This window comes from Homalodisca vitripennis, chromosome 8 (assembly GCF_021130785.1).
Source record: "Homalodisca vitripennis isolate AUS2020 chromosome 8, UT_GWSS_2.1, whole genome shotgun sequence".
In the NCBI taxonomy this organism is placed as follows: domain Eukaryota; kingdom Metazoa; phylum Arthropoda; class Insecta; order Hemiptera; family Cicadellidae; genus Homalodisca; species Homalodisca vitripennis.
This window is the reverse complement of record NC_060214.1, coordinates 67,874,892-68,112,456: the sequence shown is the minus strand read 5'-3', so window position 1 is coordinate 68,112,456 and position 237,565 is coordinate 67,874,892. Positions and strand designations below refer to the sequence as shown.

Genomic DNA, 237,565 nt, shown 5'->3' with positions numbered 1-237,565 from the left:
CAGTTAGCGATTCCTCTATCACTCCACAAAAACTATCACTGGCATCGGCGGCAAGACACGTGGTTGAAAGAATCCCATTTGTCTATCCACACACTAATTGGTTTTACACAGGAGCCTGCGCTTTGTCTAAAGAGTCCACTCACGCTCGGTCATGAAGAAATCAACTCCGTATGCATTCTACTAACGGGGTAAACAAAGGGACGCGCTTATTCTAGAGCAAGTGGCCCTTTACGCTAGGTTATAACGCGAGCAATTCCTACGGTACATTACTAACGGCCAACGGGCTTTACAAACAAAGGGGCCACGCTTGGTCTAGAGCGAGTGACCGCTTACGCTACGTAACAACACAAGCAATAAGTACTATACAAAATTTACACAATCAAATTTGTTTTAAAACAAGTGGAATATGTTTTAATCAGCGAATTACAAGGTATGTAACAGTGCATAGGAAAATATAAATATATGAAACTATACAAAAATGTAATATTTATCCATAACAAACCAAAAAATATAACTGTGGATATTGATTCAATCCCTATTTAGTATCTAGTTTTATATAGTATATTACTAGAATACAAGTTAGTAACACAATCCTATTATCATTGGTGAAAACGCTAATTCACTGAGAATCCCCTCAGCTCTACTAAGTAAGCTTTCACCAAATCCCTAATCTCTGTATTCCTGGTTATAGGTTTTACTAATTAGAAAGAGAAACTATGAAATGTAGGACAGAAATAGCAGTATTAACTTAAACGCATTATCCTAATTACTACTCATCACTTCTTATTCTTTCCGTAAACTCTATTTATTTTACGTTGTCAAGTTCAAATTGTTCTATCCCGTCAAATCACTGTTATAATGTGAAGTTCTTTTCATCAGTTTTGGTACTGGTGTGGGAACAACCAAGTCTCTTAATGAGGATAAGAGTAAAATAATAACATTCAATAAATAAAGAAAAATTATTGGCAATTATACTATTAATTAAGGTAGACAAATGTACTAATATAAAGGGGTTTGCCATCCATCTCACGTCTACTTTGTGTTGTCAAGTGCCACATTTCTGGATTATGTCTGCTCTAGAGATGGTAAAGTCCATGGTTTTACCTTCAGACTAAAAGTACGTTATCCGTGAATTCTTTGGTTTTATTGTATGAATTCTGACATGGCTGGAATGGGGTAGTTTTGTTTGTAGATATTATCAAAACAACCTTATGAATATGATAATATTCGAAGGCATTCAAATAGCTTTGTTAAGCAATCAGGGCTCATGCCTAATAGTTGCTAAAAAGAAAATACTTGAGCAACTGAAACTGGATGTTCAATCTTCAACATTTGGAGCAGTGATTTGTGGCGGAAGAATCGTTCTTTTCATGCTGGTTCGATGGATCATTAATTGTCTCGAGCTTCTGCGAGTAGTGGATTTTCGAGTACCTGGTCTTACTTTTCTACTGACTCATTTATATGGAGAATCAATAACACTACTTTTATAAAGGAAAGCTAAATTCCCTTCTAATGTGTCTGGGATTTGGGTCAGTCACCTTTAATTTCCATAACCTGCATGAACTCAAAAGATGATAAAGGATATTGTCTTACTGTCTTTAAACATTTTTTTTTCCTTTTTAATTCTCTCTTCTGATCTATTCCACCTCCTCTGTACTTAATCATACACATAAATTGTTTGTTGATTTCTTTTCCAATCATTTATTGAATTCAAACTCTTTCGTGTTACTGTTTTAAGTGATGTATTGATAATCATTTGAAAATGCTTTACTTCCATCACGTTTTACCACGTCGTCAACTTGTTTGTTTTACAAGTATTGAGGGTGGTATAATAAATTACAATTTGAAGTATTTGAGGACAATTTGTACAGTCAAGCAATTTTATCTCATCCCTCAGTACTCAACAAACTAAAATTAAACAATAGCTGTCCTTTCTTTAAATGTATGGATCTTAAGAATAGAAATAATGGTATTAATTTTTCACTATACAAAAAACCAGAAGAGAGTGCAGTTGAGGGAGGAGCCTATTTTGCCCGTGACCTTGGAGCGGCCAACGAGAACTGAGCGACGTTGCCAAACTTGTTCCCCGCTGTAACCACAAGCCGCGCGAGTCCAGCGTTCTTAAAAAATACTTAACCGTTACGCTCGAAAGAAATGTTAAAGCTGTCTTGAATTAATTAACTACGTATTACAAAATGTAATTTTAAGGTCATTTAAAAAAAAGTACATTTCTGTAGCTTATTTCCATGTTGAGTTAAATGGATTGAAATAAATTATTGTATTATATTACTCATATACGAAGATCGTAGGATTAAAATCTTTAGCCGAAATATAAATTAAAAAGAAAACATAAAAACCGCAAAAACGTTATTTTCCCGTATTTAACAGTTAGATATTAGATAATGCCATTATCACTCATATATAATAAGGCATTACATGTTTGCATAGTATAATCATGTTATGTTAAATGGATTTTCAATTTGGTAAGAAAGTTATCAAATACAACTGAAATATGATATATTTTATATTTATTTTAAAATGTATAATATATTCATAAAGAACATATTATGTTCTTTTCCATAAATATACTTATTCAGTAGACTACATAACGGTGGGAATTGTTGCCGCAACGGTTTTGTTACGCACTTCGGTTCTCATAAATTTATAACCATGTGAAAGCATTTTTCCTACCTGGCTATTAATAGTCTTTAATCTGTGTTATGTAAAATTGTTTTTCACACGTGGGTGATTTAAAATATTTAAACTGGCCATAGTTGAAAAATCATTCAGCACAAGTATTTTTATAATATGAATGCACTTTCTTATAAAATTCTAAAGTAAGTTTTAAAATAATAGGCCCTAAAAGTTATTTAGTGGAAAATTTGATTATTTCATAATTTAAAAATATAATTGTTCGATAATTTTAAAATTGATTATATTGTTAAATTTTTTAAATTATTTTTAATCAAACAACACGTCATGCAGTGTCCAATATAAGCAACATGTATATTAATTTTGTGTGTGTTTAGTAATCGTTTAAAACCACTGAAAAGATTGTTGTATCGTATGGAAATAAGCAAGTACTTTACTCTGACTAACTGACGGGACGATTTGTTTGTTTTAATTGATAGTTAGTTTGTAATAACATTAATAAACTATACAAGTAATTTAAATATAATATAGCAAACTGTCAACGCATTTTAAATATTGTTTTTTCAATTATACTGATAAGTTTTAATGTTCAGTATCAGTGTTAGTTGTGATAGCGCAGCAGCCACAATGCGCCAGCCATGCCGGGCGGCAGCGGCAGTTGTGTGGCAACGTCGCGCAGGCCAGTCCATTCTATTGGTCACCGCCAACTGCACTCTCTGGTGGTTCCTTGTATAACTACTTTTTTGATATTTCTGGACAGAATCAATGACCTTTTTATGAGCACTAGAAGAAATTATTGAACTACAAGCATTCGTTAACTTGAACTTCCTTACTGTAGTTTCCTAGTCTCATCACTGAGGGAGTTAGAAAACTTGTAAAGAAGTGAGTGGTTTCTTTTGAATCACTGGGATGATCACAGCATTACTGGGTGAGGTATCATGTAAGAAAAAGATAGATCCCGAGAAAGATTTCATCCCTAGGTTTAAATTTTCCAGAACAATTATTACATAAAGAATGCGTTCTCGATTGTGTATGTCGAAGCATAGAATTTGGGTGAACATAATTTTTGTGTCAGTTTATTTACTGTATGATTTATCTGCCTGAGGACATCTCGAGAATCAAATGACAATATGTTACAAATTTTGCATGGAACCTCAGTAAGACCTGTTATAGACATGTGATACGGCAAATTCTTTCTTTGTATTTGTTTGTCTTGGGAATAACACACCAAGAATAGATTACACACAGATGAGATGTGTAAAGCATTTGTAATAAGAGAGTAAATATATCCATGTTTGCAAAGATTTGAATGATCTGCAGGCTCCTTTAGCATTTTATTAACCTTTACTCTACTCTGTGGAGATCATACTTGACAAGTAGGTTAGGGGATGTGCAAGATTGACATTATTGTAAAATTGATTAAGGAAAACCTTTTGGAAATGTATAACTAGAATGTAAGTTTCAGCTAGGAAAAAATAATTAGTCAAGTACATTAGACACCAAGATTTGCAAGTTAATAACTATTGTCTTAGTAACAAGTGTAGCACAATTTTAACTCTTAAAAAAATACAAATACACTGAATTCAAACAAATGAAAATGGTTGGCACCAGAAATTAAGTTTAAATTTAATATTAGGTCAATAAAGTTTAAGTAAATGAATCACCAATAAAAATATTCTTTAGAATTATGATTCTATTGTCTTAGAAATAAAAATAACAGTAGACAGATTTTAAATGTAAAAATGTGAGCTGTTATTTCATTTTAAGGATATTTAAATTAGGAACACACAATATTAAGATAATATTGCAATAAGTGGAGTGAAATAGAGATAACTAAATATATGCAAGATAATATTGTATTGGTCTTTCTTTTCAGCTACATGGGGGTGTGGTTTGTAGTAAAGAATGGAAAAAATTGCAACAATAAAATTAGCCACTGTAGGGCAAGTACACTTACACATCAACAGAGTAAAATGTGATTATTGTTTTATTATATGTTCATGAAATCCCAAACATTCTTATTTAATGTTGTGGCATAAGCAATTTCCAATTTTGTCCATTTAATTATAGAAAGTATTGATAAAAAAATTAAATATTTGAAATCATGTAAATGATTAGACCATTGAAATCGAGAAGCCTTTGATGAGGCCAAACATTCCTGGCTCAGTTCGAATTTTGTCTCCGGTGTTGTCCTCTTGCCTAACTAGGCCACTCACAGTGGCCATCTGTGTTATACTGGGTGGCGCAAAAAGGATGGTCGGATTTGAAATAACTATAACTCCATCAGTTTTACAAATTAATTTTATTCAATTACGTAACTAAATGCTCCCGGGCACCCAATTACAAGAAATAACCTCCAAAATTCATGTACGGAAAATAACTTCCGGAAGATGGTGTCCTTTCTCGGTGATGCATTCCACAAGTCTTTCCTTGAAATTTTCAATCACTTTCACTACAGTTTCTTCTTGAATTGCCATAATTTCCGCACTGATTGCCTCCTTCAGATCAATTAAGTTTCGGGGCTTGTTTACGTAGACTTTTGACTTTAGGTATCCCCAAAGAAAAAATCACAGGCTGAGAGGTCAGGTGATCTAGCGGGCCAGTGGACATCTCCAAAACGCGAAATGATGTGGTGGGAGAACATCCGCCTTAAGACACACATGGAGTCATTGGCTGTGTGGGCCGTGGCCCCGTCCTGTTGAAACCAAATTCGATCTCGATTTACACATAACTCTCGCAGTTTCGGCCCCAAAAAGCTACGTAGCATGTTAACGTAACGTTCCGAGTTTACAGTGACTGTAGCGTTGTTCTCCTCAAAAAAATAAGGACCAACAATCCCCAATTTTGACATTCAACACCAGACTGTTACTTTAGCACTATGAAGAGGCTTTTGGTGCAATTCTCTGGGATTAGTTGCTGCCCAATACCTACAGTTTTGTTTGTTGACATAGCTGTCTAAATGGAAATGGGCTTCATCTGACATTAAAAGCACATCATTATTAGAGTACAAAATGTCCACCATTGTTTCACAAAATCGTCTTCGGTGCTCAAAATCAAGATCATAGAGCTTTTGCGTGATCATAATTTTGTATGGGTGAAACTGTTACTCACGGCTTGAAATGCGCTGCAACGAACGACGGCTGAGGCCTAAAGTTTGAGCACGACGCGGACTGTGAAGCACTGACGCTCTAACATTCTCAATGTTCTGTGGAGTAACTGCCGTACGTGGACGCCCAGTAGATTTACCACTCATGACAGACCCTGTTGTCCGGAATGCTGTCACCCAACGTGATATGGATCTGCGATCTGGAATGGGTTCATCATGCGCTACACCAAAACGTTGTCGAAACAATCGTTGCACAGTAATAAAAGATTTCTGAAAAACTGTTCCACAGCAAAAACACAATGCTCGACCGTCCACTGCGCCATCTCGTGGCAAACTGGGTGTAATGGCCGACTTGCAGACGGCCGGCAGTGGTCCCCCCTCCTCACCTTCCACTGGTACTACGCAGTTCAAATCCGACCATCCTTTTTGCGCCACCCAGTACATCAGTTTTACTCAGAATTAAATACCAGAATTTAATCTTTGGCTCTTTTAAGTGATTTAAATATAATTCAGGTTGAAACTGTATAAATTGATTATTTGCTTATAAACAAATCAAGTAAATATGTAATTTAAGTTAAAGGCTGACCTGTGTTAAAAGTATTATTTGCAGAATAAAAATAGTCTCTAGTATCAACAGAATATAAACAAGTTTCGATATTTTAGCTTTCCTTTCAACAAATACATTAGCATTTTAATACAAAGTTTAATAAGCTGCCATCGTATTTTGCAAAACAAGCCAAGAAAAATGTAACGCTGATAAGAAAAGCTCTCGAAAAATTGTGACGAAAGCATAAAACAACTAACCGAAAAAAGTGAATCGCATTTTTTAAACCAGTTCACAGCATTAGAAATATTGTTTTCTAATGATACTATAAGGTAATCACTCAATCTATACTATTATCTATAGTATAGTAGAGATCTATACTATTATCTAATAGTAGAGTATTATTATACTCACTATTATCACTCAACTGTTTGTGGTCAGCAGGACAAATATTTTTGCTAAGTGTGAAGAGCTTGTAGTATTTTTGCTACGAAAATTTTCATCTCAGCTTAAACCCTGTTTTAATACAATGATAAAATACACTCATAAATCAATGAGCTAACGCAGAGAACTGCCATGGCAGTCAATCTGAGCCTAATCTTATAAATTAAATTCTGATCCAAAAGGGTTATTTATTACTATAAAAATAAAAATCTAGACTTTTTACAATTGAGACTTGACACACAAACTTTATTCTGAACAAAATAACTTCATTACATCATCTAAAATGAATTGGAACTTGGTTTCATTAAATTAAAGGCATGTACAAATAGGTGCAATTAAATTTAAAAAACATATTTTTCTCATTATAAGGGAGAGCCAAAGGCAATCCTAGAGAGATGTGTCATTAGTCAATAAGCGATATCCCACAATAATATTAGCTCCTATGTCTGGTTGGTTATAATGCTTTTTTAATATTCCAGTGAAATTTCTTTCTGTATATTTTCATCCTGAAGGGCAATGAAATACCAAAACAAAGTACTAATTAGGACAAATGTTTACAGTTTAAATTCCACCAAAAATTCAGTTAAGTTTGTTTTATTAAAGTTTTTATATCAAAAGACCTTATTGAGGATATTATCATTCTTAATGTTTCTCTGGCTGACAGTTAAGAAAAACTTTAGTTAATGTTTAAATAATCAAGAAACAAAACCATTAAGAAAAAATGCTACATAAATAGTTGTACTGCAGTTCTGTTATATGTAAAAAAGAATAATATGTCAGTATATCCTCAATTTGGCTCTTTAGATAATCTAACTAAAATATCATCAATACATTCAATTAAAAAGTATCAATATTTAAAACTTTATAAACCAGTTCATTACAAGTACTCTGAAAAATATATTTGATGTAAATTTTACTAACAATTGTTTGGTGAATCCACACTAAACCGTGAATACTGGGAATGATGAAAGGGTTAGGTTCTAGAAATGTTATTAAATATTTAATACGAATAAACCATAATATATACAAAAAAGGATTTCATTCAATTTCACATGACCCAAGAAATAATGAAATTATTATTTTCTCTTAATTACCTTGCAAGAGAATCCCATTTAATCGCCTTAAATAGACTTAACAAAAATACACAAATTAAGTATTTAGAAATTGTGTAGAGTGAATCATCAGAAGTAATGGTGTGTAATGTCGATTTTACAAAGGAACGAATAAAACAAAAGATGGAACTTTTTTAACTTTTTTTATAATAGATAGTCATATAAGTAAAAAAGAAATGTAGCTTATATGATTCCTATTTTGTTTGCAACATCTAGGGCATCATAGTCACGTGCTAACCTGACATACGCCTTCTTCTTCCCATCAGGCCTGAAACATAAATAAAAATTTCATAAAACTCAGGCTAACACTCTTACTACAAAAATATTACAATAATAAAGTTACCAAAAGCTTTATGCTGGCTATTGAATTTCAATGCATTAAACATGTCGTAGCATTAGTCTTGTCTCTTGTCTTGCCATAAATTGTAACAGTACAGTAGACTCTCAATGAACCGGCAGACACACAAAGTACCACAGTGTTGCTGCATTAGTAAAAACACCGGATTACTGGAATGTCATCAATAAAAATGTACAAAATGTGTGTTTGGTTATATCAAACACTATTCAAAATTACTATTATAGTACTTTTGTGCTAAATTTAAATGAAAGGCATTAAAGCATTTTATTTAAACATTCTTTTTACATACGTAATAATTGAGTTTCATCAGTGCTGTACCACATTGGAAGTAAACATATCCTTAACTTACGGTGCAGTAAGCCTATTCCATTGGAGTAAAAATACTTGTGATTTTCTTTTGTTTCTTGGCTTGAAAAGACGCTTTTAGTATTTTCTCTTGAAACAAGAATATTACTATAGAATATTATTTCCTTCTGCCCATTTCACAGAAAGTACAAAGGCATTCAATGTAGCATTGGGCAAAAGCCGGTAAAATAAACCACTCTCAGCTGTATTAAAGACTTGATCGGGGATTAAGTTTAGTTCCTCAATGATTTGCTTAAACTTTCCCTTGAATGGCTTGACTGCAGCAAGATTACATGATAGTTTTTCGCCCGTTGTACTTACCATCAGAATTCCGAAACGCTTTATTTTTGAATTTTTTAAACCATCCTTCATTTGATATAATTTTTCCCCATTATTTCATAGAATACCTTTTCCTTTTCTTCAAGACTCTTCCCTGAAATGCATATGCCTGTTTTGTTCATGGAAAAAAAAACAAGTATATAGGCTGCCCTCGACCTGAGGAAATTCACCCTTTTTCAATGTTTCTCTGAAACTTTTCACATTGCACTGCATTTGCAAAAAAATCTTAATCTTTTCACTGTTCTCCTGTATGTCATGTATTGTTGCACAACCAACACCATATTCATTTGCAAGGTTAGCAACGGTCTTGAAATATAAATTTTCATATATATGTATAATATAAACATAAATGTTGCACAAACTGCAACACAAAGCAGTACCAATAACACATATAACACTGACATTGTAATGTGAACAGCAGGTAAACCATAAAACAACCGAGCCAATATAGGTTGTTTGTTAACCCAGTTTTCAGTAACGTGTCTCAACTTAGATCACCACTGCACGCCAGTCAAAATATGGCGGATTATTGGAGTGCCGAATTATTGAGGGTCTACTCTTGCTTGAAGAAAAACTAAGGTCACTTAAAAGATCCAGATCCAATATTTCACATTAAAACATAAAACAGTCCATAACGCAATACTATATTTTTAGTACAAATTATTAATTTAAATCTGGGCATTTTTATTGCACTTTATTTTATACAACTTTGGAACAGGAAATAACTGATTATAAAACTTGTTGTCTTAAATTGTACGAGTAGGTTTCGTTTATGGGAAATATGAATATCTGTACACATGTTCTTACTTTCCAATTTTGTTCACTGTATAATTTTATTTCTTAGGTTCAGTCATTGAATTTCCAGAAAATAAACGTTGCATCCATATGGGGATTATATAGCAGAAATGTTGTTTGGTAAAGCTAGTTCCGTTCTTTAAAGCATAGGTAGTGCTGCTACACTCAATCTTTTTTTCAGAGTTTTAATCCAATTTTATCTTAAATAATTACCTCAATTTAATTAATTCAATTTAAAATATTGCATACTTTTCATTATTGCCAGAATTTACTCAACATAAAATTGTGTTCAGTAACAAAGACTGAAAACTAGTTTCCTTTCCGATAGCACACAACCACAGTGTTTCAAGCGGCAACAGATTCAAGGATTGGATCCTCACAGACTGATAAACAATCAAAGCTTTAATGTAGGAATTGTGTAATTTTGTATATACCTTACCAATATCAGGACCATATCAGTGCAAATTTTAAACAGAAAGGTAAATCCACTAAGTTTTTAACTCATCTCTGAACCTAACACTAACACCAAGAACATGCACTAACAAGCTGCTACATAATCCAATTAAGACTCACCTAATGAGTGTATTCACTTTGGCTACATCAATATCGTACAATTTCTTCACTGCTGTTTTTATATGATGTTTATTCGCACCAATGTGCACGATAAAGACGAGTGTGTTGTTGTCTTCAATCTTCTTCATGGCAGCCTCAGTTGTGAGTGGGAATTTTATAATATTGTAGGCATCCATTCTGCAACAAAAAACATAACATGAAAGCAAATAACAAACATGTTAAATCTAACACAACTATGTTGTTGTTAGGATCTACCAAATGATAACAATTGTCATTTCATTGATAAGATATTTTCCTTATTCATTACTTGTTTTGTACTATGAACATTAAATAAAATACTGTCAACAAAATTAAGACATTTATATTCTAGAAACCAACATTTACACCATATTATAATTAATTTTAATGTATTGGTCATCTATACTAACTGTTAAAAAATTTAACAGCCTGCTTTCAGACACCACATTTTCTGTTGCACTCATATCCCTCCAAACAACCAATACGTTGTTTGGATCTACAAAGTGCGTCTATATTTACAATCACCATTAAAATATTTATTTCAGTTGATAAACATGGCTTTATGCAACAAATGTATCTTAATTGAAATTGTCTCTAGAATAAATTTATTTATGGAGAGACCTCACTTTCAATGAAAGAAACTTCACATGTTTAAATAATTGTAATGTACTGGTCCTCCCAACCTCCCAACAAAAATTAACAGCTTTACAAAGGCACCACATTTTACTGTTGCACCCATGTCCCTCCAAACACCAAATGCATTGTTTGGATCTACAAAGTGCTTCTGGATTTGCAATTACCATTAAAATAGTTAATGCATTAGGATCAACATTCTCCATCTGGGTTAACAATTATTATATTGTTTAAAATTGTGCTTTACCAAATTAATAATAACTTTACTAATATGGAGAATGCACAGTAACACCTGCTTATGGTAGAATTGTACTAACCCAAAGATATTAAATCAACTCTAAACTACTGTGGACAGAGATTAATCAGAGTCGTTAAAAAATATGTCATGGTAATTATATTTTAGTAAGTCACACAAAGCTTTGGATCATTATTCAAAAGGTTTAAACAATTTATATTGTTGTCTAGAATGTATAGTATTAGACATAGAATATTATCTGTTTGGAATATGGTTAGTACCTGGTAGTATTAATCAATTATTAACCCACTGAGGTAGACACATGTGCTGGTTATGTGGTGCACGGCTGGGACCATACACAGTCACATGCTTGTTACGTGGTCAGAATTTGATTGTTCACCGTATTTCCAATAGATATTGTTGGTATGTCTCTTACTAAGTGTTTAGATGCCACAACAAAGTTTTGTTTTACTGTGGCTAGCCTCACAGCTCATCTTGTACATTGTATTCTCTACTGTTTGTTTACATTATGTGTAATGTGATGGAGCGTCCTTCTGAAGTTGAAAGTATTGTGCAGTGATTGTGAGTAAAATTCAAGTGACAGTGATAGTGATGAATGCTTTTAACCCTCAAAGCGTCCATCGTCGATATTTTCGACGACTCGGACTTTCACTAAACGTCATCGTCGAAAATTTCGACTATGAACATACTTTGTGTTTGGTGGTCTTTGGATTTCTCGTAGTCTGTATTGAACATTAGTCTACATCGTTTTCATCAGCTGTTATTTCCAGTGAAGTGTATATGCCTTGTTTGTTGTTGCTGAGATACAAAAGTGTAAATTTCACCATTTACAGTGTATTTTGTGCTGTTTTCTTTGCTATATAGTTATCAATAAATTCGTAGTTATATAGTTACTAATTGTTTTGTGTGTGTGTTATTGTGACTTTTTGTGCTATATTTCAATATCTTATATTTTTTTGTAAAAATTTTCTGTTTATTTTCTTCAAAGTATACTTTTAGAAGCTGTCTCATATATATATATATATATATATATATATATATATATATATATATATATAATATAAAATTAGATAGTAATGAATATGAATTCTCTGGTTTGTATGTGAAAAATATATAACATTTTGATAGCAAAAGACTAAGAACATTGTTATATCAATGTGTTATATAACTACTGCAATTAGGAATATTGTCAAATGTGCACTTTTTCATAAAAATATGTATAAAATAAATATATAAACTATTTAACATTATACATTTCTGTCTTCAGGACAAAATTCCCCATAATTTGGCTATTCTGAATTTTCAATATATTTAATATTTCAAATACATGTCCATACTTTTTTGAAGTTTTTTAATTTTAATTTCTTTACTTCCAAGGTAAGAGAATTATTTTTCTAACTTTATGTTATACAGTCTGAAAGCTCAGTTCTTTGCAGAAAAAAATGGTATATAACACTTTATATTTAAGTTAATATTTAGATTTACCATAGATTTTACAAGGAGAACCTGCAAAACCTCACAAAACAGGTGTGCACTTCATAAAATATGATGGACGCTCGGAGGGTTAAGATTGCATTATACCCGATCTAGAAAACATTTCACTAATTTAGTTATAGAGACTACTCAGAGTCTGAGGATGGAGATTATCTAATATTTTCCGTCCAGGACAACTCTGATGATATTTATCCTTCTTTAAGATCATGAGCATGAGCAACAAGAAATTAAATATGACATGAACTATATGAATCTTAGCATATAACAACATAATTACCATAGCTACTGACTTTCGTGTAGAACAATTAAAAAAAACAATGGCAAGTATTTCATTTTGTTCATTCATTTTAGTTTAAATTTTAAGATGTATTGTTAATTTTTTCTGTGTAAATACTGTTATGGACTGTTAAAAAAGCTAAATAAACTGTTTGAAATGTTTCACTTTAAAAGTATGTTGTTTATTTATTTGGTTTCTTTTATGGTTATATTTTTTATATTAGTAAAAGTTTTTTAATATTTTAAAGCATGTCATATTTTTAAACATTAATAAAAATTAAAAATGTACAGGAACAATAATTATTTTAAACGTTTTAAATTTCATTGCTCTATTATAAACTAAAAAAAAATGTTATTACAGTAACTAAACACTTACATTTTTACCTAAATTAATTAATGCTACCAGGCCTGCAGAGGCTCATATAACTACTACCACAATGGGTTCAAGAGATTTACTTAATATTTGTGCATCAGTACCTTCCAGAACTAATTGAAATGGGATTGCAAGATTAATGATGTTAGACTAAGATGTTGAGAGAATATACATAGAAGGAATTATACATAGGGATAATTTAAAAAATTATGTTCCAAAATGAACTGAGAAGACATAATTAAATTAAAGAAACATTGCAGTACTGTGCTGAATTATACCTTGCATTTATACAGGATGAGGAAGAACACTTTTGTCTGCAATGTATAGAGCTGAACTGAGAAACTACCTTCTTCGTTTAAATGGAAACTCCCTCCATATTTTGACCCCAAAGAATTTGGGAAAATAATTTTCAACACTCAAAATGGCACTTTGTTGGGAGGGAGGGTAGGGATCATATAATGATTTTCAAATGTTAAACGTATGTCAAACATTAAAGTACCTCATATGAAGGTTCTATTCACTGATCATTTTGAAACAGTTTTAATTTATTTGTTTCTTGTAAAAAGAGTGGTGCAAAATATATCGCGGATGGGTGGTCTGCCTCACCCTGTATATGAGCATGTGGGACCATTAGCCATATGTTCAAACCAAAGTACATCTTAATTATTGGTCACATTTATAGTGCCACTGAATTAAATAATAGCACATCTTTTAATAAATTATTGAGTTACTATAAAAAAACCTTCAGTTTCCATGAACATTAGTAACAAAAGTAGAAAATTATCAACCATTATAAGAATATTGTTACTTCCAATTGAAAGATTAAATCACTCAACTAAATATAATAAAAATAACCTTCAAACAAACAACTAAATATATTACGTTCTTCTAAACTTTAATTATCACTAAATTTAAAATGTATTGGTTCTCCATTTCTTGTTCACCAAAGCAAACAAACACCTCTGAAGTACCAAGTTTGATGTTGCACTCGTATCCCTCCAAGCTACTGGAAAGTAACCTGGATCTACTGAGTGCTTGTTGTAAGTTACTTAGGTAGAGATTCAGTATTGAGCTTAACGCTTTCTATTCAAAATATAAGTTAAACCTTATACAAATGAGTTCCTGAAGGTATCTGGAAAATTATAACAGTAATAAGAAACTAAATATTCTTGCCATCTCACAAATTTTTATTGTTGTCTACAATTAAAATTGACAAGTGGCATTTTCTTGTTGTAATGTCTTTTAATTCTTACAAATTGTCCCCTATTGGTGGATTTGTCAACATGAGTGGCTTATCTTTATACTGTGAATGATCTCTTTTGTTAAGTTTCACGGCAACAGACCAGTAATGTATGGTGCATATTCTACTGTTTCCCACTGAATTTGGTCTTAGTTTTTCTTGAGAAAATGCAGTTGAGAGCGTGGCCAAATGCTGTTACGGCAAAGCAGAATTGCATTCTGAATAGGAATAATTCGCTTTCGTAGCCTTTAAACCAATTTCACAGCTACAACCAATTAGCAATAGTATGCATGTAGTACAATTCAAATTTATTATAAACTGAACACAGTTCATGGGAGAAATTTAATGATCAGTAGTACGCCTCTGCAGTACCAAAGAATTGTTACAAGAACTCTAGACACGCATGGCTCTTTAACTTTCCACTGAATCTTTGGTAATTGCAAAACTGTTTGTGTCAGTCATAAGACATTCTTCAATTTTCCCCCCCAATGAACTGTGCAATTAGTGAACATAACATCTTAAGAGGTTTTACGTCCTTACATGGCAAATATTTGATAATGCGTAGCTCAACAGATGTAATTCTACTAATAGGCCATCTAGTGTGGTGGCACACCGTCCTCTCCCCTTCTTTTGACATCCTCACCCAACATTGATAGACTAATGGCATGCTACACCACACTTTACCTATTTAGTCTTGAAATGATAAGTCCAATTAATATTTGATTCACCCTCAGACATTTGTAACGTTGAGCTGGCAATAATATTCTTAACCAGTTATGATATCTCTAAGATTAGCTAGAATTTTTAAGCATTACATTTTTTAACACTAAATTAAATTAATTTTGGCATTATCACACAACTACACACATTTTTATATCTCAATTGACATGGTTCCTCACCTGATCCAAATAAAGAACCTGATTTAAAAATGAATCTGCCAGTTAGCCAAAGAGAAATGTATTCTTGCATAAACTTTAACCCTAGAAGTGTGTCCATGTTACCAAAGGTAAAACGTCAGTCCATTTTTGACGTGTTGCAAGGGTTTATTTTAAAAAAATAGTAAAAAATATTTAATATCAAGAAAACATATATTGTTATATATCGTTTTTCTTCTCAGAAGTTGTACTATTTGGAATAGGAATAAATGTTTTTATATTCTTTGGTTTAGTATATATTTTCATGAAAATAATGAGAAATTGCAAAAAGTTTTATATGAAAATTTCAAATTTGGACCTCTGTAAGGTATTGAAATATTACAGTAAGGTCAAAATGTGAAATGTATAAAATGTAGAGAATTTTATGCCAAATTAGAAAATATATTAAAAATTTCTATAAAACAAAAATTGTAATTTTGCCATTTATTTTTTTACAAAAGCGAAAATGTATAAAAATGTACAAGGGTTTGGGCTTTTAATTTTTTCCCCTCCAAATGTGACTATATATTTATATAAAAAATAGTTTTCTATTGTAAATTATACATGCTATTTGAAAACACTAAAAGTAAACAACAAACTAAACTGTTATTTTATTATAAGCATACAAAAAAAATCTTTTGAAAAATGAAAATATTTTGTAACAAAATGCAGAAACAAGCTAAAAATTTTCACTTATACTTTATGTTTATGTAATTTTTGAATATACACTTAGTAAGTATGTTTATTTGGCTAATATAAAATATAAGATATGTTCAAATACTTTGAAAAGGAACTGAGTTATAACATTTTTTGTTAACAGTCGCACGTTGAAGAATTTACTCATAAAAAATAATCTGGTTTGCAATGTAAAAAAAATATGAAAAGAATTTTTTTACTTGTTATACTATGTTAGCACACAATGTTTGAAAGAAATACACTCAATAATTTTTGAAATTGAGTAAAAAATAAATGTTGTGCGTCAAAAACACAAGCGTAATGTACTGTGGCGCAACATGTACTGTGGCCGTCAGAGATGGGTTGGGTTGGTCTTGATGCGACACCGTGATCATCTCTTTCGTTTCGCACTGCCGGAAACCTACTGAACTAAATTTACCGCTGAAATATTGTACCGGTAGATCGTTTCTTTCACTTTACACTGTTTTTTTATTTTCTTTATTAACAATAAATAACTGTGTGAATGTTATTATACTAACCTGCATAAAATATGCTGGTTTACAACTTTAAAATTGTCCCTTTTTAGAATATTCATAGTAAATCAACCATTCGTTCTAATGACTTTCTGTTTGCACTGGAAGAAAGAATATTTCATTCCGCGTCTATTGACATATGGCAGCACTGTTTGCAGGCAATACGTAACTTCCTGTGATTGGTTGAAAATGACGTATTTCTTTGACCCGGCCACCCGCGAAATTCAACTCAAATGATGACTTCTTCAGAAAACATTTCACCACGACCGTAATATTGAAGTTATAAAAAAAGTTTATATGAAAATTGTAGAGTGGAATCTCACAATTTCAATGATACCAAAAACATGGTGATTGTTTGAAGATAAATAATTATTTTTAATGAAAAACTGAACCGACATACAATATGCTGGTTCCGCACAACACACATAAATTACAACCGACATAAAATATGCTGGTTCCACACTTCTAGGGTTAACAAATACTAAGTCTTACCGGTTTCTCCTAGGCACAGACTTCCTGGGGTACTTAGGATTCCTGGGGGGTTCAAATGTCTTGGGCCGTCGGAAGTGAACTGACGTCCTGATCTTTCGTACTCTCTTTCCAAAAGCTCCTTTGATTACCTATAGATAACAAAATTAATATTTATTAATAATTAAGTGACAAATTGATATTTATGTTGCTTTCACATTCAATATAACTAAAACATTTTATTTCCATGGAGACATAGTACAATTTTAATTCTGTCACTACATATCTTCATAGCCAGGTGTTCACCAGTAAAGTTTAGTCTCCTACACTGGCTCCGGCACTCAAAGAGAGAATAAGTAGAAGATCACCTGTCAAGCTTTTTCCATGTAGTTGCATCTCTTTAAACACAAATTTTAGCTATCATTATGTTACAGCATATTCTCTCTTCAAGTACCATCACAGCAAGTTTAGAGAACAAACTTACTACATGTTATATCCAATCATGCAATTTTCTTAATGTAAAAAAATCTAAGAAGGAATTCAATGTTAACTGAAAGTTTTGTACATATAGATGGTGAGTTGGTTTGACTAACTAAACAGATGCATATAAAATAATTTAACTAATTTTATCATTTAACTTTATAAAAACTGTATGACAAGGAAAAAAATATTTTCTGTATTTTTTTATAGCAGTTGTTGGAGTAACTCATTACTTTTTTTTAATATTATGAAAATAAAATTAGTTTTCAAATGGTGTTGATCTTACAGAAAATTGAATTAATCATAGAAAACATGAAAGTTCATTATTACAAAGCTACATTTATGTAATTATAGTTTTCACATTTTTAAATTGTTTCCTTAATTAATTGTTCAGTGTTTTATTAATATCAAAGACCAATATATATTGGTTAGTACTAGATTTAGAAGTAAGGAAACGTCATGTATTTAAGTAGCTGTATGAATAAAGTAAACAATATTTAATGCATAAAAAGTTGTTCAAATCTTTTCAGTATGTTTCCATTTAGATACATCATCCTGGCTGTGTCTCACTATATACTAGCAATTTTAAGAGTTAAAGCCATAAATTCAGAGTTAATGTTTATCTTGACATTTAAGAAAATCTACTAAACAAAACAATTCAAATTATAGTAAATCATCAACCAACTAACCTTTGTCTTTACTTTTAAGGCTCTCTTGATGGGAGCTGCTGGTTTCTTAACCACTTTGCCTCCTTTTTGAGATTTGGGTGCGACATCCCGTTTTGGTTTCTCAATTTTTTTGGCAGCTGGTTTTGATGTGGCTTTCTTGGCAGCCGGTTTTCCAGTAGCCTTTCCACCAGCCTTGGCTGCTGGTTTGCCAGCCGGTTTGGCTCCAGCCTTGGCCGCGGCTTTTCCAGCAGGGGCCTTTTTGGCAGCAGGCTTCGCACCAGCTGCTGCGGCAGCAGGCTTGGCTGCCTTAGCACCAGCCGCTGGTTTGGCAGCTTTACCCCCAGCTGCAGCAGGTTTGCCTGCTGCAGCTGCAGGTTTAGCTGCCTTTGAAGCGGCAGCGGCAGCTGCCTTGGCCGAAGCCTGGGCTGCCTTAGGTGCCGGGGCAGGGGTCTTGGATGAGCCAGGTTTAGGTGCTGCAGCTGCAGCCTTGGGTTTGGGAGCTGCAGCAGCCTTTGCTGCTCCAGATGTAGAAGCTCCTGCTGCAGGCGCAGACGCTGGCTTCTTCTCCGCTGGTTTCTTCTCAGCTGCTGGCTTCTTCTCACCAGCAGGCTTCTTTTCACCTGCTGGAAAAAAAGTAATATTAACACTTACTTTGACATAACATATAATAATTGGACCCACATAAAAGCATCATCGATAATCAATTTAATAACATTCGAATAACTTGCAGAATTAAAATGATATGGAATATACTGTGTTTGCCTTAAGAGTCTTGTAATGGTTTTAATGAAATCTAAGTGAAACAAGGGATTGAGTTTTATGGCGTTTGCTTGTAACTGCTCAGAAGTTTAGTTCTTGCATATTTTGAAGTTAATGTTTGCAAAAGAGATTTTTTATTATTTGTAGAAGCCACTTTGGAAGTATCACCAGCATACATAAGGATTTTTACTTTACATATGAATTCTGGCAGCTCATTACAGTACAGCAGAGACTCCAGAATAGACATCATAGACATGAAATTACTCTGAACTATAAATAATACTGATGTACCCATTTTTATATAATACCATAAAGCCCAAGAGCGTACCACTGTTCAGGATGATAAAAACTGAGAAGGCCACAGTGCTCATGGCATTTAAAGGGTTACATCATAAAATTCTTCAATTCCTATGATTTTAAAATATATCAACTGAATTGAATTTCAAGATATATTGATCTTTTCGCATTTTAGGAAAAGATTTCAAGTAAATTTTTAATACTGGGGTCTTTGCAAAATAACAAAGTAAAGAATGCAGCATACAACTTGTAAACTTATTCATTTAGCAGCCATCAGAAATTAAAAGAATTTTCATTGTAATAATCAAAGAGATTCCCTTGATAACATCACTTGGCTACTATAGAGTGGTAAAATTACTGGATTCACCACCTTTATACTAGTTTTCTCGTGCTTCCTTAATACCATTGTTATTTTAGTCCTGCTTAAAATTCTACATATTAATTAATTGGTTATGGTTTAAATTATATGAAATTGCTGTGCTATTTCGACCTTTAATTACTTACACCTATAAATAAAAAATACATATGGCTAGAAAAGTACAATACAAACCATAATATGTGGAATACTTTATGTTCTCAATACAAAAATTATTACAATGAATTTTACTACCATACATTATAAAGTAACCATCAGAACAAATTTGTTATTTTTCATGGTAAAATTCAAAGAGATTCCCTTAAAATTGTCATCACATGGCTACTGTGATTTAATTTAAGAAATGCCCAATGATCTAATTAAGAAAAATATTTAATTTTGTGATCAATCAAATGAGTATAAAATAACTGTATTCAAAGGACAATTTAGGTTATTTAACTAACATGTGTCCGCTGTTTTTCCTTGGAAATGTTAATCTCATTTAACTAAATGCACTGTAGTCTCACTAGTTACTAAGAAATTGAGCTTGTATGGGTTAACATATAAGTTTTCCTACACAAATATGTTTTGTTTAATGTACCAATGAGAGACAAGACGTCATAGTCACCGTACTAATTTTACATAGAAATTACTTTAACAGCGTAAAAACTCAAATTCACATGTAACATTCGAGTTAATAATTGTTTTTTTAAATTTAATAACCAAATATAATTGTATACCATATTAAATTAGTTATATGTATTAATTCATTACTGAGCCCATAAAAACTGCCATGAGCTCAGTGGTATGGTTAACAAAAACTAGTGATCCAATGATATGTTTTTAATTACAGCCATCAGAAATAAATTATTTTTCAATGGTAATTCAAAGAGATTCCCTTTTAATAGTCATCATTTGGCTGAACCGTATTGCAATGAAGAGTTTAATTAGACTAAATTTATTCAACTTAGATTAAATAATTACCCTTTAATAGTGTTAAAATTAAATAAATGTTACACTGTTTTGTATGTTACATTTTCTAAGTAATTCATGGTAATTGTAAACTTAACAGCCGGAATAATGGCAAAATACGAGTTTCACGCATATTGCTATTGTCCTTAAAAACAAAACAATATAAGGCTTCATTGGGTAGAAATGACAACTAACAAAAGTTACAAAAAGTGGAACTACTTTTCTCGTACAAAGTACATTTCATTGTTTTATGGGCGTCATGTAGTCTTGTTATAATCCTAAGTCAACTTGCTATTAATTACTGATACTAATTTTGGTAGTTTATATGAGCATGAATATCCATCATTTGATTGTGGTGGTGGCCACTTATTAACCTGTTGACGAGTGCCGCAAAACATACCCAAATGAGTGCGCACAGCATTTGCAGTTTGGTCCCATATGAGGAAGCACGGCATTTTCCATTGAAGACTAATGACTGTCAGTTCGTTTTCACTGACTTACTCTGACGTCTAGCAGAGATTTTTGGAACTTTTCAGTTGTTCCTAATAGTGTCGCTGTACAGTGTTGCTAGTCCTGTAGTGCAGTAATTGAAGCATTGTTGGTCCGAATTTTTTTACTGTTAACCGAATTGCATAAAATTTTGGAATTAGGTTCATCTTACCCTTAACTTCAAAAGTGAAAATGATTTGAACTCCGCAACCACCCTGGGGGTGGTTGCCACCCCTTCTCAGGAGTGAATTTATTTTTTTCAAAATAACCTCGGATATCGATAGAAGGCCTACTTTTAAGCAAAAAATCATCTATAACGTTTTTCAAAAAATCCAATATTTTTCAAGTTATTGGCAATTGAAAATTCGCAATTTTTTCAAGTTTTTCATCGGTTTTTTGCAAATATCTCCAAAAATATACGTTTTATCGAAAATTTTATAAAGAACACAATTGTACCAGGTAAAACAATGAACAATTTTGTTTTCTATAAAGTATTCTAAGTGCAATATTAAGCTAGATATTAAAAATCAAAGCCGTTTTTTATTTTGTCTGAAATTTAATTGATGTGGTCAATGCCATCTAGCGGCGAGCAGATGCATTTTAGGCATTCTAATAAAAAAGAGTTTTATAGTGCTTGAAATAAGATTTAAAATGAGCACTAATAAAAGTCTATTGCACGTAAAATGAGTGAGCTGTATTGCAAATAAGAGGAGCATCTAATGTTTTTTTTTTTTTTAAATCAATGGGTTTCATAAGTGCCATTCCCACCAGAATTAAAATTAATCGTATTCCGCCTAGAATCAACTTTATTATTAAGAGTTTAATAGATTGTATCAGTTTGGCTGCTTCAGGACACATATTTTTCAAAAAAGTCACAATTAAAAAAAAATTCAAATTTTTAAAAAACTACCTTTTTTCATAATATCTCAAAAATGACGACATTTACGAATAAAAGTGTAGGTATGAAAAATGTGGGTATATTTCTGACAAACAATTTGGATTTTTTGATTTTTCTGTAAAACAAAAATTTACGGAAATATGATTGTTTAACCCTTTTAACCCCGACGTCCGTACTATACGGACGTCGTAAAAATGGCGTCAACTCCCGACGTCCGTATAGTGCGGACGTGTACTTTTTATTACTTTACTGGCCACCTATTTCACCAAATGCTTTGAAATTTCACAGACTTGTGCACAAAGATATTTTGCATCGAAATATATTAATTTGTAATGGTTTGACTTCGTATTTTGTCAGTCTGTGACTGAGCAATTGCAGTTCGTCTCGACTGACTGCTCACGCTTGTTGCAGACAGCTGTATATCACGTATATCAGCTGTTCTTCACAGTTTTAGGTTAAAGCAGTGTAAAGTACGGCAGTTAAAGTTTAGTTTATTATTTGTTTGATTTCAAAATGAGTAAAAGACATCGTTCAAAGTCTCCCGTAAGTGAAAATACACTAATTAGTAACCTAGTTGCAAATGGTGTGGATGTGATTAGTGACGACGATTTGAGTGATAGATATCTTGAAAATTTACATTTTGTAGTGATGTAAATATTGTTTTAACACTTTTTTAAAATTTATATTATGAACAGTTTTAGTTATTTTGTCAGAAATAACTTTGGTTTTATGTTTATTTTAAGTACAGTGAATTTTAAATGTCTTGTTACGTTGCCTTGCCCAAAAATGGCAAAAAGAAAAATTTACACGGCTTTACAAAAATTGATGTTACTCCACTTGTAAATCAGGTAGGCATAAATTTTTGTTTCCTTTTATTAAGGATTAAATATACCATAAAGTAAATGGGTATTTTTGTGTCAAATATTTTTTTATCTATATGGTTTCCATGATCAAACTTGAAATTTTTTCATTTTTATTTATTTTTTATATATTCATATGTATGTAAAAAAAATTACTTTTAAAATAATAATTTTATTTGTATATTTCTGTAAGCTAAATGTATAAAGAAGTAAAACAAAAAAAGAATTACCTAAATATCTTAAAAAATAAATGAGATGAATTTTTTACAAAACCCTTACATTTTGTCTGAAAATGGCTTGGGATTTCTGGCACATCACTTGATTTAATGGCCGGGGTTAAAAGGGTTAAAGAGCGCGTGGCAGTGCAATCACAGCCTCTCTTAAGCGCTTTAACCCTTCACCGATTGAGAAAAAGGTTTTTTACTACATATTGCAATGAAGGATGTTGTAGCTCTCTTAATTATCTTTACAATGGTTTTTATAAATTGTGATAGCATGAAAATTGAAGGAGTTATGGTCAAAAAACTTATCATATGTTTTTCTACTTAGTAACTGAAAATTTCGGACTGTGAATATTTGGAGCAATGTGAAAGTACGCAGTATAATAGAGACCCAAAACTATTGTAATGTGTATATATATATATATATATACATATACATAATATGGCTCATATATTTTGGAAACGTAGGCATGAATACATACCAACTTTCTTATATGTATATATAACACATTTGAGTGATTTTTGTATAATTTGTAAATATTTTATCCAATAAATGGCAATTTTTTACTCTAAATTAAATTATTTTTAAATAATATGTAATCATATGTATTTACTGTTTTAACCCTTTTACTGCCGGCCATTTTTTTATCGTACCAGTCAAAATTGCCAAGGGGGAAAATCACTGTTGTGCATTCATTTACAAAAAATGCTGTATCTTTTTTATTTTTCATTAGATTTGCATGAATTTTTACTTTATTTACTCGTATTTAAATGCTGTTTTTTAAATAATAAAAAGAAATTTTAATTTGAAACAAACTCATTATTCAATTTTAAAAATTATGTAAATAAAAAATAAATAAAAAAATAAAAATTGTGTTTGGCATCTGATAATTTATTTTTAAAATTATACTAAAATTTTGAGCATGATATCATTATAAACTAGAGCAATTGCTTAGAACATATACCAAATTTGAAGGTGCTACCTTGAAACATAGCTGCACTATGAGGATTTTCCCAAAACTGGTAGGCCTCCTCTAGGCCTACCAGTGGAAGGTGAAGGTAAACTTATCTGTGCCACATCCCCCTCACTATCTAATAACTCCTCATTATCTGATGGTAAGATAAAGTCAGGATCGTCATCAGTGTCATCCACATCACTTTGATTGTCATCAATAGCCCTAACACTAATATCAGAATCGTTCTCGGCATCTGAATCTGACAAATTCTGAAGGAAATCAGTTCGTCTTGCACTTGTACACCACCATCGATTAGACTGTTAATTATTGTTCCCTCACTCACAGGAGAGTTAGATGTAACTCTTTTACTCATTTTATCCTTGATCAACAAAAGTAACACTTCAAAAAACTTTCGATAACATTGTAAACAACAACAATGAACGAAGATTTCAGTAATCTAACCCGATCATCTGGTTTTGACAGCTGTCTAGGTAGTTCGTCAATTCTAGTCAAAGACGACGAAAATAGAAATCCAAAGTTCTTCAAATGGCTTCTTTCATTATCCTTTCCTCCTAAACAACCAAAATACCGAATATTTCGGCATTTGAACATAACAGTAGCCAGTAACAATAAAAAAAAACAGACGTCCGACATATCGGACGTTGGCGTTTTCGGCAAAAATGCCGACGTCCGATATGTCGGGGGTTAATTTAGGGGTTATTTTAAGGGTAGAAAAGCTTAAGAATATCAAAATCATTTTCAAGAGTGTGGAATAATATTTAAATCCTTTTCATTTTATCAAAAAAAAATGTTAACAATTTTTTTATCAAGGGGTAGTTTTCAAGGGTTGAAAGGGGGTTAAAAATTTCATAATTATTATAGAAAATATAAAATATTACTAACTTTATACTTACATCTTTTTATATAATACCAAAGTATTTTTTTGTGATTTTTTTCAATTTAGGGGTTGTTTGCAAGAGTTGTAAGATGTTCAAGGGGTTGAAAATGATTTTAATATGAGGTAATTGTGTTAGAAAACACTTTAAAATTTCACTACTTACTATTAAACATGTTTTCTAGCGATAAAATGGCTCAATGTCGATATTTCCATTAAGGGGTTCTTTACACCCCTTAAAAATAATAGGCGGAGTTCAGATCATTTTCACTTTTGAAGTAAAGGGTAAGATGAGCCTAATTCCAAAATTTCATGCAAATCGGTTCACAGTAAAAAAATTCGGAGGTAAGACCGTATTTTTCGCTTCAATGACTGCACTACTGTATCGTGGTGGCACCTGGTGATAACTTTTAAAACTATTTTACGGAGGCGGGACACAAGACCCGCTAAGCCTCCAAGGTCGCCATTTTTTAAGGCCACTCCCCCAGAATGACACAAAGAAGCGCAAACTACTCAGGCAGTGCTATGTGTGCAAACACACCACTCAAACTGGACAAAGAAGAAAAGAAACCAGCTATGAAGAATGTTGAACATGTAAGGTCACCCTTTGTATACATCCTTGTTTTGAGCAGTATCACACACACTAGGAAAGTTTTAAAACAAGATTATTGCTTTTAACAATCTACAATGTAATTTTATATACATTTAAACTATAATAAACAAGTTTATTAACATTTAAAAGTTATTTTTATTCTACTCCCTAAAAGTCTGTCACTGGTCAATGAGACACTCAGTATGGACCGTCATAGCGGCACGGCAAATGCCATGCGCACTCGTCAACAGGTTAAACTGCAGCCCAATATTGTTATTAACACATTGAACCCTAAAGCCTAGAACAATGAATTTACTTAGTATACTAGCAGTTTTTTGTGAATTTTAACCCTTCCCACGCGGAATTTATCTTTCAATTTTGACTCATAACGCGTAATTAACTTGAAAATATTTTTTTACATTTTAACAACTCTAATTTTTATTTTAGTTAGTGGTCGCTATTAGGAATAAAAAATAATACAGTATCACAAAATAATCAGACCCCTATTTTTTAACAAATTTTAAATTTTACAAAAAATCTTCAGGATTCGCCATTGCACAGAACAATATAGGTCTTTGTTTGAAGGTTATTTTTGACGATGGAAGGATTGTGAAGGAAACAGGATTTTTCCGGACATTTGCCATCGTTAAGTGAAACAAGAAAACAGTAACACTACGTTTCGAGATCTGCAATCTGATCTCTTCTTCAGGTAAAGAACTAACCTAATACATAATTACAAACTAGGTTAAAATAAACAAATCTTACTAAAGCGTTGTGGCACGCCTGAGTCAGGAATCACAACCTACATGTTGTATGTCAACTTCACTAACACTAAAGACATGCACTTAATAAAAAAACTATACAAAACACCAATCAACACCAATGATTGGTGTTTTGTATAGTTTTTTTTTATTAAGTGCATGTCTTTAGTGTTAGTGAAGTTGACATACAACATGTAGGTTGTGATTCCTGACTCAGGCGTGCCACAACGCTTTAGTAAGATTTGTTTATTTTAACCTAGTTTGTAATTATGTATTAGGTTAGTTCTTTACCTGAAGAAGAGATCAGATTGCAGATCTCGAAACGTAGTGTTACTGTTTTCTTGTTTCACTTAACGATGGCAAATGTCCGGAAAAATCCTGTTTCCTTCAATATAGGTCTATAACGACACAACAAATAAAGTAATAACAAAATAAAAAGATAATATAAAGCTAAATACAACAGGAACACGAACAGTAAATAAGGAAATATGGCAAAACAGCGTTAAACACTAAAATATGCTGTGCCGGGATATATCCGTTTACCGCGTAATGGTTCGCCGCAGACTGAGGCTAAATCACGTCACGAGGGACAAAGCCACGCCCTCCCACCACTGCAACGCGCCAATGAGGTTCAAACTGTAACATCTGCTTTTCGGAACAAGTATTCAACAATCCCTTGAACTCTAGCGGATTCCACGGCAACTACAATTTATTAAATAACACAAAATAGACTCTGATGATATATCCGTTTACCACGTTTCGGTCAAAATTAGGCCTAACGGATATATCCGTTTGCCGCGTGGGAAGGGTTAAAATTTTTTTTAATTATGAAGACAATGTTTTAACCTAACACATTATATATCAAAGTTAAGAGAACATGCAGTTTTAGAAAATGTGCCTTTTTATGATAAAATAATTATTTGAACAAGATTATAAATTAAACAAAATTATGGAAAGACATAAAATTTGAAGGATTGTAACTTTGTATAAACATTTTATTTTTCAACCACCTAATGTTGTATAAATGTTTTATTTAAACTCCTAATGTTCTATAAATGTGTTTTTGATATAAAATAACATAAAAGAAAGTATTCATGTTAGTACTAATGGAAGGCCTATCATAATCATACTCAGCATCATTCATGTCTTGATCATTAGGCCTAACCTCAAAATCTGGATCAGGATCATTGTCGTTGAGAAATTCACCCTAAGATCCAGAATCATAAATTTGACCCAAGATCTTTCAAACTGAATCGCAGATGATCTTTTATTTTCATTAAAATACGATAATCCTCCTCCAAATCATGCTCAGAATCTGACATCATATCACGTGTCATGCACGCCATTATTTTGTCTAATTGATTACTCATTTTACACAACGACCAAGAAAAATAAAACTTTTATCACTAAGAAACCAATCAAAGTAAACTAAACCAACATTTATCACTTTATTCAGTAACAGTGGAACTTTGTTTATGAATAACAATGATCGCATCACTGTGTCACCAGTCGGTTACGTAACTAAGCAGTTGTACAATACTTGAAAATACTATTTTTACAGCTGCACAACTGTTACTTGTCGTAAAAAAGACGTATAAATATAAACAATATAACATAGGAAATAGTCTGAAACAACTAGGCCTAAACCCGATTTTTTACCGAAATCCTAAACGTATTGAATTAAGTACTGGAGCCAGAGTATAGGTCGGGCTCCGTACACAACGACGTGCGTGCTAGCCTGACCTATGCTTGGGCTCCGTATTTAATGTGTTAATAATAATGTAAATTAGTATAAACATAGCTAACCATTCTAAATAGCCTGTGAAGCAGGGAAATTAAGCCAGATAAGTGGGCCCTGTTTTCATAAAGCTTATTACAATCTATGATAGTTTATATATTTTATCGATCGATATCAACGTAAATAAAATAGACTAAACTAAAGTCACTTGTTTCAAAGGATACGGTACGATAAGCAGACCGGTTTTTTATATCGAAGAATGTAATCATCGATACCTAATATACACATCTCAAATCCTAGAGTATCAATTGATATAAAGTATCTATAATTCTCAATAACAATCATATGTGTTAAATTAAAATATGGATCTAATATTTACAGTGTTCAAACAAATTATTATAACCAAAATTAGGAAAACTGAAGACGGCCATATTTGCTCCTCTCACAGTTACAGTTGTTTCTATCCCACAAATTTCACATAATAGGTTTTTCCGCACGAGTCCAACATGTTGAAGTCATAAAAAACATGTGTTATCATCTTCCAAAGCAATGTCGTGTAGTTTTTTAAAAATTGATTGTCATTTTTAATAATCAAATGTTACTTATATAAAATTGAAATATTAACACGTTCAATGCGGTTGCGGTAGATCTACTGCACGGCTGCCTCGCGCCAGGCGCGCATGACGTAGATCTACTGCACAGCGCCATTGTTTAGAAACCCAGTCAGTGTGCTCTCAGCACTCGTCGTGTATGGTTGTCCTTTGCCGCTCGTGGGGATATACTTTTCCCGCGTTTTTGTGGTCGCCGTTCTCAGTTAGCGTTTTGTGGTTAGTTTTTAGACTACTTCAAATTTTACCGTTTTTGTTGTGTGTTTAGTGTTATTCATATAATACAATAGACATGGATTTGCCTCCTGGAACTAGTGGAATCCAGAATAGACGTCAGTTTGTGGCTAATAGTGATTCTGATTATGAAGACGACCCTGGTGTCCCTGGTTATGCTCCGGACCTCGACGATGAACAATACGAGACTGATGAGTCAGAGGTCGAAGACCCAGACTATGACGTAAGACCACCACAATGGAGTCCTCAAACTATAGGTATGAAAGATGTACCGTTTACAAAAGAGGAAAAGTTTTTAGTCCCTTTGCCTAATGAGATTACCCCAATCAATTTTTTCTTGTTGCTGGTGGATGTGATTTTTTTTGGAGGGCATTGTGGCTACTACGAATAGATACGCGTTGGAGTTATTCTGTGGACCTACTACAACCCCAGGCTCACGAATCCATAAATGGAAAGACATTACCGTGGAGGATCTCAAATGTTTTATTGGCCTATTGCTGCACATGGGAATATTACAATTACCCCGAATACAAGACTATTGGAAAACTTGTAAGCTGTTTTCAACGTGCTTCCCCAAATTCATGGCCAGGGACAAATTCATGCTTATTTTGCGATGCATTAATTTTGAAAGGTACCCTAACCCAAACAACAGAGCTTCTAAAGTACAGTTTCTAATTGACTACTTCAACAATAAAATGGACTCAATTTATTATCCTCAAAAAAAGTTGTGCATTGACGAGGGAATGGTTTTATGGAGGGGACGGTTGTACTTTAGGCAATATATAAAAGGGAAACGCCATAAGTACGGCATCAAACTGTACAGTTTGTGTGACCCCCATGGCCTAATACTTCGTTTTTTTATGTATTGCGGAGTTTTAGATGATTACGGTGGTAAGGGGCATGCAGCCAATGTTGTATTGAAGCTGATGCAAGGGAAACTCAATTGTGGCCACAGTTTATTTATGGATAATTATTATAATAGTTTTACTCTTGCCTCAAGCCTGCTCCGTAGGAATACATATTGCACTGGAACTCTTCGGCTGGACAGAAAATACGTATCTCCTGAAGTCAAATCGGCAACCCTGAAAAAGGGTGAAACCATCGCCCGCTACGCCGAAAGTGTTGTTGTCGCCAAATGGAAAGACAAACGCGTTGTCTCTTACATATCCACTGAATTTGAAAATGACATGGTGAATTCAATTAACCCTTTCAGTGCCAGACATTTTCCCTAGTGCACGTAGAAGAAGAGCCAGGCTATAATTGCCAATTTTTCAGCAGTTTGCAAAAACTGTCACAGTTTTGTTATTTATTTATGAAAATTGTTACTTTTTGTTTTGTTTTGCTCTAAACAATGTGCTTTAAATTAATACTGGAAAATAAATTTACTACAACGTGCATTAAAAATATAAAACTAGAAAAACTTTTACTTACATAAAATTTTATGATGAATTTTTCAGTTTGGTGTAAATATAAGGCCAGTAAAAAAATCCTTGCTCACTAAATTGAGTATGTATTTAAACCTCCACATACTTTTGAACACATACACAAAAAAGTTTTACATCTATCTTCAAAAATAAAGGTTTTATAATTGTTTTTAAAAAATAACGCGTATTTGGATTTTTCGCACATCTTGCGGTACTTTGGGATTATACCGTCCACACCAGTATGAAGAACACAAAAATAAAAATTTTAAGAAATAAACATTATAGAACGAAAAAACAACTCTTTAATTACAAAATTACAAACTTACAACGATTATCAATTGTTAATGGGGTCAGATTCCGTTATATGCCCCCAAAGCTTAAACGTTTTTCAATGAACTTATAAAACGATGTAATTAAGTAACAGAACTAATATTCCATTTATCAACAAGCATTTCCAGGTATTGTGATCGGTATTATTGTCGCTGTTATCTTATCTTTCTCAAGAATCCCGATTACGGCAGGTCGCTTATCTTTCTCGAGAATCCCGATTACGGCACGTTATCTACTAGACCGCTCGACTTTGACCCTGTCTGAGGATGGGGAGGGGTTTGCGATAAGACAATTCCTGTTTTATATTGACGAAATATTGTTCTAAGCTAATCTAGTAATCAGTAGAATCAAAATGTCAAATAACGATTCATGTTTGGGTGTGGTCGGTATAATCCCAAAGTACCCATCTTGCTAAACACTCTCCGTTTCACTATCACTCACAGCAACATTACTATCGTCTTCTAACACTCTCCGTACAGTGTTTTCACTAAGAGGTGATGCAATACGCTTCATTTTGTAAAAATTTTACAACAATAAACGAAACAACAAGTTAGCTCGGCGCAATCGGCGAAACTGCGTAGTTGGTTAGTAAACAACAGACGACAGCTGACTCAGACTAGCGACGTTCACAGCCACTTGATTTTGTTTTATTTATAACACTAATGTAATGGAAATACATTCAACTGAATGTTTTCTATTAGTTTATATCTTTATAAATACAATTATAACAACATTTGGATTGTTTAGATATTTTTTTTGTATTTTTTACGAATATTTTAAAACACGTCCGTGTAGTCGGACGCTGGCTCTTCTTGCACATTTTATGTACGTCCGTGTAGTCGGACGTTGGCACTGAAAGGGTTAATCGAGGTGGTTTGGAGAGACTAAAACCACTACCAATTGTTCAATACAACCATTTTATGAAAGGCGTGGACCGCAGTGACCAAATGATGTCATATTATCCTTGCGAAAGGAAAACACTGCGGTGGTATAAAAAGATTTTTGTCCACGTAATTCAGATGATGTTAGTGAATGCACACTATCTCTATAACGAAGTTCGCACATCAAGTGGAGAAAACAAAATGCCATTGTACGACTTCCGTCTGGAGGTTATTGACAAGCTACTCCCGGACGTTCCCGAGCCTCCTCGACCTCTGAAGCGCCGCCGCGTCCCCCATGTACCCTCACGGATTACAGAAAAAGTGGCTTGTGGAAAGAGAAGTAAACAAAAGAGGTGCAGAGTTTGCTATGCAAATGGCAGAAAGAAATACGTGATGTGGCAGTGTTTAGAATGTGATGGACAGCCTGGGTTGTGTGTCCCACATTGTTTTGACCAATTCCATGACTAATGAAGCGTACCTTGGGGAGGATGGTTGGGTTGTAAATAGTAGTTTTTAGTGTTTTTTATCAATATATTTTTAGTTATACTAAGTGATTTGTTCCCAGTATTATTATAAACAATCGTTAGTGGTCTGTTTTTCAAAAACAATAAGGAAAACGGTGCGCGCTTCGAAGAGAGACTGGCCCCAGGAGCGTGTGCGGTAGATCTACTGCACGTTTTCAAAATGGCGAAATTCGGCTCTTTTGGTGTTTGATGACCTTTCTGTACCAACCCGTGTCACAACAACTAAATTGGTAAGTGAATACTAATAAAAAAAAATTAGCCTCTAGCAACATACATTACTTAATTTTTAGCAGCGAACGTGTTAACTTTTACTTGTAAGTTATTTTATACAGTTTACAGCTGCTGATATAGATTTTTTAAGTTAATTGTTCAAAATAATTAATCAGTATCGATGGTTATGATTAAGTAATATTGTTCGCCAATTTCGATATAAAAAACCGGGTCCACTTATCGTACCCTACCCGTTTCAAATTAATACAGAAACCATTACCATTAATAAAACAAAAAATTGAGACAGGTGTCAAGAAAAATGTAATTTATAAAATAAAGAAAACCAACGTCAACAAATGAGTAACGAACATCTTGAAACCATGAAAGAAACAATCATTTTTTTACTGCTATTTTATATAGTTTTCTAAATGTAACTATATTTTTTTATTTAAAAGAAATTAGGCTATTTATAAACAATTTTGTTAAGAACATGAAAATGTGTATACAGTTGGTGCAGATGACTTCGTTGAATATATTGATGGGTATAATAAGCCTTATTAATATAGCCTAGTTTGATAAATTTAATATAAAAAAATTTATCTGCTTCTGGTACTCTACAAAAAAATTGTATAATAGCAAAATATTAATTTAATGTCCTATTAGTATTATATTGGAATTTCTCTTTGAGAAACCCAACTTTTTATTTTCAGTGCTCTGGAAGGGTTATGAAAATTTCCTAGTTGCTGAACTTTTATGACATAGCCTAGTTCTTGCTAATGTAGGTTTTGGTCATACATGCACATAAACTATAACAACTTTAAACAGGCTTTTGGCTTTACCAACAGCTTGATACAGTTCCGATACAAAACAAGAGTAAATGATACAGTTATAGGCTTTTAATTGACAAGTATCATTGATGTTAGTTATAACCTAGTCAACTAGTATACCTAATAATTGAAATTCTGTATTGTAAGATATATGAATATTAATGAAAAAACAAAAACGAAAGACAAACTGTACACATTTTATTTGATATACTAACGTGAAACTATGAGAAATTCTGCAAATAAACCTCATAACAAGCATGCACGTGGCCATAGTAGGATAACTATAAGATCTCACTCTGGTATGAGCATAACATTAAAAACAAATTTGAACTATATTAAAACTTCAATCCTTTACAATAATATCTTATATTGTATTACAATTTAATACCACGACTCAAAGGAAATATTTACCTGGTTTATCCGTCGGTTTCGGTTTCGGACCCATATTTTCACGAAAAAGATAAAGGGCCTACAGAAACAAATCACCAATGACCACCAACGACAACGATGGGAGACTTCTCACATCCGCTCACACATCTAGATATCATCATCATCAGCCAGATCGTTAGATATCGTACTATAGAAAATATTATTTGTATTTGTATTTTAAAACAAAAATATTTATGATTTAGAGCAAATTTTATATTTGTTTTTTTTTTTATATAAAGCAATGTACGCTTGATGCTTAAATCTACAGTACTGATTACATAAGGAGAATTTATCTATTACATATTACTAAATAATTCTTAAACTTCACGTCATCGGATTTTTCTACCAGCGTCTCTCTTTTATTAACAATAAACTACAGCATGTAGTTTAGAATAATATAGAGCACACACAAAACCTTTTCCCGCGTTCATTTGGGCAGCGATGCGATTTTACAGCATATTAAACAATTACTTTAAAACACAAACTAACTGATGGATTTACTCTGAAAGAGAGCTGAAACTATGAAACTTCTGAAGAAATTAATTAACTATTGAGCTGTGAATCAACGGGTTGTATCAGTTGGTGATTGAGACAGCCTATAAACTAACTACAATAAGTACGTATTCCGAAGTTCTTTATTCTTTACAGTTTCTATAAAACTGTACTATAGCATAGGTAAAATAAGAACATAATTTAAGACAATGCGAAAAAGATATCTATACATGATTAATAGACTAAATAAATAACACATATATGTGAAGACACACACTCAATGTCAATGTCAATAGTCTGTTGAAAATAACAAAATTACTCCTGTACTTTAATAATCTCGTTTCATGAAGAGGGTTTTCACCTTACTTCTAAAACATTTTAAATAACTCTCTGTTCGTCAAGAAGAGCGTAGGATTGTTTGACTTCTATATAAAACACTAGTTTTCAAAGAAATAAATTGAGTATGTGAATCAAGAATTATTATCTTGTTTTATTTGTCGTTTCATATTGCGATTATTAATGGCAAAGACCAGTAAAGATCAGAAAAGTTGTAATAGGGTTAGGAATCCAAGTTGAATTGAAGCATGGCAAAAATGATTACTCGGACTGCTATATATAGAGTGAGAGGACAGGTAGCAAATATTATAACAGTAACGATCAAAGTTACGTGGCGCAGTCCTAGCGTCGCGTCAGACATTACAGCTCAGTAAAATAATCCCCAAGCCCTCAGCACACCACGTGCATATGAACTATTAGTCTCCTGTGTAACTAATACAGTTATAGATTATGGCTATTTTTGTGTCCTGATCAAGAACATCTTTAAATTTTAAAAAAAGTTCTGTTTCACAAAGATAATTACTTAATAAACATTAATTGTAGGTAAAGTAAGGATGTAGAACCTCTATATTCTACAGTGCTACAATACACATTCCAAGGTAAACAATTTAATATTGACGTGACAACGTCTTAAATTAGGTTGCGGCTCGGAGTCACTCATGAAAAAGTGTAACGCCCGGTAACGTTACGATGCCCGTCCAGTGGGTCCACCGCACGGGATCCGCACGGGATAAAGCAGATAACTGTGGGTCTGCCGCACGGGATAAAGCAGATAACTATGTTTATTCGTGAAAATGTGGAGTGCTTAGATTCGTCATTTACAACAACTACAACAATAAAGGTAAATAATTGTACACTGATATTTCATTATCGTAAACTATGATTGATTGATTAATTGTTAGATTGACACAAAAGTTGAGAAACTGAGTTTATAGGTTATGTCATACTATTGACAAATGTTGATAGTGTTAAGTAAATTATTAGTTTAAATCACTCTGCAATCAATCGTAATTCAGTCGATTGAGAAGAAACAGCGCGTATTGCTAGTCAAACATTTAAAATAACAAATTATAACCTCTAACCTGTCATAACAGTGCGACCAAACAAACGAACTAAACCGACCAATCACCACGCGCGGAGTTAGAATTTAACTGTGTTTCAGTGTTGCCAATCCACTTTTGGAAAATTCCCACCAGTACCTGAAAAAAATACCACCTATGAGCCCAAATTACCACCTTGCTTTAAAAGTATATTTAGGCTACTAAAGTGTGTTATCGACATCGTATGACAGTCTATATTTGTAAATTGCAGGGTGTCTACCAAACTGAACATATAAAATTCCCTGACTTTTCCAGGTTTCTAGGTTAGAACACTCTTAAATGGCTTAACGAGCAGGATTTTTTTATTGCATTGAATATGGTTGATTTTAGAGCATAATATCATAACTTATATTGTAAAAAAATTAACTTTTTACTTTTTTACAGAGACAATTTGCATGAAAAAGTTAGTTTCAGAAAAACAAATTTAACTTTCAATGAGCTTGGATCATGCCAAAGTTTTTAAATAGAAAACTTGTAAACTGATAAAGCAGACATTAATCATGCAATCCTGCTGTGATTCAAAGAAGGAGTAAAGGAATATAATATGTAAATGACTTCTAAAATCTCACTGTCAACCAGCTAAGCACAGGCTTTAGGTTTGAACATACTATAGGCCTACAAAGTATTATTTTAGGAAAGGCCTACCAAAACCAAACATGCAAGGTTAAGCAAAAATACTTACAACACTCTTTCATGATATCCTACCTCCAAAATAGGTTGTTTACTGATGTACAGTTTAATAAATTTGTATGATAAATCACATGAACTGTTATGTGTTGTTCTAAAAAATCCACTTTTTTCCTTTAACTCAACTTGTAAGCTTTATGGAAAAAATTACACTAGATCACTGTTTTTAAATGTGTTAACCACAATTTTTTTAATGTCAGGCAAAGTGCTAGGCACACATAGTCTTGAAATTAAAACCTTAGAAGGCTAGCATTACCATGATGTGTTTAGCCTACTCTATAACTCAGGTTCAAATATTTATTTATATATATAATATATATATATATAATATACACAACAAAATTTATTTCACAATATATCACTTGATGACCAAAATATGAATCACAATATATTTGGCTATATTAACACAGTTTTAGTTTTTTTAAAAGCCAAATAATAATAATAAGGCCTAATTTCTTATTGCCATATATTTCTTGTGAGCATTTCCTTGGTAGGTTCAAATTTAACACATCCACCGCTATTTCGGATTCCTTCCCTTGTACCCATCAATGAAACGACTGTTTCTGTTTTCAATTTGTTTCCTGTCATTGGTTTTGCAATGCTTCAGTTCACTGAATATTCGTTCGACAGATGAATTTGAAAATGGCAGTATAAAAAAGTAAGTTAAACACTTTTTGTATTTCTGTAAACATAGCATCTCCAGCGACTGTCTTTAGACTGAATACAGCCTTCCAATATTGCATAGCAGACTTCATTTGCATCAAGTTTATGCTCTTTGAAGTCTAGCAAAGCATGACTTTTCCACTGATTGTCGAGTTTTTGGACATCAACAACTTTCTTCAGAACGGGAAATCTGTTTAATGACATGAGCCAAAGACCTTACTTTGAAGGTTTGGGCACTTTTTGGCTCCAAGGACACTGAGGACATCAAAACTTCATCAGAAAAATCAAATCTAGATTTGATTTGTGTGACCAATTCCACATAGAAGCTTAAAATACTTTTAAGAAAACTTCAATATCTTTCTTTTCTGCATTTTTCTTTAATTCATTAAATGTTTCTGTTGCCTGAATGCCTAAATATATTTGTTTCTAATTGCAGGAAATGACGGGGTTTGAATGCTCAATGGACATGATGGGTGTATTTTTAATGTAGTTTAAGTCCATGTAGTTTGTACACAGATCTTGAAGCATCTTGTGAACCTCTGGTCGCAATCTATGGAGAAGTGGTGTTTCGGATTGGAACATTACATTAAAATCTGTTAGCATACCAAGAACATAAGACATAAACTCCAAGTATAAGTAGATAAATTGGTTGTTCATAGCAGCTAACATGCTATCCACTGTGTTTGACGGGTCTTCGACAGAAGCGGTCAGCAGGTAGGCCTTCAACGGTTGAAAATTGTTCAATCACTCTGTCAACGCAAGATTTTAATGACAGCCATCTTGTTACTGCTGGTGATAGTATTTTGTGGGATTTCCTCTTGAAAAAAACTCTTGGAACTGTACAAAGGCAGACTGTCTCCCAAAAACTTCTGCTGAAGTGAGCCCCAAGATTTCGGAGCAAATCCTCCACTGTCTTTGGTAACTTCATACATGCTTTTACTTGCCGCCAGGTGGATCATGTGGCAAGAACACTTGACACATGCAATGTGAGGGATTTCTATTTTCAAAAGTGAAAAAACCGAATGATGCTGCCCCACCATCACATTACATGTGTCAGAACTAAATCCCACTAAGTTTTCAATGGGTATATTTTTTGATTTCAGCGAGTTCATCATACAGTGAATAATTCATCAGCAGTGCTAGATTTGACTTCAAACATGTCAAATAAATTAGTTTTTGGCGTTCCAGTTTACATCATCAATATAGATAACTGTGAGGGCACATTGATTAACCGATGCCTGATCCGTTGTCTCATCCATGATCAAGGAGAAAAACGATCCTGGTGCCCTTAGTTTTTGGTAAATCAATTCCATGAATGCGGGACCTAAGGCTTTTTTTTAATCACAGTTGTTGTTTTAGTGCGTTTTCATAACACAGTTTAGCAGCAATTTCTGAGTCCGGAAAGACCGATTTGCACAGCGGAATCAATGTATCCATCAGCGAAAAGGGCAGGTTGTTGGTTGCAATTAGGCCGGCTAATTTTAATTCTGCTCGTTTTGACACTTTTATCTGTTGTAGTTCTTTGAACAATTTTTTTTAAGTCTTTGTTAGTGGCTATCTCCTTGATTAATTTTAGGTGCTTGAGGGACTTTCCATGACGCACAATCTCTGTTTTATGCGCCCCCATGACTGCATCACAGACACTACTCAATATGCCATGTCTTGTCCGGTTCTTTCTTTGACTTTTTTTTGTAGCCAGTTTTTTGAACTGGGGGTCATTCAACCAGTTTGAATTGAATTTTCTCTTTCTTTTTACTAGGCCTAATGGTGGCAGTATGGGTAAACCTAGACACAATTTTAGGCCTAGCAGCAGTTTTTTGGTTGGGTGGTATTTGAAGTTGAGTGTACGGCTAGGTCTGTATCAAGCTCAGTTTCCTTGCTACACTAGCAGCAATATTAACCTGGTCCTCCTCACTAGAGCTTTGACCTAATGGTTCTGGATCATCTGGATCTATATTCCTAAGTCTTCGTACTCCATTGGGATTGCAAGAGACATTGAACTAGGCCAAATAGATTTTTTGCTCGATTCACCATGTGTGAGCTTTCTACAAACGACTTGCTCTGTCTACTTTCATCATCTTTGTCTTTTTTCTCATCTTCATCTTTCTTAGGCTTAGGCCTACCTTTAATAATAAACTTATCCATCTTAGTAACTTAAGTTAGTCCAATTAGAGATTCATTGTCAATAAAGCTAGTTCAAAGTTAGATGGATTGTAAATGGAAAATGTAAATTAGTTAGGCCAACACTAACTATAGTTAGGTGATGTTTAGTTAAGCTTAGGGAAAACAATTATGAAGCAGAGCAGAGAGGCTAGTAGTAGGTATTACAAAGCATAAATAGGACTAGGTCGTTACCTAGCTATAGGCCCCTAATCATATTTACAAAACAAATGATTTGTATGAACTTAAAGCAGCAAAGCTAGCTCTCAAAAGTGTCATCTACACTCTAAAAATAATAGTCCAAGAGAAGAAAAATAGCATTGCAAAAAAGAGATCTACGTTCTTAAGTTATATGCACTATAAAATAATGGTCCAAGGGGAAAAGATTGGCCAAGCACTACTAACAGTTATGACATGAACACAATAAAAAATAATGGGCTAGTCCGAGAAGAAAAAATATTGCTACATTTTTGTAGCCTATACCTTGGCCACAGTCTACACAATTTCACTACATACTTTACTATTCTAGGTCCACGGATTAAAATGCACGATAAAGAAAACTTGAAATCTTACGTATCTTGGAAAAACGTACTTAACTAAAGCCAACTCACACGGCTATGAAATCTTATCATCCATTAAACTGATCAACTTATCTCAACTGAATAACTTCACTAGAAGAAATAAGAAAATAGAAAACCAAAATTCAAGAGAAGAAGAACACTAACACTATTACTAACAGCATAGACTAAATATCCCTGGTGTTGTTGTTATCATAGACTAAACTATGCCAACCGTCAATTTCTATCTTAGCATAGAGTGTATTAAAAACAACAACAATCTGGAATACATATTGTAATATTATATCGATTGAATGTGTTGAATGGGAAATCAATCAGGTTACCTGAAAGCGGAATTCTCAGTGTTCGTTGTTTTCCCCTAATTAATTTAAAGTTACCACCAATTTACCACCGGGGCAAAATTACCACCTGAAATACCACCCGAAGACTTAAATACCACAAAAATGTGGTAATTACCACCCGATTGGCAACGCTGCTGTGTTTAGCAAGAATTTCAAATTCCAATTTTAGTAAATGTTTTATTCAACTTTACCTTTTACAATAACAAATTTTAATTAATTTCAAATTATGTACAATGTTTTAGTAAACAAAATATATTTCTATAGTAAAAATTTGTGCAATTCTTATTTTCATTCAATTCCTTGTTCCTATTGTGCAATTTAATAATATTCATATCAATAAATATTCTACCGAGAAAAAGACGTTGTCACGTAAAATCTTCGCCCGTAAAACCGACTTTACAGGCAACCATAATTTTTTTTTAATGCTATTTTCTGCAGTAGAAATAGTTGTTTTGGCATTATGATTATTTCCTTAATTTGAAGTGCCATACACACATGTAGCTTTGCACACATGCATATTAAATGAAGAGAAGTATCAATAACATAACGTTGTCTTCAAAGGTCTCATAAATAAAATGACAATGTTGTTTTTAAAATGTTGTACTGTCATTTTTGGTGACTTGGTATATAGACTTTTATTATTAAAATACTGATATAAAATCCAATTTGACATGCGAAACGTGAATGTGTTATATGGTAAGACATTTTGAAAAATATTTCACCTGTAGACTAGACATTTCATATTTTCACACACTTTTCTATTCCATAAGTTGACAAGAATGTTTTCTATGACGTTGCTTATCCAACCATGGAATTTGACTGAGCGTCGTTGAAGCCTATCACTCGTAAACTGATACAATTTCTTACTTGATTGACGGAGAATGTAAATATTTCTTTGCCATAAGATTTTCTGGTCTACATATCAATAATGAAATGAGCGATAGACAACATTTTGCATTAATGCATTGAACCTTAGTGAAGCCTGTTACTGATAACCATTCATGTTATTCAACCTTTAGATCAAAACGATTATGCGTTGCGGTGTAGAGAAATGTTGTCAAAAAAGCATATTTATTGTTTGTATTGTTCCTATTTCAAAAAGGGCACTGATAGAAAATAATAAGATACCCGTTTAGTACTTTAATTTCTGCCGTCGCGTCGATTGGGCCTACTTCATACACCTGTGCTCAACACCTTACAGGAACGGGAATTGGAACACATTCATTATCTTTCCCATATAAGTAATGAAAAATCCCTAAATGTCTTACACCCTTACACCTCTCACCCCAATGTAAGTGGGATTCTGCAGCTATATTTCATAATCTATAAGATCTGACATTTTCGTTAGATCAAAGAACTGCTGAACATCTCAAACACTAATAAAATTAGTTACATGCAATAAGCCTAACTATTCAAAGTGGCACAATGTAATTTATCCTTAATATCAGTCTACTGTCCAAAATTTGCTCATAACAATAGAAATTAATTTTAGGACAATCCACAAAATACAAATCTCCAAAGGACTTATTCAAAGTAGTATAGTTTCAGAGATGGAATTTGAGAATAATTTGCTTAAAGTTTATTGGAATAATGCCATATAATTCCAAATGTTTGAAATTTGGTTCATACTAGCTGAAACTCGTCTAAGACAGTTTATCAGAGTAGATACCGGTAATGTTTTTTGCGTACACTCATATATAAATCATCACTACCAACATAATATAATGAGAATAATCTTAAATCATATTGTATTGAGTGTTTAAGTCACTTCAAGAATGCATGATAAAAATATAATGCACACTTTATTCATAATACTATATTATTTTCTCTTGTCACATTGCAAACATTTTCGCGATTGTGTTGGCGTAGAATTAAGCAACATTAATAGTAAGCCAAACAAAACAAGATTGACAACAAAGTTGTTTGAACCGGTGGTTTGTTTCCTGCCCATAAAAAATACTATCAAATAGAATTGTTAGTGATGGTTTGTTATTAACTTGATTTGTTTTTAGTAGTATTGATATTGTTGCTGAGATAAATTTATGTGAGTTAGTTCAGTTTAATTAGAGATTTAAGATTGTGGTTGTGGTATATGGATTTGTATAGTGTAGTGTTATGTTTCAAAACAAAATCTCTTAATTTAATGTTAGGTGAAAGTTGTTTGTGACTTGTTTTTATTGACCAATGACCGAATGGAAAACAAATAAATATACCAATAAAACTGGTTTAATTGTTTTAGTGTTATGTTTTCTATACATTTTTATTTATCAAAAAGTATTGTTTAAATTACAAAAGTTTAAATTTTGATTGTAGTTAACTGTTTACAAAATATCACTCAGTTAGAATCTTAAACAGCTATTTCAATTTTCTAAAATATACTTGTATTTGTACAAGAAGTCTTGCTTAGCTCACAAACTGGTACACTGTACAGAAAGTAATACATAAACTTTTATATCTTAAATCTCAAATTGATAGGCTAAATGTAGTGTAGTAAGGGGCCACCACAACTATTGGATTAGGATCCAAATTATCGATTATAGAAATCATAAGCTATCAAATACAAAAACATTCTAATTATAGTTATTTACATTTAATTATTGCCAGCTCTTTTTAATATATGGAATAAAAGTACCAGTTCAAAATTCATTGAAATAAAGTTAAATGATTTGTATGGTATTTGAGTAGACCTAAAGGCTGCAAGTACAATGGCAATGTATATGTGTTATTTCTGTTATGTGTTGTCAGAGACGTTTACTCTCTAAAATAATAAAAATAGCTAAATGTTACACTGTTTTGTTTTGTATAGGCTAGAGTGGCCTCTTTCACGCTGATAGGCCTATCACTTCTTTTTGGGAAGCAGAAAACAAGATCTGATACTGTAGTCATAATGGCATGTAATTTCAAAGTAGGTGAAATAAAGTCTGTTCATTCTAATAATGTAGTTTTTAGGTCCCGATAAGAAACAAACCTCCAAAAATAGTAACCTCTGGATAATACTAATTACCAATTTTCGCATAAGAAAAGAAATCCCTCAATGTAGGGAGTTCTTAATTTTCCTACCTAAATTACTAAGATTTTAACCAAACAGCAATAATTGAGAAAACATGAGAACAACAGTATAAAATGTTAATTTGTTCATGAAGCCAACAAAAATTTACCTAACTTAAACTAACTATCAGACTGTATACCTACCTGAGGGGCTATTGTCCGATCTGAGGGTTAACCACCCTACCCGAAAGCTTAACACCTTCTTGCCTAAAAAGAAATATTTTTAGACTTTTTTAGTTTTTAAGGCCTTTCTCCACTTCTATTAAATTAATAGCAAGTGGGACTTCTAAACTGTTACCTTTTTACTTGATATTTCTTACGCATGATTGGTAAAAATACAGCATGAAAATGCACCTGAAAAGTTACTTTAAAACCACAAGTAATAACTTAGTGTATGAATAAACTCTTTTAGTGCTTTAAGCGATTCTATGATTTATTTGATATTACATCAATCGTCAGTTACTATGAATTTCTTGAAATAGAATAAAATGGCCTCTAAAGCCACTGCTGGTAACAAACGAAAAATATCAATTTAGATAGTAGGCTACCTTCAGATAACATGTAAAAATTTGAGAGAGTCTAATCACAAAAGTCTCCAGTCCTGAATATTGATTTTAAGAACCTTTAATTTTGTCTCCAAATGCTTTCTAAAACTACAATAGACACCAGTATGAGATTCAAAATCAAATTGTTATTTGTATTAGATATATTTTCTTTCAAGGTAAACAAGTTGTTAGTTTCTAATTGTATTAATTTAAGTTAAACTGCAATAGTAAATAAAAATAAGTATTATCTTAAATAATTGAAGTCTGCTTTGAAGTTAAATAATTTTGTATCCATAGATTGTTCACATAACTAAATCTAAGGCCCGTTTATTATAAAAAACATTATAACTTAACCTATGATAACAATGTTTACATTACATTTTGATATTTTTACTTCAGTATTATTTTAGTATTATTATTCAGTATATTTTAAAACAAGAAATACTAATTTCTAAAGGCTAAATTACATAAATAATAAACTAAATTAAAGTTTTCACATTTGAAGATTATTAAAATTTGAATTTGGCTATTTAAATTTTTTCTATATTTTGAGTGTATTCTGATAACAACACATTATAATCTAAGCAATTAATTTTACATGATAATCAGTAAAAATGTATTGATTTTTCTATAACTACTAACTGTTTCATAAATACCATGTCTTATTGGAAAAACTTCGTTCAATGTGTCCATTTTGGAGGTCCACAGACTGCTGTTTTAACCCTCCGGGTGGCAGGCCGATTTTTGCCTTTGTGCAGAGTTTCACTAAATTATTTATAGATTGCATATACTATGATAAAACCCTAAAGTATTATATATTTATTTATTTTTGCGATTTCTATATTCTATAGTTTTTGGAACTGGTAAAAATATTTTATATTAAATTTTCTTAATAGTCACTGTTTAAACTGAAGATAAAAAATTATGTTTCAGAGATCAAAATTAAAAGGCTATAAAACTGTGTGAAAACATTTTCTAATTAAATCCAAGATATACAAAATTTTAAAAATGGGGTTATTCTTTACATAGAAACAATAACACTTTGTATAGAATAGAATAGAATAGAATAGAATAGAATAATGCTTTATTTCTGAACATCAAGTACAGAGAATGGTGTCAAGTATGTTGAGGTTAGACAATTCAATATTGGATGAATATACAATGTTATCATGTTCTTAAGTTAAGTCCACTGTCTTTGGTCTTGTCAAGAAACTCTTCGATTGAGTAGACTGGATTATCTGTCAACCAGGAGCTCAATCTGTGTTTCAGCGCTTCGCCTGTCAGTAGCTTGAAGTCAGCAGGGAGATGGTTGTAGAGTTTAGCCCCGATGAATGATGGTTTTCTTTCATAAAGAGCTGTCCTATGTCTCGCAACGGGGATTCTTGATGAATGTCTAGTGTCATGAAAATGTAATCTTGTTTCTTTTGGGAGTCCTAATTTATCAACATGGAGTATGACTGCCTGTATGTAAATTGAGATTACTGTTTTAATTTTGAGGTTTTTAAATTCTTCTCGGCAACTGTCTCGTGCTTTTAGGTTTGCTATGGACCTTATAGCTGACTTCTGGATGGTGAGTATACGATTTAAGTTGGTAGTTGATGTGCCACCCCATACTACTATACCATACCTCAAGTATGTCTCAAATAAAGCAAAGTATGCCATCTTTGCTGCTTCTATGTTGCTGATGCATTTAATTCTTCTTATTACATAGAGAGCAGAGTTGAGTTTCTTGCACAGGATGTCAACATGTGGGCCCCATGTCAAATTTGAGTCTAGAGTGAGACCCAAAAGGTCAGTTTGGTCTGCAAGGTCAATATCAGGAAGGGCCGGGATTTGTTCACCTCTTCTGCTGAAATTGATCTGTTTTGTTTTAGAAGGGTTTGCTACCAAGTTATTTGTAAGGCAGTAGTCGTATGTCATGTTTAGGGCAATGTATGCACTGATGCTGATGTCCTCTGGTGTGTCTCCTTTCAGTAAAAGGGTTGTGTCATCTGCGTACATCACCACCGAACTGTAGTCCTTGATGTAATCAGGGAAGTCATTTGTCAAAAGTATAAAAAGTACAGGCCCAAGCACCGATCCTTGTGGTACTCCTCTTTCAATCGAACGTAACTTTGATTTTACTGTTCGAGTAACACCATTTTCCATGTAACTGAGCTCTACCAGTTGACTCCGTCCTCTGAGATAGCTTTCAAACCAGTGTTTAGCAGTTTCCTGGACCCCTAGTGCCTCTAACTTATCAAGAATGATATCATGGCTAAGGCAGTCGAACGCTTTTGAGTGGTCAAGGAGAACAGCAGTGGTGTATTTGCCTTTGTCAATGTGATCAATAATAAATTCTACTAGGTCTGTTAAGGCTGTGGCTGTAGATCTACCCTTTAAAAAACCATGTTGGCAGTTAGTGAGGAGGTCAAGTTGTGTCAAATGGTCTATGAGTCTCTTCAGGACGATTTTCTCAAAGATTTTGGAAAAGGTGGGAATTATTGAAATGGGGCGATAGTTACTGAGGTTGGTTGAGATTCCTTTCTTCAGTTTTGGGTACACTTTTGATACTTTGAGAGCCGAGGGGAAAATGCCGCTTTTGAAGGATTTGTTGATAACATCAACAAGAGGAGCAATGAGTGTTTCAGCACAGTGTTTTACTAGCTTAGCAGAGATTTCATCTAGACCACTGGAGGTTTTATTCTTCAGGGAGGAGATGATTTCTTCAACTTCCCTCACAGTTGTGTCTGTTAGAATAAGCTTTGTCTGTGTTAGCCTAGGCCTAGGTGTTGTGACTCTAGTAGATGGTTGATTTAGGTTGCTAGCTGCTCTTAATGTGTCCTCTGCGATGTTTGAGAAATAGGTGTTGAGTTCTTCTACAATGTCTTCAGGTTTTTCTATGGTTTTCCCTTCAGTAATTAATTTGATGAGTGGATTGTTCTTCTCCCCTCTTTTTGTAGCCCTCTCAGAGTTCACTATCTCCCAAGCTGCTTTGGATTTATTGCTGGACTGCTGTATATGGTTTGCTGCACTCTCTTGCCTTAATTTCCTCAGTCTTAGGTCATATTGCTTCTTTTTACTAGCCATGGCAGATCTGTTTCTCTCTAGCCCTATCAATTCATACATACGAAGCAACTGAAGATAGTCCTGCTTTAGTTGGGTAATTTCTATGTCATTGTAGTTAACATAGGTTTTGCTTTTTCTCTGCCTAAGTTTCTTTAGTGGACATGCAGCATTTATTTCCATAGTCATAGTATTTAGAAGATTGTTATAGGCTTCATCGGCTGATATCGTTGAGTAGACTTCGGTCCACTTTTGTTGTGCAAGGCCAAGTTTAAGGTGGTTAAGTGTATTAACATTTATTTGTCTTCTGATTTGGGATGTCTGTCTTGGTTGCTCGGTGGTAATATCTAGCACACAAAGTTGTCCTTTGTGATCTGATAGACCTGTATCAAGTATGTGCACTTTGAGGCTCTCTATGGGGAAGTTTGTACAAACACAATCAATCGAGGAAGCTGAGTGATAAGTAATTCTAGTTGGCGGAAGGTTTAGTCTGTTAAAGTTATAAGCTGCTAGAGTCTCTTCAAATCTGTTTTTGGATTTGTGTACCTTTAAACAATCAATGTTTATGTCACCTACCAGAACAACGCTACTTTTATGTGGTTCAGTTTGCTCTAAAACTTGTGACAAAATTCTGAGTGCATCTTCTAAATTTGCTTGTGGGGGTCTGTACACTCCAATTATAGTAATGTTGGTTTTACTGATGTTTAGGGCTGCTACTGCTATTTCACATGTAAGTTCCTCACTAAGATCTCCCACACTCATAGATTCTGCCTCAATCACTGTGTCATCTTTTGTGAAAATAACTACTCCTCCATATTTATGTTGTGTTCTGCAGAAATTTGTGACTAGCTTGTATCCAGGAATTATTGTATTCAACAATTCATTCTGCTTTAGACCATGTTCTGTTAGTACTAATATGTTTGGAGAGGTGTCATGTAATAAGTGGTTGAGTTGCTCTCTTTTGTTCTCTAGGTTCCTTATGTTTTGGTGGAGGATACTAATTTTTGAAGAGTGTCTTTTTCCTTTGCTTATTATTGTATTTTTATTTTGCTGTTTGTCTTGTTGCTGTGTAATAAAAAATTATTAGGTTGTTGCACATCAGCTTGCAGTAGTTTCTGACTTTGGGTCTTGGGAAAAGAGTGAATCTGTTGTGTAGAGAGCTCTTGAGTCAAGGGTGCAGTTGCAGAAGTATTGTCGCCTAGTGGCGGGTTGGTCCTGACATAGGTATTATCTATTCTCAAAAGGTTTTTATAGAACTCTATGTGTTTTAAAAAGAAATCTTCATATTTTTCATCTGCTAGTCTTATTTTTGCATTTATTGGTGGTGACTTGTTCACATTCAATTTTATTTTAGAGTTGACAGACATTGTGTTTTGTAGAGTTTTATGTTTTCTAGCGGTTGCAACTTGAAAAGAAACACTGTAGAAGTTTCCTTTTGTGTTCTTGGTTGGGAGAGGTGTGTGCTGGGTACTGTGAGTAGTCAGGCTGTCTTCTCGGCCAGATGTGTTGATGTGTTTAGAGCCTATCACGGAGTCAGTCAGTTTCTGGTCAATGGCATGTGTGATTTCTGATATCAGGGAGTGGTTCTGTTTTGTTGGGGACACAGTCAAAATGTTTTCCAGTTTTTGGTTGCAGGTTTGCCTGATTCCTGATGTCAAAAAGTGGCTTGGGCTTGTCGGAGTTGTAGTCAAAAGATTTTCCAGTTTTTGGTTGCAGGTTTGCCTGATTCCTGATGTCAATGTGTGGCTTGGGCTTGTCGGAGTTGTCAAATGATTTTCCAGTTTTTGGTTGCAGGTTTGTCTGATTCCTGATGTCAAAAAGTTGCTTGCATTGTTACCTACTGCAGTTAGGTTTTTTGTCTTATTTGCTGTGGTACTCATCCTTGTGTTTTCAAAACATGAAATTGACAGTTCGTCTTGAAGGGAGACGTCAAGAGGCAGTGAGTTGGTATAAAGAGTTTGAGTTGTTAATTGGTCTAGATGACTATTGTTTAGAACTATGTTAGAATGTTTAGTGTGACTTTTGATTCTGCTGAAAAAGGCGGATAAGTAGGATTTTGTAATTTGTTCTTGTTCTGTAAGTTTAAGCAGAAGCTTTTCTGTGTCGTTCCTCATAGCTGCAATAGTTGAGTTTTTGTCAATAATTTCTTGTTTTAGCCTTTCTTCACGATTTGACAGGGAATTAAGTTCTTGTTTCAAAGCTTTTTCAGATTGTTCCGATAGATTAGTTTGTTCAATTAGATTACACTGGAGTTGTTTAATTTTGTTAGTTAGGCTTTGGATTTCAAGTTCTGACTGTTGTATCAGTTCCTCTTTCAAATTCCGTTCTTCATCTGCTCTTTTCCTTATAAAGCTGGTCTCTTGCAGAAGCTCATTTTTCTTATCAGTCAGCCCTTTGATTATTTCATCCTTTTCCTTACAACTAGCTTCTACTTCCATAAAAAACTGTATGTTGTTACTTCTCTTTTCCAGTTCTTTTATCAATTCTACATTTTCATCTTGTAGAAATTGTAAGTCTTGCCTAAGCTTGGTATTCTCTGTCAGCAGTGCATTGCCTGCTTCGGCTGCTAGGGTCAGGGATGTTTCTAGGTCAAGGTCATCAGTCTTCTCAAGGTTGTCAATCTTTTTGCTAATTTCATTTACTTCGGTACAGGGCTGTGTGAGATTGATTTCCTTTTCTTCAGCTTCCTTTAAGGCAGCATTAAACTTTTTGTTCCGGTAGTTATCTGCTTTTGGTTGCCCATATACTAATATATTTTCCTCGTACGAGTATAAATCACTGTGCTTTACTGTGGCATGATCATGGCTGCCAAAAAATTGGACATAGTATTTTAAGCTTTTCCCTGTACCATTATTGCTTATTACTCTCTCTACTATTCCTGGCCAGTGTGGATAGCCTTTCAGCTTAATAAAAACCTTGTCACCTACTTTAAAGTCCATCGAGGTCATTTGGATGCAGAAAGTATTTACTATGGAACCAGGAACTGAATTGTTTTTATAATGTTATTAGTTTCTTAAATATTTTGATACTAATTGAAACATTACAAAAATTACCAAAATTGTAACTTTTATTTCATTTCTCTAAGACAATATTGAATCATATATCTTGCTCATAAACAACTTATTGTTGATGTAGAAAATAAAAAGACCAACAAGTTAATATGACTATTTGAATTTTTATTATTTATAAAACCTAAAAACTAGTGCTCAAAGCTCATATTGCATTTAGAGCTCCAAAAAGTGCTGAAAATGTAGTAAATTAAACACATAATACAAATGTTCAAAATAATCATATTATGATTTGAAGATATACATTTTGTAGCAAATTTTATGTTGGAAAAAAATTTATATATATATCTCATATTTATTTCGCCATAACATTTTAGTATAAAACAAAATCTAAGAAAAGTACCGGATTTGATCTACCCCTGAAAATCTGCTTGAATCTGTAGATTAGTAAGTTACTGGTCATCCTGACCATGTATATGAGCATAAACTAAGGTAATATGCTAATTAATATACTCATATTCTGCAATGTAGATGAAATGTAACTAATAAAAAAAAAAATATTCAAGGAACAAAGGCTTGGGCGTAACAATAATCAATGTTATTTTTAAGGGTAATGTAAATACGGTATATATTGAATAATATGATTTCACACAAATTCTTGTGTCGGGTATGTAGCAACCAACAAAATTGTTGCTTTTGAAACTGTCTCATGATCACTGCTGACTGACAATTATTAAATAGTGAAGCAAGAGTACAGATCGTAGGCTTTTGTTTAGTACAAATGACATTATTAAAAACTGTTTTATATCGTATGTACAAATAAAATAATGTCAGTCAGTTTTCCGCTGAGGAAACTTTTTTTGTGATGTCTCTACTAATAACTAAATTTAAAAAATCGTCTACTAATAACTAAATTTAAAAAAGCGTCTACTAATAACTAAATTTAAAAAATCTGTTTATAAAGGAAACTCCTTCATAAAAACACATAGTAGCTCCATAAATGGAATTTTTCATTGGTGCAACTTTCATTGCAAAAAAATAACGCATATGGAATTTTACAAAATTACTGAATTTTTTTGATGCAACAGGTCAATGGTGGGAATCATGAATTTTACAAATTATTGTACTCTTTCTTTTATATTTATGTATTGAAATGAAAGTTCAGAATCTTGTCTTTTCGTTGGTATATGCTATAGTTGGATTAAACGTATTTATAAACATTAAATCATGAGTTAAATGAGAATAGTGCACGATCATTAGAAAACCAATTTACCTGCCACCTCACAAACAACAAAAAATCATTCTAAATCCGGTAATTGCCAATTTTAGGGTTAAATTAATCTATTCAAGGAAAAAGAATGTCAACTAGTTCTTTGTTCAGTTGGTTTACTTAAATTTGGTGGCTGGTGTTCAAATAATTGCTAAAAATATTTTAGTAGGAGCAGTTATTTCATTTTATTCACATTAGCCAATAAACTCCTATTGTTGAATTATAAAAAAAAGTCATCAATGTTTCAAATGTTTAAGATCAATATATGAAATATAATTTGAATGTTCTAGGTTTAATTGTCCAAGCTTTCAATGTATGAAACCCGATCAGCAACGTACAAAATGATGATGTCCAAAGCGCCCAAGAGTAGGCAGATACAGGAGATGCCTCCTGCCTTCTCTCCAGTAACTTCACCATACGAGCTGGTAGAACTCTCTCCCATCAAGAACCCTGTATTATCCTGTCTGAGGATCGCCAAAGCCATCTTCCTCGGTGATGTGGCTGTCGGTAAAACCTGCATTATAAATAGGTTAGTAGTCTCACAGTATGTTGGCAACAACTTGCAACTTAAGAAAAAAAAAACCGGTTGTCTGTAAAGTCGGTTTACTGACGATAGTTGAACATGACAACATCATAAGAAAATGCTGATGGAATGGTTGCATTTTTCAAAAGAGCTGTAAAGCAAAATTTCAAAATTATATGTAGAGAGTTCTTTGTGTTAAATTCTACTGGCCATTGCAGCTTCTAGTTGTTATTTTATCAAATTCCACAATGTAGACTAGGTGAAGACCTAGTTAAAAATGCCTGAGTACAGTCAATGACAAAGTAGTTTTAGGCCCCAGATTTATAACTTGAAATATAACTTGCCTCTCAGTTATCCCTTTGTAGACCAAAGTCCGATCTATCGGACAGTTGTACTATAAATTTTGCCTAAAAGGGCAATGTCACACACTTTTAAAAATTGATATTTAAATATTAGTAAAATATTTTATTTGTTCAAGTAAAATTAACCATTTTAGTCAAATATAACAGTACATTAAATAATTTACACCTGGTTACTAAAGAGATAAATTACTACTCGTCATCAGCTACTACCAAGAATCACTGACTGCATTTAATTAATTCCATTGTTCTTTTACAGTTTACATTGACGTCTGTATGTCTTATTGCACTGCTTCTTGATTTGTTTAGTTCTCTGTCTCCAAGCTGATATTTGTCTTTATAAAATTGTTTGTTTGATCACATGGCATTATATTTCATATAAGACAGGGCATTTGTCATTGGTAAAGAGTCATTAAAGAGAAACTTTAAGAGTGTAAAGAAAATCTAATGTAAGTCTAATTGTGGAGGTTTACTAACTGCAATGGTTTTTAGAAGTTTCAAGAAGCACTTTTAGCACTGGAGTTGTGATTAGCAAAATGTGTAGCATCAGAAATAACGTATTTTGAAGAATTAAAACTAAAAGTTTTATATCAAACCGTTTATTTTTAACAATTCCAATTTTCATATTTCTTGAGTAGACCTTATGCAGGATTATCAAAGAGTAAGAAAACTGTGATTCATGAAGTATAGAAAAAATAAAACTGTATTGTTAGGAATCCTAATAGAATTTTGAAAATTCAAAATGGTTTAGTTATCGTGAGTTTGAGAAGAATGAATTTCAGTCATTTAAATTTGCTACTGGGCTGTGATTGTTTCAGATTTTGTCATCAGGCCTACGATCACAACTACAAAGCAACGATTGGTGTTGATTTTGAAGTGGAGAGATTTGACATTATGAGCACTCCATTTAATGTCCAAATGTAAGTAGATGATGTGATAATGTTAAAGCAATAATTGACAATTCCAAAATGTTTTGATATTTGGTCATTTTTTTTATAATTTTAGCATCTGGATAGATCTTTGCATATGCAATATTCCACTTTATACAACATGATTGTACAGTATATAAATTTAGTATTTTTAATTGATTACAATTACTTAATATATCAGTGAATTACTGTAATATTTTCTCTATGTCGTTAAATGGATTTTAGAAATTCTTTAGTAGATAAATCATTGTTACGGCTTGAGTGAGAACAACGGTATATGTGAAAAGATTTTACGTGCACAGCAACTTTGTTACCTCCTGTCCTTTCCCCACATCCCTCCATTGCTTCTCATGTGTCGTTTGTATGAAATGAGAAAGGTTACAATACAGAGAAAAGACACTGATAGAAACATGTTTCTAGTGCCTGTTTTCGGTCATTAAATAGACGACAGCATTGTCGCGTCAACTTCAACAAAGAGTCTATCTATTACTCTAATAAATGTCCACAATCTAAGGTTGTATGTTGCAAATTTCTACTGTGTATGTATAAATATATTTATTTTAAGTAGATTGATACTAGTTAAAGAATATGTTTACATTTTCCTTACTCTAAACCATGGAGAAAGTTCATCAATATTTTACAGCAGAGGAGAGCATGCCAGGAGCTATTTTTGCCAAGCCGTACTTCATCGTTCTCATTTTGCCAGCTCTACTAGATTTTAATTACTGTAGTAGTCAGTACAGTCACGTGTGTTATGTGGCGAGTGCAAGGTTCTGTCTTATGTGCTCTTTTGAACCTATTGTATCTCGTTGTGTTGTTTGTACCTCACAGTGCTGTAATTTTTCTTCACTGTAACTTATTTTTAAATTGTAACCAACTTAACACATTCATAACGATGTGTACCCCCATCGAGTACACACGATCTTACACAATTGCCACTGTGTATGCAATCGGGTATACACCAGGCTTTCATAAATTGTGTTGTGCGCCCAATGGAGTACACGTTGCTGTACATTTCCTCATTTCGTTTTTATTGTTTGCCTGTCTTGGTGGTTTTTTAAATACGATCCTGTGCTTAAATAAATATCTCAGCCTATCGTGTACCTCATTGGGCACATGATTGCTTATTTTTTAGAAAAATTAATTTTGTAGATACTCTCTGAGGTACACAAAAAAACATTGAAAATATATATATTGAAATAATTTTTTTTGTACAAAATTGGGAAGTCTACATACTTTTTTCATTATAATTAGATGTTTAACGTAAAAAAAACTATTATGGTTTTTTGACATTATTATTTAAAAATTTGATGGCATCTAAAAAAATGTTCGGAAATATGCTGTTGTTGTGAACGTGTTAAAAAGAAAGATCAATATAACTCTATAGTATTTACAAATCATCACTTGTATATACCTATTATTAGTTTGTTGTATTGTTTGTTTTAAGTTTCTCTTTACATAAAATAAATAGTTTTATTGTAATTTTAATTACATTTTCTATTATCTGACCGATTAAGGTTGGATATATGAGAGTATACTGTGCTGTAACAATTTAATTTAGAACGAAAAGATGTCTATGCCTACATTGCTTACCCTGATGTAACACTCTGTATATATGGGCTTTCAGATGGGACACAGCTGGTCAGGAGAGGTTTCAATGTATAGCTTCATCATATTACCGTGGCGCTCATAGTAAGGCTTCCTGCTTGTTCATTGTTCATTTGTACTCGTCAGTTTGTCCACTGTGGCGGGGTAGTGGTGATTTGGTCTTTCTTCTGCTCTCTTTACTGGTCCAGTTTTGGTTTCAGTTGAACGTTGCACTGCATATTTCCACTTGATGTTTTGGATTGATCACAACACGAAATGTACGAGTTTCACATAATTAGCTGTGGTGGTGGGTAGACCTCGTCATATATGTTATTACTAGGCCTAACTTGCAGTATCGGTATTGAATTTTTCTTTTGTTTACACATCGCAATATTATTTTAGATAATTCTACAACAGGTGTATAGACCTAAGAAAATCAAGGAGTATTGTACTTGTGGACGTATCAGCTGTAGGTAAGTTTTCATGATATTTGTCACCACTGAGGTTTCAATTTTATTGCTTGTTTTACAGGAGGTAAAACCATTGACTAATGACTTAAAATGCAAAATGTATAGGAAACTCTTGGATGGTAAAATAAACAGGCTTACCTTAAAACCTTACTTCTAAGGTGCACTGATTTGAAAGAAACCTAAAGATAAATAAAAGTACACATATTTAGAAACATGCATGCAGTGTAGTACTCAGGTATAGTTTCAATAGTTACACATTGATAACAGTGTTTAGAAAAGGTGAATTGGCAACCCTGCTTCCCACATAGACTCTGCAAAGTTTTTAGGACTTATAATAGATAAAAATTTAGCTTGGGATAAACATGTAGATCATGTTACTAGTAGGATGTCTACTGGTCTATATGCATTGCGACAAATGGCAAAAATCAGTAATTTAAATACACTGAAATGAATATATTTCTCATTGATCCATTCACATTTAGCTTACAGAATAAGCATTTATGGAGCAACAACAATAAGCAATTTAGATAGGTTATTGGTCTTACTAAAAAAATCTTTGAGAGTCATGAAACATTAAGATCTTGTAAAAAACAATTTTTTTGTGAACTTGGAATTCTGACAGTATATGGTTTACACATATTTGAATCAATAATTTATGTAAAACAATTTTTTGATCCTATACTAAAAACTAATAAACATACATATAATACTCGTTTTAATAGACGTATCGATCAACACAATCTCGAAGTTTACAAAAAGAAAACATATTACAGAGGTTTTAGATATTTACATCATTTACCAACAAAATTTATAATGGAAACAGATCTGTTAAAATTTAAAAAAGAAGTAAAGGATTACTTAACTAATGTTTCTCTATATTCTTTTGAGGAATATTTAAATACAAAAACCAATTAATTCAGTTTAAGAAGAATTGAAGATAAATTGTTAAAATGTAAGTTTTACCCTTTAAATGAAATAATATTACCATTTTTTTCATTTATATTTTAAAATTAATATTAGTATTTAGTTTTATTGTAGTGACAATATTCTTTGTACCTTGTACATATTATGGAATAAAGTGGTTTGACTATGCTTACGAATATAACCCAAAGTAGACAGACAATGGAGTGCTCTTTAGTGGTTGAGAAAGATTGCAATGCAATCGAACATTTCTAATTAATTATGTGTACTTTTATGTGTCTTTATATATTTCTTTCAAATCAGTGGATCCTATGAAGGTAGGTTTAAAGGCAAGCCTGTTGATTTTTCTATCCAATAGTGAAAACAACTGTTTTTCTGCACATTATCACTAACATCACCCCGTACATGGAAGTTGTTCTTGGAAATCTTTCCCAAGTCCCACTCAAAACTTATATTTATATTAACTAACAACCTAAAAGAAAATGCACAACAAAAATTATTACAACTTTGACTCTATGACTCTGTTGTAATGCAAGCACAGGCTATGCAATATGCAGCTTTAATCGGAGATAGTCTGGCTGACTACAAACTTTCCACAGCACCTGAAAAATGTTACAACATTATTCAAAGTTTTTTTATTGAAACCTAAGACTGACAGGAGCTAACTGAAATAAAAGTCAAATGTTTTAAGAAGGTTTATGGAAGTAAAGTCTAGGAATCCATTTAATTTGATACACAAGGAAGGGATATTGAGTCAATAATCAAACAGATTGTTTTTTATGAGGTCTTAACAGTTGGAAGTGCCCTATCAAATGCTTGCCTACTTCAGGTAGCAGAAACAGCAGTGAAATGTAAGGACGATGTACAATTTAACATGGGTGGAACTAACGATACAGTGCTAGTCAACTATTCTCATATTTACTCATCCTTGGAGGGAATTCTAATCAACCTGAGTTTTGAAAGACCAAACGGAAATGCGAGGGCTATTCAGAAAGTAGATTACATTTTGATAGATATAAACAAAAATCAAGTATAATAAAAAATCTGTATTATATACATTTGAAAGTGACACTAAAATTCTATTTTCCAACATAATCACCATACAAATTTAGGAACTTATCGTAGCAGTGAACTAGATTTGAAATTCCAGCATTACAAAATTCTGCCACCTGAGACCAACCAGATAGTCACACCCTCCTGCAGTTACACGTTGTCATTAAAGCACTGTATCACAAGCCAGGTCTTTATTGCTGGAAATAGGTGGTACTCACTGAGTGCAAGGTTCGAACTGTAAGGCGGATGTGTCCTTCCACTTTAAAACATGCAGGACTTCTTGAGTCTGATTTGCTGTGTGTTTATTTTTAATACCCATCTTGCACAAAATTTATGGTAACCTAACTTCTACGTAACAATTGTAACAAACTCCTTGAAAATTGAGGAAAACTAAGTGAGATTCTGTGAGTCAGCGGTCTTTTTTATCTTCTCATCGACTTTAGAGACAATTTCATAGATTACAATGCTTGGTGGCCGCCTACTTCGTTCAGCATCACGCATATTAGTTCGGCCATTTTTAAACCTAATGCACCACTGACAGCCTCCATGATCCTCCATTTTTGTAGTCATGATCACTTACTACACTTTTGTCCTCAAAAATAATACAACCAGGATCAATATCATCATTGTCACTATCAAAATCAAATAGTGTATCCTCAATATCTTCATTTGCAAAACAATTGCATCACTGCCACCTCGGCTTGTTGACGCTATTTCCGTTGAAAATGAAAACTCACTTTAAATATTTATTTGTTGACAGCTAAATAATCATAATAAATCTATATCTATCTCTAAACAAATGTGTAACCAAACATAAGCAGACACCAGACACTACAAGTCGTTGGTCAGCTGAAAATAAATACTACGCAGGTTATCAAGTACGTAATGTAATAATTCCAAAAGTGAAATCACAGAGGGAGATAACTTGTGTCTGGTTATTTAAAACCCTTTCTACAGAGACGTTAAATCGATCAATATGTTTCTGAATGGCTTTTTTGTTAGAAATTCACATTACAGCAGATATCAGACTGTGTCAGGCCTTGGATCGGAATGGCCAAGGTAGCGATGCAGACTGAGTTTGCCCATGGACCCTAAAGGGTAAGTCTAAAATTTGTTCTATTCACTGATGATACCTCTCTTCAAACAGGAAAATATTACACTGATCTACAATATTCTGCACAGCAATCAATCTTCAATATGTTTAAGTGGTTTGAAAGCAACTGTTTGAAATAGAGAATATTTTCAAAACAAATATTTTAGAGTTCCAATCAAATCATAACAAAAAAATTTGTAATAGAAATTTATCATTCCATATGGAAAAATTTGCAAAATTTTGAGATGGCACAACATTTTTGGGAATAAATCTGGACAGTTTTTTAAAGTTGGAAGTCCCATGTGAAGACATTGCAGGTAAAACTAAGTAGAGCAGCATTATTTGGAATTAAAAGTATGTACAAGGTCTGTTCAAAAAATTAACAATTTATGTTTTTTTTTTAAATCAATCTCAATTTTGTCCTCTTCAAAGTAATGCCCATTAGATATTATACACTTGTACCAACGTTTCTCCCAATCCTCGAAGCACTCAAAAAGTTGTTTTTTGTGGTCTTGTTCAGATCCTCCTTTGATGCCATCTTTATCACGTCAATCGTAGTGTAGTGTAGTCCTTTCATGGGCGTCCAGCACACTGTTCGTCGTTCACATCTTCTTGGCCTTCTGGGAACATTTTGTACCACCGATATACAGTCCAAGGTTGCTTCTCCATAACCCACAGTCACATTTGGATTGCATTTGCGCATATAATTTCATTTGCAACATAAAATTTGATACAGATACTTTGATCAATTTTTGCAGATAGGCATAAATCGAAGACAAGCCATGACAAGTGCAAGCGAATCAGCTGTTAACAATTAACTGAATATTCAAAATGGCCAAACTGTTGGAATATGTCAGAGACATGTGCACCAACTAAACGGCACAAAAAAAGCATATACCTAACCCACGCAAATACATTAAATTTTCTGCTAATACTATAATATCTATGTTTATTAACAATGTTGACGCTATTCTGTCCTTTTGTATTTTGTCAATACAGTTGTTTTTGTTTGAATGATTTTGGTTGGATGGGGATGTGAATGTCTCTTGGGCCCATGGTGCGTCACGATGACCTCAATCCTTACAGATGCCATAATTTAATGTAAACTAGCAATAGAAAATTAAGTGTTTGATTGTCCGCAGTTGTGGCAGTGGTGTTTGACTTGACTTCTGTGCACTCTCTAGTAAGCTGTGGCAAGTGGCTTAAAGAAGCCCTCAAGGTCAACCCTCAATCTCCTCTCATTTTTCTTGTTGGCAACAAGATGGATCTATTGGTGAGTTGGCTGGCTATCAGTTTTCCATAACAAGTTTTTAATTGTCAGTAATAGAATGCAGTTGTTTTTTTTTTTTTTTTCCGTTTTAGATCTTCAGAACGTGTCTCTTATTTATCAGCATATTATTACAAAATTATTTAAAAGGCTGGGTAAGGATTTTTACAATTCGAATTATAATTCTGGATCTAACTAAATTAATATTTTATTATAGGTTTGACAATTCTTTATTTCATTGAAAATTTGATAAAAGTCATTGTAAGTGTAGGTTAAGTTGTGTTAAATCAGACAAGTTGAAAGGTACTAATAATTACATTTTTATACATTCAAGATGTGCTTGTAATCGAACAATTAAATATTAATAGTGAACCTGGTGATTGAAATCAAGCACTAGATCTTGATTTTAAATTCAAATTTGCTTACATCAAATTAAGAAATATATAAACAATGACTTCTTTTCCTTGACTTAGACAATTGAAATTGCTTTCAATAGTTGTCTTCAACTAACAGAAATTAAAGTCCTAGTTCGAAAAATTATTGTACAACTGAATAAAAAGTTTTCAATAATTATAATTGTGCCTTCACTTTATTTTATCTATCTAAGTATGTTGTACAGTGGAACCTCGATAAGTCGGATTAATCGAAACTGCGGCTGATCCGGGTTAACGAAAATCCAGGTTAGCCGGAGAATGAGGTAAAAATTAATAAAATATGGTATACTTACAGATAAACTCCATTATAATTGTAAAAACATCAAACATATGGACATTTAATTATTATTAATCCTTACAGTACATTTATAACTGTTCATTTCCTGTTAAAAAACTCAGTCAGCTTTGGTTGTGCCAATGTCGTCTGCCGCTAGCGTGCTGTGCGATCCCTCAGTCTCTTCAACATGAGGAATTCAGCCGGCGATGTTTCTGCCTGCCGCTTGAAATAAACCATTAGTTCGTTTAGTTTGGTCACTGCATCTCCATGACTCATCACTGGATCTTCAATGTCCCCGTCTGCCTCCTCAGCGTTTGATTCATTAGCATCAGATAAAAACGACGCGATCACTTCCTCATCAGTAAGTGGCTCATAGCCTCCATTATTGTCTGCCCCTAACCACAGAGTAATGTCATTTTCATCGACTTCAGAGCAGCCATCAATATTTTGGAACATATCCAAAAGTTCTTGGGGCTGGACATCGTCTGGAGAGTCATTTTCCATATTACAGTTCCCCACTGGTTGAATTATATTTTCAAGCAAGTCGCATACACCCTTCCACAGTTTTTTCCAAGATTTAATTAAGCTGATTCTAGTCACTTGTTCCCAAGATTCTGCAATCATGTACATTACAGTTTTCACATTAAATGTTTTGAGAATCTCAACTACACCGTGTCCTCCTTCATTGTCAATGATTGTGCTTAGCATCTGTCTTCTATAAACCTTCTTGATTTTCTCGGGAACCCCGTGGTCCATGGGCTATAATAGCGCTTTTACATTAGGCGGCAAAAACTTGACGGTAATGTCGCCACTGACCAGCACATCTGCAGACGGATGTGAAGGAGCATTATCAATTAGTAGAACAGCTTTAATTGGCAACCCACAATCTTTTAAAAATTTCGTCACACCTGGCACAAAACAATAAAAAAAACCAGTTTTTAAAAGTGTTGCTGTCCATTCATGCACTTCTTTGAGACTTGTAGACAACTGGTAGAGAATCCCGATTTACGTTTTTCAGTGCTCGCGAATTTTTTGCTTTTCCTATTAAAAGTAGAGGAAATTTATGCTTCCCCGAAGCATTGCTGCAGGCCATTATTGTCAATCGGTCTTTGCTTTTTTTGTATCCCTTTGCGTCTTTTTCAGTTTTTGAGGCCAAAGTTTTGCTCGGCAACATTCTGTAAAACAGACCCGTCTCATCTGCGTCATATATTTGATCTGCCGTTAAATTTTCTTCTTTAACAAAATCCAAAAACTTGTTTTTTTAGTCATCAGCAGTGCTGTTGTCCCCAGATAGACTTTCTCCTGTGATAGATAGTTGGCGAATACCATGCCGTTTTTTCCACCTATCCAACCATCCTTGACTCGCAGTAAAATTTGGTTCACAATCAGGCAACTGTTTATTCAGCTTGATTGCCTTTTCTTGAATGATAGGCCCAGACACTGGCAAACCACATTCCCTTTCCGCACAAAACCAAACATACAAAGCGTCGTCAAGATTCTCGTTTTTAGCTTTCTTAGCTTTGCACCGATTACCCAAACTGTCTTTTGTTATCATCTTGAAACAAAATTCTTCGATTTTTGTCCTAATTTTTTCCAATCCGATACTGTAGATGTACCGACACCATAAGATGCTGCAATTGTTTTTAAAGATTCGCCTTTATCAATCCTACCTAATGCCTCTAGTCTCTTTTCCATTGTCACTACAACATTTTTACGTTTTGTTGCCATCGAGTAGATAAAAACAAACGCACAACACAAATGAAGCACACTATCTGAAGCACGATTGCAGAACAGAAGCAAACAATACAGTACACTACACATACAACACGGGCACAAACGAGCAGAGCGAGGTAGGAACGGTACTGAGGGGCCAGGCGTGGCGGTAGCATGGGGGAGGATTTGGGGAAATACACGTCTGTTATTGTTTCCGAGAATCCGGGACAATGACCGCCACTCAGCCGTCGTGTGCCATGAGTCACACACTCACTGTCGTACAGTCCCATCAAATACTGATGCAACATCGATTCACAGATACTATACCACTCAAAAATATTACGTTTATATTATTGAAATGTTTGTCTGATTTTTTATTTTTAAATTTAAAATCGGTCCGGTTAGCCGGACTTCCGGGTTAACGGGGGCCGACTTATCGGGGTTGTACTGTACTACAAAGTGCACATTTGTCACCATCAATTTTTCTGGTTGCAGTCACAAGCCTCGCTGGCTGAAATGGACCGCATGGCGAGTAGAACGGCTGCACGGCTTGAGGCCGAGTATTGGCCTGTGTCTGCCCTCACCGGCGAGAATGTTACGGAAATGTTCCGCAGGATGGCAGCTCTAGCATTCAGCAGACTGTTGTGTAGTGAGATGAACAACCGCCAGCAGCCCATTTCCATTGGCACCATTGGTCAGTTGAGACTAGTACAAATTTAATGATTCTATTTTACAGTTTAATCATAACAAAGCGTTTTATTGATACTGCTGTATTTTTTAGGAACTATTCATTGCAATTTCAATATACATAATCTTTATAGATCTTCTATGTCAAGTATAAACTTCTAACAAAATAATTTTGTTTCAGATATATCTAGGAAGCAGTCTACAAAAGATTCAAGGAAGAAAAGCAATTGTACAAACTGCAACATCTAAAGCAGCAACTGCACTGTCCTTACACTGCTATACTCTAGTCAATTTGTGTTCTCTCTACTCTATATGTGTTCAATATATTTTATTAATGTTTTATATACAATAGAGTTTATATTTTTAGAACCTTTATACAAACATTTATACTGTAACTTATTGTAATAAAGTGATATTCTACAATACAAATTTGCTTAACATATAACCATTATTGAGTATAAAACTTTAAAGTAAGTATATTATAATTGAGTTCAGTTCCTTAATTCTTCGGTGTTAAGCCAATTTATTTTTGTACTTAAGTATTATTCAGTCACGGAAGTGGGGTCTCCAGATGAAATTGTCCAACTCTTATTCTTTACAGATAATAGTATTTTAGAAAGACGTGTGTTAGATAGATGGCACAGGCATAAAATGTAGTGTTATAAACAGGCGTCAGAGTTCGTTTCGTTGAATAATATAATGTTTGACGGTTTGATAAGAGGTGCAGCCCGGGGTTTTGAGTACACCAGAATGTCAGTTGGATTTATACAAAGCTTAATAAGATACCTTTTGGAGAAGAAAGTAGTGGGTTTGTTACAAGTAACATCGAGAAGGGGGCGTCTGCTTCATGTTGCACAGCAATGACAGACTGAGCTGAGGGTTGAGCGGCAGGAGAAACATTTAATGTTTAGAATTGGCGGCGGATAAGCGCCCTGCTGCTCAATTATGCCATGGCTAGTGTCGGGTGTTCCCCCTATGTGCAACACACACATTAAACTTTAAGTCCCCACCCAATCTAGCGCTCACCGCCCACCGCTAACCACTCGTATCGCGGCCGAGGCCTAGGTTGGTCTATGAACGATTGCTCCTTACACACGCTCCGACTGTCATCAAATTACATAGGTTTAAAACGGTGGTGGCTCATAGTGCCTAAGCTCACAGCGCCACAACGTGAATTTGCTCACAGCGCCACAACGTGAATGTGCTCACAGCGCCACAGCTCATAGCGCCACAGATTTGGCCGGAGTGCTCACAGCGCCAACACAACCGAATAAATAATCGGGTCCATGCTCACAGCTCATAGCGCCACAGATCTGGTCGAGTGCTCACAGCGCCAACACAACCGAATAAATAATCGGATCCATGCTCACAGCGCCACAGCTCATAGCACCACAGGTCATAGCGCCAAAGATTTGGCCGGAGTGCTCACAGCGCCACAGCTCATAGCGCCACAGATTTGAGAGTGGGGGAAACACCCGCTGGAGGGGTAACCCGCCTTCCCTGTACCAACCTCCAAAGTTATAATTCCCGTGATAACCAAGAAACATTGTTTCTATTGTTTGAACCGGTATTTTAAAACCTATTATGTGCTAATCACGTTTGTATTAATTAATTAACCTTTGTGTGTATAACTGTATTTATAATGTTTAAAAATAGATTGTTATTGTTAATGAAATAATAGTAGAACAGGTATTAATTATCACGAATTGATTGTAGTTTTTTATTTTCTGTACACATCAGCTTTATGTCATTGTGAATTTGCATGTTGTATATTGAATTGAAATCGCTTTAAAATTAGTCCTCACACTCGTACATGCATAATTGTTGTTAACATGCTATTTTGAACTATGTGTGGACTATGTGAATACTTTTGGTTTTAGTTAAAACAAGTTTTATCATGTACCTATACATTTTTTAAATGATCAGATTGTTTTAAATTCTTCATGAATGACATGCGTATTTGAAAAAGAATACAGTTATTGTTTAATGGACGTTCAGATACCTATTTAGTGTACTAGACCTGAACTTGTATTATTACATACTAACATTAACAATATTGTATGTATTTAGTAATAACAAGTTCTTGCATAATTTGAATTTGCAAAGATAAAAATGAATGTCGTGGTGAAAAATCCTTAGCGGGGATCTGTTTTTGAAAATCCTAGCCAAAGCTTGCAATCAGGCCGCCTGCTTTGGCCTGCGACTAACGGCAACTCTCACTCTTTCCACATTGTTCGGTGTTTGAACAGTTTGTAGACTTCCCTCAGTTTTATTTTGGGTAGAGGCCGTATTTGTAAATGAACTTACCCAGATTTTAATTCTTTTTAGATCTTGAACAGCGCCGTGCCAACCAATGTTAAAGTGAGTTGTAAAAAATCTGTGAGTTTTTACATAAGAATCACTGTTCTTAAAACGTTTCTACAGCAGAAGCATGTTGGTCAGTACTTATTTTCTTGGTTACATGATGGTTATTGTGTGCAGTGTAATCGCTCACCTTTAAATTTGAAAATAGGCCTACATTTTTACAATAAACTGCTGGAATAGTTTTATTGACGGGTGAATATATGAGAAACAGTCATTAGCCGCTAAATAATATAAATCACACAAATTATAACACTTTCAGCCATCCTCATGTGCTTCCTCTTTTAGATCTCAATAATAGTTTTTCTTGAACTGTAACCAAAAGAAATGTATATGATAATAATGATTTATTTTCGTTCTAAAGTAAAGGTTACAACATAGTACTTGTCGGAAAAATTACTGTCCAATTATACAGTATACGGACAGCAAGAAGTGAAATAAATATTTACAAGTATTAACGTTTAAATATACTTAAGTGAAATATATTATACAAAAGCAAAGATACCAGACGTAAATAACGTCGGCATTCCGTGGCATTAAAATTAATTTACAAGTAAACAGAGATCAAATGATTTTTCACACACAAAATTAATAAACCACAAGTACCTTTTAGTTTGCAATATTATAATAAGTAAGTTACAACAGAAAAGAATATTTAATTTTTAATATAAACCATAAGTTTAGCTTGATACTGAGTTCAAAAATTCAATAATATTATTTTGAAATAGTCGTAGTCTATTTCATTTAATCTTATAACTAATGTAGTACTAAAGTATTTCGGTCCGGTGTATTCAAAACATACTGTAATCTGAACTGAATAAGTGCATTTATTACGAAGCATGTGTGATCACATCGATCTCATATGTAATAAAATATTTTGTTGTGCATTGTTGAAATTAGTTAATCCAAGAAAGATTTTTATCCAAAAATTAATCCTACATATTTAAAATTAGAACAAGTCCTATTATTTGACAGTTTAAATTTGCAAAATTAACACAATTACAATTTGAGTTGTGATTTTTTAGAGTATGTTGAAAAGTGTAGCCTCTGAGATCAAAATTAACAAACAAGGTTTTACTTACGACTTGCATTTAATTTATATTACACCAATTTAAAATGGAAAGAAGATTTAATTTAATTTCTTTTAAAAATCTCTGAATGGTTTTGTCAGAATAAAAATTGCAACATCATAGGCAAAATGTTTTATTTGTACATGTATATTCTGCTTTATAGATGTTTAATGGACATTAATAAAAGGCCTCCTGTGGTACTCCTAGCGCGACAAGCATGAGCTGACTCAGACGGTAAACGGACTGTAGGTCCACGTCGTAAAACTGCCGGAAGCATTTCTTACCTACTTCTTAAGGGATGGACAGTGGGTCCCAGGCCGGGACCGTGGACCTACTGTCCGACTCACGGGTTTCTTTTGACGAGGGTTTGACAGGGGATCGCCGTACTCACTCTACTGTCCTTGAACGGATGTTTCGAGATCTATACTCTGTATATTTTAACTATTATTCATTAGGCTACTGTGTTTTTACTAGTTCTTTCTAACTAGCTGCAGTATACAGCTACAGAAAGAATGAAACAAAAAGCTAAATGCATAAATGAAAGTCGGGTTTATTTTCTTAAGTATATTGTTAAGTAATACACCATTTATAAATTAAGAATTGCTGTAACGATTATAATGGTCTTTTAAAACAACGATTAAACTATCGTAAAATGCACGGAAAAATTAGGTAATTAGAACAAGAATTTTATATAATACGAGTCTGTTAAACTGTTCTGTTTAAATGTATGATAGCACAATCATATGTGTAATAATTTTACCATTATTTTCAATTTATTTATATTTGGTGTTGAAAGCATAGAATTAGCGTGATAGTAACCACTACTTATTTAACCTTTTATGCAACCATTGTTGAACACATAGTAACAAAAATATTCAGATAAGAAAATTAAAAGTTTTGGTAATAAAGATCTACTTTTAATTGTACACTTTAGCAAATATTGAGTATGCAGAGTTTGGTGAGTACTGTAAAGCTGATATCAAAGAAGCATTTACTATATAACTTTTACTATAAATTTAAAGACTGTTCTAAAACGCAAACTTGATCGAGCAAACAAAGTAACAAAGCGAACTAAGGCACAAAATATATTAAGCCAGGAATAAATACAATCACTATAAGTATACACTTTTAGACATATTTCCTGGATCGTAGGAACAAAGAAATCTCAACGTTGGTGTCGGAAATATGAATTATGCGAACCAGAAGTGGTCATACAACAGCTGTCTAAAATTGTGTAAGAAACCGCAGGGAACTACTAGTTTTAACATATTGTAATCGTGGCCTTTCAACACTTTTACATCATTTGTATTTTTTATTAACTAAGATGTTCCACATTTTTAACGGTTTGATTTATTTTAAAGAGGAATAAAACTAATAGGGTTTAAGAAGCTATTAAATAGTTTATTGTGGCCGAAGTCGCTGGTAACTTGCTAGTAACTAAAAATATTATATACTGTGTTTCCGGGATTTGAACGAACTTAAAATTATGTCGTAACGGCATATAGCCATGAATAGCAACTGCAAGTTTGATTGGAACTTAAAAATCTCTTGTGTCCGGTGCAAATACGTTTATTTTATGCGTCAATGCTTAAAGGACTTCCTTCTTTAGAAATTAATTTACTTTAAGTGGATCTAATGTCCACATAAACATCTCCCATGTAATATGAAAGGGGCATGTCATCTCACCTATGTATCATCAACTAAAATATAATAGGTCAAATGCCTTTAAATACTGTCCTCGCTGTAAATGTAATGATACGATTGTTTAAATCCAAATTTGCTAAAATATGATGTCAGTTTTTGAAGATAATACTTGGATTGTCATAAATGTTTGTGGTTTAGCACTTATATTATGACAGGATTAAACTTGTCCCAGCAAAACCGTGAATACCAAATAACATAGCAATTCACTGAGCAGAACATGTTACATAAAATAGGTATACAGGTGTTTTCTTTATCAGCTACATTTCTAACTTTGTAAATGTACAGTTTAACTTAAAATAGAGGTATAATATTTATTTTAAGACTAACATATAAATCTCTAGCGCTAAACAATAATAAAACACACAAAGATGCAATAAATTTCATGTTCATAACATTTCTGTTGAAAATATTATTCTATTGTTAATCGTCCTCCTTCTAAAATTGTACTATGGATATAAATACATATATGAGTAATATACGTTGTTTTAATTTATCACCTATCTGGACTTTGGGCAATAGTCCCACTTATTAAATTTGTATAAGTTATTGTTTTCTTCAATAAGAAGTATCCGTCGGTAAAGTAATTTTCTTCTAAAATTATACTCAATTTGTAAGTCGAAAGTTAACTTACATTTTAGGTTAATCTAGCGGTACTATCCAATTCAGCATTTATTTGTAAATTGTAATTAATCATGTATTGGTAATTCAAAAATAAGAATTTTTAATATGAGACCATAATTAGTTTTCATAACACTTTGTAAAATTGTCTATACTGCAAGTTGTTTTTTAATAAACATAAAGTTCGTTGTTAGTACAAATAATCAACAAATTTCCCTAATTGAGTTATACCTATTTTAAAAGATTAATTTTTAATAACGTCTTACCTCCTGAGACATGTTAGTACTCGTATATACTCGCACTCTTTTGTGTAAGCTAATATGTCTCTGAAGACAAGAGAGAAATTTTGGTTTATAGGCCAAGAGCCACTATTTAAGGTAATACAATATTTTGCCTATCTATAGTTATATATTTAAAGTAATTTGATACAATTATAAATGTGATATATTAAATATGATCTAAAGTGTAGTTTTAATTAATAACAGTAATAATAAAACAATCAACTATCCATTTCAATTAACGTGTTGCCTACTATGAGTGACGTGTCTACTCGCATATACCGTATTACGCTAACGATGGACCAAGATAAGGTATAATAAAATTATAACAAACTGACTGTAGATGTTTATCATTCATTAGGATATTGTCGAATTACTCAGATAGTAATGTAGTGATGTATGGAATTTGTTCAAATTTAATCCCAATTAGCAACCCACTTCATATGTGATACCTTGAGTTTTGGTTTGAGTAAGCTGTTATATTTACTGCCTAAGCAGTACGCTGTGCGTGTGTAGTGGAAGTATCACTCACATTCTTCCACAGATTGAAGATTGAGCGCAGGTAGAAAAGTTATTTCACGGCCAGGTCAGTTTTGAAAAGTAGGACAGTTAGTCCACGCCGACACCCGTGGACTAACTGTCCTACCCTGCAGAAAAAGTGACATCAGCCACCCTCGTCAAAACTAGGCGTGGACCTACAGTCCTACAATCATTTTTAGCCACCATAAAGTTTTGACCAAGACTTGGTAGGATTAAATTTATTAGGTTTTCCTTTTAGATTTTTCAAGATATTCCATTTTTAACAACAACAAAAAAACGCACACTAACCGACAGAGGGGAAATTAAGCGATGTAGATCCATAATACTCAGTATATAAATGTATGTTTTGACCTAAGCAATAACGCTTTTGAAAATACAGTAGTATATTTATTGCTACGTGTTTAAACATTGTTTTCAACTTTTTTTTTTTAATTATAGTTGAACTAACTGATATGGATATAACTGAATGATATTGATTCTTGTAGATATAAATTAATATTTAAATTGTTTGTCAAGTGTGTTTGAATTATACTATTCAGTTTAAATAGTATAATTCAGTTGAGATGCGTCATTAAAAATAATTGGCTCTTAGCCGTCACAAAATTACAATTTCACGCTTCTAAATTTTCCCGCTTTTGGTTGGTATTCGAAAAATTAAAATAAATAAATAATTGTTTTTAAATTGGTTAATAGGTTGATGTAATCTCTGAACATGTATATTTATTACACATGCCGGATTTACGCAATATCAGTTCCTCTGCGTTGTTCGTACCATGATTCCAAATTAATTTTATTCTAAAATAAACCTGTATTTGAATGCCTAGAACCTAGTTGTTTACTTAAGTATATTTCATGCATAGTATTTTTACAATTGGTAATGAACTGTTTCTTTTTGAAAATATTAAGTAAACGACAGCAATGCAGTAAATGTACTCATTGCATTATATTTAAATTATTATTATATATATATATATATATATATATATATATAAAATATTATATATATATATATATATATTATTTTATTTTATTTAAAAATAAATCACAATATGGTTAAACAATTATATATTCTATTCCGTTGGGGTAATTATTCATCTCATCAATACGGCCCAGATTCAAGGGGGTGCTAAATCAGCACATGAGCACGGTCAAGGCGCTGAATTAGGACCCCCCTATTCGAAGGGGGTGCTTATTCAGGGCCTGGACACGGCATCTGTGCTGATTTAGCACCCCCTTTGGTGACGTCAATACGACGTCATAGCCAATCGCCTCCAATTTAAATAAGAAAAATAAATATACTTTCGTAAGGCTTAAAAAGTGGTATAATACTTATTTAAACTATTATTATTTATATAATAATAATTTACTATTTTATCAAAGAACTTTTTAGTAAAGGAATCACTTGTTATTCTAATTGTTCTATTATAAATTTTATGCCACGTGGAAACATTGCAGTTTCAAATCTTATCCTCTTGTATATGAACCCTTTGAACACGAAGAATAATCTCTGAAGAACTCATGACTGCAACTGCTCCTGAAGTCTCACATCTATCAAAATAACCCACATAGCACCCAATAGTATCAAAAATATTTCATTTAAATATTGGTAATGTTTCAGATACATTTCAAAATGTATCTGCTTAGTTTCAGACACGTATCTAACTGACAAGAATGTCCTCTCATGTTTCGTCACAAATATATGTATATGTTTCAATGTAACATATCAGATACGTTGCAAAGTAACATATCTGATACATTTCAAAGTAACTTATACAATATGTTTCAAAGTAACATCTGATATGTTTCAAAGTAATATATCGGTTACAATATATGAACAAACACGTAACTAGCATGTTTCAGGTGCATTTATTTACTATTAGTCTTTGAAATGTACATGGTATTAGAAGTTTATGTGAATAGCAAGAATGAACAAGAAAAATTCAAATGCATTATTTTAAGTTTAGTTACTTGTATAATACAGTTTTTGGAAATTATAAATCTGGTCTTAACTGTGTTTATTACAAAATATCCATTATTTCATAGCTACGAATATGATTACACAATATTTTTATTATAGGAAAAGTTTTTAAATAGTCGAATCAATTGAAAAACTGTTGAATATAAATAATACAGTTGACACACACACATATAACGAGACATAACATTGGTATTAAAAAACAACAAACACATGTTATTAAAGTTTATTTCGGACAAAAATCACAGTTGAACATAAACATATTTGAACTAAAGAAAACTGAATTAAACTAAGACTGCAGGACATTTCTCTACAAGTGTGGAAACACCGGAAAGTTGGTCTTATGTCAAACTAATAATTTTTTTTAATAATACAAATTTAAACTAACAATTTAAAAACAAACACAACTGAAATTAACTTTTAAAAATACAACAAATACAAAATATTTTATATAGTCATGAAAAAATAACATTTAAACAACAAACAAGACATTTCAAAATTTACTATGAAACATTTTAATTTTATATATTAAAATATGTATGATTAACAAGAAAAAATTAAATGCATTCAAAAAAATAAACTATGAATATAATAAAACAATTTTTAAATTAATTTAACTTTTAGTTATACAATAAATAACTAGATAATTGCATGTACTCCAATTTCCCAACATTTGAATTACTGCTTTCTTTGGAGATGCTGCTACTGGTCCTCTCCTTTCTGTAATCAAACGTTCAAGTATATTAAGAGGCCATCATGTAAGTTCATTCAATAAGTAGTTGTTCTAACTATCTCAGACACATATAGTTTAATAAAATAAAATTAGTTTAGTTCATTAAATTAGCATCTGCCTACTTTTATTCTTATAAGCTAATCGAGAGTATTTGGTCAAGATAACATCAAATGTAATCGATATTGTCAAGTCCTCTGGAGAATCACAGAAGAACAACAGCCAGAGAAATCTATAGCTCATTTCATTCTCGAGATGTTCTGCGGACACCTAAACTGAAATTCAATCATACAAAATATACAAGGTACATTACGTATTGTAACAAACTGGGGTTGCATGTAGTTTCAAATCTATAGCTCATTTCATTCTCGAGATGTTCTGCGGAAAGCTAAACTGAAATTCAATCATACAAAATATACAAGGTACATTACGTATTGTAACAAACTGGGGTTGTATGTAGTTTCAAATCTATAGCTCATTTCATTCTCGAGATGTTCTGCGGACAGCTAAACTGAAATTCAATCATACAAAATATACAAGGTACAATACGTATTGTAACAAACTGGGGTTGCATGTAGTTTCAAATCTATAGTTCATTTCACTCTCGAGATGTTCTGCGGACACCTGAACTGAAATTCAATCATACAAAATATACAAGGTACACTACGTATTGTAACAAACCGGGGTTGCATGCACAGTTTCAAATCTATAGCTCATTTCATTCTCGAGATGTTCTGCGGAAAGCTAAACTAAAATTCAATCATACATAATATACAAGGTACACTACGTATTGTAACAATCTGGGGTTGTATGTAGTTTCAAATCTATAGCTCATTTCATTCTCGAGATGTTCTGCGGAAAGCTAAACTGAAATTCAATCATACAAAATATACAAGGTACATTACGTAATGTAACAATCTGGGGTTGCATGTAGTTTCAAATCTATAGCTCATTTCATTCTCGAGATGTTCTGCGGAAAGCTAAACTGAAATTCAATCGTACAAAATATACAAGGTACATTACGTATTGTAACAAACTGGGGATGCATGTAGTTTCAAATCTATAGCTCATTTCATTCTCGAGATGTTCTGCGGAAAGCTAAACTGAAATTCAATCATACATAATATACAAGGTACATTACGTATTGTAACAAACTGGGGTTGTATGTAGTTTCAAATCTATAGCTCATTTCATTCTCGAGATGTTCTGCGGAAAGCTAAACTGAAATTCAATCATACATAATATACAAGGTACATTACGTATTGTAACAAACTGGGGTTGCATGTAGTTTCAAATCTATAGCTCATTTCATTCTCGAGATGTTCTGCGGAAAGCTAAACTGAAATTCAATCATACATAATATACAAGGTACATTACGTATTGTAACAAACTGGGGTTGCATGTAGTTTCAAATCTATAGCTCATTTCATTCTCGAGATGTTCTGCGGAAAGCTAAACTGAAATTCAATCATACATAATATACAAGGTACACTACGTATTGTAACAAACCGGGGTTGCATGCACAGTTTCAAATCTATAGCTCATTTCATTCTCGAGATGCTCTGCGGAAAGCTAAACTGAAATTCAATCATACATAATATACAAGGTACATTACGTATTGTAACAAACCGGGGTTACATGCACAGTTTCAAATCTATAGCTCATTTCATTCTCGAGATGCTCTGCGGAAAGCTGAACTGAAATTCAATCATACATAATATACAAGGTACACTACGTATTGTAACAAACCGGGGTTGCATGCACAGTTTCAAATCTATAGCTCATTTCATTCTCGAGATGCTCTGGGGAAAGCTAAACTGAAATTCAATCATACAAAATATACAAGGTACATTACGTATTGTAACAAACTGGGGTTGTATGTAGTTTCAAATTTATAGCTCATTTCATTCTCGAGATGTTCTGCGGAAAGCTAAACTGAAATTCAATCATACATAATATACAAGGTACATTACGTATTGTAACAAACTGGGGTTGCATGTAGTTTCAAATCTATAGCTTATTTCATTCTCGAGATGCTCTGCGGAAAGCTAAACTGAAATTCAATCATACATAATATACAAGGTACATTACGTATTGTAACAAACCGGGGTTGCATGCACAGTTTCAAATCTATAGCTCATTTCATTCTCGAGATGCTCTGCGGAAAGCTAAACTGAAATTCAATCATACAAAATATACAAGGTACACTACGTATTGTAACAAACCGGGGTTGCATGCACAGTTTCAAATCTATAGCTCATTTCATTCTCGAGATGTTCTGCGGAAAGCTAAACTGAAAATTCAATCATACATAATATACAAGGTACACTACGTATTGTAACAATCTGGGGTTGTATGTAGTTTCAAATCTATAGCTCATTTCATTCTCGAGATGTTCTGCGGAAAGCTAAACTGAAATTCAATCATACAAAATATACAAGGTACATTACGTAATGTAACAATCTGGGGTTGCATGTAGTTTCAAATCTATAGCTCATTTCATTCTCGAGATGTTCTGCGGAAAGCTAAACTGAAATTCAATCGTACAAAATATACAAGGTACATTACGTATTGTAACAAACTGGGGATGCATGTAGTTTCAAATCTATAGCTCATTTCATTCTCGAGATGTTCTGCGGAAAGCTAAACTGAAATTCAATCATACATAATATACAAGGTACATTACGTATTGTAACAAACTGGGGTTGTATGTAGTTTCAAATCTATAGCTCATTTCATTCTCGAGATGTTCTGCGGAAAGCTAAACTGAAATTCAATCATACATAATATACAAGGTACATTACGTATTGTAACAAACTGGGGTTGCATGTAGTTTCAAATCTATAGCTCATTTCATTCTCGAGATGTTCTGCGGAAAGCTAAACTGAAATTCAATCATACATAATATACAAGGTACATTACGTATTGTAACAAACTGGGGTTGCATGTAGTTTCAAATCTATAGCTCATTTCATTCTCGAGATGTTCTGCGGAAAGCTAAAACTGAAATTCAATCATACATAATATACAAGGTACACTACGTATTGTAACAAACCGGGGTTGCATGCACAGTTTCAAATCTATAGCTCATTTCATTCTCGAGATGCTCTGCGGAAAGCTAAACTGAAATTCAATCATACATAATATACATAAATTGCTCACATTAAATTCCCAATCCCTTCTAGGACATATTGATGAGGTCAATTCAATATTCCGGTATAATAATTTTGACTTAATAGGTATTTCAGAGACTTGGCTTAAGCCGGTAGTTTTGTCTCATGAAGTAGCGCTTCCTGGGTTTTTCACTCTTGCGGAATGACAGGATTAATAAAAAAGGCGGTGGAGTTGCGCTTTACGTGCGGTTTGGGTTTGAAATACAAACTTTTATATTCCTCACCTTCTGAGTATTCAGCTAAGCCTGAATTTATGCTAGTTGAAATTTTATTTCCAGGTTATGAGCACCTCCTGTTAGGGATCTGCTACCGGCCTCCGAGGGTAGGATTCATGGTCGATTTCGAAAATGCTCTCTTGCGCTACATGCCGACCTACACTCGTGTCTTGGTGATGGGGGACCTGAACACAGACCTTCTAATGACTAGACGCAACTATGACTACAATCAACTGACTACTATGTTTGACTCGTGCAATCTGACTATACTGCCATTGAATCCCACACATCACACTGCTACTTCCCATACCTTACTCGGACCTTATGGTGGTCAGTGATCCTTCCGAGGTCCTCCTTCATGGGCAGCTTCCAGTCCCTGGTATCTCACATCATGACCTCATATACTGTGTTCTAAAAACTAAAACTCCTAGTGTTAAGTCTTTGTTTATAACCTACAGAGATTTTAAAAAATATTGATGAGTGTTCTTTTGCTTGTGATGTTGCAAATACGCCTTGGGAGTCCATTACCCACCTTGAAACAGTCGATGAAATGGTTGACAGGTTTAATTCCTTTGTTCTGGGTCTATATGATAAGCACGCTCCATTAATTACAAGGAGAGTTTCTAAGAAGCGCCCCGTCCCCTGGTTAACACCTGCTATACGCAGTCTTATGGCTCAGCGCGACTCTTTGTACCGCAGAGCTCGTAGAACTAATGACCCAGACATCCTCGCTCAGTATCGTCAGCTCCGCAATAGAGTTAAACAGGACCTTCGTAACTCTCGGCTGCGATATATTCACAGTTTGTTTCCTGATAAAAGATCCTCATCCACCGAAATGTGGCGGAATGTTAAATCTTTAGGTATGGGCAAGCGGAAAATGGAATATTCACTGCAATATACCATTAAACGAACTTAATGATTTTTTTATTACTGCATCACAATCAACTAATCCAAATGCTATTGAATCATTTCTGCAAGAACTAGACAACCAACCTCCACCCATCTTCCCATATGAGAAATTCATATTTCAACATATTCTCCAGGTTGACACTCTACGAGCTATAAACAGGATTAAAAGTAATGCCACCGGAACTGATAAAAATATCTATTAAGATGCTGAAAAAAGATCCTTTATGCTGTGCTTCCTGTGGTGACTGTTATATATAACAAATCTTTAACCACTGGAGTTTTTCCTGAACATTGGAAGGTCTGCCCTTATCCGTCCAACAAATAAAAATTTCTTCTCCCACTGAAGCAAAAGATTTCAGACCAATCAGGCATTCTCCCTGCTCTCTCAAAGGGTTTGGAAAGAATAGTGCACTGTCAAATTTCAAATATTCCTAAAAGAAAAATAATATTTTGAATAAGTTTCAATCAGGATTTCGATCAAATCATAGCACTGAAACGGCGCTTCTTCAGTGTTACTGATGACATTCGCCAAGCGATGGATAGAAGTCAGTGCACTATTATGGCATTGTTTGATTTCTCCAAGGCATTTGACTGTGTTATATTCGGCTTGTTGTTGAGAAAGCTGCGTGCTTTAGGATTTTCCGAGGTTAGTATTACCTGGATTAAATCTTATCTCTCGAATCGGCGGCAGTGTGTGAGTGTGGCTGACAAAGTATCTGACTACAGGATTCTCACTGGTGGTGTGCCGCAAGGTGTTCAATACTGGGACCTCTTTTATTTTTACTCTACGTAACTGACATTTGTACAGTACTTACATTCACTAGATACCACATGTACGCTGACGATTTACAAATTTACGCCCACTGTGGGGGTCCGTGATATACAAACGAACAATACGCAACATAAACTTTGACATTCAAAAAACTTGTGGAATGGACAACGAAAACACGGACTGAAGCTTAACGAAAACAAAACCCAAACAATTGTCATCTCTCAACTCACGACTAAAGAACTATATAGACACAAATAATATGCCCAAAATTACTGTAAACAACGTTTCTCTTCCGTACTGTGACAAAGTAAAAAATTTGGGTCTAATCTATGAACACAACTCTTGGATGGTGTGATGCTGTTGTGGGCATCTGTTAAAAAGGTGTTTGCTTCAGTTCACTCACTAAATAGGATGCAGCACTTCTTGCCAGAACGTGTGAAACTTTTACTGGTAAAAACACTGATTTTTCCTCATTTTTCATATTGTAACTCTATAATCAATGATATGACTGTGGATCTGGCTAACCAAATTGCAGCGATGCCAAAATTACTGTTTACGTTTTGTATTTGATCTAAGACGTGGACAATCATATAACGCATATCTATATTCAAAATTCCATTCTAAAATTGGGCCGATACAAGATTATTAAAAATTCTTATTTTGGTGTATTCTAGTCTTAACTCTGGAGAGCCTATATATCTGGCTGACAAATTCAAATTGATCTCTGAAAACGAGCGCGAAGAGAGACAAGAATGGCCTCATCAATGCTTCTTATTCCCCGCCATCGAACCTCAACTTACAACAAATCATTTGTCGTTACTGCTTGTCGAGCTTGGGAATTCCCTTCCTAACCATATTAAGTCAAGTAGGGAGTCGAAATCGGTTTGCAGCCTTACTGAAAGCTAAATTGCTAGAAACGATGTCAGCGACGGGTTAGTTGGGGTAGGTTTTGGAGGACGGATAGGGTGCTAGTGAATGTGTGTATGAATTTTTTGTATGAATGTATTTATTACTAAATTTCTTAAAGATACCTTTATTATATAATTTTGTTTTATTTTAAATGTACAGTAGTAGTTTTATTTGACTTACGTTCTATATTATTATATTAGGGTTAATGGTAAGACAGGGCCTTATGGCCCTAAATTCGCCCTTTTGTATATATAATACAAATAAAGTCATTTGAATTTGAATTTGAATTTGAATATACAAGGTACATTACGTATTGTAACAAACCGGGGTTACATGCACAGTTTTCAAATCTATAGCTCATTTCATTCTCGAGATGCTCTGCGGAAAGCTGAACTGAAATTCAATCATACATAATATACAAGGTACACTACGTATTGTAACAAACCGGGGGCTTGGTTGCATGCACAGTTTCAAATCTATAGCTCATTTCATTCTCGAGATGCTCTGGGGAAAGCTAAACTGAAATTCAATCATACAAAATATACAAGGTACATTACGTATTGTAAACAAAACTGGGGGTTGTTGTATGTAGTTTCAAATTTATAGACTCATTTCATTCTCGAGATGTTCTGCGGAAAGCTAAACTGAAATTCAATCATACATTAATATACAAGGTACATTACGTATTGTAACAAACTGGGGTTGCATGTAGTTTCAAATCTATAGGCTGACAAATTTTAAATTGATCCTGAAACGAGCGCAAGAGAGACAAGAATGGCCTCATCAATGCTTCTTATTCCCCGCCATCGAACCTCCAAATTACAACAAATCATTTTTTCTTACTGCTTTCGAGCTTGGAATTCCCTTCCAAAAACCCTATTTAAATCATAGGGATCGAAATCGGTTTGCAGCCTTACTGAAACTAAATTGCTAGAAACGATGTCAGCGACGGGTTAGTTTTGGGGAGGGGTTTTTGGGGGACGGATAGGGTGGGTAATGAATGTGTGTATGAAATTTTTTTTTATGAAAAGTATTTATAAATAAATTCTTAAAGATCCTTTATTATATAAAATTTTTTTTTATTTTTTAAAAGTACAGTAGTAGTTTTATTTGACTTACGTTCTATAAATTTTTATATTAGGGGTTAAAGGTAAACAGGGCCTTATGGCCCTAAATTCGCCCTTTTGTATATATAATACAAAAAAAGTCATTTGAATTTGAATTTGAATTTTGGGGGGGGGGGGGGGTGGGGGGGGGGGGGGGTGGGGGGGGGGGGGGGTGGGGGGGGGGGGGGGTGGGGGGGGGGGGGGGTGGGGGGGGGGGGGGGTGGAATGTTTTCTAGCGATAAAATGGCTCAATGTCAATTTTTCCATTAAGGGGTTGTTTTACACGCTTAAAAATAATAGGCGGAGTTCAGATCATTTTCACTTTTGAAGTTAATGGGTAAGATGAGCCTAATTCCAATAATTTCATGCAAATCGGTTCACAGTAAAAAAATTCGGAGGTAAGGCCGTTATTTTTCGGCTTCAATGACTGCACTACAGTTGCAATCAAACTTCAAATCAATGTCAATATTATGAAACACATAAAATCCAACTCCAATAATCTCTAGCCTCAGAGAAAAACCCAGCTCCAATAATCTCTGTCATCAATTCAAAACTACCATAGTGAGAATAATCATCAAATTACTTAACATGTTCTTAAACTTGAGTCTGACAAATCGGTTTCAAGAATATACATAACACGAAGAGTTGAATGGATAGAAAAGATACGAAGGAGCAATAGCATACTTCATATTTCACACAAAATATACATTAGTATTATAAAAATAACATTCATTAAAAAAACCTTAGAAAATGAAAAAATTTAGAAGCAACATAAAATATTGATACTACCAGAATCCAGCAGGAAAGCATCTTGTAGTTTTTATCCAATGCTTACTAGACTAGGCATAAGAACAAGTAGCTGATGCTGATGAGGAATATTGTAAAACACTGGAGCAAAGGAGGTACCCTGTGCGTTATTGCTACTACGGGAGATTGATGTTCTTACACTGAATAGTTTGTTGTCACAAAGATTGACCAAATATTCTCATACATCAGACATTGAGACCAAATATTCAATGACACAAAACTGTTATAATCATCTTGCATATTTTCCTACCCTGGAATCACAAAATAGAAATAATTTTCACTAATAAAATGCTCCTTATTGATCATTATGACACAGAGTTTATGACATCATTTAAACTTCACAAGGTGCTGAAGTTTTAAATCTAAATTACAGAGACTTGCAAACCACTTTTCATAAAAGTTTGGGCTATCAACATTTCTGTATCTCTAAATACCGATCAAGCTGTTTTTGCACAAACAAATTTAAACTACTGTATTTCATAGAGAAAATACATAACTTGATACAATAGGTAGGAGGCAAATATGAAACGAGTCAACAATGCACATTTGTGTACAAGCTTTTATCCTCACAGACAACACCTTGTAGGCCTAATTATTAAAAATCTTCCAAATGAGTTGGAAAGAGCTCAGCCCAAGACGTTAAAAGATCAGTTGTCACATACATAAAATAGTGTCAATAGTGCATACTTGTAGGGGAGTTCTCATTACATCTGAGGGACCAAACACACTTGGACTATACTGGGGAGACTAACCATAAGAGTCTGTGAGTGAATATCTGACCTCGTATATGAATATACAAGAATGCAATGGACATAGGCAGTGAGGGGGTCCAAGGGGTCCGGAACTCCCCCAAATTTTAAATATTTTCAATAACCTTTTTAAGGAACAATATGGGGCCTTACCCTCTGTCCACTACAGGATCAAAATCAAATTATTTTATTGTTGAAGACATTTACATGCATAACAATCGTCAGTGTACATTGAAAATGAACTAGCCTAGTTTCTAAAATAACTAAAGGTCCTTATCAATTAGAAAACAATTAGTACTATAATATTCCTTTTCAGATAACAAGCACTTTATCTTCCTCCTAAATGATATTGAAGTGTTGGCCCTCCTTGAACCCAGATGGCAAGTTATTGAAAAATGTTATGCAAGAGTAAAGGGTTTGTTTTGCAAAGAATGTTGTTGAATGTTTTGGAAGAGTTAAGGAATTTGTACCGCGGAGATATATAATTTGACTGTTGTACTGGGAAAAAGGTGTTTGTTTTTAAAGACAAATGTCAAACATTCCAGTATATATTAGACTAGGAAACGTCAACAATTTATTTTGTCTAAAAAGAACCTCTACATGACTGAGAACGATTGAGTCCACATATCACTCTTATGGCTTTTCTTCTGGAGGGTAAACAAGGCTTTAGTTCTTAGTGGATATTCAATGACCCCATATGATCAAGCCATAACTCATGTAAGTGTAGTAGAAGCACCCATAGTAAGCTGTCAGCAAAACATCTTTACTAGAGAAAGTAGCCAATCTTCGTAAGATGAACCATGACTGCTGCTTAATTTTTTAATTACTTTTGTCGATGTGATTGTGAAAGGACAAATTACAATCAATTACCAGACCCAGAAAATCAGCGCTGGGGACTAGGACTAAGACGAAAGTCCGCCAATGACTATATCAGAAGAGTTTGCATACTGTTCGAAGACGATCTTAAATAGAATTCAACAAGTTTTGTACTTCTTTACATTTACATGAAGTTGGTTTTTTTCCAGCCATTGCAACAAAGAACTACTCTGAATAAATATATCAGTTTCTAGTCGCTCTTCTGTTTCCATTGGAAATGCTGAAGGATGTGTCATCAGCAAAAAGACATAAGTTTACCCATATTTTACAGCTGTAGGGATATCATTCACAAATAAGAGAAAAAGTATAGGTCCGAGAACGGAACCCTGTGGCACAACCTGTCAAAGTAGACAACTTCCTTCGACTCGTATGTGGCCCAGGCAATCCGAACTGTCAATATATGGAACAGCCACCACTTGTTTTCGGTTGAGCACAAAAGATGAAACCCAATCATAAGCCCTGCCTCTAATACCGACCTGTCGGACTTTTTCAAGTAACAAATTGTGAGGTACTACATCGAACGCCTTACTTTGGTTCAAAAACAGAGCAAAGGTGTACCTGTGATCATCAAGCGAAGAAACAATCTCTAATACAAAATTAAATATTTGCATCTGTAGTAGAAACAACCCTTTCTAAAAAACCCAAATTGTTGGTGACTCAGACCACCTTGTTCAATTTCAAGGAAAGAGATTCAAGACGGATAAGAAAGAGCACTTTCCAAGACCTTAGAAAATGTGGAGATGGGAGAGTATAGATATTGGCCTGTAGTTTTCTGGGTCCTGATGATTTCCATTTTTAAACAAAGGCTTCACAATTGCTGTTTTGAGAGGTTGAGGAAAAACTCCAGTTTTGGAAGGATGCATTTGTTGTTAAATGAGCTAGAAGGCACAGCCAAAAGTTCGGCACAGGACTTTAGAATTTTTTGATGATATCCCATCTTTTCCTGAGGAGTTACTCGTGCGCGTAGTGATTTGATTACTTTCAAAACTTCAAATTCATCTGTTGGCGTCAAGTACAAAGAAGGACCTACATGCTCAGATGACCTCAGATGACCAGGAAAATATTAGCTGTCAGGACCTTCCCCACCAACATTATTTCTTGGCTACATTCTTGCGAGAATGGAACCTTCTTATGTTACACTAATGCACTGTTTAACAATTAATTTTTTGGTCAAAAATATTAAAAAATAGGCCTGATTGTTACTAGGCTCACTCTGAATGTACCTCCTATGTTACAATAGGCACTCCAGACAATTCAATAATAATAATAATAAGGTTCAATAACACATTAAGCTAAAATATTGCCCAACATTGCTAAATTTGACTAAAATAGTATTATTCTATATAAATAAACTGTTTTTGTTACTTGTGTTGACAAATTAATATATCATAGAGAAGTTATTGCATTTTGAAATTCATGAACAAACATTTGTTATTCAAATAATCCAAAATTATATTTTTATGGATTAAACTAGATATTGTGGGCCGTCTAAACCAAGTGATTTTGACTTATAACTGAGACAAATTAATGTACTGCAGCCAAAGTGTTAAAATAAAAAAATATTGTAAATACAGCATAAACTCTTTCTGTCAATAAATTTCATTGAGAACTATAATAAAAAAAATCATTGAAATATGTTCAAAAACAATTTAGTCAGTAATAAGCAAAAAAAAGTCACAAACCAAAATAGAAAAAAAGCAACTAATGGCTACACTTTTTATTCTAATCTAAACATCATTATTTTGAAAGTAAAGTGCTGAAAGTTATCTTTGTAATACATTTCTCTCTAATAAAAGTAACTAGCTTTTAATATTAAATATTTAAATAGAACAAACCGTTATATGGATGTTTGAATACTTAGAGGAAACCATGGACATCCATATCAATGTACATTACGATACAAAAGGTTAATACATACTTGTGTGGAGGAAATAATTTAACTGAGCATCACTACGTCTAAAGTTGTATTTCTGATACCAAATTTCAATGAGGAATTAACCCATAAAGTGGACAGGGCTGTCCTTTAGTTAACATATTACATTATTTATACCTCAATTTATCTCATTCTGGGCCAGGTTTTGACAAGACTGGGTACCTAACTAAATAGTGACTCATTAATGATGAGAAAACTGACCCACAATGCTTTAGATGACCAATATTGAGTATTACAGTCTGACTGTTATTACTGCCAATAATAGTTTAACTATCAGGACTGAGGTTGACAGTCTGACTGTTATTACTGCCAATAATAGTCTATCAGGACTAAGGTTGACAGTCAGACTGTCAGTACCGTACTGAGAATAACAGTCTAACTATCAGGACTGAGGTTGACAGTCTGAATGTTAGTACAAACAATGCCAGTCTTAACTACCAGGAATGAAGTTAACAGTCTCACTCTTAGTACTGGACAATGACAGTTTAACTTACAATCCACTTCAATCATACAAATCCTTAACATCCACACAAAACAACTTAGTGCAATCACAGTCTTTATAAATTACGAGTGCACTCGGGGTTATTAAAGTGGTTCATTAACGATGAAGACTATTAAAGCGATTTAAGAAAGGTATATTTCATGTGTAGCTATCATCTCAAAATATGAAACTGAAGATGCATAAATTTGGAAGGTTCTTTGTACAACAGTAGTATGACTGCTTTTTTAGAATTAATGTGTTAATAAAATCGTAGTACGTGGTACTCATCTAGTAATATTAAATTCAAACAGTTTTAAGCATTGAATTGGTTTCTGTTCCATATTTGGCACCTCTGTTATGCAGTGATGGTTAATAATTTCTCTTATCACTCTGGACACTGTAAGTTATATGCTTGAATTTTTTTATCTAAAATCAATTATAACCCACTTTTATTTCTAGAGAGAATTAGTTTATCTCTATACACAATAAAGAATAAATACAATTTAAGCCTACTATAATTTTTTGTTATATTGTTAAAATTACAAAATTTAGCACACACAAATGATGTAAGTACAGTAATAAAAACATTTTTAGATATTTATTCAATTAAAAAATCTAATAAAGAATTATTACAGTACATGGACTTAAGAGAACAGATTTGTCATGCATGCCAACTTGATTGTTATTGTAAACTTGTTCTGAAATTAAAATGCCCATATATAAATAAGACAAAAAATAATTTACAAAAAAGAAATATAAGTTAACGAAGGTAAAAGAATTAAGCCAACGCAGAATAAATATTTAATTTTATAGTAAAAACCTTTTTCAAAATTATTAATATTTTCTATTTTTGCATTCCCCTGGTGAAAAATGTAATCTTTCCTAAGTTAATCACTTAGGCCTACTTAAGTTCATATACTGATTAGCAAAATTTAAATGGTTTATGCAGGAACATTAATCATGGCATACTACGTGTATTGATCTATAACAGAGTAACATTATGATTTAAATAACAATATTACTTCATTTGGAAAGCCCTTTAAGTTCAAAATAGGCCTAATCAGATAATTGCAGTTATAGAAATTACGAACTGGCACTGAAAATCTTTATAGGTTGAATTTTGATATTAGACTGAGAGGTTTTAAAAAATATAATTATTATACGGTGTTAGCTATGACTGAGTGAGAGCTGTTTTGAAAGTGATGTGTATGATATTTTGTGATTTCTATTGGTGTAGAGGAAGATGAAAGATCATTGGGGAATAGTCTATGAGTTGCTCCATTAAATTGAATGGTTGTTTTTTTCTTTACCTACGTAATCTAAAGCAACTTTAATGCAAAAAAAAGCAGAAAATGTAGGCAATGAGAACAAGTCTGCCAACTGCATTTAAAATTAGCATCTTTCACCACTATGTGCTCTGTTTTTCTCTCAATTTTGCCCAAGTTTCTTACACTTTACTGAAGTTTGTGCCACATTTTTCCTCTTTAATTTCGGTAACATCTGCCATTGTGCATCTTGTTATTGATTAATTCCTGATTGGTTACATTTTGCTGTACAATTAATTTATAGATAAGGACATAGTTTTCCCTGTTTGGTTATGATCACATTGCAGTTTGTATGGGTTTGTGTATTTGAATATTCCAAAATGGGGATATTCCAACCTATTACAATTGATTATGGTTAGGTAAACATGTAGGCTCATATTCTTTAATTTCTAGGCCATTTGTGATCAAACTCTTTAGAATTTAGATCTGTTGTTGCTTATAAGAGGGGAGTATCTCGAGGGATTTATTTTTCACTTGTCACTACCGCAGCCGTGCTGTTAACTAAAGGCTTTTGAATCAGCCTATTCAACTACTACTCCAGTTCCTTATTCAAAGTTTTTTTTTTAATTTTAAGGATTTTTCACACATTGTTTTCTGTCATTTTTGTATCACTTTATAATAAGCATTTTCCATTTGAAAAATCAACAAATAATGTAAAGTAAATATAGTAAATGTTTACCTTCATTCTGATTAATCTAACATTTCATTTTTAGTAGGCCATAAAGTATTAGTATTCCAGTTTGAATACTTATTATTTTAATTATGTTATTTTTACTTTAAAACTTTGAATGTTAATCAGACCTTGGATTAGCTATTGAAATTTCAAAAAGCAAACAAATACGAATTTCGTTTTTATTTTTAAGTTTTTTTTTAAATAATACCAATCAAAATATGAAACTACCTGATTAGAGCTAGGCCTCATTAAACCTAGGACTTTTGTCAAAGTTTAGGGCTTACCTGATTGTCAGTGTTATCCAATTGTTCCTTTAAACCCTCAAAATCATTATTCCAAACACAAAAGTGTAGAGGGTATTGCCTCTTAATTTCCTCAGTAGTTAACATTGTCACTCCAGGAGACTGAGCCATTGTAAATGGATACAATAAATTAAGTTAACTTAGGTTATCAGAATTGTAAAAAATAGCATAACGTACAATTAAAAAAGCACCGAAACCTCCCCCTGAATTTAATATACTAGCTTCAGTTTTACAGAAAACGACATAACAACGAATTTATAGAAATAATATACACACTTATATTAAATTTATTGACACTCTATACGTCATAAACAACTCAGTAATTTTCTAACAACGCCCATTGTGAAGACGTCACTGTCGACATTCTGTCTGCTAGTAGCCCCACCAATGGCCACAACCACTCATGGCAGATTAGAGTGTACAATAGATTTCGGTAAACAGGGAGCCAACACTCTTCAACAATTGAATTATAACATGATTAGAAATGTATTACGCTATAACACGTAATTGTTACACATTAAATTTAAAAGTACTACTCGGAGTTAATTTGTAAAGATTTCATTTCGTGTGTGTATTATCTTTACAAATGTACTTGTGTATAGCAACATCAAAGGAGGAATCGGTACTAGCAAAATTACAACTTGGAACTTGAAAGGTCAAATACTCCTAAAAAGGAAGTGTAACTTATGGTTTTTATAAAAGATTAAATGAAAGCTATGTGAAAATATCAATTTCAAATTCGTACATTAATACTTGAGCAGCTTTTTTATTACTTTACCAATGGTTTCATCTTTTAAACGATGTTTAATTACGAAAAGACAATTCAATACAATAGAGGAGTATAAAACTCAGCATTTAAAACTAATGTAACCATGCCTGTACAAAACATACAACTATACTTCCTATTTCCTAATAACCAATAATTAATTAGATACAAGAATGGCCGCAAATGAGTTATATGAAATCACGCAATAACACAGAACCAATCAGACAGTCTTGAATCAGTAGTCCGTTAAGTTTGAAAAGAAAAACACCGTTATAAGTATTTCTTATCATTTGGAGTTGTAACCGAACACGGTTCTTAACAGAGTCAACGTGACTTTATATATGTTCATCCCCTCCAAATACAAAGTGAGTTTGAATCTTGTTAATAATGCCTGAAATATCCTTGCTGATATGGCTGACACACAGTAGTGTTCTAACTTAAGTAATGTGCAAATTAAATTTAATTAATTGCGTTTTAATGGGGCTTTAACTTGTCTCAAAACAAAAATAAAAATTCAGTCTTAAACTATATATCGTTCATCACAAAAAATGCAATTTAATTCAAAATTTTTATAATTGTGTGTGTATGCTTTGAAATCACTAATCTAAATTAAGAGAACATAACCGAATGAATTTCTTCCACTGGTTCTAAAGTGTTGTCTACTTGCGCCTTAGTTGTAAGTGTTGTTTAGTACTCTTCTAAAACAATGGATATTTCGTGATAGATTTAAGTTAAGCTATGTTGTCCCTATAAACAAACTGATGATGTTAGTGTACACAACTACAGACCAAGTGTCATACAGCCTCAACTTATAACTGTTGTGTTCACGAGCAAAACTTGTAATTCGGCACTTGGAAATATTCATTTCCATTCTATTTAAAAAAAAAAAAAAAACCAATCAACGATATTATTATGATAGAACTATAGAATGGTTTGATCAACTTACGGCTGCACTTTAGTAACGCCTTGGTATCATTAGCAAACCCTGAATATTGTGTACCAATGTCATTAATGAACAAAACAAGAAAAAGGCATTGATTGAGATATGTAAGATATTGCAGGAAGCGGAGAAGAGAAATCTTTACTTCATTTTACGACAAATGAATGGTTTATGTGTGTGTTTTTTTTTTTTTTTTACTAACAGTCGTTTAAGGCGTGAGTGGTAATTAATAGCTATTGGAATCAGGATTTGATGAAAGTTTTACTTTATATTAAAATGTTATGTTTTGCTAGCTATAAAAGCGACTTGAGGGGAAAAACTATTCTCTACTCCATCTGTAACCAATTCCACTGCAGTTATTTGTTTCTTCACCTACTTATAACCTGTATTGTCCGCTAATTTTGTTCCATTTACTCACAACGATTTTTTTTTTATTCACATTACTGTTTTTTGTTTTGAACATCTTTTTGGTGGTCCGTTTGTTTTAAAATTTTTAATGTTTGGTTTTATCAAGGGACAGCTGATTTTTGTATGCGTGTTGAAGTAGAAAATGTTTATGTCAATTTGGCAATCATCATCTGTGTGTTGCTGTCAACTGTCAGTAGAAGTAGTATTCATTCTGTCATAACATCGGGTTGGTTTTTATTCGTAATGGAATTTCTTATTTAGCGTGATTATTAGTTCTAAAAAATAGCAAACTGCAATGGAGGGTGTATTGTGGAAATGGACGAACTACTGGAATGGTAGGTTTTTAAAGTATAGTTTATTTTCTCCATCTCTAATTTCTTATATTACTTTTTCCGAAAACAAAATTAAAATTATAGCTTTACTTTACCGCAAGTAGTTATACCTCTTTCAAAATATAAATCATAAATTAATTATATGTGAACAATCTAAGATTGATTGTTATAACAATTTAACACTTGCATAGTGTTTTATCAAGCTTCTTTGAACCTTATTTTATATTTGAATTTTAGGCATATGTGTTTGACCAAGGTAATGTAACAATAAGTCTAAATTTATATCCTAGGTTAATTTTGATACAATTAGGTGGTTAGGAGACATCATTTGGATGTGAAAATTTAAGGCTGATGCTACAATTAGCTTGTATCTGAATTGTTTTAGAGCTTGTATATTAAACTCTCTTAAGTTTTTCATGTTCAATAAAAGCAACTAATTCCCCTGGTGGTTTATTAACATCAACTGAATCTTTTGCTTGACACATGTGTTTAGGTTGCAGTCTACAGAAGGTGCAAAAAACAACAACATGTACCCTACAGAGTAAACATTTTACACCCAAAAGGTGTACTCCAAGGGATGTATTAGAGGTTTCAGGAAACATTCTTGTAATTAATATGAAGGGTTATACGAATTTAATTGTCCACCATAATAGAAAAAGTGTATTGCAATAAAAGCTTTAAAGAATTCAAGGTTGGCTTTTACTAAATCTTTTAATATTAAGATACATAAAACTGTTTTCTTACGTCATTTAGAAGTATTAACCAAACGTATAAAAAAACATCGACTAGCAAAGGGAGATAATTTTACATCTAACTGATTGCATAACTTAGTACCTAACTTAACATACAATGGCTGCTCACACCAATCCGGTGTGTACGCCAGTAACAAAATTTCTTTTTAAATAAGAACACACGTACGTCCCATTTTGAAATTTTGTATATATATATATAGTCAATTTATAGTGTAAATTTTTTTTTTTTATTGAAGGGGACGTATTTTGATGATTTAACAAAATTTAAAATATACAAAAAATATTCATGTGATATATCAAATTAAAGAGCATTTCAAATGGAAGAGAATGCCACAAATTTGAGCTCTTTAGATTTATTAGTATGTTCAACTTTTCAAAGAATTCAGTAAGAAAAGCTATCTTTGACAGAAATTTCTTATCAATAAATTTGTTGGCAATGACATGGTTTTTATCCTTCTGGTAAGCATATATTTTATGTCTCAGCTCAAACACCCTAAAAGGGGGTTACCAAGAGACAACCAACAAGAACTACTGTACAACAAAACATGAGAGGTGAGATCCCCATGTCCTTGTACATTTTTCGAAAAACCTTACTTTTTAGGAGTATTTTTAATGTAGTTGATTACACTGATAACAATTTTAAGTATATTGTGCAATATATTATAGTTGAGATGTTCAGTGGCTAATGCTTCTTTATGGACTATGCAATGGATCTAAATTACAATAGTCCCTTGCGCACTCGGAACAGAACTTGAAGCCTCTTTTTATTGACCCGCCATTTAACTGCCACTATTAGTAGGTTACATATTGCAAAAAATGTTGTCCAGTCAATGTCACGCTTATTGGTTTGTCTGGGTGGATAGATTTGTAGCGTCAAGGCAACACATTCCAAGAGATAGTGGTGAATGCTTTTGCGAGTCTCTCAACAGAACGGTATGCATGCGATAATGTAGCCATATCTTTTTTTATGCATAATTTGTTTCATTAAAGTCGTTTATAGAGCTGCAGGTCTATTAACTGTAATTAAACAATGTGATATGTAATTATAAATCTAGTCTAGCATGAAGGCAATAATAAATATTTAGTTTATTTTCTACACGATATGATATTTCCTTAATCACTGTCTGTCAAATACGGCGCCCCTGGCAGGATTTCGAGGTGCTGTGGCGCACACTTTGAGAAGCACTGCCTACAACGACTTTTTCCAAATTAATTCTTCACTGACATGACTAAAAAAGAGCCGCTGATGAGTTAATCCGTCATGCAACAATGACCCGTTTCATTTGTATCTGTAATGGTTGACGATTTGACTTGTGGAAAAACAGAAAAATAAATAACAGCAAGTAGTTTACTGTTTTGACACTAGATGTTGTGAGCATCCCTGATTGGCTTATATTGAGTTGTGAATTTTGCTTGAAGTAAACATGCATCGAGAATTACCCACGTTACCAGTGCAGTGATTATGATGTAGGTTTTTGCATGGCTTCTTTCTTCAAGGTTTCCCATACTCTAAATACTACTAAAAACTGGCATTCACAAACAAGTATGAGTAAATATGTGTGAAAAAAGTGTTCTAACCTCGATTGTTGTATTTGTAGAAGACCTATTTACCAATAAAATTAAAATATGTAATTAAAAAAAGCACTTCTTTGTTCATTTTCATAGGGGATTAAGGTAGTTGCACAGTAATTTATAAGCAACACTAAAATATAGAACAACTTTTATTGTTGTATCCCTTCCTTTAAAGTAGAATTAAGAACTTTTATCCTTTTTCATAATTTTAATTTTTATATCTGTTGTTAATGTTCAGGATGGCAAACAAGATGGTTTATCCTAGAAAATGGAATTTTGTCCTACTACATGTCTCAAGAAGAAGTAAATCAAGGTTGCAAAGGCTCCATGAAAGTATCTGCTTTAGAAATAATGGGTAAGTAATGTTGGAACATACTTTTAAAATTAGAAAATAAGTAATCCAAAGTAATTAAAAGGTACTAACTTATACATGGTATTGCAGACTGTTTCTTTCTGATTCCAGTTCTTTATCATGATTTCCCATGGCAAACAAAGTTTTAAAGGAATTTCTACTTTTATTTATTGATTTACTTATAATAGTCCTTATCACAATGTAATAATTAATTTTATAAATCAGTAAAGGATTGATTAAACATATTCTTTTATATGTTGATTTACAATATTAAATGTTAAGAAATGTCTTTAGCAGTACGAATTCATTCTCATCACCTTATTGAGGACCGCATGATAATACAAAATTTAAAACCATTCAAGCACAATGAAAAAATTTTGGTAAATTTATCTGTGTTGTTATAAAGGATGTATTTATGTGGGATTTGTCTGAAAGCTATCTGATATTCTTTTACTGGTCGATTATTACACAGCTGACCGCTTCAGATCAGTTTATGAAGGTGGATGAGGGATCTTTCCTATACTACCACAAGGAGTTCGCTACACTCTGCCCAGTCAGTGAGTCAGCAGTGTCTTTTTTTTCTTTTTTTTTTTTTTTTTCCTTCTGATGGAAGAAGGACACTTTGTCCCCGCACTTAGTCCTAAAAGGACCTTTGCGCCTCCCTTACTTTAATTTGTGCCCTCAACAAACCAAGGCTTTTGCAAAAACCAATCAGATTTAAGGGCTCCTGTTCTCTGATGTCCTTGGGGCTGAGGAGATATGCTCCCAAGTATCTTTTCCTAGTCTCTACGATGGCAGGACAATTCCAACCAAATGTGCTCTGCTGACTCCTCCTCTTCTCCACAGAGTCTACATTCGCTGCTCCGACTAAGGCCTACCTTCAAAAGGTGCTTCCTCAGAGGGGCCATGTCCTGTCAACATTCTCAATATCAGTCTTATATCCTCCTTATTCTGGTCTAGGAGAGCTATCCACCCTTTTGCATAAGGAGAAGATAAACATTTTAAGATATTCTTAAAACCCGAAGGCTCCTGCTCCAATTCTTTGGTTCATCTGTGTCCTCTTTTTTTCCCCAATCTTTTTAACGCAGAGCTTTAATGTTGGCAGAAGGCTATCGCCACAACCTGGCTCAGGCCCCACCAATCTATGGATTCTGCTCCCCCTTTTTTTGGCGAGGTATGTCCGCTTTTTTTTCATTCCCCATGAACAATTCCCTTCATGGACCTCGGCACCCCAACTCGAGTGTTACTCTGGTTTATTTGTTTGCTTAGCTCCTGCTAGAGTCATTTCTGCATTCCCAGAACCGCGTCTCCGACATCAATCGACACAGGTATCGCCAGTGCACTTTCAGTGCAGCCTGACTAATCAGAGAGTATTAAGGTATGATAAACCTTTTTGTCCCTCAACTGTGTGAGTCATTCTGGAACAACGAATCTATTGGCCATGAACCTCCCGCCTGAAAAACTGAAGGCATGTCTTCCTAGGGTGCAACAGGTCCTATGTCAACTCCAGGTCCTATGTATGTCCATATCCCTACCCTAGAGTCTATAGGAGTGTAACCATCCAGTGCAAAAGATCTTCAGGACGCTCCTTTTTTTAAGGGTAGGCCGTCCCCATTTTAATCCATTTCCTCCCTACCTTCTATCCGATAGAGACCGTTATATGGTTTTTCCAAAGGAGTATTTGCTTAACCATAAGTATCAGATATCTTTTGGTTTAGCAGATTTCAGCCTCAGGAAAATTATTCCAATATCTTCATGTGGGCCCTTCTAGGGAGGTAGCATTTATTACCTTTTGTTTCCTAGATAGCTTCATTGCCGCTCAATACGCGGCTGTTCTCATCACTAGTCCTGGCCAAGAGGAGTGGTAACCCCAGAACCGCTATCGCCTATTGCAAGTGTTGGGCAGTGGAAGCTTCATTTGCTCCCGTGATGCTTAAAGCAAGCTAAACCTTTGGAAGACTCTGGTAGCCTTTTTGGCAGCTTTGTTGTTTGATTCGTCCTTTCGGCCACTCGAACACTAGAACAAAGCAGCATAATATTGTGACCATTGGTCATTTTACTATGGTTTCGTACGGATCCAATATATATCATTTTGGTTTTTAAAAGACCCCATTTAAATCCAAAGAAGGCTCTTACATGTGCCCCGAGGGCCATTAATTGCTTTAGGATGTCTTGTATTTCTAATATGGGAGTTCCCCAGTGAGCTTCTGGGGGGGGGGTGGGGGGGGGGGGGGGTGGGGGGGGGGGGGGGTGGGGGGGGGGGGGGGTGGGGGGGGGGGGGGGTGGGGGGGGGGGGGGGTGGGGGGGGGGGTTTGCGATAAGAATCAATATCCTGTTTTATACTGACGAAATATTGTTTTACGCTATTCTAGTAATCAGTAGAAGCTAAAATGTCAACTGTCTGTGGATGGGGAGGGGTTTGCGATAAGACAATTCCTGTTTTATATCGACGAAATATTGTTTCTACGCTAATCTATTAATCAGTTGAAGCTAAATGTCAAATAACGATTCATGTCTGGGTGTGGTCTGTATAATCTCAAAGTACCAATGAATCTAATAAAAGGGGCATAGTAAAAATGCCCTAACATCGAAAGTAATGAGAGAATTACAAACGTAAACAACGCATAGCAACACGAACGTAACCTCAATCTCGACAAAACAATTCAACAGCTGCGAAGCTCAAATACGACCAAACAAACAGTCCATAAAGGAATTAACTACTTTGTGGTTGCAAAGCAACTAATCGACTATCGATTAGTCAAAATTTCGCGGCAATAAGATGAACTATAAGAAAATTACAGGCGAAAAACGTGACGTACCTATATTACGGCCGTTGGCGATTTTCAGTTGAGTAGCCGACGGCCGTAATACCGGTACGCTTTGGCATCCAAAGGGTTAAACAACAATTTTAATAATTAAAAATCCCTACTAGATTTCGATATACAGTCAGCAAGAAGATAAAAATCAACAGAAAGAAAAAAATGGATTTTTATTAAATGTAGTGCAAGACAATAGAAATTACCTTAGTACTTGAGAGTGATTTTTGTGAAAAAGTTAAGAGTACAATATCGATTTTGAATGAACAAATATGGTCAGTTTCTGGATGGAAAACAATCCATAATATTCCGTAATGTGTGGTGAAAATTTAGTTTTAAAACAATTTTGTCAAGGAATATGAATTACTTAAAATGTTTGATACAGGAAAATGGCAACATGTCATTATGGTACTATCACACAATGTGAAGAATAGAGGCATATTTTCACTTGGGTCAAAGAACTTACGTGTATTTAATAATGATATCTAATTATAAGAACCTACTTCTTAAAAAGAAACTTATCGGGCACAAAATGTATCACTATTTATTATTAATCCTTCACATACTACATAATAGTATTTAATCATCCATGTTCAAGATAATCAAATTAACAAGAAATAAACTAAAGTATTTTTTGTAAAAGTAAAAAATAAATTCAATAAATATAAAAGTTTAAATCAAACTTGTATTTTGAATAATAAAAAATAGATTAATTATAGTGTATAAATCGGAATCTCTTTACTTGGGACTTCATGAAGAAGTGTAATTTAAATAAAATTCTACAAAAAATATAGCATTCATGTATCTTGCTTTACAAACTAGTTTACAAGATGTTTTTAAGTATGTAAATGAACAAAATTGTGGCATTGTCTGCTTATATAATAGTATCTATCTTGTCACTTGTATATATTGAGAGGTTCTTTGTAAATAATACAAACATAAAGGGACCCAAAACTGACCCTTGTGGTACTCCTCTACTCACTAACAGTGGTTTATACAATACGTAGATTCTTTCCTGTTCCCGATATTTGCACTTCCATAATTTGAAATGCAATCCTTGCAGATAAGGTGTTACCCATTTTTTATGTGTGTACATATCCAAGGGCTGGTAAATTATTCAGTAAATCGTGTTCCAAACTGTCAATGACTTTGTTTACAGTCCAGGAACACAACCGAGCTATGCTTTCATTTTTCTAGCTAATGCATTGTAAATTTTATCAAACTTCTAATGGCAGTGATAGTTCACCTTTCCTTCAGAAAGCCGTGTTGGCTTTTTGTTATTAAGCTGTGATTTTTCAGGTGAAATAACATTCTTTTTGGGCAATCTTTTTTTATCATTTTTAAAAAAGGTGGATATAAGTGATACTGGCTGGTAGTTTTTTTAATCCTGGTCATTGAACCTTTTAGTGATCAGTAAAGATCTTATAAATGAGAGAAAATATATATAACTACAAGTCTTTACATTGACCAGTGTTTGAGATAACTGTTTAGCTGTCAAGGACGGTTTTAGTTTCAGTGATCCAATAATTTCTATCACTTCATTCTCATCAGTTGGTGTTAGACTAAGTTAGTGATTAAACTGGACAAGTATATACTGTTTATAATAGACATTTACTAGTTTTGAAACTAGTTTTTATTTTCCTTCAGAGTCAAATCAGGTATAGTCGAGGAGTAGTTGTTTAGGTAGTCAGTGATGAGGGTTGGGTTTTCTCCAATTTTCCTATCTATTTCCAAGTGTGGTGGGGGAGTGGTTTTTCTGCTTCTTTGCATCAAAGTCAAAATATACTTTATTCAATAAGTAATACATAACAATGTATTTGAATGGAGCCAAGGAAAATAATAATAGCTGTGTTAAATTATATAATAGAAAAGGACCAAAAATATGTGTGAATACAAAACAGAAACCTTTGAAATAACTTTGATAGATTCTAACAATTTGCATTTTGCACAATTTCTTATTGTATGTTCTTAGCATAGGGTACCTAGGGAAGTTCTGAAAACGAGTATAGCCCTTTCTCAGTTAAATATTGCTTTGGTTTGTACTTAATTATTGTAATTTTGCTCCCTCTTAATTTGGTAGCTGTTCAAAGAAATTTTTACCCATGTAACTAGTTTTATTTTTGTAAAACTACAAATAATATCTATCCAAAAACCACTTTGATTCCGAGTGTTTAGCAGTGGTTTGTTTTAGATAGAACTTCATTGTGATGTCCTTTGACATACTTAATTCTTTTCAATACATATAAACTATAAACCCTTAAGGATATTAAACTTTGCAAATAAGTTGTTTTAAGTAACTAAATTTTTAAACCCAGCATAAGTAGCAATAATATACTTTTTTGCACCAATATACACAATTATCAGCATGTAGATAGCAAAAATACTCTATATATAGACCAGTATATAAACAAGACTACATCCAACCACTACGTCCAATATCAGAAGAAAACATATTCACTGCATACCAACTCACAAACCAAAGGGAAAGAAAAACAATGCAAAACTTCCATAAAACCGACACTTCGGAATCTACCAAATATGGTGGTACAGTTGACCAAATTAATGTACTACAGTATTGAATATTATCGAAATACAAATCAACATAGTTGACATTGGTACTTTGTGCATCTTTAATACCATTGACACTGTGGCATTCAAAGGGTTAATTACCTGGCCTTGTACATTACTTGTAAACGTGTTAAACTTACAGGTTTTAAACATTCAAAACCACTACTGACCAACTGGTGCAGAAAGTACTTCCAAATACCACTTGACATTTTACAAACATCAACTCGTCAAAGGGTACAATACACAACCTTGTGGAATAACACAACATCTCTATTGGCCAGAATGGTTGTTTGTGTTCGTTCACATTACAGTCACAACTCTACGGAGACAATGCTAGGTCTCAGTTCGGGTCCTACTGTGTAAGCTAGTTGGGTGGTGGGGGTGAGGGCTCGGTGACTTGCCTGCAGTCGACACCAGTTGGAATATGTAGCTGCGGTTGCACTTGATCGCGTTTAGGACACGTCCGGGCTGTTGGCAAACCCACAAAACTGTATAGGGTCACCCAAAAATTGAGGGGATTGTTAAGAAAATTATGACATACAAAAACGATAACATTAAAGGTTAAAAAAATGATACGCAATTCAAGTTATCAAAGATTACAAAGTAATGTGAAAACTTGCTAAACAAACGCACACAAATTTTGTAAATCTAACATTATGAAATTATAATTAGATCCGCACAATACACTTTTCGTTATGACCAAGTTTTTGGATAGAATAACAATTTTGCCAGATGAAAACAGATTTTAAGTTTTATTATCGTTCATTTAGAATTAATTTGTCCCTCTACAAGTATTATTGTATTGACAAAGTAAATTTTACTGCAAGTAAATACTGACAAGAATTGAAAAAGAAAGTACGGAACATTAAAAGTAAAGCAACAAGGAAATAACATTGAAATTAAACAACGGCTAATGGTATCTGCAGTAGTAGATGATACTCACTCTGCCCATGGAAGATGAAGCTGGTATTGCCGCGTTGCCAGTTGTTCTGGTCGAAGCCAAGAAGCGTAGTGTCTATGCGAACTTTGGATCCTTGTTTGTACACCTTGTAGGTATCGCTGGGACACATACGAGACACCAGAGGTACTGAAACCCATTTCTATCATCCGGCAAACTATCTTTCATATATACAGTGCTAATCGGAAAAATTGTTAACATAATATTCAAAAGTGTTCATTTCATAATTAAATACATTACTGCCACTGTTAAACATTACTACCTGGAAACGTAAATCAGGTTTGTAGTCTTTTAAACTGTGAGAAAATCAAATGAACACTTTAGTTTTTACAATTAGTGTCTATGACACAAACTCATAGTTCAGGGAGTTCAGGGCCACATTACACTATGTAAGCACATAGTCTGGTTTTTCTTGAAATTTAGACTGAAAGAAATCAACTGTCAGCCGCACTAGTTTCGATGGAGGTCAAAATGGGAGAGTATCAAAAGGGTTAAAAATATAAAATTATAATTTTTCACAGACCATACTTTTCCAAGCTTGATACACTTAAAAGTTATTTTCAGAAATGATAATAAATAATAAATTAGTGTCTGCTAAGCATATACAGACCATGAAAGTAGTAACTTTTGGTCCCTTCTTTACTTATCTGACGATGATATAACTAATATTTATATAGCCAACAGTCAATTTTTAGTGTATCAAGCTATACAATATATAATATAATGAGATAAAGTATTTTTTCATATTTTTAACTCTTTTGATAACCTCCCATAAAAAGTAACAAGGATGATGAGTGATTTCTTTCTGAGAAAAAAAAAATATTAAGAAAAACCAGGTTATGTGCTTATAAAGTACAAATTGGTTGGCTGCTCCAAGACTATCATTAATTTAGCACTACGGGAAGGTGATTTTGTTTATAATACGTTTTAACAACTGCTTGTCTTTATATTAATTAAGTCACATATTATCTTTATGGAGCGTAATATGGATGTTTTATCAGCACAGTGACACAACTACTGATTACCGACTTACACAAATAAAGCACTAAAGGATAAGATCCATACAGGCTTGCCACATCGTGTCAGCAAGAGCTCACAAATTGTCTGACCCGACGACTCTTAATGCAGTGTACGGGTCGATGACTTTAGCTGTGTGTGTGGCCCTGATGTAATACTATTTTATGAAACGTTTTGGGAAGTTTCATTCATTTCATTCCACTATTTTCTCTTTATTGTTACATAAAGTTATTTTAAGTTATTTAGTTTAAACCTGTTAATATTCATTTAATAATATTTAATGTGTACTATGTGCACAACAATGTTGCCAATAGTTTAGATATATCTTTAAAAACTATAGATTTTAAGAGAAAATGTTTTAATATTATTTCGCAAACCTTATAAATGTAGTATTAATTTTTTTATGTAGCTCTAGTATATTTAAAATACAATATAATGGTACATTCATGTAAATTGTTATTATAAAATTAAGTACTATATTATAATATATGTATATAATTTTTTTATGATAGAAGTAATAAGTTTGTGTTAATTTTAACACTATTATTAGTAGTTTGGCAGACTCTTTTACATAGATATTAGATTTATTATGAAAGTTGTTGTTTATTCAATTTGATATAAGGATTTTATTTAATTTTCGTTTTACCAGGGAGGTAAACCTTAGCATAGGGTTCCCTTATAATTGGGCTTTATGCCTGTAAGGGCTACCTTTTGTGGGAATTTATATATTTATAGTATATATTTTAGTAGTAATTATTGTTAGTTGTAAGTAATTATTGTTTATTTATGAACTGTTTTTATCATGTGTTATTTGTTTGATTTCTTTTGAAATTGAGTTTGTATATTCCTGCAATAAAGAGAGTTTTCTATTCTATTCTATTCTATGTACTTAAATGTCTGCATCACCACTTTTAACCATAGCTACATTTGTTATTTTCACCAATTATGTTTTCAACCTTCACTTAATTAATGTTGCCTTTCACTCCATCTATTTCATTAATATTAGTCAGGTATTTATTTATGTCATAATAATAATTAAACAATCCCGATTAATTAATATGCCTAAATTCAAAAATGATCTAATTATTAACTGTCCTCTAATTTAATATTTTGCTGAGATTTAGAATCGTGCTAACTGACTAAACTGACTGGCAAGTGCCTCCTGATGTGGACCACCAATAAGGCTGAAATGTTTCTGTTTCCTGTTCCACTATCACATATTTTCCATGGATGAGCAGAAAAACACAACGTTAAAACTTTTCCTGTACATTGTCTCAACTAAATGCTTCCTTCAGTTTTTTGAACAATACAGTTCAAACTTTGTATTAATAAGTATTGGTCGCTAATTTTGTTATTCTTTGAAGCCTCAAGAAATATTAAAAGTGGTTACAGAATAATCAATAATTGATGAGATGATTTCTCCATTTTCAAACAATAATATTTTTATAATTTTGAAAAGTTTAACATACTGAATTCAAAAACTAATCTCCAGCTAATATCAATTTGTTCTACAGAACACATAATTACTTTTTGATGTCTAGTTAAAGAAACCCTAATGAGAAAGAAACTGAAGAAGGAAGGAATTGAAGTTGAAGAAATTTTAATATATTCAAACAATGAATTCTTATTTATAAAGTGGACTTTTTATAAACCCTAACATTTTTTGAGATTGTATTTTGAACAATAATTGGATACTATGTTTTCAATGACAAAATTTTATCTAATCCATATCAATAATTGGATATTTAATTTGAACCAGCATGCAGTCTTTTGTTCTCTATTGGATTAATTGCTTAATGCCAGCACGAAATTCCGCCCTTGTGAAAGAATTCTAACATTCCCTAACTGCCAAGGCCAACTAAATTAGAATTGTTTATAACTTTTACCCCGATTTCAGTAAATCCCATGTACGTTAAAATTGTGTGTGTGTTTTTTACTTTACATATTTATACATTTCCATAAATATATTTGATTTATTATTTTTTAAAAGGTAAGTTTGTTTTAATTTGACTTATTTCAATATAATTTAGTTTCACATCTGCTGATGGAACGAAGGCACTCATGGTAACACACAAAAATAGGGCAACTTTAGCAATTAATCCTAAAAGCAATTCTTCACTTACTTGTATAAAACAGATTTTTATACTGACAAGCTAAATAAACTTAGGAATCTATTCCTCTGTTTTGTCACTATGTCCGACTTAATACAATTAATTAATTTCTTTGTTTGAAGTTCATTCTTGAGAAAGGACGACGTGAAAGGATAAAGGGTATGATAGAAATTTACCACATTTTAATAGTACTTTGGAACCTTATTTAATGAACAATAATGTAAATGTATTATGTGGCATACTATGATAGTGCATGTCCAACCAAGAAATTTGTCCTGAACGTCATTTCAGCTCATCATTCAGTTGGTTGATATAATTTATCTTTTGCCTGCTGAGAGGATGTAAAAAATGTGTATTCTGCATAATTATCTTTCTGTCTACCAGTCCCCAGGACATCTCGATAACAAATTCAGCAATAGATTTGAAAATATGCCAGCAACCCCTGCAAAGTCTGTTATGCAACACATGATGTGGCGTACTTTTACTTTGTAAGTGGGAAAACATGAGAAAGTATTGGATAATGTACGCTTTCTCAGCATAAACTAGTTTCTGACATTTGTTTATTGTAAAAGTCCAGCTCTCAATTAAAGGAATTTAACTGCAGCAAAATAATTGGTTTTGTGTTCTCTTTTCCCTACTTCACAATTCCCAGGGTGCTTCTCCTTAAAGGAAAATCTCTTCAAAATTTTGAATTCACCAGAAAGTAGATTCCATTAACAAAGTTATGTTCCATAAGTTTTTTGTGTTATAATTCAAAAATTAGCAGACATTTTCATTAGCTTGCATAACTATTGACTTTATCACGATAATCATTACAGTGTGCATCTATTTAAAATTTAAAAATGACATTTCGTTCATTAGAATTTGGACTTGAACAATAAACAAAAAATAATCTACTGAGTATTTGTAACTACAAGCTGATAACTTTATCTTATCCCATATGATGTATCAGTCACCCCATTAAATCAAATGTTGTCTTTAAATATAATTAATTTGCATATAATAAATATTCTCAAATTACAGTTCAAAGAGTTTTTGTTTTACTTCTATAATATTTCATCCACAGGCAGTAAATCATTCTAAACTCATTCAAGACATGACAGCAGTTTACTGCCATTAGAAGAACTTCCAAAAAGATCAGAAAGTAGTTCACTGCCTGTATGATTTAATTTACTTCTTTACAATCAGCTAAGAATCAAAACACAATTTTTACACGTGTTTCTTTTGATAAACAATCTAGTAATAGAAATATAATCATTTATGTAATAATTTTATATGTATTTTATTTCTAAAATGTTGCCAAACATTGATTTGGAAAAATTATATTAATTTTCAGCAGTGTTACTGAATTGATAAATTGTACTACAAGATACTATAAAAAAGTACTATACAAAATAAAGGTAATCCTTTTTAGCACATCCTAAACAAATTAAAATTTATCTGAATAATAGTAGGTGTAAAATATTATATCGTACAGGGAATAGAGAATGTTAAATAGAATGGAGAATAGAATGTTAATCTATCATATAAAATTTGTAGAATTCATGTACATGAATGACAGCATGGAAGTCCTTTCTATTGGCAGGTCCCACACACACCCGCTACAGCAAAACTGTATTAATCAGTCAGCTCAAGTCTGAACAGAGTCACGTATAGGAAAGCATAAAAAAGTCACATCATACTAGACGTGAAGTTTGACAATCTTTTGTTGTTTTTAACCTAACTGGAGGGGTTAGCACCGTAAAAAACTGAAGCTTTTTTGTTTCTGTTGTTTACAAAATGGCGTTTGACAAGTGAACAGGGACAAATTATAAATTACACTATCATAATCTTCTGAATCAATTTTATAAGGAGAGGATAATGACTTGTTCTTCATATTATAGTAACGTGTGATGTAAAATAGCACAATATCTTATGAATAACACATGGCTACAGTGGAATGGTGAACTTTTAGTTTGTTTACGAGGTGCGTCCTAAAAGTATCCGACCTTGACGTCTGTGTGCAATCTGGTCCCCTTCAAAGTACTCCCCTCACCCCACTCCTTAAATTCATTTTGCAGAATGGCTAACAGGTCCTTCGTAGCATTTTATTTTATTTGTTCAACATCGTCAAATCTTTTTCCTTTCAAAGGAATTTTTAATTTCGGAAATAGCCAGAAGTCACAAGGAGCTATGTCAGGACTGTAGGGAGGCTGTCGTAGTTGGTTGATGTCGTGTTTGACCAAAAAAACGCTGAATAAGATTTGAGGAATGAGCTGGCGCGTTGTCGTGGTGCAGGGTCCAGTCATGGCTTGTCCACAGTTCAGGTCGTTTCCTTCGCACTGCATCTCGTAGCCGCCTTAGGACCTCAAGATAATACTCCTTATTCACTGTCTGGCCTCTTGGAGCATATTTGTGATGAAGCAAATATGCCGTCCTGGTAAAAAAAAAACTGTCAGCATTGTCTTGACATTGCTTTGACTTTGTCTTGCTTTTTTCGGCTGGTGCCCTTTGCGAGTTTTCCACTGTGAAGATTGAGCCTTTGTTTCAGGGTCGTAGCCATAAACCAGCAATAACTTTTTTAAATAGCCCTGGGTCACTTTTTATCAAATCCAGATTGTCCTGTGCGATTTCAAGTCGACAGTTCTTTTGGTCTTCTGTCAGCACCTGAGGAACAAATTTTACCAAAACACGGTTCATTTTTAAATCTTCGTGTAAAATGTTACAAACTGACGATTTTGGTATTCCCAAATCTTCTTCCAGCTCTCGGACAGTCAATCGACGGTTTTCATTAATTGCTGCACGAACGCGTTCAACATTTTCAGTGTTTCTGGCCGTTGAAGGACTGCCAGATCGGTCATCACTCTCCACTGATATGCGGCCATTTTTAAACCGCCTAAACCACTCTTTTATTTGTGTATCACGCACAGACACGTCACCATAAACTTTCTGTAATCGTCTCTGATGCTGAATGGCCAAGTTTTTAGCAAAATTTAATGCAAATGCGCTGCTCAACACGTTCAGTCATATTGAAATATATCATATCGACGCACACACACGGCAGTACTGTACGGAACAGGGCGCTGTGACTCACTGAGAGACCAGATCGTATTCAATGCCTAATATGGGAAGGAGTAGGCTCACCCCTCCCCTCCAATAACCGGTTCGAGCCGGTCAGTTACGTCGCGGCCACCTACTGGTAGGCGGTCGGATACTTTTTGGACAGACCTCGTATTTACCATGCTGCTTTATATGCCACCTTAATGTTATTTAATCCAAAAAATATTATTTTACTGATATTATCTCAGGTTACTACTCAAATTAGAATATTACAAGGTAGGAGTACGCCACACCATGTGTCGTGTAACAGACTTCACTGAGGTTGCATGTAAATTTTCAAGTCTGTAGCTCATTTCATCCTCGAGATGTATTATGGGCAGATAGACAGACAGACAAGTATACAGTAAAGAAATGTTTGAATCTCCCTAGCATACAAAAGAGGAATTGTGTTAGCATACTGAGTGATGGACTTCAATAATGCTCAGCCAAATTTCATGGTTGAACATGCACCACCACAGAACTCATTCTTTTCTATATAGAAATGAAGTTTTAAGCAAAATTTAGAATCTACAGGTGACATTTTTCTGGAGATATTTTGCCACGTTATACATTGACATGTTTCATCATTAACTTTGGTTTCATAGCAGTGTTTAAATAATTGTCTACACACCAAGTCACCAAAAGATGGTTTTGTAGGTGTTGGCTTAGTTAAGTTTCAAGTGTAAATATGTCACATGTTTCCGTCATGATTACCCATAAGACCAACGCAATCCCATGGAGTGACATGCACCACTATTGAACTTAGTATTGCCTGAATAGAAATGAAGTTCATGCAACATTTAAAGCCCTCGGGTCAGTTAGTTTTCAACATATTGTGTGGACAGACAGACGGAAATGAAATTTTGCCAGCCCCCGAGTGATAGACTTTGCTGATGCTCAGTCAATTAAAAATGTATTTAATTGTTGGAAATTTTTCTCATACCACATGCATAACTACACTTTAAACTGTCATACAGGGAATTAAATTCTAAATATTTTATTATAATGTAGTCAAAGTGAATGAGGTACTTACACCAACTTGTGAACTCCCACTTCATTTCTACATAAAAATCGGGGGCCTGAAACCAATAGGCATATAATCATTTGTGAGTTCATACAATACACTAACGTATAAAAACCAATGATTAATTACTGAAATAATTAGTATGAGCTCAAACAACAACTGATTGTTAGTTACTTCTATAGGAGTAATCTGTAGGAAATATTAAAACAAAAATCAATTAATGATATTCAAAGCTTAAACCATTTCAATGCTTTACAAAATAGTACAAACCCAGTTAGAACAGTATACAACAATATAAACCCAATTAGAACAGTATACAACAATATAAACCCAATTAGAACAGTATACAACAATATAAACCCAATTAGAACAGTATACAACAATATAAACCCAATTAGAACAGTATAGAAGTGCATTAGTAGCAGAAAATGGATTTGTCAAACAGATTGACAGATCATCTCTATATTTTACAATGAGCAATCCGTAAATATTGCGATAAACAAGGAGTTCCATGATAGTTCTTGGACTTACATGGCAAGTGTCATAACTAACATCTTAGTTAACTGGTTTACACTGCACCAAAACATTGGTAACACATATAAATTCTTGAAATATTTGGAGTTAATGTTTCGGTTTAACACAACAGTTTAGGGAGTGCCTATGGCTGAGCGGTCTGTAATTGGACTTTGGGGCTGAGTTAGAGGGGTCTGAGTTAGAGATAGCACAGGTTGGAATCCTGTCTGTGACCCTTGCACTTTTTATCAGTACCATCAACCTTATACTGTATCAACTCTTTCCCTTATTCTGTTTAATACAAACAAACTTTTACATATGTTGCTGAAGATGGTTCTCCACACAGTAATATCCAAATATTTCAAGCATTTCATTTTTGAAGCAATATTTTGTCGCAGCGTGACCAGATAACTTGGATGATTAGGAGCTCTGTACTATTTTTCAATAGAAAAATGTGAAAAAATGTAAAAGTGTTGAATCATAAGAAAACATTTAGTTAACAGCTAAGACACTCACTAACTACTTTATACAGCATGCATTATTCACTGGCCACAGTTTCTGTCCAAAAACAGAGGTAATACAGTTTTATCATCATAAGTAGAGCTTTCACTAATAACAAAGGCTTATTTAATGTCTTCCGCGAGTGAAAGTGCCATTCAGGAGTAATAGATCCAGTGTCCTACAGTACTGACTAAGCCAGGACCAGCACCGGGTGCAGCTGACAACAATTGTTGTCAAAGTTATGACATCACCAAATCTGGCAGTGGAGTTGCCTGGACAACCTTGTACAACCTTTTTGGCTGCTCTGACTTCATTTGGGTAAGTTAAAAATACATATATTTTCCTGCATTTACCATGACCGGTCACATTTTATTTCAGCAGCGAATGTGTTAAACGTGTTTTTTAGGTAAACTCCAGTAATCCGGCTTATTGACTAATGCAACACATGTCTGGTCTGAGTTGTGTCGGATTATTGAGGGACTACTGTATTACATAAATATTACCTCTTTTAGCCTCAACAGCAACTCGGGCACCCCGCCTACTCTGGTGGAGAGGCGCTGGTAGTCTCTTCTCTGTAGCACTTGTTGTACCAGCTCTGGGTCTCCGGTCGCCACTGCCTCCTGTATTACTGCCCCACAAATCACCTTAAATGTGTCTTAAATTATATGAATAGCACTTTTTGTTTTAATCTTAACTGCTAATGAAGGACTGCTAAAGTCCAAGACTTGAAAACAGGATCACTGCTGAGTACAGACACTTAACCAGAGAAACTTTTAGAAAGGTTAGGCAAGAATTTGAAAATAGGTTATTTTTTGCTTGAACAACAATGGCTACCAATTTCAACATTTGATTTGAAGATTACAGTATAAACAGTAAACAGTATTCAGTGAGTAATTTTGTTGTTATTAGCTGTAGTACAATAGTTTGTAGGCTAATATTGTTGTGTAAGAAATTACGTTATTGGCTGCTGATACCAAACGGCTTGGCCAATTTCAATTTTTTTTACCAAAATACAGTATTTTTATGAGCTTCAATTTCATGTGTCACAAGGTATTAGTTGCCATTTCAAAACTTTGACTGGCTATGGGGCCTTGGGAGTGAGCACCTCCCATTTTAAATAATTGATTTTTTGTTCCCCCAATTAGTACACTCCCATTTACAGAATTTTGATACTTGGGCTATAAGTCTTTTAATACGAGTTTGAAGTTTTCAATTGAACACCCTGTATAGAATCTCATTTACAACTCTTAAAAACATTAATATGTTAGTTCTTCTTTGTGAGTTAAATCCCAAAGTCAAGTTGGGTTTCTCTAACAATTTTACAATTTCCTGTAAGTTACCTCATAATTGATTAGAATACTATACAAATTTTGGCATCCTTATGCAAACCAAAACCAAACATGTTTGATCAGAAAATCAAAAGAACTTAAATCATATAAATAAAACACATTAGTTTTTACTAATTCCTCTATTTGTCATTGGGTTTTGAATAGAGAAAAACAAATAAACTCTTAAACAAAATTAGAACCATTACTTGGGTTGTATCTTGAATACCATAATTTATAAAAATGAACAGTGTTAAAAATATGAAACTAACTTTTTCCTTTTGTATACTAGACTGTATTTTTGCCATTGAAAACTATCACATAGTTTTAAAATAATAAATTGGGACATCTACTTTTATTTCAATTGAATCTGTTCAATTAAATCAACCTCACTTTTATTTCAATTGAATCCGTTCAATTAAATCAACCTCATTTTTAATGGCATTTTACACAAAATAATAATTAGATATTCTTTAAAGATAACTTTCTATGCAGTTATGCTTCACAAAATTTAAAACAATTTAATGAACATTTTACAATGCTTTTTTTTAGATATCCAAATATATGATTTTAATTTTTTTAACTACTGTTAACGCATTTGCAATTTATCAAACGAAACAATTCCATGATTACTGGGATGATTCTACAATCTGCATCACAGAACCGTACAATACTGATTACTATACTTATAATCATGCTGGAATTTTGGCCTTATTGATTGCTTTGAGACTGTTTAAAGACAACAAATATTTATTGTTAATTGAGAGTTTGTATGAGATTCTTCTAACAAACATCGTTTAGTCATAAACTGTAACAAGTTTTGGAACTGAGAGCTTACTCCATGCAGGTTCTTTTTATTTTAAAGCCGATTTTTAGAGTTTTTAAGTTTTGATTGTATATAAGAATTTATTAATCAAGAATTTTAAAATGAAAACAAGTCTTAACAGGAATTCAGTTCAAAGATTTAAAAACAAAATTTTTGTCATAGTTTTATTAGTTTATGACTGCTTTCATCACAAGTTACAGCCTTGTCATCAATAAATATTAGAACTAGTGATAATAACAACCATTGGTTCCAAGTCTGTCTGACATACCTGTCCAACCTTCTCGGTTCTCCGTGTTGATATTCGCACCTCTGTCCATGAGAAGTCTCGCAGACTCTAGGTGGCCAAGTGTAACAGCCAACATGAGCGGTGATCTGCCTCGTACATCCTTCCTCTCCAGGTCTGCCTGCATCGTCCATGTTTGGTCAGATGAGTGTGATTAAAATGGATGCAAATGGTTTGAAAGTTTGCAGACTAATAGTAGGTAGCTAATAGTATAATATTAATGTAATTAGAGTAGAATACAAAAATCCGTACATTTGGAACTATTGGCATGTGCAACTACCATACAGTTTTTGATAATTGGCTGAGCGTTATCGAAACCTCTACTCAAGGGGCTGGAAAAATGTCATTTGTCTGTATGTATATCCGCACAATATCTTGAAAATGAACTGACCTATGAAACGATGAAAACCGGGCCTCGGGGAACTGAGGTAGGGTTGTCTCCCAAGGTACGGTTTGGAGGACACCCGAGGGCATGCCTGCTCCCGGTTAATCGGCCCGCTCTGCTCAACTGCTCAACACGATGCGCTGGTAAACCCATTTATGGAACCAACAAACCCCCCCCCCCCCATTGGGCAAACAAGAGTTGTAACAAGAGATCCCAGTGATCTAAGAAAACAAACTCACTCTTCGGATTCTGAAGATGACGAAAGCAGCGGGCAAAAAGTTATTTGTAATAAAGAAAATGAAATTGAAAGCAAGCCAATCCCAAGATATTTAATTATGGACTTGCAATTTTGCTTGAATCTTCATTTGTATATGAGGAACACAGAGTTCGATGATGGGGCACATCTATGGGATTTGGCTGAGCGTTAGCGAATAGTTTTACAATGGTCTTATGGGTAAACCACGATGGCATCAAGTAAATAACAGAATAAATAATTTGTAAACAAAATCAGTACACTCAAGAGATTTTAACATGTGATATATTAATACATGTAAACAAACTATTCCAATATCTAAAACACCATTTTATGATGACTTGGTCTGTAGGCTTTAATTATTTAAATTAATGATATGAAAATTAATTTAATAAATAAAAATTGTAAATGTATCATGTGGCAAGAAAGATTTCATCGATAGATTTTACATACATTTTTACACAAACAAAAATGACATCTGAGATGTTCCATGACGAACTATGAATTTGGGATGAGCCTAGTTGAATTTAGATTAGACTCAGTAGGGTAACACAATTTCTATTTTATTTGCTGGGAGTTTTAAAATCTTTCTTTTCCATACGATTGTCTGTCGTCTTATCTGTCAATAATGAAATGAGCTATAGACTTCAAATTCTGCATGCAATCTCAGCGAAGCCTATTAAACGACACATGGTGTGGTGTATTTAATAGTAAATACTTTTACTATAAGATATAACCGGAATAAATATATTTCACCACTTTATACTGTACATTATTATTGTTGTTTGGTTCAATTCACAAAGACTACATGGCAATTTTCTTTTCAAATATTTTTATTGATAATTCTGTTATTTCTCTGTACTTTATAATAGAATATCCATACTAATTCACCAAAAATTTCCCAATTAGAAACAGTTATGTTTTGGGCCAGAACTTGTGTGAACTACCTTAAGTTTCCATCTAATATTTAACAACAAAATTCCAACCAGTATGTGTTACTTTTAAAAAAATATCGTTAGCAGAAATATGAATTTACAGTTTTTAGGAAAGTGTTTAAAGACGTGTTTTTGTACGAGAATTGGCAAAAGAAAGGATTTGGACAACTTCCCCCTCCATCCTTCCTCCATTTGTTAACAGTCCACCTTCTTCCTTGTTTACATCCCATCATAGATGTAATTATGTTATGTGCCCTTACATTGACCCTTTTTGTGGTTTTCCTTAACCATCTGTTTTAGTTTAAACACTACAGGTTACCACAATGCAAGTCAAATACTGGAAAACACTGACTGCCGATGATTAATTATGGGTAATTCACTGTGTGTATTTGCACAGTTGAAATGTACGAGGTGTGGCTATTAAATAATGAGACTGACCATGTAAGCAACTTTGCACTATTCTATATTTTTGGCGTTGGCTGGTAAATGAATCCTCTTTCAAAAACGATAAGTGTTAAACCGCAACTGGGTGTATTTTAAATGTGAGGTGGGGGCAACAGGGTAGCCGGTAGATCATGCAAGGTTTCACCACCATTGTATGGCTTCACCCACATTTCATAGCTGAACCTAATTGTACAGTGAATGTGATTACATTATTCAACTTATTTCCTGATAGAAGATCTATTTATTCTCTGTATGTATCTCAAAAAATACGTACACAGTATACTTCAATATTTGCATTTTACAGTAGATACCAATACTTGTGAATTACATGTCTTCCGCGCATTTTGTTTAATGCAGATTTTTATGCTTGTACTTTAACTAGCCTTGAATCGTTTCTTAGAATTATTAAGGGCCCGATGGGACCTTTCTTAAAAACATGATGTACGTACGTTTGTACAATAAATCTGGACAGAAAGATCCTAAAGACTTGCAACTTGGAGCACAGATTCTTCTTCATCCAAGGGAAACCTTTCATGTTGGGGTCAAAAAGTCAAAAGGTAATCTGTCCATCTGCCTGTCTATGCCATAAACCTTAATAGGAAAGTCATAGAGACTTGAAAACTGGTTTATGGTTTATTTTTGGTCCAAGAGGAACGCTATTGATTTTTGGGCCAAAAAGTAACATAACATTTTGTCTGTCTACGTGATAACTCATCCATTCTGTTGGGCCATTGATATTCCACTACACTGGTATATTATATTTAGCTTACCAGTGTTATAAAAACATACTGATAAAATATTTGTTTAAATAGTTTTATCATGACTTTCAAGAAGGTAAGTCTATTAGTAATTTTTTTTACTTCAATTTTTTTCAGTTTAATAAAAATGTGTACCATACTTATTTTACTCTTACATCAATATAGCTGATTAATGTATTGTATATACCTAATGACCTATTATACATTAGTACTTTCAATCTTCTAATCTAGATAATATAATATTTATTCTTTGAAGATCCAGAAAACAACACATAGCAACAATACAATCGTCTTATGATAGGCTCATTATTTTTAAAGTAATTTTATTTGTATTTATTATTTTGGGTTTCTGTTCATGAATACATTTTTATAACAAAACTATCTGGTTGGCTGCCAGTAACTAATATTTTAACATTGAAAAATTTGTAGGTTTTTATGAGGTCTGGATTGCATTGTATAAATTGCTAGTATTAAGCAACATGAACACACCATCGAATCCAAACCAAGCTACAATTTGTGAAACTTAAATACTGTAATGTAGAGCTCAGTTTTGGGCCTTTCTCTGTTCTTAGGAAATGACAGCACGAAGTTATCACCAATGAAGTGTATGGAGATGTAACCAGATCTCCATACACTCACAGATCTCTAATCATGTATGCAGATTACAACACATCATTAAATGACTAAGCTCAAGGCCAACACAAAGGAATTGTGTACTTGATGAATCAACATAACAAAATATGTTTTTTTATGGTAAAAAATTTAAGATTGTGTGATAGTGAGGTGTATTCTTGTTGCTATGACTGTCTGTTTCTCAGAAAGTATTGTTTGTAATAATGAAATAATCAATGACAACCCTGTGAGTTTTAGCAGTTAGCCAGTTGCAATCAAACTTCAAATCAATGTCAATATTATGAACACATAAAATCCAACTCCAATAATCTCTAGCCTCAGAGAAAACCCAGCTCCAATAATCTCTGACCTCAGAGAAAACCCAACTACAATAATCTCTGTCATCAATCCAAACTACCATAGTGAGAATAATCATCAATACTTACATGTTCTTAACTTGAGTCTACAAATCGGTTCAAGAATATACATAACACGAAGAGTTGAATGGATAGAAAGATACGAAGGAGCAATAGCATACTTCATATTTCACACAAAATATACATTAGTATTATAAAAAACATTCATTAAAAAAAACCTTAGAAAATGAAAAAATTTAAGCAACATAAAATATTGATACTACCAGAATCCAGCAGGAAAGCATCTTGTAGTTTTATCCAATGCTTACTAGACTAGGCATAAGAACAAGTAGCTGATGCTGATGGTGGTTTGAAAAGAGGAATATTGTAAAACACTGGAGCAAAGGAGGTACCCTGTGCGTTATTGCCACTACGGGAGATTGATGTTCTTACACTGAATAGTTTGTTGTCACAAAGATGACCAAATATTCTCATACATCAGACATTGAGACAAAATATTCAATGACACAAAACTGTTATATCATCTTGCATATTTTCCTACCCTGGAATCACAAAAATAGAAATAATTTTCACTAATAAAATGCTCCTTATTGATCATTATGACACAGAGTTTATGACATCATTTAAACTTCACAAGGTGCTGAAGTTTTAAATCTAAATTACAGAGACTTGCAAACCACTTTTCATAAAAGTTTGGGCTATCAACATTTCTGTATCTCTAAATACCGATCAAGCTGTTCTGCACAAACAAATTTAAACTACTGTATTTCATAGAGAAATACATAACCTTGATACAATAGGTAGGAGGCAAATATGAAAACGAGTCAACAATGGACATTTGTGTACAAGCTTTTATCCTCACAGACACACCTTGTAGGCCTAATTATTAAAAATCTTCCAAATGAGTTGGAAAGAGCTCAGCCCAAGACATTAAAAGATCAGTTGTCACATACATAAAATAGTGTCAATAGTGCATACTTGTAGGGGAGTTCCCATTAACATCTGAGGGACCAAACACACTTGGACTATACTGGGGAGGACTAACCATAAGAGTCTGTGAGTGAATATCTGACCTCGTATATGAATATACAAGAATGCAAGGACATAGGCAGTGAGGGGGTCCAAGGGGTCCGGAACTCCCCCAAATTTTAAATATTTTCAATAACCTTTTTAAGGAACAATATGGGGCCCTTACCCTCTGTCCACTACAGGAAAATATTAGCTGTCAGGACCTTCCCCACCAACATTATTTCTTGGCTACATTCTTGCGAGAATGGAACCTTCTTATGTTACACTAATGCACTGTTTAACAATTAATTTTTTGGTCAAAATATAAAAAAAATAGGCCTGATTGTTACTAGGCTCACTCTGAATGTACCTCCTATGTTACAATAGGCACTCCAAACAATTCAATAATAATAATAATAATGTTCAATAACACATTAAGCTAAAATTGCCCAACATTGCAAAATTTGACTAAAATAGTATTATTTTATATAAATAAACTGTTTTTGTTACTTGTGTTGACAAATTAATACATCATAGAGAAGTTATTGCATTTTGAAATTCATGAACAAACATTTGTTATTCAAATAATCCAAAATTATATTTTTATGGATTAAACTAGATATTGTGGGCCGTCTAAACCAAGTGATTTTGACTTATAACTGAGACAAATTAATGTATTGCAGCCAAAGTGTTAAAATAAAAAATATTGTAAATACAGCATAAAACTCTTTCTGTCAATACATTTCATTGAGAACTAGAATAAAAAAAAAATCATTGAAATATGTTCAAAAACAATTTAGTCAGTAATAAGCAAAAAAAAGTCACAAACCAAAATAGAAAAAAAGCAACTAATGGCTACACTTTTTATTCTAATCTAAACATCATTATTTTTGAAAGTAAAGTGCTGAAAGTTATCTTTGTAATACATTTCTCTCTAATAAAAGTAACTAGCTTTTAATATTAAATATTTAAATAGAACAAACCGTTATATGGATGTTTGAATACTTAGAGGAAACCATGGACATCCATATCAATGTACATTACGATACAAAAGGTTAATACATACTTGTGTGGAGGAAATAATTTAACTGAGCATCACTACGTCTAAAGTTGTATTTCTGATACCAAATTTCAATGAGGAATTAACCCATAAAGTGGACAGGGCTGTCCTTTAGTTAACATATTACATTATTTATAACCTCAATTTATCTCATTCTGGGCCAGGTTTTGACAAGACTGGGTACCTAACTAAATAGTGACTCATTAATAATGAGAAAACTGACCCACAATGCTTTAGATGACCAATATTGAGTATTACAGTCTGACTGTTATTACTGCCAATAATAGTCTAACTATCAGGACTGAGGTTGACAGTCTGACTGTTATTACTGCCAATAATAGTCTATCAGGACTAAGGTTGACAGTCGGACTGTCAGTACCGTACTGAGAATAACAGTCTAACTATCAGGACTGAGGTTGACAGTCTGAATGTTAGTACAAACAATGCCAGTCTTAACTACCAGGAATGAAGTTAAACAGTCTCACTCTTAGTACTGACAATGACAGTTTAACTTACAATCCACTTCAATCATACAAATCCTTAACATCCACACAAAACAACTTAGTGCAATCACAGTCTTTATAAATTACGAGTGCACTCGGGGTTATTAAAGTAGTTCATTAACGATGGAGACTATTAAAGCGATTTAAGAAAGGTAATATTTCATGTGTAGCTATCATCTCAAAATATGAAACTGAAGATGCATAAATTTGGAAGGTTCTTTGTACAACAGTGGTAGTATGACTGCTTTTTTAGAATTAATGTGTTAATAAAATCGTAGTACGTGGTACTCATCTAGTAATATTAAATTCAAACAGTTTTAAGCATTGAATTGGTTTCTGTTCCATATTTGGCACCTCTGTTATGCAGTGATGGTTAATAATTTCTCTTATCACTCTGGACACTGTAAGTTATATGCTTGAATTTTTTTATCTAAAATCAATTATAACCCGCTTTTATTTCTAGAGAGAATTAGTTTATCTCTATACACAATAAAGAATAAATACAATTTAAGCCTACTATAATTTTTTGTTATATTGTTAAAATTACAAAATTTAGCACACACACAAATGATGTAAGTACAGTAATAAAAACATTTTTAGATATTTATTCAATTAAAAAAATCTAATAAAGAATTATTACAGTACATGGACTTAAGAGAACAGATTTGTCATGCATGCCAACTTGATTGTTATTGTAAACTTGTTCTGAAATTAAAAATGCCCATATATAAATAAGACAAAAAATAATTTACAAAAAAAGAAATATAAGTTAACAAAGGTAAAAGAATTAAGCCAACGCAGAATAAATATTTAATTTTATAGTAAAAACCTTTCAAAATTATTAATATTTTCTATTTTGCATTCCCCTGGTGAAAAATGTAATCTTTCCTAAGTTAATCACTTAGGCCCTACTTAAGTTCATATACTGATTAGCAAAATTTAAACGGTTTATGCAGGAACATTAATCATGGCATACTACGTGTATTGATCTATAACAGAGTAACATTATGATTTAAATAACAATATTACTTCATTTGGAAAGCCCTTTAAGTTCAAAATAGGCCTAATCAGATAATTCCAGTTATAGAAATTACGAACTGGCACTGAAAATCTTTATAGGTTTGAATTTTGATATTAGACTGAGAGGTTTTAAAAAATATAATTATTATACAGTGTTAGCTATGACTGAGTGAGAGCTGTTTTGAAAGTGATGTGTATGATATTTTGTGATTTCTATTGGTGTAGAGGAAGATGAAAGATCATTGGGGAATAGTCTATGAGTTGCTCTCTTTCACCACTCTGTGCTCTGTTTTCTCAATTTTGCCCAAGTTTCTTACACTTTACTGAAGTTTGTGCCACATTTTTCCTCTTTAATTTCGGTAACATCTGCCATTGTGCATCTTGTTATTGATTAAATTCCTGATTGGTTACATTTTGCTGTACAATTAATTTATAGATAAGGACATAGTTTTCCCTGTTTGGTAATGATCACATTGCAGTTTGTATGGTTTTGTGTATTTGAATATTCCAAAATGGGGATATTCCAACCTATTACAATTGATTATGGTTAGGTGAACATGTAGGCTCATATTCTTTAATTTCTAGGCCATTTGTGATCAAACTCTTTAGAATTTAGATCTGTTGTTGCTTATAAGAAGGGAGTATCTCGAGGGATTATTTTTCACTTGTCACTGCCCGCAGCCGTGCTGTTTAACTAAAGGCTTTTGAATCAGCCTATTCAACTACTACTCCAGTTCCTTATTCAAAGTTTTTTTTTTTAATTTTAAGGATTTTTTCACACACATTGTTTTCTGTCATTTTTGTATCACTTATATAATAAGCATTTTCCATTTGAAAAATCAACAAATAATGTAAAGTAAATATAGTAAATGTTTACCTTCATTCTGATTAATCTAACATTTCATTTTTAGTAAAGTATTAGTATTCCAGTTTGAATACTTATTATTTTAATTATGTTATTTTTACTTTAAAACTTTGAATGTTAATCAGACCTTGGATTAGCTATTGAAATTTCAAAAAGCAAACAAATACGAAATTTCGTTTTTTATTTTTAAGTTTTTTTTTTAAAATAATACCAATCAAAAATATGAAACTACCTGATTAGAGCTAGGCCTCATTAAACCTAGGACTTTTGTCAAAGTTTAGGGCTTACCTGATTGTCAGTGTTATCCAATTGTTCCTTTAAACCCTCAAAATCATTATTCCAAACACAAAAGTGTAGAGGGTATTGCCTCTTAATTTCCTCAGTAGTTAACATTGTCACTCCAGGAGACTGAGCCATTGTAAATGGATACAATAAATTAAGTTAAATGGGTGGGGGGGGGGGGGGGTGGGGGGGGGGGGGGGTGGGGGGGGGGGGGGGTGGGGGGGGGGGGGGGTGGGGGGGGGGGGGGGTGGGGGGGGGGGGGGGATTTTTACATAATAGTAATCAATACAAAAGACTTTGTCAGAGGGATATAAACTGAGCTAGACTATCTAATACCTTACATATACACATTTAACAAATATACTACACTACAATATTTTTATTAAGATGTTTATACTTTTAATTACACACACACACACACGTTCTTTTTGTTATGGCTTATCTTGACTTTGTTAATATTTATGATTATTTATTATTGTTGTTATTTTGTTTATAATTTTATTATAGTTATGTTGTTATATCTATATATATGTATCTGTTATTTATCTTTAGGCTTAATTATCTATTTAATGGGAACTATTTTGGTGGAACACTGGACTGGATTATATTTGATTGTGTGGATATTATTGCATGTCACCTTGATTTAAACATGCACAATGTAATTGGGTGTGTAACCTGTATTGTTGCATGTAAATAAAATAAATAAGAATGATTGTTAGGAACGGAAAGGGTTTGCCCGTGGAAGTAAAGAAAATTATAAAAGGGACTACCATTGCTTACAGTGGAAAGACGAAAGGGAAGTTCTTATGATAAGTAGTCCCTATGATTCATCTACAGAAGAACTGAGACGAACAGTTAAAAAGGTTCAAGTTGAAAAGGTAGTTCAAAAACCTGACGTTGTTTGCAGGTATAACGAATCGATGGGAGGTGTTGATCTTGCAGATCATTTTATCGCTTTATATGCGTTCACAAGGAAAAACAATTAAGTGGTGGTGTAACTTTTTTTTTTTTTTCTTGTTGGAAGTGGGTTTTTGTGAACGCCTTTATATATTATACAACAGCAACAGGACCTCCTGGGATGAGAGCAAACTTTCAGTTAAGAAAAGACGATAAAAAAATCTCATAGGAGAACGAGAACTCCTAAAAAAAGAGAAAGACCTGTTAGTTTTGATGAATGTGAAAGGCTTAGTGGAAAACTTCATCTTCCTTATGAAAGTGAACAGAAGAAAGACTGTTCTGTATGTAGTCGATCAGTACCAGGTGGGAGGAAATGAAGAAAATGTTACTTCAGGACATGCAGCAAGGAACCAACACTACACTCGGGTCAATGTTTCTTCAAGTATCACACAATGAAAACATTAAATGAACTGGAATAAAACTGTAAAAATAGTAAATATTCAATATTGGTTAATTCTTTTCAGCTTTTATGTACTATATCTTTTTATTGTTTGTAAGGTACATGCATGTTTCCCTGCTATTTTATTTATAAAAGTCAATATAAGTAAAATTATATACTTTATTCAACTTAATTAATTGATTACGTTTTAAAATGTTAATTCCATACTTGTTTTTTTTTATACTTTTATTATAAAAAATATTTTTTACACTAAGTTACACAATTTACTTTTTACTTCTTAATACTAAAATTAGTATATTTCTAATTTAATCAACTTTTATAACTTGTAAATGAATTTTAATCTGATTGTTGTTGTTTTAAGTAAAAGAAGAGAGCTATACTCTTTTAAGCCTTATTCTATCCATCCTCATGGGCCACTGGCCTGTGCGAGGATCTTATCAAACAGAATAGGGGGAAGAGTCAATACAGTGCAAGGTCGATGGTACTGATAAAAAGTCCAGTCACAGACAGGATTGAATCTGCGCTATCTCAAATTCAGACCCAAAGTACAACGTCTTAGACCACTTGGCCATCGTCTTTTCAGATATTTTAAAATGTAGTATTCAAACTCCTCTTTAAATAACGGATTTTAAAGGTTTTATTACAAAATTGGTGACTAATTAAAATAGTTTTTTTTTTTTTCAATATTAATTTCAATAAAATACTCAAAATTTGTAATTTCTTAAAGCGGGATCAATTTTGATCAGAATAAACTGTTTTTGTTATCATTGAATACATGTAATTGTGGTTAACTTTAAAGTGACAGAAAGTATACAAATGTTAGGTTTTACAAATTTACTTCTAAATATAAGTGCGTTTTTGAAGCAAGTGTGGATGGTGGTAAACTACTTTAGAAACTTCCTCAATAAATGATCTTTTATTTGGTGTATTGTGTTTAAAGATTGACTGACAAAGACGAATAGGCAGACAGATAACAAAACGATTTAAGAACGCCCTGTCATGTCGTTAATAGAATAGTTTCTCATTATTGTAATGTTTTGCAGATAACACAAAGTCACAGAGGAAGAATGGAAACATTGAAGCCAAAGTGATAGATGACATTGACTTGATGAAGCTGTTGCCAGGCTTTACTTTGTTTTACGATGCAAGTACAAGCAGTCAAATTGAAGATAATTCATTTATGGCTTTAATTGATTCTTTCAAAAGATACAAATTTGGACAACTGGAGGTGGTCAATGAAGATTCTAACCATTGGAGAAAGTTAGTAGCATATTAAATGTGTTTAGTGTTTACTGTTTATACATTCAAACTTAGGTAGAATTATAAGAAACAATACATTAAACATATTATAACTACCTGAATCGTTGGGAAGTGCAGATTTAGCTTTTCTCATTTCGATGGTTTCCTCTTAAGACGAACCTTTAAGGAATGTATTTATAGTACTAAGTAGTTTTAGATTTTATTTTAAAGTTGTATTCAGTTGAGGTTTTGTAACCTGACACGTTATTTACATTTTTATATCAAGCTATCTACACTGATTGTTTAAAATTAAAAACAGTTAATAATGTTATCTAAGATAGAAGTTGAGATGCTTGATGTGGAACCAATAAGGCACCTAAATAAAAGCCTTGAAAAGTACTTATAATAAGTTTCAGTATGAGTGTACTGATGTACAAGTACTACTGGCCTCCTTAGAGAAAGTGAGAGAGAAGAAAGTACTAAAAGTTAGGTTAAACTGATGCCCAATTATTGCGTAGTCACACAATTATGAAATGAAAAATGCCTTTATTAAAGAGGCAGAGTTAGGGCTATTAAGCTCTCTCTACCACTCAACCTCATATTGTATACAGTAAATTTACAATAGTATGATAAAATTGTGTTAAATTATTAACTTATACTTTAAATATAAAACAACAAAATTGTTTAACCTTTACAAAATTAAATGAACTTAAAGTAAAAATCTATACATTTGAAATAAATTCAAAACTTAAAATACAAAAGAAAAAGTTTATATATATATATATATATATATATATATATATATATATATATATATATATATATATTGTAATACAAACAAGAAAAATTCAAAATGAAGAACAAGAAGACACATTCAATCACTCTAACACACTGACAGCAAGCCACTAACCCCCGCCCTGAAGCGTTCACGGTCCTAAATACATCTAATATCGTCGGATTGGGCGTTCCAAAGGCAGCAAGCCTGAAACGTATAGGACCTATTAAAAATTGTTGATTGATGAACTGGAATTCATAGTAATATGACTCCCCTTCTTGTATGTCATTCACTAACAGGGTGGCCACCCAACCGGGAATAAGCCGGGAATTTTTCTGAGAACCGGGAAAATTTCAAAAATAATTTTTCCGTCACCAAGAACTTATAAAATCAAGACATAATTTGACAGCTTCTTGAATCAAGAACTGATTAATTTCAAAAAAATCGTATTTTAAGCGACGCTCCTGGAATAACCAGCGATACAACTGTTGTAGCAAGTACTTGCGACAGTTCTCGTGAGTAAAATTGCTTAAATTGCTTATCTTGTACACATTATGAGTAGTTGTGCAAATTCTCTCGCAACTTTACTTGCCAGTGTAAACGCAACTTAATGTTGTTGCCAGTCTACAAATGGCAGACGGTCAGCAGATCGAATCAACCACGATCATCACTTTTCGTGTCAGAGCGGCGGGAAATCCCGTCAGTTCTCCGGTCAACTTATTTAACGAAACGACTTTTACGCACGCGTGACGATCGTTCGGACGATTCGAACTGTTCAAACCAAATAGTTCAACGTGCATGAGGATCTTTATGTCATGTTATTTCGTAGTCCTTGACTATAATCAAACGATACTGATGCATTCTTCATGTATTTGGTCGTTATTAGTAGGATATATCCCCGGAGCCACGATACTTTCGAGGGACTGTAACCAGGGCTACCACCAACGATGCGCATTTGGCAAAGCGTGCATTATGCATGAATTTGGGACTCCGAGAAACATGCGTAGATATGCGTGAATTTTGTAATGTCCCTGAAAAATGTACTAGAAATAGATCGTTTCCGATACTTGAAACCGTGGCTCTTTTCACTCGATTCCGGTACCAACAGAAGTGCTTAACTGTGCTTGAAAGAACACAATTTCACAACATTACTAATATGGAGAAGCTAAATCCCGAATCCAAAAATAAGTCTTGCTAAAACAATTTTGTAGTTTCCGTCTCAAAATATGTAGATAGTTAACCAAAGTAACAAACTACTGTAAGTCAACAAATACAATTTTATTTATAATTGGTATTTTTTAAATTTATTTTGGCACATCTTCGAGAGTCTGCACTGTATATTCGTGGACAAAAACGATCGGCAGTACACAAATCACCGATTGATGAAACATGTTTTTGTAGTTCTTTGTGTATAAAACTATTTAGAAATATAGCAACAGAATAACGTGATTTATAAATAATATTATAATTGAAGTTGGTTTTACTGTGCCTATATTTGTCAACGCTAGCGTGTCTGCTGGTTCTATGCGCGTACTTTAGCTCCTCGACAGTAAACAGATGATCGCTAATTTGTATTTTATCCGTACGTCGTTTTTTGCGTGGTTGTTAATAAATATATTTTCTATAAATATACATCCATACATTTTTACTTAAATGTAATATATTCTGGAAGCTCATTTTATAACCTACAATTTCTATTACTTAAAAAGAGAAATGACTTGGAATTTTAAATATATTAATTTCCCTGAATTTGCAAATTCCTTTGAAGTAACGTGGCATTCTTAGGCTTCCCTCTCCCCCAAAAAGATAAATTAGTTAAGTAGAGTTTAGATGAAAGTATTTGGTTTATTTGTTGATTGTACTGAACCGACCTTATGTACCGGCGAAATCATTGTCTTGTACCGAAAGTTCGTCCACCGCTAGACCTCTGATCCGCAATACTGGGATGCAGTCTGCCTCACTGTAGCGCTATGTTGGTATTTGTTTGTGTAAGACATACGTAATTATTAGTATAACAAAATTCATAGAATCAATGTACAGTTGCTGGAAAGGAAGTCTTGTATTACAATTCGAAACAAACATCCTTCGGATGTAAGACAATAGACAATAGACAAAACTCTTTATTTCATGAACTTTGAGTACAGAGATGTCGTCAAAAGTTTGCAAGAGTTGGAACTTGATGAATCCATCTACGAAAATTAGTTTTGATCTTGAAAAGTCGGGTCTTCCCTCCACCGAATGTACTCGTCGATTGAGTAAAGGGGTCGAACTAGGAGCCAGTTGATAAGCCGCTGTCTCATATTCTTGATTGGCCCTGGAGTTTTCAGCTCATCAGGCAGGTAGTTGGCAAGTTTGGCACCGATGTGTAAGTGGATATGCACATCCGCCTAGACACCGATGATGAACAAACAAGAAATGCTTGTTTAAGCAGCGGAAATGCTTATTTCTAAAAAATCATGTGATGATGTAAGAGACAGCCTTGCTGATATCAAAAATTGGTACTCACCAAGGAGAGATTTGGCATAGGTGTCATCAGGAGAGCTGGCGGGGGCAACATAAAAAAATCAGGAACAAGGGAGAGGAAGGAAGTCAGAGAGTCGATTTGGGAAGTGATGGTTTCGGAAGTGTCAGTGCCAGTGTTTGTGTGCGGAAAAAATCTTTTAGGCGAAATAGTGTCAAGTGCAAACAAAATGTAACTTATAAAAATCTTGTATTTAATTTTAGGAACGTAATATTATATATCAGGATTTATTAATCATTTTAATATGTCTCATTTAAAATTCCAAGGTACCTGTACCTAAAGTGATAAAAAGAAAGGATTATCATGTGTAGAAATTAAATTAATAGTTTAATATTGAAATTTATATTTTCCTATTCCATATACTTTATGTAAATGTTCTCAATTTGGTAAAGTGACTCATTTGTTTTAATCATGTAATTTTATGTAAATGTTTAGATGTTATACAAACTGAATAATTATTGAAACACTACAAAATTTACTAATACATGTTATAGAAAAAAGAAATTATACATAAATTGTAATAAATAATTCAATATTAAACATAATTCATGATTGGCATTAAAGTTTTGTGTTCAATATGTCTGTTGATGATTTCCATTGTTATTTAAAATTTAATTCAATATAATGAGATGCTACTATAAATAAAATATGTTTTGTTGGTTCATTTGAGTGTATTGTATTGCCAATCGAACCTACTATTTAAATCCTCTCACAACAGCCCTTGCTCTTAATATATTTTAATATTTCACAACCTTAATCTAAACAAAAAAACCTACATTCGTTATCTGTGTATATCCGAATTGGATACATGTATTTTCTAAACATCACAGAAAGGAATGTTATTAGGTGTACACAATGTTATGTCGACACATCGAAACTAAGGAGCTTAAAGTAGGTGATAGCGATAAATCGTCATCGAATTTCTCATGGAATTTACGTAGTGAAGTTTCATGAGTGATAATTGCTGAAAATATTGTGTAACATGCTCATGACATCTGAGATTAAATTACCATCATCTTAACATTGAATGGCTGGTACAAGGCAAACCGCTTCAAACCGTGGATGCCAGCAAAGTCTCTTCATAAATTATTTTGTATTGGATTTATTTAGATACTAATGAATATATTTAGTAAACTTAACCGTTTACTTTCTCAATAATGTGATGTCATTCATGTACACCATGTGTAACAACTGAATAAAGATTTTTCTGGTTTTAATTTTAACTTGATCAGTACATTTGAGATTTGTTTTCATAGCTCGGCGACATAATCACAAGCTGGATATTCATCTATTGGTAAATTTACAAAATAGTCATTGATTACATTGATACCAAAGGAAACAAGGTTATAATCATTTGATTTTCCAATACCTAGGCCCTTAACCTTGTTCTATAGCGACCTCATGAACTGCCTGATTGTGTCAGAGAGGGCTTCTAAGCCTCGTCTTCACATGGTAAAATAAGACATTGTTTAACTTTTTTAAATGTTTTATCATACTCTTTGGCCCAGGACTGTTTTGGCTGATTGATTTTTTAAGAGTAGGTCTTGTTAATGTTATGTAATTCTGTTTTAGGAGATGTCAACTGAAATTCAGAGACAAGATTCTCGCCGAAGGAGAAGACCTGGTTGATGCTCAAGCCCAGGCCAATGCTACACTGGACCTGTTGAACAGGCTGAAAGCTTTCTCATTCACTATAAAGGTATACACTGCCTTTTATTAAACCAATATGGCAGCAATCAATTTGAATGTTGAGTTTAGCTCCATTTCACCTTCCTGGAAATGACTCCTGGAATCTGGAGTCAATGTCCGTGTGAAGAGATATAAAAAAATCGACGACGAAGAAGCTCAAAAAGAACTCTTTGCATCAGAGACACCTAAACTTCAAAAATGTAATCTAGATGAAGAGATGTTCTCATTGTCTCATCAGGTGCATAACTGACTGCACTACGATGTTTCATACACGTTACCAAATCACGGTGAAAGAACCAAGGATTCAAATTTCCAGATTTCAGATGCTGCACTAAACGGAAGGTGAAATGGGGCTGAACTCAACATTTTTATTGAATTAACCCCTCCCAATGTAGCTATGTTAAGGAATCAATAGTTGCGTATTAATTTTAGAGTGGTCAAATTTTATTATTAAATTTGCATTTTTACAATTTGAAATTTTATGTTTGTAAATATTTTGGTACTGTAATAAAAATGGTCTTTCAGATATATCAAGTAGTACAATTGTTTGTATATACTAAATATACAAGATGATTTCTTAAGAAATCACAGTACCAGATATAAATGTATTTGCTTGAAAAAAAAAAAAAAAAAAAAAAATCGGTGTACATAACAATTACTTTCATTATCCATTTGAGATTTTAATCAGTGTGTAGAATTCATGTGCAAATTTCTAGTCAGTAGTAGTAATTAAGCTTCAGACTATATTTGTGGAGATTATACTTTATAGTCCATTTAATAAACTATTTTCTATCATCATCATTGACGATCAAATTATAAACACCTCAAGTTATGGTCTATTGTTTTCATAGAAAATAGTGCTAGTAAAAACGAATGAAATCACTAGTTCATAGAGCTAATATTACAACAATAATTAGTTCAATTAGAACCAATAAAATATGCCAAAATGCAAAACAACTGAATGAAAATTTACGTAGTATACAAGGCTTTCAGAGCCATAACGGTCAAATGGCTAACTGCAGAGATTTTTTTAATGGATTCCTCAATAACTCAACCCTAAAGAACTTTTTGAAAATAATTTCAACTCTGTAAAAATGCAGGATGTCCCAAAACAGAGGGTCCCATGTTTGAATCTCAAACACACATCATGATGTACTCCATTTTAATGGTTTTTGCATCCTAAACATTTTGGTCAAAAACAAATTTGATTGTGTCTATTTGCATCAAAATGGCGGTCTAAAGTGTATAGGTCCTTCCCAACCTAGCTATGTTAAGGAATCAATAGTTGTGTATTAATTTGGTCAAGAACAAATATGATTGTGTCTATTTGTATCAAAATGGCGGTCTAAAGTGTATAGGTCCTTCCCAACCTAGCTATGTTAAGGAATCAATAGTTGTGTATTAATTTGGTCAAGAACAAATATGATTGTGTCTATTTGTATCAAAATGGCGGTCTAAAGTGTATAGAAAATGGTGTGTTTTTTAGATTTTGTTGTTGTTTGATCTTTTAAGTAATACCATGCATATCTGTACTTAAAATAATGTATTACCACTGTAAAATTTGCTTTTTTAAAATGTAAAAAATGCCCACAACACAAGCATTTAAATGGTAAAAGGAAGTTTGTGCCATATAAAATTAAGGGTTGCACAAAACTGAACAACTTTACATTTAAAGTTCTTTTCCATTTCCAACCATTACATAACCGAATGTAGTAGCCACTGCATTTGCTCTACTAGAGCTTACCAACAGGATAAGTGTTTAAAATTTTCAACTTTACGTAATATTCTTCTTTTAATGTTTCCAGGCCAACCAAGACTACTTTTGCAATGGTAAAGTTCCATGTTTCATGGAAAATCCGGGTTTAAAGATAAACAATGAATTCAGGTAAGATTTTCAGTATAAATTCTAATTTTAACTCTCAATGCCACATAGCCATAGCCATAGTCATAGTCATAGTCATAGTCATAGATCTTTATTCAAAGCTGTAATATTATAAATACAATCAGAATAGTGTCACAAATACAGATAGACTAATATCATCACAGATACAGATTAACTTATCTAAAATCTTATGTTAACTTAACATAAATAAATATTGTTAATTTGAACAACTAAAATCAACTCAATTTTTATTTTTGTTTAATGGCCCAAACCCTCAAAAAATTCTTCAAAAGAATAAAATGATCGTGATATGAGATAATTTTTTAATTTATTTCTAAACGGATTGATTCCTTCAATTTTTTTTATGTCAATAGGAATGTATTGAATAAATCGTGTACCGGCGTATTCAGTTTTCTTTTTAAACAGCTCTAATTTATGATTTTCAAAAATTATACCACTCCTAGTATTATATCTATGAGTGGTATAGTTAGGTATATTTTTAAATTTTGTGTAAGTTATTGTATCGTATATGTATATTGTATATGTATATCGTATATTGACTGTAAACAGTAAAAATTCTTAATTGTGCAAATAAATGTTTAACGGTTGCTTGCCATGGTAAATTTAGAATTAACCGTATTGATTTTTTTTGTAGTATAAGAATTTTTTTCAAGGTTTTTATTTGAAGTAGCTCCATATACACTGATCCCGTAGCTTATATGGGAATGTATTAAAGAAAAATAAATTTTTTTTTAAAGTATCCTGGTTACAAAGGTTTGCCATCTGCCTAAGGGCGTACAGGCCAGATGATGCTTTTTTTTATTATGGTTTGTACATGTTGATTCCAGCTTAAATTTTGATCTATTATTAGACCTTGAAAACAAGTTTCCTCTACCTCCATTATATTTTGGTTATTTATCTTAATGTCATATTGAAAATTAAACTTCGATTGGTGTGTTTTAAAGGGTATAAAATGTGTTTTGCCGGGGTTAAGTAACAAATTTTTTTTTAGTTAAAAAAGAGTTAATTTTATTCAAACAATTAAGAGATGATGTTTCAATTACCTTAGGATCTTTTCCTTTGACAATTACGCTTGAATCATCAGCGTATAAACACATTTTGTTTTCCTCTGCTACTGTAGAAAGTCCTGTTATATAGCAAATAAATAGTAAGGGACCCAAAATTGAACCTTGTGGTACGCCATACTTTATGAGCTTTTTTTCGGATACAAAATTGATTTTGTCTTTATTTATTAAATATGATAATTCAACGTATTGATTACGGTTACTGATGTAAGAGTGAAACCAATTTATTTCTTTATTTTTTAAGCCTAAATCTTCCAGAACATTTATAAGTTCGTCATGAATTACGCTGTCAAACGCTCTAGTCAAATCCATAAAAATTCCTAAAGGTCTATTACCTTTATCTAATTCCTCTATTAAATTTTGCACAAATTCTACTGATGCAGTAATTGTTGACCTGCCTGGACGAAAACCATGTTGTTGATTATCAAGAAGATTATTTTCCGACAGATAATTTAACAGTTGTTCATTAACAACTTTCTCAAATATTTTAGAAAACGTCGATAATAATGATACTACTGGCCTGTAGCTCTCCGGCAACTGAGGATCTCCCTTTTTGTAAATAGGAATTACTTTAGCCGTTTTCAGTTCATCCGGGAATTTACCAGATATTAGAGAAGAGTTTATTGTGTGTGTTAACGGTCTTAATAAATGCCTTATTGCTTTTTTTATTATTACAATTGGTACTTCATCAAAACCAGTAGAATATTTATTATTAAATGAACTGACAATTTTTTTAACTTGCTGTTGTGTAACTTGACTGAATCGAAATACTTTTAAATTTGGATTCCAATCTCCATTACAATAATTTGAGGATTTAGGCACATCTTCATCACCATATGGGATATCTGCTGATCCACAACATTGATGAAGAAGTTATTAAAAACATTGCAAACTCTACCTGGATCCAACAACAGTTTTTCTTTATCAAGCAACATAATGTTTTCTTTTAAATTCTTATTTTTACCAGTTTGCATGTTAATTAACTTCCAGGTTGTTTTATTAACGTCACTTGAACATTTTATTTTGTTATCAAGCTAAAAAATAAAATGTTCAAGGTAAAAAAATCTTTTTTAGCTTGAATAATTTTTAGTTTAAGATCACGTTTTTTAATTTTTAGCTGCTTTAAGTTATTATTTTGTTTGTTCTTTCTATATATTTTTTCTTGCTCAATTAAATTTGTTCTTTCGTTTTTAATCTCTTCTGTCACCCAATTGTTTTTGGATATGCAATTAGGTCTTAGATTAGATACTTTAGGGAAACAAATGTTAAAATAATGCAAAAAAAATAGAATGGAAAGTACGAAACTTGTCATTGACACCAGACATATAAACATCTATCCAACTTTCTGATCCTAAAAGTTTTAAGAAAGTTTTAATATTACTTTCGCTAAATTTTCTTGTTAATTCTCTATATGTCTTATGTTTATTGCTATCTGTATCATAAAAATTACCAACTTCCATCAATTGCCCGTCATGATCAGATACTGCTGTGATAATTCCCTCCACTTTTATATATTTTTTATCAATATTGGTTATAAAGTTATCAGTTGATGTTGCAGTTCCTTTACTAAATCTAGTAGGAAAATTAACTGCATAATACACTCCATGTTCAGTTAATATATTTCTAAAACTTTTTAAAGTCAGATTATTATTTAAAATATTTATATTGATGTCCCCAGCGATAATAATGTTACTAAAGTTATTGCAGAGAACATTCAGAAGTTGGTCCAGTTTTTAAAAAAAGTTATTGATTAGACTATTATTCTGAGATCTGTATAGGCAAACAATTACAACATCAACATTTGCAATGGTAATTTCTGAAACACAACATTCAAATTCCTTTTCAGTTATTAATTTGTCAATTGAAAATTTACTTATATTTTTACTTTTGATCCCATTTTTAGTTAACACCATAACCCCTCCTCGTGTAGTTTTAGAACGGCAAAAAAAAGAACTTAGTGAGTAATTACATACATTAAGCCGAGAAATTTCATTTTCGTTCATACTGTGCTCACTAAGAGCTACAACATCGGGATTCAATTCATCAAGAGCAATTTCTAAAAGGTCAATTCTCGTAGGTAGGTATTGTAAATTTTGATGGAAGATGGTAATTTTTTTTTTTTTCTAATTTCCAAGTTTTAACCTACATTGTTTTTGTTCAGTTCCTTTTCTAAAAAATTTTTCCGATATACACTTGACATCACTGCTTCAGGTCATCATTTCATTAAATGATTCAGGGGTAATAATAATAATAAGGCTGTTCCTCCATTTATACGTCACATTTAAAGAAATAGATGTTTTAAAACAATAAATCTTTTACATCTTTTTGCAACAAAAATCTATTTATGACATTTCACAGCATTGAAACATTGAATAGCATCATATTATGGTGATAAATAATTTAGTTCTGCTAATAATGCTAATAGTGAAAGTAAGAAGGAAATATATATCCTCAATATGTGTATCTGATAACATTCTGTACATATCACAGTTTGTTTAATTGTTCGTAACAATAATAGGTGGGATTATGATGGGGGAGAAGAAGCAGGAGCGTTTGCTCTCCGAACTCGTGATTATCCACATTGTTGAATTAATATCTAATATTTTATGGGACTCCCACACTTAACCACAACACCCTACAGAAATTGGGTTAGACTTTTGTATTTCTTTCCATAACAGTTGAAATAGTAACATTTAACTTAGTTTTTATATTAAGTTAATAAGTGGAAATAAATTTGAGCCTTCCATAACTTAAATACAATTTTAAATTAAAACATGTACCACGAATGTTGTAAAAGTGAGTATAAAAAAGTGTTTACAAATAACAAAGCTGTTTAACGTTGTTACTGTTCAATGAATTTTTTTAATGCATATTTTTTGGAAAAATATCTTATTCAGTTCTTGTTAGAAACATTAGAAATAACAAAAAATGCAAATGTGACTTATAACATCGCAGCCATTCAATAACAGGATGGTAACACTATCCGTCTGTAAAGCGACAATGTTCACAATCTCAGCTGTAAAATTATGGGCAAGTCAGTATAGATCAAGATAGGATCAGTCATCAGTCTACTTGAGTGGGGTAATCTTAATATGAAATAGTATGTGGTTTGGTTTGTGTTTATTTATTGTTCATCATCTCCAATTAGAAGCTTTTTAGGAGAGAAAACTTTTTCATAACATTTCTTAAATTTCTTTCATAAACTGGAATTTTATACAAAGTGGGAATTCAGATACTATATACATGATGTGTGGAAATGTGGTGGGGCAGATGGAAACAAGATAAGAAATGAAAAGTATTCTATCGTTGGATAATTTGTTTTCTAAGGATGTGGAGGAGAGTAGTGAGTGAATTGCTTCTGAAGGCAGATGCACTATGAGACTGTGCTTGAGAAGTAATGAGTTAGAATATCAGCCTTCAGCAGATTAGGTATTATTGCTACTTTTGTTTTATAACATCAAGCCTTTTTTAGGTTAAAAAAGGCACAATATTGGTAATAGAATTCAGTAATTGTTGTTGATTTTTTTTGCAGGATAATAAAATACAGTGAGGTGTTAATGATACCTACCATTATCAAAGAGTTTTGTGAAAAACCTACATTCCAAGAACTCATTTTTGGAGCTGACTTTCCTTGGGAGACAAAAATGCAAATTTCAAGGTGAGGCACCAAATACACGATTTTGGGTTGTTTTATCTATCTGTGTACTGATGCATGTGTTGTGTTTTTCTCAATTTTATTTAGTTTGTTTTGTTTGGTTTAATTGGAAAGTAAATTAAATTAAATGTACCTGCAGTAGTTGATATTGTCCCAGAACACCTTCATTACAACATTCAGTGCTTGGTTTGGAATAGTTTGTAATTAAGTTTATTTATCAGTCATATTCAAAATAATTTGTGCTCTCAATGACTTTTTGAAAATTGTATGATCTCCCCAATAAATACTGTCAATCTTCCAGGAACTTTCAACACAGACTGGTAGTTTAACACCATACTACTTGCACAATATGTAAGTGTTAAATTTAATCCCTTGCAGTTTGATTTCCTTGGCTGCGCATGTCTCAGTTTGGACAAATTAATTTGCATTTTGGTACCAGAACAGTAAAGCCACACTGTGCTGAACTGCCCTGTGTTGATATTATTATTATTATTATTATTATGATTAACAGCACATAATAAGGTACACCACTAATGCAATAAAATGTGAAACTAGCAACTGATACAAAAACAGCTGAGTAAAACAAGTGTATAGTGGAGAGTAAGTTCATGTAATTCTTCAACTTCTGTATACCGATGAGATATGCCTTCTCAAAATCGCTGAACCTTACTTAACTTGATCAGCTTGTCACAGTGTACTATTTTTAATTTTGCATCATAGTAGTTTTAATACTATCTGGTGGATTTTGTGAACATTTCTTGGTTACTTAATCCATAAACACGATCTAAATGTTATTTCACTGTCTAAAACGTTCATAAACTTCAAGGATTAACAGGATTGTACAGGGAAGAACGGGAATTCTCAGGGAATTTTTCTAACTACTCAGGGAAAAATCAGGGGATTCTAAAATTACTTCGGAGATGTGTTAAGTTTTGTTGTCACCTAAATTCTTGTCTTCCTTTTATATGAAATGTTGAATTATAAGGTGGGAGGATCTTTATAAGTCTCGATTAAAAATAGAGAAGTATAAAAGTCTCGAATCCACAGAATCTTCAACAAAAACTTGGGATTCGAGAATCGAACGACGAGACTTGACAATCGAATGACGAGACTTGACAATCGAATCTGGGGGGATCCGCTACATATTTAATTATCAGCTGATTGGCAGTGGGAAAATGACTTAAAACGTGTTGCGTCATACTTTGTGTTTAAACAACTAATAGATAAACCATTTGTACTATAGATCAAGTAATTAACAAATCGTTATATTTTCGTAAATAATATTTTATTTCCAGTTTATTTTTACGTTTCTGTCAATTACCCATTGCGAAAACATGGTTTTATTTTACTATGTGTAAGGAGTATCTACAGATAAGAGTTTTTTTTATTATTATACAAATTGTAGACATCACTTTTTTCTACTAAGATCAACTCAAAAGAAACATTTCCTCTAGAAACAAAATTTTTAATTTTGTACCATCAGAATTTTTTGTATTATTATTTAAGGGGGAAAAAATAAAAAAATAACATTTTAAGGCCTTATTAAAACAAATTAACCACCAGTTAAAAGGTTCCTTAGACCTGAAGAGGATGTGCCAACCCTCATATAAATCATAATCATATTTTACAGGTATGTTTCTTATAGAGGACTAATCCACCGATTGTTTACCTCATCAGATGACTCGGTAGACCCGACGCACATGGCTGTGTATCACCCTATAGATCTGAGTGAACTGAAAGCTTATTTGTTGGACAATCCGGGTGAAAATATGAAGTACAGGCTAAAACCTCCAGAGAAGTTCCCATTCCATAGGTAAGTAACTTTTGATATAAGTAATTGATGCATTGTATGTAATACGCTTATTATTTACTGTCTTCAATCGGTTATAAACATCTATTGATACAGAAGCCACTTAACAAGCAGTGCAGAAACATGTAGCATAGCAGTTTGTTTTTTAAGGATGGATTAATTGTTATTAACTCTGCAAGTCACGTTAGGTGAGGATTCCCTGCTTTTAATGTAATTTTTGTTCTCTGTCAGAATACATTGTTATTAGAGGTTGCATCTCTAGGACATCTCTCCTCTACCCTCCTGCCCCATCACTTTACAGTTTCAGTTGATCTTAAACATTTGGAGTCAACAGACTGATGTTCAGATGTCATTTACCGGGGTTTCCTTGTCCGTGTGTGATATAGTGAAACGTTTTCATTTGTGACTTTTTTGTTGTTTTACTGGTTACCATAGCTTTATGTTTATAAGTTAACATGAAAATAGAAAGAGAAGATGTCAAGTAGAAATTTAATTACAAAATTATAGATTGGCTTTCTAAATATTTATTATTCTGTTGCTAAATGTTGACATATGATATTGTACTTAGTATCATACACACACAGTACATATATGTGTGTGTGTGTGTGTGAGGCGGAAAGCAAAAAGGGACCTCTTGTTGGGCGAGTAAAGTTTTCAGTACAGGCCAAATGAGTGATTTGGGTCAAATACATCGATTTTCTGTTTTTAGTCTAATATTGTTCTCTAACTATCGTTCTGCATTGTAAATCGAATGGTATGTTAGTATTCATATTCGACCAGATAATACTCGAAAAACAATGAAAATGAGACCTATGTCATGCTTGAGAAAAGGGACCTCTTGTCGTTATGGAGTTATAATATGGAGCCGACAACAGGTCCCTTTACTGCTGCCAATGGCGCAGTGTAGCGGTTACGGCGGTTATCGCAAGATAACCAGATCAAGCAACGTCGAGCGTGGCCGCTGCTTGGATAGGTGACCGCTGAGCGATCCTGTCCTTGCAAGCGGCCCGCCTGCCCGGCCATTGGTGGTGGTTCGGAAGTCACCTTTAAGCCGTTGGTCCCCAGGTTAAGTGTTAGAGAGGGCTTCTTAGCCCTAACTACGCCTGGTAAAATAAGACATTCTTTACTTTACTTTACTTTTTAAAATGCTTGGATTTACATAAAGCGCTTCAAAGAAAGGCTTCTCCTGAATTCTGTTTTTTTTTTTTGGAACTATGACGAGCGGGAGCTAGAGGTAGAATGTTTGCTGGTCCTAAAAAACATTGCCCTTCAACAGAAACCGGCCAGATGTTGCGTTGTAATTTAATCAAGTTGGAGTCTTTCTCAGCTTTTTGAATATTCTAGATGTGTTATAAGCAACTGTTAATAAAGGATTTGTTTAGTGTTTTCTTTTAAAATAATAGCTATAATTTAATATAGTATGTGTTGTTACATTGAGTACAATATCACTATACGGTTGGCAGCCATTAACAGTTGACAAATAAAGTAATCATGATAAACAAAAACAAAGCTTCACTGTTGTTGCTATCCTAGTTGTTTGTAAACATTTATCAGTGAAATGGATGAAGATAAAGTTTTGAATGTTTTAAATAGTTTAAGTTTTGGTAATAATCAAAATATTGGTGATGGGGACTATGGTTTTTATGCGGATTATTTCTCTGAAAGGCCTTTAAGCAGTGACCAATCAAGTAGTGAAGATGAAGAGGAACTGATAGGCATACCCGAACAAAACACTTAAGTTAATATTGCTGACATTTTTTTGCTCAATGATATTCCGAAATTTGATGAAATACGTGATATCCTGGTGGCAGATGCAGGTAATAATATTGATGTCATTAATATTGAAAATGTTATCATTGAAATAGAGGATAATAATCAACAAGTGCTAGACGAAAACGATGGTGGCCAAAACCTTCTAATGGAAGACGTTACTGCCAATTTAGTAGACACGTTTGATGCAGTGAACGATCACAATAGTCCAGAATTTTCAAGAAACCAGTTGTGGTGAGCTAGACCATTACCATGGCCATGTAAACAAATTAAGCCAACTTTGTAGCCTAACAAATGATACAACACTAACCTCAAGACCTCACCAGAGAAACATTGAAAGAAATAATTTTCTAGAAAAACGTTCTATCTCAAAGGTAGTAATATTAAAATCAAAAGGTTAAAACGCTTAACTAAGATTGTACAACACTTCAGGATTGATTGCCAAAGCACACGGAAACACAGGGAAAGTTAAAAAAAATGTTATACCATTTAAAGACACTGAGTTTGTGGTAAAGTTCTTGCAGAACTATGCTGAACAGCATGCCGTTATTCTTCTAGGAAGAAGCAAGACAGTTTACAATACCAGCTTAAAACTGCTTCCTTCAAGTGATTCTAAAGTTAAGATCTATAACAAGTATAATCATTCACTGATGAAATGCAAGAAAAGCCTGTGCATAAAAAAATCTTTACCAACATTTGGAGAAACATTTGTCCTGAAATTGTAGTTATGAAGCTGAGGACTGATCTATGTCCTATATGCCAAAAACATTATACATCAGGGGCAGAAATGGCTTCAGTTTCTGAAGAGATCAAAATGCAAACCTTTGAAAAAATGAGACTACACTTGGAAACTTTTACTAAAGTTTTATAATGGCACAATTAAAAAAACTAGAGAGAATTTTGAAAATGGTGACACATCTGCAGTGCACTACAGCTTTGATATGGCACAACGAGTGCACATACCAAGCAATCCAATGCAGCCTGGCCCCATATACTTTCTTAGTGTTGTTCAAAGTAGGAATATTTGGCGTGATGTGCGAAATGAAAAATCAACAGATAAACTATCTCATTCCTGAAAGTGTCAGTACGATGAAAGGTTCTAACCTCATAGTTAGCGTATTTGACCACTATTTGGAAAGCAACACTGCCGGAGAAGACATGATGTATATCCACGCTGATAATTGTGTAGGGCAAAACAAAGACAATATTTTGATGGTTACTTAGCATGGAGAATTTGCGAACATAAAAACAAGAAAATTGTGTTGTCTTTCATGCCAGTAGGTCACACCAAATTCACATGTAATTGGGCATTTGGCCTATTAAAAAAGAAGTGTCATCTCTGTCCGATTTTACTAGCATTTTACATTTATTGTCATGTGGTATTTATATTTTTACTTTTTCAGTGTTGTATTTTCCTGATGCAGGACTTCTGTTCTTAACATATTCAAATTTTGAATGGAAAATGTTGTAATCATTAGTTTAATATGTAACATTAGAAAAAGCAGTGTTATTGCCTTTGTCACAGTTGATTTGACAGAGAGTCTAATGGTCTACAAACAAATGATCATCAACCATTAGTATTAGCCTACTATGTTTGTTTTCTGTATTTTTAAAAGAGGACTCAAATATTATAGAAATCTTTCAGGTTTATTAAAGCATTTATTGTACTAAATGTATTGTAAAAAATACAATTTTACTAAATTGTAAAAAAAATGTTGTACACATTTTTTGTTTATACTAGTGATAGTACAATAAACCTTTTTTCCAATGCTCCAAGATTCTACATTATTAAAGCATGTTTAACACTTTGACTGTGACAGAGACTTAGTTCAATATTACTCGATTTAGACCAGTAGTGAAGGTGTAAACTTTAACATCATATTTATGCTACTTTGGTTTAGGTTTTACGTTTGGTAGTTGCTAGCCAACCATGTATAATGAAAGTAACCTCTGTGTCAACATCAGAAAATCAACAAATTCTGTAGTGGTGTTATTTAACAAATGTTTTACATTTTTATTAATGGAAAGAACTGAAATCACAGCTTTCTATTCATGTATTTATTGGAAGTTTTAAATAGCACTTATTTGGTAATAATTAAAGTGAGACTTCTGATGTTGAGTATTCTAGTCCTACAGTATCATTACACCTTCATGGTTATTTTCACTGATCACATGTTCTTGAATATCGCATTGTGATGTTTGGGATGTGTGAAGTATGACACGGTGATTCTTGATTGTTAGTGTCATTCAAGAAATTGTGTTTTCTCATATCTCAGTTTTACTTAATTCATGCTAAGAAGAACTACAGAAATAATTGAGCTTGTTCTTTTTCTGAAAGTATATTGTAAATTTTTAAAACATTTAAAATTATTTAACAGTTCATCAAGCTTCTAACTTGGTATTTTTTTGCTACAAAGCTTAGCATATAGAGGGGTTTAATTGAAGTAAATTAAGAAACTGTACTTAATTCCGTTAGGTGTATGGTTTAAAAAAAATTATTCAAGAATTGGGTTTAACTTTAACTGGAACTTGACCACTAACCAGTGTGTGAGGTTACTGTTTATTATTTTATCAGTATAAGTGTTGCAATTTTGAATATATACTTTTTTTGTTATTTTTTAGTTATATTATCACGAAGACTACTTTTAATTGAAGCTTCTCAGAGAATTGGTTTGTAGCAATAAACATTTAGCTGTCAGAAAGAAGTGTTCCTCATACTGTTTAATTCATGTATTTTTCATAATGTACATGTAATTTTTATGTACATGTATGCTAAAAAGTATTAAATTTTACATAATCTTATAAAACTTTAATATTTTAAATTTGGAACAATCTTGAAACTCATATTTTAATAAAATAAAGCTAGTGTACCATTTTTCAGTTTGAGTTTGTTCATTTGTTTTGTTTTGTTTTTTTTAATGTTATTTGTTTTGGTGATTCTGTGGTGGCTCCAATAGAGAAACAGTTTATCTGTGTCAAATTTTGTGTGAATTCGGGTGAAACGTTTACAGAAATTCCATTTGTTGAAAGAGGCTTCAATCATGATGTCATGATTGATACAAGAGGTCCAAAGAAGAATGGACATTATCAGAGTGAACCTACTTTCAGGACACCACTATTGACGATTGTATTGACAGTGGACAGTCTGATATCATAAAATGATAGAATAATAAACCATGAAGAGTACATGTGTTTGTTAAACATTTGCCAAGAAATGATGACTGGAAAACTGCAGATGCACCATGAGTGTGAAAATTTCAATCCAAGTTGAGAAAGAATCAAACCACAACGGGTTCAGATCTGTCAGAAACTTCTTTAAATGGCATATTGCCTTTTTTACTATGTCATCTCTGAGTATGGTGGGTATCTCTAAACGGGGTGTGAGTATGGTGTTAAAACAAATGGCATCACACTGGAAGTTGAAATGCTCACCGATCCCCTAAACAGCTCCCCAGATGTTCATATGATCATAGTTTTTTCAACTAGAATAATATTTGTGTTAAAAATTTCATCCACTAGTCACAGCAGTTAATCGTTTTTGTTTTCATGAACTGAGGGACTTTCTAAAAACTGTGAGCAAGAAGATACCTGAGTTGTGACAATTGAGGAATAGATGCCTGTACCTTTCTGTGTTACTCATTCAGAATTATTGCACAAAACATCTTGCAGTTGCTATTTGGCTTATTTTAGTAGATCTTTCTCCAAAGGATATTTGTCATATTTCCAAAACTGAAGAAACAGACAGGGCGTAGATTTGATTCAGTTGATAAAAAAAATTTTATGATGGAGTGAAACCTCATTATAGGAGAGGAGCTTGTAAGGTTTTTCCAGCAGTCCTTTCCAAGGTGGGTAGTTTTAAAGAAATAGTCAATGTTCAATGCTGTGTAATAAATTTGTTTTAATTCAGTCCTGAATGTTTTTATCACCTCTTGTATTTGTCGTATTTGTATTCCATGTATTTTCTTGCAACCATGTGACTGTTTCAGTTGACTCCAAAATGATGAAGAATTGGAACGGAAAAAGTGTTTCATATTGCTATGCAAAAGAGTTTCTGCTGACTGGACCATCAATCCAGAACTGTCATTCAACAGATCGTTCTTGTGTTGTAAGCTGAATTGGTATAGATTGTTTAGCTTGCATTGTTCCATTGACAGCACTAATGTTTTTATGTTTAATTGCAGGTCAATCTCAGAGAATCGTACAGATATGAAGATTCCTACAGGTAAACTATACAGTTCAGTTAAAACTTTTTTTTCTCTTAGGACGAGAAGCTTATAAATTGCACTTAGTCCTGTAAGAACCTTTGCGCTGCTTCCGGAGTGACAGGGTATTCAGGATGGGTAAGGTTAGGGAGTAGGGGCCGCCTCCTATCGAGATCCATGAGGAAGAATTAGGGCACTACATCTCAAAGTCATGTCTCCCCAGAAGAAGGGGAGGCCAGCTCTGTACCAGCCTCTCCAGTCAAAGTAGGCAGGGGGTGGCACACCCTTGTTGAGTCTAGCAAGAACCTCTGAGTTTAGGGAACAGACCCCACCAACTCCAACAGTCATCTCCCACAATAGGCTAGACTTATCGGATTGTCCATGAACCCCAGAATCTCGACATTTGCTGTTAGTGATGTGCTGCTCCTGGACATCCATAAGGTTGCCCAGATTCAAGTGACACATCGGTTTTTGCTGTGTCCAGTGGTGGGTTCAACTGGAAGGTATAAACCAGCCAGAAGTGATCCCTGCTGGGTTTTAGTTGAAACTCTTAAGTAAGATGAAAGTGACGTATTGAAATGTGCGTATTATACTGGTCTAGAGGAAAATGTGTCTGGGTGAACTGGTAGTTCACATGACTTATCTAGTTGAGACAATCATGTTTAGTTCAGAAGAACTAACACATGTATACAAATGGAACACGTATAAAATGCAATATTAACCCTCTCCTACTCGCATTGTTTCCAGGCGCTCACGGTGCTTCTAACCTCAATTAATTCGCTCTGCTAGTCACGCTCGGTCAAAATACTCGTCGCCTCAACTTACATACGTTCTGTCATTGTAATTAACTATAATTATATATATTAATTATTTTACTATATATTGGTTCAATGAAGTTGATTGTACGAGACCAGGGAGGGGGCACACGGACAGCTGGGCGCCGGGTTGTTTGTTGCGCAGTCACTTGGTGAAGGTCATTGTCTGGCTCGCCGTCACTGCCCCTGCCACTGTGATCACTCTGAACTACATCCTTAATGCCACCAACCACTTCACAAAGCTCTGGTACATCACTACACTCACTTGTTGAATCGTCGCAATCACTACTAATAACGAGATCGATTTCACTGTCACGAAGTGTACGACTACAACCTGCCATTGTTTCCGCACAACTAATATAAATAGCAAAATAATGGAATAAATCTACTGTAAAAGTAAAGTATATAATAACAACAACAACAACAAGTAAAATAGCAAACAACCCGTAGTAGTACAAACTATTGCTACTCGAGAGCAGCACTTATCGGCTCTAGTAGATAAAGCAGTGCGTGCCGATCTGTGCCGTTTAGGCTGCAGTGGCTATGTAGTGGCTGTGCCGATTCATGCCTTACGAGCGGGAGAGGGTTAAATGTGTTGTAACTTAAAGTATCAGTAAGTTGTACAGCTCAGCTGTAATGTTAGTGACAGGAACCAATGATGATGATGTGAAAAGAAGGAAGACGACCTTGTACATCAGCCATGTCTTCTTAAATATTGATTTTTGAAAATATTTATATTTTTTGACGATAATTTCTATGTCCATGAAGGATACATTTTTATACAAAGAAAAAGTAACCATATACAACTGTTTCATGTAATTGCATTATAATTCCAATAAGCTTATATTGATGTTTGTGTCCAAGTGAAAATTTGAAAAATGTATAATGGTTTTAATTTTTTTTTAACGTTACCATGAGTATCCAGTTGTGCCCTGTGAACCAGTAAAAAGAACCAGTAGTGTAGAAAATGTAATTATGTATAATTTAAATTTCACATACATGATTTTTAAATTTCAGATACAAAAGGAATGTGCATCTGTTGTATAGTAAATTACTATCACACAAATTAATTACTTATTTGGAGTCCCTAATCATAGCCTCAAGAGTTACTAAAACCTAAATAGATGAGAAAAACCTTTTTTCCCTACTTTTTTTCCTGTCGATAAAAGGGCTTGAAATAAACCATGGTTTTAACCATCTTTCTGCATTTGTCTGTGGCGCCTTTTCTCTCTATTTAAAATATTAATGTTATTTGCAGAAGGAGTCACTCCTACATTGTCCACCTCAGATCACAGCACGGATAAGAAACGAAAGCGAGAGGAAGATTCAGTTGGAGAGGTAAAAGTTAAGAAGTTGAAAGCTGCTCCTCCCGATTTCATAACCGATGAGAAGTTGCCGGGCCTCGTGCTGTTTATCGGTGTCATGAAGAACAGCATGATCAAGAGCAACCTTATGCAGATATTGTACGATTCCTTTGCAGCCTCAAAGTATGGGAGGCTTTACATGAACCTCATCGATGAGGATATGTAAGTTTATTGCTCACACATCAGTTAAAAATACATTTTAACCTTTCCGTCACGAGGTTCTCATTTATAAGATGAGACATTTTACTCACCCTGTTTGTTAACATAGTGCTCTAGTAGGATATTTTAACATCTATGCTCCAATCCTATATTCCATAAAATATTCACAGTTTATTCACAGTTCTTAAAATTATCTATTAATAACACCCATTTGTTTCCAGTAACTACAGATAAGTCTACTAAATAATGATCGCTTCTCATTGCAGATTTTGTTTAACTTAAAGATTTGAATCCTTATAAATACATAAAAAAATAACGTCTACCTTATCTGTAGTATGTGAATAAAGATATATACAGTGTGTAAAAAAGTTCTGTACGGGCTTGATAATTTCCGAACGATTACAGGTAAAGCAATAAAACTTGGTACATCATTACTGCACCTATAAATCTACTTTTTGAATGAACTAAAATTTTTTGTCATGTCGGGAGGTGATCCTCAAGGAGTCAGAAGGAACTCTTAAATTAGAGCATAGTTCAAGCAGTACATCAAATTAAAGGTCTCTATTAGTAGAATACAATGCCGCAAATCTGACCTGAAAGGATTCACTCTTTAAAAAATTACGCCGGTTTAAAGTTTAAAACCTTTACAATGTATGTAGGTCCTGTTCTAGATAGTTTAATATTCTTGTCTTGGATCAATTTGTGAAAGGTAAGCTTAGAAAGTGAATAAAGTGAATACTGGACTTAATAAATAGTTTTCAAGGTAGTTATTGACTCTCTACATCCAATGGAGGATGGTCTACAAGGAGTTGAGCAAAAAATTGAATCTTAAGCACAGTGCAGGATGTACATTATTTTAAAGTGGTTGTTTTGCAGAGATTAATGATAAAGAGAAAATCCAGTTATCAATTATTATAATAGAAAGTTCTTATTTTTAAGCTGGGATTTGGACTTTACAGGATGTACATTTTACATTACACTTTAAAATAATGTACATCATTTGTGACATGGTCTTTTGCATGTTTCTTTGTAGAGTAAACTCGGTGTGCTGCATCTTTTTTGAGGTGCAAAATGATCGATCTTTTTATTTTTTTATATCATATGAGTTATCAGAATTGATTAAGAATGACTTGAGGTATTGAGAGTTGTAGATTTTACTACAATTGAGCTATTAAAAAAAACAGCACATCTCTAACTATCTAGAATGTTGTGTGGATATTGTGAGCCTTATTTTTTAAACTGATTTTGGTATAATTTGGCACAAACCTTCCTTTCTGAATTCTCTCTGATGAGTTTTTTATTGATCAAATCCGATTGGGAGAATAAGGAAATTCAAATATTATAGTTTTCAGAATTTCTTATAGTTTGCTAGGAAGGATGGAGAGCGTGGAGAATATAAAGCTACGGCTAAATAGCTTGTAGTATTTTCTTGCAGGGGTGGAGATGTGTGGTCACGATGTGTGCTGAAAATAGAGACGATGGTATTAGCAGAAGTAGTGCGAGAGGATAAAGTCCGTGCCAGTTTAGACGCTTCCAGATTGCTTTTCGACCATCTCAGAAGATTTTGTTTCACCGTTCAGGTATTTTAGATTATAATAGAAGTAATTTTAACTTTTGAAGCATTAACACAAGCATCTGTTACAAAACAGAGCTCATCCACAGCAGACACAATTGTTAAAATGTACAGATGTGTCAATGAAACAACATTTTAACTCTCTAACTGCTCTTTGAATCATTGCTAGCCAAAGTGTAGGCCTTGTTTCTAAACATGAACCAAAATTAATAAATATTAATAATTGTAATAAATATTCCATTACATTTTCCCAACGATTTAAACTATCAATAGGTGATACTCATATTTCAGAGAAATGTTTTTGCAATATCTAAACAAAACTTATATGTAACTGAGTATGCCAACCACTATCATGAGACACTTAAAAGATGCAGTACTGGAAAGTTCACTCTTCCTCTTTGCATTAATGTGAATTTCAATACTGGAGAGTTCAGTCTTCCTCTTTGCATCAGTATAAATTTCAAAATTGGAGAGTTCAATCTTCCTCTTTGCATGAATTTGAATGCAGGCAGATAATATCTTTTCTTAAAAAGTTATTTAATTTATTTATTTTATTTACATGCAACAATACAGGTTACACACCCAATTACATTGTGCATGTTTAAATCAAGATGACATGCAATAATATCCACACAATCAAATATAATCCAGTCCAGTCCAGTGTTCCACTCAAAATAGTTCCCATTAAATAGATAATTAAGCCTAAAGATAAACAACAGATACATATATATAGATATAACAACGTAACTATAATAAAATTATAAACAAAATAACAACAATAATAAATAATCATAAATATTAACAAAGTCAAGATAAGCCATAACAAAAAGAACGTGTGCGCGCGCGTGTGTGTGTGTGTGTGTGTGTGTAATTAAAAGTATAAACATCTTAATAAAAATATTGTAGTATAGTATATTTGTTAAATATGTATATGTAAGGTATTAGATAGTCTAGCTCAGTTTATATCCCTCTGACAAAGTCTTTTGTATTGATTAATACTATGCAAAAATATATCAACCTCCCCAGGCAAAGAATTATGTAATCTCATCATTGTATTCAAAGGTGATGAAAAATGTGCCATTGTACGAGAAAAATTAATGTGAAACAAAAAATTAATGGTCTCATGAAAGAATGTAATGGGTTGTATATGCATCAGTGTCACTGGTTTAATCTGCCGCATTTGCAGTGAGTGCCATTTTAATGGTTTATGTGAGAAGGAGTTATAAAATAACCATATTAGCATTAAAAATTCTATAACATATATTACATTACCAAAATATTATAAAATATGACAGAATCGATGCATTGAAAGGAATTTTGTTATTGGATGTTAATTAACCCCTCATTGTTATTGACCTAATAATATGTTCATAGCAAATGTGTAAAAGTGTGCTACTGACATAATATTATGCATCATTATAATTGTTCCTGTTTTATTCAATTGTCTTCCATAATATTTCGCAAGAAGAATTTCTATGACAACCAGCATCGCAAGTAATTCGGACGTCTTTTACTAGATGTCATCACAGTCCTCTGTCATGAGTGTTTGCACTTGGTGAGTTCGGTGTAGGTGCATAGTGCAGACAGCTATCACGTGTCCTGGAGTATTTTATGGTTTTTTTCTAATGTTTATTGTACAATGGAAATAACTGATGCCCAAATAGACGATTGGCTTCGTTTGTATGATGATGACATGTAAAAAAAAGCAAAAAGAAAATTTCGGGAACACATCATAATTTCTTAGTACAAAAACACAATTGTTAAATGGGTACTTTACAGAAATTAAAAATACTCAAAACCTCCAATATTCATTTTATGGTTCAGTTAAAAACAGATTTATGATTTTTGTCATGTGTCGGCCATGTATATAACCTTGTTGTATTTTTCTCAGGCAAAACAGAGTTACTACAGGGACGGCAATGGGTTGCCCAGGTGCTTCACTCAACAATATCTGTGAGTTAAAAATGGAAACTTGCTTAAAATCACTTAAATTTCTCTAGTCTAAATTGAATAAAATTGTACAAATTTAATATAGATTTATTAGAACGTTGGAGAGATGACTCAGAAGCAGTGGCGTAATCATGGAAAGGTATGAGGGAGACTAAACCTCCCAAAGTACCCTAAAAATAAACTATATTTGTATATAAAGAAACCTGTTTTTTAATCCAGTTAAATTTTTAACTTTGAATTTAGTTTATTTAATTTATTTAAATTTATTCAAATGTATTCAACACCCTCTGGTATGGTGAACTTTTCAAAAACACTTAAATGCTATTTTCTTTCAATAACTTCAGACGTTGAAGTCCTGCATGACATTAAGTGAACATCGAGTGCACCAACTTGCTGTTAGTTTCCTCATCTTTTATAAAGTAAAAGAACTACAACAAAATGAAAATACCTGACAAATTAATGACATCTGACAACAAGTTCAAAGCTGTATGGTACCTAATAAATACAGAGAGACCTATTCATGTAGCTGAACAACTAAACACTTATTTTAATCAAATAGTAGAACTGACAATACAACAAAATAACCAACAATTGGGAGATTGCAGACTTGGAGAGGATTTAAACAACCATTTCATCTGACTACCACAACATGGAAAGAAGTAAAACAAGTAATACACAGCCTAAAAAATAAATCATCCAGTGGTACAGATGAATAATCTTCAAAAAATGTTAAGGATTGCACAGAAGAATAATTGACTCAACCTCTTACATCAATCATAAATAAGTCATTTTTTCTAAGGCCAATTTCCTACAAAACTTAAAATCTCCAAGGTATACCCCAAGCACAAAAAGAGGCCAACAACTGATCCCAAAAATTATAGACCCATATCATTAATTTCTACATTTTAAAAAAATTATACAAACAATTGTATTGAACTGGATAATGACACATCTTACAAAACATGGCCCAATTACTGACTGTCAGCATGGCTTTCAAAAGGGAAAATCAACTTTATCCATAATTGACAGTATAGAAGAAGGACAATTTGTAACTGCGTTATTTCTAGATTACAGCAAAGCCTTTCACTGTTTGAGACACAATCTTATCTCCATAAAACTTGCAGCCTTGTAAGTAAGAGGCTTAGAAAACAAGTAGTTTGATAGCTGTCTAAAAGGAAGATCACAAGTGGTGGAGATTAAGCATACAACATCTAACCTCACTAGCATGTTCAGATCATACCCTAAACCAATTACAAGAGGAGTCCCACAGGGATCTGTGCTGGGACCCATTCTGTTTATTCTGCTGACTAATAATCTCTCAGCTCTAATAAAAAACAATAGTACCAGCTGTATAATGTAAGCAGACAAAACAACTCCTTTTAAGAAATGGCTCAGCTGAAGAATTATATAATAACTCTGTTCCATCTCTACAAAATGCCATTACTTAACAGCAAATTAAATGACTTGGTGATAAATCCTGACAAAACTAAACAAGTAGCAAGAAAAAAAGTTCAACCCGCAAGCAATCCCAATATATAAGTGCTTAATCAGACTAAGTTTTTAGGTGTAACTCCAGACAGCAGTCTCACCTGGACAGATCATGTGAACAACATTTGCAGAAATATCAGTACAGGTATCTACGTTGTTAAACGTATCAAATGGGTTGGCACTCTGGAAGTGGCAAAAGTAGCCTACTATGCATTAGTAGAGTCTCACATTAGGTACAGCCTCATAATCTGGGGAATCTTGTTAGGGAATCTTAAGAGAATGCTTGTTCTACAAAAGAAGGCAGTTAGGACTCTTGCAGAGCTGCCGACAGGCCTACCAGACCCTAGGCATACTTACAGTACCTGCACTCTACTCTACTCTATGAAGTGATCTTACACGTAGACAAATTACACCTGCAGATTCACATGGACATCCACAATTACTCCATACACCATGCCTCAAGGTTTACCCTTCCGCAACACAGAACAGCCCTCTTAGAAAAAACCATCATACATAGGCCGAAAATTTAAAAACCTCCTTCCAGACTACCTCCGTAACCTGAGAGGCGACACTGAAGAACTCGCTTTGAGAATTTCTGCTTAAGAGACCTTTCTACACTATAGAAGAGTTTATGGAATCTGCAAATACAAGATTAAAAAATCTAAAATCTTTCAACTCACAATTATTATATTGTAATTGTATGATAATAACTTTGTATTATAATCTGACAAACTACTGTTCTTAATAATCATGTAATAAAGATGCTTTGACTTTATCTTCCAGAAGTGCGGTAAACAGAGTGGCTACTTATCAGTAATTCAAAAACAAAACTGTGATTTGTTCTGGAATTTTCTGTAGAGAGAAAAAAAAAATGGGTTATTATGCTTGAATTTTACAAGATAATGGAAAGTTCTTCTAAATAATATTTAGATTTCAATTAATATTTGAACTATTGATGTCATACATTACCATTTGTCTGTTGTGTCTATTTGTGGACAACAGCTGATCATGATTACGAAAATTACTGATAGCTCAAAAACGTGATATTGTCTTACTTTGTGTGTAAAGAGACATATAGTCATATAAAATAATTAGTGAAGTTTTATAAGTATTAATGTGCTTTCAGTCTAATATAATCAGCTGATCAGCAGTACGCAAATTACTGATCATGTTTTTTATGTACTTTTACATACAAAAAGCATAAAATTAATCTAATAGGCAAATTACCATAGTTTTGTAAATATTTTGATGATGTCAGCTGGTTGGTAGTATGCAAATTAGTGATCAGTTAAAATTTGTCTGTCTATTTTATGAGAGCTATCTAGAGAGTAGATTATGTTTTGCTCCGTAGCCACTTAAGGCAGGACTATCACAGCTATTTTATGTAAGGGTATTTCTCCGTTTAGTGGCTATCCATCATGGCTTCCTTGCTGCATATTCATGCTACTTCCTCAAAAACATGACATCGACTGCTGTAGAATGCACCTGTTGCTCAATATAGCCAGTTGCAGGGCTGGTACTCCCTCTGCGTGACTCATATTACCTTCATCATCTACCTCACTGTCGAAATCATCTTCTTTTTCTACATCCTGGGTATCTTGACGCTGTAGAACCGACTAAGCTATTTCTTCACCATTCAAAACTTCATTATCGAGCTCCTTTTCAGCGGTCATCCACCCTAAAACATCTTCCACAACGTCTTCAGTGTGAGGTAGCCGCATTAAGTCACTTAGGATTTCTGCCTGTTCCTCTGCTTCATGTTCAAGGTCGGGTGCAACAAGATTATTTCCATCCTTTTCAAAAGCTTTTTCAATGTCTGGCCACACTTTTTTCTCCATGACTATTATTGTCAAGGCCGTTATTTCATCATAGGCCTTAGCCACCATGAAAATGATGTCCTTCACGTTGATTTTATTTAACACTTGCATTAGGTCACATCGTTTTCTAGGTCGAATAGAACTTCTGAAATGAGCTTTCTGCTGTACTTCCATTTAACGCATTCAATGACCCCTTGATCCATTGGCTGTTTGAGAATTGTCACACATGGGGAGCAGAAAATACAGTTTTATTTCAGTCTCACACTCACATGTCATTTCATCCGGGTGTGGGTAGGCGCATTGTCGAGAACAAAAAGTGCGTTTACAGGAAACTTCAAACTTAACAAGTGACTTTTTATTTCAGGCACAAACTCACAGATAAACCACTGTTTAAATAAATGAGAATCCATTCAAGCCGATTTCTGTGACCCATAAAGAGCACACTGATAGCTTTTGACGTCCAAGTTTTTAAATGTCCTGGAATTTGCTGACGTACCGATGACAAAAGGAGCTAGTCTGTGGGTGTCTAAAGAATTGGAACAAAGAGCCCCTGTAATTCTTTTCTTGCTTACTTTAAAGCCAGGGGCAGACTTTTCTGTTGCCGCAGCCAATGTTTTTCAAGATAAAAGTTGGAAGTTTACCCCAGTTTCGTCAATATTTTGTACTTGTTCTGGGCTTAAGTTATTTTCGGCAAACACTTTTTCAAATTTTTTGTGTGAAATCACTTGCTACTGCCGGGTCCGCTGATAGCTTTTTGCTGGGATCACACTCCCAGAAAATAAACACCATGCCTATGTTTCCAGTGTAAAAGTATCACTAGCCACAAATTCCCCTTCCCCTTGAAATTTATTGTGTAGGATAACAGCCTTTTATTGTAAAGTGGTGCCACTAACTGGCGTTCCTCTTCTACATTCTTGCAAAGACCACAACCATAGAGCATCACCAACTAACAAGCACGCTTAACGGCTTGGCTTGTGGAGAGACCATTTTACACAGTTGCGGAGTTCATGAACTGGAGAACATCACCGGTATTCCAGTGAGAGCTACACAACCCTCGTAGTTGTAACCATCACCACCGACAGCGCCTTAAAGCTCAACAACTATATATGCTTTTATTTAAATCTTTGTAATGTTTTGACGCCTATTCTGTACTCTATGTTCACGAATAAAGTATTCTGATTCTGATTCTAACTCATTGTTAGGTTTCTTTAAAGTGCAACGAGATGCAAGAACTTTGTCCGTTTCAGTCTGCGTACAAACAGTCTCTGTTTCGACCCCGAACATTTACCATGCTTTTACTGACTCCAAGTTCCCTCCAAATACTTTGCACCGATTCACCTTTGGCTATACACTCTAGTGCTTTCAGCCATTGTTCCATTGTCACAAAAGTAGTACTCTTACGTTAAGCACTCATACCGAAAACGAATCCAAACAGCCCCACACACACACAAACGTTCACTCAAGAAAAGAATACTAATGTACATGTACTTGTACTATACGTCTCTACTTGATCAAATACAGAAGGCAACTGACCAATTTAAAGAAAGGAATGAGCACATTGCCATCGCTCGATAATCTTGTGATGACCTGTTGCCAGCCAGCACCTCAGCGAACACAGTCAGTCAGTCTAAACCATTTAGGCAGTTGGCTAAACCAAACGAAGCCGAATGAGAGGGAGTCTACTGTACACATACATTTCAGCCACATGATATTATTAGTAAGCTCATCCTGCTTGTACTATTACGATTGTGCTGGATGATGTGTTTCGGAGCCAGTAATTTTATGACCATCTTTATGCTTGTAGTTTTTGCACAAAAACTACAAAATCTGTTTTATTTTTTAAAACAGATTTCAGTAACCACCATGAGTAAACCATAGGTTCCACCTTTGTCGGAGTCGTTGCATTTTGAAACACCCGTGTTTTACACTCTCTTCTGAGAATTGGACCATCATAAAGTGATACCTATGTCTCATCATCAGTGTTAGTTTAAAAATTATTGTTATGGGGTTGATTTCTTGTAATAAGTTATTGAGTGGTATAATTTTATTGCATTATTTAATAAATTTAATTGACTGTTAACAGGTTTAAAGATCAAAAAGCCCTTGGTGAAGTTATAAAAGAACTGACATTTCGTAGTTCCAAAGCGTTGAATTCAGGACTAGAAATTGTTTATAGAATAGGTTTCTCCGATATAGACAAGAGAAAAATGATTGCGTAAGTACTAAGATTCTAATTTACATTACAATGAATTATACTTAAAATTATTAAAGTGTTATGCAAGGTATCCTTTCCTGCAACCACTTCACTGCAAATTTTAAATAGTTAATGATATGTTCATCACATAACAATTTTCAAATCTGAGGTGGTCGGATACATTTAAAAAATGTTGATTATTCGTAGAACACAAACTTAGATTCCTAGAAAATTTGAAAAGCATCTGTATTACGAATCACTTCAAATTGGTTCTTAGTGATGGCCGTTGAATATTTATATTTGTCTTCAGTAATAACCAAATAGGAAAAAGCTCCTAGTTTTTTCTTGACATCATCAATATTATCAAATGTAAGCTCTTTCTTACTCTTTCATGTGTAAAAAAAAACACACAGAGATATGTCTGGTGAGTAAAGTCGATGAGTTAAGGCACCGGTACTGTAATTTTTTGTCAAAAACTAAAAAAAAGCTGTATGATAGCAATGCAAGCAGATGTATGTTAGAAAAACACTTGTACACTATTTTCCTAGAACTTCCAAATAAAAGCATGATTAAAGGTCTGGTCCAAAGGGACTATATTAGAATGGATAGCAAAATCAAATGAGCATTACATTGATGTTTGATTTGACTTAACAACATTTCTTTAATGGGAGACAGTGACATCTTCTATTCATTGACTCCTGTGAAACCCCCTCTTGATCGAATATTCGGAAGCTGCTGAATTCATTGAGAGAAATGGTAAAAAGGAAACAAGCATTGCCAGTAAAAGAAATAATGTAATGTTTCTAAAAATTACAAAATGTTAAAGTAAAATATAATCTATTTTAAAGTGCAGTTTAAAGTTCTCAAAAGGCCAATAAAACAAATTTAGGTCAAGTTAATTAGTGCACCCGATTAAGTGAACTTAGTGTATTTGCTGTTGATAATTGATTTTCAAATTCACTAATATTTGTATTAAAAGAATTTTAATAAATTTTGTTTTATTGGTCTGGTTGGATTTTTCCAGTGAGGTCGACAAACTAAATTTCTCGTACCGTTCTTTGAACCACCAGAACATTCCAGCAATCGCCATCTACCAATCGCCATCACCAACAATGTTGAAATATAAGCTGATGAAGACAGGTGGAGACAGTGATAAATACCAACTTATAGAACCTGGTGGGGAAATTTACTTCCCGGGGGACGAACTCTTCTTTCCTGCTGATAAATCGTGAGTACTAATGTTGTACAAATTATTTAGTCATAATAAATAAGTATTTTTTCAAATATACAATTACTTTGTTATTTGTTTTTAGCTGTGGTCACCGTTCCAAAGCAATTGTGTTGAAGGTGGACCAATTAGTTAATTATAAAATCATTATATTTACTACATTGCTCATGTTATTAGATGTACTGTACATTATTGGATTGTTTGATTTTAAATGAATAAGAACATATTTTCTTTTATTAACAAATTTGTATACAATCTACTAAGTGTAGAATTGTTACAGTCATAACTTTTATGCAGGGTGATGTAAAAGGTTCAAAACCAAAAAATACTTGTAACTGTCAAATATATTAATAAAACTATGATAAACAAATGAAGTGGAATTTAATTGTTATGTAACGATAATTTTACTTAATTTATTATCATCTGGTAAATTAAATCAGCTGTGTACTAAAAAATAAGGATAATCTCCATAGATAAACAGCCTTTATTCTTTGTATTTATTAGGAGAAGGTGCATTACAGTAATGTTGACTTGTGTTAATTTAAAAATTATTAAATACCTTCGACATTATTCAATATTAGCTAAATGGCATCCAACATAAATTTGAGTAATGGTAGAGAAATTAAAGGAAAAAAAATTCGCCTATAAAAACAAAAAATGTATTAATTAGAATAATTTATTTTTTGCAGCCCTATATTTTATAATCAATTTAGGTTTTAAAACTTATTCTTCAGTGCGTTTGTGTGTGCGTGATAATTGTAACATAAGTTGTATTGGTATTTATAAACTGTCTAACCAAGAACTTAAAATTTTTGTAATTAGCCCTTTGAATCATTCTAGGGAGGCTATTTTCGGTACATCCAACCATTGAATGAAGATGAAAAGTAAAATAAGCGTAGTCTGAAAAGTGTTTATTCTCATATAGGGTTGAAAGTCATCATCATCATCATCGTCAGACGTTTCCGTTCTCACGGGTCGTCGTCGTACACAGCCTCCTCCACTTTAGTCTATCCTTCCAGGTCTCCTCTTCATCCACCTGTATTTTCTGTAGTCCCCTTCTCTCTATGTCTTTCCACACTTGGTCCTCCCATCTTCCTCTCGGTCTTCCTCTTGGTCTTCTTCCTCCTTCCTCCTTCTCCAGTGCTATTCTAGGCATTCTATTATCTCCCATCCTCTTCACATGCCCCATCCACTGTATTCTTCTTCCTTCCATTGTCTCTTGCAGTGAAACTGAAAGTAACCAAGATAATTTATGCAAGTAAGCTAAGTTTCTATAATTTTCATAGGTTCTGTAGGGGTAGGACCAAACTGGTATCATTAAGTCCGCCATTTATGATGGCATTCATGTATGATGATGATCTATTAGAAATTATTTTAAAAGTTTTTCTTAGTTCTTACTCTTATTGATAAATAATTCTAAATGTTGTACAAAATTTAATTATGATCTTTATTGTTCATTTAAATGTTCTTTTAATTTATTCACATTGATATAAAGAAATGATTTGGTTTATGTACTGTACTTTTAGGATATCTAGTACAAAATCTTCGACACAAGAGAAAAATCTACCATTAAATGTAAAAAAAGAAGAAAATATTGCTGAAGTTATAAGTGAACTGGATACTACTTCACAAGTTCCTTCATCCACAGCAGGTAAGTTAAATACAATAACATGTCAAACTTTAATATGGTATAGTAGTTTATGTTATGAAAAATAATTTCTACTGTTCAACCTTTAAGTTTTATCCATTTTTGAATATATACCAATACTGTATGTGGCTCTTTTGTTGAGATTATCAGATTCTAAAAATATTTCATTCTAAATATATCCTCAATTTTTGCAGTAACTAATAAATAATTGTAAATCTGTAAAAATTTTAAACTGTTTAAATAATTCAGAACTAAATTATAAGCACTTTAAAAATACTTGAAACTACAATGGAGTTCAAGTTTTTAAGAAATTTAAGTGAAGAACTTTTCTGTAGTAGTATTAGTTCATTGCCTCTGCAAAGAATAATACTAACCTTTTGCACTTCTGTGTCGTACTCAGTCCAACATAAACTTTTATTGCTGTTTCCTTTGTTTTTCAGTTTAGTTACAATATATAAAGTTTTAATTTGTAGAGAACAGTAATTTATTGAGTCATTATTTTTTGTTTACATAACAAATAAAATTGATAGCAAGTAACATATTACATAAATAGGTCAGAGTTTAAAAATTCGTCTTTGTTGTAGAAGGGTCTCTCTTGGAGCCATTCATTCAGGGCTTTCTTGAGGTGTTTAGGCTGTTGCTGTTTGATATTATCTGGAAGTTTATTGAAGTATAGGGCTCCTTTGTAAGATGGCTCTTTTCCCAAAGAGGCTCAGGTGATGTGTTGACAAGCTGAAGTTGGAGGCATTTCTTGTATTGTAGTTGTGAATATTGTTGTCTTTTGTGTCCTGAGTTAACTGCTTGTATGATGACGTAGATGTTCTTTTCTGCATTTAAAGCATGCAGCTGATATTTATTTAATAAAGAATATTCATTTTATTATAATGAGTATAATAATATGTTAATTCATAAATGGAAAGATTATTTGAATTTTTAAATTACTAAGATGTAAATTTTTATATTCACCATTAGATTGTGCTTAAAATTATAGGACTAGATGACAAACATGGAATTATTCTTACAAATTTATGTAATTTTGTAAATATTTATTTTACAGTTGAGATATAAACCCATTATTAACTAAAACTTAATATATCTATAAATACATTCTGAAACAATTGATGTATATGAAACAATTTTTATAAAAAAGAACCAAAATAATCTGGTAAACAACGAACCTGGGCCTTTTCAAAATTCACCGTTACTTTATTTGATTTAACTAAATATAAACTTTATTTTTATATATACATATAACATACTGTGCTGTCATAGAATATTACCTCTTTGTATTTTTAATGACATATGTTTTTATTTAGTACAAAATTGTTTATGTTACTATTGTTATTTTACTTTTATTCAGTTGTGTGAGTCCGAAGATGTACTCATTGAGTACGAAAGGCCTCACAAAAATAAAATCTTTATATTATTGGAGAGTTTGTTTAAATTAAGGGGGGAGTTCACGGCAAAAACACTAAAAAATCAAAATTTTTTTGACATTTTATAAAATTTATTTTTTTCTTATTTCTCCGTGTTTTTTACGAACACGGTGATGTATAATACATGACCAAAAACATTTTTTTTCTACTCATAAAAAAATAATTAGTGGCGGCACTACACCGCTAAATTTTGCTACTTTGAGCGTTACCTCTAGTGTCTCGCGAAGGCAACTCCCAATTTATTAGATAACACGCAATTTATGGTGAGTACATGACTTATATAGTATGTATTCTATAATTCTTTTGTAAATTATTTATACTAATAGAATCTTTGGGATATGATTTCTGCAAGTCTGCCTGCAGACAGTTGTGATGTGTCTTCTGCAAGATCAACAAGTGATTCATACTACCATCTGATTGTATTTACAAAACAGTTTGTTGTATTAGTTCTCATAAACAAACATTACAGTGATCTGTGTATTGCAATAACATTTAGTGATTATTCAGTTTTTATTTATTGCTTATTTAGTTTCATTCGTTCTAGTAAGTGTTGGTTTCGTGTATTGGTTAGTAAGTATTGTAGAGTAGCCAAACTAGGCTAGTTCAGCTGGAAAATGCCTCGAAATGAAAAATAGTTCAAAAGTGAAACAAGATAGAGCTAGGTTAGCTATTCAAAAGAGATGGGAAAATTGGAACAAAAAAAATCTAGAATCAAAAAATGAAATCCTGAGTGGGGATATTCTAAGTGGCACTAGTTCAATAGGCAGTCCAAATATGCCTGAGCCTATTCCTAACATAGAGCAAATAAGTCTAATACCTGGACCAAGTAATGTCTACTCAACCTATTGTTCAGAACCAATGAATATAGATGATTTGTACACGAACGTCAGAAAAAAGGACTTTGTAGACAGTGACATCCAGGTAGGCCTACAAGATTTAGACGCTGCGCCTGAATATTTGTTCGTGGACAAAAGTGTTCTGAGCAATTTGGTGACAAATTTGTTATGCCCCCCGATTGTTTTAGGTCAAGCCTGAAGCTATCTATTTACAAATAGAGGTAGGTTTTAACGCTCAGCTTTCTGTGGAATGTAGTGATTGTGTGCCCGGAAACATAATGCCCCATGTCCTAGTTCAAGGCAAATAGAATCCGAAAACTGAGTAAGACATAAACAAAAGAGTTGCTAAAGCTTTTAGTACTATAAGCAAGGGATATGCCCGCTATAGAGCAGTTTTGCTTTAGTAATGAACATGAACATTATGAGCAAGGGATATTATAGCAAGTGTATGAAAAGCGTAAACAAATCCACAAAATGGCCGTATTGCTAGTCTTTCAAAAGCACGAGCACGTGTGCGTGAACATTGTCAAAAAGAAAAACAGCGCCTTAGAAGCTAATAGTGCCATAGACTTAGCGGTCAGTTTGGATGGATCGTGGCACAAAAGGGGGTTTACGTCAAACTATGGAGTAGGCTCTATTATTCATATAGATACGGGACTAGTAATTGACTATTGCGTTCTCTCGAAATTTTTGTCGCAACTGTGCCTCAGCAGAACATGATTTGGGGAGAGGAAGCCCAGAGTTTGACATTTGGTATGCAGTGCCATGCTATAGATTTTTTGCGATAAGAATTATGAAGGATCCTCTCCAGGTATGGAAGTCGCCGCCGCTGAAATTCTTTGGAAACGCTCACTAAGCTAACAAATTTCGCTACACAACATTAGTGAGCGATGGAGATTCAAAGGTGTTGTCACTCATTTAAAAGACCTCAACATCTATGGAGAAGATGTTTTAAAAAAAGAGGAGTGTATAAATCACGTTTCTAAAAGACTGGGCACTGCCACTCCGCAACCAAGTAAAAGTGTGCAAAGCTCAAAAAAAATCACTCTTGGAGGAAAATCCCATGGCAGTCTAAAGGACTCAACCATCAAAAAGCTTACCAGGTATTACCACAATGCTGTAATTTAGTAGTATCAACAAAGATGCACCCACTGTTAGAAACTCTATCTTAGCTACACTTCACCACATGCACATCGACCGATGAAAAACCTAGTCATACCAAGTGTCCAACCGATACAAATTCATGGTGTTTTTACAACCGTGCGATTGCTAATAATGAAATTCCTGGAAGCCATAGTGACAACATAAAAACACCTCTCAATCCAACTGTTCTCAAACATATTGCTCCAATATATAAGAGACTCACAGAAACTAGCCTGTTTAGAAAGATGTCTCAAAGGTCAAACTCAGAATGCCAATGAAAGCATCATTTAGCCGGAAATGTGACAAAGCGAGAAGTGTATCAAGAAGGATAGTTGAAGCTGCTGTAGCTGAGGGGTGTGAGTGGAATTTAACTTTGGAAATGCCTCAGCTATCAACATTCTTCAAAAAAGAACAAAATTTCACCTGGAAAAAAAAGCATCATGATTGCAAGAGTGCGAGATCGACGTCGAAAAACTTAAAATCCATCAAGCGAAGTCGGAGAGAGTCAAACGAAGAAGGAACTATTTGAGAATGAAAAATCTGCAAGAAGAGGAAAAGAGGAAGGAGCTAGAGGGCATAATGTATGGTGCTGGAGAATTTTAATAAAAAGGTAAGGCCTATTCATCAACTAGTCTATTTTTTCCTTACTATTGTTTTTAGTTTTTTTACGTTTTACGAAAGTTTGTTTTTATATAACAAACATTTGAATAACTCAGGTTGTAAAAGAGATAGAGCCCTAATTTTTTTTTATTTTGTTCATAATTTAAATTGTCTACAAAGTGGAGTATGGGATTTGCTGTTAAAATAATGAGAAGTGTTTAAAAATCATTTTTTTAACTAAAAAAGTTGGTTTATTTATTTCTGAGTTTGAAAAAAAAGTTTTCTCTACCTAATTTTTAATTACTAAGTACAAACCCATACTCCACATTTTAAAAGACCAGTATTCATGACAAAATAAAAAAAAAATAGCTGAAAATGTTTATTAGTTTTTGAGCCTTTAGTAATTTTACTAAACAGCTAAAATTGGGCAAAAAAAAACCCTCCCCCCTGGAGGGGGGGGGAGAATTTTCAAGGTTTAAAAAATACAATTTCTTTCTTAAACTGTCCCTCTATCCAATTAAAAGGGTTTGAAAAACATAATAATAACAAATAAAAAAATTGTCCTTTTCATGAACTCCCCCCTTAATAGATATCTTTAAATAATAAATATATTTAATGTAATATATTGAAACAAATAAGTACATTATTAATTTAATTTTATCAGAATGTTTTGAGACAACAAAACTGATATTTACGTTTATAATCTATTGTATATACAGTGTGTTCAGAAAAGGGTATCACAAACTTCTGTCGCTGGAGATAATACTCATCATTCCAAACAAAAAATGTCCTATAAACATAGGTTGAGAAATTTTTTGTTTAGCTGCTAGTCACTATTTTGTATTTTTTTATTCCGCACTTCGCATTCAACAGAATTCTCAATAGGTGGTGGCAGCATTTTAAAATCACACTAACACATGTAAACTCGGTTGAATGGTACCGTAATGGTATCTGTGGCTTCCTGACAAATGTAGCTACATGGCACGCATGCGCTAAACAATAACTGCAGCGTTGCAACAATGTAAATTAAATCAAAATCAAATCAAATCAAAACATCCTTTAATAACATGTTTATTGAGAACAGAAATGGTGTCAATTATACATAGTCATAATTCAAATCACATAGAGATACAAATTATACATTTGTAAATGAGTCAGTGAAATGTTTTAACAGATAAAGCGTTCTTTGGAATCGTTTTAGTCATGTTGAAGGAACTCGTTGATGGAGTAAAATGGACGTTCGGCCAACCAGCTGTGAAGTCTTGATTTCAGCTTGCTTCCACTTCCTGTTCTTATGTCCCTTGGTAGACGGTTGAAGAATTTAGCACCTTTATATGTGGTTTTTTTTTCTCATATTGAGTGAGGCGATGTGCTGGGAGGTTGTAGAGGTTGGCATTACGTGTGCAGTAGGTGTGTAGATCCGATCCTCTCAAGAGATCTTCTCCATCCACGTACATCACAACTTCTTTGATGTAGAGTCCAACAATCGTTAAGATATTTAATGATTTAAATGCTTCCCTGCAGCTGTCAAGTCGTTGCAGTCCGGCTAAAGTTCTGACTGCCTTTTTTTGAATGACCAGGACCTTGCTTTTAAAACACGCCTCGCATTAACAATTATGAGGCTTAGCACTCGCTTTTTCCCATTGAATGAAGCGGAGCAATCGGACATCACATTATCAGGTCTCCAGCCTGTATTATAGTCTGGCCTTGAAACAGCCAGTTGCAGCTGTGTCCATACTTTACTGAATGCATTATATTCAGTATGGGTAGAAACTGCCTATTTGTCTCCTCATTCAGCAAGCGAGTTACATTGATTAACAGCTGCGGCACCAAAATAGAACCGCTCAAACAGCTGTAACTCTTCTCATATACTTTTCTCACAAAATTTTTTCATAGAGTAAATATTGTTCTGAAATTTATACATATTTTTTTTTTTAAGTGACCATTTCTTAATTTTTCTGGATTGTGTAGTTTTTATGTAGTATTTGGAAAAGTGAAGTGAAATGTAACATTCAACATCTTTTCAATAATCTACCTAGTGAAAAAACGTGAAGTACATGATTAATAATATTTAAGACCATGTTTGTACTGTAAGAAATTTGTTGAATAAAGTAATATACAACAAACAGTGCATATTTTCTTTTCAATTAACAATTGTGATAAATAATTCTATTATCTTACAAAAGTAACGGGAATCACAGCAGGGTTAATTTTTAATGACTGTTCTAAAACATCAGTTTCCTCAGGAGGGTTCACTTTCATTTTAACCTACACTGGGTACAGAAAAAATCGTGTGTTACATTCATCTGGACAACCCTCCCTATGGATGTCTCGAAGCGGCACATCACAAACTGTAAATTTCAAGATACTGGGGTAAAAGGGTGGATCAATATGTTTAGTCTACTGCTGAGGGTGACTGTTGGATTGGGTGGAACTCCCTTAGTGTTAAAGGCTATCGCTAGGGATTACTTTTCCCTGTTCGCTTTGACTGCTGGAGGCTGGAACAGAACTAGCCTCCCTTTGTTTCGAGGTGGTACGGTCCGAGTTATAGCCCACTATCCGAGTACTCCGCATTGAATCTCTACAGAAGGCAGCCAGCCATACCACCTTACAAACATCTGACATCTTGAAAATCCTATCATTCCGGAAACAAACACAAAGGCCCTTTTAGGATTAAGTGCAATGAGAATTCTCCTCAGCGTCTTCTCTTAAGTGAAGACACAAAACATCAGTTTTAACATCATGTGATGTTGCTTTTCTTGCAAAATAAAGAGAGTCCATAGGTTAAAACTTACAATATGATTGAAAGAGTTGTAAATTTGAAAATATAACAAGAACACTTTTTTTAAATCCCATTAAATTTTTATGCAGTTCTGTACTTTTTAAATGAAGATATTAGTTGCTTGTTTTTTAAAAGAAATGTTACTGATGTACTAAAGTACTTGATTGATCTGTTGCAGAGGAGACACAAGACAGTGACCCAACTAAAAAGGCTGATTTCTTTTGGGCCCCTAAGGAACTTTTGCCCAAGGTGGCGAAGTCTTTGTTTATGTGCAAGCTTGTGAAGAGCGACAGCACCACAGAGTCGGACCCATGTGCGCTTCTAGAGTCCACCATTTCTCTTATCAGCAATTTAGTATTTAAGTATATCACTTCAGTCACAAACAATAAGTAAGTTGATTTATTTTGTCACACTCTGTAGTAGATTGTTTAGTGGCCCTTGCATATCTTTTGTTATCAGAGGTTGTTTTGATCTGTTGAGATTACAGAAGAATTTTCCAATAAAGATAAACTGATTCTGACTTTGATTAACTTCTAGTGGTAACAAGCTTTCGTTACTTTTCAATTCTATATCGTTACGTCTTTCATTCCAAAGCCCATTTGATAATGTTGTCAAATAATACTAAAATCAAATGGCATTTAAAATTATCAAATCATTATGCACCGTAATACTGAGCATTAAAATGTTTAATGTAGGTATCTCTAAATGTTTTTGTTCAATGGCTAAATTGAAAAATGTTGAAAATGAGGCCAAGTACTTTCACATGTATTTTATTGATAGACAAATGGTTATATATGAATAGTTTTTATTGCATAAGCCAAAGGCAGTACAATCGTCAATGGCCTTTATAATAAAATGTTGATATTAAGGTGTGAAAATTGGTTTTGAATTATATAACATATATTATATGTTAACTATCAAGAATTATGAAATTGTTAAGTATGAAATATTTCCATACAAAACACTCATCTATTGAATAAAATATTCTTTACAGGTTTGAATTAATAGGTTTGAAAACCAGGATTGTTACTAGTTGATAGGAATACAGGAGGCATACCTTGAAAACATAATGTACGCATGTGGGTAACCTTGTAATTGTGTGTAAAATATGTGTACTTTTACGTGTTTTTTTTCAATTAGTGGATCTTAGAAGATAGTTTTCAAGATAAACCTGCTAATTTTTCCATCAACTAGTAATATTCTTTACACTTGTTGACAAAATATTATTCCTATTATTACGAATAATAATAGTTCAGCAATCCCTTGTCTTTCTCGTGTATGTGTGAGATTTGTGCAGTTTTGGTCAATGTCAGTCAATCTTGTTTTGAACTTTCATGCCCCTATCACCCTCTTCCAACATCCTGGTTGGAAAAAAATATAGTCCATCATAGTAGAAGGCTGATTAAAATTGGCTGGTGAAACAGATTTTTTATCATTTAAATATGAATATCAGCATTCCTTTGAAGGCCATTTCTCATTAGGATAGTATGCTGAACTTAGCCAGCAACAAGGCTATGCATCTTAGTCACCTGTTGCTCACCATGCTCAATTGTATATAATTCACTTTTGCTTTAAAAAATGTACTTGGGTATGTTGGCAGTTCTGATTGGTAATTGATGTTGCAGCCAACACCAAGTAATTGTGGGGCTCGAGTTGGACAACAGACATCTGAAGCTTGGGACGGGCGTGGCAAGAAACATTCAAAATGCCAAACTGATAGCAGCTCACAAGTCAGTGCACATGTTACAGGAGCACTGCAAAGTTATTGTGGTCAGTACGATTTCATTTCCTAACCCTTTGAAAATGAATTTCTGATATGATAAGTTTCAAAACACCTTAGGTGAATAACAAGTAAAAGTAACACTTGACTTGAACTTTGTATTTAATTTGTGTATGAGAGTAGTGTTATGCAAGCGATGTTTGTTCCTCACCACACACATAAAAAACAAGTGTATTATATCTTCACCATAATCTTTGACATGCTCTCTAATCAGTAAACCACTGTATTCTCTGTAAGAACGTATCTCAATATTTCTTTATTGGGCTAAGAGTGGTTTGAAAAGTATTTACAAAGAGGATTTGAGAAATTTAAAGTGTACAACATGTATAGTAATAAAAAATACCTGTATTTTTACAAGTAAAATGCGCATATTCTGAAATTACATATATATACTTGTATAATATCAGGAAGAAAACTTTATATTTTGTGCATGCAGTTTCTATCAAAATTATAAAATCTTAATTTTATTATAAAGGAAAAAATTTAAAAGTAATATAATAGGATTTTCACATCAACTGTTTTGTACCAAATCCTTGTATTTTGTAATAAACCATTATTTACAATGTTATATGTTTGCTGTATGAAATGTGTTGTTTAGTTTTATTTAGGCTTTTCCTGTGGAATAAAATCTAAAAATATATTAGATTCAACAAATTTTGTTCAAATTTGACTTTTGATGGTACAGTTTAACTATTTGTGTTAAAGCACTTTTTCCAACCATTGTAGGATATGTATTATAGTTTGTACTTTATTATAAAACATAAAATGAAATAAAACCTTTGTTGTATGCCTACAGTTTAACCCTTAAAGCGCTAATCTAAATTACTGTCAAACGCTAAGACATAAAAAAATATATTTTTTTTAATTTCCCAATGATAATTTTTGTTTCATATACCTTGGTATTACCTTAATAAGAAAAAATAATAAACATGTAATGTTACATATTTTTGAAAATTTTATACGCACGAAAATATTTGAAATTTTGAATAAACTGCATTGCAGGATAATGTACATAGCAACACTATTTGACAGATTACATTACATTTATACAGGTTATTTATAATGAGTAAATTGTAACTGAAGTTCCTGTATAATTAGTACATAAAATAAATAAGTTCAGTATAAGATTTTGAAATGTAATAATGTGAAATTTAACACAAACTTATTTATATGATAGCCTACAAGGGAAATGAAACAAATATTGTACTTATAAACCTTATTTATTTAGAATAAATAAACTGGACTTGTATGGTGAAACTGGTATAAAATACAAAACAAATAATTGAAAAAAAATATTACACATAATATACCAAAAAATGCGCTCATTTGTCAAAACTTGGATCATCTGGATTAGCCATTATAACAAAAAAATATACTAAATGTTAGTAAAAACAATTTTATAAGAATTGTATAAGATAATTGTATAAGAATTACAACGGACTGATTCAAAACACTTCGTTTAACAATATAACCAACATACGACCAACACACACGTAGTTAAACAGCTGAATGAAACGAACGCGTCTGTAGGCGTATGCCGCGTCACAGGCCATTCAAAAAATGGCGGCGATTGCTTTCAACCCGAGTAGATACCGTTACAAAGTCCACCAACGGTGACAAAGCGTTTTGTCTAGTCCCGACAGTCGAAAGGAACATCGATCTGCTCTCTTACGGAAGTTTTAACAACTAATTCTTCGCCATTTCATAAGTAAAGCTTTTGCGTTTGTAGACGTAATCCGTGTTTAAAGCATCGGCAGTTCCGCGTCTTTAGGCGTTAGCCGCGTTGGAAGGGTTTATAGTTGTTGTCCCAATGTGTAAATATTATGACTTTGGCGCTCAAAAGGTTATTGGTGTCTTTAAAACTATTTATTTCTCAATGTACATTATGTACAAGAATGGTGCCAAGTTTTTTGTTAAATGTCAGTATTTAAGAAACTATATGGGACACACAACTGTGTGCCAACCTTAGTACATAAAAAAACTATTAAACAATGATGCCAACAGATCTTTGATTTTACCATTTATGTCAAGATAATGAAAGCAACAATTCAGAAAAAAATTACAGCTGCAAAGTTAACCCCTCCTTTCCCCCAGTTCTGTAATAAAATATTACAACATCCTCTCATTTTTTAGAGTTTCTGTACATTAAATATGACAGCTGTTGTTGTTGTCACAGCATTTTCATCTAGACTGGTACTGTACCAGCCACCTATACCCAAATGGACGTATACTCAACTTTGCAGAACATAAATTTTACTGGATTTGACCAATGTAGAAGGTTAATAAGAGTTTTTATTTTCTAGCCGAATTTCCATTACTTTGCAGAGGGTGGAATTCCGCAGTTTATACGGAATAGTTCTCCCAGGTTGACAAATGTTTATGAGTGAGTACTATTAGTTTTTTTATCATTTTTAGCACTTTAATACTTTGAATTTGTTGCAAAAGAGTGTTTTTTAAATGCATGTAAAGTAAAGCATTGCTCTAGTAAAAAATTTATATGGTACATGTTTTTGTAAAAGTTGATAATATTAAAGAAGACTTTCTAAGAAATGAGAAACGATTTTCTGTAAGGCAAGTTTATTGGTAACAGCAAACTCTACTACTCATTTCTAATATTTAAACTTGTTAAGATTTAGATCTTAATATTATTAGTATTGTTTTGGCTTTATACTGCAAAAGAGAATAAATAATAAAAAATATTTCCAAATTGAGCCTCTAAACTCCTACAAATATTGAATTAGGAGCTCACAGATCTTGATCCTTGCTGGAATATAAAGTTATAATTATTTTTTTGGGCCCATCCTTGTAATGATGACTTGTCCAAAACCATGTATAAACTTCTTTAATTTTTGTTTGTTTGTCATTGTTTTTGCAATATTTCATTGTTAGGTAGATTATTGATTCATTGGTATCAGTGAGGTTAACGGCCGGAGTAGTCAATCAAAATTTCAACGTTATTAACATATTCTGCTCATCCTCCTTAACAAAAATATATATGGTTTTGGGGGTGCAAATCACAAATAACTATGTTTCTCAATTATTGAAATGTAAATGAATGAATAAATTAAGTTCTTTATTAGTGGTGTTAAGACTAATAAAGTCTGCATCCTGAGGTTATGAACCTGTGTGGGATTTTACATATAAAACTTAAAACCAAAACTCTTGGGGCTGAGGGCCAATCACACAAATTACTTTACATAGGAGAGATAGCTTAAATGTAAATTGAGCTTATAGCTAAGTTTCTGAGACGTAATAACTGACTCTTTTGGCACTGCTATGTAGACCCTGCTAAATCATACATTCTGTATTAATAAATGAACAGATAATTTAAAAAAGTCAGTCAAAAATATGTTTTCAAAAATATCACTTCCTTCTGTAATAATCCTGTGTTATTAGGCAAACAGTTTTAAAATTTTGGTGCGAAATAAGTAAAGAATTTTTTTATACAGAAAGGATTTTTCAAAGTCAAAGACAGGATTCTGTCTATTTGAAATTCTACTTTATTCATAAATCTATTTATTATTGGATCGCAATGATATAAAACCTGTTCGATTGTATGTGGTAATTTTAAAGAGCATTTATGCATTTAATGGTGATAAGCTTATCATGAAGGTTCATTTAAGCATAAACGCAATCAAAATATGCTTTGGTTTTTTTTAAAGTAATATAATTCATAGAAAAGATTATAGGTTATGTTAAGAGATATTCAGATCAGAAAATCTAGAATAAACCTAAGAAAGAAATGAATATCAAGATCTTCATTCATATCTTTAAGTACAGTCATCGGTGTTAATGTTGTACAGTTGTTGTCTTAACATAAGCTAAATTGTGTTTATCATGTTGCAGAATTGCTAGTAAAGCAATGAGTATCAAGGTCTTCATTCATATCTTTAAGTACAGTCATCGGTGTTAATGTTATACAGTTGTTTTCTTAACATAAGCTAAATTGTGTTTATTTATCATGTTGCAGAATTGCTAGTAAAGCAATGAGTATCAAGGTCTTCATTCATATCTTTAAGTACAGTCATCGGTGTTAATGTTATACAGTTGTTTTCTTAACATAAGTTAAATTGTGTTTATCATGTTGCAGAATTGCTAGTAAAGCAATGAGTATCAAGGTCTTCATTCATATCTTTAAGTACAGTCATCGGTGTTAATGTTATACAGTTGTTTTCTTAACATAAGCTAAATTGTGTTGATCATGTTGCAGAATTGCTAGTAAAGGCTCAGATCAACCAGGATTTTACTCGATGTTACAACGTTTCATAGACAATAGACAATAGACAATATACTTTAATGACATATTCTTTGAGAACAGTACATCGAGTCAGTGGTCATTAGATTCATAAAAATAAACATGTTTAATTGTCACAAAATTCCTTTTCTGTATAGTAGGGGTTGTCTTGTAGCCATAGATTTAGCTTTCTCTTGAGTGTCTTGATTGGTTCTTGTTTGAGATGATCTGGTAGGCGGTTGAAATATGCTGCTCCCTTGTATGAGGGTTTCCTTCCAAACAGGCTGAGATGGTGAGTTGGTAGTGCGAAGTCTGCAGCATGACGAGTATTGTGCTGGTGCATGTCTCTATGCCTGAGTTGTGCTGTATTAACAGCATGTATTAACATCATGAGTAATAAACTTCAAGATTTGTTTTTTCTCTCTTCAGAATTTTCCAATACAGAGAGAAATGGAATTGTAAAGTAAGTCAAATTTATATGAATTTTGATACTGTTGTGTCTAATTTTGTAAAAGTTTAAATTTAATTACTTTTATGTAGTGAAATTGAATGGCTTAAAGAACATTTCAAGTTAGTACTACTACAGTGGTTTATTGTAGACTCTTGGAGCAATTGGAAAATTCTTTAAATATTACTAAATGTTAATAAAAACACTACTTTTTCCATATTGTTTATTTTTTGGACCTTTGGTTTCGAAAGGCCTCGTCCAAAAAATAAACAATTTGGAAAAAGTAGTGTTTTTATTAAAATTTAGTAATATTTACAGTGGTTTATATTCAAGATCCAAATTAAAATTAAATAAAAAATATTGTGCTTGAATTTTCAAAAATCTTGATGTTTAATTCAATTCAATTCATTCAATGTGATTGAATTCTGTACATATGACTTGTACAGTTTAACAAAAAAAAAGAAAAAATATTGAGTTTTGTCAAGTACCGTAATGAAGTACAAACAATGCGAAGAAAAGCAAGGACGAGGTATCTTAACTTTCTTAGTAAAAAGTAAAAGGAACTTTATAAGTCAAAAATTAAACTCAAGGAACTCTTTAAGAGAATAAAACATTGAACTCATTAGGAGTTTCCTCAGTGATCTCATAAAACCAGTAAATGAGGTTTTTGCTCTCATTTGTTCCCTTAACTTATTGAACAGCCGAATACCAAAGTAAAATGCACTCTTCTCAGGACTTGCCCATTCTGCAGTGGGGAGAGCATGGTTTAGTTTTATTTCTTGTATTGAAATCATAAAAGTCTGTTTTTTTAAGAATCCCATCAAGATTTTTATAAGTAAGAATGAGAACTTAGTATATATTCAACGAATGCGCTGTAAAGATATTGAAATTTTAAAAATATTCCTTGCAAGAGTCTGATTTACGGAGGTTAAAAATTATTCTTAGACTTCTGGGATCTTGTCTAAAGAAGAAGGATTACCCCAAACCACTACACCGTAGCACAGTAGACTTTTGCAGTATCCTCAGTAAACGTCTATGAGAACATCTATGCTACAAGAGGGCTTCAACATTCTAATTGAAAAGGTTGCAGAGCTCAAGCATTTTAACAGTTCGCTTGTATGAGGTTCCCATCTTATATTTTTGTCCATAATCAATCCCAGAAACTTTGCGGATTCACAAAATGTGATACCAGCAAAATTATCAATCCCTCAGTCCTATCAGCTCAATACCCACAGATTTGAAACTGTATTGCACTGGTTTTAGTTCCATTCATAAGTGAGCCGTTTGTCTGAAACCAATCTGAAAGCTGAGAAATCGCAAAGTCCATTGAACTCATTACAGCAACAGCATTTCTACCGGTGAGCAGCAGGGCTATGTCTTCTGCAAGGATTGTGACTTTATTGTTCTGAATTGTACTAAAGAACAGTAAACGTGGACAAGACACAACCCTGAGGCACGCCAATACTGACCTTATTCCAAGATGATGAATACTTGTCATGAGTACAGTCCAGAGATAAACTCTGTTGTCTTCCAGACAGGAATGGCCTGAGCCAGCTTAGTACTAGACCTCTGACACCATAATAATACAGCTTATACAGCAGAACTTCATGACACACACAGTTAAAAGGTTTGGACAAATCGCAAAAAACACTGATAGCTCTGCGATCCATCCAGGGCCCATAGCACATCATTTGTGAATTAATACAAGCCGATAGTATACTCTTTCCTTTTTGGTAGACGTGTTGATTTATTGAAATTATTTTATTGGTCACTAGATGGAATGTCAACCAGAATAAGAAAACCTTTTCATACGCTTTTGAATAAACTGAAATCAAAGCTATGTGACGATAATTATTAATGTCCTCCTGCGAACCTTTCTTATGTAATAGTTTAATTATTGTATATTTTAGTTTGCCCGGAACAACCTCATATTACATGATTAACTGATTAATCAACAGTTAGAGGAGCAGCAAATTCCAAGGCAGAGAATCTCAAGACTTTGGGAAGTAAACCTCCCAACCAAATGACAATTTATTGTTCAGTGATAAAATTACTTTTGATACCTCATCCTCAGGTGCTAGAGCCAAAAACACACATGAAACTGCAGGAGGTCGAAAGTGATGAATTTTTCTATATGCCTCATCCACGGGCTTCATAAGCTAGAGCAGAAGTTTCAGTAAAAAATAAGCCGTTGAAATGATCCGCCAGGAAAGTTTAGTCCGTAAAATGGTTTTTCGCAACCTTTAGGGAAGTTATATATTTTTCTCTGAATTTATGCCAGTTTCTCTGTGTATGATACTCCATTTAGTTTTGATTTTGTTGTTCAATTTTTGTACATCTTTATTGTAGCAAGTCTTTTTAGCTAGTTTAATTAACTTCTGTAGAATTTTGTTGTATGTGTTATAATATGTTGTTTATTTGTTTAAACTTCTTTTCATGTATATTTCCAATGATTATTGCAGAGTTTTCAAAACAGGAATAGTATCAAATAAATGTGTAAGAATAAGAATACATTTATTGTCATAAAGCTTACACAAGAATCGACACAAGTCAAGTATAAAATATGAAAACTAGCATATGTCCAGATAAGGAAAAATTTGGTACCCAAAACATGAAGTTGACAAAACAGTTATGCCACAATTTAAATTACTTTAACATTTTAATTAATAAATAAATTAAAACAGGTATATAACAAATAAATAAATAACAAGTAAAAAACAGCCTCAGAAATTACAATAACAGAATTATATAACATTGATAAAGTTTCTAATACATATGATACATATATACAGACTATATAAATAAAAAACATATGACATTAACATGTAAAATGAAATCATTAAACTAAATAGGTTATGTCTAGAAACTAACTGTTCTACAGTAAAAAAATTCTTTTAATGAATAAAATGGATTGACTAAAAGCCAGAAATAAAATGTTTCTTTAAATTCATTATAACTATATTTTGAGATAAGTGGTCTTAAAAAGTAGTTGTAGGCTTTCAAAGTGATTACTGTGTGACTATTAAATAACGGGACTGATATTGTAAAAAAAATTATTTTCATTTTAAACATAATTACTTATTATCACCTTCAATATACACCCCTTCTCTATCCCTGCATCACTCCATGCGAATTTTCCATTGTTGGAAACAATGCTGAAAGTCATCTTCTATCAACTCTTTCAGGAGTCTTGCCGCTTTTTCTTGAACAGCTTCTACGGATTCAAATCTCGTACCTTTCAATGCAGATTTCACCTTAGGGAAAAGATAAAAGTCGCATGGTGCTAGGTCTAGCGAGTAAGGTGGATGTTCTAACACTGGGATGCTGTACTTGGTCAGGAACCGCTTGACAGATAACGCGGAATGAGCTGGCGCATTGTCTTGGTGCAAAATCCATGATTCGTCCATCCACATTTTGGGTCGTTTTTTTCTTACTCTTTCACGTAGTTTATTAAGTACCTCAAGATAGTAATGTTGATTAATTGTTTGACCTTCAGGAACCCAGTGAAGGTACACAATCCCACGAATGTCGAAAAAAACAATCATCATTGCTTTAAATTTTGACTTGCTCATTCTTGCTTTTTTTGGCTCTCGGTGAAGTTGAGGTCTTGCAATGCATGGATTGGCGCTTCGTTTCCGGTTATTCGTTTATCACGATTCGTGATCACGATTCATCACATGTTATTATTCTTTTCAATAAATTTGGGTCATTTTCAATGGCATTCAAAGTGTCAGTACAAACATTTTTACGAGCTGCTTGTTGATCAATCGTAAGAATTTTTTGTACCATTTTTGCACACACTTTTCGCATGTTCAAATTGTCATGTAAAATTTGCCGTACACATTCTTTATCAATGCCTACAGATTCAGCAACTGCACGAATGCTTAATCGTCGGTCAGACCGAATCAAATTAGCAACTTTTTCGACATTGTCTTCCGTTTTTGATGTTGAAGGACGACCTGGCCGCGAATCATCTTTCACGTCTTGTCGACCAACTTGAAAACGCTTAAACCATTAAAAAAAACACGAGTCCGCGATAAACATTCACTGACATACACTTCTTTTAGTAAATTATAGGTTTCTGTAGCGGTTTTTCCAAGTTTAACATGAAATTTAATAACAATTCGTTGCTCTATTATTACGGCAAAACAAAATAACAACACTTACATAAATGAAGGTTATGACACAACGATGTTGTTTACAGAAACGAGACTAACTGCATTCTGAAGAGGAAGTCTCAAACTACACAGCTGTTGGTCATTGTTGGTTGGCGCATGCGCACTCGTTCCACTGCAGCGTCAGTCCCGTTATTTAATAGCCATACCTCATATATATATATAAATAAGTTAAATATAGTTTGAATTTTATTGGCAATAAAAATTTGTTTGCAGTGAGCTAATGGTTCACAACGTACAATAATTAAATGGCTTTCTTTGTATAATAAAAATTTCTAATATCCTACTGCAGTTTCCCCATAGAATTAGGCCATATCTGAGCACTGATGTAAATAGGCCATTCTGAGGTAATCAGTGTGCACACAACATGTGAGACATATTAACATATAAACAATCAAGGAGAGCTTAGCTGTTAGGTGTTCAATGTGGGGTCCCCATATCAAATGATCAACTACACAAACACCCAACAACTTCACATTATCCAACAATTCAATATCAGAATAAATATTGTAATTTGTCTCAGGCTAAAAATTATGTGCTGTGACTTTTTTTCATTCAACAAAAATCCATTGAAATTAAACCACAATGTGAATGCTTCTTCAGCTATTTCAAAGTTATTTTCTGACCTGTACACTCCAACAGTGTGAGAATTGTTAATTGTCAGTTATTAGACACAGATTAATGAGGTAATAATGAGATTTTTAGTTTTAACCCCTATCACTTTGTTCTCAGCATATTGCTTTGCCTTCCTTCTTATGTAGTGTCCTGCAGCAGTCTGTGTTTGGGTAATAGAACAGCAAGTTTGAAGCCTGATATGTTACAACTGGTGACAGTTGTGGTAAAAGTATTGATAGATTTATAACCATTAGTAGTGTCATTAGAGTGGATATTTTAACACTTTCGTTGCGGGCAGTGACTATGGTTACACAGAGCCTTTGTTCTGAAATGAGGTCAGTGTGCGGCCAGCACTCGAGCTATCACAACGTCGTATTTCTCGCTCCTCGGGAGGTACTTTTCCCGCTTTTTTATGCACTTCGTTTTCACATTAGACTTTCATTATTTTTAATGATTTATTTAGTAGTAAGTGATCGTGCAACACAATGGATCTTCCCCCGGAACCAAGTGGTGTACAACAACCAAGTTCTAGGCGTATTTTTAAATAATAAACGACTTTTGGGTGGGTTGGTTAGGATGTATATACACATTTGTATCAATATTTTATTTTAGTAAACATTTCTTCTTTTTACACACATTTTACAAACTTATGTACTAGAATATTTTTTATACACTACAACATTTAAATTAAATATTGAAATATATTTTGTTATAATTACTCACCACATATTTGTAAATAATAACTGAATTTGAGTGAGTTAACAGAGATGTATATAAACTTTTTCAAATTTTTATACATTTTTACATTCTTTTTGGTTTACACATTTACCTATAAATATTGTTTATTTTTGTCTAAAACGAATAAAATACAGTTCACTTAGCTACGATGTATTCATTTGGAATATTCCCACTGCCATAAAAGGGTCTTCCCCAGTGCGAGCGGTAACTAGTTACCAGCTGGAAACGAAGACTGTCCTCAGGAGGTACAGTAGAACCCCTCATATCTGGCCACCACGGGACCGAGCCCCTGGCCGGATAACGATTCGGCCGGATAAACCAACCTACAGTACACAACACTTGACGAAACAAAACAATTGTACTGTACTGTACTAACCGCACTGGAAATAATCAACGAACTGTTTACAGATTAAACCTACTAGCTCAACTGAGGACAACACAGGAAAATGTAAACAAATAGATACACCAAAATAACGCACGAGTCGTGGGAGACTAGTGCGTGCAACTGCGCGTCTGCAAGCCGTGGTAAATAAATTTCGATATTGGCTTCCGGGAAGTGGCCGGATAAACCGAGGTGCAGTAAAACCGAGGCCGGATATGAGGGGTTCTACTGTAGCGCTAACCACAGTTACTGCATTCCTACTGCAAAATGGTAGAGTGATAATTTTTGTAACTAATGAGTAATTTTCATATATTTTTATCATATTTCATCCAAAAGTAGGTAAAAATATATTTTTAAAATTTCAGCAATACGGATCTCTATATAGGGATTTTTAGCAGTGAACGTGTTAAGATGTGAGCTTTAAGATGTGAGTTTTAAAATGATCTCCAACAACACAAAAAAATGAAGTGTGTGTTAGTTTTTGCAGATCTTGTACTCTGAATGGATTGGGGTGGAGATTGTTCGGTCCAGTTGGGCCCCGACTGGGGCCAGAAGATCTTGTCACAACCCAAAACGTTTGCGTGTACAAGAAGAAGAGCTTAATGACCTTGGTAAAGGAGTTAATAGTCAGTGGTGGAGTCACTGAAAAGTATCATTACTACACTGTGAAAGCTGGAGAGGTAATTAAATAACAGTTTTAATTATATTTTGAGTTTAGATATGGTATTCTATATTTTGTTAAGAAAAAAACTATAAGCAATAGTAATCAAAGCAACTTCCATTAGGGTTAGGCAAGTAAAAGAAGTTGTATCTGTACTAAAATAATATTTTATAGTTTGGACCCAAATCATTTGATTTTCTATAATCAAAACATTTTGGGTCAAATTACAGTTAATTGATTCAACCTTTGAAACCCCCATTTTTATTCAGCTTTCAAAAATTATTTTACTGACTGATTTTCCCTATAACTTTTTCAGTAGGAAACATTAATTTTATATAATTTCATAAAAATAACTTGAGAGTATAAAATAATTTTTAAATCAAGTTAAAGACAAGAAATATGTTTCTTTTTTAGGTACTGGAAAAGTATACGCTAATATAATTTTTCGTAGTTTGTTTTGCTTTTTATTTGTTTATATGTGAAAAACAAAAATACTTGTACCTTGAGATGTAATATTATTTTTTAAATATTTAATTGAACACCTATGTTTGTTGTTTGGAATAAACAATTAAATTTAAATGGTTTTATCAATTTTTAATTACGAATTTAGTCTTCTGGCTGGCTTATACCTTCAGTTGAACCTATACAGAGTACAGCAAAAATTCATATGTCACTTAAATCTCAGCAACGTTATGGATGTCCAGGAGCCTGACATCATTTACCACAAATATCAATATATTGAGGTGCAAGGGTAAATTGATACATCTAGTCTGCTGCAGGGGATGACTGTTGGAGTTGGTGGGACTTCCTAAGTGTTAGAGGCAGTTGCTAGCTTAGAGATATGGTGTGGCACCCATGCCCAATTTGACTGGAGAGGCTGGTACAGAGCTGGCTGGCCTCCCTTCCTCCAAAAAGATATGACTGATAATAATGCCCAAAAGTTTTCCTCATGGACCTTGACAAGCGGTGGCCCCAACCTTACCCATCCATAAATCCTTTCACTTCTGAAGTAGTGCAAAGTTCCTTTTAGTACTAAGTGTAATTTCTTAGTTGCTTGTCCTAAGAAAACAAAGGAAATGCAATTTAAGGCTTAGATTATAAGCAGATTCAGTTGTAACCATTATTTCACATGGTTAATTTTTACTTTGGTTGCAGAGTATACGAAATATAACAGAAACAATAATGAAAAATGAAGAAGACTTGAAAAGAAGTCAGAACTGCCTTGATGATTGTCCTGACTACTACAACTCGTCTTGCGCTAAAAAAAACTTGTGCCAGCTACGCCATGAGCCCAAAGCCAAGGGTTCCACTACAGTCTGCTTCCACTGGGAGAAAAACAGTTGTTTTGATCTTCACTGTAATAACAGACATATGAAGGTGGAAGATTTTTCTGCGAGTGCTTCCAGTTTTACACAAAATCGTAACCCCAACATTCAACCTGTTTCCATTCCACCACTGAATCTTTCAAATCCTGTTCCAGTTGTATCCCACCCAACTGTGCTTGACCAAGACTCAAGGTCACAGCCTTATAATACCATACAGCCACCTGCAGTGCCTTATCCTATCGGTTCACCCCAAGTGCTCCAACACCTGGTTCCTCAGCCAACAACAAAGATTGATTCAAACATTCCCAGTGGAATACCCATGTTGTATCCCAGTCCTCCAGTAGCCACATTGTTGCAGAACAATCCCACCCCACTCCTTATGAGTCAAGCGAATATCTCCGATTCACTTACTCAGTTGAACCCGCCAACACATCCTGTGTCGTACCGACATCCTACCGTGCCTAATGTCCGGAGTAACTTTCCCTTTAAACTTCCCGTGCCTAAAAACGATGTTACAAAATCGGATCCCTCCTTGGACTCACATCCAGTTGAATCGTTTGCTATTGAGAATGTGTCTTGTGTTCTAGAAAACCAACCTGGAGGCTGTTGTAAAAACGATTGCGGTTTCTCTCACTCAAACATTTTAGACATAACTGTGAATGAATTTCTTGAAGTTAAGTTAAAGTCAAATTTATAATGAACCGATTACAAAGAATACAATCCAGTTCAGTTATTGTAAGTTTAGTCAATTATAAGATGTATTGTTTTTCCTTAAACTCATTCAAGTTAGATAAGGATTAAACCAGTGATTCATTTTGTATTTCCTCCTGAAAATACATTACTTTGAGGAGGACCATTATATTATTCATAATTTTTGTAATGAATAGAATATTCAATATTACCAGAAACCAATAACAGAACTGCTGATCCAGACAGGAGAAGTGTGCTGGCTCTGTATCAACCAAGCTGTTATAGTGTTGACAGCCCCCCTTACATTGTGCCATTCCCTCTACCCTGCACTTCCTCATTCCTAACCCCACTCTCCCCTGAACCACCTTCCCCTTCCCGCCCTATCTTCACTCTACAGCTTACTTACAGAATTGATCCGCTAGAGTGAACTATAAACGCAATGTTTTCACCGGCCTCAAATTTCAACATACGATTAGTTCTATTTTTGGTCTCTGGTATTACTTGCTTTGACGTGTTCTTTCATTATTATGAATAGCTTGTAAGTTACTGATCTCAGAATTGTAGACTCATTCAAATTACCATCTGAAAGCTTGCTTCACTGATTAATAAATATTCAGGTTCGGTAGAGACTTTCCAGTAAATAAATAAATAATTTATTGTTGTAAAATTTGTACAAGCTTTGATATGGAACAAAATTAAGCATAAAGTGTTGTGTCAATACATATATTCCTAGGTACGTATTTGTTAACACTGTTTGTTAAAAGTTTTAAGTCTTGCAATTAAAGACGCTTTACAAAACCAGTCCAGGTAATCAACTAAACTTAACAAATTAATTTCTAATAAGCTCAAAGTATTTTTGTTAGAGGGCAGTATTAAAAGAACGGGCTGAACTAAAATGTAAATGAAAGGCAACATACAGTATAAGTAAGAAAACAGTAAATGCATTAACAATTCAGGAAAAATAATGCAAATAAAATAGAGTAATCAATAAAAAAACACTGATGTAAATATAAAAATGTATGTACAACACACTCAAAATGTCACATTTAAATATCCACATTTGTCACAAAAATCATGTAGTTTTTAAATTTCACTGCCTGCCTTTCTTTCTGACCACATTCTCTGGATATTTTCTAATTATACGAACAAGTTTATTATACACTTTCTAACAGATAATAATATGGTTTTACTTAATATACAATGTTTTATATAGACCTGTGTATTGTAATAACATTATTTCTAATGTAACACACCACTGTATTGCCAGTAAAAAATTATTACTTATGTTTTGTGATTTCAAGTTTGTTTACATTAACCGAAAGTTTGGGTTTTTGGAAACTTGTTTATTTACAGTTAATTTTAATTTATTTTGGTGATAATATGTGATAATGTAAATATTGTTTTTTTCTCAATATTTATATTCTCTTTTTGTCTTGTTCTGCCCAATCCAATGGAAGAAACTGATAATGTCTATATGTATCATAATTGATTTTTAATGTTGCTAGCGTAGAATGAGACTTTATATTGTAGTAAAGAAATGTTATATTAAAATTTAAGAAAATTGTTAATAAATTTTGTTTCTTTATATGGAAGTTTAATTTAATTCAGTTCAAAAATCCTTTATTCATAGCATAAATATGATTACAATTAAATAGTGCCATTCTTAAATATGCACTTTAAACCTATTTACTTTGCAACATCTACAGACTTTTTTTATTTATAAACAGATGTTTTTTGTGAACAGAGATGAAAAATTTAAACAAGGAAAAAATTGATTTATAACGGTTAACAGAAATGAAAGGAAATAAAGAAAAGGCGTCAGCATATGCTTTAGGATGACTGTTCTCCTACCTAAACGTGCTCTAACACAACAGTTGCTAGTTTAACTTAAGCTAGAAAATAAAGAATGCTGGTTCCATCGTACATCAAGCGACCCAGTGGCCTCGAATAGAAACGATAAACTAAATAAAAACTAAACATGAACACTAGTTCGCTCGAAGTTGTGTCTAGCTCGACTAGAGCTCGATACTAAGGCACACTGGTACCAACGTACGTCAAGCGACCCAGTGACATCGAAAGAAACAATATATTAAATGCGAACACTAGTTCGCTCGAAATCGTGTCTAGCTCGACTAGAGCTCGATCCTAAGGCACACTGGTACCAACGTACGTCAAGCGACCCAGCAGCCTCAAAAAGATCGACAAACTAAATAAAAGTTCAATGCAAACACTAATTTACTCGAAATCCAGCCTAATTCGACTAGAGCTCAAAACTAAGGAAAGCTGGTGCTAACGTTTGTAGCTTTGTTAAACTACAATTTAAAGTTAATTATTATTTATTTGTGTTTAAACATCAATAACTCCTTTTTTGAATAAATTTGACTAATAAAAAAATTTGGTTAGTCGAGTTTTAGTTAATCGGTCTAAAGTAGGCTATTTCAAAAATAAAGGTCCATAGTTTGAAATATGTATGGATAGAATAAAGTAATATTTTATAATCTGATTTAGTAAAACATAATACTAATAATTAACAATTCAGCTGATGGGTTGAACACTAGGCAATCTTTACACCAACTAAGTCAAGTTGACAAAATTCAAACTATGTAAAACAATATTTATTACAAAAATACGAGGTAGGTCCAGAAAGTAAGTTCCTTTTCAATTTATCACCGCTGCAGCGCTGCGATCGCAGTTTCGCACAAGCGCGGTAGACGCTTTGTATCAAGGAGAAGAAACGTGCGCCATCTTGAGATCGCTGTTAGGCACAATGCTTTGTTGTGCTTGTTTACAATGTCAGTGTTTATTGAAAATTCCGCCGCTTATGAAATCAGATATATGATTCGTTTTCTGAATGCTAGGTAAGTGAAACCAATTGAAATTTATCGGCAAATTTTCGAAGTTAACGGACGAAATACGATGAGTGATTCAATGGTGAGAAGATAGGTCCAACAGTTCAATGAAGGACATAGTGAAGTGCACGATGAAATAACGAAGTGGGCCTTCATCTTTGGTTGCAGAAGAACTGGTTCAGGCGATTGATGAAAGATCCACGAAAAACGCAAGTTTACAATTAGTGCTCTCGCAATGGAATTTCCTCAAATCTCACAATCACTAATTCATGAAATTGTTGCAGAAAAACTGAAATTTCATAAGCTTTGCTCATGTTGGGTACCAAAGATCCTTACTGAGCAACACAAAACAAAACGGATGGGTAGTGCACTTCAGTTTTTAACCCATTATGATGAAGACGGCGAAGGATTTCTGACACGGATAGTCACAGGAGATGAAACTTGGGTTTCTTACGACACCCCTGAAAGTAAGCGGCAAACAATGGAATGGAGGCACACTTCGTCCCCAGCAAAAGTTAAGGGGAAACAAATCTTGACACCTCGAAAATTGATTTGCACGGTGTTCTGGGACTGGAAAGGCATCTTACTCATTGATTTCTTACTGCGTGGTCAAACAATCAGAGCAGATGTTTATTGAGAGACACTTTGAAAATTGTGCCGCCCAATACAGAATAAGCGCCGAGGATTGCTGTCCAAAGGTGTTGTTTTTCTTCACGACCACACACTGCAAATGTGACAAAACACCTCCTACAAGTATTTGGCTGCGACGTGTTTGACCATCCTCCGTACAGCTCTGGCCTCTCTCCTAGCGACTTTCATCTGTTCTTACATCTCAAGTTGTTCCTAGGCAAATACTTCAACAATGACAAAGAACTGACAGAAAATGTTTCCAACTGGTTGAAGACACAGTCAGCAAACTTCTATGAAGCAATTATACAAACACTTGTGCCACGCTATGCCCAATGCCTACAAAATTTCGGCGGTTATGTGGAAAAGTAGTTGAAGAGTTGTAGAATTTTGTGAAATAAATAATTGTTCTGTATCTATATACACTTCAATTTTAATCCCAATGGAACTTACTTTCTGAACCTACCTTGTATTTGTCAAAACAACTTTACGCTATCTTGGATCTAAATTAAACGTTTTTTTCTTGTTGAATATTTAGTTGTGAAATATTTACCTAATTTGAGATCAGTCATGGTGCATTTCACTCTATTGGAATTGGCTGAGCATTAACGAACATTTTTACATTGGTCGTATAGTTAAACAAGATGGTAACAAGACAATCATAGAGTAACAAGTTTGTAAACAAAGTGTGTACAGTCATTTCACATTTTAACATGTTACAATAATCATGTAATGAGGTTACTTTGTTCGATTGCCAGTAAGACTTTTGTTATGTTTAGTAGAGCCCTTCAATATTTTGTTTTACCAGTTTATCTGTATATGAGTTCAATTATTAGTGTTAGCAGGTTGAGCTATAAAGTTGAAATTTTGTATATATGGTAAAGCAGACAACCCATCCACTCGTATAGTGGCTGAACCAAGACACCTACCCAAAATGGCACTTGGTAGAGGTCATTTATGACAGATTTTCAAATGTAAAGGTAGGTTGAACCATACCTCATTTTAAAAGTACCCTATTCACTGATAATAGTTTTAGCTAATTTTGCTTCTTGTACACAGGAGTGTCCAAAAAGTCAAAGTTGTTCAGTTTCACTAATTTTATAACTGTTATGTTAAAAATTTTGTTAATAAATCCAAATTTTTATTCAAAGTTACCAAAGAAGTACACTTTCTCAAATTATGTTACACTTGTCACTTTTCAGCACATTTCCAATATTTTTAAGTAGTTCCAAAATTGATGTTTGTTCGTCAGTCTGTCTGTCCAGAAAACACATCGAGAATGAAATGAGCTATAGACTTTTTATAACTATAAATATAGTGTTATAATGTTTATATAACTATAGATATAGTGTTATAATGTTTATATAACTATAGATAAACAGACGAATCAGGAGGATTGTATAAAGTCAAAAAACGTAACTAAATTTTTTTATTGCTTTACATATTTAAATACATAACATCACATTTCACATATAAATCAACTCTATATGTAAACTAATTGATTATGCTCCATTTCATTCACAAGAACACATATTGTGTTTTAAATTAAAAAAGTCCTGATATAATTAGATAACATATATTGTACTCTTATAAATAAATGTAAATACAAGAAAAGTTTTCTGAAATGGGTATAAAAATTATGCATTTTTAATTAATTAAAAAATCATTGATAAAAAACAAAAATAGTCCCCATTTATTTTTTATTTATACTTACACAGGTTAACTTTTCCACAATGTTTATTTTTTTAACCTACAATACAATAATGGTAACATAACTAACAAATTTTCATTAATACATATTTTACACTTTTTTACCAACATACTAGTATGTATATTTACGTAATATAATCTAAAAATGAAATATTTCAAAATAAAACAAGCTAGCAGATAAAAAAATTAGAATGTATAATTTTGTAATGATTATAATATTTAGTGGAATATGTAGATCATCATCACCAAGAGAAAACTATCATGCAGGATTGATACATGTTTTTTAAACACAGTAAACTCTTAAATAATTAGAAAAATTCATAGTTAAGTCAAAATCAATATTACCAGAAATCAAAGGGAGAAAAACTCAAAAACAAAATATTAATCTATTCTGTAAAAAACAGAGAAAAGAGCTACAGTAATAGAATTAGGATAATTCATGCACTTTCACAGTGCAGAATAAATCAACCTTACTGTAGTACCGGGCTAATTACATGGTAATCATTGAACTACAGTAATTTTCCTCTTCCAGGAGAAAAGTTTTAGTTAAAGTAATTTTTAATTTTCAATATGCACCCATGCTTATCCTGCAATACATGATCTACCCTAGGTCAATAGAAAATTCACTGCATTTGTTACCTGCACAAAATTGTAGTAACTTCCATTGACTGTACGGTCTTGTGATTAACATTAGTGTTTATTATGTTATATAATGTAGAAGTATAACAAGTTTTCTCTAGTTACAGTGTCAACAAAGTAAGATGTTTAAGAATGTGTTGTAGTTTTATTGGATAATTCAGTTGGAATATGTAATGACGAGTGACACTGTTAGAGCTTCCGAGTGACATGTTTTTTTTATTTATAAAAATTAATGTTGTAAAGAAAACAATTTTAAAATATATAATTTAAAAAAGTTATATTTAATAAAACATGATTTTTCAATCATGAATGAATTGAAAACACGTCATTCTTCAATGCTATAATTCATGTATAAACAGTTAAAATTTTACAGGTTTATTTTCAGAAGTTTTTATTTGGGAACTGATTATAAATTGGACATACAAATTTACATGAAGTGATTAAAATTATTTTTCTACGTTCAGGGAATCATATTAACCCTCTAAGTGGCAAGCGACGTCTGAGACGTTCTATTTACGCCGCCGTGACGTGGCAAGCGACGTCTTAGAAGTCGCTTCACATTGCCGCTTATTGCTAGGCAACCGATAATTATTTTTACGCCTAGTTTGCACAGTTGCGTTCACTACTAAATTTCAAATACATTTCATATAGTATCATCAACATCACGATAAAATAATCAATGGTACTAATTGAAATAATCCGGTACTTTGGGGTTATACCGACCACACCCAGACATGAATCGTTATTTGACATTTTGCTTCTACTGATTACTAGATTAGCGTAAAACAATATTTCGTCAATATAAAACAGGAATTGTCTTATCGCAAACCCCTTCCCATCCTCAGACAGAGGTCAAAGTCGAGCGGTCTAGTAGATAACGTGATTGCAGAGTCGCGTCGCTTTGTTGTACTTCCGTGTTTTAACTCTACATTTCTCCAAACACTAAAATTCAACAAAAACAAACATTACCAAACTAAAACTAAACTCTTTATTGAAAAAACACTCAAAACTTGTTTTTATTCTTGATCACATTCCGCCACCCAAAATGGTGCTGCCCCCGCGTTGATGTCAAAGAAAGAAAAACATTCCTCGAGATAGTACCTATCAGTAAAATATCAAATTCTAGAGGGGCTGATCAGAAATATAAATTGAATTGTAATGGAAAGGCAATTATGTACCGTGCAAATCATGTGATGCCGCGCTGCCTGCCGTAATCGGGATTCTCGAGAAAGATAACAGAGACAACAATACCGATTACAATACCTGGAAATGCTTGTAAGTTTTTAATTTTGTAATTAAAGAGTTGTTTTTTTGTTCTATCATGTTTGTTTCTATAAATTTATATTTTTGTGTTCTTCATACTGGTGTGGTCGGTATAATCCCAAAGTAACAATAATCCTAAGTTTTCTCCCGCGGTCTGTTTTTTTTACTGAGGGCTTTGGAGGAAAAGGCAAGCAACTTCTAGCGATTCTGACTAGAAAAAGTGTTTTTTCTAGATTAAGTTTTTCCCATATAACTTTTACAGTGTTGTAAATAGAAAAAATATTATTGAAGGTTTTTTGTTTAGAATTAAATTGTGAATAAAGGTTGCATTTAACATAATCTCCTAGGAATGACATTTTTAAAGTTACAGAACGTAAAAATGAAAAGTTTGATGGAGAAAAAATCTTTTTTTGAACATTTGTGTGGATATCATAAAAAAAGGTTAAGGTATGTAAAAAATAACTATACTATGTTATTCTGTAGTTTATTACGAAAACATTGATATATCACAAGCATTGCTCATATTAGAATTTGCATTTTATTTTTAAATTATAAGATAGTCCTGCTTGACTCTGAAAAATAGCCCGCCATTCCAGCAACATATTACCGCCACTTAGAGGGTTAAAAAGCTACGTAACAAAATAAAACAAAACATAAAACAACATAACAAAAAAAACCATAAAAAATATATTCCCAACTTAAAATAATTTCCAACACCTTTAAAGGCCCTACTTCCCTTTTGAGATGGAGGCTGACCAGACCTTCATGAAAAGCGTACAGAGAACGTCATTAACAACGTGTTCATAGTTTAGTACTCTGCTCCACTATCTCTCCACTCCAGTTCAAAACCAATTAAGCAGGGTTTACAATTTCTGAGGAAGGTTCATACTACCTAGAGCTGGGGTTGTTTGTTACAAACTAATCTCACTATTAAAAATGTTCCAGGTCATAGCCCAGTTCTCTTCTAGCTGCAAGTTTATGTCCAATAACTGAGGAGCTGTTAGAAGAGATGGGTATATGTGGAGCAGATAAAGTACTCAGTATTTTTAGTAAAGCCTCCTTGCATTGAATCTAGTTGGTACAGTCTCACTCAGGATGAGGAGCAGTGGAAGACGAATTACTATGAGACGTTGTCATGACCCTTTCAGCTGGATATTGATTCTCCTAGAAATTTTAGTGATTTCATAATTTATTAACTGCCCAATGCAACCCAGCTGGAGGGTTCCACAGCATATACTGAAGTAACTGGGTTGTACTGTTATCACTGTAGCTATCCAACAGTTACTATAACTTAATATGGTTATAACTTGTAATTGGTATTTCTAGAATTTGAAAAGATGTTCAATCACTTAAACAATTGCTTGTTTTGATTTTTCTAAAACATAACATTTCCACTTGTCTGTAACAATGTGTCGCCCTTTCAACTAAACATCTATCATCAATAATAAACTTAAATTTAATTCATCCAATTCATAAATATTCACTTACAGAACTTAGTTAAAAATGGATAAAAATATGTTCTATACAAAATATACAATAACAATATTGCAGCTTCCATAAAACGGACCAACAATTGATAACTTCAAATAAAACAGATTATTCAAATTGTCCATGTCAAAGTTGTATAATAAATGTGAAATAAAAACGAAATAGTGTAAAATGTGGATACAAAGAAATATTTAACTAACAATAATTATTAACATATCTACAACATTCATAATGTGATTGAAATCTGCTCACTTATCTGGGGAATAATGGCAGTTACCTATTTAGACAAACACAGAAACAAGTCACTTATAGTAAGGCTCTTAAAAATAGCACATTTCCCACCACTTGTACAATTGACGTGTGATCAAAACTAGTAAACTTAAGCTTTTCTCTGAAAATGACATATTTATATAATTATAACTTTAGTACTATTATATAGTTTGGATTCTGGAAACATTGGCAACAGTTAGTTTACTTGAACGTGTATGAGAAAATTCGTGAAACTTGAACTGCATTGCTTGAATTTTTTACAACGTAGTTTACCTTAGCTTACACCTAGTTTTCATTCTAGAGTGAGTAGGCTAAAAAGAGTTTCCTAATTCCAAATTTTCGGTTTCCTAGTAGTATGGCTTTCATAATGGCAAATTAGAAAGGTTACTACTTGATAGTTCCACTCCTAACATTGACATAGCCTAATAATGATGCGCCAGTGTGCTACCATTGGTAGCCTAATAATGATGCGCCAGTGTGCTACCATTGGTAGCCTAATAATGATGCGCCAGTGTGCTACCATTGGTAATACATAAGCTTGTGCACTGAACCAAGGCAGTTCCTTGCCCCGCCCTCCAGATGTCCCCTGAGTTACGCATTTATGTGGTATGTGTGTAAACCCATTGCTGTGTTCCTAAAGGCATTGGCAACTCAGACATGAAACGTCAAGGCGGTCAACTCGTCATAGTGGCAGAAATTCTGCATGTGGCCAGTCAAACTTTTACCCCAACATTCTTAATTCTCCTCATTATTTTATATTTCATCAGTTTAAAAAAGTTAATGTTTACTTAATTATGTCCGATTAAGTCTACAATGCTCTACTGATGAAGTCCAAGTGCGGGAGTACTATTCTGTCCGCCTCCCTTCTTCCCGGGCCGATCCTTCACACCATGCCATGGCGGATCACTACTGTAGACCTCTGACTTGTTTGCGTGCGAGGGGACACAGGGGTGAGGGGGAGAAGTTCCACTTCGCGATTGGGCCAAATAGGTCGTTGCCTAGCAACCGCACGTACTATTCGTGATGTTTGTGTACGGCGCCACGGAAAGTCACTGCGCTAGCGCTGTTACACGCTCAGTAGCTACTAGTTAGTTGTGAGAATGGCGTCGGTGCGTAAAAGAGGACAGACTGTGCATAGTGAAGCAAGAGAAGTGATAAGGAGAGTGATAAGTAAGTGTGACGAAGAAGCGAGAACTGGTAATTTGCAGCACTTAATGAAACAGAGCAATTTGCGAGTCAAGAATTACACTGGTGTTTCGGTGAGGACAATTTCTAGCATTAGAAAGGAAGGAGATGCAGCTGGAGAGACACCTTTAACTACGCCTGGTAAGAAAAGGCCGTACTCGGAGGAGAAGAAATTTCATATGGATGATTTAGATAGAAGAGTCGTTCGAAATGTGGGTGAGTGACTTTTATTTAGTGAGGAAGAAAGTGCCAACTGTTCCTAAAACTGTTAATTGCTTTAAAAGGAAAACTTGACTTCCCTTGGAAAGAAGAAACCCTACGAAGACTCCTGCACCAAATGGGATTTAAGTGGAAACGGTGTAACCAAACTAAGAAAAATTCTTATCGAGCGGCCAGACATAGTTAATTGGCGTGCTCGTTTATTTGAGAGATATCCAACGGTTTCGACATGAAAAAAGACCAATATTTTACATTGATGAGACATGGGTGGACAACAATTTGACATTCGGGAAGTGCTGGAGTAGTGATGAAGTGCCTGGTGTGTTGACGAACTCAAGTTCATCCAACAGAGTGATTGTTGTAAACGCGGGTTCTACAGACGGATTTCTTAAAGGGGCTGCTTTAATTTTTAGGGCGGGTAAAGCGACGGGGGGATTACCACGGACAAATGAATGGTAATAATTTTGAGAAATGGGCCTGAAGAAAAACTGCCTAAACCTCCCAGAAAAAAGTGTTATTGTAATGGACAATGCACCCTATCATTGCCATCAAGAAAATAAGGCGCCAACAAAGTACGCTGTGAAAAAGGAAATGATAGACTGGCTGCAGAGTAACAACATACAATGCTCAGCAGATATGAAAAAGTTTCAGTTGTACGAGCTGATAGAAAAGCACAAACCTAAAGAAAAGGTGTATCGCATCGACGTGGCGTTGCAGAGGCGAGGCCATGCGGTTCTCAGATTACCACCCTACAAGTGTGAATTAAACCCAATTGAGCTGGCCTGGGCTAAAATCAAGAGAGTGGTGAAAGGAAACAACATAAGAGGAGACCTTTCACTAACGAAACTGGAAGAGGCAACACAAGAAGCGCAAAGTTCTGTTAGCAAGATCGACTGGGAAGGCTTCACAAACCACACCTTGAAGCTAGAACAACACTACTGGGAACAGGACGGCTTGATGGAAGATGCCATTGACAAATTCGTGATTGAGTTGGGCGGAATAGACAGCAGTGACAGTGAAGTGTCAGATGACAGTGAGGAAGAAAATATCTGACAGTGAACTGGCTCAACCTCTTCCAAGTACAAGTGATGATTAAAATTGTAAGTCGTAAAAAATAGCACATTATTATATATATATATATATAATAGCAAAATTTCCTGCTGTTTTCTCTTTTTTATGTTAGAAATCAAATAGAATCAACTTCCTCAAATATCAAATTGTAAAATTTGTACTTAAACAATGTATTATGTATTCGGCAAATACCGTACTGTAAATTACCAACTTCTCACTTCAGTGTTTATAAAATATTTAACAAAAAATACTCTGTTTATTATATTTTTTTTAATTATACACCAACTATTATAATATATTATCAACATATTTATTATAATGTATTATCAATATATTTCATGTATTTCACAACTTATTCTGGTTTATGTTTACATAATAATAAAAGTTCAATTTGAAATTGTGTTTTCTATTGCCAATTACCAAGTATCAAGTGTTCATCATGAAGTTTACACCAGAAATAAAACTATTTATTAAAAAAATAAATGTGTTGAATAGGCTACAAATAGTGTAATAGTGATATTATGATATGAAGAGGTATATTCAGAGGGTTGGGCTGTCAATGTTGACAGAACCGATGTTTTCGGTTGGGGTCGTAGACGGTGACGGAGAAGCGCCCCAGCAATGGCTGCCGCATTCCTCTCGCGCGCAATCAAGTCAGAGGTCTACAGTACATACCTGAGAGCAATAAACTGTGATCCATACCCTGTGATAAGTTAGGTTTGAATTAACAGAACTGAGAGCCAAGAATTGTTGTTAGTTGACAGGCTGTTGTTGTTAGTTAGAGTCCACTGATTTGAAAAAACATATAAAAGAACACATATTTAGAAATTTTAAACTGCACCGCAATCTTTTTCAACTGGTATGCTCTACCGGTTTACAAACATTGCAGTGCAATAACAAATTTCTAAACATGTGTACTTTTACATGTTCTTTCAAATCAGTGGACTCTAGAAAGTAGTTTTCAAGGTAAGCCTGCTGATTTTTTCTATCAACTAGGAACAATCCCATGACAAGTTCTATACGTTTCAGTGGGCCCGTTTAATTTATTGTTGTATTTGAAAGTTTATTATTATTATTTAGTTTTAAGTTATTTGTTCATTCAATTCACGTTTCCTTTTTATTACGAGCCCGCCCTATTTTGCAGGATTCCGGGTATGATTTGGTATTGATGTTATAAATTAAAGCAGTTCCAAAATTCAAATAGTTCCTAAGTTAACTAGGGATATGTTGGCCAACCATCTTGTTATAAACCAGTGCACTGTAGATGAGATGGTGTTGTTATCTGAGGCAGCAACAATAATTATGGATTAAAAAACTCAAATCTTATTAAATAAACTGTTGATCACTGTTTTTGTTTTTATCTTGTTGAAATTTTGAATATATTTAATATATAGTTTGTGCACACCATCCAGGTTTTCTTAACTCGCCATCATTCAGCAGAAGTGAGCCGGCCCCTACTCCATACCTATGTAGCACACTTCCATGTTGTCCTGTTGTAGGGGATGTGTGGATAGAGGTGTTACTATGCAGACTCACTATAGCACCCCTTTAAAGTTTTCTAAATCAAGAACCAAGTATGGTACACATTGGCTCGAGTGTGAATATAACATGTAAATTATTTCACAACTCGGTAAAAACATTGATTTGATATTAAATTTTATTCAATGTTAAAAAAACCTGGATTACAAATATAAAGAAATAAAATCTGAGACACTAAAAAGTCCAGTGTTTCTTGTATTTTGACAAATGTACCTGTGTAGATGTATTGTTACAAAATTTCAACATACCTTAAAACATAAGAAACGTTCAAAAGAGGAGTAAATATTTTTTAATTTTAAACAAAACAACTTTTAACCTTTTGTTGGTTGAAGCTTTAGTACTTTTCAGAAATAAGATATAATCCATGTCTTTTTCTGATTTGTGCATCATTATAGTATCTCTTCATTTATTACTGTTATTACAAAGACCAATAATGTAATATTGTTACTTCACAAAACCTTTTAAAAAGGATTTCAAATGTAAATACAAAATTGTTATTACCAAACTGTGACAGTATCAACTTAATCGTTCTTATTACATTTATATGATTTCCTCCATATCATTTCAACGTTGACAATGTTGTGCTTTTGTATCAAATGACAATCAATGCACATACTTATTCTCATTTCAATATATTTTACCATGGGGGAAATGTGCTATAAGCCATTACTGCTTAGATACTTACAGGCATTACAATTTATAAGTCTTCAGCTTTATATATGTAAAAAATTAAGTTACTGTGGTGGTAAGTGATATTGGCAGTTGAAATATTTTAAACTAGGGAATGAATACAAATTATACTAAAACATTTGTAGTATAAATGAGAATATCTTTTCCATAAAGCTAATCCTCAACGTGTTTCAATTGGAAATCCTGAGCGAGGAGGAGCCGCCAAGCAAACTTCCTCAAAACTCACTTGTAGCACCACCATCATCATCGTCAGGTACACGTGTCTGTTGGGGAATCAAATAGTAATATTGTTAAATTACTTATATAATGTAAATTTAACTCAAAATCTGCAAAATGTTGTACCTATTGCATATACTTAACTCATATACTAAAGAAAGGACTGATTAAGGCTTAGGCTGTAAATGGTTAAGATATTGTGCGGCCAATTTCATTATTAAAACAAATCTAAATTTGTAACTATAAAATTATTGAAGAAACACTTTTGATTACGTCAATTTTTCTGGATTAGAAACATGAAATATTTGCATCAACCATAAGTTTTGGACAAATTTTTATGTTTTTAGTTTCTAAATAGAACACTTTTATAACTAGAGAAGAGTACTTTGTTTGAAGGTTATTTTTGAGAGAAGAGTACTCATAATGCATTATTTATTGTTTTGCTTTTCATTTGGTGAATAGTGGACCAAACAAATAAGAAAACTCTCACAAAGGTTACAAAATTACACTCAGTTTTAAGTTAAGAGCCGGCTGAACTGGTGACCATCTTGATTTTAGCTCCATATGAATTATGGAGACTAAATATTATATTGAGTAACTCTGACAATAGAGTAGTTAATTTTAATTAATTAAGATAAAAATAAGCAATAATGAGGAAGTCCAAACATTTTTTGATACATAATGTAGCAGTATTCTAAGTATGAGTAATAAATAAAGAAAAAATAAAACTGTAAATGGTGACATATTATGTTACTCATGCTCTAGAAGAAACAATGTTAAACTTCAAGTACCTTATGTCCTTATTTTTTATCTTAAAACTACGGATGAGTTTTAAAGATACATCTACTTTTAAAGGATATGATTAATAGATATTCAAACAATTTCAATATTTATATTGGTTATTCAGACAAAAAGTCAAAAGTTTTTTTGTACTTCATCATTTAAATATTCAAAAAGTAAGAAATTTACAAGAAAAACTAAAAAGACATTTGGATGCTCATTAATCGTATCTTTTAAAATCAGACATCTCTAATCATACAACAAAAAATAAGAGCGTAAAAGTGCTTGGAGTTTAACATTGTTCTTGTAGAGTAAAACTAAAGGTTATTTCGCTACAGCCAGCTCTTATTGTTAAGTTGGCCTTTTTCTTGGTAACAACAAAATTAAAAAAAAAAACAACAGCTTATACCCATACTTGCGAAATTGTATTTAATTGGAATATAAATCCAGTGCAAACACTTCTAATTGAGGCATCTGAATAAATATTTCTATCTAAAAATGAAAATTTAAGAAGGTTTGGAAAAACAATAAACTACACAGCTACAATGGTATGTTTTGATTAGTAGAGTTGATTACCTAAGATGGTGACATCTGTAATCAAAGAAGGTAAATTTTAAAATTAAATTTAAGTAAGTAGATATGTACCTAAAAGAAGATTGACCTGCTGAGGAATATGCGTCATTTCATTATCATGGGGACATCAAACAAGTCGGCCACACCCTCACTGTCAGCCAAATTGAAGATATAATCTCTGTCATTGGGTGGTGGACTGAGTCTTAGGAATGGACTGAGAGCTGTAATAAAGCAAAGTTTTTTTATATGTAAAAGTATAATGACGACCCTACCGATAAGAAATATATATTTTTCACCAGTGGTAATTATTGCCTACATTCTGTGCCAATGTATGCTTTTTTGTACTTACATGTAAAATATTTTTTCATTTGTGTTTTTCTGCAGTACTTACAATTTTTATTAAAACAGAAAACCAATAAGAAAAATAAAGACTTTTGGAAATTGTTGTTACATCTGTGAATGATAAAATAAAGTTTTTGCTTTAATGAACAGATTAATTAAAAATTAATTACATTAGAATAAATACGAAAGTTATGGTCCTGAAAGTTATGGTCCTAAACACCTTGAAAATCTTGAACTTAAGCCTACTCTTAATTGACTGTATACATTATAAAAATAGTACACAAAAGATTAAAAACTAAAGAAATACAATAAACTTAATAGCATCTTACTAATTCATATGATAGTATTGAGCTTAGAAAATATTTAGTTTTAATGTAAATATTGATTATAGACCAGCGCTTGACTAGACAATAAAGCAACATCCACAGATATTAAATTCATGCATACAGCTTTTGTATTAGAATTATGGACAGCAAATATTATATCGTTACTCTAACAATAGTCATTAATTTTAATATATTTGATATATAAATAGCTGTAGCAGTATTTATAAGTTAAGAAGTAGTAATTGCAGAACAAAATTCAACTCATACAAACAACTAACATACCATCACTTCCGTAACAGTCTCCCAAAATATCCGTGTCCATATTGGACAAAGAAAAGTCTGAAACAAATATAAAAGCATTGTAATATACAACACAAACAAACATCATTCAGAATTGTACATATAACAATAACTGGAAATTTTCTCAATATTTGAGACACTTAATAATTTTTGTGTAATCATTTTAGCATTATTTACAATACAATGTTCTTATACGATAGATTTAACCCTTTGCACTCTGACGTCCGAAATATCGGACATCGTTGTTTTGGCCAAAACCTCGGACGTCCGAAATGTACCAAATCCTTTATACTGGTTTTATAAATTATCCAAATGCGGTAAATTTGCGATATACGCAAGCTGGATAGTTGTTGGATGTAAAAACGTAGTAAACCTTTATACTCTATTGCGGTGATTTTGTAATTTTACATTGTGTTGTAGAGGTTTGTCAACTTCACCATTTTCGTCAGCTGATTTGATCCCAACTTCAACAGCTGATCTCTTCATTGTTTTGTTTAGTCTGATAAGTTATTTCAGTCAATAAGGTTATGTTGACGATCTGAGTGATATTTTTGTCAGTAACATATCAGATTCGGAATCATCTGACGATGCCAAAAGTGAAAGTGGAGGAAGTATTACAGTACTTTGGGATTATACCGACCACACCCAGACATGAATCGTTATTTGACATTTTGCTTCTACTGATTACTAGATTAGCGTAGAACAATATTTCGTCAATATAAAACAGGAATTGTCTTATCGCAAACCCCTCCCCATCCTTAGACAGAGGTCAAAGTCGAGCGGTCTAGTAGATAATGTGATTGCAGAGTCTCGCCGCCCGTTCAGCTGGTGCGTCGCTTTGTTGTACTTCCGTGTTTTACCCCTACATTTCTCCAAACACAAAAATTCAACAAAAACTAAACTCTTTATTGAAAAACACACAAAACTTGTTTTTATTCTTGATCACACTCCGCCACCCAAAATGCGAGTGCCTCCGGCTATCAGCGCGCTGATGTCAACGAAAGAAAAACATCCCTCGAGATAGTACCTATCAGTAAAATATCAAATTCTAGAGGGGCTGATCTGAAATATAAATTGAATTATAATGGAAAGGCAATTATGTACCGTGCAAAAAACTTAAATAATCATGTGAAGCCGCGCGGCCTGCCGCAATCGGGATTCTCAAGAAAGATAAGATAACAGCGACAAAAATACCGATCATAATACCTGGAAATGCTTGTTGATTTTAGTTCTGTTACTCAACTACATCGTTTTATAATGTTCTAAGTTCATTGAAAAAGGTTTAATCGTTGGGGGCATATAACGGAATCTGACCCCATTGATAATCGTTGTAAGTTTGTAATTTTGTAATTAAAGAGTTGTTTTTTTCGTTCTATCATGTTTGTTTCTATAAATTTATATTTTTGTGTTCTTCATACTGGTGCGGTCGGTATAATCCCAAAGTACCGGTATTACAGGCATAAAAAGGTATAAAAAAGTAAATATTCAATCATTTGACAAATAACTCACTATTTGGGGAAATTGTCGGAAATTACAAAACTGCCTACAACATTTTTGTTTATAGAGGTAAGTTTATGAAATTTTATGTGCATGTTTACAATTATTTAAGGAACCTAGAAGTGATAATACTTTATATAATGTCAATGCAATTTTTTTCAGTTATAACAGCTAAAAGTTAACTTTTGTAAAAGTTTTTGCAACAAAATTTTTTTTTATAAGTGAAAAAAGGTATTAAAATTAAGGTAATTACAAATATATATTTTTTTATAATATCGAATTTCATGAGAAATAAAACAAAACCAAAATTATAACTCTATCTGCTAAAATAAAAAAGTTACAACTTTTTAACAAAACCTTTACAAAATTGATAAAAAGGGCTCCGAGGTTTTCGCCAGTACTTGTTCAATAGAGGCCCGAGTTTTTGGTAGTGACCAAAAATTTTACTCTCGAGTGCAAAGGGTTAAAAATAAATCAATCAATAAAGTAAATTATATAAGAGACTAGCAACTGGGAGCCTAATCACATACACACACACACGTGCGTGCGAGCGAATGTACGGTGGTGACCAAGTCAGCTCCACCTGCTATAATCTTGGAATGATAGTGTATAGGACAGTTGAATTGTATCTTAAAATCGACAGCTTTTTTGCATATTCAATATTTTTAAGACTAAAAAAAAAACAGCTCTAATTTTAAAATGACAACTCCCCTTGCAAAGACAATGAAACATGTCATTTCATGTATACTTACAACTCTCTTTCCAATGAAATATTTGAATGTCTTTTTTTAGTAATTAAAAACTCTTTAACAATGGTTTTCCCTTAAGTTTGTGTATTTTAAGTCCTTTTTGGCAGTGAATCATTGTAATTAATAATTTATCATTTAAAATACATCTTCAATATCTAGAAAATAAATAATTATAAAGACCAAATTTTCAACAAAATGCTTGATTTCCATATAATTCTCGACAAAGTATCAGAAAGAAAGAGTAAGGTTGCCACTGTGGATTTTAGAATTCTTGAACATGACCTAAAGTTTTTTAATGTACCAAAAATAGCCTCCAATAACCACGTGTAAACCATATGGTACCACAAAAAAGCAACCCAAAAATACCAGGCTGTTTTTAAAATATTACTTGAATTTCTGGGAAATAGATATATTTTGAGGACTAAAAGTTTCTGGCAGAAATTAATTAACAACCAGACTGTTGTGTGGAAGACTGTTTCAAATAATTGTCTGGAATACAGAAGGCATCAATGTATAACAACCTGAGATTGACTACAGTAGTCATTTCCTGTTGAGAACTGTCACTCCAACCACAACCCAACATGCCCAACATTGCAGCTGCAGACAACATTATAACTAGACTCTTATCTACCAGCTGTCAATCACCAATGTAAACAGCAGTATTACTGGGGCCACAGATTAGATCTTTGCATGCTATATACTTACTGCTCGACTCCAATAATTCATGACCATTATTAAATATATACAGTAGTGACAGACTATGCATGTTTTTATTTTATTTGTGCAAACTCTCTAAATATACTTTACCTTTATGCTTGACCTGTGTATTGAAAAATAATTGAACAGTGTATTTTAAACTTTTATAATTTACATCTAATACCAGTATTATTATTAAAATGACACTAACAACCTCCAACACTCCAAAATACCCCTGTGGCACATGTAGTATAGGAGTTAAATACTCCGGGATACTTTGTACTGGAGAATGCAACTTGTGGTACCATGCAATCTGTATTAACATGACGGAAAAACAACTGAAAAAACTTGGTAAAGAAGAGATCAATTCATGGATCTGTAAAAATTGGTCTCAAAAATACATATCTGAAGGAGCAAAACCCCAAACTTAGAAGAAATTAAAGACAAAATTGTGAGTGCACAAAGTACAGGAGATTGCGACCTTGAAACCTCATTATTTCTTGCAGCAGAGGTTGGAAATGCGCTTCTACTGGAAAATAGAGAATTAAAACAGAAAACTGTAGAACTCAGCACTCAAAGCTCAAAATTATTATTGCAAATTCAAGAACTAATGAACGCAAAAATCAGTCTCCCAAACTACCAACTACAACTAGAAGAGCTAGCAAGTGAGAAGGAGATGTTCCTTAAAAAGTATGATGTACTTGTAGACAAAGTCCATGACATGGAAAGCAAATTAGTGAAAGAAAAACAGATGAGACACGAATTGGAAAGAATATTCGAGGAACAGGACCAAGACCGAGAGGAAGCTACTGCCAAAGACAAAGCTAAAATTAAGAACCTACTAAATGAAATAGAGCAGCTAAAGAAAATAAAAAACAATCTAAATACTAACACACTCACTAAGGACCTCACAACCACTGGAAAACAGATCACGGAGGATAACCTAATAATGTTAAATAGTAATAAAACCAGTAAACTCGTTCTGAAGGAACTAGCAGAAGTGAGAGTGAGAAGAACAAATGGACGGTCTATTAAAAATCTTCATGAACAACTCAGGTATTTTAACAAACCAGATTATGTCCCCTGTAACTTGAACACAACCACAATATCGACTCCAAACAAAACCCGGCTAATGACCAGAAAAAAACTAGCCCCGACACCGGATAGAATCAAGAAAAACTATTTTAGCATATCCCTACAAGCCCAAAAATTGAGGGATGATTGCAACACTATAAACCAGCCACACTTAAGAACGCAGCAGGAAGAACCTGAAGCTCAGCGCGAACAAGTCCCACAACAGAGCACCAATGCTGAACGCTCAGACACCAACCACAGAACTAACAAATTCAAAGTTACTCTGTCTCCTCCAATAACTGCAACCAAACTTAACCCTGGAGATAGCTATTTAGACTTCTACAAAAAATTCATTAAACAAATTAAAGAAGCTCAAAAATCATCAGGGAACACTTCCCCACTGACAAAGATAACAAGCACTTCAGGAGGAAGTAAAAACAACAAATATTTTTTAGAGGAGAACAGGAAAATACAAGTAAAAATAAAAAAATTAAATGTCAAACTTACTCTTGCCCACCAAAACATAAACTGGCTGCCAAAAAAGACCCATAAGTTAGCACATTTCTTTAATGAATCACAACCAGATCTCATCATAGTAACAGAACATGGTCTCACACAGGAAGAGTTGGAAAATACACGCATAGAAGGCTACTCTCTGGTGGGATGTTTCACAAGGAAAACACATAAAAAAGGAGGAGTAGCAGGATTTGCCAAACAAGGCATGGAAAGACATATAAAACTCCTAAAACTAAGCGATGAAAAATCTGAGCTAATCTGTGAAACCGCTCTCTTCAAAGTAAAACTCAAAAAAGAGACCGTGCTCGTACTGGGCGTCTACAGGCCGCCCAGCTCAAACCTAGATCAGGCAATAGACATCATGTCAGACCAACTAAAGGACATTCTGTGTACAAGAAAACAAATAGTGATAATGGGAGATATTAACGTAAACAATTTGGACGAAGCTGACAGCGAAAACATAAAACTTGAAGAACTACTGACTTCCTTCAACCTAACCAGATTGACTCTCCCTCCCACTAGAATCACACCCCAGACACAAAGATCAATAGACTGGATATGTACGAACATGGAAAACCAACACATAGAAACTTCAGTGGTTTTATCAGGACTATCAGACCACACAGCACAAATAGCCAGATTGAAATTAAAAGGAGAAAGACCTGTGCCCTTAAATGAAAAAGAAGAATTTTTAACACCAACTCAATGAATCAATTTAAAATTAAACTTCAAAAACAAAACTGGGAAAGTGTGTACTTGGCAGAGAATGCAAACACGTCTTATGAACAATTTCATAGAACTGTGCAAACAACCCTGAATGAAACTTGCCCTGTTTAGACTAACCAGGAAAAAGCTTAACAAACAAAACCCATGCTGGGATGACGAGTGTACTAGACTACGAAATCTATATACACAGGCACTGGAAAAAGAACTCTGCTCAGGTCGACCAGAAGCTAAAGCTGAAACACGAGCTAGAAAGAAGGACTACGACCTAAAGCTAAAAAACCTAAGGAAAGAGAAAACATCTTACTTCATAAGCAGAGCTGACAATAAGTCAAAAGCACTCTGGCAAGTCGTAAACAAAAGAGAGAAGCTCAAAACATGAAACTGACCACCAATGGCAGCTTGTGACAAACAATTGGAACTATGGAAGATCCTACAAAAATAGCAAATCACTTCAATAACTATTTTGTTACTATTGCTGAAAAAACTCTTCAAGACAACGGCATTAACCCAGACACAAGTGACCAGGAAATATCCCTCTCAACTGCAAATGTTAAGTTTCACTTTGAACAAGCTACACAAGAAGAGATAGAAAAGGCAAAAGATATGTTGAAACCAAAAACATCATTAGGCTTTGATGAAATATCCGCTAAACTTGTCAAATTCTGTAAAAAAGAACTGAGTTGGAAAATTGGAAAATATAATTAACAAATCACTAAGCCAAGGAATTTTTCCATTTCTGCTCAAGCTTTCTAAAGTCTACCCAAAACATAAAAAAGGCCCAACAACAGACACAAGTAGTTTCAGACCAATTTCTCTCATACCAACGTTTTCAAAAGTTTTTGAAAAAATTGTAGAACAAAAAAACAGAATATAAATATCCCTATTGACAGAATTGACACACTAACTGAGACTAAATACCCTGGCATAACAATGGACTCAAAACTCTCCTGGAAGCAGCACACCAACCAGCTCTGCAAGAAGCTCTGCTCTGGCACTTATGTTATTTATAAGAAGAGTACTACAAGCAAGCAACTTCGAGACAGCAAAAACCGCATACTACGCATTGTTTGAATCGCACCTCAGGTACGGTATAGCAGTATGGGGAGGATCATCTAACAATAACCTACAAAGAGTCCTCATTCACCAGAAAAGAGCGGTGAGATGTCTTGCAAACCTCGGATTCCAAGGCAGCTGTAGGGAAGCATTCAGAGAGCTGAAAATCCTTACAGTAATATCCCTCTACATCCGAGAAGTAGTCACACATGCCGTCCTCAGTCAGAAGACTAGACATAAAGACCTGCATGAACACAACACAAGGAACGCTGCCGACTTTGCCCTCCCGATACACCACCTCACCCTGTTGGAAAAAAAACCAACCTACAAAGGAGCCCTCTTCTACAACCACCTACCAGACTACCTAAAGAAGGAACCTATCAAGACCTTCAGGACAGCTCTCACAAAATGGCTGCTGAATCGCCCATACTACAAAGAAAGGGAGTTCCTGGAGGATCAACCCATCTAGCAACATGGACTCTCAAATTACGCTTGCACTTGTTTTGTATTTTGACGATGTACTATTCTCCAAGAATATTTAATAAAGAATATTGATTGATTGAGACATTTTTATGCAATATTTAGGTGATGAATTTTGGCATTTCTTATGCACAGAGACTAATAATTATGCCAAGAAACAAATGACTGAAACGCCTACAGGAACAAAAAATATTGAAATCTGACGAAAAATAGAGGGAGGTGAATACAGACGAAATGAAAGACCTAAGGCTTAAAACTTTGAGGAAAGAAGCTTCCACAAACCATCAATACAGCCGATAACAAATCAAAAGCTACATGGGACGTAATTAAGAATACATGGTCAACAACTAAAGCAGCAGACTGTAAAAAAATAGAATTAAAAATCAATGAAGAGCTGGCCAAAGATTCTAAAAAGCTAGCGGAACACTTTTAATAGCTTCTTCGTAAATGTGGCTGAAAACACGCTTAAAAAAAGCTAATATGAACCAACAAATCTCAAACTTACCAACCAACCCATATCCTACAAACAATGTTTTTTTCAATGACTACACTAGCTACCACAACAGAGAAAGAAGTTAAATTCACAATTCAGGAATTAAAAACAAAAAACTCCGCTGTTTTGATGAATTCTCATCTAAAATGCTGAAGTTCTGCTCAAATGAATTAATTAAACCTCTGGTAAATATAACTAACAGATCGTTCAAAGCCGGAGAGTTCCCAACAAACCTAAAGTGTCCATAGTATACCCAAAATTTAAATGTGGATCAAAACAGGAAGTTAGTAATTACCGACCGATATCACTTATTTCCACATTCTCCAAGGTTATAGAAAAAATTTTCCTAAAAAAGACTCCTACAGTACTGTACACAGCACAACTTAATCACAACTTCACAGCATGGATTCCTAAGGGGGAAATCAACAACTACTGCAACGATCGACATGGTTTGAAACCATAATTGACAATCTCAAAGAAGGTAAACTAACAACAAGCATATTCCTCGATTTCAGTAAGGCCTTTGATTGCCTGGGGCACGAGCTCATACTGCAAAAAACTAGAATTTCTTGGAATAACAGGAACAGCTAAAAAGTGGTTCGGAAGTTATATCATGGGTCGAAGTCAGCTAGTTGAACTCAAACAAACAACAAATGGGGTAACAGGAAAAACCAAGTCAGGTCCCTTTACCAGTCAACCGAGGAGTAACCACAAGGATTAGTCCTCGGCCCAGTCTTGTTTCATCCTTTTCACAAACGATATGCCCCAGTACATAGGAAATCAATGTCACACTCTTATGTACGCGGATGACACCACCCTGGTCCTAAAAAACTCCAAGTCAGAAAATCTAACATCATCTTGTCTCACTTCAGAAAAAAAAAAGCATATGAATACTGTAGTAAAAATGATCTGGCAGTAAACACTACAAAGACACTACAAGTTGCTTTTGGAAGGCGAGCAGAGATAGTTGAACACATCCCAAATGTGGAAATGAAGAATCATACTACATTTCTGGGTGTTACCCTAGACAAAAACCTGACATGGGTGCCTCACTTGGACAGCCTATGCAAAAAGCTTAACACTGGCTACTTTGGCAGTAAAACGCATTGCAAGTTCTTGTGATACAAACACTGCCAGGACTGGGTACTTTGCAGTTTTTGAGTCCCATCTCCGCTATGGTCCGGTTGTGTGGGGTGGAACCTCAAAGACTAACTTAGAGAGAGTCCTTAAAATTCAGAAGAAAGCCATCAGAGCTCTAGCAGAATTACACTACAATGACAGCTGCAGAACAGCATTTAAAACTTTTAAAATCTTGACTGTTGTGAATCTCTATATTGAAGCAGTGATCTCCAGCACCTGTAATGAAAACCCTCATAAAAACAGTGATGTCCATCAGTACAACACAAGGGGTGCTGAACTATATCACCTACCGACCCACCACATGTTACTGTACGAGAGAAAACCAACCTACATTGGAAGAAAACTGCACAACCACCTACCACACCGGAGATAAGGAAACTTCAAGGCAAGAACTTCCAGCACATGCTAAGAAAATGGCTTGAAGATCACCCATTCTACTCATTGGAGGAATTCTTTGAACTCAACTAAAACTTTTATATATATTATGCAACTGTAAAAGATATTTTGACGCCCTTACAATTCTCTAAGGAATTTGTAAATAAAGATTGTATTGTTATTGTATATTGCACTTTACATAAATATGGGCCAAATAAAAAAGCACTGAGAGAAAGGATATGGGAGAGTATGAGAAAGAGAGGATTGCGTGAGGGAATAGTAGAAAGAATAAAGAACCTGTACGGCATATGTAAAAACAGGGTAAGAATTGAAGAAAAATATACGAAAACTTTTAAAACAGAGAGAGGAGTAAGGCAGGGAAGCATATTGTCACCTTTCCTTTTCAATATTATAATGGATGAAATTATTCTAGAGGTACAAGGAAACAGAGGAGCAGAAGAACTTAAGACAATAGCATATGCGGATGACATAATGATATGGGAAAATAGGGAAGAAGAGTTAGAACGAGAGTTGAACAAATGGGCAAAAGTGGCGAAGAAATATGGTTTAGAGATGAACATACAAAAATGTAAAGTAATGAAAATAGAGAGAAGGGAAGGAAATAACCAAGACGTGTTAGTTGAAGGAAAAAGACTTGAAAAGGTGAAGGAATTCTGTTATTTAGGAAGTATCATAACAGATAGGGGCACAATAAGAGAAGAGATAGGAAACAGAATATGGAAGAGTGGAAAGTTTTTCAATATGGTGAAGAAGATTGTGTGGAGTTGGAACATTGGGAAAGAATCAAAAGTATTGATGTATAAATCTTATTTCCAACCAATTTTATTATATGGAGCAGAGACGTGGACGTGGACTAAAAATGATTTAAGCAGATTGCAAGCTGCAGAAATGAGATTTTTAAGAGGGATAGAGAAGACTACAAGAAGAGATAGAATAAGGAACGAAATAACCAGAGAAAGATTGAAGGTAGTTTCACTGCAAGAAACAATGGAAGGAAGAAGAATACAGTGGATGGGGCATGTGAAGAGGATGGGAGATAATAGAATGCCTAGAATAGCACTGGAGAAGGAGGAAGGAGGAAGAAGACCAAGAGGAAGACCGAGAGGAAGATGGGAGGACCAAGTGTGGAAAGACATAGAGAGAAGGGGACTACAGAAAATACAGGTGGAGGAAGAGGAGACCTGGAATAGACAAAAGTGGAGGAGGCTGTGTACGACGACCCGTAATAACGGAAACGTCTGATGATGATGATGATGAAATAAAAAAGCCTAATATAAAACAGTACTGTACACACAGATCAATAACGAGGACCCCAGTTTTTCAACTGTTATGTCATACAATCAATTTGCATCCATATTTTGCTTCCTTCATTTCTATAATGAAGAAACAGAAAATCTTGGCAATGACAAACTAAAAAATACTAGACTCGTGATAAGGTATCTAGAGACTAAAATTTTGTATATGCTTGAACCAAAATAGTACCTTGCTCTTGATGAAACCCTTGTACAGCTGCGAGCTAAGCTTGGGATAATTCAGTATATAAAAAAAAGAGATGATAAAGAATTAGACCTGTTGGCAAGTGAGGCTGTGGTTCTAGACCTAATGGAACCTTTTTATTGTAAAGGGTGCACCTACATAACAGATACTCATCATCTCTTCTTCATTCCAAACTTTTAGATAAAGATGCCTACACCGTGTTGTAGTAAATGTATGCCAGTTGCCTTTAAAGAAGCCAAAGTAAAAAACAGAGATGCCATAAAACGTTCTGGAAGGGTAATTTTACCCATAAAATGGAGTGACTGCAAATAAGTGCATATGCTAACTACCCGCCACAAAGATATTGATATGAAAGTATCTAAAATAAAAAAGAGAGGTAAAATAGAGGAAGAGGTAAAGAAACCAATGTGTGTAATAGAGTATAATGAAGGCATACTTGGGGTAGATAGACAAGACCAAGTACTGCTGGCAGCGTTTCTCTCGCTGCATCAAACTTACGCCTTCAAACTAAACAATGAGCACATTTTCCCATGCTCATACCAACCCCATGCAAACAGCATCCAACAAGTACCTGCAAAGTATGTGCATCTACAAAGTAAAGGTCTGAAACAAGATGGCTATATGAAAAGTGCCAGGTCCCAATCCATATAGAAACTTGTTTCGAAGACTTTCACACAAAAGTGAATTATGGAAAGTAAATGAAATGTTAATTATAACTTTAATTAAAACAATTGAATGTAACAGTTTTATCTAATCTCCCAGACACCTAATTATTCAGGAGTTTCACATAAAATCATTATAAAGTAAATAAAATGCTTTGGTAGGTGAATTTTGATTGCTTTGTTATTATGCTTTATAATTAAATAATCCAATAAAAACTGGTTTTCCATACAAAAACCACAGTGCTATTTTGAATAAAAAATAATTTAAACAGATAAACAAAATCAGTAAAAGTATATTGATAGTCGCTTTTGACTTTATTTTTTACACATTACCTTTACACATGTCTCCTAATATCACAGAAGCTTCAATCATATCCTCTGTTAGATTCTCTCTTTTTTCTTTGTTTAGTCTTTCCTCTGGAGGTTGTACAGGTACAGGTACTTCACTCTCCTTCATGTCTGATTCCTCTGTCTGATCAAGAAAAAAATGAGTTTTATAGAAAACTTGAAGAGTAAAAAGATTTTAATCAATTATATATATATATATATATATATATATATATATATATATATATAAATGTATATGTATATGTACCATACATTGTACAATGATACAGTAAATCAGTAACCACTAAGTTTCGAGATCTGCAATCTGATCACTTTCTCAGGTGAAATACTAATCTAACATCAACTACAATCTAAATCAAAATAAACAAAAATCATACCAGAGGGTTGTGATATGCATTGAACATTAGGAATCACATCCATAAGACATGCACTTCATGAAACAAACACTTCTTATTAAAAGCTAAAGTAAATAATACAAGTTATGTCTGTTCACAATAACTAACCACTAAAAACTGACCAGAAGTCAGTAGAACATTGCTAGCAGTCATCTTAAACACAAGATGGCTGTAAATCAGAGAACAGGTGGGTCTTTTATTGAACAATCTCTATAAACTCTCAAAAACAAACTGTGACTCCACATTAGTTTATTAAAATTCTATATGCTGTTTAACCTTTTTGGGTTAATTATTTTGTTAGTTTTTTCAGAAGTGACAACTAAACATTGTATTCTACTTGTCACAACGCACTGGTATGATCTCTTTATTTTAATCTAGAATGTAGTGAAGTGTTAGGTTAGTTATCCACCTAAGTAAGGGATGAAATGGCAGATCTTGAAACTCAGTGATATTGATTTCCTGTATCACTGTATAATTGTAAATGTATAAAAATCCTAAAACATTAAAAAATATTTATTTTGCACAATTCACAACAGTCAATAATGTTAACACATTGGTGTCTGGCTCGCTATTTGCTGTTTTTTATAGCCTGGTCTGCATAAATTAATGGGTTTTTTAGATTTTTTTTTTTTTAGAAAACTGTTAAATATTATGTATATGATATTATATTTTCTTGAAAGTTCTATCTTTCCTCTTTAAATTGATATGTAAAACTTTATTCCTATAAAATCTAATAATTTTTTTTTAATTTCAAAACTTACCTTTTTTGAAGAAAAATAAAAACTCCTGCATGTCTTGTGTTACTTGAAAACTAACTTTTGAATAAATAAAACAAGTAATTTCAATTTTTTTTAAAGGCATTTACTATATACATATTTACAAATAATTTTAATTGCCAAAAAATTTCAAATGCTAAACAAAAATCACACAAAATATTTTTTAGTGTGATACTCTTTGAAACAGTCAGGTACGCAGAGTGCCACATTACAGTCCTTGCAGTAGAACCTGCTGAAATCCGGATCATCATCGGTGTCATCAACAATATCAGAGTCCGTATCTAACTCTAATTCAGCTAATATACTGCCCTCTTCCATTGTTTTTTGAAATGCGCGCCTCTCCATGATTGTTGTAGACAGACTGACGACGCGCCAGGCCACGTCAGTCGATAAACAAAAGCCTCAAGCGGGTATGACGTAGTAGCGCCTAGCGGAATTTTTCTGAACTAACCAACAAAGCTGACTTTCTAATGCTGCAGACGGCATTCGAATATCACTCGGGCAACTCCGTATATCAATCGGTAAAGCTGTGCTCGAGTCACCTCGAGCCGGGTGATTAAACAATAGCGCTCGAGTCTGGCTCGAGCGTAGACTCGAATGTGTTAAAAAAGGACAACAGTTTGAATTGAAGTTATGAAGCAATAAAATTATTGAACTTTTCCAACCACCTTCCAAATTGGTACGAACCAATTAGGATTTCTTTAAAACATTATCAAGACAAATTTATTACAATACAAAAATTATATACAACTAGTACATTTACTTTTAAGGAAAAAGCACAGGAACAAAAAATGTGTTGATTTTATCCGTTGAAAAGTCCTAAAAATCTTGCCAAGTCACACAATTACAGATGAGTTTTGTAGAATCCAAAAAGAGTCCTTGTAAGTAGTTTAGGCGTTTCGGACCTGTATTATGATAAGAAAATCTAAAAATATGAAGTAAAACACTAAAGAAAAGTCAAAACTGCTTTAGTAACGAACAACAAAATAACTGGTGTAAAAAGTGACTCGCACATAAAAATTATTCCAGAAAAATCCTTGTTAGTATTTAATATATTTCTGACCTATATTATGATTAAAAATGTGAAGAATGGTAATTAAAACACTAAAGGGATGGCAAAACTACTTTAGTTATCAAGAACAACAAAATAACTCACGTAAAGAGTAACTCCTGTAAGAAACGACGATTCCAGCCAACGATATGCAGAGCTAAAATCATCTGTTGTCTAGCGACAGCATTTAGGAGGCAATTAAGACGGCATGTGGATAAAGTTTTCTAGTCTATTACTATATAAAATACATTGAGACACATCATAAATTATTATGGCTGTTATGTCACTTGCCATAATAATCTACCTATCCTCGCATTGTGTGGTGACAGCACTTCGAGAGTTAAAAGCCACCATAAAAATAATCCTACTTAATAATCTATACAACACAGACCATAAAGTGACACAAGTACAGCTGTCTAATTTCTCACCTCGCTCAAGGAATTAAGATTTCCAACATCTTTCAGCTTAGATCCCTGTTGCAGGTAGAACACCTCTATTGGGTCATTGACAGATTTGAGATGAATCATATACTTTGGCTCCGATTTTTTGTCCTAAAATAATAAAACACAATTAAAATACAAATCAATCATAAATTTGAAACAATTTTTAATTTACAAATTTTTATTGCTTTTTCATAGTCTATGTGGTATTTTTGTATAGCTTATTGTACAGTTAAAGTCTATGGATAGTATTGTAACATTTTAAATGCTCAAATTTAACTTTTTAGGTTGATAAATAATTTAATTTCAACTAAAAATTTGAAATGTTCACAAAGATTTGATTCTATCTACAAATTTAATATTTTGAACGTTGAAGTGTATTTTTCAATAAACTTGAATAAATATATTTTAATTTAATTTTAAAAACCATTAGAGACTATGTCACAACCTGAGTTGGTTAATGCATGCTTGGTCAATATCTACTGAATTAGAAGAAAATGTTTGACTGAACAATTTGACTAAAATTAGAAATTAACAAAATTTTTAGTTGTTGCTAAACAAATTAATAAAAAAGGTTTAAAATTTGAGAATTTTATTTTAGTTTGTTTTCAGAAACAAAAATTACTTATTTATTCTGTCTTTAAAACATTTTATTTGAGTGCTGAAAAAATTAATCAATTTAATTTACAATGTATATATTTTTATTGCAAACTGATGTTAAAAATAAGGGATCTTGGGATAAGCACAAGGGGAAAATCTTTTCATTGGCTATCGACAAGGAAAAATGTTTGTCTCCAAAAATTCTTTTCCTGAAATATTTGGTTTGCTATCGCACCACACCTACTTGTGGATACTTTGTAATGTATAAGTTTTTCTTATTACAATGCAGTATTCGAATGTTATGTTCATATAAATAATTTTAAAGCTTTGAATATAGCATACAACATTTATTTCAAATGTTTTTTCTATTAATTTGGCCTACAATATACAGATAGTTTTAGCCTTAAAAATACCAGTCAAATTAAAATTTGTTTTATTGCTGCAAGTACCATGAGACTATGGGTATTTTTGTTTAAGATCATGACAATAACCTCGTTTGTAGATCTGTTTCACACAAACGAAGTTGAAAAACTTCATTCCGTTATCTTTTTAGTGTGAATTAAAGGCCTGTAAATTGATGTTCAGAGGGTTGAGGACCTCATAAAGAAGAGAAGTGGGGGATTTTGGGAAATTTATCAACGTAAGGCCAGTTTCTGCCTTCAGTGACTGGGTCAACTTACAGTACTGTTAACTACTGGAACCTCCAAGCATGTGCCAGGGTGGGCCTTCACGGCCAAAAGAACACTGTCCTCGAAACACTTGACCATGTCAGAGTCCAGCACATAGGCTTTCTTGATATTCTCTTCATCTTCCATTATATTCTTCACACTCTGCTGACACCACTGCAAATATCAACTAGAATTAGAAATAAGGAAGACATTTCTAAATAAATTAAAACAAGTTGTCTTTTGTGATTGTTGAGTTTAACTCCAGTTCTCCTTTCTCTTAGTGCAGCATCAGGAATGTGACGCTGTCACAGACGACTCCTGGAATCTGGAGTCATATTTGTCTGAAGAGACCCAAAAAAGTCAGCTCTGAATAAAAAATACAGATTCCAGATGATGCACAAATATGAAGATGAACTGAAGCTTAACTCAACATTCACATTATTATTAATTAATAATATTGATTAACCCTTGAATTAACCCTTACTACCATAGCTACATTATGTGTAGAAAACTCGGATGCTTTACGTGCTTAGAGATCATGTCTAAAACATTGTAGTGCACTCAATTGTGTGCCTGATGAGAAGTGTCGGCTAAAATAGCTAAAAAAATGCAATAAAATTATTTAATTTTTTTTTCTTAAAATACTTCTTTAGAAAACCATGCACTCTTATGGAAGTCAACAACAAAACTTCTAACAATCTGGCTCCCACTTCCAGACTGCAATAGCTATTCCGTTTGTACAGGGAAAAAAATAAATGTTATTAACACTGGATAGCAACAAAAATATTCAGAACTGTTGCAATTACAACTATTACTGATTCAGAGTTTTTTATCCTTGGAAATACATGAAAAATTAAGCAAATATACAATACTTGTCTAATTTAACAACACTTATTCCACTAGTATTGATTATACTATACAATAGGATCTATATAAACCATGAATCAGAAGTATTGTAGCCTAAATATATTTTTTAAAGTTTTTTTACTAAGGAAAAGAAGTTGAGAAACTTTTCATTGCGCTTAAAGGACCTTAGCGCTTGCACCTGGAGTGACAGGATATTCAGGATACATAAGATTGGGGGGTAGGGGCCACCTCCTGTCAAGAAGGCAAAGTCCAATTTCTCCTGTCAAAACCAGTAGGAGGCACCACTCCCTCATGTCCAGGCTAACAACAGCCTCTAACATTAAGGGCGCTCCGGCCACTCCAACAGTCATCCTCCATAGTAGACTAGACCCATTGATAAACCTTTCCACTCCCCCAATTTCTCGACATTTGCAGTTAGTGATGTGCCATTCCTGGACATCTTTAGAGTGACCCAGTTCTGAGTGACACTGAAATGTGATTGTGCTGTAGCCAGTGTACGTTCAACTGGAAGGTATAAACCAGCCAGAAGTGAACCTTTCCTCTGGGGTAATGTAACGGATTAGTTCAGAGTCTAGGTATATACAGCACAGTCAAACCTGTATGTGAGTCTCCAGAGTGCGTTCGTACTTCTTCAGGTTTGAAAGCTCGAGTTTCAGTGAGCCGAGTGTTCCTGGCAGGTCTTTATTTTTGCCATTGGAGGTAATGGTTCCTCTAAACACAAAATAAAGAGACAATGACTTTCCATAAAATCCCCAAACTTAAATATAAAATAAACATAGTCTTCATTACAAAAACATACACTATGTAACAAAAGTCATTGAAATAAATGAAATTTCAAGAAAAATAGCTTAACTTTGATTATGGTCTTATATTTAATGATTTGTGTTTACAAATATTAATGTGCCTTTTAGCAATGAATCAGCAGGAAACCCATAGACATCATTTATAATCTTACCAGTATTTGCATTACTTTAACACATTGGAGTCTGGCTTGCTATTTGCTGTTTTTATAGCCTGGTCTGCATAAATTAATTGGTTTTCAGATTTTTTTTTTAGAAAACTGTTAAATATTATGTATATGATATTATATTTTCTTGAAAAGTTCTATCTTTCCTCTTTAAATTGATATGCAAAACTGTATTCCTATAAAATCTAACTATTTTTTTTTTTATTTCAAAACTTATCTTTTTTGAAGAAAAATAAAAACTCCCGCATGTCTTGTGTTACTTGAAAACTAACTTTTGAATAAATAAAACAACTAATTTCAATTTTTTTTAAAGACATTTACTATATACATATTTACAAATAATTTTAATTGCCAAAAACATTTCAAATGCTAAAAAAATTATTGTTGTCGTAGACAGACTGACGACGCGCCAGGCCACGTCAGTGGATAAACAAAAGCCTCAAGCGGGTATGACGTAGTAGCGCCTAGCGGAATTTTTCTGAACTAACCATCAAAGCTGGCTTTCTAATGCAGCAGACGGCACTCGAATATCACTCGAGCAACTCCGTATATCAATCGGCAAAGCTGTGCTCGAGTCACGCTCGAGCGCCGGCCGGGGGTTTTAAACAATGGCGCTCGAGTCTGGCTCGAGCGTAGACTCGAATGTGTTAACATTTTTTTACTAAATTCTCTAGTTAAGAAATTGTGTTTGGTGTACATTTTTATCATATTATATGGAAAAATAAATGCACAAAAGATTTTTATAATAAAGAAAGAAGTCTTTTCTTCATAACCTATTTATTTTAACAAATGTTTTTATTAAGAATATCAAATAAATTGATCTTTTACAACTGCCATCGTGTATCCAATCGTAAAGTGTGTCGTGCCCCCAATGTGGGTACACATTACTATGCATTTCCTTATTGCATTTTTATTGTTTGCCTGTTTTGGTGGTTTGTTACATGTGATCCCATGCTTAAATAAATACCTTAAGACTATTGTGTACCCCGTAGGGGACACACAATTGATTAATTTTTAAGGTAAATTAATTTTTAGGTACCCGTTGGGGTATACAAAGAAACACTGAAAAAACATATTGAAATAATTTGTTAGATGCCAAATTGTAAAGCCTACATACATTTCTCATTATACTTAGACGTTTAACATAAAAAATAAGGTTACAGATTTTAACCATTATTACTGAAAAATTCAACGGCAAATAAAAAAGTCAAGAAATAAGCCGTCGTTGTGAACGTGTTAAACATACCTATGTAAGCTATTGAAATATGATTGTTGAGAAGATATGAACAAGCCAACATATTGGTTCTTCACACAAAATCATTAGAGGGACTCAATCTTAGACGTAGCTAAAGGATAATTTTTGTTCTTTATCTATGTTTAAGAAAAGTTGCATAAAGGTTGTTTATTTTATTTACTTGTTAGGATACCATGTTATGGCTATCTTTAGTGTGTTTATTATCCTCTTTATTCTTTTACTTGTTTTTTATATTGTTTTTTACTGTAAATGCTCTTGAAAAAGTCACTGAAAAATTACAAAATATCAAGTACTTCACAAAACATGTTTTATTTTTTATAAAACTTAAATTCAGAACAAGTAAATTAATTAAAATTTTTTGTTTTATATTACCTATTAATACAATTGTCAACACTCATCTGTAGTTTGAACCAAAAGGTAATTTAGACTTAGTGATTAATTGATAAGCTTGTTCTAAATAATCCAGTTGGATTTTGGAAGAATATTCTGATACTTGACAAATTTTTATAATGAGTAACAATTATTATTAAATATTTTGTTGTGAGTCAATACTTGTGAAACAAATTTGTTGTCCTGCCTCTGTTGGAGGAAGATCGAAGGTTATTCATCTTAATATGTAAGGAATTTGTAGTAAAAGCAATATATAACTTAGTACAAAATATGTTAGACAACTAATAAATTCGAGTTATAGTTAATTTTATTAGAAATTGAATATGCTTTGTTAGTTTTCTGCTAAAACATCTTCAATAACAAAATTTACAAATCATAAACTATTTAAAGTACACAAGCTTTATCTCTAAATGAATGCTATTTACATTATTGAAATATCTTATTATTAATTTGACATTTTTAATTCAACAATTGGGCCTCATTTTATTTAACAAGCATGCTTGTGACAGAATTCAGCAATCAACTCATAATTTGTTTGTTACCAGCTCGATCAACAACCACCCTGAGAACTCATTCACTGCTCTTGGAATAAAGTTTAATTATCAATTTGAATAAATTTAATCCCATAGTTCTATATTCCCCTGTTGTATTTATATTGAAAATAATTTTGATTAACAGTAGATTTTGTCATGACAAAATCCCCTGTTGTAATCTCAAATCCTTCTCATTTTCAATATCTTGCAACCTCAAGAAAATAAATTAGGCCTTAATTCATTGTTAACAAAACCAAAACCGGTGTTTTTTTTTTTCTGTTCTAATTAATTATAAGTTGATTTTTAAGTAAAAATAAAATTCCTCAATATCTAAAATTGTCCAATTAAAAATCTCAAAATACTTTTAGAAACACTCTGTGTAGTTAACATTGCATCATAAAATTACTATGACTACATATAAAAGGCTAGCAAGAATTTCTGCAGACAGCTGGAGTAAGTAAGGCTTCCATGACATGTGATCGATTCCTGTATTTTCTATATGTAGAAATGGTCACTGATGTATGCGATCATTTCTTAATATAACTGAAAACCTATATAATTTCAAATCTCTTTCCAATCATTAGTAAACACTATTAAATTACATTATAATTATTTATTGTCATTGTCCATAAATCGGTGGAAGGAATATAATTAACTGATTATTATTACACTAACTTCAATTAGACCTAATATATACTGTTTTAACAATTCCAATATGTATTATTTACATGCAATGGATTAAGTCTCTCATCTACCTTTCAACAAAGTTTTTCTCTTTTATCAGATTAGTTTGTAAAAATACTTACTTAAAGTGAAATATTCTTTATAGTTGACACTATTTGTACAACATTATTCTACAATACTGTGTGTAATGTTGCTACATGAACAAGTATAAGTATCCTATATGCATAAAATATAAATAATTTAAAGACTTAAGATAAGTAACAATTTTTATATTATTTTCTCTCATCTACAGTTCTGCATAACAGTTAGTTAAATATTCTTAAAACTTTGGCAACTTACTTCCACTGAATAACATTTTTATTCTTCTTTTCTATCAATCCTATACCTTCCAATACATTGGTTATGTCATAAATTCTTCTCTTCTGCTTCACTGCTAAGTCATCTGCAGCCTGAAAAAACAATCATAAATGATCATTTTATAAGATTTAATGTACAATAATACTGGATTCTAGTTTTCAGTAGAAAAGAAAATTTCATTTCTGTGTCTGTTCACACAATTCTCGAGAACAATCTGTCTCGAAACAAACTTGAAATTTTGCAAGAAGCTTCATTCTTATAAAGACAACACGGACTTTGGTGATGGTGCCTGTATCTATGGTATTTAACTGAGCGTTTGCTAACATTTTTATATTGGTCTTACTAGTAACCATGATGGCAACAATAAAATCACAGAATAAATAAATTTATAAACAAACTGTGTACAATCATGTGTTGTGTTAACGTGAGACATAGCAACACATATTTAGCATAACTATCAGACAAAATGAGAGCTATAAATCTGAAATTTTTCAATGCAATTTCACCTCCTATCTTGTAACGGACAAGGCCTTTGCTAACCAAATTAACTTGGCAGGGAACAATCATGCACACCGGACACCGGATCTGTAAAGCAAAACAATTCAAACCAATACAATGCAATTATGTCAATGATTAAGAGTTTCACAGGAGAAATATTGCATAGGGGGCAGGTGTGATGTAGTCTGGTTTACCAGTGATGTTTTATTCACTTATTATGTCCTTTTCAAATAACTTTTATGTTCGTTTAATGTTATAGATTGTATTGAGGTTAGGTGTAAGAGAGGACTTAATAGTCCTAACTTCGCCTCCAATAAAACCAAGTTTCATTCCATTTAATTGACAACAATATGAATTGACAGTATATTTTGCTGGAAACAAACAGTTGCATTTCTCATACCCTACTCTGTGAGGGACAAAGGTGGTGTATATTATGAACATTTTTATGTAAAAATCTTAGATTATTTTTTATTTTAGTTACCTGGTTACTAACTTTTACAGTATGCCTACTACACAAATCTATCATTCAGGCCACTTTGCAGATTATTTTGTTAAAATTAGTTATTTCACTAAATAAACCATGATAATAGATCTAACTACATTGATAAAACAAAAATGAAGCCTACTAAGTAAACCATTTTTTTAAAGGGGCAGAGTATGATAAGCAGACACGGTTTTGTAAATTGATTAGTATAATCTGTCGATAGTTTACATAATATCCATATATAGAACACAAGACCATCAATCAATATACATGTATTATCATAAAAGCAATCATGTTTGAAATTAAAATTAATATACACAGTGACAATCTCATACATAATACAGGATCCATAACAATCAAACAATCACAACCGGAAATAGAAAAAGCTCATAAATAATAACTAACTAATTATAACAAGAACACTCGGTTGGGTGCTGAGCCATGAGGGAATTCACAGTAATGAAAAAGCAGATACCCAGATACCCTTGCCAAAAAAGGAACAACAGAGATCCTTATAGTAGGGCCAGAGCTGGGTTGCGGAGTAGCTTTCTCCAACAGGAAAGCTGGGGAAAAGAGGATTAGATCCATTAACTGGAGTAGGGCTTCAGGATTAAGACAATCAAAAATTGTTATCTCTCCTCATGCTAAAGGGTGGGCATCCCTTCTGATCAGACTAAGGAGGGTATAAGGAAGATTGTAGGGATGCTGACAGGACATGGTCCTCTTAGAAAACACCTTATGAAGGTGGGTATCAGCCAGACTGATGAACGCAGACTGCGGTGAAGCAGAAAAATCAGCAGAACACATACGGCTAAGTTGACCTACTATAACTACAGTTAGGAAAAACTTCCTAAGGGCATATCCTCTCAGCCCTAAGAAAAGTAGAGGACAGGAGCCCTCAAATCCGATCGGCTTTTGTAAAAGTCTCAGACTTTGAGGACATAAACATGTACCAGTGGCTAATTATGTCAGCCACATCCAGCAATTCATGTCAATCAATAACACCAATTACAAGTTTGAGAATAACTTACATAACTCATACTGTGTCCAACCTGCAGATTTGGAAAACATAGAGCCTCTTGAAGAGTTGCAGTAGTAAAATCAGCTGCAGTATAGTTAACGGCCACCATCACAATCAAATCAGGATACAATATTATAAATAAGAAATACATAAACTATCTATAACAAAAAGAAATCTAGTTGTAGTTATTTACAATCAGTTATTGTCAGCTCTTTTTAATGTATTGAATAGCAATATTGTTCTAAATTCATTCAAAATGAAATTATTTGTGTGGTCTTTGCGTAATGGCTGCAAGTAGAATAGCGATGTACATGTGTTATTTGTGTCACAAGTTGACAGACATGTTCAACAGTAACATTTATCAAAATGTAAAACTGTTTTGTTTGTTACATTTCATAAATACACACACCCTAGATAGTTGTAAATTCATCATTAAATTATCACTCTTTTTTATATAAAAATATTGAACTACACTGTAATTTGAAATACCTATAACATAATTAGGTTAGACATTTTGATTTACTTAGTTTATACAATCATGAATATCAATGATATGATTGTGGTGTAGGCTGCTTGTTTTACTGCAGCCATATTGGAAGCCTACCCTCAACCCCATCAACCTGATGAAACTCCTGGATTGACTCCAATTTGCTAATATGATGACAGGGGCAAGCATATTCTAACATCTGTCAAATAACAGAGCATTAGAGTTCTTAGCAAACCTAGATGTATACATTATTTACAAAGACTAATTGATCAGTTTGTAAGGATTACACTTTTAAAGCTTCTTGAACCTTCCTAGAGCATTCACGTGAGTATTAGTATCTGTGATACACTACAGAAAAAATTTAATTTGCTATTTAGTTAATGGTAAAAACGAGAATACGCCTAAACATAATCTGGAAGAATGAAATCATACACCATGCTTCCTACTTATTTGTTACAATCTGCAATGGGTAGGGTATGATAAGCGGACCCGGTTCTTTTATATCGAAATTGGCAAACGATATTACTTAATCATAACTATCGATATAACCAATCGATACTGACTAATTATTTTGAACAATTAACTTAATCTGTATTAACAGCTGTAAACACTTTAATATAATACATATAATCGTAGTATTATTATATATACAATTACGTGTGTATATATATATATATATATATATATATATAAGATAACAATAATAATTATTATTATACATAGACACGTAATAATATATAATTACGTGTCTATAATTATAAACAATTCAATAATTATGACATAAACCATATGAATTGTGGCTCATAATTATTTATGAGTTTTCCTGTTTGATCGATCTCGTTCTGGTTCATTTATTATTTATGTCATTTCTTATTTATTTGAGTTTTCCTATATTCCTATATACTCATATTTTAATTTAAAACATGATTGATTGTTATTTAGGACTATAGATACTTTTATATCAATTCACAGTCTAGGATTCGAGATGCGAATATTACGTATCAATTATTATATTCTTCGATATAAAAACCGGGTCTGCTTATCGTACCCTACCCTCTGTAGTTCCTGACTTTACAGGCTTTAAAATGAATAATAGGAGGAACATAACTTTTATTGTATGGACATAAACTACTAACAATACACTATTACTTGACTGGCTATTTCATGATAGGTAAACTGATTAATGGCAAGGGCAGAGTATAAGTGGACCCAGTTTTTATATCACTTATTACAATCATCGATATCAATGTATTTAAAATACTAAATCCAAGTCAAATGTTTCAAGTTAAACGAAATAGTTTAAACAATTATGTAATATCATATATAGTAGTAAAGGAACCAACCCATTAATCAACTGATCAAATTAAGACCGGTGGTCAGAAAAATGACATTTAAATAGTAAAGAAAACAGAACAACCAAACAAACGTCATGAAACCGAGAGAGATAAAGTAAATAATCTTTTAGTGTTATACTATTTTGTATATTTTTCTAAAATTAACTATGTTTTTTAATTAAAAAGAAGTTATTTATAGAAAAAAATGTGTTTAGAATATAAAAATACATGTACAGTTGGTGCAGATGATTTAGTTATTGTTCAAATTAATTACTACTGGTTGATTATATCAATAGGCATAATAATTTCGATATAAAAAATTGGGTCCGCGTATCACACTGGTAATAATATCCAATGGGGGTAGGGTACGATAAACGGACCCGGTTTTTTATATTGAAATTGGCAAACGATATTACTGAATCATAACCATCGATATAATCAATCGATACTGATTAATTATCTTTAATGATTAATTAAATAATCTATATCAATAGCTGTAAATACTTTCAAATAATACTCTTAATGTAATATTTCAATTTTATATAAGTAACATTTGATTATTAAAAATGACAGTCAATTTTAGAAAACGACATAGCTTTGGAAGATGATAAGACATGTTTTTCATGACTTCAACATGTTGGACTCGTGCGGAAAAACCAATTATGTGAAATTTGTGGGAAAGAAACGACTGTAACTGTGAGAGGAGCAAATATGGTCGTCTTAAGTTTTCCTACATTTGGTTATAATAATTTGTTTGATCACTGTAAATATTAGATTCATATCTTAATTTAAAACATATGATTGTTATTGAGAACTATAGATACTTTATATCGATTGATAGTCTAAGATTTGAGATGCGAATATTAGGTATCGATGATTACATTCTTCTATATAAAAAACCGGGTCCGCTTATTGTACCCTACCCCCCAATGGCAATAAAGATTATGAATTGATTAATGTTTGTTATTTACAAATTAGTTTCAACTAGGTTAGGGGAAATTTAAATTATTGATTAGGCTAATAGTATTTAATAATCTAGTTATTGATGGTTTTGAGTTATCTGTTATCAAAGTCTACCTACTGTACCAATGATCAAACCCTAATGAGTATTTTACTATTGATAAAAAAAAACTACCTCTAACAAACCACAGCCTCACACTGTAGAGGTTATGTTTTTATTTTTAAAAGATTAATTAGGCATTGGGTTTAAAGTAAAATAAAGAATACATTACATTACATTATTAAAACACTACCTTAGTTTGTTTACAACCACATAATCTAGTTTAAGCTTACCGATTTAAGATCAAGTAAACCATCAGGAGCTTTTTGTAATAGTGAGACGAACCGAGTTGTCAATAATCCAAGAGACTTTTCGAATCTAGAAAGATTTATGGGATCACTCATTACTAAGAATTTAAATTCCTTGACTAAAAAAAAACTATAACTATACAAATTTAATCTATAGAAATTATTACCCCTAACCGTTGAGATAACCCCTTAAAACACAACCCTAATTTTTGAAGATGGATACAAAAGGACAGACGAGTAGCCGGAAGTACCAAATAAAGCCTGTCCAAAGAGTACGTATAGGCAGTCTCAATTTTGAAAAGAATTATATGCCATGCACTATAATAAAACGACTCACAACATGAAACTAATATCATTACATATAATCATATTTCATTGATAAGTTGTTATAACAGCTTATAACATCATTCTCATAGCTATATAAGTGGTTATATTTTTAATCTGTCTCTTTTCAGAGACAATCCGGTAATGATTAAATTTTATTGGAAAATTTAGTAGCAAGTTCTAACATTGAGAAGAAAAACACGAGTTTTTAAAGAAACAATGAAAATAGATGTTTTATTTTGAAATAGACATAAAACAAATATCACGTCTAGCCATATAATATCAGCATCAAAGGAAAAATGTTCAATCACTCCTCAGTTTCTTTAGAACCAAGGACTTTAATTTTTAAGCTGTATGTGATGTGAATTATTGATGCAGATACACTTTACTTTGATACACTTTACTCGCTGTTTATGTATAGATTGTAAAAGTACTGTATGTTACATTTTGCTCCAGCACAATTAAAAGGCCTGTACAGTGTAATTCTGAGGTGTTCCATGACTGTCTTGTGTACCTTAATGGGATGTTTGTAATAATGTCTTCCTCTCTTTTCAAAATATTCACCAGCAACTACTTTATTTTTTATAACACTCGTCCTCTTTCGAGAGAGTTAGAGAAAGCTGAGAAAACATTTCCGACAGCAAACTGGTTAGCAATTATATTCAAACACAATTCTTGTCAAAAACTTTTTCATTCAAGCTTGGATTTGACAAATTTATCATGTGACTCTCAATTTAATGACAAACAACCGCGTAAGTTGTATCATAGCACTCTTTATTTTGAAACACAAAAAATGATATGCAACAAATGTTGTTCTAGTTTTAAAAATCCTGGTTAAAATTTGTTATTGCAACAACTGGTTACACAGTAAATTTCTTATCTGGATTGGGTTTACTTGAAGTTAAAGATAATATTTATTTTCCTGCACACTGGTATTCTTAGTCACACTTTTCTTTCCTAACTTTTGAGCTTCAATTTTGTATACCTTTTTATACGTGTAAACAAATTATTAAAATAAAACACTTTCTCCGCAGTTGTTTAAATTTCTTTTCCCTTCTATTATGAACATTTCAAAATAAACTTCAATCACTGTAAACAAACATACTTTTGACCGAACATAGCTATTCTCTGCGAGAAGGGCCTTCTGTTTTCCACATCAACCCAGGAAACCAGCTTTTAAAAAACAGCGCGATAAAAAATAAGGGATACTTAAAATATACTAAAAACAAAACAACATGGAAATTTAGAAAATGCGTTCGTCAATAAAAACCTTTATGCGGAGACTCTTAATGTTGTCACAGATTGTGAGATATATATTTAACTAGAGAGTTGACTTAGCATCCATATGGCACTGTACTTACATCACATAAAGCATTTTCCCACCCATATTGTTTTATATCATGTAATAAAGAGGAGATTTCAGAATAGCAACATACATAAAGAGTATTAAAAAAGGAGTATGTTATTATGTAGAGTAGCAATCAATTAAAATCTCAAAGTTGGGGTAAAATATCTTTCGACTTAAGAATGCTAGTGACATAGAATGTAAAGAAGTAAAATAGAACGCCACAGAATATACACATATGATAACAGAACCTTTCTAGTCGTAAGCTGAACGCAGGTCTTTCGCACCTATTCCTACTTCTTGCTGGAGTGCAAGGAATAGAAGAATGAATGAGAAATGTTCTTGTACGATATCTAGCAAGCAGAATTAAGAATCAGCTGTTTTTATGCTGGTAAGTTGGATTATGTTTATTATTATTAATTTGAGTTTCAATTCTTGTAGATAATTTCATAAGTCGTGAAGTTTTAGTTTAATTTATTAAGTTAATGTTTATTTGTTGCTACTTAATCAAATGAAGTTATCCTAACTAGTGAATTTAAAAGTGATTTTCATTCATATATACTTAAAATTATTCTCTCTTATTGTTTTAACTAATTGTGTTTGTAGTATAGTAAGGGTAAGGCATGTAAATTGCCGTTACATCAAGATAATCATACAATAAATATTACAAATCTATCATAATTGGTAAGATATAATAATAATAATAAAGTAATGTTTGGAATTTTGCTTGAATTTTGGGCAAATACATTTTATGTTAGGATAACCGTCTGATAACTGGATATGAATCTCCAGGTAACTTAGTGAAAAAATAGAATACAATTACAACCTCAGAAGATTTTATCTTATTTAAAAATTTTGAACATTAATTTTATTTCCTACAAAATTTTAAACATTTCTTAATACCAGTGTGACTAAAAGATTCTTGTAGACCTGTAGTTAAAGGTTATTAGGTTGCAGTATATTAAGTGGCCACCACCACTTAATCGAATCATCAATATTCATGATTGTTTAAACTACTGAAACAAAGAACACTTTAATACATAACATTATATGTTAGTAGACATAAAATACTGTGCTGGTGCAGGAAATTCCAATAGTGTTCTAGTGTTAAATCATTGGTCTAATTTTGCCATGTTATGCTGAATAATTTTTTTAACATAAAAAATGAAAAAGACTAGACTTGATGGTTGTTACATTATACCAAAATAATTTCTGTAAATTCAACAGTTATCCGCAACTTCTAGATTTAGAATGAATCTAGGTAAATATGGACAGATTTATTCTTTTAGTCTATTATTTAGACTAATCAAGAATAGGTGAGGGGTGGGGTACGATAAGCGGACACGGTTTTTTATATCGAAATTGGCAAACGATATTACTTAATCATAACTATCGATATAATCAATCGATACTGATTAATTATTTTGAACTATTAACGGGTAGGGTACGAAAAGCGGACCCGGTTTTTTATATCGAAGAATGTAACCATCGATACCTAATATTCGCATATCAAATCCTAGACTATCAATCGATTTAAAAGTATCTATAGTCCTCAATAATAATCATATGTTTAAAATTAAAATATGAATTTAATATTTACAGTGATCAAACAAATTATTATAACCAAAACTAGTAAAACTGAAGACGACCATATTTGCTCCTCTCACAGTTACAGTTGTTTCTTTCCCACAATATTCACATACTGGATTTTTCGTTACGAGTCCAACATGTTGAAGCCACGATAACATGTCTTAGGCCTATCATCTTTAAAAGCAGTGCCGTGTAGTTTTTTTAAATTGACTGCCATTTTTAATAATAAAATGTTACTTACGTAAAATTGAAAAATTACCCTACGTGTATTATTTGAAAGTGTTTATAGCTGTTGATATAGATTATTTGTTAATTGTTCAAAATAATTAATCAGTATCGATTGATTATATCGATGGTTATGATTAAGTAATATCGTTTGCCAATTTCGATATAAAACACCGGGTCCGCTTATAGTACCCTACCCCTATTAACTTAAATAACCATATCAACAGCTGTAAACGCTCTAAAATAATACACGTAGGATAATATTTCAATTTTACATAAGTAATTCTGGTTATTAAAAATGGCAGTCAATCTTAGAAAACTACATGCCGTTGCTTTTTCGTGGCTTCAACGTGTGTTGGATGTTGGACTCGTACCGAAAAAACCCTTTATGTGAAATTTGTGGGAAAGAAACAAGTGTAACTGTGAGAGGAGTAATATGGTCGTCTTCAGTTTTCCTAATTTTGGTTATAATAATTTGTTTGATCACTGTAAATATTAAATTCATATTTTAATTAAAAATATACGATTGTTATTGAGGACTATAGGTACTTTTATATCGATTGATAGTCTAGGATTTGAGATGCGAATATTAGGTATGACTATATTCTTCGATATAAAAAACCGGGTCCGCTTATCGTACCCTACCCTAGGTGAGTAAAACATAAGTATATTAGGGTACTTTGATATTACCCAGAGTCCACTATTTTTGGAAGAGTTTTTAACGGAGACCTATAAAAACTATAGGGTAGGGTACAATAAGCGGACCCGGTTTTTTATATCGAAATTGGCAAACGATATTACTTAATCATAACCATTGATATAATCAATCGATACTGATTAATTGTTTTGAACTATTAACTTAAATAACCATATCAACAGCTGTAAACACTCTAAAATAATACACGTAGGGTAATATTTCAATTTAACATAAGTAATTTTAATTATTAAAAATGGCAGTCAATTTTAGAAAACTACACGACATTGCTTTGAAAGATGATAAGACATAAATAAAATATATTGTTTTTGTGGCTTCAACATGTTGGACTCGTACCGAAAACCCCATTATGTGAAATTTGTGGGAAAGAAACAACTGTAACTGTGAGAGGAGCAAATATGGTCGTCTTCAATTTTCCTAATTTTTGTTATGAATATTAAATTCATATTTTAATTTAAAACATATGATTGTTATTGAGGACTATAGATACTTTTGGTACTTTGGGATTATACCGACCACACCAGTTGAGTAACAGAACTAACATTCCATCAATCAACAAGCATTTCCAGGTATTGTGATCGGTATTGTTGTCGCTGTTATCTTATCTGCTATTATCTTATCTTTCTCGAGAATCCCGATTACGACAGGCCGCGGCATCACATGATTATTTAGGTTTTTGCACGGTACATAATTGCCTTTCCATTACAATTCAATTTATATTTCTGATCAGCCCCTCTAGAATTTGATATTTTACTGATAGGTACTATCTCGAGGGATGTTTTTCTTTCGTTGACATCAGCGCGGGCTTCGGCAGGACCTTCGGCCAGAGGCACTCGCGTTTTTGGTGGCGGAGTGTGATCAAGAATAAAAACAAGTTTTGAGTGTTTTTTTTCAATAAAGAGTTTAGTTTTTGTTGAATTTTTGTGTTTGGAGAAATGTAGGGGTAAAACACGGAAGTACAACAAAGCGACGCACCAGCTGAACAGGCAGCGAGACTGCAATCACGTTATCTACTAGACCGCTCGACTTTGACCTCTGTCTGAGGATGGGGAGGGGTTTGCGATAAGACAATTCCCTTTTTATATTGACGAAATATTGTTTTACGCTAATCTAGTAATCAGTAGAAGCAAAATGTCAAATAACGATTCATGTCTGGGTGTGGTCGGTATAATCCCAAAGTACCATACTTTTATATCGATTGATAGTCTAGGATTTAAGATGCAAATATTAGGTATCGAAGACTACATTCTTCGATATAAAAAACCGGGTCCGCTTATCGTACCCTACCCAAACTACATTATTAAAAAGAACAGACTATTTGACTTGTTTTGAAAATCACATGTCGTTATGACGATCGGTTCTTGTTTCCGACTTCAGGTTTGGCCAAACAATGCAAAGTAGTAAATGTTGTTAAAATGGGTTCTTAGAACTTTAAACATAAAACACAAAAAAAAACTTAAATATAACTACTCTTATCCCAAATTGTGGATGGCCATCAACTTTAAAGCGTAAGAGTTGTTGAAAAGTGTAAGTATTAAAATCTTGTACTATTAATGTGTTTTAAAAAACTGCAATATTGTGTCTGTATCGGTAAATAATTGAATTAAAATGGTGCAGTGTTTACTGAATAATAATATACAGTAATATTACGGAAAGAGTGGTGAAATGTCATAATTTCTAGCCAATTCTAACTAAAATTTGCTGTAAGACAATACACACGGATAAGTTGCAATACATTATTCTGATTATTCTCTACCAATAAAAGTATCTCAATCAGTAGAAAGTTTCAAAATGTTTAGTATCCACATTGTAAAAATTAACAACATAATGCAATTATGAACATGCATTTTATAAAACATTAAGTATAAAAAGCCGATGGCCGAGCGGTCTGACGTTGAACTTAGAGTCTGAGTTAGAGACAGCGCAGATTCGAATCCTGTCTGTGACCATTACACTTTTTATCAGTACCATCGACCTTGTACTGTATCAACCCTTATTCTGTTTGATAAGATCCTCGCACAGGCCAGTGGCCCATGAGGATGGACAGAGTAAGGCTTTAAAGGTGATCAGCTTCTCCTTTTTATTAAAAAAAAATTATGTCTAGACAAACGACTACTTAAAAGCATCGAAATCTTGTTGTTGTTTCAAATCTTCGATCGACCATAGTCAATAATCAATATGAAACGAACAATTGATATGATTATTTTAATCTTTGTATGTTTAAAGATGATTATGTAATAGCTATTAGTTATTTTGGTATCAATTTACAATATCGTGACGATGGGAAGGTATGTTCATTTTTTCCCCTGTAAACTACAATTTTTCCTGAAAATAATAGTGAAAAAAAAATTCGTCGGCAACGAAAATCAAAGGAGTTACGATTTTTTGAAATTCTCTGAAAACTCTGTTTTTGACAGTACCTCTGGCAACACTATCCATATTTGACAGTTTGGTATTACTCAACGGCTCTATCAAATAAAGAAGGGACGCAATTTAGAACTATTTTGTTCCTCCGTGTCTATTCTTAACCACCTAGTTCAGTAGTGGTAATGGCACACCTTTGTATAGGATGTTCATTAAGGTAAGTGATAAGTTACTGAAATGATGCAGACTAGTACGTTAATCCTGTGAACGATGCCTGCCCGCTGCGCAGTGCTTGCTCTTTTAGAAAAAAAATTAACTCGAGCTTGCAAAAGTCGAATCCCAGATCATGTGATGCCCCTGATGCCCGTGCTCCTTAACGCAATAATGCCCGAAAGGCATCAATATAATACAATAATATTCTTTCCCCCCAGTTTATATGCACCTGTGATAATAATACTAGGCTATAAATGCCCAACCCATGAAAAAAAAGTCCATTTTCCATGGTCACGGTATTGTAAATAAATACCGTTATTTTAGTTGATTAATCCAATATACTGAGAATTGTTATAACGACACCCATAATAAAATTTTTGAAATTACATCAAGACGATAGAGTGTTTAAATATTTGGAAGTGTTGCAAGTATTATGCTAAACTTCATAGTCATAATAGTGTTGTACAAATTAACCATCTAAACTAAAAATACATATTTAGTTTGACGTTTCAAGATGATAGATCTCTCCTCAGTGAAATCTACCTTTTTTTTTATTAAACTGGCAGCGATATATATTCCTAAACCACATATATATTAAACAGATCGTACTCGTAATGTGGATATGTCATACCCGTACTACTCTTTTTTATATAGTAAATATAAAATCCAAATTATTTTTACTATTCGATAATATATTATAAAAGTAGTAGATAGGAATATAATTTGCCTTATAGATATAACTATTCCAATAAACACAACAAAAATTGTGTATTAATGTTTGTTAAGTTTTGACATTTTTAACGACCGGACATGACATTCGGAGATCAAATAAGCTGGGAAGTCCATACTTACTGATAAATAGGCTAATCCATATTACTTTGTTACTTTCCGTCTGTGTTAATTATTTTTTGTTTAGAAGAGGTTTGTGGGTTTACTCCTTCCAGGGGCGCACCAACGAGTGGGGGGACAAACAAAACTTAAGATGGTATTTTGTAACTTTATTTCCATATTATTCTTATTTTAATAACGTATACATACAACAATTTTTAATCTTATTTTCATAATGTGTATATACAAAAATTATTTACAAAATAAAAACTACTTCAAAATTCTGAATGTGAAAAACTTAAATTTGAGGTAGGTATAAAAGATAGTTAAAAAGTCATAACAACATGTCAAAAAGTTTAGTTTCCCTGACTATAGTAATTTTTTAAATAAATTTTAATAATATATCACAAATTTAACATTAGATTAAATGAGACAACAGACTTTTCTTAAATAAACTTTATATAAACTGAATTTGTTCCAGAAGATTTTAACTATAAAAGTATAAGCTTACCGGTGATCGGTGGTAGAGTGATTTTACTGCAAACTTTATACACTCTGATCCTCCACTTTGCCCTCCTTTTACATCCTGCCACGACCTAATACATCAAAAATTTCCTAGGGCCCCTATACTGGGGGTGTCTCCATACCCCCGAGGCAACGGTGTACCGGACACTTCCCAGAGAATATTTCTAGGTGCGCCACTGACTCTCTTATAAATACTTGTGCAAATGGTAATTACAAGATACCATCATATTGAGCTGTCAGATTTTATTTTGTCTTCACTTTACAAACTATTACAAAATCTGAAAATGTTATAAAAAATACACAAAATTTAACAGACATAGTTATTATGCGTCATTTTTAACATTTTTTATCGGGGGCAAAAGGTTAAGTACATTATACCTATCCGATTTTGTTAAAGATTTATATGTGGGTTTGTAACAATTGTACATCCTTATAGAAGGATAATATTGATTTACCTACTAAACTGAAAATCCTATGTTGGATTGTATCAACACGATAGTACATGGGGATTTACGATAGTGTACAGGACAACACGATAGCCCTTCATCAAAAAACTATTCCAGTAGACAAGGACAGTTATTTTTTTAATACGTACTGTGTAAGACACAGTTTTTTACCCATTAACTAAATTGAGAAAGGTCAGACAGCGTTTTGTATAAAGTTTAAATTAATAATTTCAGCATTTTCACAAAATACTTAAACTTGAACAAGTAAAGTTAACATTATACTTATAATTTCAGTATTATCCAAATTGCCATGTTTGCATAACCTTGGGCAATTTTGATTTTGGGAATCACATATTGAAACCATCATAGAACTGTGTCTTGTCTATATACAAACAAGGTAGGAGTACATCACACCAAGCATAATACGCTTCGCTGAGGTTATAGTCAAAATTTTAAATCTATAGCTCATTCCATTCTTGATATGACTTGCGGACAGGGAGACAGTAATACACGATACAACCCGTACACGGACATTGGCCACGGTACATTGGGAGTGCCGATGGCAGAGCGGTCTAAGTCGTTGGACTTTGGGTCTGAGTTAGAGATAACGCAGGTTCAAATCCTGTCTGTGACCATTGCACTTTTTATCAATACCATTGACCTTGTACTGTATCGATTCTCCCCCTTATTCTGCTTGATAAGATCCTCGCACAGGCCAGTGGCCCATGAGGGCGGACAAAATAAGGCTTAAATAAATTTTTTAGCAGCTTGAATGTGAGTTAAATCTTTGATTGTATTAGTTGTGTAACTAATACAATCAACTATCATAACTTCAGGAATTGAAACTTTTAAAATTATTTTTGAATGGAGGAAATCATGTTTTTATACTCATAATTTTAGAAAAAAACATATTTGTTAATAAAGTTATTATTTAAGAAATTAGTTATTTTAAAATAAAACACACGTCCATTACTTGTCTGAATGTATCTTTTACATACACCTTGTAAAAATCTTATCCTTATCTTCAACTATTTATTTTGTACCAAATTATAAGATAATATTACATTCTGGAAATGTCAAAATAGCCTCGTCGATTGATCAATTTTTATAATTTCTTTTTTCCTAATTTTCCTGCCTCTACATTTATAGATAGATAATTTATTAATTAGACGGATATACTATTTATTCTAAACTGACTAATTCCAATGCTTGCTTCATTTGACATTGAAAGACTTCACCTACCTCCTACCAGAGTGACTGGCACAACTGCAACATCCATTGACTGTGTGTGTACTAATCAGTATATTACAAATTTCAAAAATTGAGGTGATACAAACCGGAATTTCTGACCACAGGGCCCAAATATGTAGTTTCAAGTCCTCTAGGTCAAGCTCAACTCAACCAGGTCAAATCACACGGGTTTTCCATGAAGAAAACTTGCTACACTTGAAATACCTCCTATCAGAAAACCACTGGCTCGAGGTCCATAATGCTGAAAACTCTGAGGAAGCCTACAACAAATTCCTTACATCATTGACTGCTAATATAGAAGACAGCCTGTCCAAAAAAGAAAAAAAAGACCAAGAAGGAAGAAAAACACAAAAATCTACGAAAACAAAGACGCGCTTATGCTAAAGCAAGACTATTTGCAAGCCTTTTCAAGATATGAACAAACAGGGAGCTGAAGAAGACAAAGAAACCTGTGCAGCCACAAAGAAAATTTATGACCTTAAATTAAAATCACTGAGAAAGCAGATATCAAAGGAATACATTGATAAAGCACATAATAAATCAAAAGCAATCTGGAACATTATAAATAAAGAGCGGAAAAAAGCAAGGACAAGAAGACGGTCAAATTCAACTAAGAGTGGATGGAAAAGTACTAAGAAAGCCCCTTGAAATAGCAGAACAACTTAATGGATATTTCGTTAGTGCTGCTTGATGAGGCGCTGGAAAAAAAACAATATATCAAGAACCCCACTTACACATAACAACATCGCTGGGTGCAACATATACCTCTCTGAACTAACTCCTACCAACCCAGAAGAGCTACAAAGAATAATTGCCTCTTTTAAACCTAAATGGTCAGCAGGACTGGATGAAATTCCCTCCAAAATAATCAAAGTCTGCGCCTATGAATTGATTTCTCCATTAGCAAGTATAATTAATAAATCATTTAAAGAAGGACTATTCCCTGGCACTTTAAAATGCTCAAAGGTCTACCCCAAATACAAGAAAGGTGCTCCCACAGATCCCTCAAATTACAGACCAATATCATTGGTTTCAAATTTCTCTAAATTAATAGAGAAAGTGGTCCTTGCAAGATTATTAAAACACTTACAAGACAATAATCTGTTAACCGACAAGCAGCATGGATTTGTCAAAGGAAAATCTACCACAACTGCAATAACTAGTCTTATACAAAATGTAATTGATCTACTTGAAGATGGAAAGATAGTTACTGGACTTCAGCAAGGCCTTTGACTCCTTGGGACACGACCTCATTCTTTCAAAACTTGATGCACTTGGTATAAAAGGATCAGCTAAATCATGGTTCCAATCCTACTTAACTGGACGTAGCCAAGTGGTTGAGATAAAATACACAGCAAACAACATGGTTCAGTTTGTGAAAATCTAGTCCAAAGGAAATAACCCTGGGAGTGCCACAAGGCTCGGTTTTAGGACCAATCCTAATTTATTCTTTTTACCAACGACATGCCACAACAACTTGGTGACTTGAGCACATGTTTAATGTTTTGCAGATGATACCACACTGATAATTAAGTGGAGACACAACTGCCAACTTAAAAGAACGCTCTGCTCAGAGCCTTCATAAGGCCTATAAATATTGTAAAGACAATGACCTAGTCGCAAACACAACAAAAACAAAGCAGATCTGTTTTTGGAAGAGCAACGCTGAAACAGTGGGGACTCGAAAACATAGTTCTTGAAGATAAGGTGAAACTGCTTGGTATGACCATTGACAGAAAACTTACGTGGACCCCTCATGTAGATAACTTATGCAAAACACTGTCATCTGGCCTTTATGCTATGAGAAGACTTAAACAAGTTGCCGACATCAATACTGCAAGAACAGCATATTTTGGCCTATGTGAACCACACAAAGGTATGGACTAATTGTCTGGGGCGGAACCTCTCACGGCAACATGGAAAGAGTATTGATCTTAACAGAAACGAGCCATACGGATTCTTGCGGATCTACAACCATTGGAAACCTGCCGTAACTCTTTCAAAGATCTCAAGATCAAGACAGTAGTCAATCTATATATACAAGAGGCAATTATGTATGCTGACAAACATGAACCTCTACGTAATGACAAAATACATAACTACAATACCAGGCATGCATCCTTCTTCGTGACACCTCAACATAGACTCACCTTGTATGAAAGACAACCACTCTACATTGGCTGCAAGCTTCATAATCACCTTCCCGACAACATTAGAGGACTTAAAGGGCAGGACTTGAGGAGGGAGCTGAGCAGATGGCTTACAGACCGACCCTTCTACAGTCTAGCAGAGTTTTCTAAAACCCAATAAACTGATACGGACACTTCACTGTACTGTTATCCATATGACTTTAAAATTTATGTTGACATATTGTTTTTACTGTTACTTTTAGTAATTTATAACATATTGACGCCTTTGTATTTCTCTACGAAATTCCAAATAAAGAAAATGATTGATTGATTGATTGAATTGAGGTAATGTATTTTTCTTTTATGTTGTCAAAGAAAACAATAATTTTCGTTATTCTTTTACGTTATCGGAAAAAGAATGTAAATTTTAGAGTGTGTAGACTAGGGCACGTAGAACGCCCTTCTTGTCAAGCATTGAAGTTCATTCAATCCACTGTAATTTTCCATCTAACGGTGGAGTTAATGGTTGAGTTATTTTAAACGTATTAGTAAAACATTATATACATATATCTTCATTCAGATTGTAATTAAATAAGTGTGCTCAACACAAGCAAGACTCAGAGAGATTAGCCTTGTTGTAAAACCATTTGTTTGGTTATGATCGAGTAGAGAACCGAGATATCAAGTGCAGAGTGAAGGAAGAGAGAAACTAATTGAGGGGCTGGAAAGGTAAGGGGACTGCCTTTGGGTGGGGGAAGAGCGAGTGAGCTCCTGCTCGTGCATCCACGAGCAGCGCAGCAGGAAGCAGACTGGAGATCCGAAGGCGCGCTGTGTCTTTTTAAGAATAAATACAGATCCCATATGAATACGTTTTTTACAATGTAAAAAGTCAAAATTATACATATCATTCTCCCAGAGGGAGTAACATATTTTTAATTCCTAAATATTAAAAATGAATATTTTTCCGTAAAATGTTTAACATAGTGGAAAAATTAACTCATGTTTTTCAAAATAAAAAATATGTCATTTCCTCCGATCATATTTCAAATACTTACTGTAAAAATTTGAAATCCTTATCATCAGACGTTTTCAATTGGCCCTGATTATATAAAGACCCAAAATGTCTACTTCAAATGTCTATAATTTCTTTAGAAGTACCCAAAAAATTGGTTGTTCTTTTTTTGGCTTCAGAAAAGGTATCTTGAAGTATTGTGACTATTATATTGAAAAAAATTACTCAACCCAAAATCGATTGCACCACCTTAAACAAGCACAGACTTTTTCATAATAGCACTCACTAATACTGCTATTTGCTATTCTAACTTTCTACTCTTTAAACAACTGTATAAAGTGAGTAGGCTACATTTCTTACGTTTTTTATAAACTTTCTCCAAAACGAGATTTTAAATTAAAATTCTATAATGCCCAGGCATTTATGAGCATTGGGTATTTTACACCCAAGCCTGTTACTCAGAAACACAAATACGCAAAGTGACAATAAATGAATGAAAAAATGCTTTTATTGAAGAGGCAGAGTTTAGGACTGTCAAGCTCTGTGTACCTCTGAATCTGTGTAGCTCTGTGTATGAATGAGAGAATTACGTATAAGCTCTACACCATCATGGTGGCCTATCCCAGTAGTTAGTGGAAAACCTGTAACAAACAAAGTACAGGATGGTGTTGGATAGGGGTTACCTCAGGCCTATTGTTCTTTCTTATCTATTTTTCTAGGCCTTATTGCCATTGTGTGCATTGTAATTTTATTGGAAAAAAGTTGTTTTAATTTTCGCATGTTTGTAACAACATCATGAACAATAGTTTTTGGATTGTCGAACAACTAACACTCAAGCGTGGGTCTGTATTCAAATATACTTTTCACTTCTGTTACATTACATAATATGGTGATCATCGATAGTCATTTAAAACTCTTTTTCCAAGATTTGAATTTTGAATTTTTTGCCTTCCAAAAAACCTTGTGAAACACTTCTCTTCTATTGTGTGTTGGAAATTAATTATCCCAGATAAATAGATATATTTATATATATATATATATATATATAATATAATATATATTTATATAATAAATACTTAGGCTTGTATACAAAAAACACATATATACATATTATGTGTAACTTCAGAGCAGAATGACTGACATACCTGTGGGTTTAGTGTTTATGGAAAATTATCATACCATAACCCCTTTATAAATATGTTGGAACTATGTTTGAACATACAGGTATATTAATGTTTATATAAATCCTTGAGCTTTCTAGTAATCAGTGAGTTAGAATTTTAACACACCTCAGCGGTTGCCATGGCGAAAATCCACGAATTACGGTTTGAACTGCTTGACCATTCTAGCCCCAAGCAATTTTATTTTTGTTCCCTCATCTACAAAATTTCGCTCTGAGGACAAATATTTTCATCAAATGAAGAGGCAATCACCTTCGTGAAAAATTATTTTGCAGAGAAAAAATTCTGACTTCTATTTGGATGGATAACAGAGATGGGAGCATCACTGGGAAAAAGTGTGGAGACTGTGTTGAATTTTTTTTTATTTCATCAGAAAAATATATTGTATCTTTGTTTGGTCAGAAATTTTTCAGACCACCCTTGTATGTTCTATCTTAGCTTAATCTATAATTGGTCCCATCGGCTGTTTATTAACTAAGCGCAGACTTTAAAAAAGTAAATCCATCTTGTATTTGTCAGAAAATTGCTTTTTTTAATACAATTTTAGTATAATATATTTTTTTCCTTAAAATTGTGATTGCCTTAAAATTCCCTCTTAAAAAGTTTATATCCAGCTGTCAATTGGTGACATTTTTGTTGGACACTCATATAAAATGGCTACTGTCCAGCAGCTAAAGCCTAATGATTATGCAATGAGAAAGTATTTGCAGAGCTTATGATTGATCTTGTAATGTCTAATGAAAAAAATGAGAGTGACGAAGCACCTTGTTATCTAGATGGTTATGTTAATAAACAGAACTTTCATTATTGATCTTCTACAAATCGTGAATTGTCCTCTGCATGGTCCCAAGGTTACTGTGTCATGGTGGTGTAACAAAAATCTGTTTCATCTGGGCATATTTCTTTGAAGAGGGTGATTGTACAGTTACGGTCAATTCGCAACGTTATCTGGTGATACATAACTTCCTGATCCCTGAACTTCAGAGAAAAACCGTTTCAGTGCACACAAGGACATGGTTCCAGCAAGATGGGTTTACACACTGGACGAATTGAAAGTGGCCATAAGCCAAGAAGTCACAAACATTTCTCCTGCAATGTTAGAGAAGGGGTTCGACAGATTCACTGCAAGACTGGAAGATTGCATGGTCAAAGAAGGAAATTATTTAAAGGACGTCCTCTTCAGATCTTAAACTGATCAATTTAGTTGGTTTGATGTTATTTTCATTAACACCCTTTCTGTAACAAGCAATAAAACATCTTGTATCACTTTTGATTGTTATGTTAATGTTATTTTAATACCTTCAGCCTTTTTGCCACACCCCTGTACATCCATAAATTTTTTTAGTTTTTTATGTAACGGCAAAAACTCCTAAAATTACTGTTTTTTTTTTTTTTTACTGAATAGACACTTTGAAGGGCTAAATTCTCCCTATTGATCATACAGATTTATTAGTCTTCACCAAACTAATGATGGGATGCCTCCCTTAACAAGTAACAACCTAATGTAGCCATGTGGACACTCGGATAAGTTGAGTACTCGCATAGAGTACAGTTAACTTCTCTCATTATCTGGGCTGATACGGGTTGAGGGATTTCCCCCAAACATTTCTATTGCCTGAGATTGGCTAGGATCTTAAACATTTTTCTCTTAAAAAACATATATTATAATAGCTATAGAATTTACTTTATTCTTTAAAATATGCAAATATTTATGAAATTATGTGTCTTGTAATAATTTCAACTATGTACTCAGTACTTTATTTTTTTCCAGATAAGGATTGTGCATACCAGTATAAGTGCTGAATGATGTATAATGACTGAAAGTACAGATGAATCAACAAATTTAGAACAAAATATGGAATCACTTCAGCTGAACGAGGACATGATTGACAAAGATTTCAAGTTTGATGTCAAATCAGATGCTACTTCACCGTCCGTCTCTAGCTCAAATTCAAGACCTGCCTCAACAAATCGTAGATATAGCCTGCGACCAATTAAGCAGAAAGAAAGCACCAATGAGTTTAAGGCTTCTTCTACCAGAAAAAAACGCCTGTCTCATCCAGAAAATATGGCTCTTGAAACAATATTTGAAAACCCAGTTTGTAGAAATGGATCAATAAAACTTCTAGGAAAGAAATTAAAACGGTTTATATCATTCAACAATTTTGTTGCCAAAGCCAGACACCGTCAATTAAAAATAAAAAGACTTACGCCAAAAGTGAAGAAAGTAAAAGTGCGTACTAAAATAACCATAGAAGATGTTAGACAAAAACTGCAATCTCTAGAAGAAACAGATGATGAGAACAACAGTGAATGGATGGACATAACGGGATAAAAACTGTACTTTAAATCATTTTCTTAACTGCCTTAATTTATTTAAATGGTTTGGAAATATATTTTTAATGTGGTTAATTACAATAATGAGCCTGTTCCTTAGTTTTCAAATACATTTTGTAGGCAGGGAATCTTAATACATTCCTCTTTATCAAACATTTTAATATTAAAATTCTAGTTGTTATCTCAAAAGTGAAATGTTTCTTTATATCCATGTTATACTACGTTCACAGTTAGTTTCCTAAAGGGAATATGCTATATAAATCTTTTAACTTGAATTGTCATGGGTTATCTTTTTGGTATCAAAGAATCTGAAATGTGGATGGAATATATCTGAAATATTGTATCATTAAAATATTACATTTTGTTAATATAATTTGTGGTAATACAATAATATATGAATTATACAATTATTTCAAAACAAATTTAAAAATGAACAAAACTGAAGTGTGTTAGTTGTTAATTGAATGTTTTAAGTGTTTTTCATAATTAAAACACAAGTTTGTATTACTCAGTTAAGTAACCTGTCTAGTGAAAATTTAAAAGTATCAAATTACTTCATTAAATTAAAAATTGAAATGTTCTTGTTTTTTGTGAGAGCAATTTTTAATACTTGTTACATATTGAAGGGATATATGTATTATAAGTGTTAATTAAACATAGTATCCCTGAAATATTTGAGTTTTAATTTGTTACATGTTGTACAATCCATAATATAATAACAAATACAGTACAATAATAAACAAATGGAAGTAATTAAAATCAGGAAAAAAACTTTCAGTATACCTAGATTTAAATTAAGCTATAAAACTAAAAACAATTTTGAATTCATTCAGAAATGTTGAAAGATCGAAATTCAAACTCAATTAGACAAGTTTTTAAAGTCAGAAGATCATGAAGCATGAAGATCAGTGATATTGTATATTGGTCAATCTGGCGGAAATTTTAAAGCAAGATTTAGAAAACATTTTCAAGTGCTCAAAGTGTACAACCAGGCTGTTATGTAGCTACATTCAAAACAAACTGTTTGCGTTGTTTCAACACCAGACACCGAGATCACAAAAGAGGTCTGTTCGGTTTACCCAACAGCCGTCAGTGTACAGGTAATCCAGATGAAGAGGTATTCTCACTGTCTTGTCAGGTGCATAATTGAATGCGCTTCTGTCTCAAAGCACGGTGCAGCAACCTAGTTTTCTACACGTGTTGTAGGGTAAACACGGGTAGATTTCAGATGCTGCACCAAATGGTGAAATGGAGCTCAACACAATACTCGCAACCAGACTATGCTGGGCATTTAATTTATCATTAAATGATATCATGGACTTGTACAAGTTTACAGTTTTAAACAAAAGGTTAAAAACATGATGAAACAAAAACAGAGCACTGGACGATGATACACATGCCAAAGAAGAAATTTAAATAGTAATCATAAACTATATGAAAGATCCTAAAAATGTACTAAATATTACGCAGGTTAATAATTATAGAAATCAGCTTAAAGAAAAATCCATATAAATTATATGATGTAAACTACATATATTTTATCTATGCCTTAACTAGTTTTGTTATTATATTTTTAAGGTTATAATCTACTGTGATCATGGTTTAAATCCCATAACTTGTAAGTAATTAAAATTAAAATGTTTCAAGACTATTATTTTAATTAATATCATTTGTAATATATTCACTATATCCTGTTCAGTTAATGTACAACAACTTCATATATATTTGGAAAAGAAATACAATTAAAATATAAATATCTAAACCAATGTATTATTGGATTAAAATATGACTAAAGATTGTCCTTGAGCATTCTTTGTTTTAAATAATTGTTTTATGGTAGATAATTCAAAATGATACCACAACTTAAAAGAGCATAATTAATTTAATGCAGTATGTTCTGATGGTTGTAAAATTTATCATTTTAAGAGTAAGAAAATTTAAGTTTTTTTTTTGTGTGTGTGTGAAAACAAATCTTTTACAAATGTAGTATTGTGTAGAAAATAGCATAATGAAAGAACAAGTTAAGTTGTATCGATTCTTCATAGACTGCTGATTAAAGTTGATTATTTTAATTTAGTCAAAAGATTTTTAAAATTCTACTGTTGAAAATCACTAACATGCTTAAAACAAGTTAATTGTGTAAGACCTATACTTTTTAGTGAAACTGCCTTGTAAAAATCAACATAAATCTACTTAATATTATATTACGTATTATTTGCATCATTGTGTTAATGTTGTTTATACATATGGAACTATGTAGAGCTATGTTACATACATGTAACATAGCTACATCACAAATTTATATGTATTGTGAAGTTCTCAATACATGTAAATAATGCTAAGACTGCCATTCAAAAGAATGTAACTTTTTTTGTGTGTTAAACATATTATTCAACATTATTATTTGTTAATTTTGTATAACTTTTTAAAATAAAAAAAGTACATAAACAGTTTTGTTGTTTTATTTCCATCAAGGGCTTAAATAAAGGGGAAGTTTTAAGGGGATGATTCCAGATTATTTAAGCTTGTGGTTCTAATTATATGAATTACGTTGATGATATGTTGAATCTTTACTTATTAAGCAACAGCTAAATCATTGTCTTCTGTGAGTATGTACTCCAAAATCAATGCAAAAACTGATATCACAGAAAAAAGTTGGTAACTGAGCCAGTCAATACAATCTCATTAGTGTTTGCACTAAGTCTGTCAGTTATAGTACTAGGTCTGACCACGAGAACACATTTTAAACAGTTATTTTACAGATTCCGTCTTTATACTTGTATTTCTGTGGTTCAAACATATTATCTTTGTACTGTAACACATGTGAGATCTCAAACATTAACAATTTTCTTGAGAATAATTCACATATCTCCCTGTTTGGGTGGTATTCCATCAGGTCCCTATGAAATAATTAAATTTAAAAAATTGTACATTGATATATTGTATTATAATAAATTATAGCCTTCTTATTGCTAATATATACTGACACTAAATGTAATTCTGAAAAATGTAACATTCAACAGATTGAGTTTGGATAAATAACAGAGGAGGTAACAAAAAAGTCTGTTCTTATTTCATTACAATATTCAGATTTTGGATTCCGCTCCAATTCTTTACTACCCAGAAAGTAAGATCAGATTTATTACAAAAAAATAAATAACATATTTTTCAAATAACTGGTGGAAGACTAGTACAATCCACTTCTATAATGCATTTTTTTTTAAATTGGCTGTATACAAATTGAGTAAAAAGAGGACTCGGTATTTGTAGATTTCTTCAAAACTAATAGACTGGAATTTAGCCTAGTGCAATCCAAACCATGATAAAAAATAGATAGCCTGATTTTTATTAAATTTAGCGTGCAAGTCAAATTTAAGTCCTCTTCTTTAAATTGTTTTATTTTCAAAAGGTTTTTACCTAGATTTTTTTATAAAAAGTTAATTCTTTCGTTAAATCAGTTGCAGTGAGTTAAATTGTATATATTCACCATTCCAAATAATAATAATACTTTATTGTCATGGACATATATACATGTATTGACAATGTCAGAATTGTTGAACGTTACATTGTTCTTAATCATACTAGAGCAGTCAAAAAAAAAACTAGCCGTATAAAATAGTAACAATGCATGTAATGTAATGAATGTAACAATATTATTGTGGAACCTTAAAATTGATAATAATGAATTGATAAATAAATAAGTGTATAAATAGATAACCACATAAAAATTCAACAAGTTAACAAAAAAATAAAGACTTAGTAAGAACAGTGAACAAGAACAAAAATAAACTATTTAAAGAATCAACAAGTAAAAAGGTATTGATCAACGGACAATATATTACAGAGTTATGCCAGGGTGTTCTAGGAATTCCTCAGTTATAAAAAGGATTTGCTAACAGCCAGTCATTGAGTTTTTTAAGAAAAACCTTACAACTATACAATTTAACAAAATAACTTAACTTATTATAGACTTTTTTACACATGACGGAATGGCTATTTAACATTTTACACTTAAGCACTTTAATGCCAATTAAGCATTGTTGAAAACTAATATTATCTTTATTACGTGTATTGTATGGATGTAGGTCTTCATTAAGTATCATTTCTGGTAATTTTTTTAAGGAGTAAGCAGCAAGTTCAAAAATGTAAAGATTGACAACAGTATTAATTTTTAAACTAATGAATATAGGCTTGCAATGATCTAATGGGGCTGATCCATTAATTATTCTAATAACCTTCTTCTGCAATTTCAAAATCTCAAAAATCCTTGGAGAGTTACCCCATACAAGCAAACAGTATTTCATTATTGACTGAAAGAAAGCGAAATATGCCATCCTAATATAATCTGTGGTTACACAATGTTTCAAACATCTCAATAGAAATACAACTCTAGACAGTCTAGTTTTAATGTGGTCTACATGTGTTCCCCAGGACAACTGGTGATCAATAAAAATACCAAGAAACTTAACATTATTAACAGTGTCCAACTCTACAAGTTCTTGATTGTATGGCCTTAAGCTAAATATTACATTTTCAGTTTTACTTTTATTTAAGAGATAACCATTGGCTCGAAACCACACCCCTGCCTCTTCTAAAGAGCTCCTCACCAAATCATTCAGCTCTACAGTATCATTTGAAACATTCAAGAAAGTTGTGTCATCAGCATAAAGGAAAGTTCTACTAATAACATTTACAGGCAAATCATTAATACTTATTAAAAATAACAAAGGTCCCAAAACCGAGCCCTGCGGCACTCCATATTTTAGGACAACTTCTTGAGACCATTCTCCATCGATAAAAACCACCTGCCTTCTATTTTCTAGATAGGACTTGAAAAGCTTCAATGAGCTACCCCGAAAACCATAAAAATTAAAATTTTCTAATAGGTCCGAGTGATCAACACAGTCGAAAGCCTTGCTCAGGTCACAAAACGTTACCTGAACAAAGGCCCTCCCTGCACTCAAAGGCCTGCAAAATTTCAAAAACCAAACTATCTATGGCATCAAACGTGGCTTTACCCCTCCTAAAACCAAACTGAAATTCGGACAAAATGTTTTTTTGTTTTTTTTCTTCCAAAAAAGTAAGAACTTGTTCATAATACACATTATATAGTGTTTTAAAAATACTTTTACTAACTTTGAGAACAGGTTCCCTACACCAAAATAAGAAACAGTCATACAAAAACATATCTGA

The 237,565-nt window shown here is 33.2% G+C and overlaps 8 protein-coding genes across 10 annotated transcripts; 5 read left to right on the top strand and 3 right to left on the bottom strand.

Annotated features, from left to right (window-relative positions):
- Window positions 1-7,984: 7,984 nt before the first annotated feature.
- LOC124367679 (transcriptional regulatory protein AlgP) lies at window positions 7,985-33,653 on the bottom strand. Its single transcript, XM_046824698.1, has 5 exons — window positions 33,539-33,653; window positions 18,318-18,919; window positions 17,173-17,300; window positions 10,269-10,445; window positions 7,985-8,126 (listed from the first exon to the last, which is right to left on the bottom strand). Exons 1-5 carry the CDS (start codon window positions 33,570-33,572, stop codon window positions 8,042-8,044), a joined length of 1,026 nt encoding a protein of 341 aa, XP_046680654.1. The 5' UTR covers window positions 33,573-33,653; the 3' UTR covers window positions 7,985-8,041.
- An 8,155-nt stretch (window positions 33,654-41,808) lies between these two features.
- LOC124367678 (ras-related protein Rab-34-like) lies at window positions 41,809-62,567 on the top strand. 3 transcript variants are annotated; one of them, XM_046824695.1, is made up of 8 exons: window positions 41,839-41,957; window positions 42,720-42,818; window positions 51,120-51,358; window positions 52,530-52,631; window positions 54,268-54,332; window positions 58,907-59,037; window positions 61,951-62,149; window positions 62,324-62,567. In XM_046824695.1, exons 3-8 carry the CDS (start codon window positions 51,141-51,143, stop codon window positions 62,389-62,391), a joined length of 783 nt encoding a protein of 260 aa, XP_046680651.1. In that variant the 5' UTR covers window positions 41,839-41,957; window positions 42,720-42,818; window positions 51,120-51,140; the 3' UTR covers window positions 62,392-62,567. The 3 variants fall into 3 exon arrangements, with proteins under 3 accessions (XP_046680653.1, XP_046680650.1, XP_046680651.1); XM_046824697.1 differs by lacking the exon at window positions 42,720-42,818 and having other exon boundaries at window positions 41,809-41,887; XM_046824694.1 differs by lacking the exon at window positions 42,720-42,818 and having other exon boundaries at window positions 41,817-41,957.
- A 25,315-nt stretch (window positions 62,568-87,882) lies between these two features.
- Window positions 87,883-90,803, top strand: LOC124367677 (pleckstrin homology domain-containing family A member 3-like). The gene is made up of 2 exons (XM_046824693.1): window positions 87,883-88,097; window positions 90,657-90,803. Exons 1-2 carry the CDS (start codon window positions 88,058-88,060, stop codon window positions 90,779-90,781), a joined length of 165 nt encoding a protein of 54 aa, XP_046680649.1. The 5' UTR covers window positions 87,883-88,057; the 3' UTR covers window positions 90,782-90,803.
- Window positions 90,804-96,503: 5,700 nt separating this feature from the next.
- Window positions 96,504-116,449, bottom strand: LOC124367676 (ankyrin repeat domain-containing protein 13B-like). The gene is made up of 6 exons (XM_046824692.1): window positions 116,299-116,449; window positions 107,776-107,911; window positions 105,860-105,984; window positions 104,352-104,397; window positions 97,098-97,241; window positions 96,504-96,622 (listed from the first exon to the last, which is right to left on the bottom strand). Exons 1-6 carry the CDS (start codon window positions 116,425-116,427, stop codon window positions 96,519-96,521), a joined length of 684 nt encoding a protein of 227 aa, XP_046680648.1. The 5' UTR covers window positions 116,428-116,449; the 3' UTR covers window positions 96,504-96,518.
- Window positions 116,450-118,687: 2,238 nt separating this feature from the next.
- LOC124368214 lies at window positions 118,688-165,373 on the top strand. The gene is made up of 16 exons (XM_046825489.1): window positions 118,688-118,909; window positions 123,757-123,883; window positions 125,679-125,758; window positions 130,373-130,498; window positions 132,126-132,308; window positions 138,257-138,297; window positions 140,351-140,618; window positions 142,051-142,195; window positions 144,080-144,141; window positions 149,527-149,658; window positions 150,662-150,865; window positions 152,392-152,516; window positions 159,489-159,699; window positions 160,936-161,080; window positions 163,394-163,473; window positions 165,301-165,373. Exons 1-16 carry the CDS (start codon window positions 118,758-118,760, stop codon window positions 165,371-165,373), a joined length of 2,154 nt encoding a protein of 717 aa, XP_046681445.1. The 5' UTR covers window positions 118,688-118,757.
- Window positions 165,374-165,718: 345 nt separating this feature from the next.
- LOC124367675 lies at window positions 165,719-175,943 on the top strand. The gene is made up of 3 exons (XM_046824691.1): window positions 165,719-165,787; window positions 172,161-172,362; window positions 173,499-175,943. Exons 2-3 carry the CDS (start codon window positions 172,285-172,287, stop codon window positions 174,363-174,365), a joined length of 945 nt encoding a protein of 314 aa, XP_046680647.1. The 5' UTR covers window positions 165,719-165,787; window positions 172,161-172,284; the 3' UTR covers window positions 174,366-175,943.
- A 9,136-nt stretch (window positions 175,944-185,079) lies between these two features.
- Window positions 185,080-185,661, top strand: LOC124368213. Its single transcript, XM_046825488.1, has one exon. It carries the CDS (start codon window positions 185,080-185,082, stop codon window positions 185,659-185,661), a length of 582 nt encoding a protein of 193 aa, XP_046681444.1.
- Window positions 185,662-186,904: 1,243 nt separating this feature from the next.
- On the bottom strand, window positions 186,905-216,119 carry LOC124367674 (transcription factor E2F4-like). Its single transcript, XM_046824690.1, has 9 exons — window positions 215,873-216,119; window positions 210,738-210,847; window positions 207,166-207,280; window positions 205,715-205,876; window positions 204,423-204,545; window positions 201,758-201,896; window positions 190,428-190,484; window positions 189,550-189,698; window positions 186,905-188,171 (listed from the first exon to the last, which is right to left on the bottom strand). The coding sequence occupies exons 1-8, from the start codon at window positions 215,981-215,983 to the stop codon at window positions 189,583-189,585; spliced, it is 933 nt and encodes a 310-aa protein (XP_046680646.1). The 5' UTR covers window positions 215,984-216,119; the 3' UTR covers window positions 186,905-188,171; window positions 189,550-189,582.
- Window positions 216,120-237,565: the final 21,446 nt, after the last annotated feature.

Bases quoted from the DNA above. Each gene is read 5' to 3' on its own strand.
- LOC124367678 (XM_046824697.1), top strand. From the start codon at position 51,141: ATGTATGAAACCCGATCAGCAACGTACAAAATGATGATGTCCAAAGCG. The intron at 51,359-52,529 runs GTTAGTAGTCTC...TGATTGTTTCAG, and splicing joins AAAACCTGCATTATAAATAG to ATTTTGTCATCAGGCCTACG. The intron at 52,632-54,267 runs GTAAGTAGATGA...ATGGGCTTTCAG, and splicing joins ACTCCATTTAATGTCCAAAT to ATGGGACACAGCTGGTCAGG.
- LOC124368213 (XM_046825488.1), top strand. From the start codon at position 185,080: ATGGGCCTGAAGAAAAACTGCCTAAACCTCCCAGAAAAAAGTGTTATT.
- LOC124367676 (XM_046824692.1), bottom strand. From the start codon at position 116,427: ATGGCTCAGTCTCCTGGAGTGACAATGTTAACTACTGAGGAAATTAAG. The intron at 107,912-116,298 runs GTAAGCCCTAAA...TGGACGATGCAG, and splicing joins TGGATAACACTGACAATCAG to GCAGACCTGGAGAGGAAGGA. The intron at 97,242-104,351 runs GTAAGTACCTCA...AATGGGTTTCAG, and splicing joins GTGGGAGTTCACAAGTTGGT to TACCTCTGGTGTCTCGTATG.
- LOC124367675 (XM_046824691.1), top strand. From the start codon at position 172,285: ATGACCTTGGTAAAGGAGTTAATAGTCAGTGGTGGAGTCACTGAAAAG. The intron at 172,363-173,498 runs GTAATTAAATAA...CTTTGGTTGCAG, and splicing joins ACACTGTGAAAGCTGGAGAG to AGTATACGAAATATAACAGA.
- LOC124367677 (XM_046824693.1), top strand. From the start codon at position 88,058: ATGGAGGGTGTATTGTGGAAATGGACGAACTACTGGAATG. The intron at 88,098-90,656 runs GTAGGTTTTTAA...GTTAATGTTCAG, and splicing joins ATGGACGAACTACTGGAATG to GATGGCAAACAAGATGGTTT.
- LOC124367679 (XM_046824698.1), bottom strand. From the start codon at position 33,572: ATGGGTCCGAAACCGAAACCGACGGATAAACCAG. The intron at 10,446-17,172 runs GTAAGACTTAGT...TTTTTGTTGCAG, and splicing joins TCTGTGCCTAGGAGAAACCG to AATGGATGCCTACAATATTA. The intron at 8,127-10,268 runs GTGAGTCTTAAT...TTTATGTTTCAG, and splicing joins AAAGTGAATACACTCATTAG to GCCTGATGGGAAGAAGAAGG.
- LOC124368214 (XM_046825489.1), top strand. From the start codon at position 118,758: ATGAAGCTGTTGCCAGGCTTTACTTTGTTTTACGATGCAAGTACAAGC. The intron at 149,659-150,661 runs GTAAGTACTAAG...GGATTTTTCCAG, and splicing joins GACAAGAGAAAAATGATTGC to TGAGGTCGACAAACTAAATT. The intron at 163,474-165,300 runs GTGAGTACTATT...ATCATGTTGCAG, and splicing joins AGGTTGACAAATGTTTATGA to AATTGCTAGTAAAGGCTCAG.
- LOC124367674 (XM_046824690.1), bottom strand. From the start codon at position 215,983: ATGAGTGATCCCATAAATCTTTCTAGATTCGAAAAGTCTCTTGGATTA. The intron at 210,848-215,872 runs GTAAGCTTAAAC...TTGTTTTTTCAG, and splicing joins GTTTACTTGATCTTAAATCG to GCTGCAGATGACTTAGCAGT. The intron at 189,699-190,427 runs GTATGTTAGTTG...GCTTTATTACAG, and splicing joins AGACTGTTACGGAAGTGATG to CTCTCAGTCCATTCCTAAGA.